General features: G+C 39.5%; 6 protein-coding genes and 2 long non-coding RNA genes across 28 annotated transcripts in view; 6 read left to right on the forward strand and 2 right to left on the reverse strand.

Annotated features, from left to right (window-relative positions):
• USP44 (ubiquitin specific peptidase 44) overlaps positions 1 to 17,214 on the forward strand; it is a 19,123-nt gene extending 1,909 nt beyond the window's left edge. For 3 of the 4 annotated variants that reach the window (XM_063154861.1, XM_063154864.1, XM_063154862.1), the window contains exons 2-6: positions 3,787 to 5,295; positions 13,661 to 13,859; positions 14,332 to 14,440; positions 15,216 to 15,421; positions 15,811 to 17,214. In XM_063154861.1, coding sequence (XP_063010931.1) covers positions 3,868 to 5,295; positions 13,661 to 13,859; positions 14,332 to 14,440; positions 15,216 to 15,421; positions 15,811 to 16,025 — 2,157 coding nt within the window. In that variant the 5' untranslated portion in view covers positions 3,787 to 3,867 and the 3' untranslated portion in view covers positions 16,026 to 17,214. The remainder of the gene's footprint in view (positions 1 to 3,786; positions 5,296 to 13,660; positions 13,860 to 14,331; positions 14,441 to 15,215; positions 15,422 to 15,810) is intronic. The other variant, XM_063154865.1, reaches the window with a different exon arrangement.
• A 4,373-nt stretch (positions 17,215 to 21,587) lies between these two features.
• On the reverse strand, positions 21,588 to 39,055 carry METAP2 (methionyl aminopeptidase 2). The gene is made up of 11 exons (XM_063154866.1): positions 38,885 to 39,055; positions 37,974 to 38,075; positions 34,528 to 34,593; positions 34,061 to 34,163; positions 28,673 to 28,834; positions 26,824 to 27,005; positions 26,644 to 26,738; positions 26,462 to 26,558; positions 25,828 to 25,931; positions 23,497 to 23,612; positions 21,588 to 22,381 (listed from the first exon to the last, which is right to left on the reverse strand). Exons 1-11 carry the CDS (start codon positions 39,039 to 39,041, stop codon positions 22,129 to 22,131), a joined length of 1,437 nt encoding a protein of 478 aa, XP_063010936.1. The 5' UTR covers positions 39,042 to 39,055; the 3' UTR covers positions 21,588 to 22,128.
• A 175-nt stretch (positions 39,056 to 39,230) lies between these two features.
• Positions 39,231 to 99,557, forward strand: LOC134417546 (uncharacterized). 4 transcript variants are annotated; one of them, XR_010027583.1, is made up of 9 exons: positions 39,231 to 39,352; positions 44,964 to 45,514; positions 46,061 to 46,141; positions 57,338 to 57,493; positions 58,426 to 58,679; positions 63,881 to 63,934; positions 71,963 to 72,096; positions 78,939 to 79,033; positions 99,447 to 99,557. It is a non-coding gene; the product is annotated as an uncharacterized LOC134417546 (long non-coding RNA). The 4 variants fall into 4 exon arrangements; XR_010027582.1 differs by lacking the exon at positions 99,447 to 99,557 and having other exon boundaries at positions 78,939 to 79,113; XR_010027584.1 differs by lacking the exons at positions 63,881 to 63,934; positions 71,963 to 72,096; positions 78,939 to 79,033.
• On the reverse strand, positions 80,867 to 134,021 carry VEZT (vezatin, adherens junctions transmembrane protein). Of its 5 annotated transcripts, none has more exons than XM_063154868.1 (12): positions 133,928 to 134,021; positions 119,383 to 119,517; positions 114,155 to 114,244; positions 111,911 to 112,086; positions 109,296 to 109,568; positions 103,798 to 103,935; positions 99,553 to 99,700; positions 96,391 to 96,722; positions 95,584 to 95,777; positions 91,358 to 91,458; positions 90,021 to 90,228; positions 80,867 to 86,063 (listed from the first exon to the last, which is right to left on the reverse strand). In XM_063154868.1, exons 1-12 carry the CDS (start codon positions 133,961 to 133,963, stop codon positions 85,483 to 85,485), a joined length of 2,412 nt encoding a protein of 803 aa, XP_063010938.1. In that variant the 5' UTR covers positions 133,964 to 134,021; the 3' UTR covers positions 80,867 to 85,482. The 5 variants fall into 5 exon arrangements, with proteins under 5 accessions (XP_063010938.1, XP_063010937.1, XP_063010939.1 ...); XM_063154867.1 differs by having other exon boundaries at positions 103,798 to 103,947; XM_063154871.1 differs by lacking the exon at positions 80,867 to 86,063 and adding an exon at positions 86,174 to 86,839.
• LOC134417547 (uncharacterized) lies at positions 111,091 to 117,504 on the forward strand. Its single transcript, XR_010027585.1, has 3 exons — positions 111,091 to 111,217; positions 116,620 to 116,827; positions 117,389 to 117,504. It is a non-coding gene; the product is annotated as an uncharacterized LOC134417547 (long non-coding RNA).
• A 269-nt stretch (positions 134,022 to 134,290) lies between the features above and the next one.
• FGD6 (FYVE, RhoGEF and PH domain containing 6) lies at positions 134,291 to 207,235 on the forward strand. Of its 2 annotated transcripts, none has more exons than XM_063154873.1 (21): positions 134,291 to 134,436; positions 143,833 to 146,251; positions 163,177 to 163,324; positions 166,017 to 166,084; positions 166,177 to 166,207; positions 174,670 to 174,821; positions 175,574 to 175,730; positions 176,390 to 176,477; positions 181,937 to 181,987; positions 185,008 to 185,066; positions 185,229 to 185,300; positions 185,791 to 185,859; positions 187,407 to 187,490; positions 188,621 to 188,700; positions 193,303 to 193,405; positions 193,893 to 194,039; positions 194,892 to 194,994; positions 196,971 to 197,098; positions 199,107 to 199,235; positions 201,482 to 201,630; positions 204,125 to 207,235. In XM_063154873.1, exons 1-21 carry the CDS (start codon positions 134,424 to 134,426, stop codon positions 204,159 to 204,161), a joined length of 4,287 nt encoding a protein of 1,428 aa, XP_063010943.1. In that variant the 5' UTR covers positions 134,291 to 134,423; the 3' UTR covers positions 204,162 to 207,235. The 2 variants fall into 2 exon arrangements, with proteins under 2 accessions (XP_063010943.1, XP_063010944.1); XM_063154874.1 differs by having other exon boundaries at positions 201,482 to 201,539.
• A 3,004-nt stretch (positions 207,236 to 210,239) lies between these two features.
• Positions 210,240 to 257,483, forward strand: NR2C1 (nuclear receptor subfamily 2 group C member 1). Of its 10 annotated transcripts, XM_063154880.1 has the most exons (17): positions 213,469 to 220,381; positions 220,955 to 221,011; positions 222,100 to 222,198; positions 223,941 to 224,016; positions 228,485 to 228,592; positions 232,998 to 233,228; positions 236,649 to 236,730; positions 238,656 to 238,835; positions 240,771 to 240,918; positions 241,027 to 241,117; positions 242,801 to 242,985; positions 246,286 to 246,448; positions 247,818 to 247,939; positions 250,952 to 251,091; positions 252,561 to 252,698; positions 256,307 to 256,412; positions 256,927 to 257,483. In XM_063154880.1, the coding sequence occupies exons 4-17, from the start codon at positions 223,963 to 223,965 to the stop codon at positions 257,099 to 257,101; spliced, it is 1,923 nt and encodes a 640-aa protein (XP_063010950.1). In that variant the 5' UTR covers positions 213,469 to 220,381; positions 220,955 to 221,011; positions 222,100 to 222,198; positions 223,941 to 223,962; the 3' UTR covers positions 257,102 to 257,483. The 10 variants fall into 10 exon arrangements, with proteins under 10 accessions (XP_063010952.1, XP_063010945.1, XP_063010954.1 ...); XM_063154875.1 differs by lacking the exons at positions 213,469 to 220,381; positions 222,100 to 222,198 and adding an exon at positions 210,253 to 210,317; XM_063154877.1 differs by lacking the exons at positions 213,469 to 220,381; positions 222,100 to 222,198 and adding an exon at positions 210,890 to 212,003.
• An 11,102-nt stretch (positions 257,484 to 268,585) lies between these two features.
• On the forward strand, positions 268,586 to 281,051 carry NDUFA12 (NADH:ubiquinone oxidoreductase subunit A12). Its single transcript, XM_063154886.1, has 4 exons — positions 268,586 to 268,723; positions 271,907 to 271,989; positions 272,959 to 273,046; positions 280,779 to 281,051. The coding sequence occupies exons 1-4, from the start codon at positions 268,635 to 268,637 to the stop codon at positions 280,957 to 280,959; spliced, it is 441 nt and encodes a 146-aa protein (XP_063010956.1). The 5' UTR covers positions 268,586 to 268,634; the 3' UTR covers positions 280,960 to 281,051.
• The last annotated feature ends 7,307 nt before the right edge of the window (positions 281,052 to 288,358 follow it).

The following is a 288,358-nucleotide window of genomic DNA, read 5'->3' on the forward strand; positions in this document are numbered from 1 at the left end:
TAATTACACAAGTAGTGACTAATGGTAAAATTCAGCCTTTTGTTCATAGTTATATTTATAAATTTAGCTGTGAAAATCACCCTTAAATTGTTAAAATCTTGATTTTTTTTTTAATGGAGAAGAAAACCATCATTTTTCATGACTTCTAAGTTGGTTTTGGCATCAAGTGCTTTTTCAGCTCATTAATTACCCAAAAATGTACATTTTGCCAGCCTTTCTTGAGTGGAACAAAAGGAATTAATGTGTCAGTAAGGCTGAAATATGGTGCAATAAAAAAATCCTTTTCTATATATCTTTGTTTCTAGCTTGTGAAACTTTGGTGCAAGAAAAAAATTCTGTGTATATCTCTGTTTCCAGACAACTTAGTGCTTTCAATAGTACTATTCTATATGCTAGTAGTTGTTATTTTGCTTACTGCTTCAGCTCAGGTCTGTGGTAAGAACTCAGAGGGGGGCTTGATCTCTGAAGTGCTGGTCAACTAATTCAAAGTTTCTTTGTGTGTGTGCACAGAACTGAACCTCAGGAGAGAAGAATGCAGAAACTAGGGCTGAATAACTTCCTTTAGGGAGTTTTAACATCGGAGCATTAGATTGTACTATTTTATTCCAGCTGCAGTTTTCAGGTGTGGGAATGAGTGTGCTGTATTTTTCCTGTTTCTTCCATCATTGTCACTTCACCCCTGTTTTTTACCCTGAGATCTTTTGCCAAGTTTTGGTTCTAAGGTACAGTTTTTAAATGTTGTGGGTTGATGCAGTCTCAGTACTTCAAACATTCATTATGTCAGTGTGCTGCTTGACCTTCATCTGAAGTTTTCTTGTCTCACTTTTGTACTCTAAGCTTTTTTGCAGTGTTTTCAGATATTGCTGCCTTTTTGACCAAACTGCATTTTGATTTCCTCCCTTTTTTTTCAAAGAAAGACTTCTCCCATGCTAAGATGTTTCCTCCCCCTCCCCCTTCCACGCTGTGTCTTTTCTCCACACATCGACGTAGGTGGGAAAATGTCATGCTGGCTTGCTTGCTGCTGGGGGAGCTGGGGCTTTAGGTTTTTCCCTTCGAGGTGCTGATCTTGCTCTTTCGTAGAATTGTGCTGCTTTTGCATGAGGAGCCTGAATGTGCAGTCCTGATTTTCAGAGTGGCTGTCTAGAAATCCGTGGACTGGTTTTGTCCTCAGTCCAATATCTGCTTACACTGAGGCATGTAAGCAGTTTTAGCCTTGAGAATGTTTCTAAAAGTGTGAAAAAAATGATCTGCTCATATAGTATTAAAAAGAAGGAAAAATGAGGCATGGGGTTTACACAGTGACTTTAACAAACCCAGAAAGAGTTGACCCCTGAGATTGCTGAGACTGACAGCATTGCTGTGTGTGACAGCCCTGTGGGAAGGCAGGGTTTAGTGGTCTTTTCTGGTCTGCTGGAAAGGACTCTTGCTAATATGTTGTGCAGTAGAATCTGTATATGTTAGTCCAAAACCAGAAAGAGAAGTCTTGTCCCTTAAAATTCTCTGTACCATATTTAATTATTGCAGCACACTTTACATACGTATTACTATCCTGAATTTTACCAGTGTTACAAAAGTTCCCCTTTGCTGTGGAAAAGAGGTTGTCAGACTAGAAGACATGAGATAATGCTGATGATCTTATTTATAAAGACAATATAAAAAGCAAACTTCCTGTGCACAATTATTTGTAAAAGAATCTAATTAGCAGCCTGCAGATAAGATTGCCTTTTAGAAGGAATGAATGTTATGGGTGCAGCAAGATGAAAGAGTTAAGCAAGCCCTTACTTTTGTGATCTGCTGACCATAGCACACAGGAGATGTCGACCTCCCCATGCATGCTGTGGCTGGTGCTTGGTCTGGGAGCTGCTGGATGGCTCCCCAGAGGTTGTGGTGCAGTCGGTAGGGACTGGAAACAGCTCTTAGCCAGAATGTGAGAGAGATTAATAGTAGAGATTAAAAGTACAGGTTTTTTAGTTTCTCTACAGCTGGTTCAAGCTTTTCTTCATTACAGAATAAATTCTATACAGCACATGCAATGCTGGGTGCTGATTATGTGCTTAGAGACTTATTACAACTCTTATGTTGGTATCTGTATTGTAACATTTTAAAAGGCACTAGCCATGGGCCAATTAACCAAACAAAGCCATTTGTGGTTGAATCTTTTAATGACAGTTTTTATCAAAGTGCCAGATGAAAATTAGGGCTTCTCTTCTAGCCATCTGCAACCTTTTACTTGTTTCCCTTCCTTAGTGGTGTCATGTCATTGTACATTAGGATTACATTAGGATTTCCTCTAGCTAATGCTTATTTTACACTAAAGATCTGTTCTATATTGAGAAGCCTGTTCAGTTTTTCAGAACTGTAGAAATTGATAAATATTAGCATATTTAAGGCTAATAGCAGGAATATAGGTTTTTGGTTCTATCCAGAGTTGTGTTAATCACTCAGTGTTTTTGTAGTATGGTTTATTCACCTGTAAAGCATAGAATCCAGGACCTTTATATTGTAAGCTGGGTCCAGAGCAAGTATTTGTAATGGCAAACTCCTCTCACTTGGCATAGACAGAATATTTGACAAAACCTTGAACTCCTCAGGTGAATTAATTGTTTCACCTGGCAAGCACTGTACATAATGGTGCTGGTGCTGGGTGCTTTTTGGCCCTTCTGGTCAGTGTTGTATATGGTGGGCACAAATGCCCCAGATCAAATGTAAGCATTTCCTGAGGCATCATAGTGCTGTTACCATTTTTCTCTAGATGTTCAAGATAGTCAAAATGGTAAAAACAAGAATGAATCACTGTCTCTTTAATTTTCTCAGAGACTGTCTGTTTGGGGTAAATGCACCTTACAGGAAGAAGCAAAACCAGCAGTTTTGAACAAATAAATGCAACCGTACAAACTTAAAAAAAGATATAAACCAGTGCTAGCCAGATTTTTAAATGAACTTTTGAAGAGCTGAATTAGAAAGTTTTTATAAAGTTTGTGGTAACTGATGTAGATACCTCCTGGTACTTCTGTCTTAAGAAACTAAGTTCTGCTTTGCTAAGTTACTCTTTCAGAGGTGTTAGGATGATGTGTTAAAATGTAGATATTTAAGATACTTTATTATAGAAATAGTATAATGGGCGCAGAGGAGCAGTGAGTTAATTAAAGGTATGGATTAATTAAGGGTTTGAGTTGTATAAAGCCTCGTTTGTCTGAACTGTTGGCACTGTGTAAACATAATAAATTTAAGTGAACTTTGCACTTCTGCACCTGTATGCTTAGGGGTGGAATTAATACGAGAATTTTGGAATCTCAGAATGGTTTGAGTTGCAAGGGACCATAAGGATCCTGTAGTCCTATCCCCTGCTATGCAGAGGGATACCTCCTATTAGATCCAGTTGTTTGAAGTCCCATCCCACCTGGCTCTGAACAGTTCTAGGGATGGGAGCATCCACAGCTGCTCTGAGCAGCCTTTCCTACTCCTAAGTGGGTACTCTGTAACAGCATCTTTTAACAAAATCAGTGCCGCTTAATAAAACAATCCAAACCAGGCCTGAAGTGTAGCTAGTATGCTTCAGTCCTGAGCCACAAAGCCCTGGCAATATAAACAGGGGTATGCAGGCAGTTTAGTGTGAACCTGGAGCTGCTGTTGAAGGTGTTGAGTATGTGTGTGGCTCCACGTGACTGATTTCTGTCACGTGTTGGATGATAATAGTGATCTCCCATCTTAATATGAATTTGGTACACTGACTCCTGTAAAAGGGATACGGTTGGGTATTTATGAACTATAACTTTTTTTTTTTAGTTGCAGGTTGAAATATCACGGGCAGAAAATAGTTTGGATGATGTGTTTCGCCAGCATATTTCTGCAATTTCAGTTTTAACGATGGATAAGTGTAAGCACGTGGGACGTCTGCGCCTGGCCCAGGATCACTCCATCCTCAATCCTCAGAAATGGCATTGCATGGACTGCAACACCACGGAGTCGGTGTGGGCGTGCCTCAGCTGCTCGCACGTGGCGTGTGGCAGGTACATCGAGGAGCACGCGCTGAAGCACTTTCAGGAGAGCAGCCACCCCGTGGCGTTGGAGGTGAACGAGCTGTACGTGTTCTGCTATCTGTGCGACGATTACGTGCTCAATGACAACGCCACCGGAGACTTGAAGCTCTTGCGGAGTACGCTGAGCGCGATCAAGAGCCAGAACTACGAGTGCACCACTCGAAGCGGGAGGACTTTGCGTTCCACGGGCACCGGCGATGATTCCTACCTCGCGCACGGCGGGGCCCAAGCCGCGCTTCGCAACGAGGACAGGATGTTCACGGCTCTCTGGCATCGGCGGCGTGCCGTCCTCGGCAAAGTGTTCAGATCGTGGCTCGAGTTGACGCCTGCTGGGAAAAGGATTTTGGAAGAGGAAAGACGTCAAGAAGAAGCAGAGCTAAAAAAGGACGAAGCTAGGAAGAGGAGACAAGAACGAAAGCGTGAGTTGAAAGCAGAGATGGAAAAGATGCCTCCAAGAAAGAGCAGTCGTTTACAAAATCAGATAAGAATGTCCTCGAAACCAGAACCCTGTCCTCAAAGAACATCACAGAACATGGAGTTTTTGGCAGAGTTGAAAGAAACATATACCTCAGAAGAACTGAGATTGAAAAAAATAAGTGACTCTCCAATTAAACGAAGGCCTACAGTGACTCCTGGAGTAACAGGACTGAGAAACCTGGGAAACACATGCTATATGAATTCTGTCCTGCAGGTATTAAGTCACTTACTTATTTTTCGAGAATGCTTTTTAAAGCTTGATCTCAACCAAACTCAGGAACTGCTGGCAACAGCAACCAATGGTAAAACAAGATCTTCATCCAAACACCTGTCAATAGCTGCCTCGACATTACACGTGAATGAAAACCAAGAGAAAGCAAAGGGATCATATTCTATGAGGCGGCCTAGTTTATCCTCTGGATTAAGTGGAGGAGCATCAAAAAGTATGGAACTTATTCAGCCCAGGGAGCCCAGTTCAAAACATATTTCTCTCTGTCATGAGTTGCATACTCTATTCCAGGTTATGTGGTCTGGCAAATGGGCACTGGTGTCTCCTTTTGCCATGCTTCATTCTGTGTGGAGACTAATTCCAGCCTTCAGAGGGTATGCCCAACAAGATGCTCAGGAATTTCTCTGTGAACTTTTGGATAAAGTACAGCAGGAACTGGAGACTACAGGGACCAGATACCCAGCTCTCATCCCTGCTTCTCAAAGAAAACTTATAAAGCAGGTTTTGAATGTGGTTAACAACATTTTTCATGGACAGTTGTTAAGTCAGGTATGTTTTATGATTACTTTTTAAAAGGTGTTTGACTAGAGTAAATCCAGAACTATAAATCATTAGTCAGGTATGGACATACTTCAAAGGTTTATACATTTATAACTGTTGAGAGGACAGTTTCAGAAGAAATATTACACAGTTTAAATAGAAGCTGTCTTGTAGCCCTCCCACTACCAAAAACTAGGCCATTCAACCCCAATACACCTGTTAATCATAAAAGTCTTACATTTGTTATTTTAAAACACATCTTTCCACCTACTGAGAAATACTTGTATTTGCTGTTAAGCACCAACTCATTTGAAGAAATGAAGAATTTACAATTTCAGGTATCTGGCTTATCACTATAGTGCTACTAGATAAAAGGTGTTAAGAAGGTTAATCTAGTGATAGTAGGAACTGATTAGGTAATGGGTGTCAAACAGGATATTATTTCACTAAATAGCTTGAATTTGAGCTTGATTACCAGTGAGTAATTGCATGATTTTATGTACAGAAATACTAATACTTCTTTTCTATTGCAACACAAAGATGCAGAAGGCTCTGTCAACACAGGAACCAAATTTGTGGGGTGGAGGCAATGGTGGTTCTCCTTTCTGCATGACTTCTTTTTTTTTTTTCCTACTTCTCAGCTCCTTGTTAAGTATTTCAGTGTGTTCACTGCTATTATGCATATCCCAACAGTGTGTATAAGTGTCTGATTTCTGACTGAACAAACAAATGCTTGTTTCTGTTAACTTAATCTAAAAACTAACCACATTGCAGCAGGAACAGAAGTTGGGAAGCTCCTGGAATGGATCTGTAGTATACATGAACATGTTAACTGAGGGAGGGAGTGTGGAAGCATTTGATGAATATTGTGTGTAAAGAAAAGGCTTAACACAAAAATGTCTGTTCCTGGTATTCTGACTAGTTGATTGATGGTTTAATGTTTTAATATGTAAAACTAGAAATCCAAGTGTTTTTTGACTTAGGTAGGATTGTTTACTGCTACGATCCCTGTAAACTTCATAGGAAGGTGACAGGGTTGTCTGCAGCATATGTCAACCCTCAGTCATTTTAAATTTTGGGAAGCTACTGGAAACTGTTAGATCTATCAGTAAAACTGGATCATCAGCCACCTTCTGCCTGGCCCAGAGTACAGCAGTGCTGTGGCAAACTTCCTTTCCTTGGGCACTAGATATCTTGTATCAGTGTTGCACAACTGGAAGTGTTTAGTACATTATGTCATTGAAGAGTTTTTTGTTGGAAAATTCCATTCCTCTCCAAAATAGCAATTTTGACAGCAAAATAAGGTTACTTTTTTAGGAACAGTGACAAGGTTTGCTTGTGTTGCAAACTTCCTTACTTCCTTCATTGCTTTAGTAAGAATTTTCAAGGTTCTAAAGGCACAGAATCATTTCAGTAATAACTACTTTCACATATTTTTAGCTTTATATGGAGAGGTTTGTGACTAGAAACCCTCCCACCTTCCTGAGACCAGGAGAGGAGTAGTGAGAATTCTCTAATGGGTAAACTAAAACAAAACCAATACAAAACAAAGAAAAAAATCCTCACTTCCACACTATTGAGTAAGCCAGAAAGGGAATTAGGCAGTTTTGAGGTATCCTCTGACTTCTGTGACTACATACAGCTCTTACTGCAGCTGCTCCATGTCTGTGTGCAGAATACAGCCTTGATCAACTCAAGAATGCCTCACTGAAGTGAGAGGAGCAAGAAAGAGTATTGAGGCTGTTATCTGTTAATTTCTCCCTGGCTCATTAGGCAGTTCCCACAGACTGTTCAACACTTTACCCCTCCCAGTGTTCCCTTTGTCTTTAGCCACTCCTTGTTTTTTTTTTAGTTTTGTCTTCACCTGTGGTTTTGAACATGATAAATATTATAGGAAAAGGTAAGCCCTGAAGATTTAAATTCCTTCCTTGTAAAATATATTCAGGTCATCTTAGTGATTTAGTCCCTAGTGTTTGCACATGGAAAGATGAACTCTAAAAACTCTGTTAGGCAATTCTTTTCCTTTCCTCAGTAAGATTCCTACATCATGATTTCACTAGGCGTTTGTCAGAACTGCTTTAATGAAGTTAACAGAAAAGGCAAGAAAACACCCATGCAGGGCTGGAAAAAACCCCCAAACTTCTTGCTGTGTCATTGCATCTTGGACAGGGTTAGCTCTTAAAAACAAGAGTGTATGTTTAGTCCTTACAGGCTTAACTTTATCTACGTACAAGATAAAGTAAAACTGTGATAAACGTAGTAATAAAAATAAATACAGTAATACTGTGACAGTATTACAGTTTCTCCCTAGAAGGTAATTGGAGCTGTTCTGAGCTGCCCTTATTAAAAATAAGACAGGATTTTATTCTAGTGTGTTAAATTACATCTTACTTGATTGAGAAAGGGGAATTGGGGAGCATGTTTCTGTGTGCAGTTGCCTTCCATTTTAGAACCCCTGAAATGTTACCGTACTTATTCTTTGTACAGAGAATATAATTTCAAGATACTTGATTCTGTGAGCTGCTCAAGTGCCATGCAGTCAATATTCCTGACCTTCAAACCTCAGGAATACTATGAGCTACTCTTGATAGAGAGCACAGAGGATCCCTTACGATGCTGATAAGCTGTGTGTTTACTTAGGTATCACATTACTTTCACATGTGCAGCTCAACTTTTCCCCCCTTCTTCTAGTTCTAATTTAACTTGAAGGGAAGTGATAATCCTGAGCTTGCCATCAGTCTGTTGCTATTGAAGTGCTGCCTGGTTCAGCACTAACTGAATTTAGGATCTAAGATTAAGGAAGCAGAGAATTGAGTGTGTGAGAATCTTGTGCTTTTTGATAACTAGATAGATAGTTTCCTAGATAACTAGATCTTGTGCTTTTGATAACTAGAAAAAGTTTTGGGTGATGTCATATATGAAGTCGTTATTTATGTTTTGCTATTTTCTCAGCTGATTTTAAAGTAAGTTTTCTTCATCTGCTGCTTGAAATGTTTTACTATTTTATGGAGTACTAGACTAGGCAATGGGTAACTCCAGGAATAGTATGAGCAAATTGCCTCTTTTTTTATTTATATTTATTCTAATACCTGTTTTAGGATTTCAGCCTTTTACTTTGCAGTACTGTGAAACTGCAATAACTGGTATGTCTAAGAGAAGTAAAGATCTGCATTGTAGGTGCCAAACCCTTCCCCTCTGCTCTGTCTTCACGTGCTAGTCTTCCTGCAGTGATTGGAGAAAGTGGCTCTCAAACCCATTGGGATTCTGAGGAGATCCCAATATGTCTGTTAAAACCTTAGTTCTTTTCACTCCCTCGGTGCTTGTACCCTTGTGGAAGGTACTTACTGTCTCCTGGCCTCAGTCCTTCAGTGGGAAAGGAGAACCTGCTGTGCTCTGAACTCATGTGGCAGTGGTAAACTGACCCACACTGGCTCACTGATCTCTAAAGTACACTTCAAGAGCTCAAGTATGTTAGCTGTTGTCTCAAGAGTTTTTTGGCTTGTGTTTTTTTTTTAATGGTACCAACTAAATAGCACAGTTTGTAACAATTTTAAAGTATCTTTATCTCAACTTTGTCCATATTAAGCAAGGAAGGGGACAGGTACGTTTCTAAAAATCCAGAAATTGAAGTAACAGATTTTATTGTGTGCCACATGTACTCAGAAATCATATGAGTAGAAATTCTTGGACAAGGATGAAATCCACCTTGAACTTCCTTCTCTGGGCTGAGCAGTCCCAGCTCTCTGAGTGTTTCCTTATATGTCAGATATGCCCAAGGCCTTTCATCATCTTCCTGGCCCTTTGGTGGACTCAGTCTAGCATATCCATGTCTCCCTTTCTTCTGAGCACTGGGCCCAGCAGCTGTGTGGGAGCTGAGGAGAGGGCAGGGATCACCTGCCTGGACCTGCAGAATGCAGCTCCAGAGGCTGTTGGCCTCCTTTGCCATAAGGGCACAGCTCTGGCTCCTGGACAGCTTGTCCCCCAGATCCTCTCTTCCTGCCTGTCACAGACATGTTTTATGAAAAATCCTGTCCTTAGGATTTTTCCTCCTGAGAAGCCGAGAGGCCTCAGGAACAACATGTAAACAATAATTATCTTCTGCTGTGGAATGCAACAGGTTCATCTGTGATTGGTCTCATGTGGTTGTTTCCAATTAATGGCCAATCACAGTCCAGCCGTCTGGACTGTCTTGGTCAGACACAAGCCTTTGTTATCATTCTTTTTCTATTCTTAGCTAGCCTTCTGATGAAATCCTTTCTTCTATTCTTTTAGTATAGTTTTAATAGAATATAAAATAATAAATCAAACCCTCTGAAACACGGAGTCAACATTCTCATCTCTTCCCTCATCCTGGGACCCTGCAAACACCGCCACACCCACCCAGCCTGTACTGGTGCCTGCCTGGGTGATTCAGGACGGGGTGTTTCCTTTTGTAGAGCTGCATAAGGTCCTATTTCCCAGCCCTGTCCCATTCCCAGTGGGTGGCAGTGCCCCAGCCAGCCTTACCAGCCACTCCTCCTGCTTGGTGTCATCTGCAGACTTCTCTGAGTTCAGAAAAATTGCCTCCAGTATTTTTTATAGTAGTGCCTGGTAGGAACTAGCTTCTGGTATCTCTAGGCATGCTTAAAACTTCCTAAGCAGTTTGATGACTTCCTGATCATTTTTAAGATGGAATCTGAGCAAAATGCTTCTCCCTGCTCCTGCTCAGCACAGCAGAATAACAACATGCAGTGGTCAGAGAAACGAATGTGCCAGGTCTCGAGGAGTGAAGTAGGTTCTGACCACTGTAATATGTAAACTATTCTTAAAGCATATTTCAGGACAGATTGTCTGAGAAAAGGGGAAATGTGATTTTTGAGTTGTTTGAAAGCCTTTGGGTAGTATGCTGGGAGTTGGAGTTTGGGGGGAGTGCTGAGGGTGGTCCGTGTACTGCTGGCTGTGAAGTCTCCCACTGAACAGACTGTTAGAAAGGCAGAACTTGAGGCAGGTAATGGGACACTTTGCTCTTAAACCAGCTGATGTCATGTATACTGATTTCTATATTTTGGTGTTAGTCTTTGTGCTTTTATGTTTAGCCTGACCTACAAAATGATTGTCAAGTTGTTTTCCAACTAGATGAAAGTAAAATTTTAAATTAATCTATAAGAGGCTGTTGAATCACAGACTGCAGTTACCTGTGGTTATGCTTTATGTTATTCTGCTAAATAGATAAAGATCATTTTGAGGATACCCTATGCTTATCACTACAAAGTTCAGTAGTTTTTTTTTTTACTGACTGTCATATGAATTATGCATTTTAGCTGTATTCCAGAGATCCCCTTCAACTTCAATTATTTTCCTGTGCAAAAATTGAGTTACTAATCATTATATACATGTCTCATCTAGTGAAAGCACAAAAATGGGACTGGCTATTTTACTCTTCTTAAAAACAACAAAGCAAAAAAAAGAGTTGGGGCAGAGGTGGTGAAGAGTTTTGTTTCTTCCATGCAAGCGCAGGGAACATAGGCAAAACAGTTGATGATGAAGTTGGCTTTTACTGCAGCAATATGTTAACTATTTTCTTTGGCTGCATTTACACTGAATGCCATCCAGGGCAGTGGCTGTCTGTCACGTTATTGTGGCCACGGTGATGCTTGTCTGAGCAGTCTCCGTGCTTAGCTTGAATCAGGCAATTTGATCCAGCTCTTTTCAGTCTGGCCTTTGGCCCATGATTGAATACTAAGCTTTAACCAAACAATTGTGTTTAGTACCCGTGTTTCAAGGCATGAGAGGGTGGTCAGGGCAGAACATAAGCTAGAGATTTCAGACTAGTTAAAATCTGTAATTTACTTTGCTCTAGTGTGAACTTTTCATTTGCTTTGTTATAAATGACAGCATCGAAGCTTCTTGTAATAGCAATTCTGAATTACAAAGGGAATGTGGAATCAAACTCTGAATTTATAATCATAAAGACAGACATAGCTAACCAGATTGCTAGAGTAGACTCACTTCCCGATTACTACTGTTGTGCATACTTTTACTATACAAAGTTACACTGGACAAATGCATGAAGTTTTTGCCCTTTGAGTTCATGTTTGGGGTTGGTTTTGTGTTTTATAAAATCTCAACCAGCTTTTGAACAGTTTTTACAATTTCTGCCCCTCTCATGGAGAAAGAAAATCTGGGTTTCACTGTGTGAATGATAATGAAGTTTGAGATAAAGGAGTCCCATTTAGGACAGAAAGAAGAGTGATGGGAATGTCACCAAGCCAATGCCAGTGGACAGGCCCGTGCAGATGAATTCTACAGAAGGCTGGGAATCCTCCTGCTTTTTGAGCAAGCCACTTGGTAAGCCCAGGGCTGGCTATGACAAACACTCCCACCGTTGCTGCAGCCGTGCCTGGCTGTGCTTTCCTTTCCCACCACATCGAGGAGCAGGGAGCGCACGGGGGCTGAGGGTTGGCTGCCCTTGCCCGGCTGTGTCGGGTTACCGAGCTGTTGGCAGCTACAGGAATCCCAGAGTTTAGCTCGGCTGCAGTGAGGACTGGCCTGCATTGGAGGAAATAAGTGCAGCTGTGTGTCAGTACAGGGGTTTGTCCCCACAATCGGCTTTGCTCACAGTTGCGTGACGAGATGAGAGCAGATTTATTGCATCTGTTTGTGTTCTTCGGGTTTTTTGACTGGGAAAAACTGGAAGCTGGGTCTATTATTCATGTCTTTTTCTCTGGGATAGTACTCATTAGCTAGTTGGGAAAGAAGATCTTAACCTAGATTATTAATGTAATACACTAAATTTAAAACCTCAAAATGTGTTAAAATTATCTGTGTTGGAGTCACATGTGTTCTACGTCCTGAGTCATTAATCTTAAGTGTGCATTCATGCACAGCAAATTCTTACATAACTCATCAATTAAATAAATTTTTGGCCCAGCAAAATTACCCATTTGTACAGCAGAAATTTTATTGGTCATTCTGGGATTAAGTTGGAGTGTGATTGAACTGTGGCCAAACACACAATTTTGTCTCCCATGTCTAGATTTCAGCTCTGAATTACTAATAATTTGTGGCTTTGTAACCTGGCTGGATGTTAGCACTTGCAAAAGACACTCCTGACAGTGTAAATTAAAACAGAAGAATCTCCTCTTTTCTGCCATGTAAGTTTTGAAGTTTTGTTTTCTAAGAACAAGGCAGTGGCATTTTCATCTTAGAACTTCAAGCAGTTGACAGCTTTCCTAACTGCACTGCTGAATGTTCATGCTGGGACACAAACCCACATGTGCGCTGAGTGGCTAATGCAGAGATGGAGCATGAGCTGTTGCACTACTGAGTGCAGTTACAAGAACACCTAGGAGGAAGATACCATGAGGTGACAGATAGGGACTTATATAAATCATCATGAAATACCAAACAGGGTGAATAATTACCTACCAGCAAACCTTCAGAGGAAAACAAAGGAGCATCTGAACAAAAGCGAGTGTACTTTCACACTTGTGTAGGCTTACTAACCAAACTGAAGGGAACTACACCAAATTTGTGTGGAGCAGCAGCAGTTTAAAAGGGTCCCTGTGAAATAACAATCTTTGGATGTCACAGGAATTTTCATTCCTTTATTACTATGTGTTAGTTGTTCTGAACAACTTGTGGTATTTTCCTAAGTAGGAACATGCAACACTTAATGTGTTGTCTTTCCAGCTTAGAAGAGCTACTGCTTTTAACTTATTTTCCTAAGTATTGAATGTTATAATAAATTAATTGTCTCCTGCCTGTAGTATCTGCATTTTCCAGGTTGATTCACTTCACTTCTTTACATTTTATTTATGTTGTCTTACTGCTTGTCCTTTCCCTAGTGTGACGATGGATCCACTTACTGAAAGAAGAAATAAATTCTTTTTTCCTGTTAATTTTTCTTTGAAGAAGTGTGCTTCCTAATCCAGGCTTCCCTGGAAGACTTACAAAGTAAGAAGGATATGACTTTAAAATCCCCCAGCTGTTCATTTTTTTTTCCTTTTGTGTGTGTGGTTTTGATTTATTTTGATTTATTTATAAATTAACCTATATTATAATTTCTGATGTAAATTTTCCTTTTTGAGAAAAGACTCCTGAGACTTCACCAGCTGATTTCTTTTGGACAGTCCCAGACAGAACATTTTGACACTGTTTTTGTTTCTCAGTAAAACATAAGAACACTTACTTGTTTGTGATAACGGTTTTGGACATGCTGCTTCAGAGAAAAGAAATGAGGTGTATCATCTCTGTTGTTAAATGACTTTGTCTTGTCTTTGGTTACCCTTTGTTATCTCTAGGAGAAAAATCTCTTTTTAGAGCTATGTAATGATACATGTTTAGCAAAGTACATTTTTGAGTGTAAGCAGCTGGTGAAATATCTTTTTTACAGGTTACATGCCTTGCCTGTGACAATAAATCAAACACCATAGAACCTTTCTGGGACCTGTCCCTGGAGTTTCCTGAGAGGTATCACTGCAATGGCAAGGAGATGTCATCTCAGTATCCATGTCTGCTGACAGAAATGCTGGCCAAGTTTACAGAAACTGAAGCTTTGGAAGGAAAGATATATGCATGTGATCAGTGCAACAGTGAGTAAAGGCAGTATGTACTCATGCATACATTCTCTGTGTAAAATATAAACTGACAGTGCAAGTATGGGAGTCTTAAAAGTATATTGCAAACAAGGACCTTCATCTTATGTCCTGCTGTGGTCACTTGAGAGCTGTTACTTGCCCCCTCGAAGATTAAATTGTTCAAAAGATGTTTTGAAGTGCGATGCTTCATTTAGATACGGTCTCATGACACACTAATGGGGTTTCTACTACTCCCAGCTGAAGAAGCCATCACCTTTTTAAATTAAGGTGACTAATGTAAGTGACCACAAGTGTTTTTTACTTGCATCGTAAAATAATCACTGCAAATCAGCTCTCAGAGCATATCCTTTTTAAGGAGGCATGTACCGTAAATATTTAGGTCCACACAAATTCTGTGGATAAATTTAGACTGAAATACAAGGCTGTTACCAAGATTTGTATTATGTAACTGTGTGTTTGACCTCAGCAAAACGAAGGAAGTTTTCTTCTAAACCAGTTATACTCACAGAAGCTCAGAAGCAGCTTATGGTGTGTCGACTACCTCAGGTTCTCAGATTACACCTTAAACGGTTTAGGTAAGTAGTACCACAACAAAAAGTGTTGCAAACTGGCAGATTCAGTCTTGCTCTACCATTGCTTAGGATCAATGTTTTTCAGCATCAGTTTCGTTTCCCTTTACTAGTATGGTGAGAAATAGTTACTAGAAACTTCTTTTCCTTGTTCACTTGAAACATCAGTAAGATATATTATTAATTTAAGCTTTAACTTTTAACTTTTTGGATTTCAGTACTTGCTCCTTTAGTACCAAAAATATTTTATCCTTGTTTTCAGTCAAAACCTACTAACCTTGCTCTGAACTCTGTTGGTAAAAATTAATCTTGTGGTAGAGTAGCATGCTCATAATCACTAATGCACAAACCTGGACTGTATTCAGTGGAAGTCTCAGATAACAATCCTAAATATATTTAGCCTCAGAGAAGGGAAGTGGACACTGCATCTCTGTGAACTCATAGCACAACATCAGTACCACCTGTCCCTTGTACAAAGGAAACTGAAAATGAAATAGAATAAATGAGAAATACCAAGGAGGTATAACAGGTGGGAAATACTTCCTGCCCACCACTGCAGAGATCTTAAGATAGATGTTTCAGAAGATGAGAACAGTAGGTACCATAGACACATTTAAAAGACCTTGAAATAAAGAAGTGAAAGAGGAAGCTTAGAAAACCCTAGCATTTATTTTGTGCATCGAGTAATAGTGAAAATATTATGTTATGTTCAAACATAATTCAGAATGCTGTGCTCTTTCCTTAAAAAAAACTTAAGTTTTCATTTGCTTTAACTTCCCAGGTGGTCAGGACGCAATCACCGTGAGAAGATTGGTGTGCACGTTCGTTTTGAGCAAATGCTAAACATGGAGCCTTATTGCTGCAGGGAATCCCTCAAGTCTCTCCTGCCTGACTGCTTCATCTACGACTTGTCTGCTGTGGTAATGCACCACGGGAAAGGATTTGGCTCAGGGCACTACACTGCCTACTGCTACAATTCTGAAGGAGGTAGGAACCAGCTGGGACTGAGCAGGGAGGGAGAAAGGGGTGTTCCTAATTATAAACTGATACAAAGAGAGTCTTTTCTCAAAAGCAAAAAGGAATCAATTGTAGCTGATCTGCCTGAAAGGAGAAGTGCAGCTCTGTAGAGCAACAGTTCAGTTTTTGTATTGCCTTGTTAAATGGGTTCTAGCTATAAACTCTCTTGTAGAGCTGAGGAAGCTGAGCTGGGCTTTTAAAACATTGAGGTAAATAAACCAGATCAACTGAAACAGTTTACTATTTGTACACAACTCATTAAATAGGACCAAACACTAATTAATTATTAAATATGATGCAATTACTTAAAATCAGTGTCCTGATGACTTTTTTTTTTCTGGTGTATTTCCTTATTGCAGGATTTTGGGTACACTGCAATGATTCAAAACTCAACATGTGCACTATGGAAGAAGTATGCAAGGCTCAAGCCTACATTTTGTTTTACAGCCAACGACTTACTCAGGCAAATGGACATGGTAGAGTCCCTTGTCCTAGCACAGCTGAAAGTCAGCAGCACACAGAATTAGCTGGCTCTTCCATGGACAACAGTAGCAGCCAATCCAAAGCCAGTTAACTGTGTGTATGGTAAAGGTTTAAATTGTCATAACTATGTATTTTAAAAGGAAGTACAGTATTGTACTTTTCCAATGTTTATATAGTTTTGTATTAGTTGAAGTACTCTTTACAATGGTTAGCAAAAGTTTTTATTGACAATAAGTAACATTCAAAGTACCTAGAATTTCAATACAGCTATTTTTTTAAAGAAGAGATTGCTATGTGCATTTAACTTTTACCTCAGGCTATTTTTTAAAGCTGGTTTTGTATTTTGATAATATTTTTGAATTGGTTTAGAAAGTTTACTTCAATGGGCAACTGATATTTGTCTGGGTTATTTTCTGTATATGCTTGTGTACATTTTATAGTATAGTTCTAATGATACCGTGATTCTTACTGTCTTGCAGGAATTGCTACTAGGTCTTAGAATATTGACATTCACCAGCAAGGAATGTTTAAAACATGTCAGATAGTAACTGAATGTTTTGTAGGCAACTTTCTGTGAAATTATTTTGCAAGCTTGAATGGCTATACTAAAGATACACTCAATAGAATTTCCTAAAATCTGAACTTGAGGAAATAGAGCATGAAGTTATTTTCATGTAAGTGTGTAAGAGGAGTGTTTAATAACACAAGAATGTATCTTTATCAAGACTTGCATGTTTCAGCCTTAACAAACCTGACAGCTTAAAACTCAAGTGCCAAATTCAAAGTAATTTAACAACCAGGGGCTTTTTTATTCCAAAAATTTAAAAAGTTTTCTTAAACAAACAAGTAAAAAGCACAGTAACCCCCCCAACAATCAAACCACACTTACTCACCCCACTGTCACTGCTACAAGAACATTAGCATCCCTTTTCTTGAATTGAGCCAGCTTACTTCAAGCTGCAGCAAGCATTGTCTGTCTCAGTCACCCCTGAGCAAACAGCTGATGAGAAGCAGCTGCAATGTTTGCATGAAAGCATTCTCAGTCTGGTTTCATTACCCACAACTGCTGTACCTTATACTACATGGTCCTACCACTAGCATTAACAGAACTGTGCAGTGAGGAAAATTTAACAAGCAGGAATTACCAGTCCTCCACATGCAGTAGTTAATGCCAATTAAATTTTAATTGTGAAGTTATTTTGTGTAAGTCCTATGCAAATTGTTACCTCATCTTCTGCAAAGTTTATACCTCAATAAAATGCCTTGATATGGACAGAAAAGCGGGTGTGTACTGGAATCAATTCCTACATTATCATTACATTTGTAAAAATAATGGTTAGATTTTGTCTAACAGGAGTTAAGGCGTTAACTATACAACTGCTTTGGCCATCTGTCAGTGATTTAACAGCTGGGTTTGCTATAATTTCTGTTTCTGAAAGATGCCATATTATAGCAAGCACATAGCAGCCTCAGATCTCAAACTTCTTGGTCTTGTGCTCATCCTAATTAAGTATACAAAACAGTTCATGTGTTGGTTTGGGGAAATTTTTGGTTGATTGGGTTTTTTGTGGTTTTGTTATTGGTGGTTTTTTTTTTTGCTTTTTTCTTTTTTTAGCCAAAAGCCACGTGCTGGAGTGATCTGACCTGTTATGGCTGTTCAGTCTTTCAAATACTTTCCTCTGCTGTCCTGGCTGGTGAGGAAATGCATGTAATTTAAACACCACTTTCTACTTACAGGTAGTTCAGAAAATTTGCTTTTCAGGCTTCTGATACTTTTTCTTCCTCCAAGCACATCTCTTAGGATGTCCTTAGGGGTCTTCAGAGACTCAGGCATTAAGAATCTGTCTTTGGACATGTAGAGAGCAACTTGGGTGTGAGAGTTAATTGGTCTCAATCATCACTATTAAGCACATTGAAGGAAGCTTACCCTGCCCTCTTTACTAGAAAGATTGCCTAGGCTCTGCTTCCAGCTATTCCTCTGCATTGCAGCAAAGATTGCTGAGTCTCCAGGCTTTCTCTGAAAGACATCTTTAGCTCTGCAAAAGCAACTCCAGCTTTCTTCCCAGTGCTCCTCTTGTATAGAACAAGAGAAGGGGAGGAGAAAGAGTCCTAGTCCTAATCCAGGCAGTGGGGAGGGTAGAGATGATTAGTGCAGTCCACCACAAGGATGAGCTAATTCAGGTGCTCTTCTCTACAGCTTCTGCTTCAGTTCTTGATGTTTAAATAGTTCAGGTAGTAGCTGTGACCCTTTAACCAGATTAAGGCTGTTGGCCTCTCTTGCCATAAGGGCACCTTACTGGTTCATGGACAGCTTCTACCCCAGGTCCTTCTCGGGGCAGCTGCTTCCCACCCAGCCTGTGATTCCTGCCCAGGAGCAGGAGTGGGGATTCACGGTGTAGGACGCCATGAGGTTCCTCCTGCCTCATTCCCTGGGCCTGTCCTGCTGCCTTTGTGTGGCAGTGCCCCCAGCTGGCCTACCAGCCACTCCTCTGGCTTTGTGTCATCTGCAAGCTCACTGAGATCTCAGGGATGCAGCACACAGGCCAAAGCAGCCTCACTTTAAACTGAAAACAGTAAGAGCTCCCAGTCCCCGGTGGTAATGGATTTATGCATCCTGACAGCACACACCTTCACTCTTCTCTAGTGGTGAGAAGGCTTCTATAGAGCCCTCTCCCATTTAAGGGATTCCGAGATTTAGCCTTACTGAAAGAAAAAAAATTGTAGTTTCAGAAACTTGCAAAGCAACGAGGTAAAAAATTTATTGTTCATCTGAACTGCTGACTAGCCTACACAGCTTTTGGGTTTTTCTCCTAGAGCCCTGTACCTTTGTAAAAGAAGGGAGATGTAAGCATCAATAGAAATGCAAAGCAGAGCTAAAATGAGTATGACTAAGTTATAAGAGTTGGGTGCCTGTCATGGCAAAAACACCAAGTCAAAAATGATAAAAGAGTCAGAGCAGAGTTGTCTTTTTTCTTTTACTTTAAAAATACTGAAACACTCAAAATTATAAAAACAGAAAAGCCTCTTGAATACTTGTGGGAAAAAATAACTATGCATAAGTCTTAAAAAAAATATAACCTGCTTCAGAGCATGCCATGCTTTTGGCAAGCTACATGGTCTTTATCTCTAAACACACCTTTGTGAAAGTGTTTGAACTGAGGAAAAGACACTGCCCACCTCCCATTCTGGACAGCTGCCTGATGTTCCACAGAGGACTGAGTACCAACAGTGCATAATCCTGGGAAATAAATAACAGTGAGAAGCCTTCTTTTCTTTTTTTTTTTTTTTTTTGGAAGTAGGATTTGGCAAAATTCCTCTATCTCCACCAACACCAGCTGTGAAAATCAAATTCCAGTTATGTTTACACATCCCATCATTAAGTTTGCATACCATCTTACTGTGTTTTGGTACTGTTCTGAAAGTATTTTGATACACTGCAGCAAACATGCCACAAGCACACAGAAAGACACAGCAGTTTTCTTGCTGGAACAGGAACTCCACATGCCTCTCCACACGCTCTACTTCAGCCTCCTCTTTAAAATGCTGTGGTTATACTCACCCAGCTGTGTCTGCTGTACCCAGCAGCCCTGTCTTACCCACATCTAAGAGGAGAAGCATGGTAGTTGAGTCTAAAATTAGGAAAATCTTAGGCCATGCCTTCATCAAAAGGACACATCACTCAAGGTACACTGCACATACTCTAATGTATGTACAGGAAACAAGACCCCATCTTCTGGGTGTTTGACAACAGACCTCAACATCTGGCTCAAAAGTCTTTTGGTTAACTTTTGTTTTTTGTCTTTTGGTAAAATTTTGATTTTGTCAAGTGACAAGAGCATGGTTCACTTACCAGACAGCATGGCCAGGACGTTTAACACTTACAGCAGCAGGAGAAGGCAGCCAGAAGAGCACGAGAGCAGTAGGAAATTTATTTATTTTAAGGAGACAGAAATAGGGCTTGCCTTTTATATGGCAGGCAGGAGGATGGAGGAGGGCCAGCAGCACAGGACGCTTGTATGCAGAAACACCCAGTGAAACTTATGGGCAAGTCATCACGCTCTGCAAGTCTTTTTCTGAGTCATTTCTACTTCAACTTGTTACACATGATGATCAGCTTCTACATGTGAACTAACAAACAGCCAGCAAATTAAAAAGTTAAAAGAGGCCATAGTCCAAACTAGCTCTGCTAGTCCAGGTAAAAAATCCCAAAAACAAAGGAAAGAAAATACATAACTGATTTGTAAAACCAAATGCTTTTAAAGTTACTATCAGTGAAGTTAAGCCTTAAGCTGTAGAAACAATACCAAGTCACACTGAGCTACTAATAACCAGGCACCTTCTAGAGAGAAAAGTCTGGAAACTGCCAATAAGCAGGCAAGAACTAAACCAGATTTCTCTTGTTTCCAGCGGACTTTGTACAAAAACAGGTGAGCTGGAAGGCAGCCAGGTTACAGGAACCTGCTCATGTCACATCGAGAAGTGCAGAAGAGCATAGTCTTGTTAGCATCAATAAAAATAGCAGCAGCAATGTACCCAGCACAGATTCTTTCAAGCGCCAGCTTTCACTTTGCAATGCACAAGCACCCACACTAGCTACTGTTTCTTGGGAAGCTGAGACACAAACACACAGCTGCATAAATTAAAATTCATTGCTGGGATGCCAAGGTTCCCAAACAGCAACAGCAGAAATAAATACACATTTCAGTGTCCCATTTCATCCATTTCTGCAAGTTTAAACAGTACTGAATTTGAACAATACTTGTAATTGGGGTAAAAACCCCACCAGTGTCTATTATTTTTAAACTGTAGGCAGTACATGACACTGCTCCCCTCTAAATTGCAGCTCACATAATCAGGTATGAAAGGACAAAAATGCAGCTTTTACCTAAAGACAGAGGAGAAAATAACTGATATTTTTAAGTTAATATGAACTCTTCTATAGAGACAGGCTGACTATAAAGGAGCAGGTGAAGTATCTGTTTTCCAAGCACTTATGTTTAAGGCACTGTTACTGACCTATTAATAGCTGTCATTTTTATCACCAGTAACTACTGATAATTTTAATATGCAAATAATGAGGTAAAGATACAGCATTGGAAGACACATTGCATGTAGGGCTGCAGAGCCATGGGATTTAGTTTACCTTTACAAATGAGATTCAACAGTCAGATTTCACTGCAGCAGGAAGTCAATGACTTTTTATGTCAAGGAAACATCAAATACTCCAGATTATTTTGCCTGCATGAAGTAACTCTTAACACCCAAAACTAAATTGTTTTCCTTGTCCCCACCACTTGTGCAATCAAATGTGAACTGTAAAAGGACAGGAAATCACATGAAATTTGACTCTGTGCAAGAGGGTATGCCAATGGCAAGGATTCTGTAGGCACATACACTAAAACTGAGTTAACTTCAGCCCAAAGCTGCATCTTGATGCCACCAGCAGCAGAGACCACCAGCTGCATTAATAGAGCTGAAGTCTAAACTAGACTAGCACACTCAAAACCCTTACCACACACCTTTACTGTAGTTGTCACATTTTGTCCTGTAAAGTGTTGATGACTTCTTGCCCTGTATCCCAGTACTGACAAGACTATTTAAACAAGCATGAAAGGCCAAGTTTCATATGAAGGGCAAGACAAGAAATGGCAAATCAAGTTTGCAAAATATTTAATAGAGCAGTTTCCCAGTGGACTCCTGACCAGAATCATAACCAGACTTCTAAAAATTATATATATTTTCAGATTTGAAAATTTATCTTTATTTTTTACAAAATGGATTCCAGGAAGTTTAAAAGGCAATATCATAGAGGACTGGGGCGCAGAAATCAGGTGTAGTCATTCAAAGCATTCAAGTAGGAATATGGTCATATAAATATTTGAAAAGCATCTTTTATCATAAATGTTCAGAACAAAATGGATAACTCATTCCAAACTAAAAATTGAGCTTTATAGCACGTATTTCCCTGAACAGAAAAAATAAGTAACTTTTGAAATATTTCTAAAGGCCTGAAAGCTTTTTTTTCCATGGTTAGTTACAATTAGAAGACTTGCCTTAGATTAAATTCCTTCCTTTCCAAATACGGAAAGTTTTAACATCGGTCCACCGTTCAAACAGACAACGTGTTGCAAATGAATTCTGGCAGAGCATGTTCCAAGACAGCCTGGACACAAAGGTGCTGAGGTGGCTCTGAGTCAGTAGTCGTCGCCCCTGCTGACGACCTCCTTGCAGGTGGGGCGCAGCAGGATGGTGTGCTCGAACTGCGCCGTGTAGGAGCCCTTGATGTCGCACAGGGGCGGGTAGGGATCCACGATGCCCAGGTCGCACAGGTTCTTCAGCGCCATCAGGTACTTGCTCTCCCCCAGGCGATCCAGCCACCGCCGGCAGAAGGCAAGAGTACCAAAGTTTTCGTTGATAACGTTCAGCAAGTGCTTCGCTCTTGGAAGCCTTGGAGGGAGAAAACCAAACAAGAACGTGTTGGAGAATTCAGAGATATCACCAGCATGCACTCGCTACAGAAACAGTGCACACCAACTAAGAATAAGGTTAGACTGCAAGGTCTTTTCAGAGTGCCTAGACTTGGGATGTCTCTCTACATCAGTCCCATGTTCTCTTTAGAAAATGAAGTGCGCTCTCCTCCTGCAAATAGATATCCTTCAAAACAGACTGTGAACCTATCTGCAAGCTAAACTAAACACAGGGACAGAAATCTCTCTCTTAAAAAATAAAAGGACATTTTATTTTATAAAGAAAAACAGAATTCTTCCTGATTCAGAGTGGTCAGTCACCTGAACTAATTTTGGAAGAAGCTTGGTGGTTTAAAATGCTGAGTTTTCACTTCTGAAGTAAATACTCAGTAAGCTTTTTATTCATATTTTTTTACAATTTACAGACATAAAAAATATATATATTTATAGATCTTCTAAAAACTAAGCTTAGTTGCAGTCAAGCAGTTCCTTTGCGATCTTTAGTCTAATTCCTCCTATCCTCTCTCACACTCCTGGTATGTGCAATGGAAAAGCATGTCTGCCCGCTACGTTTCTGACCAGTGGTCTTTGTTTCAGAAAATATGTTGCACTCCTACAAATGCCAAAATGCAAACTCAGTGAAATTAAAAATGAGGAATTTCTTCTTTTTACAGCTATACACTAAAACAAAAACTCAAAACTCTCAAAATATCCATAAAATAAAACAGATGGCACAAATAGCTTAATAGATTCTGGGAACAGCAGCAAGACAAAGATTGTGACACACAATCACAGTACAGATACTGACTAAAAAAACCCACTATACATTTAATACACAGGTGAATGCACAAATATAATCTATATATTATGAATCATAAAAAAAATAATGGCAGGAAGATTGTATTCCCAAAACATATTTTCTCCATTTTCAGTTTCTTGGAAATAATTCTGTGTTATTCCACACTAACAATGAGAGTGTATTTTGTAACAATATTGCTAGTATTGCCAGCCTTAATTAGTGAAGAACATGCATTGTATCAAATTTGAATCCCAAGGGGGTGGTAGCTCTATCAAAATACACCAACAAAATCCAACCTTATTGGCACATGGCCGACATCAAAGTTCTTCATGTAATGAGAACACTCCATATCATCATGAACAACGCCTTTTCCTGTGCTACCAAAGGTTTCTATGGCATACACTTCACCTTCCTAAGGAGAGAAAAAAGGAACATGGTGCAATAGGAAAATGTGACATTGTGTCATTGTGATAGAACATTTCAGTATTACACTTCTGAACACGAGTCATTAAATGGGAATAGATTCAGTTGTCAAATCAATGTAGAAGAAAATTCAGCATGGACATTTCACACATTAGAGTTACAACTACCATCAACTATTTACATTAGTAGCATTTTATTTCAAGCCAGAAGCATCAGCATGTCTCTAGTCACAATTTCTCAAAGTCCTTGCAGTTAAAACATTGTCAAGGCATACATCTAACACAGCTAAGAGACTACTTTTACTACCTGGAAGTACTTCTGTGCTATTCAGGTATAAGTCCTAGGATACATATAGTTTAGACATAGCAAATAGATGTTGATTACTGGCACATACTGCCCAATTCCTGCAAGAATTTTCTGGTAACAGGTGCTAGTATATACCCTTAACCTGCTCATTTTCATTCCACAAGATGAATTTCTTGAAGAAATGAAGGTGATACATATATATCTGCAAGGGCATTATCAAAATTCTAGCCAAGAACATATTGAAATGCCATTATACAAACTCATTTCTGCCAAGTGCATTCACACATCCTTAACAGCAGGACTATGACAGGGACTTAACAAGCCATGGCATCAAACACTGATGGACACTATGAGTTCACTGTGTATTTTATTAAGCTGCTTTTAAAGTCAGCAGCCCAGAATGAGAAGCCGTATGAAAAGCAGTAACAGGCTACAAATTCAAGACAAACTTTTGAAGTTGTCCCTGAATATTCAACTGACTCATTTAAAAAACCAACCCTCAAAAAGCCCCAAACAATGTTGCCACAAGATTCACTTAAAACCCCCTTTTTCTGAATAAGGATCATCAGAGGCTCTGTTAGTCACAAAAAACTCCCTGGATTGCAGTTTGATACTATAATTAGCACAGTACAGCAAGACCTTGGCTATGCTTCACATTCTTCATTGTCAACCTCACCGTACTTAACGATGTGGAATTGTGTCCTAAGTAACCTACAGAGGCTGAAGAAATTAGAAAAAGTCTTCTCCCCAAAGCCAAGCCATTAACTAAGTCAAACTAAGAAGAACACACAAGTTTTTCTATCTTCCTTTTCCAATACTCTTAATCCCTTTGCACAGTCTTATAGATAAGATAATTTAAACTTTGTCTTTTTGTGCACATCATAGGTAAACAACTATGATACAAGTTTTGGGTGATGAGAGTGAGCCTACCCCAAAAAACAATCCTGTCCAGACCACACTTGTGCCTATTCAGCTCTGACAAGCCTTATCTATCCTGACAGACTTACTGGTGATCATTAGCGATGAAGCTTAGAATAAAATTAAAAGCATCTTGTCTCATCACCCATCTTTTAAATCTTATCTTATGAGAACAAGAGCTTCAGTGACAATGATGGCTAAATCTCAGGCTCCATGTTTGAATACTGCCTTCCCAACTGGTACTGTGTCACATCATGTACAGCCACTGCCCTTTCCCTGCTCCAGAACACTACCCAAACAACATCTTTGAACTAGCCTCTCACATTAACTACAAATACACTTAATTACTTTGTATCTGCAGAGAAAAACTACATTGGAAGCTTTTCAAGAAAAATACTCTACTAACAGTACTCACAAAAAGTTATCCAAAACTACACTTCAGATGTGTTCATCAAGAATTACCTGACTGAGAGAAGATTTCATTAGAAAAGAAACAAACAAGGAGTATGAATGACCTGCAAGTCATTCAGGAAAACTCTCATTTCCTGAATTCCAGTTCACCCCTAAATGTGAATTCCTTTTCATGTTGCTTTTCTTTTCATGAACGTTCCTAATGCAACATTCCAACACTCCATTAATAACATATACACACAGAGACATAAATATGTAGGAGTTTTAGTAAGGATTACTGTGGCATTCAGATTTCAACAGTGGTGGGTTTCTTTTGGTTTGTTTTTTAAATAGCAGTGTTCCAAGGCTTCAGTTTCAGGAAGTGTTAGATACCTGAACACTCCAGGGCTAAAATGAAGAAGGCGCTGAGACAGAACTACTCCTGTACAGGAGCATTACACATTACAGCACTTACTCCACTGCAATTATTCACCAGAATGACAAAAACTACAAATGAGAAGTGCACAGAAATAGTATTCTTGCAATGATACTGGGGAAATTTAACAGAAGGAATAAAGAACTCAACTGACCTCCATTCTTGTGGCTTCTCCTCCTTTCACAATGGGTACTGTTTTTCCTGCATGTATCCTATAGGGCCCAATGGAGTGTCCGTTCAAATTGCGGATTGGCTTCACTTTGGAAGAGAACATGAATATTACAGGCAATTTCCTAACAAATGGTGAACCCTTTAGGGCAATTTGGTTTGTTATCCCATATTCAAAGTGCAATAGTGAGTCATCATAGTGCACAGGAACCAAACACAGAACTATCCACTATCTTGTACAAAAACCAGCCAAAACACAGGATAGTTTTGTAGGCTTTAGCAAGGCTTCATTATTAAAGAGCAGCAACTCCAACAGTAATAAAAGCTTATTAATAAGCCAAACAGCAAGTATCAAATTATCTGTACAGTTCAAAACTGCTGTTTAGCATTCATCTTATCATCTTATCTGTTAAGAGATGCAATACTTGGAAGTATAAGCCAAGAACGTTTCTCCAAAGGAAAGGCAAGCCAGCCATAAACATGTATTTATGCAAGACCCACACCATACTTCTAGCAGAAAAGTCTTTTCAATATCCTATGTTGAAATCAATATTTATACAAACTGATATACAGATTCACACTTCTAAAACAACTATCCCTATATGAAGAAAATAACTTGCCTTGGTATGTTTTGCCATCAATTTCAACTTCATAAGACTCCATAACTTCTTGTATGGCCTCTCCCACATCACAGAGACGTACATCTATTCCAGCACACTGAAAAGAAATGCAAATATAAAGGGAAAAGAATCACAACATTTACTGAAAAAGTCTTTGTAAATTACTTACATAAAGATCATACCTTTATTCCAGTATTTGTGGCATCCTTTACAGCTTGTAATAGTCTGTCATATTTTGGATTGAACGTGACTGTAAAAGCACAGTCAATAATTCGACCTGAAATCAGCAGAAGTTAAGTTAGCTCCACAGTATTTGCACCGAAGAACATTCTCAAAGTTTTAATTAATAAATGAAAACTAACCACTAATATGTGTTCCAAAATCTATTTTGCAAATATCATTGTATTGCAGGACTGTTGGATCTCCAGCATTGGGAGTGTAGTGGGCAGCACAATTATTCAGAGAACACCCCGTAGGAAATGCAAGACCTGCATTTAAACCATTTTCCTTTATCAGCTTACGTGAGCAGTCTTCTAGTTTTTCACTGAAAGGCAGAGGGGAGGGAGAAGAAAAAAAGAATAGGACAGTTGTTATTAGTATTTCTTATGACTACTTCAAATAAATCAATGCAAGAACAAAACCTCAGAAAAATATTAAAGCAAATGTTTTTATATCAAAATAACTATTTGTATGCTAAGTAGACAGACAACTCTAGGCTGAAAAACATAGGCACAACACAACAATCTTCAGCTCTTTGTGTTGTTTCCTCTACCCTTTCTTAGGCAAAAATGAGCCCTTCTCTATTGTTTTTAATTTAAGTTTAAAATATTTATCCTTACAAGGTACATTTAACCAATTCTTCCTGAACAGCAGAGGTTAGACAACCAAAGTTTAGGCAAATTAAATGCATTCTTTATAATTACTGTGATTTAAAAGGTGGTGGGAAAAAGGAGGTAAAGCCTCTTATTTATTAAAAAACTGATTACAAAAGGACTTTTTTTAAAAAACTGAGTGCTAACTATGATAAAATAAAACCGTGTGAGACTAGCCTTTGTTTTTTGGTTTTGTCTAACCTCAAGATGCTAGCTACTGCAAATCCACAAATATACATCCAACGGTGCGTTCTCCTTCAGTGTCAGTGAATGAGGTAAACTGCAGCTCACTGCAGTGCACCAAACTCTGATTTTAAGAAAGCCAGAGAAATATGAAAAAAGAGAGCATATTTTAATCAGCAAGGCCCCACAGTCTGAGGTACTTTAGCAAGAACAGTCATGTTTTGAAGAAATGTGTGCTTAGAACATCCAAACTGTATAATTCACTAAAACAGATTTGTTTCACCCAGACCAGTGAGCTGCCTTTCTTCTACTTTCCCTCATGGCATATTATGTCTTTCTTTATCCTTGCACAGTTACCTTGGGGATCAGCTCTCATTAGCTTTCTTACTATCCTACTCTTGTCAGCACAGTCCTCAGTCACACCAGGCTGAAAGCACCTGATTTTGGAAGCTAAACTGTTCTGGATCAGTGCAGTACTTGGACAGTAGACATTCAATCTAGATAAACTGAAGGACAGAAAAAGTAATAGTTGGAAGAGTCACAAAAATCAGTCCAGGCTAATTCTTTCTTTAAACTTAATCAAATTCACATTCATCCGAATCCATTTGCTCAGTTATTTCTTACTAACTGAGAATAATAAAAACCCCACTGTGCTTCCACCAGAAACAGCAGTCAGTCAAAGAAGACTAAACACAGTCCAAACCTTCCTGCCCTGGACTGATTACACAGCCATGCTGGTTTTATGCCTCCTCTCCTTGCCCAGTCCCCAGCACAGACTGCACCTCATGTCCACATGCCATTTCATGACAATTCTGGCAAGCAGCAGCAGTGCTGCTATTGCTGCTTCTCCCAGCACTGCTGCAGAGTAGCAAAGGCACTGAAAACTAAATGAAGCACATAATCAAAATGAACATCATGGAAAGCTTTGTTTAAAATTCAGTATAATCCCAGGCCCTGTAAAGCTGCACAAGCTAAAAATGCAAGAAGAAGCTTAAAGGAAATAATTGGCAACAGTGGTTGTGTACTTCAAACACAAATCTCCTCAACATTCATTACACAGTGAATTAAGCACAAAAAACTGAGGCTAAATTTCTCCCTCTCTGGAAAATGAAGAAAAATCTACAGCACAGGTCTTCTAGAAGATGTGTGTCCTTACCAGATTTCTATCATTGTCATTCCAGGTTTTATCCAGCTCATAACATATTTCCTCACTTGTCTGTGTGCCTCTGCAGCCTCCCGAAAATCATTCCAGATTTCCTCACTGGCTTGGTCTAGTGCTTTCTTTTCTTCACTAGTTGTTCTCCAAGCAGCAGTTCGCCTTGAAAATAAAGGAAATGTTTCAAACAAGTTACTGTAATCACAGCAGTCATTACAACTTCTGTCTAAAGCCTGCAAAGTGTTTATTAACCAGTCAGGTCTACATTCCCCTGTGTAAGAAAAGATCCTGATTTATACAATTTTCAGAATAAAGGAAGCCTATTAAAAAAAAAAAAAAATAAAAAATCTATCAGTACCACAGACTAACAGCTGTGCAAGGCAGTAACATCCTACCAAAGGCCCAGACAAGCAGGGTGCTTGAAGGATGCCCAAGTTTTCCAAGACACAGAACAGGCGTACAAAATTCATAGTAATACCTGCAAGTCCACCTTAAGTTCAGCAGGGCAAAAAACTGCATCAGGCTCTACTCATGCAAAAAGTTTATTTTTTTAACAATCTTATTCATTCAGACAGCATTGTTCCTGTATAGAGATGAACCTCAGCACTGTGGTGTGGCTGCTTGGCCCAGAAACTGCTGCTGACACAGACAATAAGCATCTTCAAAATTTAAGAGCTTGCAGTTCCAGTATTATTTTCAGTCACGCTCAGAATATTTAAGTAATAACACCTAACACAGTGCATGGTAAGTATGACACAGGCCAGAATGTTACTTTCTAAATGGGCTGGATGGTGAATTAACATTTGTTATGGGAAAGCACCACTCATTGTGGCTCTTTGGTAGGCTCACAGAACAAAGACAGAAATAGTTTTTAATACAGGATTAAGTATAAGATTAGCTTTGAATATATTTTGTATTATGCAAAAATCCAACGTGACTAAGGTTCCATGAAAGCAAACAAACAAAAACATAATTAAAGTACTCCAATAACTGTCAGAACTTAGCTAGAAGACTACTCTGACTACAAAGTAGAGATAACCCTTCAAATGGTGCAGCTGTAGCCACACAATAGTGCAAAAAACCCTAGTGATGACTCAAAGAACTCTGTACATGCTATGCCAGACAAAAAGTACTAGAACAATACACTGCTACACATGCTAGCAGGTGGGTCTTCAAAGAAAATGGGTGGTGGAAAAGATGGACCAAAGATGCTGAAATACACTGATTTTCAAATTTAGAAATTAATGCAAATGAGTTGATTTTAAGCAAACAACTGAGTACACAGAGTGTAAAGGATTAGCTTTTGAAATCCAAAGGTGTAGCTTTTTACCTGTTTCACAGACACGTATCTTAGCTCCACTCTGAGTTTCCCTTACAGCCAAGAAACTGGTACAAGTGAACCAAGGGACTATGCCCTTGAGTTTTCCTGCATTTTGAACTAAGAATATATACTTATATACAGATTTATAAATATATATACTTATACTGAGTATTTCAGTATAATAGTTGAAAAGATAAAGGAGGATAACAGGCTATTCCATTAATCTTTCTCAGAGGACACAAAATATTTTGAGACCCTTTTGCTTGTTTCCATTGAACTTTCTGCTTCTTTTCAGATAAAAGTGTAAAGCAGAAATCCCACATTTACCTTTCTGAGCAGTTTTCTTGCTCCAGTAGCAAGCATCACACATACTACTCCTACAATTTGCCTCAATCCAGCAAATACCAAGAAAAGAAAGCAACGTGCTGTAAAACCTGGGCTCCTGCCAGCACAGTAGTCACTGAAGATGGAAAAGGTGCACTGCAGAAAAACACTGGGGACAGAGACTCAAAGATCCTTTCAGACTGTTCTGGATTCCAGCAGCGAACACCCCTTGGTAGCAAGAATTGCTGACAGAGTCTGGGCAGCTGCTCTGCCATCTGTCACAGACTGGAGTGCAACTCCAGCAAACTGGCAGGAAGCCATCCTCACTCTGTCTTACTGTATTTCAGCATATTGTCACTTCACACGAGTCAAGCGGGGGACAGAACTGCCTCTACGTGTAAAGACACTGTAGCAGACCCAAAGCATTGTGCTGGAAAAGCTGCACTACTGCCACCTGGGAGCTCAGCAAGGGAGGCAACAAGAACTTCTGCTAGGGCCTAAGCACTTCAGGACACATGAAAAATCCGCTGGTCAGATGAAGGCCTCATGCCAAACACAAGTCCTCCCACAGGTACATGAGCTAACACAGGTACATGAGCTAACAAGCTTTTTTTCCCCTAATGTGCTGCCTGTCACATGTCAGCTGAAGAAATTCAACTCTTGTCCAAACCATTTGATCCAGCTTTTTACTCCTGTTCACAGCCTGCAGGTTTCACCAGGACAAATCCTTACAGGATCACACTGTAATTTAGATTATAGTGATCAAAGAAATCCAGAAAAGCATTTCCTCAGATTATCTTCTCCCAGATAAAGCAGTCATGCTGGAGGGAAGGGATGCCATCCAGAGGGACCATTACAAGGTTGAGAGGTGGACCTGTGTGACCCTCATGACGTTCAACAAGGCCAAGTGCAAGGTTCTGCACCCTGTCCTGGGTCAGGACAATGCCCTCACAAACACAGGCTGGGTGAAGAATGGATTGAGAGCAGCTCTGAGGAGAAGGATTTGGGGATGTTGGTGGACAAGAAGCTCCACATGACCAAGCAATGTGCACTGACAGCCCAGAAAGCCAAATCACACACTGGGTTGCATCAAAAGCACCGTGGCCAGCAGGTCAAGGAAGGTGATTCTACCCCTCTACTGCGACCTCACCTGGAGTATTACATTCAGCTCTGGGGCCCCCAAGATAAGAAAGATGTGGAGCTGTTTCAGTGAGTGCAGAGAAGGGCCATGAAAATGATCATGGCTGTAAGCACCACTCCTGTGAAGACAGGCTGAGAATAGCTGGGGCCCTGCAGCCTGGAGAAGAGAAGGCTCTGGGGAGACCTCAGAGCACCTTCCAGAACCAGAAAGGGAGAGCTTTTTCCAAGGTCATAGAGTAACAAGACAAGAGGCCATGGCTATAAACTGAAAGATGGTAGGTTTAGATTAGAAGCTAGGAAGAATTCATTTACTGTGAGGGTGTTAAGGCACTGGAACAGGCTGCCCAGAGAAATTGTGGAAGGTGTCCCTGCCTATGGCAGGGGGGTTGGAACTAGCTCATCTTCAAGATACATTCCAAAGCAAACCAGTCAGTGACTCTGTAACAGCAAACAGGCAGAAACAAGTAGGCAGGGTCAAGAATTCCTGAATTCTACTTTAACAGAATTGGTGTACCATGAAATAGTGCTTATTTATTTTCTGCCCTCCCGGTTGTATCATTTCAAATTCCCACATCTGCAAGAAAAAACACAAGCTTCAAAAAAACCCAAAACAACCTCCCCCCCGCCAAACAACTGGAGATATAAAAATGTTAAACATGTTAGTCTGTTGTCTATGGAAGCATTGATTCTCTGCTATTATTTTTAGGCTGAAATTTGAATGACGCCCACTTCTAGCTGAACTTCTCACACAAAATACACAATTGTGGGTTGATGAGAGGTAACTTTAGAAAGCACATGACATTAACAGTTAAGAATAGAAGTGCAACTCTTAAAAAAATCAAAGGCAAAACCCTACTGACCTCAGCATGAATAAGACATGGCACAAAAATGCTCCACCAATACATAAAATGAAGGAATTACTCAGAATATGAAATGTCCTGGCATTAATGTCAGCTACTAATTTATGTAGTGGCTTATATTAGGAAATACTAAAGTAGCATAGCAAGATTTGAATATTTAAACTAGGAAGAAAACTAAGCACATATTTGCTTAAGCACATTACATGAGGAAACTATTTCAGGTTCCTTAGAAGCATATATTCTTCCTCCATAGCAGAACATCAGGCCCAGAAAAGACACCTCACTTAAATCCTGTTATGAAAGGAGGTTTGTTTTTATGGCTTTTGTCCTTTTTCTTTTCAGTAAAGAGTAGTTAAACCAGAGAAAATATTTTAATCTTCAACAGCTGAATATGTATTAGAGGTGTAAAAAGAGTGTGTAATTTGTTAATAAACTATGTACATGATGAAGTTGTTTATAATCTATTTTTCTGGTTTAAATCATATACTTATGAACGTGGCCCAGGTTAAATACTAAACTCTTAAACATTAAAGAATCACTCCTGGATCAGCCTGCCAGAACTACCCTGTGCAAGCACTTCATTAGCATGCTGATGAAATGCTGCTCTTGGAAATTGTGTTCAAACTAAAATAATGAAAAAGAAGAAGCTTCCTTGAAAGCAAATTTTCCTCTCATAAAAATGAAACCATATTATCTGAACACAATTTATAGGGGGTACTGGAAGCATTACCTCTCTTACTTATTTTACTTACATTCCATGAGAAATAGGCATTGAGTTTAAATAACCAATAAAAACAACATTCCAGAGTACTTTTATTCTGAAGTAAAAGTCGCTGAAATCTAGACAATGCTTTCAGACATACAAATATCTACCTACTCTCTCCCTTTGGTTTAAACTATTTTTTCAGAGCTTTGATACAATATTTCCTGGAAGTCTAAAAGTTTCCAGTAATACCTGGTCTTTTCATTCAAGTTTGCATACAATTCAAGCTAATTCTGTGCCATGCATCCTCTGTTTCCCCCAGGTAAAATGTGACCTTCCACAACACTTCACATAGGAAAAAAAATCAGGAAAACTCATTCAAGTTGGTATGTCTTAGTTTCTAACAATGCACAAAGAAATAGCAGTCACCAGTAAAAACATAAGGGTGCAGATCTCTGTTCCAGTGAGCCACTGGAAGCTGTTGGTTGTTTAGTGCAATTGCACGTTATTCCCACATCACTATGAGTTACAAAAACAGGTGAGGTTACAATAACTACATGTTAATTCCAAGAGAGAGAGGCAAAGTACAGAATATACCATGTAGGCTTTTAAATTAAATGGACAGATCGATATGTCTCTACCAAAAAATAAGTAGCAGAAAGTTGGCATCTCAATGGCCACAAAACTGCTGCATAATAGTGTCTCACCTCCCTGAATTTTAAACCTTCACTCACTTCTGATTCAGACAAAGTTTTTCTTACAAGCTGCCTGCTGAAAGTCTGTCAGCACCAAGGGTCTCAAGGGCCTCCTGCCTCACAGCAATTCTGCTCATACTGGCTGCACCTTAATTAAAAGGGTAGGGAAAGACAAACATGTCTGGCCTGAAGACTGGTATTCACCAAGTTCCTTGATAATCCAGTTAAAGAAAAAAAGGGCAAACCCCAAAGTACATTACTCATTTTGTCCATTTAGTTGCACATTAATATTTTTTTCAGCACATCAAAATGAAAGCATTTCTTCCTTAAGCTTAAAACACTCACCCATCTTGTGTTGGTGGATATTCACATTCTTCTCCCTTTGGGAATACATTGCTGGGAAACAGATCACATATTGGAATAGAAGGTGGATCTGTCTGGACCTTAGCTGTGGAGTACAGGGAAGTGTTACACGTGGGACTCTGGAAATACTAACTCTGGAAATACTAACCCTCTCATTTCAACCATAAAAGTTAAACTGCAGAAGTTATTTAAGATCTCCTTAACTGGCATCTGGGCTTCTACCAAGACAACATTGTATCACAATGCCCTCATATGACTTCATTTAGCCAATGCTGGAGGCCAACGAATGCCCTCAATGGCATTCAGGGACACCAGAAAAAGATAACTTGCCAGACTTAGCCTAAAAACACAAACTGGACCCTTCAATTTTTTTCAGCTGCAAGACCAGCACTTGCACACACTTAATACCAAATATTCACATAGTCTGTATTTTTGTGCTTGATACCTACGTCCTTTCTTCTTTTTCTTCTTCTTCTTCTTTTTCCCAGTTGCACCATCTCCTTCACCATCTCCATCTATAGGAAAGAAAGTGCTCAGCTGAACACAAAATAATCTTAAAAGAATCTATGTTTGAATAGAACACAACAACATCTGGACTATCTGGAAACACTTCTCTTACAGCAGAATTTAATGGATTAAAAGACAACATCCAGAAGCTGCCACCAAACCATCCGCATTTTCAGTCCCTACACCAAACACAGACCTAAGAAAATAGTTTTGAAAGTTGACAACAAACATATCACCAAACAGAGGAAAAAAGAGAGCTCAGGTAAAGTGTTTTCAGAAAGTCCTACCTCATATTCCTCTGCTCTCAATTCAGGCAAATAGATGCATGGAATTGTTAAAGGACACTGTATTAGACACAACAGCTAACAAAAAGCTAGAAACTACTGCTTCCACCCCATCTTCTGATCCTCAGCTACAAGAACTTACTCTATCTGGAAAGGTAAAGACCCCAGAGAAGTAAAGATGCCAGCACTCTAGGCCAGGGTAAATTGAATCTTGAGATAACAGGGAAGGTCACAAACACCACTCTCAGCAAAAGCACTGAATGTGTGAGGTACAAGGTGGTGAAACACTGGAACAGGCTTCCCAGAGAGGTGAAGATGCCCCATCCCTGCAAATAGTCAGGGTCAGGCTGAATGGAGCTTTGGGCAACGTGATCTGCCTGAAGATCACTGCAGGGCCTTGGACCAGAGGACCTTTAGAGGTGCCTCCAACCCAAAACATTCTATGAATCCATTCCAGTGGGAGGTTTCCAGGGAGCACAGCAGGTAAGCACCAAGAATCAGCCACACCAATTACAGCCACATCTGGGAGGTAACAACAACCCTGCAGACTTCACATTTGGCAACATCTAATCCCTACTTACTTCATACTCAGTACTTAGGTGCCATCAGCTGCCTAAACCTTCTGGTGCTAACCACAAATTCTTTTCAAAGCAGACAAGTACTACTCATCTACATATAGAACATTTTCAACTGCAGCAAGAAGTAAAATTAAAAGAACTTCTAGAATCAAGTCAGAGCATTCCATTTTGAGTCTATTTATCCAGAAGCTTGTACTTAAAAACCAAACCAAAACACTGACCAGCTGCTCCAGTCACTAGATTTCAAGCCTCTCATGATGGTCAATATCATCAGCAATTCTATGCCATGGTGAGTGCTGGAATTCTGCAGCTGGGGCAAATTTCAGTAGTGTCACTCCTGCCCCTCCAGCTCATTTTGGCATTAAGCATTTTAATTTAAGTTTCTGTAACAAACTGCAAATATAAATACTTTGTATCTATAACACGGTCCCAACCTACCAGATTCTTCATCAATCTGTATTTCATAGGCAACCAAAAATCCTTATCAGTGCATATAAATTTCTTTAAAATGTGATAACTTTGTCACATTTGTCCTGACCTTGAGCAATGCCCAAACCATTCATAAAGAAATTAATTAGGCATACTCCAGTTCATTCACCAAGAGATTTCTGGATTATTTTTTCAAAGGCTAGGCCTAAACTGAAGAGAAAAAAAAAACCCCAGCATTTCTTAAATATTGCTGCTGTTGGTATCTGGGTATTGTAGCTCTTTCATACATCACTGCACGTGAAACTGCCAACTGTGAGCCAAAGCAGCCCTGCCTATGCTTTCATGTCCTTGAAGGCTGCTGCAGACTAACTGTGCTGCCAGAAACAGAACTACTGCATCTACCAACACTGTTTGTCTTCAGCTTACTTAGCTGCTAAGGAAAATAAATTGTCACCAGAAAAGCAATTTCAGGTCTTTGTGAAACAGAACTCCAACCTTATATCATTTTGGTATAGCCATTTAATAACTTTGCACAGTATCATGCAAAAATGTTACATATCAGCATATTTTAATATGGCCAGGGAAATCCAAAGAGCACTTGCTAATCTCCCCTAGAGTTCAAAAGTTAGTCTCCTTTTTGAGGCCACAGGCTTATCAAGAGGAAAAAAATAAATGGCAAAAGGGAGTAGGTATTTTATTGACTTTAATCTAATGCAGCATGTCTTATAGAAACAATTCTGAAACTACACAATTAAGATGGCAAATAGTGACAACCAATACAGGCAAGAACACCCCTGTCTCCAAAACACTTCAATTAGTTATAATTTTCCTGCAAAAGCATCAGTTTTACTAAAAACACATCCAAGTCTAATATGTGGGAAAAAAAAGAGATTATTAATTCAGTCATAGCATCACTTCATTGTTTTATGCTTTCTAATACTGTAACACAATTACTAATACTGTAAAGAGGCTAGGAGAGCAGAGCATTTGATCTGCAACCAGCACTGTTATTTCTTCCAAGACAGAACTCTAACTATTCTCATGATTTCAAAGATTTCTTTCCACTGCATACAGTTTTCACCACCCTCCTCAATACTTCTTCCTGAAGTTGCAATGATGGCAAAGCACATACTGCATTCATTTCAACTCCACAAAACAAGCCATAAGAACAGATTGCTATGCAAGGTACCTGCACTAAACTTGATGCTGCAGATTGGTAATGGTCAAAGATAAATTTGTTACTTAATATGTCTCAGCACTCTGATTGAATGTTTTAAAACCTCCATTCCCAATTCATTAAAATGACATTCTGGAAGGACAAATTCCAGCAAGTGAACTAAGAAGATTTCTAAGCAGACTGCTCAAAGTGTTGAGCCAACTTTATATGCTAATTCAGAAAAATGAAACTAAATTACCACTTTAAGAAATGTGCTTTCTGAAACATCCATTTCTGTAGAGAACCATCCATCAAACCAAAGGAAATACAGCACCTTAACTGGATCTCCCTACAGAAAAGATGGACTTGGTCTGGATTTCAGTAGAGACACTTTCAAGGTTCTGGTTTAGAAAATCAGCTACACAGCACAAGCAACATACAAAGTGTGTGTCTTGCTTATGTATTCATTTTCTCCCAAATTCAATTTCAAGGAAAAATTATAATTCCAGATGAGCAGGTTTCAAGTCACTGGTAAAGACTGTAAAACCTATTAATTAAAATGCTCCCTTGAAATTTTCTCTGTATGTTTCAAGCCAAGAATAAGAGACATAATTTGGGACATAAATGTCTACTGGCTGTGGTAATGCAAGTGAGAATGATTTATAGCTTACCTTATCTCAAACTAAACACTGCCCTTCAGCAGGTAGATCCTTGAAAACACAAACTTTAACAAAGCCTGTATTGCTGTTACTTTTATATGTACACCTGTGTGACAGCAAAACCATTGACAAAAAGTAGAAACTATAGATAATTGCATCTCACCTCTCTAAAAACAAACCCAACCAAAATCAAACCAAGACATCTGTAAACAGTCTGTTAAAAGGGAGTCTTGGAAGAAGCTGAAACTGGAAATGTTAAAAGAAAATAGAAGTTATACTTGCCATCATCATCATCATCTTTTTCTTTCTCCTCCAGGGCTTGCTTGTCCAATTGTTTTGCTACATCATCAAGAGCACCTTCCATTTCTTTATCAGTTTCTTGTCCTGTTTGTAAAGTTAAAGTATGACTTACTGTAAAACATCAGCTCCATGTTAGTAACCAAGAGCCCCCAAAGCTTTATAAAAACATTATGTTGTACTCAGCCCACAGACACCTGAGCACCCAATGCCTTTTTGTGTCTTAAAGCAGCCCCAAAGTGTAAGGCTGTAGAACAGCACAGTGACAGGTGCTGTTAATGAAACCTGCATATAAAGGTAGATTAGCCTGACACTTCTGATTACTTTTTTCTGCCACGGTAACTAATTCTTCTTCCCATAGCAGCAGCCTGCTCTGGTGAGATAATATGGGCGTGAGGTAGATAATTATAAACGCACAGCACGATCATGGCTAACTGATGGCCTGCTAAAACAACCCAAACCATCGCGCCTTTACGCTATTTGCCCAGACTTGCTCCAGCTCTCCCCGAGAACTTGGGAGGGGTGCAGAGCCTCCATCAGGCGGGATGACTTTTACAGCGGCAGTCCTACACCTTTCTCCCCTCGGGGCAGAGGAGAGGGCGAGGGAAGCGGTGCCTTCTCTTGCGCACATCGGAGCGGGGAGGACACTCCGGGCATGCTCCGGGCACCGCCAGCCCCTGCGAGCCGCGGGGATCCCCCTCAGCCCACATCGCCGCCAGGGGCCGGGACAGCGGCCTCGGCGGTGCCCTGCACTCGCACGCCGGGACCCTTGAGCCCGCCGGGATCCCAGAGCCCCCGCGCCCGCGCACAGCCGCGCCCGCTTCCCGGCGTGCGGCCGAGGCCCCTCACGCCGCCCAGCCCGTCAGCGCGGGGTCGCGGCGCAGCCCGGCCCCTACCCGCAGGGCCCGCTCTGCCCTTCTTCTTCTTCTTGCGCTTCTTCTTGGCGCCATCGTCGGCGCCGAGCCCGGCCGCGCCGTCCCTGTCCTCGGGCTCGGGGGGCAGCTCGCCGTTCAGGTGCTGCTCCTGCTCCTCCGCCCGCCCCACGCCCGCCATGTCGCCGCGGCCGCGCCGCCTCGCGCGCACGCAGCGAGCCGGGGAGAGCGGCGGGGCCGGCGCTACGCTCCGTGGTGCGCGCGGGGCACGCCGGGACGGCGGAGGACTCGGCCGGGAGGGCGGCAGGGGGCGGGCCCTCCACCGCGCATGCGCGCCGCCGCCGGGGTGCGCGCGCGGGCCCGTGAGGGGGAGGCGGGGCCGGGGCCGGGGCCGGGGCCGGCTGCGCGGAGCGATAAAAAATGGAAAGGAGAAATCTCATAAAAACAGCCCTTTCCCTCAGGAGGAGCAGCTGCTACGGTCCCCTACAGCACGTGAGAGTGTTAGGCTTTTACATTTGAGGGCACTGAGGAAATGTGACTAACGCGAGAGATAACTGGTGTACAGAATGAAAATAATACAAGGGGAAAAAAAATCACTTGTTCCAAGTCACATAGAGCAAAAAAGGAAAGATTATAATACATGATAAGGACACGGCCTTGTCCCATTTCCACTACTCTGTAGAAAATCAAGGCAAAACGCCAAATTTGCCAGCATCCACTAATGAAGTATTAAATCAGCCCAATCCTTAAAATTCATTTACTGAGTTTACACTTTTCACAGGTTTTCTACTAGTATAACCATGCTGGCTGAAAAATACTTTTCCTGCTTCCTATACTTGAACATAGCGCGGTATAATGTAGTGCCATTATAATTTATAACATATAAAGGTTAAAAACAGGCCTGGTGTTGCACAGCTATGGTTTAAAATGCTTCTGCAGGCAGGCTTTGGCAGGGAGAGCTGGTAATGCCTGGTTCCTCACTGAGGTACAAATTCTGCCCCCTTGGCCCCACCCAGGCTGGCTGGTTCCATCTGCCCCTTCCCTGGCTCATACCCATGGGCATCTCCTCACTCCTGGCCTGATACAATTCCCAGCAAGAACAGAGCTCAAAAGGACTGAGCTAATGCTGTAGTACTGACCAAAAGCCATGTTGCTCCAGCAAGTGTCATGGCAGCATGATTTCCATGCACTGCTCTCACACTGACGATGGATGACACGATAGCATGTGCACTAACACTGCCTACAGCACTCTGGATTTATTGCTTTCTATTCTAGTCTTCTAATTAGGTAGAAGCAGAATCTACAGAGCTGGTTTGGATTGGGGTTTTATTGTGGATGAGGGCAGGAGAAAGGGGGGAGCATCAATGTTCAAATGCCCTGAATTCTCCATTTTGAGTCATCTTACATCTTCCTGTTGTGTGTTTATTGTAGTTGGGCACTGTAATGATCCCAGGATATCTGACAGCAGTGATTTTGTGGTTTGCTTTAGTCCATTAGTCTCTCATACATCAGACTGCTCTACCCCTTGCTCTGACCCCTGCAGTGCCTTTGAAAGCCTGAAAAAGAGTGATTGTGCTGCTGTTCCATTCGATCTGATGTGTGCCAAAATAGGTTGCCAGACCGTGGATTTTGTTGACTCTGGAAGTGAAGTGACAGGTAAAGGAGTCCATAAAGTCTGCAGAAGCCCAGGGAAGACAGAAGGGGACATATTGGAGACAGATAAAATAAGAATAAATCTCATGCAGAAGCTGCAAACATGAGATCTGGAGATGCATCAGAGGAAAAAAAAAAATCACAAGCAGAATAAATGTTTCTGTGGTCAGCTGAACTAACAAAGGCAGTTTCCTCAGAGCATTATTTCTTTCCATCCCAGAATGGACTCTGGCACCATTCATAGTGATACCCCAACAGAGAGGGAGAGATGGCTGGTGCCACGTGGCTCAGCAGTTTGGCCTGTCTCTGTTTAGGTGGGGACATTTCTTTGAGCTGCTGTTGTTTACTCAGCTGATGATTTTTGGACAGTGTGTCCAAGTGTCATTATGTTTGGGCATGTTATTCCACCAGTTGTGTCTGAAAATGAACCTTCACATAAAACTCCTTTCTTTAAAAGAGTAGGCTGAAAATAACTTGTAGAGTGATGTCACACTTAACTCAACATAGAGTGAAATAAAACCCAGCAGAGTGAAAGCAAGCTGTGAGTGAGCTAGAAAAAGCAGGATTAACCCAGTGTCTCTACAGTTTGAGATGGTGTTATTGGGACCCAGGCTGTGCTCATCAGGCCCTCAGGGGAGAGGGCACAGAGCAAAGTTAAGCATTTTCCAGGTTATGCTGCTTCCAGACCCAGAATTAGCACCATATATAAGAGAATGTGGATGACTAAGAGGGGAATATCATGATAACCAATGTGCAAAAATAGGAATGCTCTGTAAAAAAAATTGCCAAGTGGGCGCAAGAAGCTGGCCTGACTGCACTGGCAAAGCAAACATTAATGTGAACAGGCCCACAACTGGTTCCACATTCCCCACCTGGCTGCTTTAAGAGGGTCTAAGCTCATGGATGCAGAGGGTGAGACACACCTTGTAGAATGCCCTTACCAGCTCAGAGTTTTTTGTCCTTGTTCTGTTATTGCCAGTCAGCTGTTCCTAGTGTTTAATACACATTACATTAATGGATGCTGTTTTCCCCAGTTGCAGGCTGTACTAGACAGCATGATAAGGTGAAAGTATCAGCCAGGCTGTAGGCCAGGAGAGACCTGTGAGCACCATTTTGAGCTGGTGGTTTTTGTTTTCTCACTATTTGTTTTTCTTAACCAGCCTCCCAGACAAAGGCAGGCGGTGGCTGGGGAATTAAGGGAAGGGCTGAATGCAGTCCAAAGCATTCAGCAGGATTTGAAACACTTTTCTGAAAGACAACACAAAGAGTCACCTCCTCTTATTTTTCTTCTAAGGAGACTGCTCCAATTGCACTATTTTCCAAGCAAACACAGTTATGATCTTCAGAAAATACTTTTTTCTTAGGGCATGTTGTGTTTTCTTTCGTGTTTTGTTTTCAAATCGTATGTAAGTGTCAAGAAATGGCATGGAATGGAGGGGGGAGCTGTCTCTGCCAGCTGGGGTTTAATCCTGAAGGAGGGTGTGCAAGGACAGCTAGGGAGTAAGTGCCCTATGTCAGCCCCCCAGAAGAGCTGAGCAGTGGGATGTTATATTTGTTTCTGTTTGTATTTCTGGGACTGATGCCATTATTTATGTGTTTATGACACTTTAATACTCTTTTTCCTAGCTGAGGGCCAAAACTCGTAGTCCTTACTCAGCTCTAAAAATTCACTGAAGTCAATGGGAAATTTTTTTTGACTAGAGGTTTAATACTAGGCGTAAATGCTGTAAGTAGACAAGGAAATGTTTCCTGCATGAGAGCAAATATGTCTTATGGACTCTAGAAGGAAAGATGTTCCTTGTCACCCATTGCTGAGGACAAAGGATTCTTGTACTTCCTCAGCCATCTCTAAAATTTCCTTATGACCTAGATGAAATAGCGAGATCAACATGGCAAAACCGGACAAAAAATTCACATTTAACTCTGTTCACTGTGGTCTTCTTTCCATGTTCCTTAGTGATTGGGTTTTTTTCTTTTCTTCTTTTTGCTGAACACCAGTTAGATTACAGCCTGTCAGCTGTAATCCAAATGTACTGCCTTGCCTCAGCTGGTGTCCCAACATCTGTGTCCCTGGGAGGACAGGTTTCAAGGGATGTATGAGAGCTTCTGAAAAGAAGCAAATTTCTCCTCTCTGAGTGGTGAAAGTCACCGTGAGAGGCACAGTCTGCTGTGTGTGCACTCAGACTGGGACAGAGCAAATGCTTCTCAGTTTGCATCAATGGATGCATGCTGTGAAATGTGAAAGTAAGTCAGCTTTAGAGCTTACTTTTCAAATTGCTTTTAAACGACAAGATTCATGTGAACAAAACAAGTCAGTGCCTCAGGACGACTCCTGAAGTTTCTGTGGCAAGGAGCTATTGCATTAGGCAGGAATGCAGAAATTAGAAACACATTAGGACATGCTGCAGTGAGCATCTCCCTGACAGCACATCTCTGTGCCTGTGCCTAGTCTTGGTAAGGGATGAAAGGCTACAGAGACCCTGCTGTTTTTAAATAATTTTTGAGTATTTATGATGGAGTCAAAAATTATTTTTTATAATAAAAGCATCTTTCTTGATTGACTCACTGAACCATAACTGCAGATGGAAGCAGTCTTCTTTTTCAGATAACAAACTGAGACATTGTATAGCCTCAGAAATAACTGCAGGTCATATCTCCTGAAAACCCTAATTTAGAGTGCTATGAACCTAAATTATCAGGAAGTTATATTTTGAATTTGAGATTGTAATCAATTTTATATAATTTAATACACCGATGTATTAATGTATTCTTATTCACACAGTGAAGGTTCTTTTCTTGTCTGAAGAAAATTTTCAAGACCTCACCCAGAAAGTAACTCAGCGTGAAAAACACTAACAATTTCTTTTCCACAGCCTGCTGATGTAACAGCTTTCCTCTGGCTTCTCTGCTCCACCCCTTCTGCATTCTGGGGAGTAATGGAAGTAATGTTTACAGCTGCAGTGCTGGAGGCAGTACCTGTGTATTTCTTTCACCAGATATTTTCTTTTATGTCCAGGATAGTCTTCTATTTCACCTTCACACCTCCTCCAGTCTTAAATTAGAAACAGTCATTCATTTTGCTGTAGATGAAAACTAGAATGAAGGAGAAAGGCAAGAAAGCAGAACTGTTCTTGTATTTCACTGTAGCTCTTCCCCCTGGCTTTACTGCTAGGTAATGGGGTGACACCATTAGTGGTGGGAGCAAGGAACTTACTTTTTCAAGGCAAGCACAAAACTTACTCCCAAGGTAGATGTGGCCAGGACAGAGCAGGAGAGACAGGGGCAGCACAGGGCTGGGGCTGGCTCTCTGCCATGCAGTGTGAGCAGAGAGAAGTGGGAAGGTGACAGTGTCCTACATCTACCCTGCCTCCTTGAGCTGTGATACCTACTGTTCATTTCTGATGTCAGCATTTCAGGAGTCTAATATATTTAATTTAAAAACTCTGAACAGTTAGTTATATAATGCCACAGAACAGCTTTGTTCTAGTGTTTTGGCTTGGACTGAACAATAGCATATTGCTCTGCGGATTTCATGAAATTCATGTCTGCTGACTAATGTACTGGGAGCCAGTGTTCACAGCATTCCTCTGGGTGTGACTTCCCAGGATAACTGGGTTTTAAGTTCAGATCTCATCACATTTGCTTTAAAGTGATATGTTTGTTCCAAGGACAAACCTTGTTTTGCTGAACTTGCTTTGGAATTTCAGAAATTTACTCTAGATTCTTTCAGTTTATGAACTTATTTGTGTGCATTCAGAGAGTGAAGGAAGCTGCCATTGAAACTGGAAAGGGTAACTGTATGATTACAGCAAAGATTGTTTGTGTTTAGAGGCTTGAAGACTAAGCCTTTTCTTTGTATTTTAGATTTTAGAACTCAAAAAAATTATTAAGAAATTTTCCACATTGGCAGGCCTCTAATTATAATAAATATGGCCCTCTCAAAACCACAGAAAATCACATTTTCCAAACTGGGAAAAAAAAAAAAAAAAAGCCCAACAGAAAATAGGATAGACAGAATGAGTAGCTGCTGGAGAAAACATTTTTAGACACGCAAAGTTTTATTACATCAAAAAGTTCTTTGCATGTGACATCTAAGAAAGGAAATTTTTAGATTTATTTGGTTATCATTCTCTGGAGCAAGAGTAAATAATTTAACATAGGAGAGGAGAAATCAATAACCATGTTAAATTACATCGTATTGCACTTCAGCAGGGATCCTGGTTTGGCACTGGCTGCACCAAATCTCCTGATGCTGCTCTGCACAGGTGTTTCTAAGCTTGGTCTAGCAGTGTCTTCCTTGGGAGGAAATGTGGCTCAGTCTCAGCTATGTAGGGGCACTCTGCCAGCCTGGTCACACACGACTGTGGCAGCAGAGATAACCAGTCTGCTTTCTGGGCTTTTTAACTGGGACTGGTCTCACTGAATAATACAGCTGTTTTTTCCTTCTCAGCCCAATTCAAGGCAGGAGTGTCATCTGTACAGAGGAGCATACTGAAAGGCATGAAGATGCTTTCTTAAAGAGTGATACAACTAGAAAATAAAAATACCCAGTTTTATGATGTATCCCTGTGTGAAACCACTCTGAATGGCTCAAGCCCAAGGATCTGCCCAACATCTTTGATCCCACAGGTAGATGAGCCCTCGCCACTGAACATATTGAGTAAGTCCCTGGCTGCCAGCATATTGCAGGAGCTTGGACAGAAATTGCAGCTCCTTGCTGGGTATGAGACTGGCAACATGCTAACCTGTTTGCTGGAGAGAGCTCAGTGAGGGCATTGATTACCGTAATTAGCCCCAGAAGTCACTAATGTACAAAAGTGTGGAACCAGGTGAAGCCAAGTCTCAGAGGAGGTTGGAAGTGGTGCTCCTGAATCCAAATGTAGTGTGAAATCACTGCCATCAGAAGAGAACAATGCAAGAAAAGCTGTGCTTTACCAGCCTGCACTGCAAAGGAAAGAAGCAGACCTGAGACAGCACCAAACATGTCTCTTGGAAGTAAAGGTAAGGTGATGCTGTGCAAATGTGCTGTGTTGTAATGTTTGGCTTCCAAAGGGTAGAAAGCACTTTCTGTTAAGTCTACACTCTCAGCTGGCTGCTTAATCCAACATGCTCCACTTTACAGCTTGTTATACTGCAGTTCTCTGCATAGCAGTGTTTTAGGACATGATGAAATAACTGCAGCTGAAGCAAGAGGTACAAACACTTAGAACAAAGCCAGTGAAACTGGGCAATGTTTCAAAGCGTTTATCAAAGCATTTTTAGTCTCCTCTTTCAAGGTGAGTGATAGAGTCATAATATATTGCGCCAGCAAAAATATTTGTATCCAGAGCATTTCATTCAGCAAGTGTAAGTAATCCTCAGTGCAGAACCACAGGTTGGGGTCAAGCCCATTCTAGCTCTCTAGGTGCTACTATAGTCTTCCTCTTAAAAAAAAAAACAAAACAAAGCAAAAAAAACCCAAAAGCACCTTTGAGTTTGTGTTTTTGAAAGCAGACTCGCCCTTTAATATATGATCTAAGCACTGCAATCTGTTTTCTTCCTGTCTAGCTCCTGCTGTGCAAATTGATACCAGTCAGGCACCCATCACAATCAGCTTCTCACTCTCATCCAACATCTGGGAAGAAAGAGGTAAGGGTTATATGGCTCTTAGCAGAGGTGGTTAGAATTATGCAATACCTGAATAGCTATTCTGAATGTCTGATTTAAGTGAAGTATGGATTAGCATAAGGGAGAAATTGTCAACCAATAATTCTCCTTGATTTTTGGATATAATTTTTGAAAAAATATCCAGTCTTTCTCTGATTATCTCTGATCATCTGCCAACAAGGTTTTCTACATAGCCACTGCGGATCCACTACTCTTTGCTAATAGAATACAGGGTGTCTAACTGCTTTCAGGTATTATATTAAGCCCTTTCCTACTGGAAATCATCTGATCACATATATTTGACATAATCCCACTTTTGCTCTGAATGAGAGAACTAATGGACTAACTAAAAAGTTCTTCACAAGGCATTACATCTTAGTTTAGTTCTGCCTAAAACATGGACAGATGATCTGAGGGAAGAACTGCTTACTCTGCACTGATCTCTTGATTTCTTTAAGGACATTGCCATGTGAAAAAAAAAGAAAAAGCATTTGTTCATTTTCTTCCTAATGCTGGCCATGAAGTTGGTCAGGTGCCACTGGAGCTGCAGAACTGAAATTCCTTGGCTGGTGAAGGTTAAAAGTGCTGCAGAGACATCCAGCATCCTAGCATGGAGGATCACTCCATAACCAAATAAACGGGCACTGAATGAAACGATGCCGTCTCTTCTGTTGTTTGCTGAAAATGGGGCGTCCACTTTTTTCTGGCTGTAACAAATCATTTCTGAAATGCTCTGGTGTAGAGTTGCATGCTCTTGGTGTCTCTGAGCTATTAAGTTTGCAAGAGTATTGATTCCACCCTTAGCTCCTGTGCTCACAGACAGCCTCTTACTCTTCTGTGTCAGCAGTCTCAGGATTGTGCGCGCTTCTCTTCAGCACTCTGCCAGTGCATCTGCAAGTGCGCTGTACAGTCTGGCAGCTGTTGGTGTTTTCCTAATCCCAGATGAACACCTGGGTTGAGACAACCAGCTTCTACTAACCTGTCCATACCCTTTCCTGTCTCTTGGGAGCTCCCATTTGCTTGGTCTGTCATTACAGGCTTCTTGTATTGATTTGATGAAGGGAATGACCAGCAGGAAGTCATGGATTTCTGTTTTCAACTCTTACCCACTAAGTTCTTGTTTCTGAATAATTTACTAAATAAAATATACCTGCCATAGTGCAGCTGCAGCCACAGTTGTCTTACAGGACAAGCTCTAGGCTTCTTCATGCTGCTTATATTTAAGCCTTCTATCATAGTACAAGATACCCTTAACACCCTGGAGGATCCCTGCACAGAACTGGACAAGTGTTTAAAATATGTGGTAGCTTCCAAATACATCATCCACTCTCTGATTACCAGCTAGACTGCTTAAATAGTATAAAGGAATGGGGAGGTATCAGTTTAGTTAAGATTTGCACTGGTTAATCAATTCTTCAAGGAAGAAACATTGAAATTTATAAAGCAGGCTCAGTTGAAATGAAAAAAAATCTTTGCTGATAAGTAATTGTTAGTATTAATTACTTACAAGTTATTAAAGTTAACCTGTTTAATTTTGTATCTGTAGCACAGTTTCTGAATTTCTACTGTTGTATCTTGCTATTTAACTGACAGTTCCTGTACACTAGCAAAATTGTAAGTGTATTCAGATTTAATCTTACATGGACAATCATCATTCATAATAATAGGTTTAGTAGTAAGAGGCTGTATAAAATCAGCAGTTTTCCATGTGTGAAGTGTATATGCTACAATGTATTGTATAATATAGTACACTGGCATTTTATTCCTCATTAAATGGGTTATTATCACTGCTTGACTCCTTGGGGAACTGAGTAGCCCAAAGTCCCAAAGATTAGATGCTGCAGCAAAACATGGAGTTTGCATTTTTTGGCTGGCCTCTGTATGTCACCTTCCAATTGCTATGTAATGTGTTTGCAAAGCCAAGAAAAAGAAGAGCAACAAAAAAGCTTATTGTCTGGGGCTTTTCCAGGACACATCGTATTTTCTGATTATTTAAACAAGTACTGTTGTCTTCCCACCTATGAGACATACCATGTCTTAGAATTATCTGTTTTAGAGAGCTCTCTGAAATGTATCTGTCATTTACCCTCATGGATTCTGGATCCTGGCCTGCAATTGTTATAAGAAGAGCACAGAGCTCATCCAAACGCTGAGAATACCTGAGACTGTCTGTGGTGCAAGTGCTCTGGGGTCTTCCATATTACCACCTTCCCCAAAGCTCTGCAGTCAGCTGCTTTGATCATCTAGTTGAAGGTAACTTCTATGGCACAAATAGATCATGAGGTCTCCCTAGAAGCATAGGACCTGAGCATGTTTGCAAGGATTTGCAGATCCTGTTGACCTATCAGGTTGGAAGTAAAATTCTGTTTCTGATAGTGCTATATGCTGATGCTGTCCTGTGTTAGTGCCATAAGAGTTGGCTTAGTGTTCTTAAATATTTATGCTTATCCTGGTCAGCAAAAAGTTTATACTGAGCAATATTTTATGGCAAAATTGGAACAGCAAGAAAGATTGGCTGAAAAAAGAACATTACTTTGATTTTTATCAGCTGATGTTTTACTTAATTAGCTTACCTCAAAATTGACCAGCTTCTGTGCTCATTTTTTCCTTTGGTGGTTTTGTTTCCCTAATACTACTGTGATGACCTGCACATTTTTATAACTGCTTCAGGACTAACAGATAAAAGTACTGGAGGCATGTGCCCATATATACATGTAGAACATAGAACATAGTGCACATAGAGTGTCTGATTGAAAAAGATGTCAGCCAAAAGCAGGACTAAATACATGCCTCCTTGGTTTGGGTTAGTTTAGCCAGCCTCAAACTCTCTGCTTCTTTCTCAAGATCAGTCATGGTACTAAAATAGATTTAAATTTGGCTGTTAGATAAAGAAATTTTAAAATATTTAAATAATTGTTCTTTCTCAGAAGGATAAAGTAAGCAGTAGCAATGAAGAGCTGCGCAACAAGTATATGGAATACAAGGTGGTGAAGGCGAAGTAAAAAAATCAGATAGACTTTCAAAGTTGACTGCTCCTCACATCAAAGAATCTCTGCTTTGTGCATGTATAGGTCGATGTGGTCATTTCTGGTGCCAGCTTAACCCCAGGCAACTTGCATGATCTTGGACATCTTACTAAATCCCTTTCTGTCTGAGACTACTGTATTGAATAATATTTACCATCAATGTTTACAAAGCTCCTCAGGATTCTCATGTGAAACATAATTTAAAAGATTGCAAAATCATATAATTCCCTGTAGAGAGGTCTTAAGGAAACATAACAGAAATCTGCCACTTAAGGCTGATTCTGCTTGGGTGGGAATTGAGAAATCAGCAAGGTGTGCGTAGTCAAGTGGGTGGATTTTGTACTGAGGGCTGTGTTCATCTTCCATTTCTCCCCAACTGCTTGTTCAAGGAAGGACATGACTGGGTTAGTGGCTTCACTTATCTGTATGCACCTGGACCCAATACCCAGCATACTGAGCTGATAGAGAGTGCTGGTCCCTGTGTTCTCTGCAGAGGCATGTAACAGAAGCCATAAAACTAGAGAATAATAACTCCTTGATTCTCATTTTAGCTGTCCTCTGAGCATCTTGCTGTTTGCCAAAGCTCTGCAAACTCCCATGGAGGGTTTCTATACCATCATATTTAGCCCTTATTCAGGTCTCATTATAGTTGGAACTAGCATCTCTTTTGAACATGGCAGCATCTGCCTTCCTAGCAGGCAGGGAGGTGTGCTATGAGCCCTTCATTGAAGCTGCAAATTAGTGCAGAGAGCATGAAGCTATACAAGGACATGAACAATGTGAACAATAATGGACATGAGAGAGGTGATATGTTGTGCAACCTAACTTTTTTTCTGCAGCCTGGAGTCATATCTTAGTTGGGTGTCTAACAATGGGCTGGGTTTATTTTGGTTGATTGTTTTTCACCTACCCTCTTCACTGAAACATAAAACTGGGCACAGTCTTTGATGGCCAGAATTTTGCTCAAACAGATAAATAGTCTTTGGAGAGTTTGGCATTGGAGAATATTGCCTTGGGAAGAGGAAAAACACCACTTCTATCTTGTGTGCAACTCAGATGGAGGTGAAGGACCATGGAGAAGAAACATGGAGGTGAAGGACCTTGTCCCCTCTACAAGTCTCTTCTAGGAGTCAAATGCAGCCCCAAAGCACAGTGTTATCTAAATTGCTAAGCTAGATAGAAATCACTTTGAAAATTGAACTTCCCCTTTGTTGTGAGGACAGGATGCACTTTGGCTTACTAGAAAATTTAAATATACAAAGGAGACCAGCAGGCTATTGGGAGCCAGGAATACGTGACATGAGCTGCAGGTGGATATTTCATAGGGGCAAATTTCAGGCACACTTTTGTCTCCTTCACCACTTCTTAGTGCCTCACAATGCAGTGAGGCACAATGCATCATGTAGGTCATAAAAAGAGCTGATGAAATGCTATTTGTTCTATGCATTCTTCAATCATAATTATAATTTTTCATATTAAAAATAATTGGCATAACTTAAAGGAGAAAGCAGGGCTACTGACCTAATCCCAAAAAGTTTACATACAACAAGGAACTGACATATTTGTGGGTGACCACCACCAAATACCTGCAGTTGTCTGGCTCCTCTGGTTAAATGCATCTGTATGTCTCTTCCAGCCCCATTTTCTAGTCTGTTTTTAATAAGGATAGAAATTCAAGCTATAATTGTCTTTTTGAGATCTTAGTAGATGCCTGTTTTAAGAAAAGCCATTTAAATGTATTGCTCATAATTTTATATCTTTATTTTTGTTCTATTTATTTCACTGGGTTTCATTCATCCTCCTAGGTTTGTGTTAAGCCATCTTGTTAAAACAATTGCAGGGATTTGTTTGGATGCTTATCCTTCTATACAGCTTTCTTCATTTTAAGGGTGGGTCTCCTATAAACAGGTCTGTTGTTAAACTGCAGGATTAACGCTGGTATTTTCTATATCCTCTGTGTCAATTTCAAATGCAGCTGTAAAAACAGATCCCTTCTTGTGGGAAAGCACACAGGTGATTTCCTCTGAAGATTCAGGCCCACCAGACCTTGTAAATTGAACATCAGCATTTTTCTTCTAGATAATGTTATCAGCATCCATGTTATTCTTAATAAATATTAAATACAGAGACATAAAAATGTCCCTGAAACGGCCAAGTGAGAGCTCACACATGCATGACATCTATGTGCTATTTGACCTTATTTTTTCTTCCTTTAAATGTTACAATAGATTTTGAAGTATTTTGGAACTCCTAGGAATTTACTAGTAATTGGAAATGGCATTAATATCACAGCATTAAACAACAGTTCCTTTTTAAATTTGAATTACTAAACCAAGAATTTAAGCCAACTCTAGTCTGTATCACAGGGATAAAAATTGATACCTTCCTCACAGGCCTGTACCAGGAGAAAAGTCAGATGAAGGAGCAGATATGCAACGTGGCTCTTTAATTAAAGGACTCGTAGATCAAAGCTTGGCTTCACTGAGATACACCAGGAAAAACAGGTTTTGTACTTCTGCTTGTTTGCAGCAGCCTAACAGTGATGCTTAATCAGGAGGGAGGTCTGGTGACTAATACAAATGAATGGTCAGAGAATGGAAATAGCCTTGGGGTGGCAGGTGTGCCCAGCCAGGTATAGCACAAGTAATATTTATTGCTTTACTTTTCTTGTTGTTCTTAAATATTTTTTCTTTTTTTTTTTTTGTTTTCAATTTCACATCTTCTGTTCTCTCTAAGGTGTCTTGATTGCAGGGAACATGATGCTTGTATTTCTTGAGCACATCATAGAATCAGAGAATTGTTTGGGTTGGAAGGAACTTTGAAGATCATCGAGTTCCAGCCCTCCTGCCATGGGCAGGGACACCTTGCACTAGACCAGGCTGCTCAGGGCCCCATCCAGCCCAGTCTTGGACACTTCAAGGAACAGGACATCCACAACTTCCCTTGTCAGCCTGTTCTTCACAAAGAACATCTCTCCCAACAGCACCTACATGAGTGGGTATCTTTACCTCTGTTTTACTTAAGTAGCATCTTGGCAAGAAGAAGGAAAAGCAAATTGCCTGGAACTCTTTTAATTCAGGATTTCAACAGACGTCCATCCTCCCAGCTGAATGCATCTTGTAAATGTCTTTTCCGAGCTTGGGAAAATGAACAAGGAAAATGAACCATTCCTCATTTTGCTTTAGGGCATATTCACTAGCAGGCAGTTGTTTGCCTTATTTCAGGCCTCATCCATTTTCCACTGAAGTCCATGAAAAGGACCTCACTGCTTTTTTAGTTACCAGAGCTGGTCCTAACACACTGCAAAAATTCCAGAAACAGAGGTAGAACATTTGTGACCCTGGTCAGTAAGCCTGCCTTCAGGCATGGAGTTTGTGTACAAACCCATTATTTACAGGGGTTAGATCAGTGATTTTTAAAATTCTTGCCACCCACTACAGAGCTACTGGCACCCTGCCTAGCAGTTTATACAAGGCCTACATCAGGCCCTGACAGAATGACAGGTATCCAAGCCCATCCCAAATTCTTTGCTTGGCTCATCCTATCAGGCTGGCAGCTGATATAACTGAATAACTTCAAACAAATGGCAATAAAATTCTGAAGAGCTGCCATGACTGTTTCATATAGGCAAATATTCTTACTTGGACTTGTTTGTTTTCTTTTTTTTCTGTAAACTGACTTTTGTTTATTCTGTAAAATCTGCAGGCATATTCAAATCTTCATGATATTTCAAAATGTCATGCTGCATCTACAGTTTTGGTTTTTTCTAAGTGTGCAAAATTGAAGGCATATAATTATTGAAAGACTGTGTTATCAAATACACATTACAGAATGTTACAGATCATATACTTTAACAAATATATCAAATTGATTTGATGTTTTCAGAAGCTTTATGAAAATGTTAATGAGTCTAGTCAAGCTGTTAGTTTTTGAACATAATATTTGAAGGGGTAGGAATGTCAGGCAGGAAAAGGCTGGTGCAAACTGACTTTTGGATTAAATAGCAGCAGTTCCAAGACCCCTGCTTGGTGTCACCAGGGCATTCTTCATGGTCCATGTGCACAGACAGTGCTAAGGGCTTTAGTGACCACAATTTTAAGAAAGAACTTTTTATGCACTAAAATGTTACTTTTTTACTGGGGTCTAAACACTGTCCAAATCCTTCCCGCTGTAGTTAAAGGGAAAGCAAGGACTAGAGCTTCCCAGTTCTGTCCATGTGTGACTCCTCAGCCTCTGCCTCAGAAGTATAGGTGGCTTGAGAGGAAGAGAGCATCTTCCTGCTATGCAGCACCACCTTCCAAAACATGCACAGTCTCAGTACATTTACTTTAGGTAGAAGTCATCAGACACAGGTCTAGGAGCTGTCTCTGTCCACAGTTCTTAAGCTAAAAGCTAACTCTGCAGGATTTGAATGAGAATGACTGTACTGAAACTTGTTTGTAGACTTCATCCTTAAGTAATTGATAATTTCCTCACCTATGACCAACTGTCTTGGATCACTCTTTGAGACTTCAGTATGATTCTTCCATGCAAACGTAAATATGAAAGCTTGTTGGAGTTAGTAGATCCTTTTTAGCCCTTTGAAGTTACTGAATCCATCACAGTGAGGATTACAGGGCTCTTTGCAATTAGCTTCTTCTACAAGTAGCAACATGAAGGTGTGTGCTCCTCTTTGGCACCGCTGCTGGGTGCGGCTCTTCCAGTTTGAAGGGTTGGTGTGTTGTAACTGCTGCAGGACTGTATTTTGTGAAGGCCCTTTAAAAACATTATTTTCACTGCAAACTCTGGAATTGATGAGCTTTCCCATAAATACACCCCCCAGGTTTATTTCCTTTTAAATGTGCTAACTGCCTTGCCACTGACTGATGAAGAGTGTCTAGAGATTAAATATAAACTCCTGTGGATTTATGCCAGTGTCCACCTAGGTCTGGCCTAAAGGGACAGTTATTTCTATGTAGTTAGGTTCCTATTCCTGTCTTTAGTTTTTCAGTCTAGTTTCTTTAATTATTTAATTATTTTATAAATAGTTAATAATTCTTTAATTATTCTCTATTCACAATTTTTGATTAAGTCTCTACCACCCTACATCCAGTGTATTTAGGTGCAACCAGAACATAGGTGAATATTCTTTTTTCCTCTGAAAGGATGGTTAAATATTATCTGTAGTTTATCTAGAATTCCCTGATCTGCCAGAGAAAATACTAAGTATACTGACTGCCCATTCGGAGGTAGCTATAATTTATTGTGATGTTGGAGGTGGGTACTGAATGAAGCCACAAGAAATCCTGATTGATATCTGTCTGGTCTTGACTTTCATGCAGTGTACTGTCTGTCCATTTAGGTTAACTATCCAGCCAAAACTCTACATCTTTTAGACAAAGCCTATCTTGTAGTTAGATTGAAACATGTTTTGGTGAAATAGATTTTTTGAGTGATTTGCCAGTCAGGAAAAATAAATTTATGAAACAGTTGGAAAGGCAGAAGAAATATATGAACCAAGTTAAACAAAAATGTTTAGATTTTATTTCCATCTTCCTGTTATGTATGAAACCATTTAGCCTAGAAAAAGTAAAAGCATGCATACATCTTGTTAATTTGAGGAGGAATTTTGATTTACTCCTGAACTTCTGGGAAATTCAATTTTTCAGTTATTAAATAACACCTTGTAAGATGTCCACAATGTGTAGCTTAGAACACAATCCATGAAGCTACTACTACTAACACCACTATATTTAGCAAAAATCTTCCAACTTCTCATTTGCACAGCTTTCTGCTTACATGGCAAGGAAACAGTCTAAATGAGGGAAGATAAACTAGTAATTGAACATATTCAAAATCTAACCTTTTATTTGTTTGGAAACAAAAATTCAAACTATATTTCATAAGCTAAACTTTAGTTTTTTGAAAATGGATATGGAAAGTGATATTTGCTTACATCATAATATTGTCTGTAGTTAGTGGCGTTTTAAATACTTGTAACTGTTATTTCATGTTTCAGCTGGAAACACCAAAAATGGTCTAAACCTTGTGATAAATCAGAATTTGTCTTTGTTCTTTGCTCTTTGTTTCTTACTAATTATCTTCCTTCTAAATTTTAAACAGTGATTCTTATAGTCAGAAAGAATCTCTCAATTAATATTCTTCTTTTCCAAAAATCAAATAATCTTTTTTTATAGCAATAAAATAGCCCTAGTTTTTGGGTTTTTTTAATTTGTCAGCAATCCAAATGGTTAATACACAGCAAAACTTCATAAGCCAGCAAATATCTGATTGCCTTACAATGAAATCAGTGAGTAATCGTAACAGGAGTGATAAATATTCTCTTTAAATTTAAGTATAGTTGGTGATTGTCTTTCTTCAAGAGGTGGATTCTAAGAGTAGTACCCTTGTGTTTGGAGCCCTGTTAGTGTCTGCTTCCACATCTGTCTGTGAGGCTTCTGCACCCCAAGGACTCTCCCAGACCAGACATGGTCATGGTTATGAAAAGCTGGGCAGTAGGCAGCATAATTCATGTCCTGCTCTGGGCTACACCTTTAAGTACCAGCTAATCCTTTCAATTCTCTGCCCTAAGTATCATAATCAGAGATCATTAAAACCAGATATATTGCCATTACCTGTCATTTAGTAGTTCTTTGCATCCATATTTTCTACTGGCAGAAAATACTTTCCTTCAAAACTGCTATTATTTGGACAAACTATTGGAAAAAATTTAAATTTAGAGGAGATTAGAGAAAACTCATTATGAGAAAATTCTTCTGATTCTTGGCTATGTAACCCTTAAGTATCTTTAGCCACAGAATCTTTGTATTAATTTCTTCTGAAAGAACTTATATAAGATGCAATTCACAGATGCAAATCTGAAAAAGATTAGTATTTGCAGCATTTAAATGATTGGTCACACTGTCACATGGTAGAATCTCTAACATTTTTAGAGAATACAGAATGTTGGCATGCAAACCTAGATTTTGTGAAAAGAAGCAAAAAATAGTTATAATTTTGGTGCTTCTGTAATTGTGTGATTAACAGTCACTATTAGCTCTCCATTTTGTATCACAGAGTAGATGAGTTACATTTATAAGTGCAAAACCACCATCAGTTCCCAAATCAAGGCCTCCTTTGTCGCTGATTCTGGCAGTGCTGGTGTATTTTGGGAATTGGCTGCATACACCTTCAGAAAATGTCTGACCTTCCTCTGCAGCCCTTAAGGAAGGGCATCATTCAGTCTGCAGATGCTCTCTCAATTACCTCAGGTATGCAGAGATCACAAGGGAAGGGGAAAGAGAACAGCCAAGCTCCCAAGTAAGAAACTCTTCTCCTTATAGATCAGATGCTTCTCCTCACAGCATGTAGCAGGAACCATACTCTTATCCTGTCAGGTGAATGAGGGGGACAAGGAGAAGAGATAAAAGAACTGTTTTCCCCCTGGTCACTAGCTGGTTCTTTTCTGACTGCTTACTTATGCCACACAGTAAGAATTTACACTCTTTCTTCATGATGTGTTTTTATCAGTACTTCATAAGACATTCTAAAAGCAACAACAATGAAGCTGCAGTTGTGAAGGTTTGGAAAATACTCATATTAGATCTTTAAATACTACTTTAGGAAATAGGATTTTTTGTATTATTAGCCATTATACCACATACTATTTGTGATAGTTACCTCCAAAAAACTCTCTTTGAGAGCAATGCTTCTCTAAACCAGCATTTATGAAGATACAAGCTCTATGTATCTTGTGCTTGATTGATGCTTTGCCCTTTCAAGTGTCACCACCTGACAAGTGTAATATATAGAAAATCTGAGCATCAGACTTGCTTTCTCAGAGTTTGTTTAGAGTCATATTCATGCTACTTTGTTTGCCTTCTTAAAATGTGTAAGGGCAGCCAGAAGAACGGAGGGAAATTGTTTACAGCATCTTTCCTGAGTCCTTTCCTTTACAAGTACAAGAAGGTCTATATTTGATTTTTAATAATCTGCTAGTCTCAGGTGAATGCCTTTTCATTCAATCCATTAAAGCAAAGAGGTTTGCAATACCCTTGGCAGTCCTCTGAAACCTGACTTCACCCAGGCATGGAACATCTTGCTCATGAAAGTTGCTCATCTGTTTCATTTTGCCATTAAACCTTCCCTTACTTACCATTGTTTTCTCATGCAGGGCTTCTGTTTTACTGAATAGTAAAATCAAATCAGAGAAGCTGCCTGTGGCTGGGCTCTGTGGAAATAAAAGAAGGAATGTGCTGTATGCCATTAATTCTCAGTGAGGAATCTGAACTAAGGCTGGACAAGGATGGCTCCAGTGCAAACACTGCTGGTAAGAGTTTACAAGTAGTTCACCTGTTCCTCCAAGCCATGACACCATTGCATGGGATGGATTGTGTGTGGGTAAGAACAGTAGGAGCTTTTCAAACTTAAACAATCCTCAGCTGTCCTGTGTTGTGTCTGCAGTTTCTTTTAACAGGAAAAGGTGACATGATTTGTCACTGTGTCTTTGGTGGTTCAAGGTTCCCTTGTGTCTTTGAGGCAAGTCTACTTTTATTGATGCCTTTCCTATGGGTGAATAGCAACAATAGTTTCTTACAAACTCCACAATGTCTAAAAATGAGCAAAATTAAAGGAACAAGAGAGGAGTGAACCAGAGCAGAGTGGCAGGTGTTTATTGATGATATGACGTCTTCATTGGAGGTGTAAAGATAAGCCTCTGGATCTTGGCATTCCTGCTGCCTGCTTTACAGGACCAAACAACCTACAGAATCCCCCCAATTTACAAAGCACTTCTTAAACAAATTAGTCTTCACCACACTTGTAAAAGACAAATAATGCTAACACATGTAGCACATTCACATAAAGATAAAATTAGTATACCACAATCAACTGCCTGAGATAAGAGGTGCCTACGAGACCTTCAAATCATTAGGGAGTAACCTTTGAAGTCTGCTCTTGGCTGCTACCAAAGCCTGCCTGGTTAGCTCATCTAGTTAAAGCACATCCTTCTTTCTTCTGTTGGCTGGATTTCAGAGGCTGTTTTGGCAGGAGCCAGGAGATCTGCAGCACTCCTGCTGTCATCAGGCATTAAGAAACACCTGAAATGCTGAGATGACAGCACGCCTTAAATAATTGGGGATGACTGGGCCTAGGCTTCTCATTTATAGAGACAGTTTGCTGCTGCTCTTCAATCTGTACTTGATTTATTTATTAATCTAACTTGGTAACACTTTCCCTGATACTTCATCTTTCTCATGGCAGGGACATGCTGTGGGTGGCATCCCAGGCTGCTTGACCTACTGTGCTTCACAGAATTATGGGAAAGGAAGGAAAGATGTGCAGCAGAAGAAATCATCAGATTTCCTATCTACCACACCTGGAGTATGATCACCTCATTGACAATCAAATGTCCACTAAGGAGCAGATTAAAACAGTCTGTCTCGCCTTCAAAAACAAGCAAGGACACTTGTGAAGACAAAACAAAGCAGCTGTATGCAGGAAAAACAAAAACATAGGTATGCCTTGTGCTCAGGTGGGTTTTACCAAATGGTAGATATTTTTTCCAACCCATGTTTAAAAACTTTAAAGAGGTTTGTTTTTATAAAATTCTATGTTTATCTGGTTGCTAAACTGTCTATAAAGTTGTCTCACCAGAAATTCCAACTGGCACCCATTCCGATATGTGTTCTACAGGAAATTAGGAAATTCGTATAAAAAAAATATTTCCAGAGGAGAACAAAAGTTTAGAAATACTAGAATTTCCTACCAAAATGTTTTATGTTTCTGAGAACTAAATATTACTCGAATCTGTACCTTTGAAGATGGAGTAAATTGCCATTTCTAGCTTAGATGAATTCATCATTCTGTTTTCTGAAACAGCTGAGGGAGTAACCCTGAAAAATCGCTTAATGTAAAGCAGGGCCCTAAAACTTGAGAACTCTGTGTCAGAGTACCAGGAAGCTCTGTGGTATGTGTATGTGGCCTTGTGGGACCCAAAGATTAGTAACCACAAGAAGCTTTTGCTTCAGTTGAGCAGAAATCTGTCATTTGGTAGCAGTGTGGAAAACTATCTTTTTGTTGCTAGTGAATAATTTTGGTTTCCAGGAATCAGCACTTTCTAATAAAAATGAGTGAAAAAACATTCCACACAGAAGCATGCTGCTAGAAAATTTCAAACCAGATCATTTTCCTTACAGTATAAACTTAGTGAGCAGTGGTTTAATAAGAGGCACCATCATCCCTTCACACGGCCAAGTACTAAGGAAATACGCAGCACAAAGTATATTTGTGTAAGTCTGTATGTAGAAGGACTGGAAGTATGGGGAGGCTAAAGTTTGGAAAGGCAGAAAAGCAAAAGATAAGTAATATGATGAACACTTTAAAAAAAGGAATGGGGTTTTTTTGTTCATTGTTCACTGAATGTTGTCTGTTACCTGAAAATTTCTCAATAGAGTTAACAGTAGAAGGGGTAGTAGAGACTGAAAAGGCATTTTTATCATCGTGGCACAGAGAGCACAACAGTAAACATCAGTGACTTCTGTATTCAAAATATTCCACCTGCCACTAGATAGGAGTGGAGCTGCACTGAAATTTAAATGTTAAAAGGATTTGAGTCTGCATACGTGCAGCTTCAGTACCAATTAAGGCATTCAAATTACTTCTTTCACTGTGTCTTATTTTCGCAGTTCTTGAGAAATCGGTCACACAGCAACTATCATTTCTGATTTGCATTTTAAAAGCTAGCATAGAGGAAGTGACCTTCTGGCCTTCATGAAGCCATTGAGGGAATTCCCATACATTTCAGCACTAACAGGATTTTTAGCCTAAGAATCAAGGGCTAAATCTGAATTAAATATCTACCTTTAAGAGGAAGAAAGTAAGAATGTTTTCAGATGTAAATTTTCATATTTTTCCTTTCTCCTGGAAAATTGACCCAAAAACCTATTTGGGAAATAAGTGGAAAAAAAGGTTTGTATATTGTCTCCTCAGCTCAACAGTGCTGGTCCAGTTGGCCCCTGTCCACTAATGGTAGGACCATAAGATTTTGAAAATCTGGGTTCCAGAGTGTTGTGACAAATCCATAAGAAAGTTGCACAGGGACTAGCTACCTCCTCCGTGTTTGCAACTATGAAGTCCAGCTTTATAAATCAGAGGAGCTGTTAATTCTAGGAAAAGTTAAATAGATTTGCAAAGAGAAATTGAGACATTAAGAAGCCCCTGCCATGAAATTTACAGTGTAAATAAGCATTGCTATCTGATCTGAAAGAGAGATTTGAGTTTATAAGGGCTTATGTAGAAGGAATGTTGCTAGCTTAATTGGTCAAGCAAAATTTACCACCTACTTAATGATATAATTGTACTTCCCTTATTGCTTCTGGGTTGTCTGGCTTCTCTTCGGCCCCTCACACATGATATCAGTTCTGCAGACACATTCACAGGGTTCCTTAAGGGTAAGGGTTCCTTATTAGAAGAGAGACCTACCATAGCTTCTGGCAGGTTTTTGGGATCTTAAAACAATTGCAGTCACTATTTAACTTTCAATGCCACTTCTGTGATCTGGTTACAAGTGAGTGGCAGCATTTTAAGAACATTTGAGCCATCAGGAGAGCAGAATGCTCATCTTTCCTCCTCAGGAGTAGTGACTGTTTGTCCCAGCAGACTCTTCTATACCTATGAGCAGTTCAGGGATTTCAATGCATCAGGTCCTTCTCATTCCACCTGCAAGGGGCAAGAAGCACATGCCAGCTGCCACAGTATTAGAAAAGGAATATTATATATGTGATCTAGCCATCTATATGTACTTAACCCCGTTTCTGCTTCCTCTCTGGCAAAAAGTCTTGATGTACAGCACTCAACAGCATATTTTAGTCTTTAAAAAATAAGAAAGCTTTCATTTTGCAACATTGAGAAGCACTCTTCACAAATCAAGAATAGGTGTAAGATGGAACATGCACTGATGTTAGTTTTAAGTACATATTTAGTTTTCATACATGATCTGGAAACACTAGAATTTTTTTTGTAGGAGATTAATTTATAAGTGATTTATTCCATTGAAGTTTTGCATGCAAGGCGTACATTGCATGTTGTGAAATACATTACTGTTGTAACACTTTGAGGAAAGGATCCTCCAGATCTTGTTCACCCCTGTTGACAAGCTGTTTACCTCTGTTGCAAGCTGTCATTAGGCTACAAAAATGCAATTATGTTTTGCATTGCACTGAACTGCAATGAATTGGATTTTGATAATCCCCCCACGTTTCTGTAAACACCAGCACAAACACTGTTTTGCTTGGTTATTTTGATTACTTTCTCCCAGTAGGAGAGAGCACCCATTAATTGTTGTTTGGTTATTCTGTGCTCTATTCTTGCTAATGGAACGTGCACTGCTTCCTGTCTTTGCTCTGGACATTTTAGTGCTGGCCATGGCAGTAGAACAGAGGTAATTTTAAACATCCTGTCATCTTTGCTATGGCAAAATTAAGGCTGTTTTAATCACTCAGGAACAAGCTATTCCTGCAGAAAGAACAATTTCTCTACATGACACCTGTCTGTGATCAACCTCTCTGTCCACTGGGTGACACCAGCAGCCTATCTGACATCTGCTAGCTGTGCACAGCGCCACGGACACGTATCTGGAGAAGATTTAACCACAGAGCTGCTTTCTTCCTGCTAACACTAGGAACATTGTCTCTCTGGTGGGAAAGTGAGATAAATTAATAGGAAAACCGAAATGCAGGAAAAAAACGAAAACATCTTCCAAACCTACTACATGTAGTTTACAAGACTGAAGGAGACAAAGTGAGAAAATATTCCATAAAATACACAATGAACTGAGGGCCTGTTGTAAAAACTCATTAAGAGGACATGCTTTAATATGAATGACCCACAGCTGAGGAAAATGATTGTGAACAGCTCTGAGTCTCATGTAACAAATTACTGAGATGCAGTTTGATTCTGTCCCATGTTACCTTTTTTGCATTCCCATATGGAAATAATTTATCAGTTTTGAAAGAAAGATCATGATAACATGCAATTTCTTCCTGGCTGATAAACTGGTTAATCCTTAGAACAGCTTACAAACTACTTTTTAAAAATAATTTAAAGACATTCTCATATATAGGCAACATTTTAGTTTGGTTTTGCTGTTGATTTTGTCACTTTTACTTTTCCTTTACCTGTAATTCACTGCAACAAAGATTAGCCACCAGGACATGCTCGATTTTAGTCCTCCTCTGATACAGATATAAACAAAAGATGCATGAGGAGTAAAATCTAAAACCTAATTAGACTGTCATCATGGTCTTATTTGTTTTAAAAGCTGAATGGTAAAAGCAAGGTGGCTGGTTCTTTTGCTTCAACAAGAAACTAGCTGTTGTTTAAGGAAGAATGGAGTTTGTTTTTAGAAGAAATGTGTTAATAGTCCTTCCTGTCAACACTCCTAATGTCTCTCATATGGTAAATTATCAGCCCACGAGTCTATTCCACCTGGTTACCCCTCCTATGGCCTTTCAGCTGACAGAGTGAACATCCCATACAAAGGGAGCTCTTTTTGCTGTTTCCAGGGGAGTATTCAACCCATCTTCAAGCAATTTCCAGACAGACTCATCCAGCTATTCCTGTGCTCAGCTGGAACAGCTTTATGCTACCAAGAGCTGTAGCAGTTCAGAACAGTTTCCCAGGACTGCCTTGTTGTTACACTTGACCAAAGCCGTACTGCAGGATACCAGTATTCTCTGAGGATAGGCAGACACTGAGGAAACCTGCCTGAAGTAGCAGCTTCTGCTCTCCTAGTGTTAATGTATACAGTAGTGACTTGCAAATACCAGAAGAAAGATAAGAAGCTTCAAATGCAACTCTGCCAGAAGTCACAAGTTGGAAAGGGTCACAGTCATCTCCAGAGCAGCGCAAAAGCGAAGTAATAAATAATATTCAGAAGTTCTGGATTCTAAAATAGGCAGTGGTACTTTTCTGTTGGACAACAGCACAGCCTCTGCTAAAGATCTGAGACTGGCCCAATTGCAGTTTAAAAGTAATAGTCATAAGGAATGAAGTCATTACATTTAGGGTAGACTACAATTCCCTTTTTCTGTATTTCTGAAAAATTTGTCATGTGCCAGAGATGACAAAATTGATTGATCAATTGGCCATGCTTGATTGTGTCTGAATGTTCAAAGCTTGTTACAGACAGCTCCAGAAGCATTGTGCAATACTCACTAATTGGTAATCAGTTGGTATATGAAATTAGTAGTCTGCTAGTCACTAAGTGCAGAGTAATTTACATGAAGAAAAAGATTCAGAATTATTCATAAAGATGCAAAATGGATACAGTAGCTTTTAACACTGAAATAAGAGATCTAAGACTGATTCATTGACAAATCCCTGAAAACTTTTGATCATTCTTTGTAATGCAAGCACAATGTTAGTCAAAGGGTAAACAAAACATTCTTGAGATTCTGGTACACAGCACGTGACTGTCTTCATCACATCTCCGTGAGGGATATAAATATAGAATGGCTGTTCATATAATGAAGGACTAAATAAGGTAGCTTACAAAAGAGACTAAGATGAGATAAGAAAGATCTTTTTAAAGCAGAAATGTTGTGGCAAAGGAATAAGAAATAATTATTGACTGTTTCTGAACACACAGACTGATCAGACGCACCAAGGAAGAGATAAACGGCAGATTTCAAACAAAAGGATGTTCTTTTTCTTACAGCACGTCATTAAATTGTGGAACTCTTTGCCACAGGATGTTGAGGAGGCCAAAAGTGTAAGTGTGTTCAAAATGGAATTAGATACATTCCTGAGGGCTGGCTCTGTTGGCAACTGTGAAAAGTCATGGCCCAGACACAACTTTTGGTTGAGGAAATCCCTCAATTGTTAATCCCCTGGTAATGGAAGTCCACTGAATTGTTAACTGCTAATGGCTGATATGGATCACAAAAAGAAGGATCTTCTTTTAAATGTTGTTCCACTCCTCCTCCAGTTACCAGGCACTCACAGGGACAGGATGGTGGACAAGTTCAATGAGCCTTTGGTATAATCCTGCACATCTGTTTTTATACCAATATGTGCAAGGTTATTGCTTTAATTGGAGTAAAATTTTAGGATTAGGAAGGAAAATGCACAGAGTTCATGAGAAGAAGGTTCTTTACCTCTGAAGTCATCCTTGGCAAAATATATCAAACAATTTTGTATATATTTAATTTTTAAAGCCTTGATGAAGCACAACTAATGTTCCCAGGAAGGGAAGGTTTTGCTCAAACTGTGTAAAAGATTAAAAACCTACTTAATTTTACATACTTTCTTCTGGAGGCAGATATCTAATTTCCTCTGGTCCTTGGAATTTCCTCAGATGATCAGGAAAAAAACCCCTTCAAAATGAAACACAATTGTCTCTATGTCTAATAATTTAAAAGGCTACCCTTAGTACACTTAGGACAGAGTCCTTCCTTAATTTCCTAGTAAAATTATTGTTCAGCTAAATAAATACAAATGAGTTTGAGAGAAGGAATTCACGGCCTCAAAAAAAAAAAAAAATAAAGAATTAGGTTCAAGTTTTAATGAACATGTTAAGCAAGAAGGAAATGCTGTATGATATTAAACATTTGCCTTCAGACAGCTTTCTATATAGTCTCTTAGATGCCTCAAGGAAATGGTTTTACAGAAGCATCACAATAACGTACTTGCTCCCAGGGGCAGTTGTTTCTCCTGATTGTGGCATGTACTTCCTGCCATATGGACAATCCCACTCTCTCCCCCTGCCCCCATCTAAAGATCTTCAGCCAGGACTTAATTCCTGTGCTTTCAAAATGTTAGGGAGCTGTGTGCTTGAGGGGCAGGAGGCAGAAGGGAACCAACATTTTATTTGCAAGAAGTGCCTCTTCAAAAGCATTGTTTGTGCTGAGTTAAAATAATTACCAAACACCAAACATTCCTTCACTTTTCTGTCCCATAGGATTTTCATTCCTCTTTTTTTCCAAAGTAGATGACTTTTCTGTATATTTTACAATTTGATAATCATTTGCTATTTGTGAAGAAATGGTAAGGATAACATATGAACCCTACAACAATAAAGCATGGTGTGCTTACATACATGCAAAACACAGTGCTGTTCCAGTTTAAGAATGAACTTAAGCCAAGATACGTCTTTGCCCCATCAGTGCCATACAGCATGGAACAGCAGTTAAATATCATGAGAGCTGGCTGCGGGGCACTGGCATCAAATGATTACATTTCTAGATGTGTAATCACCTCTGGATATGACTGATTCACCTCTAGCAGCACAATTCTCAACAACTGCATTTTCCAGTTTCTGGAGCATGTCAAACTGACACCATGATGTGATAGAGAGGGGAAAGCAACCTGAATTCTAACCCATATCCATGGGTCTGGAAACGTGTTCCCATGCTTGAGGAAAGCAACAAGGGCTGTGAAAGTTACTGACACTTACTTAGTTTACTTAGTGTAAGCACAGATGGATTTGGTCCATTAGTCCAGATTCTCCATTTATCTCAAACAATGACAGAGGCCTCTCCAACAAGCAGCAGAGTGCCTGGTTTGTGCCACTGGCAACCTGCTAAGTGTGAAAACCAACCTCAAGCTCACCAAATGTGTGAGGAAGCTGGAAGAGGAAAAATGAAAAGGAAATAAAGCAGGAAGAGGAGAAAGCTTGCCCTCGGTAACACCTGCTGCATTTACCTTTAGTGGTGAAATTCCTACACACCTATAAAGAGACATCTGTGGGGAAATCCAAGCATAAATGCAAAGCCTGGGACAAAGAGTAGGGAAATCCATGGGTTTTATTCCCCAGGATATGAATATGTACCAGACTCTCATAAAGGTCAGGTGAAACCAGTCGGACTTTACCCAATCCCAGACTTCCCCTTCCTCAGCCAGTGTCCTAGCATGCAGGTTTGAGATGGGAAACCCAACAAAGATTTCATTAAATCCACTGGTAACTTCTCATTGCTACACGAGTCTAGGTTGAAAATATGGAGACAGCATAGTGATAAGGCACAGTACACATTTATAACTAGTTGTGCCAGCCAAGCTAATTTGTCAGCATGAGGAACTTTATAGGTGAGGTTTTCATGACACTTTTCCCTTGAAAAATAGAGTACTGCCTTGAAAAAGGTAAGGGAAAATTACACCAATTCATTTAATTTCAGCTGATTCTCAGGATCCAAAACTTCTAAAAGGAAGGCTGGGTTCCATAATTGCATTTGCCTTCCAGGCTTGCCAGCTTCTTAAGTGCACTCATTGTGAGACAGGCTGAATGCTTTGAGCTGATTCGGCAGCTTATCAATGGCATGGAAGGAATTTCTGCCAGTGAATTTGTACTTTTCTGGATTGAAAGGTTGAATGGGAGTCTTCTGAGAATATAATTCAAAATAGTTTCTGCCATTTTTTGCTGCAGATAATCAAGATGACAGAGTTTTTAGTAATTTTCTTCCAGTAAAAGTAATGCTAAAGAAATAAGCCCAGAATGTGGAATCCTCTATTTATACAGTGCACCTAACAATACACACATCAACTCTTTGTACAGTTTTATGGTTCACAAAAGATATCTTGAAAAGGCCAGTCAACAACTCAGAGGGAAATCTATGCTGCTTCTACTCTTGGTTTCTTTGATTAAGAAAGGCATTTTGTTTACTTTGTGGTGATAGTGTACTTGTTTGCTTATTAACCATTACATTATTCACTGTCTCATTCCAATTATTCAGCCAAGCAGCAATTAGTCAATAATGAATTTTTGTTACTCTCATCCTACTGAACAGGCAATTTGGTTTTCAGTTAGGCCTTTAGTTTAGGCAAATGGTTAGTGACAGTTCTTGACTTCCTCCATAGTCTAGAAATAATCTGAAGAGGTCATCAAGCCTTGCTGTTTTTACCAGTACAAAATCAATCTGTCAGTGTCATTACGGAGACAAGAGACGGTGCAATCCTTATAGAGCTGTAGTCATCTACAAAACAGAGCTTTAGACTTGAATTGATTTTCTAGTCTTTCACAGCCCCTGAAGGAAAACAGGCACTTTCACTGTGAAATTTGTCTCCTTCCAATGAACGGTGGGAGTGGGTCAAATGAATCACATGCTGGAAATGCCTGTTTCACTCCTGAGGGATTCAGCCTCAGGTGAGTTGAAATCTACTTTTGCTGGTTAAGTTGTTTGTGAAAACTCAGTGATAGAGAACCCACAATATCTTCACAAAAACATATCTGAATGCTTTATTCTTGCATTGCTTGGCAGTTTGTCCTATCTAGTTTTATTTCCTAAAGTTAAAACGTGTTCTTTCTTTCTCTCTTTACATAGACATGGAAAACAGGCTGTTCTCTTTCTTTCTGTAGAAGGTCATATTTCTGTGTCCCTTTCTGTCTTCCATAACTGTACTCCTGCACTCAGTCTTCATGTCTGTGTGCTAAACAAACCCAGGTTATGCAACCCTTCTTTATTAGTTATATCTTCTGGAGCTCTGGCCACTCCTCTTGCTTTCCTGCAGATTCATGCCAGTTGATATGCATTTGGCCACTCCAGCATTGCTGAACTTCCAAGTTATACTTTGTGTTTCCCAGATTGCTATCTGCACACCCCATGGTGATTAAAAGTTGTATGTCATCATCACCAGCACAGATAATCTTATAATGTGAAAAGGACAGCTCAACCATCTTGTTTGTACATTGCCAGCCCAAGAAGGGTGGTGCTATAAACCCAAAGAGATACAAAGCTTTCATTACATGTATTTCAGCTATAGTGATTAAATTTAAATAAACTTCAGCATGAGCAAATATTTTTTAATTTTTAAATGTGCATGCACATCCACATATGTATTTGTCTAGTTGCCTCTCTTACGGGCAGTTTGAATCAACAGAACTGTTTTTATGTTGAGAGCATGTGAAGTTTGGTAATCCACATGAAATATTCCTCAACAGAAGGCAGAAGGAAATTAACCTCAAGAACGACGGTCTCGGTCAAAAAACGCTAGGGAAAGAGAGCTTGTGATAACATGAAGACAGCCCTAATTGACTCCTTTTGTCAGCTGGAATGATGCAGAAGGGCACATAAGAGGAAAAGTATGGGGTGGGCTGAACTCACAAAACCCCTACTGTGCATTGCTTAATGTCTGCATTTAATATCTCAAAGTTCCCATTCTCCTAAAGGTTAAAATAAATCAGGATGGAGATACATATGCTTATAAAACCAACCTACTGTTGCCAGCAATAAAACACTTTTTATTTTGACTTTTTTTTTTTAATGTTCTGACAGATTACTGCATAGAAGTTCAGAATTGCATTAGTATTAAAGTTCATCTTTGACCTTTCACCTTTTTATGTGGAAGAATTAGTCAGGGAGAAAAAAACATTCCTCTTTGCCCTGGCTTGCTTATTATGACTCTCTCAAGAATTTCAGTCTGGGGCTATTTGCCAGAACTATGTTTAGCTCTGAGAGGAGAAAAAATCTCCCCCCATCCCCCAGAATGCCACCATCCAAATTTATCTCTCAGCTTTTACTAAAGACCTGGGTTTAAAACACTCTGGATTAAATTTATCCCAGTAGGAGTAAAAGCTTTGCTATGCCAGTTTATACTGACTGAGAAAAGTTGACCTTGAGAGCTGCTTGCTAATGAATCTTCTTATTTTATAAGTTCTTGGTGTTTTAGAGGTGAAGGAAGCCAGAAAGGTGTCCTGTAGAAAGTAAAACTTTTACTTATGCCATAAAATGCCAGCCTGTGACAGTCATGTGTTACAGAAGGGTGTAATAAGGGTGACAGGAACTTGAAGAGCACTGGAAAACTTTGACTGGTAACATTTATGTACCATGTGAGCAAAGCAAAACGTCAAGCATACTTGGATTTTATGCTTCAAGGCACAAATTGATTGCTTGTGGTGGAAAGAATAATGAAATTCCTCAATGTCATAACATCACAGAATCAACCAGGTGAATTGTAATGGAAAGGGTTACATTCCTCTGACAGCGATGATGATTGCCAGAGGCAGCCTTCTCATTTATATTCACTTAGAAAAGTTTCAATGCAGTGTGCATTCATGCATCAGATCATTTTTGGAACAGAGGTACCTACCCCGTCCATCAGCCTCTTCATTTTGTACATTTATGGAGCACATGTATCAGAGAACAGCTGATTTGCTGTTTGCAAAGCACTCTGTAGGCAGTCCCACAGTGGCAGAAGTTTGCTTCCCTACCTGCTTGTTAGCCACACTGAAATGCTGTCAGAGCTCTGAATGCAACACAACCAGTGTGCACCCCACCATGTTTTGGCAGAAGGATAATGCCCATGGTTACACAAAGCCAGCATGGGAGCAGTGTTGGGACTTCCTCATCCATGTGGCAGTGAAAGCTCAGTTGGACTACACTACATGTGAGAGCCAAAGTACAAATCCCTGGTGTATGGAGCAGAGGTGGTAAGCTGGGCTGGAAGTGGCTGGGGGTTTCTTCTCATGTTCTTTGTGCCCCCACCATAGGCAAGGAAAGAACATGCAGAACTGAGGAAGAATGATAAGAGAGATAGAGAACCAAGAGACTGGATGATCTGTGTAATGAAAAACATGATAGGGAAGGGGAGAGAAGGGGAAGTTATGGGAAGCAGGATGAGGCATTATCAAAAAGGAAAAAAAGCAGGGAGAGAAACATAGTACAAGATATGAGGAAGAGAATGAAATAAGAATAGGAAAATCAAGAAATAATCAGGAAATAAATAAGAATTTGCCTCCAGGGAAAGAATACAGACATAAAAGGGTCCATGTAGCCAGAGAATCAGTAGCTGAAGCCAAGTCTAGTTGTCATTTGCTGATGTATACTCAAAACTGTACCCCAAGGAGAGCTTATAGGATTCCCTCTGTTATGATGCTGACATAGCTCCCAGCAGTGAATTTAAACAAGAGGACAGAAAAACAAGGACCTGTGCTATAATGTGACATGTATTATGTTGATGTAATTGTTCATCACTTCCAAATCTGTGCTGCTTTGAGTGCTCCTCTCACACAGGTAAATAAAGCTCTTCATAGTAATGGGACTAATGGTATTCAGCTGAAAGAAAAATGTTTCAGAGTTGAGTAAAACATTGCTGTAATAATTTTTGCTGTAAAACTGAAAAATCCTTTCCCCCCCTCTCAATTACCCATAAGTAAAAGCAGTAAAAGCAGTGTTCTATATTACATTCATTACTGGTTATATTACAGATTAACACATACTGGTATGAGTGTAAGATGAAGGCAATTCAAGTGGTCCTTTGGATTTCCATCTAGTGAACAATACATCCATTGTTGCTTGAATATGCATTACCCTGAAGTATTCATGGAGTCCTGCAAGCTGAGAGCTTCCCTGAAGTAAGCCAGAGGTTTCCACGTTTAACACCAGGAACATCCCACAACACAAGCAGCTTTGGACAGTACAACAGCTTAAATGATCCTTACAGTTTCAAATTCAATTCAGCCAATTTTCTCTGAAACAAAGGCTCCTTTACACTGCCAGAACAGTGTCATGGGCCTTCATGTCAGCATGAGTCTGACCCAAGTATGTCACTGACCAAGGAAAGGCTATTGCTCTCACCTTCCTTCTTGTATCTAGTATTTCAGCAGGCTTTTCCTCAAGCCCTAAGTCTGACATCATCCATATGCTATATCTATCCATATGTTATATGTGTGGAACAGTCTTTGCCATATGTTGGAAAATTATTTCTCTTATTTGAACTTTGGTAATTTTGAATCTGGGGACATAGACTAGTGTGTGATACTGTGACTAAAACCCAGAGTGAATAGAAAGACTCTAAAAATCCAGAAGGCTGCCTCCTTTTGTTTGTTGACATCTTACTACAAAATGCATCATTATCTCAACTTCTTCAAGAATTCTAGCACAAAAGAGAATTTGGGTTTTAACTCGTCTACTTTGTTGAGAATGTCATGTTGTGACAGCAATCTATAAATACCACCTTCAGGAAACATTCAAATGGTTGAGACATCATTAAATTCACTTCACAATCAAAATCAAGTTCAAAACCGTGGAAGAAAGAGCAGGGAAATGTTTTTGGATCTTTCTGAACAGCTCTGAATTAGCTTTAGTTTTGTGGTTCGCTTTTCTAGGGAGAAAAAAATACTAAAGTTTCAGATTTTGCCTACATTTTGAAAATTTATGGCTTTGAATATCAAGCCTAGTTAATTCCTATAGGTTTATAATCACTTGTCAAAATAACCTTGGTCATCTTTCTTCTCTAGAAAAGTTTCCTAAGAGATACAATATTTCAACAGCAAAATTCACTGCTACTTACAAAAGTTTAAAAGCAGGATATCCTACTTTACCCCTTCTTGGAAAACTGACAAAACAACAACAACCACAACAACAACAACCACAACAACAACAAACATTTTAAAAATTGTTAACATATGAAGAGAAAACCCAAACAGTTGATATTTCCTGTGTCTAAAGTACTTCATTGTGTTCATCTTCAAATATATCATATTATGACACACCTAAATGGAAATGTTACGAAGATAGATGGTGGTTTTGATAGTCCATGAAACAGCATGCAAAATGTTGTTTTGTACACTCCCATGTGCTCTTTGGAAATCTTGGAAGGACCAGAAGAATCTGAGTTTTATTTTTAAATTCTTAAATAAAATAAAATATTTTATACAAAAAAGTCATGAAAGGTGAAAGCTGATCCCATAATAAAGTTGTAAGTCAGGCTACCAACAACCCTCTTTGTTTTTCAATCTATCATCTTCATTTAGACTAAGAGGTTGCTCTTGCCAATTCAGCATTTTTTTTGTTCTCTTCTTTGGCAGATGTACATCCAAGGAAAGCTGCTCTTTGCCAATTCTGTTACCATTGGGTACAGCCAGTCTACCAAAGAGCTTAAAAATAGCTAAGACAAAGAGTGATTATCACATGGGTTACTTCCAAGTGATTTCGCGTTCAGGTATTTTACTTTCCATCAGCATTGGTTGTAATAATTTCATTCTGAGACCTTTGGCTTCTTTGTTTAATTTCTTATATATAAAGCACTGTGACTCAGAGCAGCAAGCACAGCAGTCTCAGTATCAAAGTACTTGGACATTTTTGGTGTGTTTACAAGTTCTTCACCTTGTATATTCCTTCCTGTCCCATTCAACAGTTTGGGCTGTCTAAACCCAGCTGCTGAGTCACAGAATCTTTACTAGTAGTTACTGTCAAGGAGGAAGCAAGAAAAGAGAGGAAGGTCCTGGGCTCATCCCCTGTTTCTTTGTGCATGTCTGACCAAGACTTGTTTTATGGGCTGTTATATATACATTTTGGCACTTGTCATAAAAATTTAATTGCAATTAAAGGAGCAATTACTTTTGCCAGCTGTCTTCTAGCAATTAGCTTCTTTATTTCATTAATATTTGCAGGGAGGATTTAGAAACATAACCTAGAGAAATAGCAGAAGTTGGTCAAATACCTCACATCCTCATACTGAGCATATAGCTCCTGGAGGGAGCATTCCCAGGAGCTAAAGCATGTCCTGCAATAGTTGGCTCTCTCACAGAAGTTTTCAAAGCAGAAATAAAGATAGGCAGGAAAAGGAAATAATTGCAACTTATGCAATTTATTTACTACATGGCTTTTGGGAACCATATATTTATTTTCAATTTAAAGCTGATGCAGGCCAGTAATCAAACTGAAACTTCAAGAGTGCCTGGAATGAATGCAAAGATTACTGTTTCCATTCTTGGTTTAACCAATAGATCATGCAGGCAATGATGCTGCTGCTGCTACTGCTGATGATGCCGATGCTGATGATCTATTAAGCTACTGTTAAGAGCTAAGAAGCAGATGATAACAGTGACAACAAAGAACAACACAGAATATAGGCCAAAATGAATTCAGCAGTCTTTTGCTGAGCTGCTCTCAGCTAGCTTAGACAGCTCATGGAACGTCTCTTTCTTTGACTTCTTTTTAACTTAACAAAACAATGTATTTCATTTATATCAAACAATGGCACATATTATAGTTGCAGTCCATTCATCTCTGAAGGAAGCTTGTCACTTTATGAGCACACAAAACAATTACTGGAGTGGTAGAGAAGTCAGGGATTAAATATACCAGATAATTAACAGTAGCATTGTAAAATATATTAATTACTGGCCTATCATGCTTTCTCTCCAAGTAAAGCATTCTTGACTGAAGTCTGGACAGATCAGCTTTAGGCTGGGTGTTTTTGCAAACACTTCTATGAGTGATTGAAAAGGCTACAGTGGCCTGTGGAATTTCCTATGCTAGTTCTTCTCTAAACTAGAATTTTCCTTAATATTTTCCACTGTGGTATCATCCCTAAATGCAACTTTAGAAGCAAATAGCAAATGTATGCAGTTGCACAGACAGGCATTTGCCTAATCTAAGCCTACATATAACCCAAGTCAAGTGTGGTCAGAACCAGTATGGTTATTCTACATGTGTGTTTCTGCTTCTTGCTACCACAACCCCATGACAATAAATCCTTAAATGGACTGGGACACTCCATGGGGTTCTTTCATGCACAGGTGTAACTGTGGCACTGAAATAGTTTTAATGAAGGAGAGGGCGATGAAGTGTCTGTGTGAAAACCAAGGCTGGTGACATAGCTATTTCCACATATTCTGACATAATTATAAAGTTGGTGCTAAAGATGAGATTAACTTCATCCTTAAGTTTCCAAGAGTAGAAGCTTCTGGTATTTTCCCATCTTGACAGCTGATTTCCAAGCCCCAAAAATTGCTGGATACTCAATACACAGGTGCACATGCATGTTCTGTTCACTTCCTCTCTTCCAATACCTTGGGCCCACTGTACAGGACCTTTGAACTCTTTCCTCCTGCATACCATTCTGTGGGGAAGAGAGCCTATTGAGAGCTCCAGGTTAGGGAACATACTGCACTGCTAAAAAGGAATTAGCATCAGTGAAACACTCAAAATCTTGCTTTTCACTGGGAGGATAAAAAAGCACTATCTGTTCATGGAGTCATTTCTTGTGAGACAGCATTTTCTTGTTTGTAAATCAGCTGTTTCTTTAATGGAAGTAAGCAAGCAGGTCCTAACCTGCATTCACTTTTTTCATTTACCTGTCCGATGAATTAAGCATAGAGATGGCACAGATAACTGACTAACTTAAGTTGATGGCCATATTTCTAGGAAAAATAGCCCTTGGAATCCTCTTCCAAATCTCTCCTCAAAATTTGCTTCCCTCAGGAAGCTCACCAATATCTTAATGAATGCAGGCAGAAACAATCATCCAAAAGAGTTATGGGCTTCATAATTCAGTACATTTTTTGTACTTGTCCATTTGTTTATACCTTGAGAGTCACATTCCAGGTTTCTTCTTTACTATATTGTAAAAGTACAGACTGTGCTGCAAAATTAAGCTTAATACAATAAAGCTAATTATGTTTTGGGATCAGTGGAACAAGATAATGTCTAAATGCCTGGCTTTTTAGGACTGGTCTGGATCCACCTCAGGCTGACCCACCACACTAGAGCTGGTTAATTGATATGGTGTGAGTACTTCCAATATGAAATAGCACAGTAGAAGGATGAGAAGAACAGGTTTTAATGAGAGAAAGAAGAAATACAGCAATACAACTGATACAAAAAGTACACAATATAACACAGGAGTCTAATAAATTAGCAGAAAACTTGAGAAACAGGAAGAAAGTTTCAGATGGTTGAAGAAAGAGGCTTGCTCAAAAAGATACAATCTTAAGTCTTCATAGATATATATACATTCTTGGCAGTATAGGAAACATACAGTTCTAACATAGAAAATATTGACTGAAGTGGTAGTATCAATTCCTGAAGAATATTTGCATATGGTACATTATGAAGAATACACACAGGCAATTTAGCATTCAAGAAGTCTCCAAGTAAAGGAAAACATTATGGATTCCTTTTTGGTAGACAGACATCTCCTTCTAACAGCAGCAATTGGATCTGTTCAGTATTCCATACGAAAACAAACACACAAACCTGAAAACAGCAAACATTAAGCAAGACCTTTTGCACAATGAATTATGCACCAATTTGGCAGCAAGATTCAAAAGAAAAAATACTCCTACCTCACCTCTTGCCTTTCATGATCAAATTATTTCCCTTTTTCCCAGTAACCTCTAAAGCCTACCTTCCTGGGGATGTGAATTAGGTGAGAGTGGTCATACCTAAGTGAGAAGAGTGGTCAGTAGCTGTTAACCCTAAAACCAAATCAGGGAATGTTTACAGGAAGAGGTGCACATCAGCCCCAATGCCTAACAGCAGCAGAACACAGCCTTTGATAAGTGCTGATACAAAAGTCTAAGCATTACCAGGGAACGGAAAAGCTCCAGATAAAAGGAGTGACTCTGTCCTGTTGCTGCTCTTTTGGCACTTCTGAAGCCTACAAAGGAAGTCTGTCTCTTAGGAGTCACACACAAGTGAATACATCTCCTGCAGAGCACCTAAGCCCCATTCCTGGATTAAAGATCTACCTGCTACCAGTGTTCTCAACTGACACATTATTTTCTTCCTAAAGCCCCACCTACACAGGCATTTAGGTGATGCTAAAAGGAGTTTTGCCAACAGTTGCCACAGCACAGAGGTCTCTGAAGGATGAGGGGAGGGTACAAAGGGAAGCATACGACACAATAGAAAAACATTCTTTCTTCAGTCATCACTAATTCAGGAGAGAGTAACAAGTGCTCATTACTAAAGTGCTTGTACCAAGGAGTCAGCAAAAAATACTGCAGAAACTATTGCCAGGATTGCTTAAAATTAATTCCATCTTCAGGATGAAAGTGGAATTATAAATAAAATTCTGTATAAAAAATCAAGCAAAGTGCTCATACAGCATTTTTGCATCCCTGTATAAGCGTTCTCTATTCCATTCAATCATTACTAATTGGAGGATGGATAAGCCACATCCACTCCACCTAGGCAACTGTCAGGGATACAGGATAAAGAGAAGAAATGATACAGGCATTAGTGAGGCAGAATTTTATTACAGATGCTGAAGAAATAATAGCAACCAAAAAGACTTAGCATTACAGTTAAGAAAACTACTTCTGAAACTGGAGAAACCCAGGCAAAAATTTTAAAATGGCTTAAAAATAATCCTGGTGATGTACATGATTAAATATGTAAAGAAGACCTTAGGTCCAAATTCATATCCATGGGAAAAAGAATGGAGGTAAATGAAGTACAAAAAAGAGAAACAAAATAATTTGGGGAAATGTCATAGGCAGGAAGCCCTATCACAACAAAAGGTCAGCATCCAGGAATGTCTTCCTGCTACTGCCTACATCCAACCCAGAACTCGAGTTCTTGGAGCCCTAGCACAGCCAGCCCCCAGGCTTCATACCTGCTTTAAGGACCTGCTGATCTGAACCTCCTGGAGGCTGATCGAATGACCCTGTTTAAAGCAGCATCAGCCACGGGCAGGGCGGGTGCAGGGGAGGCTCCGCAGAGCCAAAGCACACAGGTTTTCAGTGCAGTGGAAGGAAGGAGACTGACTTCACACAGAACTTAAAGGAAGAGATGCAGAGGTTGATTACACACAGAGCACAAAAACCAGCAAGTCTTTCTATGGGAATGAAACATACATAAAATAGAGCCTTGTTTTAAAAAAAAGCTGCTGAAGACTACCAGTCTGGTGAGTGTTTCCTGTCTCCACATGGACAAGAAACTGTGGATCCTTCCCAGTGTCTGCAAACTTCAGAATGTATCATGTGATTTCCCTCTGTAGCTCTGCCAGAAGTCTCTTGCTGCAGTTTGTTCTTTTGAACATTTCCTCTTACATTTTAGCTCTCATTTATTAGCCAATTAAGCAGCAGCTTATCAAGATTCTTTTCTTTCCCTTCCCTGTGTTCCTTGTTCTATGCTGCCTTTAGGCCCTGTTTTGGAAAATGCTAGGACTAGCAGGCAGGAGATGTTGAGGAACATATATTTGTTTACATGTTTAAGACAGGGAAATCACAGGCACTCACAGCAGCTCAGGTGCAAAGACTTGACAAGTGAAAACAAAGTGAAGCAGCTTTTCTAATAAAAGATGTAAAATCAGGTTTGAAATACTTCCACAGTTTGCTTGGTAGAATACCATTCTTTTGCCTTTGGATAGCAAGAATTAAGCTTTTGTTTACCTTTCAAGTAAGTAACGGGATAGTTTGATATGAAAAAATACAGCCTCTTTGCTAGACAAGCCTTGCAGTGGAACATCTGGCAATACACATTTACATCATGAAGGGGGATGTGTGTATGTATATACATATATATATCTGTATGTATGTATACACACACACACATATATATATATATTTATAAAGCTTATTCAAACCTCTTAAATTAAGAAATAATTTGTTTATGCTCCTCAATAAAAACTCAAAATGGTTCTATTCAGGGAAATTTAGTAATATTTGTATTCTGACAACACCTGCTCTTTACCAGTGGGAAAGGTTTAAGCACAACTGCTAGATCCCAGCGCTTTCTGAGCTCAAGATCAGGCAGCTGTGGAGCCAAAGCACATTAACATAGCAGCTGGAGAGTACATGTTCAGCCCCTACTGCTGAAAGCAGCAAACTTTTTAAGGGGAAGGCAGACTCAGCCATGCCTGTGCCACCCTCCTGTGGGAAAGCACAAGTAAGGCTCGTGTAATGAAGAACATGTGTTCGAGGGTCAGTCTTGCTGAGGAGGCATTAGCATCTTACAGTCATTAGGGAGGGAAGGAAATTCCTGGGAGTGAAGTTCTGAAGTGGGAAGAAACAGGAGGCCAGGTTGAAATGTAGGTCAGAGCTTCCTGGAAGGAATGTCAGGACAGACATTGCACCAGCCCTACCAACCCTTCTGTTTATGAGTTTATGACTGAGGATGCACAGCAGCACCTTGGTGTGGACTCCCTCTAGCCTATCATTTCATAAAGTTTAGACAAAGGCCTCAGAACAAACAGAAAAAAGCAGCCAAATTCCTCAGCAGTTGGCCAGAGAATGCTGGAGAAGAGCTGAAGGCAGCTAAGAGGGAAGAGAGAGACAATCAGAGAAAAGGTCAGACTTAGTAAAAACTGGAGCTTCAAAAGACACCTGCAGAGTCATCACACTTAGCTCAGCACTCCTGTGGTCGCCCATCTCAGGAGAACCCTTTGCAGAAGTGGTCAAACCAGAAGAGCTTCTTCAGCCCAGGGTCCATCTTTTGCCGTTTGGTCACTAATGTTTAAGTTTCTGCGGGGGATAACTTATCTGGTGCATTACAGATAGTCCCACAGGTGAGAAACAAACTATAAAACCCTCCTCAACTGGTTTGTGTGGCCTATGAAAAGGAAAGGTGGGAAGGAAAAAGTTCACAAGTGGGATTGCATACAGCATGGATGCTACAACAGAGGAAGACAGACAATAAATCCAAAATATTTGTGAAGCATCCTATTTAGGTTTCACTCAGCACTGTTCTGTGATCACTGCAAGCTTTGCAGACCTCAAGCACACAGGTGCCTGCAGACCACCCGTGAACATCCACGCTGGGACATGAAAAGCTTGGACTGCAATGTCATACTGAGCAGTGCGGGAACAGACAACATGAACTTGTTTAAATTTCACCAGCTGTGCCTTTGGATGAAAGATCTACTGGACAGTTTGTACATTTCTGGCTTTTATCCCATAATACAGTTAAAGCCTATTATTATTATTATTGAAACACAGATATCAAACATTATAAATAGCCTGCATTTATGGTGCTTCTATTGAGATCAAATGCATGATTCTCTGTCAGTAATGGCTATTGAAGATACTGACATTTCTCTTTTTGTTTGTTTAGGAATGGACCTTTCTTTAATAGCACAAAGTAACGGAAAGCTCTCTCTTTTGGAAATCTGAGATTATTTTCAGTTCTCATCCACGCAGCTGGAGAAGGTCAGGAAGCAATCTTTAAATATTAAGATTTGAGCACAAATCAAGCCAACTAATGACACTTATATTGGGACCTTGTAATAGAATTGCAGTTATTTTTAAAATGCAACTTTACAATGTTTTTCAGTAAGCCAGAATTACTTATAAGAGTCAATATATACACCAAGAGTGTGGTATAAATTTGAGCTGCTATACATTATTATTTCTGTTTTGACTGTACGTTCCCCATTTATGGTGCTTGCCTTCTGTTTCAGTTCTCAAGTGAGAAAGTCAGTACACAACTCTAGATCTAGTTTTTTCTGTTACAAATACGTAAAAAGAATTTGTGTGTTACTTTAAAATCTGAACCTCTTAAGAGTGGTGGTAAAGGGAGAGGACCATGGATGTCAGAGGGTCCAGAAGGATGAAACAAGTAAGTAGAAAAAAACATGCACAATAATTTCAGTTTTACTGGCAGTATCATAAACAGTTCCTAGAAACTTTGGGGAATAAGACACAAATGGTCTTGGGCAGCCTAGGCCTCAAGAACAAAAGAAATCAAAATGAGTGAGGAAAGAAATGAGTGGCAGCATCCTCATTAGGATTGAGGAAGCCAGCTGCAAGTTAAAGCACTGATGTACTTCCAGTCCTATCCATGTCCTAGATCTCTGAGTGCTCACACAAGCCAGCCTAGAAGAGGGACTGGATTTCATGACCATGAAGTGATTGATTTAAGCTGTCATAGAACTGCATCCTCTAAAGCAAACTGTCCAGGAGGCCTTTAAGATTTAAAGCTGAGAAGGTACAAGGGTCAAGATATGCTGATCACATGAAAGTAGTCAAGTTTTGGTCCCATTCAACCCTTTTACAATAAGCCACTTTGTAACAGAGAAACTTTTTCCTTGTTTATTAATTGCAGGGGCTTTTTCAGAATCCTGTGTTCGATACAGACAGTGTAACATGGGCTAACAGTGCACTCACCCTGCTGAGCCAAGTTCTGTTCTGATAAGCTGCCAATAACCTGAGCCACAGCAGTGTGAAAGGGAAGGCAGCACATCAAGAACAGTTTCATATCCAGCTGTAGCTCAAGCCACATTGCTTTATCCATCTACATAGGGCAGTACATGGGAGGTAGATTTTACCCCTTGCTATGACTGTGTCTTACCACGCACTACCATTACCTCTTATCTGATTTCTGCACAAATTTCCAAATTTAATAAATTGGATGTATTTTTTAGCATTTAAAATTCCAGGTGGCAAAATAAACACATATACAGGAGAGAATTAAATATAATGAGAAAATGAATAAAGCACACCACCAAGCATTTTAAATATTAGGCTTTGGTTGAGAAGCCTTTGGTTTGATCTCTGATATCCATATATCCAATGCCATGTTTCTTGTGTGATAATATATTTTGCATCAGAGACCAAAAAAGCTCTGCAAAGTCAAATTGAAATTTAAACAAGTGTTGTTTGGCATCTTTAGTTTGTGTTAGACCAGGTGGCAGCTGTTGGGGGATCATTTTGTTTTAACAATTTTTTGTTTTGTTAGCAAAGAAAAACATTGTCCAGCCAAATCCTGCTGACAGTGAATAAATATTTCTCCTCCATCAGACCAAATATTTTCATTTGCCATCCTAATAGCTAAAAGACCTAAAAGGATTTTTCTTTCTATATGGACTCAAATACATTTGAAAGGTTTGGTGTTTCATGGGAGGTGATTATTACTCTGTACTCTGCACTGCTGAGGTTAGTATGGAGTACTGCACCACACTTTGGTCATTATACATCCAAAACTGGAGAGATTTGTAAGGAAAGCAAACAAAAGGCAGAAAACAGGACCTCTGCAGAATGACCGAGGAAAGCAGAATATCAAAGAAGTTTATTGACAAATCTTCTCATGTGTACAAGACAGTAATGATGATGTACTGGCACTGGATCTAGGAAAAATTGACCAAACATGAGCCTGAGCAAATCTGTGGAGAAGGATTCCATCAGAACCTGTTAAGGTGACATCCACCACCACTGGGTCAAGAAGTCCCTGAGCCACAAATATTTGAGGAATAGTTTGGAGAATAGTAGGGACACAATAGTTTCCCTCAGCATCTGTTTAGTCCCTGTCACAGACAAGATCCCAGAGCAGCCTGGCCCTTTACACTGACCAAGTGCCATTCTCTCACTCTGCTCAGATGAGATAGTATGAAATCTGTTAATTCTGAAAAGCAGTTAGCTCTGGGAACAAGCCACTTGCAGAACTACAGCCACCCTTCACAAAATCGTTTAAAGGTTAAGGGCAGTTTAGTGTACTTGTCCTCTTGTTTGTTAAAAAAAAAAAAAAAAAAAAAAAAGGAAAAAAAGAAGAAAGGGATAACCTACAAGACTACAGAATTTAGTGTGGGCAAACAACTCCATGCAGTCCACCATATAAATTAATGAGAAAGTTGCAAATTTAGCACTTCTGAAAAAACCCATAAAATTTCCAATATTGCAACAAACAGTCACATGGAGACAGGTGTGCTTGGGACAAAGTCTGTTATCTCAGTAAAACTGGCTACTCCATCAGATACCATCTTGCATTTAGAAATCTAAGTACATGATTCAGTGATGTCCAGCAATCCTCTGCTGGAAGTAAAACTGTCTCATTTCTATGACTGATGGCAGAAGCTTTCACATTTGCCAACCTTGTCTGTAGTTGACAGAGGTACATTTAATTGTATTTGAAAGATGATCTGTAATTCTCTACATTTGCTTCCATGACACAACAATTTAATTTTAATGACATACACTTAAAAAAACGGACAAGTCACTTTCTTATCACAGATCTTTGCCTAGATTTAATCCTTTACCTAGATCTTTAGCTGTAAAGTGAAGTAATATAAAAACATGTAGTGTTAAATTGTAATCCACTCCAAGAAGCAAATATTGTCTTTGGAGTGCTTTCCAGGTAGAAGAAGAAATTATGTAACCCTACATAACTTGTTTCTTTACTTCACAGGACTACTAATTAGAAATGGGATAGGGAAAATGCATTTATTGTTAGCTCTGCTCTTCAGAAAGGATTTTGGCTGCTGATATTCTTTGTCATAACCCATAATTTATTGTGGACTTCCTGCTAAATGTTTCAAAAAGTTGCAAAGCTCTAAGAAGCAAATGTTCTGTTTTCACAAAAATCCCTATCTTGGGTAAGGAGCCAAAGAACACAGAACTGCACTCAGACCTTGACATGCTCAATATATTAAGACAACTCATTAGAGCTAATGCACACTTCAGTGTGTTCACAAACATTATTTTAAAGGCAGCAATAAATTATGCCAAGAAATCTTTCAGGTTCATGAAGGAACCTACAGCATGTATATACAGTCATTTCAAATGACATAATTATGAGGAAATCTGGATCATAACAGAGTGTATGACATACATAGATGGAACCTGGTTATCAACTCGAGAGAAGTCAGGCTTTGTGTGCTGTACACTGTTAGCAATATTTTTCTTCAAGGAGAATATTAAATAGATCAAAATAAATGACCTGATGGCTGTTTTATACAGAGGTGATGAGAGGCAGAGAAAACAAGTGAGTCCAGGTGTTCATATGGGCAACTTCTAAGACTGCATTAAGTAAGACCATGGAAATCAGTTAAATTGCTCGTAGAAAATCTATTTGTTCAAAGTAGGATCAGGACTTCCTCCAAAAAGGTCATTGTTTGATCACAGCTGTGTCTAATGTCAAGGCTGTAATTTCACACTACACCATCTTTGCCAATAATGTAAATGTGGGCTCTCCTGAGCCTCAGGCCAGCAACACAGTATGTGCTGACACAGCTGTTTTGAGGTAACTGCTGTTACTGCATTGCTGCAATGAGAATGGTGACAAGCAAAAAAGCCTAAAAGGGGTGAATTTTTCCCCTGCTAGACTCGTGAACTGGTTTATAACATGGCCACAAAACCCCATGTTGACATATCTGCTGGAGGAAAATGAACAACTCATGATGGACAGGGCTTTTTAGACCAGTTTCATTACCAAGACCAGCATATAATAAAACTGGGCCCCAAGTGAGCCACCAAAGTAGATTCTCCAGAATTTTTACTAAGGACTGCAGCAAAGGAATAAAGAGATAGCAGCTTTTATAAATGTGAGATTGGTCACCAGTTCCAGTACCAATGCAACTCAGGCTACTTCTGACTTCACCTGAAACTGTGAACACAGTGATAATTAATATCCTAAATCTGATTACATTTCCAGGTTGGTATCATAGTCTTACACACTGTAAACTATGATTTGGATCCCATAGAAAAAGGTCAGGAGTACCTTTCTGGGATACACAACACCAGATCATGAGATGATGGTGGATGAGTTGATGGAAAAATATTGATGGAAGATACATTTAGGCTGTCACAACAATTAGCTAGGAACAAAAAATATCTGGGCACTTTGTGAGGATCTCAAGTTAAGAATGAGGAAGACTTCTTCAGAAGCATGGACAATGCTTCAAACACAATCTATCCAAAGCAGCTGTTCTAGACTTGTCAAAAAAAAAAAATTGCTTACCACAGAGAAAATAAAAGTGTTTCATCATCTTAGCCTAATCTTTAGTTATAGAAGAATAAACTCTACCACTAAGAGGAGGCTTATCTTCTGAATACACTATGAAAAGCAGCTGATTTTTTTTTCCTACAACCTCCTTAAGACATCAACCACTCAGCTTCCAGTCACTTACACAAAATAAAGGACACAGAACACAGTGTTACTGGTCAATGAAAAACGGCAACACGTTCTCTTCCCAGAACCTGTGTGTGAGGGAGAAGACAGGCACTCTACAGTGAAAGAACACTGTAAGTCATACTCCCTTCTCTATGAACTGGTATTTCCCTCTTTACCATCTGTGAAAAAGTCCACATATTTCACAGTGTTCATGCAAAATCACTAATATAGGCCAGGGAGTTGAAAGAAAACACTCATTTTCTGACATACCATCAAGAGTTCCACCCTAACCTGCTGACCAGTGTTACCTTCCCTGCTTTCCATGACACCATCCTAGAAAGATATTGTTCTGCACCACCAGCATCTAAAAAGCCCTTTATAGAATCTGCAAAACACAATAAATACTCTAAGTAACTGATGCAGTGTTTTGTCCCGGAAGTGTAGCTGGTGTCCAAGTAGAGTATTCCACACAAAGAAGTGGTGCTCTCACCATTAGAGACACGGGAACTTTACTTTGTTATGTGTCAGACAGCAAAAGGAAGAGAGGACAGTGAAACCATTAACCAGCTCCTCTGAGGTTAGCATCAGTTTCCTGCTCCTTGTAACACCACCACAGAGAAAAAAGCAACCTGCATAACCTCATACCAAACATCCAGACTTCATCATCAGTTAACTAAGTTACAAGAAACAAAATACACAGCTGTAGTTCTCTCACGGATTCTTAATCCCACAGATTAAAGCTGTGATCTAAGGAAAAGTGAAAGAACATTAGTGAAAAGCAGGTATGGTGTTCAAACAAAACACTGCAACACAGATAATTTCCTTTCAGAAAATTACTTCAGGACATAAGCAAAAATGTACAATTGATCATTATATCAAATCAAACAATTACATTAAGGTTCAGTTTACAAAAGGTTAACAAACAATTAATAGCTGGCTTAATAAATAGGTGTTTACTTCTCATCTCTCAATCCAATAGATAGCTTCTAGCTATCTGTAGTACCTTCTACTGGTGTGCTTATAATCTTCCCTAAAATGTACTTACAACACATTTCTCTAACATGAATTACAACTTATAGACATCATTTATTAACCCTTCATAAAACTCTAGATAAACCTTAATATGAAGCATGACTAACTTTATACTATTTCAGCCCCATACCCCAGGACACATGAAATACTAGCTCTTTCAAGTTTTTATTTAAAATTCTACATTTTAGCTGGGTGCCACATCACTAGTTGAAGAATCACAAATGCCTATCATGGCTTAGCCAACACACTGCAGACACAAGCAGTGAAACAAAAGTGGTGGGGGACAATCACAGAGAACAGTTCAGGTTCTTCCAAAAGAAATGTCCTGGCTGTTTTTGTTGGAACAAACATTGATACCATGACAAAAGAATCAGAAAGGAAAAAAACTGAGTCTGTTGTAAATCAAAACATTGCTTTTCCTTCTGTTTAGAAATGAAAAACTACAATATGTCATTCACTAAATAAATAAAACAGAAAACACAAAGGTAGATTCCAACCCCCATCACTAGGATCTTGCAAAGTGACAGCCATCTATTTCTTGGATGCATCCCAAACTTCTCTTACCTGCAAATTTTCAATATAATTAGAAGTCCTATTTAGTGTATCAGTCTTATGGGAACATGATGTATTATATATGTAGGTCTCCTTTTTTTTCCATCCAGTATTTTCAGCTTCAACCCCCCACCTCAGTTTTTTTTCCATCAAACTGCCTGCTGTTAGTTTAATAAAGTTCAGCTCAGACTTATACTTTTCCTTCACTTTCAGAGCCTCTCTCTTCATTTTCACAGTTGTCCACAAGGTCTTCATTCTCCTGTGTCTTTTCTTCTTCCTCCTCCTCCTCCTCCCCATCATCTCCAAAAGTCTCTTCCTGCATTGTAGTAAAAGTGAAAGACCTGGCAGCAACTTGTGCAGCCAGACCAGATGTGAAGTTAAAATCTGTTGATATGTGGAGCTGGGCCAGCCTCTCCTTGATTTTTGAATGTAATGCATCCATAGAGGGAGGCTGTGGAGCCTCTACTCCATCCACACTGCTTGGCTTGAGCTCTTCAGCATCCCCTTCACACTGATAATACATTCTTCCTTCAGCCCCTGTAGAGACATCTTTATCTGTAATACTGTCTTTGTTTTTCTCCATCTCAGGATCTTCATACAAATATTCTGTCCTGCTTTTATCAGCAGCATTCACTTCTGGATTAGAGTCTTTTTCTTCAGATTTATCACAACTTTGGCTGCAGTCCTGCTTTTCTGTATCTGAATTCATATGTGATTCCACATTATTTAGTAGCTTCAATGGTTCTACAGGAGACAAGGGTTTCACTGCAGCTTAAAAAGGGGGAAAAATTAAATGATAACTAAAAGTGAGATGCTATACATAAATAATTTATTTGCCTGAAAAGATGCAAGATTATAAGGTTTAAATTACTTTAAAAAATCCCAAAACAACAGAAATACAACCCACACCAAAACTTAAGTGTTTTCTAATCACAGAGCTGAAGTGAAACGTGACGGCTACTTGTAACTATTCCTTAAAATCTGTGATGTGAAGAGAAAGCACAAAATTGATGGTGTTTAAAGCCAGCATCAAACACAGAGGATGTATTCAGTGTTAAAGCAAAACCCAAGTAAAATTACTGTAGTGCATACAGATTTAACTGTCTTCTTGTGAACAACAGTTTACCTAATCCACTAAAGACAGCTGGTACATGAAAAAGTCCTTATAGGCAGTATCTGATCTCACACAACACAACATACAAATACAACACATAACCACACAGTCAGGTAGGTGTCCTCACAAATAAAGTGTGCATTAATTTAGCCTCTCTTGCAGTTAGTAGCAGCAGTGAGTCCCATTGCCAGCAACGGGATGCTTGCCAGGAAGTCTCTCCTCCCAGAGTTAAGGGTTAGTGTAACTCGGTACAATCGCTCCTTGAAGAACGGGCGGCTTTCATGTTAACAAAACGATATAATGTCCATTTCCAAGTACCAGATTCCCTAAACTGCAGCAGCTCCATTATAGTAGCAGCACGAGCATAAATGAGAGCGGCAGCAGCAGATTCCCAAGTTGCATTTCCCTTTCTAATTCCATTCTGACTTTACCCCTGCAAGCAGAGATGAAAATAACTCTGGGAAATACACAAACTTTTCATGGGAAGCAAAATTTATGCTATTAGGATTTTTCAACCGCATCCTATTTCAGTAATATTACTTTAGCTAGCTGAAGGCAGGCACATCATTATGGTTGTCACATTGATAACTATTGTCATTAGCACACTAAGAGACTGTGGCATTGAATGTGTATTGCACCATTTGCTTTAGAACTTGATATACCAAAGGAGCATTGCACCAGACTTGTCTCAGTTGTTTATGGAGTAGTTCTTTCCCTGTCTTGTAAAAAATATGTTGCTACTTATTTCTGCCCATTTGCTTGGAGAGACAGGAATATGCACAGTAATCTTATCATTTGAGAGGAAACTTCTTGTCTATTTCCTCCAAAGAATACTCTGAAGGGCAAAATTTCTCACAAAAAGAAGAGCTACTTGAGATTGGTAGCTGGCCAATTTGTGGAGTTGACAAATTAATAAGCAGGGTGAAATTCGTCTGTTTTGAGAGCATGGCTTTCCAAATCCGATAAATAGCTATAAAACAACTGTTGTATGGACAAGGTGGGAGAAGGGGAAACAGCTGGCTACAACACAACCACCAACAGAATGAACTTTTTTGAAGGGGATAGGTTAGGGAAAGGCTAGAAGTGATTTTGCAGCAGAAGAAAGTTGTTTGACAGTGTTTGACAAATGGAAATGAAGCTACTAAAAACTTAGCAGACCTTTTCAAAAGCACTTTCATGTAGTGGCTCAACAAGAGGCCAAAGGATCAGAAACATAAGCTTACCTACACTCCCATAAACTACCTATTACCCAGACTGTAAGAAGTATTACCATGGTAGTGGGCCTTGGAAAACTTGCTTTAGTCTAGTGCTCTGCTAAGATGGTATTTTTTCTTCTGGAATCCAACCTATCATCTCCAAGTGACTTCATGTTGTGCTCTTAAGACAGATCAGCTTGTTTGGAGCTGACCTCTTATGCAGAAACCTTCACCAGCCCTTCCTTAAACGAACCAAAAACCCTCATGCCCTTGTTAGGATAAGTCAGAATGGCTAGCTGGGTGCCTTCACAAACAGATTAAAGTCTTTGAATATTTCAGGATCTTTTTCCACAATAATCACAAGTTGGGAAAACACAGGATTTCTTTGTCCTGTAAAAGCAAGATTCAAGAGGACTATGGAAAAGTGGTATCATGGCTGAAGCCAATGGAGACAAGAATATGAACCTTTCTGGGTTTCAATCTTCAAGATAAGCCAAGTCAGAAATGTGGAAAGCGCAGATCACATAAATGTCTTTTTAAGGACTGAACTTGTGTATGGATAAATTAAACCATAATATGCCAGGGTCCATGATACCATATTTACTGACTTGTCTTTCTTTTGAAGAAATATTGAAGGATTTCCCTAAAAATCAGTAATGTTATAGCAGGTGTACATATCAGTCTGTCAGATTAGACACACACAATCTGAGCCAACAGAAGACAATATTAATTACTTTCTTGAACTGCCCTCATGTTTTCCACGTTTGTACGGGATGGAGATAATCAATGATTAGTCCTATGCAACTGGAGAAAATCATGCTTTCTTCCCTCCTCACCCTTTTATCTCTCCTAAACCAAAGAAACAGGAAAGGAAAAGGAACCAACATGAGCCACAAAGGCTTTCTGGTGAACAGTTATTGCAAACTACAGGAGTGAGCTGACTCTTTCCAGCTATGGCCACAGATGGCCTGAGGATATGCTGGTAGGTATTACCTGCTCAGGACAAGTATTACCTGCTCAGGTAAGGAAATGTTCCTAGGCAAGTTCTCCTGACAAAAACTATTTGTGCAAGAGTTTCACTAGGTCTGTGAAGACTTAAACTGGAGGTAGGATCACTTCGTCCTCCAACAGTTAGGAAAGGAAGACTTGAAGAAATTTATGTGAAGAGTTGTGTGCTGTCTTATGCAACAGAAATACAGAAATCCTATTCCTGAGCAAACTGCTGCAATTTGATGTCTCGGGTTTTTACCGCAACTGGAAGAGAAATCAGTACCAATAGTCAAGTAACCTCTTTTACCACAGTTGTAGCTTAATGGATGTAAAGAAGAAAATTGCTAAGAACAGATATTTTTGATGGTTTGATGTCAAAAGAGACATAGATAATGTCTATGTCATAAATAGATATGGTCTGTTACTTTGTGTTTCTAGTAAATTACTGGAAACTTGCAATCCTTGCTCATTTTTCTGGTAGACACCGTCAGAGGCAGAATCCTTGGATATGGTGCCAGACTTGAGGGCTGTTTTGCATAACATAGAACATGGCACTTTTTAGAAAGCTTTTCCTAACCTGTCTTTAAGAGGAAGAAATGAAAATAAGAGGAAGGAAAAGACAAACTTCTGCCAATTTTAAGGAGAGTAAATCAAATAGCTCAAGCAGAGAGGAATCAAGTTTTTACAGACAAGCTGTCTTGTTGAGGCAAGAGAAATTTTCATATCCTGCTTTCAATTGCAAGTGAATGGAGACACCCAGCAGTCCTCAGAATTAAAAAGGGCTAATTTGAAAGAACTCTTCTTCTTAGGTGGTTTTGTTGGTTTTTTTGGATTGTTTTGGGGTGGTTTGGTTTTTTTGTTTGTTTGTTTGGGGTTTTTTTTGTTGTTTTTTGTTTGTTTGTTTGGGGTTTTTTTTGTGAACATGTTCTGTATTCACTCTCTCATGGAAACAAAAGGAAGTTTTATTATTTTATTTCTCTAATATTTCAAAGTCCAGCTCTTCAGTTTAACCTATATGCTTTTGTACGTCTGGGATAAATTTTCTGCTAGTTTCTTTAAATTCTGAAAAGCAATTTATTTATGCACCCTGATAAAAATTCGTATTTACTGGAAAGCCATGAAAGAAAGTCAGTTCAATTTGCATGGTTTATATCCTGACAGCTTTCTTTATGTCTTAATATTTTTGTGTGTTTAATATTTTAGCTCAGTGTTTTGTTTAAAGCCAAATTCTCACTTCTATGAGTTCATTTCAATATGTAGTAAAATGACTGCTAAAATATAAAAAGATGGAATGGCAACTAAGACCACACAGCTCTGTCAAAGACACTACTACAGCTAAGCACGGTCTGAATTCCAGCATAGTCAGAAATCCATGGCAGACACCCATGTTTTTTAAGGAAGGAATTAATTTTCAAAAGAAATGCTTACCATGTTCACTGAATAGTAGCTGTTTCCACTTCTGTCTTTCAATTTCTGAAGCTTTGAATCCCAGTACAGATTTCAATTCTTGTAACACCCTCTTAGATTCCTGTCTCTCTCGCTCTTGCCTCTCTCTTTCTTCTTGGGAGAAGCAGTAAAAGTCTTCCCTTTTGTATTCATTATCTGTATCTGAATAATCAACATATGCTTCCAGTTCCTAAAGAAAGAAAGGAAAAAACTCTTGGTCTTCACTGTCAGGTGCACTCAATCCTATGATCTGATTCAAGATCAAGTGATGTCAACACAAACCAACCACAGTAACAGGATGGAGCCCTGTTTGAGCAGAGTCAGTGGACCTGACACTGCTCTTGGTGGTATCTGTATGATTTTGGAGCAAGTCCACTCATTACCAAGATTTACCTTCATACACAAATAGGAACCAGTGATATACCTTGAAAATGGGAGACCATTTCTCTGTAATTACAGGTGGAAATAAGCAATGCTGATGTGGGTTTATTTTTTTTTTAAATTTACACTGTAACCAGTTCTTGGTAGTCATGCATCTTGCTAATTTAACTTACATAAATCCTTATTAAGAGGATATAGAGAATAGCAAACTTCTCTTCCAATTTTAAATACACTGGATTACGAGCATAAAAAAACAGAGCAGCATTTATATTATAAGAAATTTTCAATAAAGCAATTAGTCCCAGCTTTTTGATATGGAAAAACAGCTGGAGAGAATACATGTGGGGGAGAAGCAAGGGAGGGACAGAGCAGAACATGGGTGTTCACTGTGCTTTCAGAATGGATCTGCCACTCAGTTCTGGGATGGAGGAGGCCCACCTCTCTTTAAGACAGCCCAACCATCACCCAGGAGGTCCTCTAACAACACAAAATTGTTCAGTGTTACAGTAAAAAGATATCCAAAAATGCAGAGACTAAACAAACTGATGGCAGGATGATTTGTGCTTGAGTTGTCACTTTTTCAGCTGTGTCTTTTAATCCAGCAAAAGTAGGACTATTTCATATACTGCCTTTTAGCAATTCTCACTTTTTATTACTTTGACTTGAGTTGCTGCTCTCCTTTGGTCATTCATTTCTAATGATATATATGAGAAATGAATACTAGTGCTCTTTTTTCCAGGATGGGGAATACCTCCCCATGGAACAGCAAAAGGAACGTACACATTTTTTTGACAAGTCCAATTTTGAAGTGGTACTGGCCACTTACTTGTCTGTCTCAGCAAGACAAGGTCACTGCACAAGCAACTGAAAAAAAGAATGGATATAGCAAATAATCCCCAATTATTATTTTAAATGATCCTTTTTTTTTTTTTTTTTACCTGCTCTTCAGGGATTGGATCTTTGTTTTCTATGTATATGGCAGGCTGTGTTAAAGGTACTGTAGTATGCTGTAGGTTGTCACAGGAAACTTCAATTTTGCCTTTAGGGGAAAAAAGAAAAGGGATTTAAAAGAAATAAAATTGAGTATTGAATGATGTTTCTGACTCACTCAGGCAGGGTCCAGGTATTTTCATAAGCAGGATTTGCATACATGAAAAAAACGGTGAGAAGGTTGGTTAGGTTACACTGAAACTGTTAAACAGCACTTAAGTAACTTGGCTGTTTTTATAGAAGCTGGGTCCAATGGAACTTGTGCTGAAACACTTCAACTAACAAATCTCAGAAATTTTATAGACTTTGAAAACCTGCAGATGGCAAGCAAAATCAGTAAAACCAGAGAAGAGACTTTGTTCGGAAGTTTTAAAAAAATTATAGATAAAACAGCTTCAAATGACTGGAAAATGTTGGAAGAAATAATTAAAGAAAGTTTACAGGAAGGTATTTGCGAGGTAGCAAGAAGACAAATAACAGCCAGTGTGAATTTGTGGAAAATAGAAGATGTTAATTTTGCAATGCAATAAAAAGGTCTTGCATATAGAAAGAACCACAGACATCCTGCATTTTGTTTTCAGTAAGATTTTTGACATGGTGTCATGACATCTTTATAAGGAAAATGCAAAGGCCAGGAAAAGTTGCTATTAGGTGCACAGAACAGCCTCTTGGATCATCACAGCATGATTACCATTTTCAGACTGGAATACATTGAGTGAGGATTTGTCTCAAGTCCAATACTCTCCAATATTGCCAATGGGTGAAAGAGAGGTGTTGCATCTCATTAAATCTGATGACTTGGGGATAATCTGCAAGAACACTGAAGGGCACCACTAGAATAAAAAATAATATTGGAAAATCACTGATACAACCCAGGTAGAAATGGACTTCAGACCCAGAAGTTTGGTGACAACGGCTGCAGATTTTTGTGCTTTGGAATAGCCAAGTGCATAAATGTATCACAACTGACTGAGGAGCACCACTGAGAAAGAGGTGAGGAGCCTCACCATCAACTCTACCCCACTGCAAGCAAAAAGCCAAACTACAATCCAGTACATAGAAAGCAACAGCACTTACAGCTAAGACACATGAAATAACATTTCTACTCTGGCACTGATCAGGCTGTGGATGGAACATACTGCCCAGTCTGGGGCCCCTTCATTCAGTAACACAGTGGGGCAACCAGAGGGAATATAGAGGAAAACACTGGATATTATAAAGAGGACTAAATAAAGCATAGTCACCAGGGAAGAGCTGAAGCATAGGGAGTCATGTAGAGAAGACAGAAAGAAGCATAATAATCATCTTTGAGAATGTAAGAGCCATCAAGAGGAAATGGATTTCCATTGTGGGTGGATCAGAAGTACTGCTTTTAAATTGCAGCAAGAGGTACTTCTATTCAGTAATAACATTCTACTGGTAATGGAATTAAGTGCTGGAATAGATGCCTGGAAATACTGTAAAATGTCTCTAAAGATAGTTTTTTAGGAAGAGGCAAACAACATTTACTCACAAATACTAATTTACCCTTGAGAAGGGAAATGGGTTAAATGACCTTGCCAAGCCCCACCTAACCCTATTTTGCATTTCTAATCTATACACTGAACACTTAGGGATGGTGAGATTGCAGCAGAGTACCACAGCCTTGGTCTTATAAATATCTAAAATGTGTCCATTTGCAAAGATGGTTTAAAAGAACAAGGATGGAATTTAAACAGTTTGAGGGCCAGTGTTTCAAAGATCAGTAATACAATGCTGTAACTAGCTATAAAGACTACTCCATTCTGTAATAGTAGCAGTAGATTACTACATGCTTACATTGTTGAAGCTTTAAGTGATACATTTTATCAGTGATGAAAAAAATGCAAAAGAATAAAGAAAAGAAGCTGAAAGTTCTAGGAAATTAGCAAAGATGTATTGGTAGATGAATGATAGATAGGTCCACTGTTGCCCAAAGAATTTAAACAGAGGTGATTGCCCTTAAATGTGCTAAAGCCCCACCTGTTCTGAGGTTCTACTCTGTACCTGACAGGATCAGTGAGTAAGTAAAGGTACTGATTCTAGAAATACACCAAATCATGTAAAGGAGGAAGCCAAACTGCATTCCCTGAAGGAACTATATGCTAAAATACAAGATACATGCTGGTGTCAGCACCAATGACAGGCTGACAGGAGGGTGTGGTGTCCAATCTATTACTCTGCAAGGCTTTGCTTTGGCTCTTTAATGTACCTGTAAGAGAACAGCTCTGACATATAATGATTCAGGGCAAGAAGCATGTACTGCTTGTTCAAGGGGACTCATCTCTTTATACAGATGAACTATACAGGCTGAACTAGTTAGTTGGACTAAACATCTATCTGTGGCAGCAGAAGTGCTCAGCATCCACTTAGACAAAAGGCTCTAAGCCCATGGGTTTCTTGAAACAGCTCTTGTCAAAAGATTGATTTAGTTTTGGATAGTAATGCATAAATGTAAAAGCTGTGCTGAGCTGTTATATTTATTCAATAGGAAGATATCTTCTACCAAAGAGTTTTCAGAAAGTATTGGAAAAAAAATGAAGTAATTTACATAACATGACTGACAGACCAGCTGTTAAAACTTGTAGGAAGACAGCAAAAGAATTGAACTTGACTTCATGTACAGCTTGACAAGGTCAATCACAGAAACTGGATGGCTTAGAAATATATCAGGAAAGTCAAATGTTGTCAGATAAAAATAGTTTTCAATGACCAAAATAAATTAAAGTAGCTCCTGTGAATTAGTTCAGTAAACTTGTTGCAAAATAGAAGTTCAATCCCAGCACGTTTCCAGGAAAGCAGTGGGCAAAAGTGAAGGATTATTTTATTTTTTATTTCCCATGCAATCCCTTCTAGATCACACATGAGGTTATTTTTGTACTGAACTTTAAAAGAAGCAAGTTACAATAAAAAGGCCTGCTGAGAAATTTATACACAAAGTAAAAATAAAACTAAAGTAACTAAAAATACTATTGTGTGTAGTCTAGAAAGAGCTTTTAAGCAAAGGGGAAAAAAGATCAGTAGAACTGCAGGTTGTGGAGGTGTCAACAAAACACAATAGGTCAGCACATGCAAATATATCAGGCTACATCTAACATCCTCACAGGCTGTTTTACACAGCACTGAGGGGGAAGCTGTAAGACTGCACTATCAGGTAAAGTGCAGGAGTTTGTTTATACCATGTCTGGACCTGCACAGAGCCTGCAAGAAGCCTCTCAGTGCTCCAAGTTCTGATGTAAGCATGAACAACCTTGGCCTGCCTGCTTCTAGGTCCACAGCAATATTTATCCATCTATGGATATTCCATCCATGCATCATTAAGAGCATAGTGCACTTCAGATTTGGATTTCTGCAGGTAACTTGCTGATACCCCAAGTTCCCCCCTCCAATTTTCCTAGTACAGTCTCCATTACCAGCATTTTTCAGATGCTGGGCTGTGCCTTCCTAGCACAGTAAAAATGCTCCTGGAAAAAAGAAAGATTAGAAATTACAGGCTCAATTCCATGTCAGGAGAGCCTAAATTCAGTTCAGTTATTTAAGCTGGTTATGCTTCACAAGAACAGCATGGGCAGTACAGATCCTTAAGGAGAGGGACAAGAAACAAAACACTGGGATATGCTGCTCGCTCACTAAGACTTTTAAGAACACCAAAGGTTAGCTCACTCTCTTTGAGGGAGGAAGTAAATGGGTTTTATATGCTCAACATGTCCTCTATGATTTGAAATGTTCCAGGAAATGCGATTGTCAAAAAAGTTTCATGACAATGTCATTATCATTTCAATTAATGGCATCATTTTAATGCAGTAAATAAATGAAGATCTTGAGGGCAATTCATTAAAATCCTACCCCTTCATAGGTGATTTCACCCATCAAAGACAAAAAGCAATTATCAGTCTACACCTGAAAATGTAACCATCTGAACCTAGAGGTGTAACAGACTGAGTTAGCATGGTTGCATTTTTTGCTGAAACAAAAGCTTCAAGGCCATCACAATGAAAAAGTCTGATATAAGGACACAGTTTTTCAAAGTGTATGGTTTTAAGACCTTCTTCAGCTAAAATTCTGATACACAGGCTGAACGTTGTCACTGATTCATCTGACCATTTAATCTCTGAAGTGTATCCCATTAGCTGCTAAATTAATCTCTCACATTTACCTTTTTTGTTTGGGTTTCTTCCACTCATTTTTTCCACCTGAGAAATGGCTTCTTCCCAGCAGCTGTTGCTTGCCTGGATATGAGGCTGCAGAAACTTCAGTTTTTGTTCCAGAACCTGACGGGCTTCTGTTGTCAACTCAGGTGTCTCCTTAGTGCTAACAAGCTTTTCAAGCTCATCCTCAAGAATTATTACCCTAAGTAATGAGGAGATAAACAGCAGTAAGTAATAATAAATATTTGACTCCACCATTCTTTCCATTATTTAATGTAATATACTGTTGTTTCCTTTAAGTTTTAAGAACCCAACTCAGTCAATTACTCAAAGATGTCCCAAAATTTTAAAATATTTTTTTCTACATCAAGATACCTTGCTTATGTATAAGATTAACAATGCAATACCTGCAATTGTTATAGTAATTCTTACATGTAAGGTTAAAGGAGTAGGACAGTCTCAACTGTTTCATGAAGGCAGTGACAAATCTTTAAGGATATTTACTAGTTAGGTACTAAGAGCTGAATGTTCTTATAAAGCATTTGATATGTGGAAAAATCAATGGAAGATTATTATGGTTTTCAAGGGAGTCACAAAAGCAAGGCAAAATCTTAGCACACTGCTTATCTTCAAGTTTTCAGATACTCAAAGAATACCCAGGAAAAATATCAGATTCCATAGTAAACCTTTGAGCCATCTGTGTGAAGATATGGCTACGACCACAAAGACTTTTTTTGCTTTTAATTGGGGATACAAGCTGACAACCCAAAGAACTTCAAGTCCAAATCCTTCTGTTAATTCGGGTGTAAACTCACTCATTGAGCAGGGCCTTGAGGTGCAGCTGCAGGCTGCGCACGGCCGTCTGCAGGCTGTTGAGCTCCCTGCACTGCTGCTTGCCCCTGGCTGCCCACTGCAGGCCCGCCTGGTGCTGCGTTTCGAAGTAGCGGTAGAACTCGTAGCTCCTGCGCAGCTCGGCCAGGCAGGCGGCGTGCGTGCCGGGGAGGCCCTGGGCCACGTCGCGCAGGATGCGGTGAGGCAGCCGCTCCGGGCACGCCGACGGCGCGGGGCACGCGTTGGCCGGGGACAGCAGCAGCGCCAGCCTCCTGAAAAACTCTGAACTCTGCCCTACCCAGAGCTGAAAGAGGACCTGCAAAACAGGGGAGGGTTAGCTCCGTGCACCTGTGTGCATTTACTTCCAAAGTAAATGTATGGATACACCACGGGAAAACATTCCTTGGCCGGCAACGGGAACTTTGAAAAACTGCAAAAATCCGCTGACTGTTTTTGAAGGGTATTCCAGAGCGTGTGAGGTTCAGATCTTGTGAACCTTAGGTGACTGTTAATTCCTTGATGAAGGATATTAAATGCAATTATGCTCATAAAGTTGTCAGAGTCCAAAACCTCATATTCCCGTCGGCCAGTTTCATTATTTGCTATAATCTCCACATACCCTACGGCTCGTAAAGGGCTGCCAAAATTCCAGTGGCAGCAAAGACATTTTTCCTTTTATAAGGCCAAGCTGTCATTTCTACAATCTAATAACTACTGCATTGCCCCACACCCAGCCTTGAAACATGAGCCTAATTGCTATGTACTTCAACAAAAAAATATTCTGCATATGAAGAAAGTTGAGCTGCTAACTTATTTCTTTTTTCAGCCAAAGTATGAAATTCTACCAATACTATTAAGGAAGAAAATTCTTTTAAAGAAATTGATTGATTCACAGTGTTATATATGATACTAAAAAGGACAGTCCATCTAGGAGCAAGGCAGTCCAAAATTTCAATTTCTTGAGAACTTCCACTTCCAGTGAAATGAAAAGAACTGTTTTCTTAGTTTAGGGAAGTTTGCTCAGTAGACCATGACAGTACAGCAGCACCTTTTATGTCTAAAATGAAAAGGAAAGGTTATGATACTTTTCTCTGCAATAATGGCCCTTATTAAAAGGGATCAGCTATAGGTGATTATGAGGTGGAGACAGAAACTTGTTCGCAAGCATTCCAGACCAAGGAAGGTAAAACATTTACTCATCACATCAAAAATACTTGGATGCAAACAGAGAAAGTATTCCAAAAGAAAAAAGAATCTCAATTTACAAAAGATGCTCATGAGAAAAAAGAATACATGAATGACATGAAATTAATTTGAGGTATACATGCAAGACTGATTTTGCTGGGTGCAAAAATACAAAGCAAACAAATGGGCAGCAATCACTCAAGTGTCCTGAATGTGTGGTGCCCTGGATAAAAAATCAAAAGCTCATGCTGTAATAAGCACAAAAGAAGACCAATCCCTTCCACCAGACATAAATCACAGGCAGTAAAAAAACAGCATACAAAAATAGTGGACTTCAGGAACTGATAATAATAATAATCAAAAACCTACCTGAAAAAAGGCACAACGACAAGAGAAAAGGAAATTCCAGATGTATTTACGGTTGCAAGCAGCTTGCTCTGTTAGTAACTACTGATGATCTTTGCTGACACAAAATATCCACCTGGCTCTCCTCAGCTTAAACTGGGATGTTTTTCTTAAGTGAAAAATTTTCACTCTTTAAATTGCTTTTCTTCAAGGACGAGGTAGCCAAAAGACACATGCTACATTTGTCGTATGGCTTAGCATGACCTACACTTCATTATAAAGGCAAATTCTCTCAAAGTGAAAAAACAAACCCAAAGAGGACTGCACATACATCCAAGGCTCACCACACAAATATGTCCCAAGGTTATCAAAGTATGTTATACCTCCACAGGAATCTGCTTAGGACTGACTTTTGTTAATTTAGCTTGGTTCAGCTATACCACACCCAGCCTACATTGCTGGCTTTCATGAGTTCCATAAATTGAGATTTTCTAGTTGCTGTGATCTTAACTGTATCCAGAAAGCATCCTAACCAGTTTAACTAAAACAGAGTTCAGTTAAATTACTGCAAGTTGCAGGTAAACAAAGGCTTAGCTTACAAGCTTGGGCACCTCTTACTGGCTTCTTGTGATTAAAAAGAAGTGGGTAAATTAGGAGGCTTACATGGTTGCAATTAGAACTTCAGCTAATGAAGTGCAAGAAAAAATCCCAAAAGCTGCTATTTATTGTAGCTCTTAGCTTAAAGCTAATTAGACAAAGCCTCAAAGCTTAGTAATCACTATTACTGGTAGCATTTACTGTCAGAACAAAAGAAGTCAAGGTCTAAAAATTAAGAGAAAAAAATTGTAACAAAAGCCAACCCCAGAGAAACACAGAAGTCATATAATCATGGAATTTTCCATTAAAAAGACAATGCTGAAGGGGAACTGCCCTGGCAGAGGGTCATTAGAGTATAGAAGGCTTGCATTCAAATTAGATCTTCCTTCCAATTGACTCATGCAAATAAAAAAACCTAACATCTCAAAAAAAAAAAAAAAAAAAGATAAAAAGGCCATTATATGGTTGTCACTCTGTTCAGTTAAAAGTTTTTCAAAGATCAAAGAACCACACTGGCTTATGGCAGCAGGGGTCCAAGCTTATGATTTCTGCTCCTCAGTGTGACTAAATGCAGCTACTCCCTTTGGCATTTACAACTAATTTGTGATTTTTGATGTCTCTCGATTTATTCACATCAAGAGATTAGATAAAAAAAAGAATTAAGTACAAATCCAGAAATTATTTTATTCAGCTGGGATCAGGTTAAATCAGAGAGCAAAAAATCATGTTTAAGGGGATTGATCAAGCTGATTATAGAACAACTGACTTGAACTTCCATCATTTGCAGAAAAATATCCTAATGTTGTACTGAGTAACTTCTCTTTCTCTCCATGCACAAAGAAATCAGGTGAATGCTGATAAATGCAGAACACATGATAAGAGCCTGACTGATTACACCTTACCCTCCATTCAGTGTGTTGCTACAGGTTAGGATGTACAAGCCACAGGACTTCATGACAACAGAAGGATGTTCACCAGGAGCCTGCATGGATGCATGAAGCCCTCCTAGGAGAGCTTACCTTGAGTGCAGGCAAGCTGAAGCCATCAGTCAGATTGTGTGCCTCCTCTTCAGAGACCTGCTCTTCACTCAGTCCCAGGCCCAGCTCCTTAAAGGGGACCACACAGATGTAGCTGGTCACATTGTCACTCTCCGAGTTCAGAGGGTAAGTTTAGCTGGAGTTAAGGTGGTAAACAAAGCCACTTTTGCAATAAATACATACAAAAGGAAAGAAATACTTCATAAGGTTTCTCATTCCAGGCAATTTTTATGAAATCCCATACTTTCATTCCAAATCTACCTGAATCCTGTTTTGCAATCCTTATTTGAAGCACAATTTTTAAAGGCTCTTAGAAGGATGAGAGATAAGACACTGACAAAACACCTATGTCAAAATACAAACACATAAAAAGAAACAAAGTAGATTAATAAAAAAATCCCTGCATCCCTTTTAAATGAGTGAAACAGCTTAATTTTAAATATGGAGTTTCCAAGAAATAGTTCATGTCAATCTTAAAGCAGAAATTAACAGAGGAAAGAGAACAACTGTGCAATTTTAAGTTTTAAAGGTAGCCTGTGTTACAGACTAAATTCAGGATGTGAATTCGCTGAGAGGTCTGTGTGTGGATGGACTGCTCAGAGAGGCCTTTACAGTAAAAGGTCTTTGAGATTTCAGAGAGCTCTATGAAGAACAGGAGCTCCCTGACTGGTCATAACATTAACTTTATTGATTACATCACTGTAAAGACATTATGATCTTGGCAGGATGAATGGCAAACTGGTATCTATCAACACCATTCAGCACATTTAAAATCTCAGTAGGAAAATGTACATTTCTTGTCCTCAAAAATGCTTAAAAAGTAGGAAGCAAGCCAAATATAACTGATACCAGAAAACAGAAAAAATAATTCATAGACTAGGCAGCTTTTATTATTTTTTAGAAGTTATTTATTATTAGAATAGTACTAATTTTAGGATGGCCTCAGGCTGGGGAGGAACAGTTCAATATTTTTTGCATGTCTTCTGATAGTTACCCAGTCACAAAATAGTAAAATTCGTTTTAAAACAGAAATGTAAACTTATGGCCATAAGTACAAAATCACATTTGTACCACAGAAATATATATATATTTGTAAAGCATTAATTAAAATATGGTCTTAATTTAATATATTTGTTTTTCATTTATAGTTTGATCTAGAAACTGAATGCTCTCATCTCTTGCACATAAAGCCAATTAGAAGCACTTGTCTCTTGTCCATCTAATGTGTTTTCAGGGGGAAGCTATGAGTTCCATCTGCTTTCACACCCAAATTTTCCATGTGCTAAATTCTCATAGGATTGAACTTGCAAAACTAATTTCCTCGAGAGACTTCTACTAGTTAAGCAGAAGAACACTGCAGGAAAAAGTAATATTCTGTGTCCCAGGAAACAGTAAAGCAAAGTGTCCAGGATCTAAAAAAATGACATTTCTCCCTCCTTTATTCCTAATGTCTGGAAAGGAAGAAGCTTATTAAATGTTCAAACAAAACCCTGTAAATTAATTAGGATCAGAACATTACTGCTGTCACCAGCAGCTGCCTCACATATATGGTGTCTATTCTGAATTAACCTGACAGCATGCCCAGCAGAGGGAGCACACAGGATGAGGATGGTAACTCCACCAGAAATTGAAAAGTCAGGTCAAAACCCTTCAGGACCACTAATCTTAGAAACTACTTGTACTCCTGGTTAGCCTTTTCCTGCAACATGGCATTTCCAACAGTATGAACACCACAAAAAGCAGTTTGGACACACATGGATTCTTAAGTCATGCTAAAAATAAATTCCAGGCAACATCTCAAACGTGAGGTTTGACCAAGGAGCCACTTACCCATGCTGTGTCTCAGCCAGGGAGGAATTCCCAGGGGCCTCCTCCACCTCCTGCCTTGCCCTCCTCTATTGCAGCCCTTCCACTCCCATTTCAAAGCAGAGAACTGATCCCATGCCCCCATTAACTTCCTAAGGATCAAACATTTGGAGAGTTTAAACACATACACACCATTATATACAGGAACACACTTCCTTTGTGCACTTTGATCTCGTTGTATTTTTAGCCCTACTGACTCCCAGTCAGTAGTTAAAGCCAAAATACTAAAGCCTAACTATCTTAGTTAATTTTTTATTTGTCTCTGTGAAAATATTTCATTCATCTGTTTAACTTACATGCTTTATTAGCTGGAAAGAAGAGAAGGCAATGCTACTTAACAATGAACTGTCAAATCCAGAATAAAATACCTCTACAGTGAATGTCTAACCTCTTATCAGGTTAGACACTCTTATTTAGTTATAGAAAAGCAAGAATGCTAATGTATCCCTGTATGTAACAATTTAACATTCATACTTCAGTCTTCAAAAGCACATTCCCGTCTGAAGACCTAATAGGAGGGATTCACAGGATCCCTAGGAAATCCAAGCTGCTCTTCTACAAATTCTCACCTGCTAACCAGGGGTGAGCTAAGCATGTGATGAACTGGCTGGTCAAGGAAGAAACACTGCACTGAAAAATGCCCAAGTGTCCCTACTCAGATATTTCAGCGTGGCAATTTAAGCGTTTATCATCTCAAGAGGGTACTACTTTTTGTTTAGCTTACTTGTTTTCTTGCATGAACTTGCCCTCTCCCTAGTTAAAGGTATGGGTTTTTCTAACAGTTCATGATGCAATAACTAAACCTTTACAGAGCAGAAACAAGTTTTTACTAGATTTACTACATGAAATTTGCAAATGTCCCTGTGCCCGGTGCATCTCAAAGGCACAGAATGCATTTTATATGCATTCCATTCTAATAGGGTAAGATATCACTCAATTTAAAATATTCCTATCCAATGTCTGGTTTTATCACTAATAAAAAAATAACACTATTTATGCCTTGACAGCAAAGCACATCACCTCACACCAAAATCCAAGCTTTTTAAGTTTACATGGTCCAATGCCCAAGTCCTACCTACAGAAATAGTTCAAATTAGACCATTCTGCCAGCAGAGGATGGGATTATTAACATCAGCCAGTAACACAAGCTACAAGATTTCCTCCATCCAGCTTGTATATAGCTACACCAGATTCCCATGATGCAGAACCCACAAGGCTCTTAAGAATAAAAGTGTTCAGCAGCTATCATGCCAAGGGAAGCACTGCCTGAGTTACCACACAATTCAATGGAGGACAGTGCAGAGAGCTTTTGAACTGGTCTGCACGACATCCTGTAAATACTTAACCCAAAGTGCCTAATTCCTAGTTTAGGCTTTCAGCCATTGCATCCTGCTATAACCTTAGATTCTGATTTAAAAGAGAAATACTCTTTTCTATGGCATTTTGTTCTGTGACTTTAAGCAATGCACTCTTGCTGACATGAACAAATCAGAGCAAGAATGGTGTGAGCAAATGCTGAGTTGTTTCTGCTAGTACCCAACTGTCTCCCCACACAAAATGTAAGCAATATGACTTTTCCTCTCATTAAATCACTGGCCTACCGAGTTTGACACAACTGCCTGGTATAAGGCTAAAATGTGACTGCATATTTTCTCTTCTCCATGGGAACAAATTTTAATTAGGTAAAAAATATTTAACTGTACTCACTGAAGGCAGCTATCTAACTAAAAGAGGGTAAACCAGCCACAAGCAAATATTGCTGAACTTCTAGTTCTACTGAATAGAAGTGAGAATGATAACATATCAAGTGTATGCAATTTGTACCACCATGAATAAAGCTGTGACCTAAAATTTTTAATTCTCTGTCACAGGTTCATCAGACTGATTTCCTTCCAACATATTTGAGATATACATTAACATAAAAGCTTAATTTGCTGCAGATAATTTGGTAGAAGAAAACCAACTTACCTTTGAACACAGGGATGTTGAGTGAAAGGCCATATTGTTCAGAGAAGAGGATATGTTGGTGCAAGGGATATTTTGGGCTAAGAGGAATTATAAAACAAAATCTTGAAGGGCTCTGAAACGCATCACTAGCACTTATACCAAAGCATGGGTGTCAATAATGATACAAAGTTTTCAGTGCACTGAATCTTATCACACTGCACAGTACACAAAAAGGCAAATTTAAAGCATGTTCCAAACCAAACACAAGCCCCACTTTACCAAGCTACCTTTTCTTTCACTTGTTCACGTAATTAGATACTGTATGTTTCTAGACATCCTGACCCTCAGCATTGGCACAAGTGGCAGTAGGCAGCATGGACTACCTGAAGTGGTGGGTTTTTAGAGGAAGGATATTTTTTCAGCATGTACAGAGTGGCCAGTCTTGCAGCTCGGAAGTTGGCTCTGACGGATCGGTACACGGCTTTGCGCAGGCCGATCAGGTGCTGACTAGGATGCTGTCCAGCTTTATTAAATGGGCAAGCGGCACTGACCCTGTCAAGCAAACTTGAAAAGTAAAATGTGATACAACTGTACAGATGTCCTAAAGTATTTTTAAAGAACAGTACATCAGTTTTCCTATTTCATTATTTAGAAGGCTTTTTCAAATCACTCAGTAACTATGAGACTAAACCCTGATCATATCAATGATATATTTAATCAAAATTTCAAACAGCAGCCAAGATTTCTCAGTAAATAGCCTTAATTTATTCTCATCGGAGCTGTGACAAAACTCCTGAGCACATTTATTTTCTCTAAAATTTTCCAAAATGGTCTAATAATAGTAGACTTACCATAACATTATCAGGATACAAAACTATTACAAACCCACTGTCAGCTTTGGAAGTTTTAATAAGCATGCATTTAACATATGCCTCTTTATATCCAAATTTATTTTTTCAGTATTTTTTGCAGGAAAAAGGTGCCAACACATAGCTTTCCATACAAAACACTATATTCTTTTAACCTTCCTGATGCAGAGAATTTTCTAGGTGAAGAAAAATATTATTTGAGAAGTGACATAGATTTTATCATCATGCAATGAATGGCAGCTATGTTTGTGAGAGTCTTGACAGGTAAACACATGACATGTATACACCACACAAGCATATTGGAAGATACATTTCGTGTCTGGCTATTCAGGTGAATATACAATTTAAAAGAAACAATGCCATTTGCCTATTAGAATATGACTCAGACTGGCTTTAGCACTGTAAGAAATCATCTCATCTGGAAATAAAATGAATTGTGATCTGGGTGAACATTGAACAGGTCTGTGGAACTTTAAGCTCCAGCTGTATCTTTTCATGTACAATCTGATGTCAAACCTGTAACTGAGACTCTGGAAACAGCCTAGGTGCACTCTGCTTGCTGGGACTGATTTTACTAGAATCAGCTCAGGAATTAACATGGTCTGGACAACAGGACAATCAATTGTGATTTATTGTTTGGGGACTGGAAGCCCAGTTCTGCTCTCACCTTTCCCAGGGCAGGGTGAAGAGGTGATTTCATGTGTAGTCACTTAAAAGGGAAAAGCATACAGGGTACCTGGTAAGCCTGAGGGGGGTTGCTCCATTGGAAACTATTTCTGTAGTCCATCTGACTAAAAAGCTGACCAAGTCAGCAGACTGACACTGCTGGGAAAATGTCAGTCCTACTCCATGTGCTCAGCTGGACCATGCTGCACTTTGGGAGGGGAAATAGCTTGTGGCCTTCACTATCAAATATGAAAACCAGAGCAGCCCACCCAGTGAGCAAGGCTGGAACCATATATCAGTATGTTTAACACCATTAACACAAGCAGATTCATGCCAAATATTGCCATATATTGAATATGCTAGCTGAAATACTATAGAAAATATCTGCATACCATTTTAAATTATGTGTTATTAAAATGGTTTATATAACATCTCATAAACGACTTTAAAATCTGAAAAAAATAACCAAAGTGTGTTCATTTCCATTTCTAAATGTAAATTAAAATGCTAGCCTTGCTGGATCTTTCACAAGGGAACACAGTATGTAATGCAGTACATGCCAATCTCCAACCTTTCCCTAGCTTTTGGAAGTAACAACTGAAGTGTTTATGCACAAACTCTCACATCAGTTTGTAGACCCAAGCCCATGTGAATTGTCAGAAGAAAGCTCAAAGAAAAGGAGCAAAATTCTTCTACCATAAAAAAGAAACAGGGATCTACATTCTACTAGTGATGCAGACTTTTCCAGCTCCTATAGAGAACAAATATAGCATAACTCAAGCACAGCATGTACTGCCAGTATGCAGCAAAACAATCTGCTTTCCTTCTGGAATGGATTGCTTCCGTGCTTTTTATAAAAAACTTCTTCCTTATTTGACTAATTTAATTAGTAGAATCTATTATATGTCTTTCTGTCAGGCATGTCATATCCCTAAATTCCTAATGTTTCATTTATCTTCACAGATCACAGAATGGTTTGGGTTGGAAGGGAATATGAAGATCCTCTAATTCCAAACCCCCTGCCAGGGGCAGGGACACCTTCCACCAGGCTTCTCAAAGCCCCATAGAGCCTGGCCCTGAACACTTCAGGGATGGGTAAGTCACCACTTCTCTGAACAATCTGTCCCACCATCCTCACAGTCAAGAATTTTTGTCCTAATATCTAGTCTAAACCTGCCCTATTTCAGTTTAAAGCCATTCCCCCTTGTCCTATCAGCACACACCCTTGTAAAAAGTCTCTCTCTTATCCTCTATTTTACTTGGACTTACAAGTTATCAAAATGTTATCAACTTTGCATATCAGCCACAAGTAGCAAGAAGCAAAGAAAGTTTAAGGGTGAATTTCCCCTTTTCTACGGCTCCAAACCCATTTTACTGTATAGAACAACATGTTTCTGCATTAATTTTACAAGCCAAATCTTAAGTTGGCTTTCAACTTTTAACAAGTTTATATAAACACATTAATAAAAATCTATTACTGCACTCCACCAGGAAAGCAGTTCTCTAAAGATGCTAATATACATCCATATGTATTAAGTTCACAGAGCTCAATTCAAGTTCAAAATACAATAAAAAGGGAGTATTTCAGAAAATAAGTTAATTATTTTGGTGACAAGCAAGGGAATAAACACTTGCTGCTTCCATTATGTATTCCTTCAGTTCTTGTTTTATGATGTGCAAGATAATGGGCATACTTTCATTACCCTCCAGAAATTCTAGGCTGCAACCTGTGATCAGGCTTCATTTGGCTAATTGCAAATGAAGCAATTAGACAGCAATACTGCCCTACCTTTGCTATACAATTTCTGTAATCCAAGCCAGCCAGGTGAGGCCTCAGCCTCACAGAGCTGGTACCAAGCAGACACACCTGAGATTCCAATAGAGCCTTAATCACTTCCAAAGGCCAGGCTGGAATCAGAAAATCAAGTTGCTTTTGAGAGCAGCTAATGTAAGAGAAGTCTGACAGGATTACAGAATCACAGAATAGTTAAGATTGGAAGGGACCACTGGAGGCCATCTAATCCAAGCTCCCCCCTCAAGTTCTTAGTTCGTGATCTAATTCCTGTTCTAGTTCCTGTGGCTGCAGTCAGTTTTACTGGGAGGTGAATGAAAGCAAAAGGATGTTTGACTATCTATTTGAGTAGAGCAGGCACTACCACACAGTAATAAACCACTCAACCTATAGAGAACTGACCAAAACCTCATCAGTATTAATCTACCATTTACAGAGACAGCCCAGTATCAATTAACAAGGGGCAAATAGGGTAGCATAAAGCAAAGCCATAGATATCTCAATGGATGTATAAATTAGCCTATGAGAACAGCAATGGATGGTGTCATGGGGAGGAAAACCAGCAGTGGAGCATGAGGAACTTCAGGCCAAAGCTGCAGACCTGGACTTGCCCTGTCAGAGTTTAGCTAAGTACAACCAGTCAAAGTCTCAACTTGGCACTAGTTAAATAACAGCTGCAGTATCTTTCCACTCACAATATGGTCAATGCACAGGCCTGTGCTGAATTAGCAGTACCTTAAAACAGCTGCACATGTAACACTGACCAGGATGCTGCACCTCATTGAAATCTCATTCCTTCTAGGATGTAAAATAATACAAGAGGATACTCAGTAACTTTTCAAATGCAAACATTTCTATTGCCATGAGACTCCTTCTGAAAAAGCACTAAGATTTGATAATCTTACTACAGGAGAAAATACTAAACTTTGTTCTGCTGGTTTACTGTAGAAAATTCTAGGGAAAAAAAAAAAGGGAAATCTAGCATTTTGGATCATACTCCAAGAGGTGCGCAAAGCAAAGAATTTCACACTGCCATGTGCAGCAGCATCTCTTGCATATGTGGATGCAGAAAAGGACACTCTGGAGTGAGAAGTTCCTCTAGGCTAAACCAACCCAAAATTTGTAAGCATTGACTTCTTTATACTGTACAGTTGTTCCAGTGAAGATGCTGGCACAGTCAAACTTCTCCCACTCCATCCATATACCCAAGTCTTTTGAAAAGCTTGCCAAAGTTTCAAGTAAAGAAGCTATTAGATCAAGCATCAGCTTAAAGACCAGTCTGTTTTTTGTTAATCTGTTATCTAAGATATGTAGTAAAAGAACAAGGCAGCAGCAATTTAGACATTGACCACAAGTTCGTTTGCTTAAACTTAGGCAAAAATCCAAATGTTTTTCTCCTCTGTAATTTGGACAAGCCTGAACAATAATTTCTTTTAAGAACTCGTTTGCAAAGATAAGACTGCCTATTGCTCAAGTATATGCTTCTTCAGCAAAAATCCAGACCAAAACAAAAACCACATAGCTAGGCAGAGTGAAGACATGCTTATGCACTCCAAACGCAGAATGAAACATTTCTTCAGTGAAATACACTGAAGGTATCTCAAGCTAAAAAATTAATCCAGAATTTTAAGTCTAAAGTTGCACACTTGCATGTAAGAACGTGTCTAAATTTAGAATAGTTGGTCTGGCATGAATAAACATCTTGTTGCCACAAGGGAACTTCTCATTTTGTTTTAGAAAGAAGTTGACTGTATTTTAGGTGTTGGTGTTTCCCACCTCCTTTAGCCTTAAGCAGAATTGGCACACATGGATTCATCATAGGTGGTTACAATGCAAAAGCATCCATGGCAATGACAGTGCACAGAAACAGGCCTGTTGGCTTTGGAATCACTGCATACACTGAACACTTTCTGATGTCCTTTCACACAGCAAATCAGCAAACCTTATCAAATAACTACAAGAGCTGAATAACCAGAAACACTTTTGCATCCCTTAAGTGGAAGAGAGGCAAATTCAACAATAAGTAACTTAAGAATCTAAATGTTTCAACAACTGTATGCAAGAAAAAAAGACTAATGTTAACTTTACTTAAGGTGGGAAATGATGTTTGATGGTTTTTCCTGATTATTGTGTTCTCATTATTTCAGACATATTTGTTAAATAAAAATAGAATGGTTTTCATGTCATCCTGTTTTGTAAAATATGAGTGATTACTTGCAGATCAGTTTATTTACATCAATTTGGTAATGTAAGATAAACTCTCTGAATGACTCTCCAAAATAGTTAACTTAGTTCAAAGTCTATTTCTTCATATATTTCATTGCTAGCAATGCAGGACATTCAAAAGGCACCTGAGTTTTGTGAGACTTAATTCATCATCAGGATGTGGGGTTTTAACACTGAGATGATAGAATTCATACTTTTACTATGAATGGTAATTATACTACTTCATGTAAGTTAAAACCTTTAAGTATTATGTTTTCCAGTAATTCCAGTTGTTATGAGAGACAGTGTAAGAAGACAATTTTAGACAACAGCTGGTTTGTATGGATCTGTGTGCTAAGTAAAGTGAAATACAGACTCACAGGGTAAATCCTCTGGAAATCACTTCAGTCTCCTGAATGAGCCGTAGAGCTTTCCTGACGAGGTTGGTGAAGGCGCGGCTATTGGCCACTGTTTCCTCCAGCTGGATGCAGTGTTTCCGCAGGGACATTTGCAGCTTGGCCGTCCTCCACGTGCCCCACGCCCTAGCGGCTGCATAGAGCAGCAGGGGCGCGCACAGCAGCCACGAGGATTCCTCCCACCACGAGGGAAACATGAGCAGCGCACTCACACAGGCAAGGAACAGCGAGACATCCCTGCAAACAGACAGCACCCCACCGCACATTACTCAGGGAAACAGGTGGGAAAATGACCAACTTCTCAGTTACATTTGAGATTACAAGATCTTGCTGTGGGGCTTTTATGTAGGTCCTGAAGGGAGCTGTAACCACTGAAAACTACTCCTTGTGACAGGTTTAGATGAACACGTACATGATATTACTTGGCTGGTAAACTCTAAGGAAACCTTTCTTCGGCTTTTTTACAGCATGAGTAGCAGAGTAATGTACCACTTTGAAAGGTCAGTTTCTCTTACACACTTACATGACTTTAAAAAAATAGAAAAGAAAATTAAAAAAAGAAAAAACCTGACTACTCAGCATTATAAACCAGGGTGTGTAGGAACTGTAATATCTGTACTTCCAGGTTCAAGAGTACAGTAGGGAAGGGCATGTTTCTTTTGGTAGCAAATACCTCAATTAGTGCCAGCTGTATTTTTTCTAGAGTCTGACTCATTTAACTTGGACACCAATGCACCACTAGTTTCTAACACAATTTTATAAAGATGGCTTGAATAATCTTTTAAAAAAATTTGGCACCTTTTGAAAATCCGTAAAGAATAGATTTCTGAGTATCTCAGTGACTTCTCAAAGACATTTAAAAAGCTTATAAAGTTGTTACTTTCCTCTATAAAAATTCAACATAAATAAGTAACTGCTAGAAAATACACTGTGTTTCATATATACTACTACATGGTTTTGTAAAATAATCACACTCTTCAGAGAGATGGATGGGATACCAACTTCAAGGTGCGTTACAACTATACTTTTCCAGAATGTTTTCAATGAAATACATTTTTTTCCTTCATCCTTTAAAGCTGTGTATCCTGCATTTAGGTTTGGAAGTATAGACTTGGAATATTTTTCCATTTCTAAAATAAGGCACAGTCTCTGTGTTTCTGTATCCCGGACAGTTTTGTGGTGAAATTTCAACCAGCTTTACAAGTGTTAACTCTTTAAGGCTTCTGGCTACTGAAAGGTTTTAGTAAAAATTCAGGGTTAAAATATTCCAAATATGTAACTACTGCTGAAAGGGACAGACACACAGTCTCTAACCTCCTTGGTACATTAAAAAAAAAAGTACCACAAATAAAATAAATAAAATCACAACAATGAAAGTCTAGAAGGGATTTAACAGCTCATTTCATTCATTTTCAGCATCTGGTTGGTTAACCCAGATCATCAGGGACAGACCAAAGATGAAAATGGAGATTCCACAACCAGTGTCGTGGCTATTCCAACTCCTAAGTATCCTTAGAGTTCAGAAGATTTCCCCCAAGTCCCAGTTTGAATCACTGGCAGATTAATTGCATTATTCTTCCTCCTTTTCCATATCCTTCCATTTTCTGAACAGAACAAATGATGATTGATCACCACCTTGTACATATCATAACACTGTTCCATCCCAGAGAAATGCAGATCCTTTCCTGGAGTAGTACTGCATACCCAGTTATTCATCACTTGGTGTTTCTTAACTTGACTTTTCCTTCCCAAGTGTAGCATTAAACTTTGGTCTTTATTGAATTTTCTATCCTTTTTAAGGTATTTCTCCAAGCTACTGTTGACCTCTGGTCAATGAAAACACAAACTTGATGTCATCTGGGAGGTGAACAACATTCACAAATTTTGTAAGTGTACTTTATCAGCTGAAAGTTAAAGAAACTGAATAATGCCAGGACCAGAAAAATCTGGTTCAAAAGTTCTCGTTTGACAGAGAGCATCAATATTGACACAACTTAAACAGCTGAGGTGTGACTCTATAATAATTTTGTCTACTTTTTTAGGGTATATATGAGAAAATAGCACTGACCCATATTATGTGATATTTTTTCCTACTGATTACCACATTTCCAAGCAAGACACTGTCAGAACAACCACTGGCATTGTTATTTTTTAAATACAGGTGGTAGCTGTTCAGATACTGCTGCCTCACACACAACATATTTTATAAAGACCACACCAAAATAAACACTTTTTAATTCAGTCTTCACACTCATGTCTCATTTTCAAAATCACCTCTAAATAGCTTCAGAACTTAATTACTTAATCAACTATGCTAGTTCCTTCTTATAGAATATATTAGTCAGGGAGTATTCATTCATGTTCATGCAGTTACCTCAGATTAAAATTCACTCTTTCAATAAAATGCCCAATGGAAAAACTACATACACTTATACAAAAATCTGGGGACCAGTAGAATAAAACCCAAGGACATGAGAAAAATATAGTTACTTTAATGTTGCATTTTATATCAAGAATGCACAATATATTTTTTGCTTGTTTCTCAGTGACTATAATGGTAGATATCCTCAATACAATACCAAATATTAGGAGTTGCTAGGGAGCGTAGCGTTGGAAGCTGTCTGTTTTCCTGTTGCTTACACTGCCCTGCAGACAGGATACTGGGGTCAAGGAATTCAATCAGTTCCACATCCTCCTGCAGCAGAACTTCCTGTTGCAGGATGGTACGGAGCGTGTCAAATCGAAATCCAACGTCCTTACCACATACAAATGGGCAGGAGAAAAACCAGGCATTAGTAAAGAATATGCAAATTCTTGAAATTAAGTCAGCAGAACAAGAAAAACACCCACACACCCTACACTTTACTGACAACAATCTGTTCCCAGAGCAGGGAAATGTTTCAGATATAGCACAAGTAGCTACATTTTTATTAAACTTGTTTAACCTTTAAAGCTCACACACTACCTAACAGTTCAGGCTTGCAGGATGCATCACACTGACTTTGTGATCTCACCCAGATTGTAACAATAACTGGAAACACACCACAGAGTATGCCAATTAAAAAAACAGAAAATTACTTTTTTTAAAAATGTCATGACATCATTTATATCATTAACAAACAAACAAACAAAACTTATAGAGAGAAAGAGAGATACTGCTAATTAGTCAACAAATGTCACTTGTGGACTCTTAATAACAACAGCGTCAGCATTGGATCAAAGCCTCAAGCCAAGGCAGTGGAGTACCCTCCTGCAGGATTTTGTACCTTTCCCAAGGGACCTCCATCCAAACATGAAACAGCAAGGGGCTCTGAAGACCTCCCACCTGCTAAACCTCAGGCAAGCTTTAGGGAGTTACATGGTTGAGAATTTTAAGCCATTAGCATTTGCTACTTTTGCCCCAACTATAGCTATTGAAGACAAGTATGGAGTTCATGAAGACAACTACCATCAGAGTAGCCCCCTGAAATTTTTATTTGCATACTGCACCAAACCATAATTACTTCAAGTTAAGAATGTCATAACAAAACCCAACAAACACTGAACATGTGCGTCCCTGAATCTAGCCAAGTACAGGAGAGAAAAGAGTATTTCTGAAGAGTCTCTAATAGAAACTTTAACATAAATGTGACATTTCACAGTACAAAATCTGTTTCATTCTGTTACTGACAGAATGAGATTCTTTATGAAACCATAAGATAGCTAGTTGAGAAATTTAATTCCATGCACAGATGTCACCTCAGATAACTTTCATTCTACTTTTAATGGAAAACATTTGTCTCAGGACTGTGTGCAAGAGGAAACTTTGCCCTCCTCCGATGCATCCTGTGTCATTTCAGTACTCTGCTGGAGTGTGCAGCAGGACAAACATGTTTTCCACGTTCTTCAGTTACGCCTCCATCTTAAGAAAGTAAGGCTAAAAATTGCTGTTAATACCCTTGATTCATAGGGGAAGAGGGAGGAAGAAAAAAGTTAATCAAAGATCACTAATTTTTCAGAGGAAATTATGTCCTCCTGAGATAATGGTGAACTGAGATACAGCAGAACTGTGAGAAATGGAAAATTCTAACATCTCATGTTGCTCAGTGTTTTCTTTTGAAGCTCCATTTGAAACCATTATCCCTACATCATGGTAGAAAAAAAATAAATCAAAATTCTAGATTCTGGAACAGTCTGACGTGACATTTGCAAGCCATACTAGGAGCATGAAGGAGCTGGGTACAAGTTAAAGCAGATCTGAGACAAGCCCAGACTGGAAAGTGGTGCTGCAGAGAAAGAGCAAACAAAGTTTGCTTTGCCTTTCCCAAAGGCAGAAGCCCTGTAGAGAGCAGTGTAGGAACAAAGAAGCCAGGATGGGTCCTGGGTGGGGCTGTGCCTGAGCTAACAAGCTGAAACAGAAGGTGAAGCAATACACAGTTGAAGCTCTAGAACTTTCTGTCTCAGGTGGTCTCTGCGAGGCACTAGGCTACAACATGAGGACTTTCTCAGTCAGTGTCTCCCCACTGCCTTCCACCAAAGGGGACCTACACTGCAATTAAACTCATTTCAGCTTTCAATAATTTCTTAAATTTCTCAAATATTTTATTATCTTCCACATTTTGAACATCTTTAACCCAGCTACTGATACTGTTCCTGTCCTTCTGTGCCCAATTTGGCACAGTAACTGAAAACCAGAATTAGTATCATCTAAAGAATAAGTAATACTCTTAGAGCCAAAACCAACAATACAGACCAAAGATGATGTTCAGAGGATGAGATACAGAGGAGAGGAAGACCTGTGGATTAGGAAAGGAAATGGAAAAATAAAAAAAGTGATCACTTACCAGTCGGTGAAGTATGTCATCATTTTTCTTATACTGTGGAAAAGGAAACCAGCTTCTAAAAAACTCAACTAGTTTTGACAGGATGCCTTGCTGAAAGGAACAGAAATTATTCCAATTAAAAAAAAATCACAAACGAAAGCCAAAGTTAAATAAATAACAGCAGACAAATCCTTTACTTCTGCATTTGATTTTCTTGCTAATTCAGACCCAAGTACCTGTAAGGAAGTTTCACTTACTGTGTCTGGCCTAACTTCAGAGTACACTAGGAGAACATCTGCTTCCTGTCAGTATGCTTGTGAACAGGAGAATAAAATAAAACCTTCAGTAACCCCACCTATTTGGAGCATAATGGATTGTTATGCTGTTCTGTTAAAAATAACTACAGCTAAGATTATATTGATCTCAAGTTGGCAGCTACTGCATTGATAGGAAAGACTTTCTCTCTCCTGGGGGATAAAAACCCAAAGGCTAAATGACTGGTAGGCTGAAGAGAAGTGAAAGACCAGAACAGGGACAACCTCTCCTCAGCAGCCCACTGCAGCCTGAGCAGAACTCCAGAGGAGCTGTAAACAGAGACAGGAAGAGTGATGGTAAGAGGAGGAAATGCCCCAAAACCTCCCTGTCCACACCAGTGTGCACCACCAGGTACTTTGTGTTGCTTTCCACACAACCTAAATCCACACTTTTGTCTGAGCTATAAATGTAACTTAAGATGCCACTAATAGAGAGACTCCCTCTCATTCATAACACATTCTACACATGTATCTTCCTAAAACAAGATGCATGGCAGATTATAACTGAATGGATGCATGGTTTTGCTTAAGTCTGCAGCCATTCGATGAAGAAAAAAGCACAGCTTTTGACACACCATTCTATCTACTTTCCTCAGACTGAACTGACAGGAAGTATTTTTCAAAATATTTAGTTATATAGGTATTTCATGAATTCTGAGGCCCTGTCTCAAGTCTTCAGACTGCTGACATGTAATACAATCAGGTAAAATGTATGTTAAAAAAATTATTTGTGAAATGCCTACATTTTGTGGCATACTATTCCAAAATAATAAAAAAACCCAACCCATACAGATTCTAATACCTCAATGTATAAAAGGTGACAGCTTCTGTTTCTCCCTCGTTTGGGTTTTTTTCCATTTTTTGTTCCCCTCCTGTTTGTATTTTTCTCAGTTTTCCCATCCACTACAAGTGGGAAATAGAAGAACAAACTCAAGCAAGAGGAGCTCAGAGTTTTGTGATCAGCCTGGCAGCCTTCTGAAAGGCAGTGTGACCACTCTGGTGCAGCAAGGCAGGGCAAAACAGCCTTAACATAAGGAACCATCACCCTAAAGCCCTTGTGCTTCAACAGTTTTTGAAATAACTTATTTTGGTGCCCATTTAAGTAAGCTAACTCAAGCTTTTCTTAACGAATATCTCATCTTTCTGTGTACAGTTCGAGTTTGAGAACTATGCCACAAGGAAGTGTTTTTAGGTCAGTGAAGAGGCAAACCAATAACAGGGATCTCATAATGACAGCTCTTCCCAAAACACTGACATCATTGTGGCTTAGCAGGAGGAGCTATCCCAGCAATTCACACTTAAGACTGTGGAATAAATCCAAGTGATTGTATTTTGATGTTGCTCAAGGGCAATTACATAAGTCAGAAGAATGTCACTAACTGCAGCACAAGATCATCCTTCAAGTTTCTTGCAGAGCAGTGCAAAAGGAAGTAAAATTTTCTGATTACAATTTGTTGAAAATTGAAATTAAATTACAAAGGTCTTGCTTTGCATTTGAATTTCAGACAGGTGTTTCAGTGAAAAGTACTTTTCCCTGTACATTGAAAGCAGGGTATGGAAAGAGTAATCCATTTAATTTAAGAATATGCCTCTTGGATAATCTGCAACTGCTTAGCCTTTGTAAGTCTTTGGATTTTTATCATGAACACTTAAAGCTACACCAAGGATAGTTTTACACTCCTACCACCTTACTAAACTAGACTGTGGAGTTACTGAAAAAAACCCTAGCATGCTACATAAGCAATCTTTTAGTTTATTCTCCATGGTTTAGTTTAAAAATAAAGATCTGAGCTTGCATAAACACTCAACAGGCAAGTCAGTGCTTGAAAATACAAAACAAGACAACCCACTGTCTTGGGCTGTGACCCAATACAGTACAGCAACACACTGAATTATTCACATCCTAGAATAGTGTCTCACAGTCTGCATTCCCATTGGGAGTGTTACTGACAAGTAAAACTACTTTCACCAACACACAAGTCAGGTCATGTTGCCAGGGCTTCCAGAGTATTCTTACAGCTTTAGAACAACACTCAGTCAAACTCTCTGTAAACTAAATAACAAAGATGTATAACTCCTAACATTTAAAAAATATTAGCATAGTACATGCACATTTTAGGTAAATTAATTTGAATCTAAAAAATAATTCTAAGGACTATTTCTCTTTTGTAGAGAGATTCTTCAGAAGAAGCTAATGCTACACACTGAATACCTTGCATTAAGTGGGTGGGACAAATGCAAAGGACTGGTCCCTCTGCCATCCCACATCAGGTCACCTGCACAGCTACTCACAGCTAGCCTCAACACAATTCTCAGAAGCTGCCTCCAACACCAGCTCTGTTCTCATGGAAAAATATCATCATATCTAAGGTGGGACAAGGTATGACAGTATAATCAATTTAAACATTCAGATAGCCACAGCAGTCTAGGAAAATGGCTGAGAAAGGAAAGATGTAAATGGGAAGTGATAAATTCTGCAAAGATTAAGCAGAATTACCCAAATGAGATTTAATTCCAGAAAACAAGTCTAGGACCTCTTACTAGCAGTGCTTTTGAGATCATGAGACCAGGACTACAGCTGTAACTTTCTCCAGAGACTGGCACAGCCAGGAACACTGCACCTACAATTACTATGCTAAATCACACGTCCATAATCCCTCAGATGGGAGCCTGGCATTTCATCAGCCTCTAGAACACAACCTTAAAACACCTTTACAGCTTTTTAATTCACAGTTTATTTAGACCATATTCCAATTTAAAAAAAAAAAGCCAAAAAAACACCACCAAAACTACATGTCCTGAGAAGTATTTAAGATTTGCTTCAAATTCAACTGGTGCCTCTGTGTTTCCTTAGAGCTGAACAACACACTTTGCTTGGCAGGACAGCAAGACACGAGAGAAATATTTGTATCAGTAACTAGGAACCTCTTCTTCTCCTCAGATTGTTTTGTCAGTCTCTGAAGATCCCAAAGCAGACCTTTGCTGTGCCAGATTCTTGCTGCATGTCACCTGCTTTTCAGCTGCACAGGGTTCCCACTTGACTGAACAAAAGAGGAGGAAACAACTCAAAGACAAGGCAAGACTTCAGCTTTTACATTCTCATTTTAATAAAGTGTTTAAGGCATTTGGAAACTTGCTTTTCAGAACAGAAGGGAAGTGATATATACATACTGGGAATCACTCAGTGTGGAACAGCATCTGCTCCCTGTAATCATAGTTACATCAAGCCTCAAGGAAGATCATTTTATATTGGGACTGCGGGTAGGTACATTTTCAGAAGTCAGAAACCATTTATTTTCCACACATTTTATCATTTCAGTAGACTAGGCCAGTGAAGGCCAAGAGAAGGGAAATGGTAAGTCTCATGTAAAACTGAGGAAATTACTGGATAGGAATGCAAATTATTTGTCTGTATGTCATAAAAACATTGCAACAAAGCCTCAGATCCTCCTAAATGCAGTCTACTTTTCTAAATGTGTGGCCAGCTGCCTCTCCCTCATTTCTTTCCAGTTGAGACACCCTACCAAAATGGGACACAGAAATCAAATGACAAAAACAGACTTTCTGACATCAGGTTACAAACGAGAAGTGTTAACTCTTCCCAACTGGTACTGGAATTGCAGCAGGAAGAATCTCTGACAATTGATCACTAAAAATTACACACAGGTTTCTTCCTCATCTCTACTATGTATCCTTGTCTAGACAGAGATGAGACAATGTGAACATCACCCAGTGTTTATAAGAAATGGACAGCCCATTTTCACACACCCACTCCCTTCAAGTTGCAAGGCAAACCATGAAAAATTACTTCTACATCTGACACAATACTGGAAGAATTGCTGCCAACACAATAAAATTAGGTGTAAAATGCTTGAGGGGAAGGGAGGGGAAAAAACCAGAATACCGGTGGTTTTTAAAAGCAGTATATCTTAATACTTTTGAGGTTCTTAACCCCACAGCACTTTTGTATAAAATTCAGTGGAAATTATATACACAAACACAATATCATACTGATTTGCTGACTGCCACAAAAGTAACTATGCAAAATAATGTAGCTGACAGTCCATGCATTACTTCATAGTAACCAACAGAGTATCAACCAATGAAATGTCATCCTATTTTTAAAATTAACAGTGAAGAAATGTAAATATTTAATAAATAAACAAACAAATGAACACTTAATCAAAATCTTCCTACACTAAGGCAGAATAGGTACCTTCAGTGTAAACATACCACAAACCAGCCATTAACTTTAAAGAGAAAACATATTTTCAGGTGATTTCTTGAGGGTTATGGTGAGTGCCAGCTGACAACTTTGAAAAGCAAAAGTGGTAGACCTAATATTTCCATGAATACTTTTAAAGGTAGCTCAAAATAAAGAAAATGGTGAGCTAAATCCCAATTTAAATTCAGCTTGCTTTGTGACCAGTGATAGAAGCAATCATTATTAGAAATGCAATAGCTATCCACATCAACTATCTCATTCAAATTGGTTACTGCATTTCTACTTCCCAGAAATCCTCTTTCTTAATATGTTGTGTCACAGACAAAGCTATACTTAGCAACTGAATGCCTGGGAAGTGCTGGAAACTATAAATATTCTGTTCTAGAAAATTACAGGTTCTATTCCCAGAACATCATGCTAAGCTAACATAATAAAGATCCACTACATAAGATAATTTTTAACACTCAAAAATTATTTATCAAAGCTTCTTACTTCCCTAGCTTATGTGAGTGCAAAGAAACACTCCAAACTATACTGATTAACCACAACTTCCAGATATGATAAAGGGCTGAGGTTCATTGTCTGGGGGTTTTTGCCTTTGTATTTTTAAATAGAGGAAGTGATTTCTCTCTGTTCTGAATTCTCCTATTTGTGAAGCAATGCAGTTCTCTTGTGAGAAGACAAATACTCAGCAACAGGAAACTGCTCACCTTCTGGGCAGCACGCACAGTCTGCTCCCTTTGGCTTTCTGCTGCTGCACATTGCTCTGCCTTCTGTGACACTGAGGAACATACTTCAAAATCTGTGTGTCCCAAATCCTGCAGATATTGGTACAGTGGGGAATTCTGAAAAGGCAGTTATAAAAAGAAAAAGGAGAAATAAAAACAGCGTTAAAAATCATTCTGTGTTTCCCACAAAACACCACTGTGAATTCAGCAACCACACAGTGAGCAATGAATGGATTGAGAAATGGAAAAAAAAATTAGAAAAAGGCTTCTGCTTTCTCCAAAGATGATACTGGTATCCTGGCTTAAAACAAAAATCCCACAGCATACAAACAAAAAGCAACTCAACTTTTTAAAACTGCAGCAAAATGAATGATTTACAGTCCTTAATAAAACAGAAAAAGTGCAAAATTCTGATCACCAGAGAACAGTGATATTTCGAATGATCAGATATTTATCTATATAGATCTGTGAAATATCTTCCTGGTATCTGCAGCAGGTATCTAGATTTAGTTAACTCTTATTTTTCAGTTTACAACAACATATATGGCAGTATGTAGGGCACATTTGATGAAAACAATACCTAGGATAACTTCAGTTCTACTCAGGACACGTAAAGTGACTTCATTTTTAAGATAAACTCTCAGCAATTTGTCTGATACAGCCCAGTTAGACAGAGATTAATTCTGAGCTCTGGAAATTTTTATTAATGAGAGTATGCAAACACTAGCCAACTGCATAGAAAGAACACCAACATCCTAATTTAACATACTATCAACCAAAATACTATATACAGAAAGTAAAAACCTTACAGTAAATGATGCACAGTTGTGGAGGCCTGCAGAAATAACCACCTACAGAACACCTACCACTAATTGTTACGCTGACTATTATTACTTGATGGTGCAAGTTGTGAAGGGGCCCACCTAACTCTGACTATGTACCAAGACAGCCAAATCTCAAATGACTGCTTGCCATGAAATAAAACTTGGAAGCCATCATGCATACCAGCTGAATAAATTTTTACCTTCAGGAATTTTCTTAACCCTATCACCAGAGTGCTATTTTAATCCCTCTTATCTATTTAAGGCATGCAAAATCACACTTGTGTTTACTCTCTTTCAGTTACTCACAACAGATTCAGCATCCAGTCATTACATGAAACTTAAATATTCATACTAACTCACAGGTACAGACAATCACAGTCACTCACAATAATAACAATGATTGTGCAAAACACTAGGATAGGTTAATGACTCATTTCCTTCTGAGAAATTCCCAGTGTGATGGATGACACAATCCTATGTTTTCTCCAAGTAGCCCTCTTCCACGGTTGAGTACTTTTTCAAAATGCATCCAACTCTAATTAAACTGTGCTGTTCTGGACCAGCTGTTTCTCTCTAAGTAGAACATGCTATTTTACCAGAATTCCCTAATTAAAATGGAGGAGAAAATTTAATAGGCTAGAATACTTGTCCTAATTAAGACCCAGTGAAATTCACTTAATAACTTCAGGACAAAACTGAGAATATGCACAAATATGCAAAACATTGTCTTAAAATGGCGTTCATACAGAGCCAGACTGTGCACTGCCAACACACTTGGAACAACCTGAACAACTCCACACAAGAACTTTTAGGGTAGCATGGAATTTTCCCCATTTAGATGAAGACACAAAGTAGTGGGTAAACAGAGAATTTTTTCTTCAAAAATCATAGTTGTAAGGCTTGCTCCAGGAACTTCAAGGAAATCATATCTAGGCTCCTGCCATTATATGACACATGACTGCTCTTTATTGGCACTCACCAGCATACAGACAGCTGGCAAAATAACCCAAAATAACAAGGAGTTTTTCTACTATTATCTCAGGGTGCACCTTTCTTTGGGGTCCATGATGAGATAATTTTTAAAAGTTGATCAAGAAAACTGGGCTATTGCTGTTTAGATGAGTTGCATTTCTTAACAAAAACGGATGAAGGAAGGCAGAATGAGAGGTAGAGACAGACAGAGATTATCCACTGAAAATGAATTATCTAAAATTTGGAAAGCTATCACTAGTAAGTGCAATATGGCATAGATGTAAGAATGCCCAATTCTTCTGGTTGCCTAGCTACATCACAACCTTCCATCTAACCGTAATTAGTAGATTTTCTACTCTACAGAAACAGTAAAAAATACACCATCTCTCCAAACATTAATGAAATTTCAGATTTCAGCTCCTAGCTAGGAAGAATAATTTTATTTGTTCTTGTAATTAAGGTAGAATATGGGCACCTTACTAGGTTTACATAAATCCCCTCCGACTAACTCTTAGAAGGCTTTTACATGGTCTTGTAATGGGTAAATTTACACATTTTTAACCCTGTTCAGAACTGGAAATTAGTTTTCTGACTATTAGCTTAGGAAATCAAAATTAATTAAAATTTAATGTAAATGCTATTCCTTTAATTAGATAATGGGTTTTATCTTTCAGTTGGGTCTTCTCTTTCAGTTTCTCAGAAAGTACTCAGGCTACAAAATCTTCCTCTAACAGATTTCTTTGGCTCTGAAATATTATTAGCAGAACTTACTTGCATATTGGAAGAATCCTGTATTTTTATAAACTTCAATGACCAAGAGCTATGCTGTGACTAAAATTCCTTATGTAAGTAAAACCACCATCGTTCCTTGTTTCTGAATCCATTAGAAACATGCAAGATGTGGACAAAGAAAGCAATTAATAAGAATTGGGCTGAGGCCCTTCTGAAATTAGATTATTAGGAGTCTTAACAACTAATCACAAAAGTCATCCATTAAGAATGAGGTCTCTTGTGTAGCACAGGCAGCCTCACATTTTATTTAGAAAAATCTGAAGATTACACTCCTATTAGAAATACTACAGATGGCATACATACATTAGTCTATGCTAACACAAACCCACACTATTTATTTATTTATTGTATTTCATTTCCTACTGGCCTGTCACTTGCAAAGCTGTGTGGTCTGTATAACTCATGGTTGCCTATAATCAAAGAGGAAAAAATGGAGGATGTCTCCACCAATCTAGACATAATATCTCCCATGACATGTAAGTAATGGCTAGAAAATCCATTAAAGCAATTTTTAAAAGTCAAAGGGTAGATTTTATGTGTGGACATTCATACAAAATTTCCAATATTATCAAGGAATCAGAAAATTATTAATTATGCTACTACACAATTGCAATGTGATACCATTAAAACTTACTATTTTGTATACTGTGTTTCAGCATAAAAGACAGAAGTACTACACTTAATGCTTACAAAGCATGTTTTGTCCTCACAAAGCTCTAAAAGCAATAATTAAATCTCATAATGTGTCTAATGTATCACTAATTATAGCTCTAAGATTTTAGCTTAGATCCTTACCCAAACCTCTCACTCCTAAAAGCTTTCTTTCCCATAAAAAAGATTGCAGACCTGCACATATTCTTGAACATGCACTTCTAAATGTGAGAGAAGTTCCTTGGTTTCAACTCATGCTGTTGTTCATCAGCACTGTCAGCTCAGCTGCTTTCACCTGCAAATATCATGATAATATGCAAAAAAATACACTTCTTGGTTGGGGAAAATAGGAGGCCTCTGCCTTGTTTCCTCCCAACTTTTTCTGCCCAGAATTCATACATTCGTTTTTACAACAGTCCAACATTAAAAAGGAAAAAAAAAACCAAAACCCCACAACACCTTCTACATTTCTGCATGTGATATAAATGCTACACTTTTATTTCAAGAAATTCAGGATATACCAGAAAGTTTATCCTTGCAAGCAGTAATAGGTGGTAATAATAAAAAAAATTAGATATGTGAAAAAGCTTTTACATTAGAATGTAAGGTAAAGGGACAGTAAGTTTGTTTCAGTGGATGGCACAAAGAGGGAATCTTAAATACAAAATCTCATCTTCCTATTAATACAGCATATTATTCTAGAGGAATCTATTCCATGTACTTTTGAATTTTTACTTTTAACCACTCTCAACTTAGATAATAAGTAGAATCATTAGTATTACTCCTGTTTGACAGTCAGGTTTGTTTGTTTATTTCTAGTTGTCTCTGGCAGAATGACATGGTAATGAATAATGTAAAAAGTAGAGAGGAAATTTAAAAAAATAATTAGCTTATTATTATGTTACCATCATTCTATCAGTTACTGATAGGAAATATTATCTAAATATTTCCTATCAATTGGTATCAATTTGGTACCTTATCTAAAGTAATTGATACCAAAACAAGGTTTTTCAGCAATATGCTGTATTTATTCCTAAAGTTTCCTCCAAGTTGCTGCTGCTTCTTATAAGTCACTTTCTGAGACACAGGAGACAGGGATTACATTTAGGGCCAGTGCATTTTTTAAAATTATGTTAATTGTCCAAAATGAGTGCTGGAAATGAAACAGTTCCAGAACAGACAGAAGACTAAAACCCATTCTTCTTTGATGTACTTTTTACAGATTATATATGAAAAAACTTGTTAACAAGTGAAGCAAGATAGTCAGAAACAGCTGATGTACTGAGTAGGAACATAGTTTCTGAAAGTTTGAAGAATCAGAGTTTTCTATGGACTCAGCAGACACCAACAAAAAAACCACTTATCTTTTTATGACTTTTCTAACTCAGTATACAGTAATACTTCAAAGTCATTCAATTGTAACCATTTACAGTACAGTATAGGTTTATCTAAGCTTCCATTAACAAAATCAAGAAAGAAAATCCTTTCCTCTTCATTCACAACTCCATGAGCATATTTATTTTACATCCATAGTGCTAAAAGTTATTTCACTCACAAACATATCTTTAATTACAATTCTCCTTTTTTCATTGCTGAAAGTGGCTGAGACTCATTTCTAAACCCAGGATATATTTTGCAGGATTAAAGAACAGTCCACTAAATTACTGTGGGTCTTTAACACTTCCCCAATGCTTATTTTAAGAGCACTGACCTGGGTTAGGAAAAAACATCATCTAAACTGAAGACTGCAATTGTGTCTGCAATTATAAGACAGTAAAAATTTTAAAAAAATCAAAATCAAGGCAAACACTAAAATATAATCAGACGTAACATTGCCTATTACTATGTGATGGAAACGCTGTATTAATAGAAAATTCCCTAGCCTCAGAAAACAGTTGCTTTTGATAGATAAATACTGAAATACTTACATCTATTACAGCCTTGCAAGCACAGATACCACACTTTAATATTTGAGGCATTTTGAGAAAAACTTTGCATGCACATATCAGAGACTAAGACACTGTTAGCTTTTATAGCCTTGTTACAGTAGCAGCTGAAAATCAAAGCCACACCCAATTATTTTTGCTGATGCATCATGAAGTAAATGACTCAGGATTTCTCCAATAAAGACAGGGGCTTCCCTCACCCCTGTTCTTTACTACAACACAATTTGCCACTTAGTAGCTAATTAAACAGATTAACCTTATAAGTAGCATTTAATGACATTGGACAAAGGCTTAAAGCTCCTTTTAAAATACAGATGTTGTTCAAAGCTGAGGTTTCCAGTATGTCAAAAACACTGTGGGAGCTTAAGCCACCTCCAAAACAACTACAATTATGAATTATCAGTTTAAAACCCCAAAAGATTAAACATTTCTACCAGAATGACAGCAAAGGCTAAGGTATGCAGAACAGGTGGCTAAACTCAGAACAAATTACCAGTATTGAAATCTTCCCCTCTCTGCAAAGAGATGTGAAAAAGTTGAGCTAACACTCACAGACAGCGCGATCTTCGTCTCCTGGAAGAGCGTGTTCCATTTTTCTCTTTGGTACTGCTCCCAGGCACCTGACAGAATGTCGCCCACCTCCCCGTTTCTCTCTGCTTGTCCCTCCAGGATGACCCAAGATGAGGATGTGAAGAAGCTGTCACTGTAACTGCACCTGTGGCCCTGCACAGAGGCATTTTCCTCCCAGCATCAGCGGATGCAGTTTGAAACTTCCCAGGATCATGCGATTTCTCCTGACTGATGTGGCTTTCTAATTGGGAGGAGGGAGACGAAGATGACAGATTGCTAAAGGCTTTTAAAAAGATGCTGCTTGAAAGAATTATTGCACATTGATCTCATATTCAGCCATTAATAAGACTTTCCAAGCAATGGTGTTTAAAAGCCTTGGTCATATTCTCCTGGCTGGTAACCACCTCCTCCTGTTCTCCTGAGTGCCGGCTGACAAAGAGCCAGGTGCTGCTGACACGGCTGCTATTAGACAGTGACTTCAAGGCAGCCAGAGAGTCATTTAGATTTCTTATTCTGCTTTTACTGCCACAGCAGCACAGACCTTGGCTTCTCCAGCACTACTGTATCATCTGCTTTACAAGTAGGCTCTGAGAACTACTTTAAAGCCATTAATCTGTTACTGTTCCCAGATATTTTTTGATGCACAATATTTTGGCCAGTGGCAGGACTCGGCATGGGGGGGTGGCATGGGGCTGGGTCAGGGGAAGTTTGGGTTGGGTATCAGGAGAGAAGTTTTCACCTTAGGGGTGGCTGAGTACTGGAGCAGGCTCCTCAGGAAGGGGGCCATGGCATTAGACCTGTCTGAGTTCAGGAAGCATTTGGAAAATACTCTCAGGACTGTGATGTGGTTATTGGGGTGTCCCGCATGGGGCCTGGAGTTGGGCTCGATGGCTCAGTTGGGTCCCTTCCAACTCAGCATATTCTGGGATTCCATTGTATGTACCTATTTTGCATGAACCCGTGTCCTCAAGAGTTTGCGAAGTTTTACAGCCTGTGTATATTTCTGTATCACTGTATCTCTGACATGACATCTCTTTCCTTTGCATTGTACAGCAGGTGGCTGCACATTACTGCCATCGTGGAAAAGCATTAGAAAAAAACATTACATACTAGACAAAGCACTGAAATTCACTGCGAGCTCTGCACTGTTTACCCATCAAAAGTGGACCTGCAAATGCAGGTGAAAAGCTGAGCAGGTCCTTTCTAACAGAGATGAAAAATACTGGAAAAACTGCAAGTAAAAGTGGTAAACATTACTTTCCCTGAAGGACAAGATAAGAAGCCAGCCGGCTCTGCACCTGGAGTTTTGGGTGAGAAGTCACTCATCAGACTAAGCTGATGATACAGCAAGGCTGCTTTGCTTTATACCAGTCACTAACTCACAGATTTACTCCTTCATTTATATTCAAAACTCAATGAAACTAATGCATCCAACTGATAAACTAGTGAAATATTTCTGATACATTTTTGAAATCTCTTTAAAACATTAGCTTCAAATAATCAACTTATCTACCACAGATCATGTTAATTCTTACTCCTAACGACACACAGTAAAACATCTTTACTGAAGAGAAGGGCAATCAAGAAAAAAAAGGCAGTCACATTATGAAGATTAAAAGAAAACTATACTGAGCAATTCTTTCTATTCCAGTGTCTCAAGAAAGCTGATTCATGACTTGAAGTTGTAAGAGGAGTACTGCAGTATTAACCCTCTGTACATGACTCCAGAGCAACAAATACAGAGGAGGATTAAAAAGCAGACCTCAAAATTTACTCTGAATCATTGTGTACATTCATCTTAAAATTTTCTGTTAAAAATAGTAATGGCAATATAGATTTACACACTCTATGGTCCATATAATACTTTAATCTATTTCTTCTGATATCCAGAAATGCTTGATGAGTTGACTTGGCCTCTGCAACAACCAGACTGTTCTTCACATAGTTTTAAGCTTGCACTTTATTTTCTCTGTGGTATCACCTGCCCCCAGTCATGTGATAAAAAGGAGCACAGTCTGTCCTCCCCTTCAACTGAGCAAACTGCTGAGAAGCAAAATATGTGAAACAGTCCATCCATCACCAGCCCCAGTGCCTGTACAGCACACTGCAATCCTCAGCAGAGCCATCTCCCCAGGCTGCATTCACATGGTCAATTGAACCTGCCATTACCCGTGGGTGCAGCTGAAAGCTGCAGTACCACTTTAGAACACTGATGTTCTAATTTATGCAGCTGAGTAGTGAGATGGAGCAAGGAAACAATCTGATAGGAAAAAAACTAGGATGCTTTTTTTCCTTAGCCTGATTAGTTTGTCTCATCAGTCTCCTGAGCCCATGTGCAGCATCACCCACAAATCCAGGTGCCTGCAGAAAGAAGAGGATATGAATAAATTGCAAAAGAGGAGTGAAGCCCAAACACTTCTTCTACCAACAGCCCACACTTCCAAGCAGACAAAGCAGAGTCCCAGAACCAGCTCATTAGAATGACAAGTGAACTGTGACTTTGACAGAGCCGTGGATTTAGAACTGGCTTTATTGTATGCATACGTAAAAAACAAGAGTACTACATCTTTAGTTCACCCAATATTCAGTGAGAAAAATCCTACTAACAGAGCATTACTATCAGTACCGTTGAAGGTATGTGAATGCTGGTTTTCAGATGCATTTCTGATAGATTTCCGACAGTTACATACCGGAGCCTTAGGCAGAGGCCTGTTGGTTAGGGCATACAGCTGTTAACTATAGTATCATGGGATCAAAGCCCATCTGCCTAGTGAATTGGAAGGTCCTAGCTTAATTGAAGCACCTGAGTTGCATTTAGGGGATGCAGGGTAATGGCCTGTGGACTTTAGCAGGAACTAAGAGGGTTTAACTCTTGTTTGAGGCTTTGAAGGTCTTGGGTTTAGGTAATCCTAAATTTCTTAGATGATGGTGAGGATTATGGGGGAGATAGGAAGGAGGCTTCTTTTTCCTAATGTGTGCTTGAGATGTTATTTTTTTAGAATACAGCATTATAAGTCTGATGCTTGACAAAAAAAATTATTTTGCAAGTCCTAAAGTTTTCAGCTTTTTGAATGAAAATAACTTAAAAGTCTCATCACAACAAGAAGTTTCTTGTAGGGGGATAGAATATAAGAAAATAAAGATAGTGTAGAAAGTAATCTTACCCCTAAGGAGTTGCAGCTGGGCCAATTATCAAAGATTAGGAACAGGCCTGACTTTAACAGGCCACAGCTGTAACCAATGAGAAGAAGAGTGCTATAAAAGAGTGGGTTGGTTGACTGAGAATGGAATTGAGTCAGTTTGCTACTTTGTGGGGAAGAGTTAGTGCTTGGAGGAGCTTCCTGTGAGAAAACACCAAGAAGGTATGAAGCTTTTGCAATAAGGAGAGAACAGTATGGAACCCCTGCAATAAGATGACAACAGTTTCTGAGGTTAGATTCCTTGTTTTTTAAACAAAATTACTTTAGAACAGTTTATTTAAGTGAAAAAAAAAATTGTGAAAACACGTGATTGAGTGTTTTGATAAAAGCTCAACCTTTTAAACATATGGTTTACAAGGGTTCAGATAAGGACTTGAACGTTTAGTGATGTACCAATACTCTAAGAAACACCATATTTTAGACATGTTTTACTATTGTAGGCATGTAGGGAATGTATTAGCTAAAGGCTGTTCTGTATGCAGTATATCATGCTGGGAAATGGTGGTGCTTCTCCCTAGCATCTCTTTCCAATCTTACAGAAATCTGTGGATCAGAACGTTACATGCAGGCAGCACCTTGGTTTGATGCCTAAATAAGTAGTGATGTATAAGGTATTGTTCAGTCTGGGACTTCTACTGGGCCAAACAACCCCAAATTTAAAAGTCTGGAGTTATAGTAATGATAAGATCCTCTGGATCTAGAATAAAACATTAGATTCCACAGTGATACAACCATGATGACACACAGCCTGCTATTCTTTAACATGCAATTTCTACTAGTACTAAAATAGCTAATGAATAGCAATATTAAGTAAATAATATGGGCAGAATTGGTTGTGGGAATGGCACAAGACGCACGAATGAATTAAAACAATGTCTCAAGTGAGAAAATATTTTTTTCCTAATTAAAAAATTTAAAAACGGAGATTTTATGCTAATGAAATTCAGTATTGCACATGTACATGTACATAATTCTGACATAAAAGCTTGTATTTCAAACATTACATATGCAAAAGCCCTTAAAAATCCAAGGTGGTGTCAGTTTGTTATTGTGCGTGCCAAAATCATATATTTGTGCAGCCTGAGTAACTTTCTTCTAAATACACAGAATTAAATCAGAAAATAAAGTCACCTACAACCCCTCTACCAGAACTGCTCTGACACAGCAAGGATCCCTTTCTGGGAATTCAAGAGTAGTCTGGGTGAAACTGAGGAAGGAGCTGGGACTGGTGAGCCTGGAGAAACCTCAGGGTGGGTCTCATATCTGAAGAAAGAGTGCAAAGAGGAGAGAAATGGGCACTGTTCAGTGGTGCCTAGTACCAGGACTACAGGCAATGGGCACAAACTGAAACACATGAGGTTCCCTTTGAACATCAAGACTTTTTTTGGTGTGAGAGTGACTGAGTATTGGCACTGGTTGCCCAGAGAGATTGTGAGATCTTTCTCTATCTGTGAAGATGCCCATCTGACCATGGTCCTGGGCTACTGATTCTACATGACCCTACTTGAGCAAGGTAGACCAGATGATCTCCAGAGGTCCCTTTCAATCTCAAGCATTCTGTGCTTCTGTGAGCACAGCTTGAATTTGTCCAAAGGTCAAAAAAAAAACAACCAAACAAGCTTGCACTCATTAAAATATACAACAAATTGCACAGCTGAAAACAGGAATTGGAAGCTGAAAATGCAGTATTTGGATCACCTTCATCCCAGTGTTCTGAAAGAATGGGCACAGGAGATAAAAGATGCAGCAGAAAGTAGTTTTAATAATCTATAAACTCAAAAGCAGAAAAAATTCCAAGCATAGTGCCTATATTTAAAAGGAGAAAAAGCAATCAAGAATATGCAAGGTCTATGAATTTGATCAAAAGCCAGCATGCTACTGAGAATAATTATTCTCTCTTGCAAAAGAAGAAAACAAATGATCATCAAAGAAGATATCACACTGGTTCACCAGAGGTAGATTGTACCCAACTCACTTGACATCTTTCTTCGATAAGACAGCTAATTTTTAGATAAAGGAAATGCAGGAAGTTATGTCAACTTTTTATGCCATTCTGTATGGTTATGGACTTTTGATACTGTGCCATATCAGTTAGATAAAAAAGATGGGAAAGGAACCAAGTATGTTGATGGCAGAGATAACAGTGGTCTACACTGAATGGAAAGCCATTGGATCAAAAGGTTACTAATGGAGTTCATGAGGAATGAGTCTTTGACCAAAAAGCTTTTGCATTTTTAAAAGCTTTGATATTTGCCATAATAAAACTTATATCAAAAACCTTCCTAATGACATTTTCTGATAAGACCAAGGAGCATCATATATGCAGAAAAGGATTGAAACATAATAGAAAAAGAACAGGAAGGCCTTAAGGGGGGTATTGATAATGGCATGCAATTTAACAACAGACAACAGCAAGACCTCACACAGAGGTGTAAGGTCTCCAATTATGTGGAAGCTATTTATAAAATCAAGGACACATATGAGCAGTTACCCTATCATATTATATGAATTAAACTCCACTCTCAGAAACCAGCACCAGGACAAGAGGGCACAGCCTCAGGCTGCACCAGGGGAGGTTCAGGTTGGACACCAGGAGAAATTCCTTAACAGAAAGAGGACTTAAGCACTACTGCCCAGGTAGGTGGTGGAGTGACTATCCATGGAGGTGTTCCAGAAACAAACTGGCCCATGGTCCTAGCTGATAAGGTGGTGATCAGTCAAAGTTTGGACTGGATCTCAGAGGTCTTTTCCAACCTAAATGTTTCTGTGATTCTGTAAATTTGAGAGACAGATAAGAACTATATAAGATAACGGAAAATATTAGCTGATGTGCAAGTAGGTATGAAGTGGCCATTTCCAGTCAGAAATTAGGTGGCAGTTATAAATCATCAAAGTCCTGACACAGTCCCTCCACTGGCATAATGATGAAGAAATTTAGCTAGTTTGAATGAGAAGCTTCTTTAATTTATACATTAAAAAAAAAATAAAACAAGAAGGAGATCACATTGTCCACACAACAATAAAAAACCTAACACAATTCCAGTCTCATACAAATACACAAAATGCTGAAAATTTGCAGAGGATTCCAAGATACACTGTAACTGCAGCATGGTGGTCTTCCAGGTTTTGTATAAATACTCATCTTAAGCAACTTAACATCAATTTGTAATCTCATGATCTCCCTTAAAAAATTCAGGCAGATATTAATAAAGAACATAATTTATTGTTCCTCCATTTTTTAGTACAATCTGCTCTACGCTGCCACAATTTTTAATTTGTCGTGCTGCTGGGTAGACAAGCTCAGGCCCAACATATCAGCAGCACCTCTGTGTTTCTTGAGTTCTGCTCCTCCCCACTGTGTTTGCAGTATTTTAATTAGAAGAGAAACTGCTTGTAACAAATGCAACAACTGAAGTGCTGGGACTATTGAGTCAGTGAATAAAAATTGCTGGCTGCTGCAGGAATTAATTTATAAATTGGATAGAATATGGCAGCATTTAGTGGACAGAGTAACTGCCCATCATTCGCTATTGTTCAATCATGATGATCTGCAGTGGCATTTGAACTTGATGGAAAAAACTACTCTCCAGAGCAGGATTGAGGTGTTTGTGCTTCTTTGCCTTCAAACATAAATTAATGTAAAAGATAGTGAGAGACTTGGATAGTGAGAGAAATTATTGGTCCTTGGAAGCTCAGAAATATTTATCAGCAGGCTATCATCTGTTTGATGCTGCAAAATTTTTAATGTGGCAACCTGTTACTGATGTCTTCAGGGCCAGCTGGACAGAGCTATGACCCAAAAAAACATGCAAAAAATAACCTGGAACACATGAAGTATATCTCATTTGCTTCCATTCTTTTGGGTATGAGGCACACGAAAGACACTTTTTTCCTGATTACACATTTGTTAGCACACCACCACCCCTTATAACATTCATTGGTATCTTGCTGAAGGGAGCTCCAAGTGCACAGAGAAAGCAGCTGTTCACAGCAACTGAGGGCTAAAAGCTTCTTGCAACAGTGATTGCTGAAGAACATGGGAAGTGACCTACTGAGGGGCAGAAAAAAAATGCAGTTGCTTACCAAAAATGGCAAATAATTAAGGGGGAGAGTTTGAGACTCAAGAAAACAAAAATTAAAAATACGAGTATGTTGTAGCATTAACTACCCCAATACTTTTTGGCTCCTTGCCAATTCCTATCTCTGGCTCATGTGTGAAGTATGCTCATAATTCTCTGTGGAGGCTTCATTTTAGAATAGCATGAACCCTGCTGAGTACTCCTGAAGATAATTTTGGTGTGTATTTCACAGTACCCATTTTTATGAGTTGGCAGCCCACCCAGTTTTGTAGTCCAGCCAATCAACCAACCCAAACAGCCTGTACTTGTCCTACTGTTGCTTTTCTGATTTTATTACGATGTACCACGATTACTCTCTATGCAGCAGAAATTTTTCAATCAAAATGGTAGGTGCTGCCTGAACTGAAAAACTGTGAAACTGTAAAACAAGTACCACTTTTACTGAAGATAGAAATGCAGAGGGCAAGCATTATACTTGTGAAATAAATTCTCACCCCAGATTAATAGTATGAAAGGAAGCAAATTAATGTATCAGCAACATAAACAATAAATCTTATTGTTAGGATCCGAGGTTGGTTGTGGATGAACACAAAACTTTGTGGCATGGACCAAAGACTAAAGACATACTGCTTACACAGCTGAGAAAAAAAATAATTGTTTATGTAAGGAGTGTTTTTCATCCTGGTTGAAGGAGAAGCCTTATTGCTATTATAGTAATTACTAATTTTATAACAGCTTTTCTTTATAACCACTTTGTTCACCTGCAACACCAGGTGCGCCCTCCATTAAGATACAATTACACTCACCCGCTGCAAACAGACTGGATTTTGTTACCGAACCTCAACAGCTGATATATTTAGCCACTATTATTTCAACAAGGCCAAGATCATATTGTAGCTCTAACAAGACGTGATATAGCTAGACACGGTTTATGCAAAGCCAGTAATAACAAACACCACACAGATAAAGCGGTTCCAGTGCTCGCTGCACAGTTGCGTGCAGAAAGACACCTTTTACGCGAGTGACCCCGACTGAAGCAGAAATTTTTATCTGTTCGCTCGCTGTGCGCTGACCCCGCAGTTCAGCCCGGCGGTGCTCACGGGCGGCTCTCGGGGACCCGCCGCCGCCACGGGCCCCGCGACACCTCCCACCGCGGCCGCCCGACAGCGGGGCCGGCCGGCGCGGCACCGCCGCACAAAGGATCGCCCGGCCCCGCCGAGCCGTCCCGCCCTCGGCCTGCGCGCAGGGCGCGGCGCTGGCCCCGGGCTGCTCCGGGCCGCGGGACACGCCGAGCACCGCCCCGACCCGCCGCTCTCGCCGGTCCCGCCCGACGCTGCCCGCCCGCGGCGGGCGCTGCCCTGGGCCGGGCCCCGCGCCCGCCTGGCGCCCCGCGCCCCCCCGGCCCGCCCGGTGCACGCCGCCCCCGGGGGCCGCGGCGCAACGAGGGGCGAAGGCACCCGGGCCCAGTCCGCGCCGGGTCGCCCCGCGCCCACCTCAAACACCACTTCTTCGTCGAACTCCGGTGTCATCCTTGCCCGCCATGCCACCCCCTCCTCGCGGGCACGCTGGGAAACCGAGTCCGCCGTGCCGCCGGCCGCCTAGCCCCGCCCCGCCCGCCGGGCGCGGCCTGGCGGCGGGGAGAACTACAGCTCCCAGAAAGCATAGCGAGCGCCCGCTTTCGGGCGCCATGTGGGCGGGGCGGACGGGGCAGGGGCGGGGCGGGGGAGGGGGCAGCGGGGGCGGGGCGGGGCCAAGGCCCGGCAGGGGCGGCCAGTAGGGGGCGCCGGCGGGCGGCGTCTGAGGGTGCTCCGTGTGCCGCGGCCGCGGGGTGGGATGCGGCGGTGGCGGGCGGGGGGAGCTGCTCCTGCTCCGGCTGCTCCTCCGGCTGGGTGGCGGCGCGGGGGAACAATGGGCTCCTTCTCCTCGGCCCTCAGAGGGGCCGGGGCGTAAGGGACGAGGGGAAGCGCGGCTCCGCGCCTGGGGAGCACCATGAGCTCCGCCGGTGAGTGCCCGGGGAAACTTTGGGGAGCGGCGGTTTCCGCCCAGCCGGCGGCCGGCGGGGAGTCCGCGTGCCCCCGCGGCCGGACAGCGTCGCCTCGCTCGCCCCGCGGCGGCGGGGACGCGGGCATGAGGGGCTCTTGCTGCCAGACTGCAGCCGGAGCCGCCGGTGTGCTCCCTGTCCCGGCTGCGCCCTCGGCTCGCTCCGGGGGCAGCGCCGGGAGGCGGGCGGGGAGCGGTCGGAGCGGTGAGGGGCGCACCCGGCTCGGGGCACAGCCCTTCCCGGGGTCCGCTGCGGGCTCCCCGCACCCCTCGGCACGTTTGGCCGCGGGGCCGTGCGGGCACGTCCTGCCCGGGGCTGGGGCTGCCCGGGCTGAGCCGGGCTCTCCGCTCTCCGCCCGCGTGTCCGAGCGGGTCCCTGCGCCCGGGCTGAGCTCGCGGCCGGGGAAAGCTGCTGGGGGCCGGGCTGTGCCGGGAGAGCCAGCGGCGCGGGTGCGGCTGTCGCTCCGTGTGACTCCGCGGGGCTGCGGGAGTTTGTCAGCTGCGGCTTTGCTGGGGATGTACCTGCCTTGGCCGGGACCTTGCTCGCAGGAGCCCCGCGGGGTGCTGGAAAGCGTTCGCTGCTGGCCTTTCCAGCTGCGGCTTGGAACTGACCTACTTCAGTGCTTTCCTTACCTTTCCTCCCCCGTTTCTTGACCGCTGCCAATTTACTGACTAAAAGAGCTCCAAGGCAAATTCTTGGTTCAGAACAAGAGCACCCCGTGTTTAAGGGAATTGCTCCTATTTATATTTGCTTGCACGGTGGTGTGCTAACTTAGCGCTTTTGTTCAGGCATCTGCTAGATTAGTAGATGCCTTTCTTATCTGCCTAACAGGAGTCATTTCTGCATTGAAAACATGTCGTGTAAATTATGATGTCTTGGATGGAAACATAGCTAATTGTAGGGTTAAACGGGAAGCAGCAAAGTGCTTCCTGTAAGGATTGGGGTGGTGGTGGGTGTTCTAAAGAAAAAGCAATACACAGTTATCAAGCAAAAATATCTACCTAATTCTCAGTGTTTGCCTCTCAAGTACGTCAACTTGTTACTGACTCCAGCGTTAATTAAGTTCTCTGAGCTCTCACAGCTAATCAGAATTTACTGCAAAATGAAAAGCAATTTAACGCATCTTTCTGCTTCGTTTAAAGCATTTCCATTTTTAATACGTTTGACAGAAGTGATTTTGTTTAGATTTTGAAAAGCATGTAATAAAGCAGGTTATCTCTGCTTAACCAGCTGCATTGTATGTTCCCGTTTTTAGTAGTGCTGCTGATTGTGCAGTTCATGCTGATCTTTTAAGAGTTAAACAGCTGTGCACATAAGTGTTAGGGGGTGCTCAAGAGCTGGGCTGTTAAAATTTGATACGTACTGAGTTTCAGAAAGTTGGGTAGTTTTCAGTACTTAACAGTGATTTCATGACTTTTAGATCTTAGATGGTGTGACTAAATCGGTTTTAAGTGTACATTGTGGTGGTATTTGTGGGGAAGGTGAGGACAAAGGGGTTCTGGTGAACAAAGTAAGCAAAAGAGAAAAAGGGATACTGAGGAATATGAGAAAGTGGGACAGTTTCATGACAAATCTAAATTTTAGCAAGTTTTTCAAGACGAAGGCATAAAGAGTATTGGGGCATAAAGAGGGAAGATGAGGGGTATTTGAGAGGGGGTGAAGAGTATTTTGTGTGTGATGTATTATGTGAAGATAAAATACATGGGGAACAGGTGAAACAAGATTAGAGATTCATCATCCTGCTGACAGCATCATGACAGCCTTTGACATTTCAGTTAAGGAGTTCCTAGGCAGGGTATGAAAAGGGTGAAGACTTCCAGAAGGCAGTTCTGAAGGTTTAATATCCCTCTCAGAACTTAGTGCCTGTAATATGCAGGCATTCTTTATAAAGCTACTGTTCATTAAAAACATAAAAACCTAACAACTGCTGTATTTGAATTTCAGTCTTGTGATCTATAGAATCTATTTCCTACATTGAAATTATTTAATTGTGAATTCAGTTCTTACTCAGCCAGTTTTCTGACAACTGGTTGGTAATACAGCATTTCTGTAAAAATGTTGTTGTCCGTGAAGGCTTCAGGTGAAACTTGAAATACTAGAAATCTTTCCTTCAGTTTGACTTGAGGGACCTAAGTGCCTCTCTTGGGTCTTCTTTTAATGTATCTTTAGGACAAAGCAACATGGCACACCATCATCTGTATTGCTTTAATTTTTTTTTTTAAGTATCATTTGCAGGTGTATGCTTGATATGCAGGGCTTTCTCTAAGGGAGATACTGTGCTATTTGAGGGACTATGGTATGGGGAGAAAACCCAAACACAGCTTCTCCCCAAAGACAGAAGTTCCAAAAGGTCTGAGATTGATAACCCAGCCTTAACCTTGCTGCAGCTTACCTTCTGCCTTTCTAAATGATGCAGTGCATATTCAGTGTCTTGCTGTGTATCTTTTCTATTTCCTCTACAGAATTGTTTCAGGTACATCTCAGTCCAGAACTAACATAACTCCATGATCGAGTTCTGCCACAGCTGTTGCTTACATGTTTTAAAATGTCTGTGTAAGTCTGGAATTGTTGTAGCCAAGGAACTATAGCACATTAAAAAAATACTTCTATATAATGTGAAGATTATCTCATTGTAGTGGTCAACCCATATGTTAGTTTCAATCTTCACTTACACCTATACTCCTGCCATTGCTTTCTCATGCACTGCACAAGATATATTTATATATATGCACACTACATCCATGATGCCAATGAATGTCCATTTACTCATTTCTGCCTGAAAGTATTATGCTGGCTTCAAGTATGTGCTTTGCCTTTAAAAGGAAGAAACAAAAGCTCAGAGTTATGAGTTTGACATTTATTATTTCTTGCTGAAGAAACAGTCCTTATATGTGAATCTATAGAGCTTATTTAATGTGGGCAGAATGTATAACTTGGGCTTGAAATTGAATTTGACAACAACAATGAGAAAAATGTATTTTAATGTCAGAAATGTAGTTCAAATGGAAAAAACATAGCAGGAACAGAATAAACAAAATCAACATGACTTTTCCAATCAAACTTCATTGCTTTCAAGGATTGAAAAAAAATGAGGCCTGCAGCGTTTAATGTCCCTTTAACCCTCGAATGTGTCAAGTCTCATTAGAGTTACTCAGCTCTGTCTCTGCATGTGATCTTAAAAGGTTGTTTATTCATCTCTTGTCCTTGCTCTGAAGTTATCCCTAACTTTCCTGTTTTATTTCAATAAGTCAGTGAACAACCTAAGATTTTGAAATGGATGTTTTCCTTCTGCAGTTTAATTAGGATGTTTTTCTAAAACTAGTGGCTTGGAAACCTCAGTTTTCCCTTGTACTTTAAAAACTACATGTGTTATCTTCCGGGATGTTATGACTCATTCCTTTTTTTGTTTCTTTTGAGCATTGTGGCACCTGAGAAAATCAGAGCCTCTCCATAATGAGAAAATAAATAAACATTTGCAGGAAATAAATTAATGATCACACAATACTTTTTTGAGGTGTTTACCTAATGAAACTTTCTTTTTGTAACTGAAAACAGAGTAATTGACCTGAAAAGCCTTGCAATGAGTCTTTAAAATTTAGGCTGCTGGAGAACAGGATTTTTAGAATATTTATGTGTTTCTTTCTGCAGTGTATTGAGTGCCAGTGCAATAATCTCTCAGCATATCCCAAGCATAGCAGTAATTCTTTTTCTCCCTACATGTTCCTTAAAAGCAAGATTGGCTTTCTTGTTTCCAGACTGAGTTGTAGGGTTTTGTGCCCAAAATAGTCTCAGGAACAGTAAATTGGCTGCTGGAGCAGGCTCTTTTTCTTCATGTGAGAAAAAACAGCCCATTGAGCTCTTGGTAGATACCTTCTGGGCATTGCATCATTTTCATATGTAGCCTACAGATGTGATTTGCTGTATCTGAGAATCGAGTGTGCATATGCAAACAAGGTGCCACAAGAAAGCCAATGCATGTATTTGCTCTAGGCCAGCTGCTGCGTGGTAGCTCTTTGAAGCCCTTTTCTTTTCCTAGTGTGTGTGAAATAGATTTGTCAAGTAGTATGTGAAATACATGTAACCTTATAGGTTGCAGATAAGGAATAAACCTTCTAGGTTCCAGCAAAGAAATAAACTGCCATATATATTGTGTGGTAAGATAAGAGTATTCATATGACCAGCTTCTATAAAGTAGCTGATTTGTTAAATTCACACCTTTGCTTACCCCATAGTAATTTGATTGTGTGCCCTTTTCTTAAGTTTAGGCTGAGCTGCTGTCAAAATCTGATGCCGCAGTGATATATTTGTTTTACTTTCTTCTTTACTTTCTTGTTTTGTGGTTCAGAAGGGGCATTGCTTTAGGGTAGGTTGCAGGATCCTGCCCAGGTGACTTGAGTTAGTCCATAGAGCATCCTGAATACCACAAGGAGAATCTCTGTTCATATGAAGCATTGTAAGGAAAGGAATATCAAGTTACATCAGCTTGATAGTGCCTAGACCCATTTGTCCCCTTTTCATGGACAGATGCAAGTCAACATGACTTGTTCCTGCTCTTTTGTTGTTCCAAAATATGGAAGCTGTTAACATGATCTCAAAGGTATTGGCATAAAGATTACCTGGGAAATACACTCCTTTAGCAACAGTAGGGTTTATTGCAGATGGGGTAGTTCTGTCTGATTTTTTGCCTCAGTTCACCTTCACATATCATTGTTTCTCCTTGTTCCTATGTATTGCAGGGAAAAGAACAAGAGGTAAAAATTTGAGAAGGATTTAAAGCTGTGTATTAATAATGCTTAAGATTGCAATATCTTATTGGCTTTTCTGTTCATTCTCATGATAGTGCATAGGAGAAGATACACAAGTGTTTTTAAGTGAGGTCCTCAGTTGTCAAATTCTATCATCTGAAGAACAGAAATGGGCAGCACTTTAGGGTCAAAAGACTGAGAGTGGAAGTTGTGTCAGGATGTTCTCATCCTCCTCTGAAACAAATCAAAGGAAGAACAGGAGCAGTCACCAGCCAGGCAATAACAAGTGTTGGTCACAGAGGAGATCAGCAGGATGGGAATGGGTGTTGCTTTTTCCTTAGCATGCTGAAGGATGTAATTCACCAGAGAGATAAATCTGTTTCTGTGCTGTGACCTGAAGTCAGACAGAGAGCTCGTGCATTGATCTGCATAGGTGGTGCTAATGGCAATTTGTTGTTAGACAAGGAATGCCCTTTGAAATCTACTTTTTCTAAGGGGATTAGGTGTTGGTGTTTTTAAGCACTTTTTTCCTTCAGCACTGAGCCTGGTATTGGCTGTTCCTGTGTGAGCAGCAGATTTCCTGTTGGTGATGGCAGCATTGCTAGTCACTTTATTTATGGATTTCTTCCTTTGCATAGTCAAACAGGTTGGAGGATATCTCTTTGACAGTTTCTCTGGCTCCTAAACATTTCATCTGTTTATGCAAATCACATTTTATATTTCTACTCAGATTTGCATTTATTACTGGAATCCCTGGATGCAGGGATTCTCTTTGAGAAATGGGTTAAGGTTTGAGGTGGGAGTGGGGAAAATCATAGTGATTCTCTAATTTCCTGAGTATGACAGGCTAGAGAATCCAATGTCCAGTCCAAAGTTCCCTCTGAAAATTCTGCATGTCAGAAAGTGAGTTTAGGTTGCCTGTAAGTGCTTGTGGCTCCCCCACAACACTAGGTGAGATATTTCTGTAGTTAATTATCCTTTAGTTTTCATAAGATTTAGAGTTTTCTTTCTAGTTTGAGCATGTCAGACCTCAGTGGTCAAAAATGGAATTTCATCAGGGTTAGGTGGTTGTTTTTTTTTTGGTTTTGGGGATTTTTTTTGTGATTCAAGAACCATCTGTTACCCAAAACCTTTCACATGTGCATAAGTATATATTCTATTACCATCCTAGTTTTTAAATTCTTGGTTAAATTAACTAGGATGAGCTTCCTTGGGATTTGAAGCATAACTTTTAGACCTTGGAGGCTTCTGTAGTTATTTCTAAGATTGCTGGAAGGTGACATTACATTTCGCTAACAGTCTGGTAGGTAGCATGTACAGAAATATTTTCAACTCCCTTCATCTTTTATACTTAGCAGATTATTTACTGCTTAGCTTCAGACCTGCATGGAGCTCTCATAAAATAACTATGTACAATGATTTCCAAATTCTCTTCGATTTTTACTCTCCTAAGCATAACCAACCATCTCTGTCCTTAGGTGAATAGCTAGTTCCATATGGCACCAGGAAAAAGCCCTCTGTCCAAACAACTAACTACCCCATGCATTTGCTCTATAACATTTCCTTGATTATATTTATTGGTTTTTACCTTGCTTTTGCTTGCCATTCAGCAAAAAGTCATTCTCATATGACTTCCAGTCATTCCTTACACCTTTATATATAACAGTTGCCTCCTACTTAGATGTTTTTTCTATTCTGGATGGGAAATTATCCCTTTTAGAGCACTGTTATGTAGAACTGTGTTTTTCATCCAACAATGAATTGAATTAGTTTATACTGAACTTTGATTCTCAATTTCTAATGTCAATCTACTATACTTTCACCCTTGTCAGCTGCTGTGATTTTTTTCTAAGTAGTTCATTGCTTGTATTCTTCAGAAACTTAAAGATATTTCGTTGAGGAAAACTACTGGTATGCATTCCTTCTTGGAGCCTTTCCTCTCGCATCGCATTTATGTTTGAAAGGGCTCTTCATCGCATTCCTTTCTGATGGCTGACTGCAGATCTGTATTGATACCAAGATTGTAATGTGCCTCTTAGTACATTGACCCATATCTACTCTAGATGTAATGTGCAATCAGTTTAAAGCAGACAGTGCTGTCTTTATTATCCCACACAATTTGCTGGTCTCTTCTGTCTGCCTGAATGCTTTTTAACATTGAAGTAATTTGAAAAATTCTAGTAGGCTTCAGAAATCACGTTGAATTGCACTTATTATCTGAAATGAATTTTTCTGCTCTGTTCATTATCCAGGTTTCCTCCACTGGCTTAGAGACTGTTCTGTTTGCTTTGCTTTTCTTTACACTTTAATGGTTTAGTTTTAATAAAACCATGGGGGATAATTTGATAATTTATATTCAGGTAATGGTGTCACATCCTAACTTCTGAGTGTGCTCGCTAATAAATACTAGTTAAAAGCCTTGCAGAGTTATCTAGTTTGGTGGTATCCAAAAGGTAAGGCACTCCCACTATAGAGAGAGAAACTTGCAAGGTTTATGAACTTCAGTTTGTGTGTGGGAAAAATAATCCACGGGATATTGGTTACCTAGCCAGTGTTTAATGTCCCGTATCTTTGTCAGTCTGTTTCTCTCACTTGAGCATCAGGAAGGGTTCCAAAGCAGCCTCTCTCCTGTTTCCAGGGAGCTTTAAGAACTTAGTAAACACTGCTGAACATGGCCCAGGTGTACTACTCTGTTGTGTTCTGTGACAAACTGGGCATCCCTTCTTTGTTTTTCTACCATGGAACACTGGCTCCTTTATTGCCATCACTTCATATTCCAATTGAACAAGCAGTTGACTTGTCTGAAAGTGGGTGTACAGCTCTCTTTTGCTCATCAGGATCACTAGTTACCCACCTTAAGAGTTAATTTTATTTTTTCCTAGCTAATTGTTGATTCATTTCTCTGTGGGTTTGACACCTGCCTTTAGATGGGATGCAGAAGGTGGGATAACCTTAGAAGTAAGTTGCAGTTGGGTCACTGTTGTCAGTGGCTATAGGGAGCTGTACCTTTGGAAAGAAATTCTGGATTCCCTCTTGTAAAATCTCTTAAAAATTGTCTCTGCCATCAGAGACATCAGAGACCCTGCCATCAGAGTTTTATCTCTTCACTAATATAGTGGCAGCAAGGGCAGCCATTCTAAGTGTAGGCAGAGGCAGTCTGGGTACCATTTAGTGATTCATGTCCTAGAAAAACATGATTTTACTGTTTCTGCCTCTCTGCTTAGAGCAGTGGCTTGCTATTTAGGAAATAGTTGCAACTGAGGGCATCTGCCCTTTTTAAAAAATTTATTTTACCCATCTAGATTTCCTTCAAACAAACAAATCCCCACAAAACAAACCTAAACTTTGAAACTTCATTCTAATCTAAGCTAGAGATTAAGATATAGTGCATATCTATAGTAATAATGGTGGTAAAACACAACCAAACACCAAACCCACACTTCAAAGGGAACAATAAATCCATGGCTTACCTCATCTATTTGCATGTGAAACATTAACTAATGTGTTTTCTTGAGGGTGTTATTTAACATGTATATGACTTACTGAAAGTATACTAAAATATTGATCAAAATAATGGTGGTAAATACAGAGGTAATATATATATAAACAGTACAAGAAGCTTGTTTACTTTATAAATGTGCACATATAAAAAGCACTCAATGCTCTTAGAAATCTGAAAATATTCCAGCATGTGGAAATGAATTGGTCATAAATAATCTCCTGAAATATTCACATATTTCAGGCATACTTTTAAAAAAGCAACCACAACACAAGCAAACAAAAAACCCCAAAACTACTCAAACAACTGGTTCAAAACTCCACAATCTCTAAGTTCCTCATGAGCTCCTTTTCCTGAGTGCTGTACACTTACACGCTGCCCAGGATTTGTCATCTTGTTGTGCCAAGTGGGTTGTAATTCCTAACAGTGGTGACTGTTTCTAGGTCAGACAAGTTGGGAAGAGTAATTTTGTACAAGGCACAGAAATAGTGTTTTACAATGGAAAGGTACTGCCTTGCTACAAATTACTGCACTAACTCCATACCACAGACTAACTGAACTGCTGGTAGTGATATGCCAATTTTGCAACTGGTACAGTAATTCATCTTAGTATTGTTTGAAGAGGAGAGCAAGGGAACGAGGAATTTTGGGTTACACATTTCTCAAAGTGGTGGAGGAAGGGACTGAACTACCCTAGTCGCTATTCTGGCTGTCCCATTGTCTTTGTGGTTTATTGTATGGCACTTAACATACTTGCAACATTTTAAAAGGGTATTGCAGTTAAAACTGCAGAACTAGGCTCTGCTTTTCTTGGCATGAGACTTTAGCAAGTGAGGGAGTACATGTACTAATACTATGTTAAACTGTTTGTTTATGAAAAGATTTGAAAACTTCCCTACCACTTCTTGATGTGCCTATTAAAACAAAGAAAGGCAACTAGTAAAGAAGTGGTGTTAGGGAAGGAAGGCATGCTTTTAAGAGAAAAATGTAACCATACACACATTGAGTTCTTTTAGATCAGAAATGTTACAAAACTTCTAATACTACTGCATTGCAGGTGAAGTTATTGTGTGGGCAGTGGTGACTAATGTCTTTGTTTTTCATTCTTCCTAGAAATTAAGAAGCCACCAGTGGCCCCCAAACCAAAATTTGTCCTAGGACACAAGGCAGCGCCTCCACCTGTCGCACCGAAGCCTGACATTGTACTTTCTGGTGGGACACAAGCAGCAAGGAAAGCCAAGCCAGCAATTGCACCAAAACCAAAGGTTCTCAAGAGCTCCTCCATCCCTGAAGTTAAACCTCCATCGTCTACACGAAAAAGCACAAAAAGCTTTGAGGAGCACAGGGAAGATCCTTCTCAAACTCTAGACCATTTGAACTATAAAAATGAAACCTCAGAAGGGAGTACTGGAAATACAGCATATATTCTACCTGTGTCACCTTGCAAATTTGAATGCCTTCATAAACTTGGAAATGGAGAGAACACCTGTAAAACTCAGATCATTCTCGAGCACTTTGACACCTTAGAAAACATCAAGCTTGGTGAAAGAAATGCACTGTCTCTGGGGGATAGTCACAATGAAAAATTGGCAAGTAGAAGTCAGGTGGTTTTGAAAGCCAGCATTTTGGAAGAGAAACTTAAGGATGTCCTAACTCATGGTGTGTTTCCTAACAGCAGTCCTGTGAAACACAGATATGCAGACAAATTTGACAAAGGGAATGGCAGCAGTTCCAAGAATGATGTTAAAATAGAGTTTATGGAACTTGTACAATCTTCGTCATCTTCTGAAGTAGTTAAAGGGAAGCAACAAAATGTTGATGGTAAGATTATTGCTGGTGAGTTTCAGATGTCTGAAATTTGTCCTAGTTTGATTGAAAATAATCACTGTTGTTCTTCCTCACTGGACAAGAAAACTCTAGAGAATGAAAATTTAAGTAGTAATAGGATGTTTTCAGGTGAAGTAGGGATGAAAGCAGATGCTGATAAAGCCTCCCCTGAAACATCTTCAGTCCTGAGTTCCAAAGTGCTTCCTGTCCCTAAGCCAAGAAAGCCACGTGCTGCATGTCTAGTCCGTCAGGATGGCATAGACAGCACAGGAGAAGGAACAAAGGAACCATCTAATTCAGAGAAAGATTCTCATGGTGTTGTGGACCAAAGCTTAAAAAAGCCAGCAAGAATTAATGTCCTTGGTCAAAGTGTGTGTTATAATAATAATGCAGAAGTGTTTCATCCTGAAAAATGTGAGGTAACTCAAAGCAACGCAGAAAAAGTGTCTCAGGTAAAGGAGCCTGCTGTGAAAGAGTCAGCTTCACAAAATCTTTTGCCTCAGTTTTCACATGGAAGTCCTGATTTGGGGAGACACGTTGAATCTTCTTTAAATGCAGGCCATAACTTTGTGGATGGGATAACAGATGACACCAGTATGCCAGATGCTGTGGACAAAAGGACTGAGTTTGTCAGGTGTCATACCCTGTCCATGAGTTTGCCAAAGCAGGTCAAATTGGCAAGCAGTCAGCACTCACCTGCTGTCAACAGCCTTCATGTTTTCCCACAAAACTTGGAAAATAAAGAACTTAAAATAAAGGATGGGAGTTCCCCAAAAGTTATCCCTAAGAAACCACAGAGACATGGCCTTCCAGCTGCTGGCCTGCTGAAAAAAGCTGCATCGGCAGAGCTTGTGGACAAAAGTTCTTACACCTGCAGTGAAGACAAATCGAACAGCCTTCTAGAAGGATCTCCCTTTGCACATCCACGAGCCAAGGAGCAGGATGCACTTTCGTCTTGTGACATACCCAAACGTTCTTCTGAAAAACCCGTCTGGAAGTTACCTCATCCTATTCTTCCCTTTTCAGGAAATTCTGAATCATTAAAAACTGCTGCCAGTTTCAGCCACCTGACTGTTGTGACAAAGCCTAGGGCCAAGTCTCTCTCTGCTGTGGACATGGACAGGACAGACAAGCCCTGCAAAGACCATCACAAGAAAAGTAGTTTGAAAAAGCTTCTGAACATGAAACTGTCGGTTTGCTTAAAGAAAAGCGACTTCCAAAAATTTCTGCCTAAAGGCAGCCAGTCAGTGGAGAGTGCTATTGCCAACCTTTCCAATGGGAATGGGTATGGAAATAACAGCAGTAACATAGGGTCTGTAGGCAGTGAAAGGAAAGCTAAATCTGCCAAGGCACATTCCGTAGAAATAAGTAGTCCGGCATTACAGAAGAAGAGGCAGAGAAACAGAAGTCAGCCTGAGATGCGAAATAACCAAAGGCTGGAGTCTTTAGAAAGACATGGACTTTTGGCAGAGAATTTGTCCCAAATGCCTTTGAATTCTCTAACCAGCGCTTGTGATCCAGAGTATGAGAATGTGCGCCACTATGAGGAAATACCCGAGTATGAGAACTTGCCTTTTGCTATGGGTGCTAGGAGAAATCTCTGCTCGGAATGGCAGAACTCCAGCAGCACGGAAGACCAGAGCACTGACTTCTATGAATTTGATGAGCCTTGTGAAGCTACAAGCAGGCATTGGAGGCTTGACAGGTAAAATAAAGAGAAAAGGGAAATTGAACAGCTGCATTGTAACTCTGTTGTTGTAAGTATGTTTAAATGATAACTTGAGAGCCTGTACCTCTTCCATTAAATGTCAGCAGGACAGTTGTTTCTGTATATCTTTCTGTAGGCTTTTGTTGTTTTGAAAACTCCTTGCACTTGGCAGTGAGTCAAGAGGAAAAGTAAACTAGTTATTCCTTTTATATTCCTCAAAATTTGGGAAACTTTTCCATGTTTAATTAGAGCAAATCAGATACAGTCATGTATTTGTATTCAAGAATACTTCAGTGGGGAGTAATGAACCTTACCAGTCTCACAGTGAACTGCAATAACCATCCAAAGAGTGCATAGTTGCTAGGTTTGTAGGGGGAATGAATATATTTTTAGATCTGTTGATAGAGCTGGGAAGAGCAGACAAGCTTTTGGTTATGCAAATTCTTTATCAGGTCTGGAAAGCTTTTTTGGGTATAACAGAAGCTACTGCCTCTCTCTAAATACAGTGAGTCCTCTGAGTCTGTCTGTGCTCCCAGCAGGGGTGATAGTGGTGCACAGTTTCTGTGTGACTCATAGAATATTAGCATGATGGGGTTTGGTAACTCTGCAGGTTGCTGCTGTGTTTCTTTAGCTCGGGAGGCAGTGGAGACAGATCGTGTCAGCAGATTCAAAAAGGGATTGGACAGGTTCATAGATATGAGGAAACGGCCTCCATTTGCTCCAGGGAGGTTAAGATTTAATATTAGGAAAAATTTATTCACTGAAAGGGTGGGTGGTCATGCATTGGGATAGGCTACCAAGGGAAGTGGTGAAATCACTGTCCCTGGAAGTGTTCAAGAAATGTCTGTCTGTGGCACTTGGGGACATGGTTTAGTGATGAACTTGGCAGTGCTGGTTTAATAGTTGGACTGAATGATCTCTGAGGTGTTTTCCAACCTTAATGGTTCTGTGATTCTACATCCAAAATGGCTGCTAAATGGGATAGGCAGGAATAGATCTTTTAATATTTGTACTGTTGTGATGGATGCTGGGAGGAGAAATGGGTCACAGGGAGTGGCCAGACTCATGTGCTCTCCCTAAACAGCATCACTTAGTGTGTGTGTCTGTGTGGTAACATGTAAAGCATCACTTTGTCCCAGTACGGTATCATGCAATTTCTTAACTTCAGCTGATCAGTTTATCTTACAGATCCTATAGATTTATCTCAAACCAGCAATAAGGATTTGAATCAAATATGCAGCCTGGATATTTCAAAGTCCCCAGCAAACTTCTTCATGCTCTTGAGAACATATGCACAATGACAAGAATAAATGAATTAGCTTCTACATAGTCACATTTAACTTCCTTTTTCACTGAGAGTTACTAAGCTTTGTTTCATTTTGGATGTGTGTATAGTAAACACATGCTCCAAAGAATCTGTGTTCTCTTAGATAGAAAGAGACAAATATTTTAAGGGGCATCCTATGTTAATTGTTATATAGCTAATATTATCAACATTGGTCTGTTTGTTGGGAAGGGTAAAACCTTATAATGGAAAATAGGATTTCTAGTTATGGGCTAGGTACTGGTACATTTATTCAAGTGGTTGTTGAGTATGTTTATAGTTTACAGCAGGGTGTTTCTTAGTTTTGTCTTTGGTATACACTGACAGAGTGTATGCTTTTTGTTTAAGTCTAATCTTAGAGTATCTTTCAGGGAGTTTGACCATGTTGTCTCGGTATTTCCTCAGTTTGATGTACCTAAGAAGGGTGAGACCAAACTTGCATAAGGATGCATTTCATGTGTTTATGTGACTCATTTTGGTTTATGTTACTTTGTTCTGAATACAGGTGAATATCTGTCAGCTTTAGGAAGAGGATAGTATTGCTGTATGAAGCATAGTAGATGTGAGATTGCAGTTGCTCCTGAAGTGAAATTCTGTAGTTTTCTTATTTGGCTAAATGTGTGAAATTTATTATTTCTTCTCCATACAAATCTTCCCCAGTACCAATGGTGGTATAAGGGTTTAAGTGGTCTCTCTGACACCCCTACACCTGAAGCTGCTCCCTAAATTGGATGTCCTTGGCTGGGTTTGTGTTGTTTTTCTTTAAAAAGCACCCATAGAAAACAAGAACTAGACCCATTAACATGTTTATTTTAAATCAAATGAAATAGTCGGAAACTGCCTTAGGAAACAAGTGATGCATGTAGTTACTTCAACAGATTTCAGAGAATAAAGAAATCCCTAGGGAAAAAAAAGGCTCATAACAGTACAGTAGTCTCCTGACCTGGATCAGTGCTGCTGGGAGAGCAGGGATGAATATTCGTTTTGGCTCTGCCTTGGGAGGTGGAAGGGTCCTCGCCCAGATGGGCCAGGCAGGCAGCTTCTCCAGTTTTCCCATCCAGTATTATCTCAAATCCTTTGAAGCTTCCTTATCAATGTTGTCTTACCCTTTCTGCATAGTTCTGTAAGAGCTTTTTATCATTTCCTGGGCCAGGCTGTATTATAAAACCAGTTGGAGAAACAGTGCTGCTGTTGTTACTGAAATAATTGCCTCTCGCATTTTCCCCAGCCTGTCAGAACACGCACTCAGCTCTTTTTCATAGATTGTGGCACACAGATTCCTGTAATGCACTGCTAATGGGGATCTCAAAGCAAGTTGTCTTATGATTAAAACCAATGTACAAATGAGATTGTTCTTCTGAGAAATTCAGACCAATAGCCCACACTTCTAAGCCCCCATAAAAGCATATTCAGTATATTAAGTCTGAATGCCAGTCTTGCCATTACCAGAAGAGTTCAGTGGTGTCTTCAGCTCGCACTACATTTCTTTCTGGAGGAAGAAATAAAATTTGATAATGTACTGAATGCTTTGGTGGTTACAGAGGAATTTCCTCACAATCCCATGTGGTGAAACCAGTATGCTTAAATGGAGAATGGTAATAGCTTTTGACGCTTTTATCGGAACTTCGTATGTCACGTTTAATTCAGCTATGTATTGTTTGCTTGAGCCTTCCCACAGGGAATTTCATGCAAGTGGCAGGCCTGGGTAATTAATGGTAGGTAGCAGTTGTCAGGATTTAATTTCTGAGATATTTGATGTCAGCCTCCTTTCTACTAAAAAGAGAAGGCTTGGCGTTGAAAGGAAGAGAGTCAGGGTGCTGATCTGGTGTATGAACCACTGAGGTGGAACAGGTGCTGCTGCTGCTGAGAGTCAGAATGGATTAGGCTTTTGTTAAGTACTTCATGGGAATATTCTCAATAAAGTAAATAATGTCAGTAGCTTGGGAGCAGATAGTTTATGTTTTGTTTCCACTATACAAAAAAGAAGTCTTTCAAAATGGTGTTAAAGGATTATTTATTTTTGTCTAGCCTACCTGTTTAACTGCCAATTTAAAATGGATAATTTAGATGAATGGGCTTTTATGAGTACTGTATAAACAAAGTGAGTGAAGACTAGATGCTGTGAGATAGAAAATGTTCTGTTAAGTGTAAAAGAAGTTTTAAATATCATTATCCAGTCAGATAATAGGAAATGCAGCTCCCTGGGATTGCTGGATTTTGTGGGGTTTTTTTTATGTTTGGGTTTTTGGTTTGTTTGTTTGTTTTGGGTTTTGTTTGTGGTCTTCCTTTTGGTAGTACATTTTCCTATGCAAGGCAGTTGTATTTTAGGTTGAGTGAGTCTACTACTTCAGCCTTCTGGGAATAGCGTACTGTATTTACTGGCTACTTTGGACAGTGTTCCTTGAAGATATTGGAAATGTACATGACTGCTATTTTATTTATGACTGTGATAGGATTTTTCTTTGGAAAGGCCTGGAGAGGGGGGAGTACCATGTGACAACAATCCTTTATGATTTCAACGCTGGTTTAATCAAATATTACTTTGTATTTTACCCACACCTGCTGATTTAGAATAATCCATTGGTTTTCTAGCAATGAGCATGTCAATGCAAAATATAAGTTTAATTTTCTGTACTAAATTCTTCTTTGGGGACTGAGTCCCCAGAGGTCAATTAAGTGTCCATGAAAACCTTCGTAGAATATTGAATTTCGTATTGAAATCTGTGTGGTTAAGCACTTTGCTTTGATACGTATTCCTCTTTGATGTTGTGGTGGAGGTTTTTTGTATGTTTTGTGGGAGTTTTTTCTGTGTTTTTTGGAGGTTTTTTGCAATTGCAAAATTCCCATTTAGAAACACTAAATTAATAAAAGACTGCAAGATCTAAATAGCATTTAAAATATTGCAAGTTCAAACCCTTATGCTGAGATTTGAATGCACAAAATACATTTAGGCATTGGATGTGTTATACACATGTCTTCTTTTTATTGAATTTTTTTTTTATAGATATGACTTCTTGATAAATAGAGGCCAAGTATGTAGAAATAGATTTTTTTTAATATTTCATAGGGTCTCAAAGATTATTTTCTGATCTGAAGAAGGTCAGTTCTTCCTTCTGCATCAGCTCTGCAGTTTTGCCTTGTCTTCCAATCTCCCCCGTGTGTCTAGCTGGCTTCTGCCATCCTTGGTTGTACATAAAATTCTTTCCCTGCAATTGCCCATCAGGTTTTAATGACACAGCTTTGCTAATTGGCTATTTAGCTTTCCTTTCAGGCTTCGTTATCCTTGGCCATGTGTTGTCACTGGCTTTCTTTCTGTGTTGTGCTTCCTTGAGCCTGCCTTTCTTTTGCCCTCCCTGCTTTTCTCAGTGGTGGTGCAGCAGGGATGCCTCTGCCAGCTCTGGGGGTTTGTCAGAGGGGAGTGAGTCAGAGGGCTCAGATCTGCAGCCTCTCGGGCAGTCCCAGCCCCCGAGGTGGGGACAGACAGAGCAATCCTTGCCTGTCACATGAGAGGAATAAGCCGGTTTGCTGACTTGTCACTCTTTGCTCTTACAGACCGCGAAGAAACAAATTCTGTAATTGGTAGGCATGTGTAATCAGAGTCACATCGTGGAAATGTTGGTGAGAAGTGGTAGTAATACAGTTGCTTGGGAATATTGATGTTTCACATAAGGACTTAGGGGACAGTGCAAGTGCTGGGACCCTTGGCTCTGGAATTCCTCTATTTTGTAGTGTCAAGTAAATTATTTTGTACCACAAGTGTAGCTACATGGAAGGCTCACAGTTAGTTGCTCAGGAGAGCATATGGACTGTTTTGGGTTTTCTTTTCTTTCTTTCCAAGAGACTTTATGTGAGTCAGGGTCTCCATGGTCTGCTTTTCCAGTAAGAGAAGTTTTCCTTAGCATTGGAGTGTCTTTCAGTTGTACAGCTTTACAGTGTAGTCTGCTATACAACTTGAAATAAAATGTATATACTGTAAGAAGAAAATAGGTACTCTGGAAAAATACTCAAATCTTCAAAAGCAAACTGGTAGAACCATGCTGATACTTTCCTCTCTTGACTCCTCCTCTTTTTAAGATTTTTAATATATGACTAAATAGAAACTTCATTAGAATCTTGACACATCCTCATGCAAATATGTTTTTGAGATGTGCTGATTTAATCTGTTTTGACAGTGGGAGAGATCCTGAGATCTGATTGTCTTCGTCTTCAATGAGAGAGAGAAAGAAGTTGGAGAACTGCATTTTTACAATACTGTTATTCTGGTGTACAGTTCAGTCAGGAAAAGATTTAAAATGTCTTATGACATCGAAATAATTGTGAAGGTCCCAAGATGGTAGTGAAAAAGAATTTTTGTCTTTGATATTTATTTAATCCCTCTTTTCAAGGGCTCCCTCTTGATTTTGGTAAAAGAAAGAGATGGGTATAGAAGACTGGCACGGCCAGGAAAACTTCTGACAGAGTTGGAGGTGCAATAGCAAAAGTCTTGTAAGTGATCAGATGGTATTAAAAGTGCTACATAAAAACAGGTGTGGTTTCAATTCTCGATGTTATCTTTTTATTTTATGAGAGGCAGTAAGATGGTGTCAGTGGTGATGAGGCAGGCAGTGCTGTGAGCACTGCCCAGCTGCTGGGTGAGTCCTCATGTGCTCTCCAAAAGATTTGGTGGCTACTTTGGTCAGTCTTGTGCAGTCTAGAAAATTACATCGTATTAACCTTGCTGCACATGCAATCCATATTAAAAATGGCACTAAAAGAGCCCTTTTGAGAGTAAGCTGTGCTATCCTTTGTTTCCCGCTGAAGGAATGCTCATCGCAGATAGCAGAAATGTCCAGACTTGCGTTGCCGTTGCTCCCCCGGTACAATGGAAGGATGTCCTTGTCCTTCCGGTGCCGCTGCCCTCAGCCCAGTGCCTGGCTCGTGGCCTCAGCTGGGGCTGGCTCCGTGTGCCGTGGGGAGCCAGGGAAGCACAGAGCTCCTGAGTCCCTTCGGCTCCTTCCTACCCCCTGCTCGTGCCTAACGGGAACTCGAGCGTCACGCACTTGCGGAAATTCATCTGCAGTGCTTTATCTTTTTCTTTCCTCTTTTATTCCATGTCTGTGTTTTTCCTAATTTTGGCATTCTTCATATGTATTTCCTTTTCTTGAAGGCGGAGGAAGCTCAGTTAACGCTGCATATTTGTCACCGATGGTGGCCTTTCTCCCCCCACCTCCACCATGTGCGCTCTGTCTCCTTTTGCCAACCGTGATATAAATTAGCAAAATGTAGCTCTAGAGAATACATCAGATGCAGAGTGGAGAGTCTAATGGGATATGAGAATTGATGAAAGACCCATTTATATGTTCAACAGCAGCCTTTTCCTGTGGGTTATTTTCAGCATCAGCTCAGGAAATGTGCTTGTGGAGCTCTGTAGCACAGTGATATTCCAACTGCATTCTAATGTAGTAGTATCTGTAAAACAGTATCATTTTAGGTGGCACAAAATAAATGTGTAAAGAAAGTGATCAAAATATAAACTTAGTTTTTTATTTAAATGCCAACAGTGATATTAATATGCCACATTTACCCAGCATTTCTATTTGACCTAGTTAAAGATGTTCTAATGAATAGATTTACAAAACTGTGCAGCTCTGTTGTTTCGATGCACTAGATAAAATTTAGGTAAAGAAATGCTTGGTTTTATTTTACATGCTACAATCCAGTAAGCTTCATTTAGAATCATAAAGTTTATGCAAGTTTTAATTTTTCTTTGAAATATCTTTGTGCTTATGAAAAACTGTTCTACTCAAGCAGAAGAAGACTAAAGAAATCTTTAAGATGCATATAATTAAATAAAGGTAGTTTTTACCAAAAATTATTCTACCATTTTGAAAGCTACAACCTGAGCCTTTTGGCTCAGTGATTTCAACTGATGAAAGTTCACTTGGGTTTTTTGTTGTTTTTTTCCTAGTGGTGTTTGTGGAGGTGGGCTGTTGTGTACAGATTTTTAGAGAAGATGAAAAGTTTTTATAAAGAGTGTCTAAATCCCATTCTTCTAATTTGTGCAAAAGATTAGAGGAAGACATAGCACAAGTCTAATAAATAATCTTGCAAGCAGCTCAGTTATTCTTTACTCTCAGTCCGTGTTACTCTTGACCAAACTCTTTCACCCTCTCTTTTCTGACATACTGTCCAGGAAGCTGCATCAGCTCCCGTGCATGCAGAGTTGTGTGTTTAGGAACTAAGCCACTCCATTTTTATTTCAGATCTAGGTCACTGCCTTTTGAGTAATCTGTTACTCAGCTTTTGTCATCTTCTCTATCTGGTATGTAAAAAAACCCAAGTGCAATAGGATGTGCATTATTTTTAAATTGAGTGAGCAGCTGTTTGAAGAGAGATATTGGAGCCCTGATTCAGGAATAGTCATGCAAAAATCATAAAACTAATGCTGAGTCAATAGAGAAGATGTTGGGTAGGGCCTTGCATTAACTGTGATTACAGTGAGCAGAAGTAGCTATGCATTGAAATGTCACTGTAGCTCTGGCAGGGTAAGATCAAATTTATTTGAAATGGGTATTAATAGGAAGTTTTGTTCTCACTTGGTTTGAGTTTTCCCTTTCCTATTTGATACATTTGTTTTGACTTCTTTTGTCACAATTACATTCTAGTTTACCAGAAGTCTATTTAGTGTGTGCTAGAGTTCTCTTGTGGTTTTTCCTTTTTTTGTGTGACTGGAAAATGAAGTGTTGTTTTTATTCTGATCCTGCTGCCCTTTCCCAATCTACTTCATGCCACAAGGGTCTGTTTTGTGAATTGAGGCAAGTTAGAATAAGAGGTCCTGATTGTGAACAAATGCCATATTTTTCTGGTCCTTTTTTATATTGCTTTTTACAGGAGCTTCTTCCAAAGATCTTTCCCATGAGCATTGCAGCTCTCCCTATGAAACAAGAATTAATGATAGAGGAAGGCAAAAAGATTTGAATTCTACTGTAAATCTCTGCAAGGAGATAATTTGAGAGCTGTTCACACCTTTTTTAAACTGTGCTTTCCAAAGTCATGCTGCACAGTATGTTCATGACTGTAAATTCTCTTTACCTACCCTGGGAGACAGGTAATCCCTCATAGCATTTGGTGGTGATGGAAGCACCAGTGCAGGGATCCCTTTCCCATTACATGCTTCCAGCCAAGGGTTTAAATCCCTAGGTTTTGCCACAGCACTTTACTTTATGACAGTGCTCGATACTGTCCCATTGTTCCCTCCTGGATCATATTCTGCTACATTGGCATCATCTGCTTTGGGCACCTTTGCTGGGATGGGTAAGATAAGGAAGACTCCTGGCCTAGGCTGCATTTCACTCTCATTTTTTGCTTCATGATCCAATATGCCCAAAGCAGAATGGAAAAGCAGAGAGACATGAAGTTGACAGTGAGGGAGGGGATTTTTTAGCTCTAATGGTAGACACCCACTGTTGTTCAGAAGATCTGGAGTTCAGGTTACAGTTCTGAATTTATGACAGGTTAGGCTCCAGGTGCATCTAGAGTGATATGAAATTCATCTTTATGCTTTCTAGACTGGCTTGTGAAAGGAATTGTGCTGGTGTTGACTTCTTCAGGCTGGTTGTGGAGGGAAGGTATTCAGCAAAATGTAACTCAATCAAAAGGTGCTGTAATTGACGCCTTTTTCCTGATCAGTTATCTCATTATCTATTTTCTTAAACATTCCTTAGAAACCCACTTGTGATCTTAGTTAGTATTCATGGTTATTTGTCAATCTGAGTGTCTGTCCTGCTTGTCCTGATGTCAGCTGTGCCTGGCTGTTCAGAAGCTGAGCTGTCCCACTGTGGGCACCAGTTTTCTTGCAGACTTTTAAAGTGAGACCTCTGTCTGTCTTATCCTTTTCTTTTCTAATGTGGCTTTGCTGTGGTGAGTGTAGAAACATCTGAAGCATGCATGTGTGTTTATGTTGAACTTTCCAGGGAACTGAGGAATTGTCAACAAACGTCTCACTGAAGATGACTTCGGTGAGAGGCTGCCTGTGGTGAGCTATCCTTGGGTGCCTCTGGCCTCAGGAGCTCACGTTTGCAAATCACAGCTAAATAAGGAGATAATTTGACATCTGTTTGCACCTTTTTTTAAACTGTGCTTTTTAAAATTGTGCCATGGAAATATGGGCATGACTCTATTGATCATAGTGTGCCTGAAGTAGGGTTACTGACAGAATGGATTACTTAATAAGTTTTGTACCTGTTTTTTTAGTGTGAAGCACATATGACAAATGCTTTTTTTTGTTTGTTTGTTTGGGGTTGGTTTTTGGTACTTTTTTTTGTTGTTTTTTGTTTTGTTTTTTGTGGTGTTTTTCTCAGAATGTGAGTCAGCTCTATTTTTCTTTCATCTCATTGAGGAAAGTAGTATGTGCTGCCTTGACCTGAGGATAACAAATGCTAAACTGAATGCTGCTGGCTGCAAACACTGGGATAACTTGGTTCAAGCAAGTCAGGTGCAGAAGTTTGCAACGTGCTCAGCCAAGTATAGGAGCTGCCAGTGGCATGATCTAACAGCCCAAATGTCATGGCAGCTCTCACAGTGTTTGTGATATCCTCCTTGCCCAGAAGTCCCAGGTGTAACCAGTGAGTGCCAGAGGTAAGGACTGGGACAAGGAGGGTAGTTCTTGGTGTTTGTCCTGGCAAGAGCAAACTCCTGGCATTTCCACATGGCCTCTCTCAGCAGCCAGCCCATTGCCCAGGAGGCAGCAGACAGCTTTCAAAGTGCAAATGGCTCTGAATGAAAATGCATTTCAAATAGATTGTATTGAGCTTTTCTTTTGATAGTGTATTTCTGTCATCAAGATCTTGGCTTTTTGTAAAAAAAGTGGACACTAATGAGTGCATACAGTACATATGATATTGTTTAAAATAATTCAGTTTCAGTTATTGAAGTCTTTAAATTGAAATTTGAAAAGGAACCTGAAGTGCACAAACTATTTTCAGTTGTAGTTGCTCTGCTGGATGCTAGTAGTTTCTGTTTTCTAGCTGTGATTCTTGAGGAGTGTTTATATTTGTAATCAAATCCTTAAAATTCCCTAACCAACCTGGAGAGAATATAGCACAACAGTGCTAAGCAATGCAAATAATCATGGATTCATTGGTTTGGTTTGTTTGCTCCTTGTTTTGTGGTGTTTTTTTTTTTTAATTTTAAAGAGCACTGTAGAGGTCTGTTTTATTCCTCGCCATGCCACCTGTGGCAGGATCACTCACAGAAGGAACTAGTGAATCTCACAGGCATGATCTATTTAGGTAGTCTTAAAAGATATAAACAAAAAGATCAAAATTAATTGTCATGTTCCTTGAGATCACACCAATAAAAATTCATATCTGGTTGCCTTTTTTCTTGTTATTAGTCACAATAATAATAACTTATTGATATCATTGACTTCTTACTGCAGAAGAACAAATGGCATAACGTTAGTGCTCGTGTGTAAAATCATATTTGAGAGGGCACCTTGCTATCTTGCTCTCTTGCTGTGAAAAAGCACCATTTTTGGCAGAGAAGCTGAAGCCCAAGCAGCTTGGCTGCAATAAGGCAAGCAGTCTCCAGGGCTGGCAGCCACATCAGCACTGAGAGACACAGCAGCATCCACCGGCCTTTCTCACTGTCCACTGCCCCTAGAGAAGAGAGATGTGATCTCAGCTTCAGCTTGTTTCATCTGTGAGTCTGTCATTAAACCAGAGAGGTGACTGATGCTGTAGAAGTCATCCCCCTGGCCTGGGTTGCATTTCATCTTCATTTGCTGCTTCGTGGTCCAGTGTGCCTGAAGGAGAAATGAAAAGCAGGGGGACATGACAAAAACAAGGGATGGGATATTGTTAACTCTAATGGTAAACAGCTACTGTTGTTCAGGGAATCTGATGTTCAAATGAGAGGTGAATATTAAGCTCCAATTAAGCTCCAGGTGCATCTAGAGTGATATGAAATTCATCTTTGTGCTTTCTAGACTGGTTTGCTGGTGTTGACTTCTTCAGGCTGCTTGTGGATGGGAGGTATTGCAGCAAAATGTAACTAATCCAAAAAGTGCTGCAATTGATGCCTTTACTAATCTTGCTGATCACTAATCCCTTTATGTATTTTCTTAAACCTTCCATAGGAGCCCACACGTGATCTTGGTTGGCATCCTTTATTATCTTAGTGCTTTGCCAAGTATGCTTGCTTTCTAGAACTGGTTTTCTTTTTCCAAAACCCTGCAGTAATTAAATAATAAAGACACTGGACTGTCTTTAAAAAGAAGCATTAAATAAAAGCAGAAGAAATTCACTAAACAAAACAAAAAGGGTTATTAACCAAGCATTAAGTTCACTTTTGCTTTGACTTTCCAGGAGCATCTTCTGTTGTTTGAACACCCAAATCAGGGAATTACTTCCTAAATTGTTTTGAGATATTAATTCGAGTTCTATATTTACAGTCCTTCCTTGAAAGAGATTCTGAATTTAGATAGTACCAAGCAGAAAAGATTCTATAGAACATTTTGTTTTTTTAGGTCTTTTACCATTGCATTTTCCCAGAAGTGAAGAACTAGAGTTCATGGAGGGAATCAGTTGGTGAGGCATGCTTACAGCTATTGGGAGTGTGAGGGGCTGTGAAAAAATGACAATGTTATCAGCTATTGCCTTCACAGAGAGCCAGTGTGCTTTTAGGTCTTAAAAAACTAGCAGCTGAACATGCCTTAATTACTAAAATTGATTGCAGGGAATGGTGATGTTAAAAACTGAAAATTAATAAGCACTAATAATAGCTTGCTCTCTGGGGAAAAATGAGGTGCAAGCAGCTGAGAAAAGATGGTGAAATGCTGTAATGATACAAAAAGGATTTGAGATTACATATTATAATAGGGTATGTTAAGTTGCTGTCTGAAGTTCTGGTATGTATTTTTTAGTTGAGTAGGAACTTCAGTTTGTGTAATTTTGCCTGCATGTTGAAAGCTTGCTTTTAAAATAAATAAACATAAACACCCACAACAAATGTGCAATAAAATACTGGAGGAAGAGACAGAAAGATAAAGAGGAGTATACCAGAGACTCCTTTTAAAACAACAAAAGGATGAGAAATTAAGAGTTTAGCAGTGTTGTGTGCAAGGCTCTGTTCATTCAGCATTCCTACATATTTTTATTACTTACTGAAAGTAGGAAAAGGATCTAAAAATAATGAAGATCACAAGGAAACGTGTGTGTAAAGCAGTAGCGTGGATGAATCTATTTTAGCAAATACTTTGGAGCTGTGGAAACTTGCTTTTCAGTAGTTATGGTGATGCTAACTCTTGAAGTCATTCCAATATACTATAAAATACTTAATGTTGGAGCATTCCCTGGCAGGGAATCTTTCTGAATGATCTCAATCAACCTTAAAGTACTATTTGCTTTCTAAAGGAGTGGGAAACGGAGACTGAAATGGTAATTGTGAGTTCAGGCCATAGTGCCCTGTGGAGGGTCCAAATCAACAGTGTCTGAAAGTGAAGCCACAGGTGTATCTGAAGCTTCTATTATAAGACAAATAAACTAGTCTGAACTAGTCTTGGTCATCTCTTGAAGACAATAAGTGGTTTTTATGCTGAGTCCCAGTGGTAATAGTCTGATGGCAATTGTTAAGTTTTGACAGTTTATTTCATTAGTATTTTACTGTTGCAATTGGAAAATACAGCCCTACATAAATGCATCATCCCATAAGCCACTCATTCCAAGGCAAATGAGTGATTCCTTCATTTTATGTGTGAAATAAAAAAGCCCCACATCTATATTTAGATTCCTTGCTCATGAGATATGGCAAGATGTTCTTACTCAGTGCACAGCACAGTGAGTTGGCAGGGCTGGTGTTTCACATGACTGATAATGCAGAAGTTTCTATGGGTAGTGCTGTGGGTAGGACAAAGAATCGTGATGAAGAGGGAACAAGATAGAGACAGTTCACAGTATCCCCAAAATACCTATCAGAAGTGCCACTTAAAATAAGCCTTACTGCATGCTTGTGGTATTTTGGAAAAGGGACATTAATATGTGCTAGAAATTACTCTGTTTATTTAAAGATTTACTACTATTTCCAAAGGCTGTTAAAGTGCAAGGGATTTCACTTTATCCAGAGATAACTTTAAGAGAACCATACAAACACTTATGTTATACATGACTCCAGAGGTAAAAGTACAGACAAGAGTAATCAGTAAATACAGATCTGCTTTCTGTTTCACCAGAAAAGCTGTAGCATTTACCATGAGTGGTTAAGGTGTAATTTCTGAGGGTAATTGCCTGTTCTTCAGCACGTGGCTGATAAACACAAATAAACACAGTAACTCTGTCCCCATTTTCTATGAAGAGGACACAACTGCAGATATCACCACAAAGGTATCTACCCTGGCTCCAGTATTGCATCCTATCCCTGGACTGATGGCTTGTTTGATTCTGGAAAATAGCTGAGTGTGAACTGACTCTTGATCATCTAATCATGCAAGGTGTTCTTTCTTTAAAAAGCAAAGAAAATAAGGGAAAAAGTATTAAAAATACCACTGAAAAAAAACCCTCAACAAGATGTATCATGTGGAAGAACCAGAGTGCTCTGAACTGAGCAAATACAGGATACAAGTGGAGTAGACACTGTATGAAAGATTTAATACATGGTTCTCTCAGCTGTCACAGCTTCCTTTACATGAATAGTATGGGCATAAGTACCACAAAGGCCAGAAAAGGAGCTTACTGCTTCAACATTGTGATTTATAGGAAGAAAAAAAGTTTATACAGCGAGTGGCTGTCATTTGTGGACACTTACTACACATCCTAATTATCACTGCTTAATTATTTAAATGTTTAAGTATTTTTTTTTACTGAAACTTTCTATTAAATAAGCTGATTAATCTTATGTTTAGAAATTGCTTCACACAACACAAGCCAGCTAGTTTGTTCTTCATCCTTCAGTGGTGAGGGAATTGGGTTTGTACAAGTAAAACACAGCTTCATCTGGAAGTATTCTTGTTTCTGACTTCCAAAAAGGTAGATTTTTCTAAAACTTCTAGATTTTGGCATAGCTGCCCTGAAAAGTTTAAATGAAAAATGACAACAAAGTCTGGGAGTGGGCATCCAGTAGAATATGCTGAGGCAAAAGAACAGTGATGTCACAGGTGTGAAAACAATGTTTTCGTGATGAGAAGGAATCTCAGTTAAAGGAATTTAAAACGGCAATTAAAACAAATATTAAGGGTAGAAAAAAAAGGCAATAAAATGTCTATTAACAATAATAGCCATTAATGAATAATGGACTAAAAAGTATATTCCAGTGTGGTCAGAGATAATATATTTTATATATTTTGCAGTAGGGGAAAAAATACCCTTGGTCAGAGATAGATTCAGTGACAGATGTGGATGGTAAAGCTGAGTAATTTAGTAAGGGAAAGAACAGCAGTAATTTCTGTTGCAGGTTTTGTTAAAGCTGGGGCAGATATCTACCTCATGTCATGCTACTGATGTAATAAAGATGTTTGTGTTTGTCATAATAAAAGCATATGGATGGCATCTGCTAAAATAAATATTCTCAGCTGACAGTGACATATAAACTAGACAAGGAGTTTTCTGAATTGCTGAAGTTAATAAATAACTGTAGAAATCTTAGTTTCCTGCTAGCATGATTCCAGGGAAAGCTCCAGTAAAAAGCTGCTTTTTTTGTCTTCCTGAAACTTCTGGAGGCGCTATGAGAGCTGTCCCTGGCATACACCATATGCTGTTGTCGTCAGCACTCATCTCCCTGCTGGCTGCCATCTTCCTGCATGGAGCTGATAATTTCCAAACCCAAAAAAAGGGTGTCTCTGCACCCAGGGTGCTGCAGTCTTGGCTCAGGACCTTGTTGAGCTCAGTGATGGCCTTACAGTCTCCTTCCTTCCCCCACCCCATTTGGTTAAGGGAGACAGTAACTGCTTGGGAGTTTCCCAAGTCCTTCCTGTGTTGTCATAATAGAACCAAGTTATTTTAATCTTCTCTGTGCCTTCATGGCTGACCAAGGTCTGTCCACAGGCCAGCTATTCTTTACCTCCAAATACATTTCTATTTGTGATCAGCAATTTTGTGTTGGTTTGTTTGTTTTTTAACTCTATCTTGAGCATTGTGAAATAAACACTTTGCTGTAGCAGAATCCCCTTCCTTGACCTGCTGGCACTCTTGCTGAGGGTGCCCCCAGTCCCTCTGTCCACGTTGCTGACAAACCTGCTTTAACAGTGCCAGTCCCAATACTGAGCCCAAGCCCTGAGGAACACTTCTGCTTTTCACATTGCTAGCAGACACCTTCTGTGGGATCCATGGTGACAGATTTTCCTTCTGGTAGCTAGCACAGATAGAGGTGGCAAGTCTGAAAAGTTACCCTCCATCCCTGCTTTCCTCTGATTCAAAGCAAGGAGAAAACCAGTCCTAACTGTACCTTGCCTCGGGAGGCAGGGGGCCAGGTGTATGGAGAAGTGTGTAGCCCTGGCAGTCATTAGCTGTATAAAATTAGATGTTGGTCAGCCCAGAGATCTCTGCTGGCTGCAGCAGCTCGTGGACAAGGTTTCCTGGATTTGCTTTTTGTTTTGCAGGATAGCTAAGCAGTTTTGGCTCGTGTCAATAAATCTGTGGCATCCGAGCATCTTTTTGCAGACCTTGAACACAGATTATGTGATTTTTAGATCGCTTTAATGTAATTGGAAATTATTAGATACTTTTGAGGATTAAAAGTAGGAACCCAGAGATTTGGTGTGTTTCATGTAACCTTCCAAAAACTTAAGGCTGTTTCTGCTAGTCTGTTTTCCTATCTATCTTTCCCTACCCCCTTTTTTATTTTCTTCTAGAATTGCATTTCTTAAATCTCTACTGAAATTGTCAAGGCTAGTTAGAGGAAGGAGATTGTGTGCCTGTCTCATGCAGTTCCTGTATTGCAAAAATGGCTGAAGCTAATAAAAAGAGACCTCTGCGATGATTGTACAGCAGCAGAACAAGATTGTTGTACAGCTTTGACAGCTCTCCAAAAGGTGTCTGTTTTGGGAGGATGGGTGTTCTTAATTGCAAATGATTCTGTATTCCTGCTTTTAAGAAGAGTTGTTGGACAGAATGGTTATGATATTGCTGTCACTGAAGCACTTGTTTAGCATATGCATTGAGAAACAGGCCTGTATGTATACAGGCATCTAGAATTTCACAAAGCTCCAGTGTGAGTACCATATGTGGAACAAGACCTGATGCTGGGAGATAGAGGATAGCAAAATGGCTATCACCTTTTTTTATCCTGCACACAGTACAAATGTTGCTCTGTACATACACATAGCAATAAGGGAATAGATTTATCAGACTTTGTTGTTAGGCATACTCTGATGGATGGACATGAATAGTATAAATACTCCAAAGGTACTGTGGCTTTTGCTTGCTGCCAATGATCATTGTATCAATACTACCATATATAAAATGTTGCAGAGTTGTGAGTCCACTGTGGAAAAACCTCCAACTGCTGTAATCTTCAGACTACCCTCTACTGTTTTCAGGGTGTCTGACACCAAATAGATAATTTATTGTGGGGTGAAACAGAAAGCTCTTTACATAATTGAAGTATCATGAATATATTTTAATACTAGGTCCTTAGAAGAACACCATGATCATCCCAATGTGGTAATGGGAGATCTTCAGTCAGATGAAGAAGATATCATGAACAGTTCTGATGAAGATGATGACACAAATTCTGATTCCAGTAAAGGGGAGACTGATCCTCAAGAAGATAAACAGGTATTTTTTTATCTTTATCTTCTGAAGCTATTTCTCACTCTTGCAGTATTTCATTAGTTGTAATGTGTTGGGATATTTTCAAATGTAAACACCTGTTACCTGTTGAGGTTGAGGTCTGACCTATTACCTTCTGTGAGTGTCAGCTTGGAATTATTTTCCTTATTTTAATTTCATTTCTTCTTCAAACGAGGAGCAGGAGGACAGTGTTAACTACCCTGAATGAAATGAAGTTATGAGGGTCCTGTCCCTCACTTTGGGGGTACCCATGTTTTTACGTCTTAGCCCTGGACGCCCTGAAACCAGCCTGCCCGTAGACCAGTGCCTCTCCTCAGCAACAGTCCCAGCAGCTGTTTCCTTTGATAGTAGTTATATCTGCTTCCTTTCTTTAAAAATAATTAAAAACCAAAACAAAACAAATCCCCAACAAGACAAACAGAAAAACCCAATGAAACTTTCTAGTGCTGGAAGAGAAGACTTGGCATGTTGGGCCTGAATGTTGTTAAACCAAATGAGAGGACTAAATTGGGAAAGGGAGAATCCAGGGAAAAGCTTGTTCCTGTGAAACCAAACAAGACTTTACCTGTATAGAAGCTATCTTACCTTGCATGCCTCTACAAATGCCCTCAGCCTTTCACAAGGGAGTTTTACAGGAAGGTGTCCCCATTAGGAGGGTTCTCAGGCAGGTTTTATGGAGTAATTCAGCGCTTGCTGGGAGGCATCTGCCGCCGCTTGCTTCGGCTGCCTGCGGCACGTGCGGCCGGCAGCTGGGAATTAGCAACCAGCTTCTCACAGCAAGAGCAGCTGCCGAGGAGAATGAGGCAGTCTCTGCATCCCCCATCAGCTGGGCTTGTTTCACTTTTCCTTACTGCAAGCATCTGGCTGTTTTGATGCTTTATATCTGTTAGGGACTTACAGGGCTTCTTTCCAGTGTTGTGCTGGAGAGCCTTATTTGTATCCCTTCGGTTCCACCATTAGAGACTCTCAGAGCCAGAGTATCTTTGTCTGAGCAAATGCAAAGTGGCCCTTTCAGCACCAGCTGGTATGTGAAAAGTTCTTTCAAATGGGGTTGTGATATTTCATTTTGTAATTGTTTAGCAGTAGCATCTTGTTCTCAAAATACCAATTTTCATCTCATTTGCAACTGACACATTTACAGTGATGGCAGATACCTTGCTTTGCATAATTGACTTACTTGTGAATTCAGTCTTGCAGGGAGTGTGTCAGCTGTGCTTTCTAAATAGGCACAGAGGCCTGAGAATAGGTGTTACAATCTTGCCTGAATGTGATTGACTCACACTGGATAGATCTCAGTGCTCTTTGGAAATAAGTTTAATTTCATAAGTAAAATTCCAGATCTGTGTGCAGATGTCTATAGTATATAAAATAAATAATGTATTTTGCACATATCTGGTGTTATACAAAATTATTTAATTTAGAAATTAATTTTAATTCAGTAATTAGGCATGGTGTCATTTAAATTCCAATGAAAAGGTTAGATTTTTTTTTTTTTGTTTGAGTGCAACAATATCTTTAAAACCAGCCTATGAGTACTATCTCTTCCTTGGTTTATTTTCCAGCACTTAAGACTAACTTACAGGTTTCGAGAAGAACTAAATCTTCAGAGAACCCTTGTAACATTAGTGCTTATGAACCAAAGTTTTGTGGATAAAATGCCACTGATACCTGATTTTCTAAATAAACAGTTCAGTGCCCATATTGTACTACCACACTCAATACAGCCTTCCCAGGACTTCCATCTCACTTCAGTTGTATATCCCGTGATGTTTTAGGGCTCCTCATCCTTTCTTTCTTTGCAGCCCATTAAAATAAAAGCCTGAGTGTGCAATAGATGTGCTGACAGCTGGCAGCAGAGAAGCATATGGCAAACCATGAGAGCTGTTTGGAGAAAGGTGTTCCATCTGAGGGAAATCCTACATGGGAGTTACACTGTGCACCAAACACGTTTGCATCCCGGTGCCTGCCCCGCTTGCTTTGTTATACCTATTACCTCTGTCTGAGGTTGGATAGGGCCACTGGATTTTCAGAAGCCAAATGTGCATTTGAGAGCCAAAATCATCTCCACAATGTTTCAGGCAAATGACAAGGCTCACATATCTGCATCTTTGGGGTACAGTTGCTCTGTATTCCAGCAGCTCCATTAGTAGATTGTCAGAAACTAGCTATTCTCTTCAATGTGAGTTTTTTTCTGTTTCTTTTCTCCTGTCGTCTTGTTTTCACTAAAGAAAATGTGTATGTCTTTTAAGATGTTCCTGAAACACATTTGAGTTCCCTGCAAATATTACTGTTGCTGTATTAATCAGAAGCAAAGAATGAAGTAAGATAGAAATACTACCTGTAGTTTAGTACTTCTGCTAAACCAGTAATTGTTGTTTGCTAGAACTTCATTCATGATGGGCTTCAGTGCTTCCTGTAATAATTAAAAGAAAAGGCTGACAGGCTGAAAGGCTGCTCCTAGCTAATACTGTTGTTTCCAGATAAAAGCTAAATTGATTTTCTTACAGATCCTGAAAAACCAGAAGGTGTCAAAGCCAAGAGATTTCAAAGCAGTATGAAGTATTTTTCTTAGAAGTAACTATCAAATAGTTACATTGAATTTAAGGAACTAATAGCTGGAAATGATCTTTATGATAGTTTATTAGGTGCATAGTGTAACATGTAATTTTATTTGCAGGGTAAGGCAGCTGGAAAGAAAACAAAGGTTTACCACATTGCCAAGGAGATCATGAGCTCAGAGAAGGTGTAAGTGTCAATGCTATACTTAATAACTATTAAATTTATTTTAATTGGGCAATTAAAATGTAACTGTTTGCTTTTTCTTGCTTTTCTGATAGGTTTGTCGATGTGCTAAAGCTCTTACACATTGTAAGTACTCAAAAAAAAGCAGTTTCCTCTTCCATTTGTTTAATCTATTAAAGTTTTATGTTTATGGTAGTGACTGTGCCTTTTCACTGCTGCATCTACATATTCAAAATATAAAAATTAATCTAATTAGGCTGTACTTTAATGTTTCATATTTTACATAATGGATGAATATTTTGGTGGTTCCTTCTGGATCTCCTTAATAATTTATGCAGTTTCCAGCTGAGTGTGGGTATTGGATACTGAAAATTTAATATATATCAATTTATGTTAATCATAATCATATTTATAACCCAGCTTGTACTGGCTTACAGATATGTACATAACACCAAAAATAAAGATTCTGGTTAAAATAACTCCTTAAATGGTGGAGGGGGGCAGGAACAATTTATTTTAGAACTGGTACATTAAAATGGTACATTCTTGAAGTAATCCAATTAATAGCTAATAGCTCTAATGGTGCATCCATCACCATGGCAGTGTATTTTTGTGAGGCTGCAGTTCCTTGACAGACATTTGCTTTCTGATAACACCTGTGATTGTAGTACCTGCAATGTGCTGTACACAGCCAGGGTTAAATATTTCATCTGTGTTTGTGCAGATCAGTCATCTGCAAAACATGCTGTGCTGAAGGTGATAATAGGAAATTAATGAAGAATTTTTCTTTCTCTACCTCTATTTTGCGTGTTTTCTGCCAAGTTTGAAATTATATGTGTGTGTACCATTTTGTCACTCTATTAAGTGCAAACATAGTGGTTTTTTTCCTTGGGCAGTAGAAATTATTATATTGCAAACAGATGCATTGGTCTGTCTCAGTCCCTTGAGAAGCATGTTCAGTGAAACTGAGAACAAAGGCTCTTATAGATGGTTGTATACAGTCCTGTAATACAGGGGGTTTTTTTTCAGGGAACAAAAAACTCACCACATCTTTTGCTGATTCCTCTTAGCTTTCCTCCTAGTAACTGTTTTTCTGATTCTGTTCAAGCTTGGTTTTTATGAGCTGGCTCAATCAGTTGAAGCCAATATATAATTTATATTCAACATGGTTTCTAATACTGAACTTAATCTTAAATACTGACAAAAGAAAGAGAGTTGTCCCAGACAAGTTTTAAGCTGTGTAATTTTAAATTATCATATTTTTCAGACATTTAATTTATTTGTTAAAGGTACCTTTGCTTTTCAGTGTACCAGATTTTTAGGTAGTATGTGCAGTACTGGAAGAAAGCCTGTTGGTAAGGAGGATGCAGGCAAGCAGAAGAACAATGTGAAAAAGGGAAGAGTAGAGGGCTTTGGAAGTTTCTGGCATAGACTTAAAGCTCTCTCCACAGTGTAGATGTGCAGTGGTGTAGGATGTGTTTTGCTTTTCCTTTAATGGATAATTTGCTACTCTATTCATGACAGTCTACTAGTTTCTAACTGCCAAATAAAAACTATTAGAAATGTTTTTGTTGGCTAGCAATGGCAATCAACATGCATTCAGCCTGGTCTAACAGGGAGGATGCTAGGCTAGGAGTTTAGGAAATACTTTGTCCTTAGCTTGTCAGTTGGCCTGCAGCAGGAACCTTGGTGGGTGTCCTTGTCAGAAAGGGCACTGGTTTTGAGGCTTTGTGTGTGTGTGCATTCTTCATTAAATAAGAGCTGCCATAGCTGAGAAAGGTTGTAGACACCCAATTTTTGTTTCCACAGAGTGGTATGCCTGAGAATTTGTTTGTTTTTCACACACATTATTAAATCAGTTAATTTAATAATATATTTCTTATAGATAATATTTTAATGTTGATAAAATTATCTTTTTTATTTCATGTGCACTGACCACTTTGGCTTGCTAACAGCCAGGCAAGCAACCTCTGACAAATTTCTGAATTAGAACTTAGATTCTCCCCAGACTGGGCTCTTTTATCCATAGTAAAGATTTGGCTTATTGAGGGGTGCTCCTTCTGAGCCATCTATTAGTGGTTTTCCACTTGAAATTTAGTGACGAATTCCAATAGCAATGATCTAAGAATGTAAAATACTCTCTTCAGTATATTTTACCAAAGTCAGCTAAATGCATCACATGGCACCAAGGAAGAGGACTGTTGATGAAAGGAAAAGCTTTTTAATTTGCTTCATCTTAGAGCCTTTGAAGTGGAATCTAAAGCAGTTGAGGAGGTAGGAATGTGACTGCAAACTAGTTACAAGTACCACTGAAATTTTTTAGCATTTTTTTTCTTTTATGTTGACAAAGTCAAGAGCAACTCTTCCAAGATACCAGAGTGCCAGCCTGTGTGGACCCTGTGGCACACTGCAAGTACATCTGACTGCTTCTCTTGAAGACACACTGCGAAATAATAAACACTTGGTGATACTTCTGTACATACTAAACAAGCTGGTCATAACAGAGATAAGGAGCTCACCTGGCTTTGCACACAGTATCAAACAGACTCAGCAAATGGGGTTGCTTGAGCATGTAATCAAACATTAGATGTAATCTTGAATTCTCTGTATTTCTGTTACTATGTTAGTGCTCTTTTAAGGTGAGATTCCAATAAAATGCTTTCAGAAAATTCTGGAAACAAAGGAGCTTAAATCAAACTAGCTCTTCTGTATGCACATTTATGAGATGGTTCATGCATTGCCTCCTGAGAGTGAACCAGGGTTGACAATATGGGAGAAGTGCTATTTTTTCCTAAGGACGCTTGCAGAAAAAAGAAACTGTGAGCTGGGTGTAAAATACAGTGACATAAGAGAAACAAGCTTATCACTTCTCTCTGAGTTGCCCTGTGCCTGAAAAACCCAGTGTTCCTGGAAAAAGGAGTAAGGCAGGATTGGTGCCCTTTGTACTTCTTTGTTGTGGGATTCTTTGGAGATGGTTTGCTCTGCATGAGTGAGAGGACCTCCTCAGCAGCTTCCTGGCACTGTGAGGGTAAGCTGTCTGGCTATTTGTTGTCATTTTTTTTGGACATTTTTGTTCTGAATTTTGTTCTTTTGCCAAAACCCTCCACTCTTTTTGTTTTTCCACTCTTTTTGATTCTGTTTCCTCCCTGCTGCTTTGGTATAAGCAGCAAGGTTTCTGGTCCAGCAGAGGAACTTGGTTTTTTGAGATTACTCCTTACAGGAGTGAGAGCCTGTGGGCTTTTGCCTGAGCCTTTAAATCTGTGCTTCTGACTTAGACCCCTGTTCTGTCCATATTTGGACTCTGAGCCCAAGTAAGTAGGAACTTGTCAGCAGGATCCTCTTAGCATTTCTGCAGCCACAAGATCAACCCCTTATTGCACAAGGCAGATAAGAGGTCAAGCATAGTTTTCTATTGTGTGTCCTTCCAGAGACATGAGAGAGAAAAATTCTGGTTTAATGTTACCATTTTTCAGAAGAAAATGGCAGAATTCTGTATATAAAAATGGCATATAGTTTTATATATCTATAGGTAGATGATAGGTAGGTAGGTAGGTAGGTAGGTAGGTAGATAGATAGATAGATAGATAGATAGATAGATAGATAGATAGATAGATAGATAGATAGATAGATAGATATAAACTGATGTCTGTTGCAGCCAAGCATTATGAAAAATAATTCATGGTAGATTTGAAAGAAGAATGTAATGGAAAATAAAATAGCTATGGCCTTTGAGCAAAGTTCTGACTTTGGGTCCTGGGTTACAACTGATGTACTGTTTGACCATGAAAAATTCTCTCAACATCCAACTCTTTTTCCTCCATCTGCAAAATTTCAATATTTGACCGGTCTGAGGTGAATATGTTGACAAATGTTTGGTCTCTGATGTGCTTTAGAGCTGCTAAGACACTTGCCAATGAGTTGGAACTGTGGTCCTCTTACTAAGAAGACTAATAAAATAGTTTTAGTTTAGAAGGAAGTATTGTTCTACTACTCAGCCTATTGCCTGAAATAGCATTCTGGGAATATGCCACAGTCAAATCATTGTTTATTGTAAAAAAATCAAATACATTGTTTTGTTAAGGGCTTATAAATTATTTTATTACCTGAGACAAAAGATGTGGAATTGTGTGGCAGCTTTCTGAAAGTAATGGCATATGTTTGAAAAATATGATCCACACTGAGTCATAGTCTTGATTAACTGTAGTTGCTGTAGTTTAACTTAGCAGTTTATGGCTAATAGTCTGACTCTAGCTAGGAGTGCCTATTTATATTTTACATAATCTATTTGTGAAATCTTCTGTAGCTGTATTGCTAAGCAGTCATGTTTACAGTTTGTCACATCTAGCAGCCTGGCTGTTGTGAAACTTCCTCCTCTTCCCTCCTCCTTCACCATAGGATGCCTGTATGTGTGTGTATTCCTTGAAAAGCACCCAAATCCAAACATGCTTTTTTTCCTTAAATTAAACTGATCTTTGAGTTATCTGCAGGTGTATTTAGCTGGTGAGTTGTTCTTCAGTGTTCCTTTTTTTTTTTTTTTTTTTTTTTATTTTGCTGATGGTGTGTTCTGGGAGAACAGATCTAAGATGAATGTTGGTTGAAGCGTGAGGGATAGAATCCATGACTATGTTTAGATTATGTTATACTTTCTCTTCCTATTAAATTGGCAAGAAGTTTTAATTTCACCCATTTGAAATGATCTTCATTCAGCTGTTAGGTACCTGAAGGTGCACTTGACCCAGTCAGCAGCTGAGCAAGGTTTTAGTCTGCTCAGTACCTCTTTTGATTTACAACCAAAATTGTCCTTTGCTCCTTAGACTGACACGGGCAGATCACTGCGGGCTGGGAATCCTCTGATGGGAAGAACTGAAGGATTGTGAGTCAGGTCTTTGCAGAGGGGAAGTGCCTGGGCTGATTGCAGATGATTCAGAACAGGATCAGAATTATCAGATATCACAGCCTTTTGGTTGTTTAAGGAGGTTGGATTGAAGGAGTGGTGTGAGGAAACAAGAGCAGTGATGATGGTAACCTCCTCAAATATTGCTAAAAACTCCACAGCTCTAAGGGGGGTGTATGCTAACAGGATAAATAGAATTTCTTACACATTTTCAAGTTGGAAGTGTTTTATCAGACAACAATTCAGCAACAGTATGTGCTCAGAAGCCTTTAATGTGCCTAGAGTAGATTTTCATGTGGATAAGTACCCAGTGGGAGGCTGTCTTAGCCTAGCATAGAATAAAACTACTTCTGGTTTGGAAAGAAAGTTCTTTCCAAGGATGGCAGTGTGTGCTGTCCTCTTGAAGGAGCTGTGTGAAAACAATTACCTTTACCTAATCAGTAAAAAGTTATATAAAAAGATTATTATTGGACCAGAATATAATGTAAAACTAGAAACTGTAAACCAGCATTTCAGAAAATGTACAGTAGCCTCCCCACTTCTGAAAGGGAAAAAAAATTCCTGGTAAAAAGCTGGGGTGATTCATTATAACTAGCATAATATTTTGGGTTTTGTCATGCAGCATATGAACCATGTCTAGAGTTGCAAATGTTTTTCAGTGAAATAAGCACATTAATTTCAAAGTGTGGCAAGTTGGTTTTTGGATTTGTTTTTTCTTTTTTAGGTTTGTTTTTTTTTTGATGAGTAAGATTTCAGTATTTGAAAGATACCTTTTTAATTAGAAAATCTGTCTTTAGCATTCTCTTGTAATGGATTGCTGCATTGCTTCAAACAGAATGATTTCTAGGACAGCCTAGGTGATTGCCTTTGAACAGGCTGATGAAAGCAGTGCTCTTCAGCAGTTTTATATAGGACAATGTGCTAAATATGTTTGTAATATAAATCACGTCATGCAGGCGTGTACAGATATCAGAGCAATGTATATATTATTTGCAAGAGCAATTCTGCTTTTATTTAGCAGTGAACTGATTTAGATTTAGAGGGAGCTAGGTGCTGGTGCTTGAAATTACTTTTACTGCAGTTTCTAATTTCTAAGCCATTCACCTACTTGCACTAAAAGTTGTCATCTGAACACTTTCCACCCCTTGGGGTGAAATTTCAGGGTTTAGTTTGTAAATTAGCTATTTTACATCTGGTAATTAAGACAGACCTGATCTATGTTTTGTCCTTTTGGATATGAAATTACTTTCTCGGAAGGCCAGTACCTTCAAGTGTAAACACTGGTAATTCCAGCCTTGTTACATTTGTTTTTCTTTTCCCACCCCCGATCCCCAGGCATGTGCTCTCTGCATTCAGCTCTTGAGTTTATCTCAAGATGAACTTGGCATGACAGTTACTTCACACCCACTGCCAGGTTAAAAATAAATCTTAATATGATTACAGTGACAAATGCATAGTCAGTAATGAATATAATTTTAAAAAATATTTTAAAAGAGCGTTGAAATTTATCTCTTGTTGTTTTGCAGGCTTTTGAAATTTGAAAGGTTCACATTATCTTTTTTCCCTGCATTTCCTCTCTGCAGCACTTCCTCAGTTTACTCAGTTGTGGAAGGGGATATAAGGGGTGATGAAGTAAGTTTTGGTTGGCTCTTTCAATGATAGAATAGAGCCTTTCATGGCATAATCTATAAACCATAATGAAGCTGATGGACTTTGGGTCAAGCTAGTTAAAAACCCAATCTGTATTTGGAAAACGCCCTGCAGACTCTTTGAATGCTGTATCTGGAAGTTAAATAAATGCTCTTAACTACAGCTGACGTTCCTGTGTTATCTAGTGGTGCCTAAACCTGGCTCCCTGCTCTCCTTTTGTTGTTTGGTGAGGGGAAAGCCTGGGTTGCTGATTACAGTACAGACAAAGCTGCTTTGCTTTTCATCAAAAAAGTGCAAGTCGCTTTATGACATTCAAACCAAATTCTTGCCTCATCCTATGGCAAAATACATACAGCACATTGTGTGTGCATACAATTGGGGGTGGGGGAAGAATATTATCATAATATGATGATGCATTTTGCATGAAGCTCTCCAGAATGCCTCATTTGAGCTTTTGCCATTGTAATTCCATGTATCATTTCAGTGTTAAGCAATGCCCCAGGGTCAGAAAAACCTATAAGATGCAGCTGGTAGTTAACCTATGTGTCACTAGTCTGCACAGAGGATGTAGACCAGAACATTTCCATATGAATAACGCCATCTGTTTTTTAACTCCCTTGCATTTAGTTCTCAGCCTTCCCCAGTTACAGGCAGTGCCCTGTATCTTGTTTCAGTTTCTTGTCAGAAGTGCCCAGTCACAGCCTTTGTGACCCAGAGGGTCAGAAAGCAAGAAAGCGTGTCTGGGGCTCACGTTGCCAGAGCTGACGTAATGAACAGGGAGAGCAGGGGAAAGTTGAGGCTTCGGTTTGAGAGACCCTAAATAGTGCCAGATGCTGGACTGATGGGATAGCTAATAAGAGCTGTAGTGGTAGACCTAGGGAGGGGGAAAAGGGGGATTAATTTATTTTTTTCCTCAACCTGAGGACCCTACAGGTTTCCAAAGACAGGCATTCAGGACCACATTCGCATTTAAAATATAACTTATTACAGTGTTTAGAACATTTTGTTGGTTACTTTTTTCAAGATACCTGCAGATCATGCATGTGATTTCTCTAATCACAAACTCCAAAAGAGCTGTTTAATTCTCTTTTTGCCCAAATTTAAGTGAGACACACTATGTAACACTACGTAATTTATATTTTGTTTTTTGTCAGTTAAGACAGTGCTGTTTTTCAAGTAAAATGCTAGATTGCTGAACTTTTTGAAAGATTTATTTGCTTGTGAATAGGAAATACACCCTGAGTAATGGATACTGAGTTTCAATCTTGGCAATGCTGATTTGTGTGGGATCAAGATTTTAATTTTGAGTAGTTTAATGAGGACCAATGAGCCTCAGCTGTGTCCTGTTGGGAGCTGGTTATAGCATAAAAATGCTGTAAGATCCTTCAAGAGTAAGTAGGATCCTCCTCCCTTGTAAATGTCTCAAAGGTACCAGTCAGTGTTGGCTTTGATCATTGCCAACATTTGAAATCTTGTGATTCCCATGTTGTCACAGTATCTTTTTGTTAGATGTTAATTTCCCTGTATATAGAAGAGCTGCTACATCTAGTAATTTTTTTTATCCTAGTTTTTTGCCCTCCAAAATGGCATTTGCAGATGAGTTATGAACACTAGGATGGTTTTTAAGATACTATGATTGTATTAGCTGATATAAAAGTTTTTATTTTTTGACTTACATATTTGCCAGAAGACACTCTAGTAACCTTGCAGATACAAGCCTTGTTTAGCCCACCTTAGTGTCATCATAAGTAATTCTAACACATTTCTTAAGGGCTTATTGTAAAAATAATGAACAACTTCTATATTATGCATACAGGACCAAAAAAGTAAAGTTCCAGTGTCAAACCAAAAGGATTAAGGCAGTCCCAGGGGAGTAAGTGGAAGCTGCAGAAAAACAACCCAGATGGTATCTGCCTTGCTTTGGGTAACAGGGAGCAGTGCCTGGAATGTCTGTGATGAGAACTCCTTTGCACACTCAGTGTTGGTGCTTTGAAGGCTGTTCACTCACAGCAAGGGGGGTTTCTGTGCTCTTTGTGCTTGGCAGGATTTCAGGGATGCTGTGGCTCATGCCTCCAGGCAGCTGGGGAAGCCAGTGATTGAGGACAGAATCCTGAACCAGATCCTCTACTACCTACCTCAGCTCTACGAACTCAATCGGGACCTCCTGAGGGAATTGGAGGAGCGATTGTCTCACTGGTGACTATCAATGAAGGGATTCCACTCCTTTGATGTTGAAATTTATCTGGGGGCTTTATGTGACTGTGATAATGGTTTGACTCTTGTTTGTGTTTCATGTACCTTCCTAAATGTCAGAATGTACTTTGAAAGTATAGGAGATTATTTTTCATTTAGATGTGCTTTTGTGCCATTAGATGGATCCCAAAAGGTCCAGAAGGCATGTCAATACGTTTTTGTAGCAATCACAGTTTTTATTTGAAATTTCATTTTGAATTGAAATTTCTGGCCCCTGCATGAGTATGATAAGTGCATTGATTTCATTAGGGAAAAAGGAGGCTGTTCTGAAGACTGGTTTGCATTTTAGAGGTAGTTTAGATCTACTTATCAGGCACAGCGCTGATTGACAGCCACAATCCCTTTGAAGATCATTCTCAGTTACCACTGGTGGGTGGAGCTGTACAAAACTCACTGACAAAGGCACTGCAATGGGTAAGGACTTTGCTCACCTTGAACTAAAGTGTTCAAACAGTTCAAGCCCCTTTTTAAAAAACTGTATATGAAGTGATTGTCATCTAACACTAGTGTGTTGACGTGTGCCTGGTAAGGTGTTTCAGAATAGCAACTGAGATGGGAACCTATCTGCTGTAAGCATTTTGTTCAGAGCATAAACTAGCACATCTTACTCTGAAAAAGAGATGTTTTGCTGTAGGGTTAAGATGTATGCTATTTTTAGCTCTAATTACATCTTTTTTGTTGTTGTTCGTTTCTAGGCTTGAGCATCAAAGAATTGCTGACATATTTGTTAAAAAGGGTCCCTACCTGAAGATGTATTCAACTTACATCAAAGAATTTGATAAAAATGTTGCATTATTAGATGAACAGTGTAAGAAGAATGCAGGATTTGCATCAGTAGTCAAAGACTTCGAGGTATTGTATTCTTTTTTAAAGTATAACCTGGTTTGTGCCGTCTTAGCAGTTGTGATCCTTCAGTGGGCTTTAGAAACTGTCCTTAATTTGTTTGTGTTTGGTGATGGGGTTTTTTTCTGCAGTCTAGGCTTAAGACAGGAAGAAGACAAGAGGCCTTTTGAATTCTGCAATGTTGCAGATTTGGATTTTTTTGAATGCAAACTCAAGATAATTAGCATTTTTGAAGCGTGAATCTTTTAATTCTGTGTTGTCTTTAGAGGTGTGGATTAATTAAAACTCCTGCAGTGAGCACTCCTGTCTTCTCTGCCTTTTTGCCTAATGAACACTGACAGCAATCACAAAGGAGCATGTTGCCCTTGCTATCCTGTTTCCTTTATTTCTGGGAAGCTTCACCTCTCTTCCTCCTAGGTCAAAGCACCTGTTTTGAATCTACAGAATATGAGTGCTAACTAGTGTCTTTCATGCATGGGTAATTCTGCATGCAGTCTTCCACATGGAAATGCTTGCTCTGTAGTGTGGTGCTTAACACTGTGGCAGTATCACTTTTCAAAGATAAAAAGCTTATCCAGTATAATCAGTAGTTGTTTGGAGGCATGTTTTCTTTTGCTGGAACCTCTGACTGCTGTGGAATTGTTATTTATTTTGGGTGTTTCTTTCAGATGAGCCCCCGCTGTGCTAGTCTGGCCCTCAAGCACTATCTGCTCAAGCCAGTTCAGAGGATTCCCCAGTACAGGCTTCTGTTGACAGGTACAGTCAAGCTTTTTGCAGCTTCAGAAGCCAGTCTTCACATGCCCCAGGACACCTGTTTTCAGACAGTTGTATCCATCTGTAAAGTGTGTTTGTCTGATTTCACATATGTGAGGCTTTTTTAAAACAAGTCACAGTATGTGAAGCTCTTCTTAAAACATTGCATGGTTTTAGAGGCTTTTCTTGCTTATATTGATTGTGGTGAGATACACAAGCAAAGTCCTAATGTTTACAGCACTGTGGTGTGTTCTGATGGTAGATTCAACAATACATAGAAAACATGAAACCTGTGACAGTTTTTGCTAGAATCTGTGGTAATAGAAGCCTGTAACTTCCTCAAAGGGTTGAAATGCTCCTGTCCTGCTCTGGGTTTTGGTTTTTTGGGGTGATGGGGGTTTAACAAATGAAAAAGGCTGTATGGAAAATTGGAGCAATGAGAAGAAAGATATCTATGCAATTGTGAACTTTTGTGAGCTGCTTCTCCATTTCTTCCCCACCCAGGTATTTTGTCTGTAAAATCCATTCTCTTTTAAAGGCAAAACACATGTTTTTAGTGCACACCAGTAAGTGCTTAAGACTTGCTACCAGAGCCAGCTGAGGAGCTGATTTGTAGCTAGGAAATCTGGGCTCTGTACTCTGTGCTGGCACTGGTGTGTTTGGGTGGCCTTGAGCGAGTGATCTCCATGATGCAGTGGGGTTTTCTGTCTGTAAAGGGAGGGCACTGACAGAGGCCTCCTTTGTGAAGTATTTTGAGATGTGTTTGTTGTAAGAGTGGGATGGCTCCTGTAAGGATTTGGAAATACTTAAGGCATTGTTTTTGAGAGCCATTGCTTCTTGATGAGCAATTTAAAAATAACCTCTGTTTATGTAGTAACTGCAAAATAAAATGCTCCGTGACCTTTTCTTTGGCTCTGTAGCAGCTCATTGGCATTTCCCCAGCATGTACTTAGACTAGTGATGCTGTGGCAGATTCAGATTTAAGTGTTATAGAGCAGTTTCCAAATTATTAACACTGACTTTTTTCATTTTAATCATCTCGTTAAACTCAAGGTGTTGAAAAAAGGGGGAGAACTCTTATTAAATTGAATACTTTATAGGGGAAAACCTTAATGATACTTAATTGATAAAATCAACCCATAAAAGGCATTGGGGGACTTGCTTTATTTTAAAGGGATACTCACTTAGGACATGGTATAGTTTGTTAAACACTTCAAAATCAGTGGAGCCTTGGGTAAGTTGACAGGTTTTAATTGAAATGGAGTTTGGTTGAATAGGGGATCAGGATGGAGCAAATGCCATTGTCAATATACACAGCAGAGTGATGGATGGCACTGAAACAAAGCTCAGATGTTGAAGGGGAATTCCTTGTGATGATGAGCTGTCATTGTGGCTGGGACAGAATGTTTTAGACCTGAAAAAAGCCTCATCCTGTGCTGATGGGGGTTATTGTGGGGGTCCCCGATGTGCAGACCTTACTGTGGCTGCCCAGCTTTAAATACACCTGCAAATGCTGCTGAAAGGAATGGGATTGCCATACTGGTGGCAAATTTAGAAACATAATTTTCTCTTGTTCTGTGGGAACAATAAAATAGATCAGGCCAAGAATTTAATGATGCTGGAGCTGGAGAGTGATGTTTTGGATCTGTTTCATTTTCAGCCTGTTCAGTCTTTCGTGCATGTATGCTGCCCTTGAGTTCTGACTCTTCCCTGTCTCTGTGGATCACCCATCTGCTTAGTTACCTTCCAACAGCTCTGTGTAATAGTGAGCAATGCCTCTCTAAGCTTGTGCTACATAAACATCTGGAGGACGTGCAAAACATTTGTATCTCTTGTTGCAGTGGGTGAGATGTAGCCATGGAGCAGCTGCCTAGGCCGGAGATGGGGGGGATCTGTGGGGAGGAGGGCAAGAGCAGCAGAATGAAAATAATCCAGGAAATGAAGCTGTCAGGCCTGAGTCAGCAGGGATTTCTTCCTATTTAGATGTTCTGTGTCAGTGGGACAGCTTTGTACTGGTAACCTGCTGCTACTTGGTCACATCACAAGATTGTTGCGGTGCTTTGAAGTCGAGTTACTTTTGTGCTAACAAAAGCAGGAGCAGGTGGACTCATAAATAAGCCAAGGAGATGAACAGTTTAGCACTGTTTCTGCTTAATTATACAGCTTCTGCAGTCCAGTACGTGGACTTCCACTTCTTCACATAGTGGCCCTGAGTGCTGTACAGTAAATATTAGATGCCTTATGGGGGAGCCTAATCAGAGGCCTCTGATTTCTGAGAGAAATGAAAGAGGTGATTCTCTTCTCCCTCTAATTTGAGTAGATTACTTGAGACTGTGCAATATGAACAGGCTCTTGATTGTCATAGGATAAGCCTCTCTCCTCTTTTTCACGGCATAAGGTTGGCAGAGAGTGCCTTTTATTATCCTTGACTGGGTTATAGTGAGGGGAGGCTGAGTGGGATGAAAAATTAGCCTTTTTGCACTCTGCAGCTTTGCAGGTTGGAAATAGAGTTGTCAGACTCAAGGCCAATTACATGTAGTGGAACAATTGCTTTGAGTTTAAATTCATTACATTAGACAGCCCAAGACAAAAAGTAGCTAATGACGCAGAAGATAATTTTAAGCAGAAGAAGTGATAGCCACTTCCCCCAGCAAGTGGGAAGAAAGAACTGGGGGCTGCTGTCAGGTAGAAGTAGGCATACAGAAATTTTCATCACAAAAACAGTACTAGTGTCCTTTTGTGTTTATTTTTTCTGTGCTTTGGAGTGTCCAGCAGAATTAAGAATTTCTGAAGGTATAATTAAGGTCTTTCTAGTCTGAACAACAAAAGCTTATTTCAGAGGAGATTTTTTTTTTTGCAAAGACATTAAATGCCATTTCACCTTAATATCTGACTTCTGTATTTATTTAATCTAGGAATACTTTTGCAAAAATTTTACTGCAACATTTTTCATGTCTGTGAAATCAGCTTGTCTGCATAGTTTATGCCAGTACCTCCAGAAGGCTGTTGTAAGCACAGAATTTCCAGTGTGTATTCACAGAAGAGACTAATAATATCTGTTCTGATGCCTCTCTGAAGCTGAGTTTTAGCTGTGAACTGAGGTCCACTTATCAGATAAAGAGTACTAAGATGAAAATTACCTATTTATCACTTTCAGGATTTTACAGTTGTTTTATTGGCTGCTGCAGTTTTGTAAGACAAAGGCTGCCTTTGGTTTTAAATATGTAATTTTAAATGAATGCTGTTATGTTAAAATTCTTGATTTTACCTCTTCTATTCACTGATTATTTAATTTAAAATGCTTGAAAATGCCCATCCAAAAATGGATTTGAGTAATGGTGTTTTGGGAAACGTGTTATAAAGCATGAATATGCCAAGAAATAATTAGTTCCCATCTTGGGTCTCTGGTTTTATGTTTCCACTGCAATTACTTTGGATGTTAAATTGGATGTCTTCGTGTACGAGGGACAGTGTCTTAGAGTGCCAGCTGTACATTTGCAGATGAGGAAATTATACCCACCTTACCTCTTGTTCCCAGCCTGTAGAGGTGAGTGTGTAGTTTGGGAGTCTTATTTCTGTATGAGCTGTAGGGACTCATTTTTTCTACTGGGAGATTCCCATTGGAGTCTTTTGTACTGGCTCCAATGAACATCAAGTTGCAATTGTAAAGCTTTAATTTGTTGGCTTAATGGTGGAGTCCAAAGAGTGCTCTGGCACAGCTCCAACTTTAGAGGCCACCTATCCACAGGAAGGGCAGGAGAGGGCACCTGGTGTTGTATCTGCGACAGGTTAAACCAAATTAAACTTGGTGTGAACTCTTCCCAGTTCCTTTCAAAATACCTCCTGTTAATCCCCCCCCCCCCCAATACAAGCCTCTTACAAGAACACCCCAAGGTGAAGCAAGATTAACTTTTAAAAAATGGAATATATGGCCACCTAAATACTGCATTGGAATGGCTGGTAGCTACTACAGCACAAGATTTTGAGGGACATGAAGGATGCAATATTGATGGAGTACAGCAGACAAAGTTTTGGTCCAGGTCAGACTTGTCTTAAAAGATCACATGTGCACCAAATCCTGCTAATGATCAAGCAGAACTCTGAGGAGAGCAGAAAGCTGAGTGTTCCCATGGCCCAGCCAATCGCGCTTCCCAGAGCTCCCTCCCTGCCTCCCAGCCGGTTCCTCTTCCTGCACCCCAACCTGCTCTTCATGCTTCTCCCTTGGATCCTCCCTTAGGTCTCTGCCAAACAATAAAATGTCAGTGCCAAATGTTTCTCTTCCTGTAGTTCTGTTTTTTTCAAAGCTTTCTTTAACTGTGACAAGTTCTCTCACTTTTCATGGCAATTCTACTGCAGAAACATGTTTCATAATTCCCTTTTAATTTTGTGCATAAGGAAAAGATTACAATGCACTGAATGGTCTCTGAGGGGCACGCATGAAGCAAGACATCTTATAAAGGCAGGAACAATTGGCTCCTGATCCTTTTTGAATGAAAGAATGAATTTGGGTAGGGCAGGCATATGGGAGTTGAATTATTTCACTCCTACGTGAAGCTTGTACAACTGAGAAGCTAAAATTGAATGCTTACTACATTACATGTAATTAGTTTTCATTAGATCTGCCAGAATATTAATACTTCATTTAAAAGGTAATTATAAATCAGTATTTGTTGACTTTATCAATCTAATGTAGATCTCTTGGAATGTTTCTGGTTTGGTTTCTTTTCATTTTAAGAAGTTCAAAGATTACAGAGTACATGATTGATGTTTTACTGAGGATATATATTAAGCTTTGACAGAGTATTGCACTTTTTGATGAACTAGACACTCAGCCAGAGAATGGAAGCTCGAGGGGGATGTCTTCATGTATAGTCATACATTTGGAGTTAATTTTAGCGAAGTAAAATAGATTTTAAAACTACCAGAACTTTAATGGATCGAGGTTGCCATCTCGTGGTTGAACTACAAGTGTCACTGAAAACTGAAAATGCCTATTTGAACATTGAGGGAAGTATATTGTTTTTATTACTGAAAAATATTAATCTTCATCAGATCTTCTGTAGTGGACTATTTTTTAATAGCTCCTAGAGACTAGTTTTGGTGTTCAGACAAATATCTATAATATTCGAAATTTTTTTACATCAGCTTAAGTGTAAATGATTGCAAATATGTACTAATTTTTCACTTGCTTGTTTTTTCTGGAATAATGTATACAGTATATCGCTTTTCACTGGAGAAGACCACTGTTTCAGTAACCTATCTCTTTGCTGATATACTTTCTTAATGGAGATGCTAGTTTTCACTTTGTTATTACCTTGACTGATTTAAAAGATAAAGTAGTAGATCTTTGTCAATTGCAGATCTGAACAGCAGATTTCCAGGAAAAAGATGGGGCTTACTACTTTCTGGTGTTGTTTATTTATTTAACAAAACGATCTCTATATTCTTTTTTCTTTATACAGATTATTTAAAGAATCTTTTAGAAGAATCTGCAGACTATAGGGACACTCAAGGTAAATGTGTCTTTAAAGAAATAACAGCATATGTACCAATGTTTCAAGATTTTAAATGCAAAATGCTAAGTCAGTAATATAAATGTTTTCTATTTAGTTCTAAGTTTCTCACCAGAGATACTAAAAGATTGCAAACTTTTGCTTCAGAAAAGTTTGGAGCTGGCAGTCATATCAGCTCACTCTTGAATTGAAACCAAGAGATAAGAGTGAAGTTCCACAGGCAGTTTAAAGAGATATTTTAGGCACTGCCATTGAAAGAGACAGTCCCTTGCATCTGCAGACCTTTATAGGCAGCATGCTCTCTCCAGCTATCAGCCCTTCTGGCCTCCTCCCCTCTCTGTGCCAGGTCAAGCATCCATGGGGCAGAAGTGAGCAAGATGAAGGAGCTGCCATGGGTAATATTTAACCTGAGGAGTTCTCCAGTTTGAGTTGTCAGAAGCTGCACAAGCACACGTTTCTCACACAGGTTTTTGCATGCATGTGGGGAGAAAGGAGATCAGAGGAAATGAGAAGTCATTGGTGATGAAGAGAACAGGAGCACACATTTCATGGTAGTGCAGGATTAAGGTGGTTTAATTCAAGCATATCAATGCACTGCACATTCAGGCTGTTTCCTTCTTCAGAGTGTGCCTCAGCAGTACAAAAAATGCTCCCAGTTGATGTTTCCATTTCATTTGCATGAGATCCTGTCACATTTGTGCAAGTCCATTGCCTTTAGAAGAGTTGTGCAGATGTAATTGATTGAGCTGCAATAAATGAACACCTTCAATGCACTGAGCCAAGCTTGCTTTGTCTGCTGGTACAATACCATCAAATATATGAGTAAATACATTTCTTAGGACATTTAGACATATTTGAGTATGTTGAAGATACAAGTCAAAAGTAATTTAACTTACAGCTCTTCAAGATATAGAAAATTTCATCTTGCACTTCTTATAGCTGTCAACAAAATAATACTTGTACTGCATGTTGAACAGCTGACCACTTGAAAAGAGAGCAACCTAAATATATAGTTAGTTCACTTTTTTGTGGTTTCTCCAGCTTCTCTGGGTTTTGTAGTAATATCTTTCATAGTGTTTTTCTCTCCCTTCTTATATCAAAGATAGAAGCTGAAGTTCAGTTAGAACAATGCCTAAGTGTTAACTTGAAATCTGATATATTTGGTAGTCCATCTTAGAATTTGGGTAAGAAAAGAAAATCTAATCTTTAGTCACCAAGATCTTTCTTGTAATAATTAAGCTTATCTTACTTCTGACTTTGCTTAGTTGTTTAATTCCAATGCAGAGCCTGGGAGTAGGAATGGAGAGGGAGACTAGGTTTGGTTGTGATTAGTACTCTTGGAAAAAAACCCAAATAGCACAATTCTTCTTGCTGACCTTCATTTGAATACATTACTTCAGCTAAGTGGTATAAGTGGAATGCTCTTCCTTGCCAAAAAGCACTTTGTTTATGGACGTTGACCCTATAGATTATTTTATGTTGTTGTTTAGATTCATTTAGTCTTGGCTGTATAAATAGTCCTGAGATCCTGGAACTTTCCCTTCACTAGCCAGCAAATTTTATCATTTTATCTAAAATTCTTCAATCTTTCTTGAAGTCAATAAATAAAATTTTAAGGTTCTAATATATAGAGTAACTGAGAGATGAAGGAAAGTATAACAGAGAGAATCAGGTGCTCATTCCTGTCTTTGTGAATTAAGCTACATTTCCCTTCATCTTCTTTCTTGTGGGTGGGAGCTGGGGAGGGTTTTGTCTGAAGCAGCTCCAGCATTACCTGGAAAGAGACCACCAGCTACATTCCAGCAGGTTTGCTTGGTTCCATGACATCTATATCTCAACTTAAATCTTGATCAAATCCTTGATACGTGCTATGTATCTTAGCTGTTTGACTCTGTGCTTTCATCCCCTTGGTTTGTGACAATCTTTTACAAAAATTCTCCTTCAATTGGCTTAGGAGGAGCTTTTTGTTCATGTCTGTTTAGTTTCTTACATGGCTTCATGAGGTTCTGAACCTTTCAGTTCAGAAAGCTCTATCTTTTAACATACTTCTTTTCCAAATATGAGTCAACAATAAGGGAAGTATATGCATTCTACAGTACTAATACTCTAATGATTAGCTTGGGAAAAACCCAAGGCCTTGGTTTTACCTGATTTGGTAGGCTTCTCTGTGGACTTTTAACCAAATTTATTCCTTTCTTTGAAGTGCTTGACTGTAGTTCAGTTACTCACAAGGTGCTAAATGCTTTAGAGACTACATTTCAGCACAACAGTTGTTCCAGCTTTCGGTTAAGTGTCATTTTTCTAACTTAAGTAAAGTGCAGGTTTTTGGATAAGATCCTTGTATGGGATGGATTCTTGGACTTGAAGATTCACTGTGTTCACATAATCATTTTATATAACTGCTTTTTGCACTTACACCTTAGGCTCTTTCACAGTTGATCTTTCTGGTTATTAAATATCAGTACTTAATAGAATTGCTCATATTTGGTAGCATTTTCCAGAGATTTATTTTTCTTTTGGTATTACAAGTTCAAAATTTAGAAATTTGAACGTTACCGTTATTTTGAGGGGCAGAAAAACTAAAGGCAGAAGATAGAAATGACAAAGATTTATATAATTTTTCTAGGTAGTCATCTATGAATGGCACTGATGGCATTTGGGTAAAAATGGCAAAAACTTAGTCCCTAGAGAGTCTCTGTTAAAATGTTGTTAACTTTTCTGCTGAAAGTATAGCAAGTAATTTGTTGTGTGAGAAACTGGAATTTAGCTTTGCCTATGTTTTGAGTAACTGTAAGAAATAATTCACACTGTTGGTTGAAGCAGTGACTTACTGGGGCATACTTATTAAACCATGATCCAAAGACTCTGGGATTTTTGGGAAGTGCTCCTGAATACAGTGTCTGTACAATAAGATCCTTCAATCTTGGAATGATGTGGAAATGCAGTATGGTATCTGTGCTTTACATGATACCAGTGCTAACTGGTCTGTATAACCAAAACATCATTCCTTCATCTTTCAGATGCTTTAGCTGTTGTTATAGAAGTTGCAAACCATGCCAATGACATTATGAAGCAGGGAGTAAGTATTTTGCCATATGAAGCTGATTGATTAAAGCTTTTTCTCTTGCTCTCTCTCTATCTCTCTCTATCTCTCTCTCTTTCTCTCTTTTTTTTTTTTGTTCCTTAAAATAAATCATGAATGCAAGGGCAAGTACTTACCTTCTACTTTTCCCCCTCCTAGGATAACTTTCAGAAGCTCATGCAGATCCAATATAGTTTAAATGGACACCATGAGATCGTCCAGCCAGGAAGGGTAAGTGCCCCATGGCATTCAGCAGATTGCAGGGAAAGTGAAGATGATATTCAAGCAAAAACTGATGCTGGAATATACAAAGAAGAAAATTGGTCCCTTGCTTCATTATTAGGTTCTAGCAGTCAAATGAATACTGGTGCTCCTTATGTGTGGGGTTTTTTTAGATGTTTATCTGACAGAAACTTAGAATTTTTAGATTATGATCCTTGCCCGATCTTGCAGGCAGGTTTTTGTCCTCAAGCTTAACCCTTTATTTCTCATGGTTTCATGTGCAGCATGGAAAACTAATGCAGTCATCCACACCCACTTTTAGAGAAACATAAGGATAAACAGCTTTTCTCAGAAAGGGAACTCTGAATCCCAAAACTTGTGCAGCACTTCTAGTGTAGTAATAATAATAATCATTATAATAGTTATAAAAAAGTTAGTTCATTTGCATGGCATGTGCCCTAAAAGGCTAAATTTTGCATTCATTGTTTTAATTTACTAGGTCTTTTTGAAAGAGGGAACACTGATGAAGCTATCACGAAAGGTCATGCAGCCAAGAATGTTTTTTCTGGTAAGATGCTATGTATGTTGCTATGTGCCTTATCCTAGTGTAATTTTTAGTGGTTAAAACATTACACTGCAAGCATAACTAAAACTGCAGGTAGTAGAAAAAATTACTAAATTGTTGCTGTTCTATTCAGTCAGTTCTAATGTAGAGATATTATCTGTGGCATATGCACAAATTTTTATGGGAAATCATTTCACATTAAAGCATACTATTTTGAATAATGCTCATTTAAAATCTGAGAGCTTTCATGAGAAGACATTATCTGTGGTACTGTGGAAGGTAGCACAGTTACTCCCTCCCTCTGAGCTGCACCAAATCTTAAAACCTACAACTCTTGTCACTGCTTCTGCACCCTTCCCTCCCTCCTTTCCTTCCTCCCGTCTCCCTCCTCCTCTCTCCTTGCCCTTGCAGGAGCCCACGTGCATCCTGAGCAGAGCACTGTGTGGAAGTTAAGTACTGAGTTCTTTTCCTGTCTCTGCTACTGCTTTGTTTTGAAACTTCTGTGCATCTCTGAAGTTTCTGTTTCCACTTGAACCTTTTGTTTATCTCTTCTATTTAGACAGTAAAGCAGCTGTTATCCTGTAATTTATTCCATTATTGGTCCACAGTCCTGGCTGAATCCTGTCTTGTAGTTACCCTGATATGAAGAAATACTTCCCTAGGCAGTCCTGGAGTGTGTGTTATACCAGTTACCGAAATACTCTCAAAAATGTGGTGCTATCTCAAGCTTCACAGACTAGATATTGTTAATTTCTGTGTCTCTTGGATTTTCTCTGTGTTTTATGGGGCAAGGGCTTTGTTTGGTTTGTGGTTTTTCATAGATATAAATGGTACAGGCTAGCATTCATACCGTTAGACGCAGTGATTTTTCCATTTATCATGTTGTGAAGATTTAGTAATAATTTTAAACATTTGGCTATTTTACAAAGAGTCACATAGCAAAAACTTAAGAGGCACTTCAAATTTTGGTATTTGTTTATATGTAGTAAATGAAGTTTTGATCCATGTGTTGAACAGCACAGAAAATAAAAAAATCTTAGTTATTGTTCAGTAAGTGCACTCAACGAATCCAAGTCTGGAAGAACAGGAAATAAACAGTAGATGCACTTAAAACTGGTAAAATTCACGAGGTACAGTTAAGTTTGTCATTACAAATTGCTAAAACATTCTGCTATCTCCTAGTTTCTGTATTGCTTTGATTTGTTTGAATGGTTAATTCTAATATCATTGTAAAGTAGTTTGCTATACTATATACCTGTGTACACCAGAAACATTTTTGTCCCTTTTGACAGCCTGTTCTTTAACATCCGTGCACTGTTTAGTCATGTGCCAAATGTATATTTACACAAGGAGGATATAAATAGATACCTATTGTTATCTAAATTCATACATGAAAATGCTTCTTGGATTCTAAGTGGAATAGTAGGAAGTAGGGAATACTTCTGGACAGTTAGCTCAGTACTGTAGGAGTTCTGTACTTCCAGTAAAATCCATCTGAAATTATCTGTCTTTTAACCAACTTTAGTCATTAAAAGCATTCTGTTTTACAGTTCAATGATGCCCTGTTGTATACTACTCCAGTTCAGTCAGGGATGTATAAACTCAACAACATGCTGTCATTGGCTGGAATGAAGGTGAGTCACTTGTTAGACTGAGCCTTTCTTCAAATCTATGTAAACTCAGGCCTTCAAAGTTTGAAAACTTAACTATGTTTACTGTTGGCAAGAGATATTAAATATGCTTATATTGTTCCAGAGCAATCCTACCGGCTTGATATTTTTGCATAATGTGGCCTGTGGAATTGCTATCTAGGCCTCCCTAAATATTCTGTTGCTACAGGATCATCTTGGCTGCATTTCACCCAGTGTTGTCCTACTCTGGAATAGTCTGCCTACTAATTTTTTGTATTTTGTTTAGACTGCCTCACTTTTGCTTTTTAACTGTTTTTTATTGCTGACACCCAGAGATTAGGCATCTTTGCCTGATAAGATCCTGGTGGATCAGTTCTCTCTGGTTTATAGATTTGCTAACTGTGAGGGAAGATACAACTTTTCTTCCTGAGCACTTGTGAAAAGCATCAAAGTTAAGCCTTGAGCCCTCTGGGTAATGATAAGGGACATGCTTGCAATATAATGACTCAGTTGCTGACATGACACTTAATGGGAACAGTAAATCATTGCCTTGGGAATCATTGTCTCCAGTCCTGTCAGAAAAAATCACCAAGTCAAGTTGTAGTGAATATCTGGCACTCAGGTCCAAAGTTTTGCAAGCAGAGCTACAAAATCTCTTTTGCCAGCAGATGTCTTGCAGTGGCTCAGACTCACTCCTGATTTTTAATCCTCCTTAAATTGGAAATTTGGTGGCTCAGAAGGATCAACAGGGTAGTGCAGCCCACTCTGAGGTACACCAGTGGGCTACATCTCATCCTGCAGCAGCAGCAGTGCCTTTTTTTTGTCCAGTTGCAGGAGGTGCTTGAGGCAACATGACTGGGCCTGTGTGGAAGGTGTCTGACAGCTCTTGAGCTTCATTCCCCTGTACATCTGCAGTGTTTGTATGAGGGCCAGTGACATAAAAGGATGGGCTGCATGTAATCTTAGTGTAGCTGGGCCCTCTGGACTGGTATATAATTTCCTGTTTCTGAGTATTTTCTCTCCAGTGTTCTCCTTCTGCAATAAAAATGTAAGAGATTTTCCAGGAATTAAGACTAAAGCAATGACAAAAGTACCATTTCAGTTTGAATTGAAGTTTTCTCTCTCGGCTGAAGGTTAAGAAGCCAACGCAGGAAGCATATCAGAATGAACTGAACATTGAAAGTGTAGAGAGATCCTTCATTCTTTCAGCAAGGTAAATCTTTCAAATAAACAGTGATTTTGAAACTGTGTGTTTTCAAACAGGCCACACAAGCTTTTTAGAGCTTGTTTTGCACTTAATGTCATGAAAAGTTACTCTTGGCTAGAGTGATTACAGAATACAGGGAATCAGTAAATCAGAATGAATACAACCATTGTTTGGTTCCTCTTTTTCACCTTAGCTACACCTTCAGAAACTTCCAGTTAAATTGAAATACTATCCTTGCACTGCCTTTTCTTGAGAGAATTTCAATTTACTTCATTTTAGGCTTTGCTTTTCAGTATTTTTTAGTTCTAAATTACTGATATGCTCTATGTTACCAGATTCTCTAAGTAATAGCAAAGTGTTACATGGTCACTGAGCCAGCTCTGGTCACCTTCATTGAGATGCCTTTAGCAAAGGCCTGTTTTTGTGCATTGTTGTTTTTATGGTGCTTGAGTTGAAGTTTTATGTGTTCTGACATTTGTGACAGTGCTGATACCAATGAAGAAAGACATGTTTTCTCTTTTATTTAGCAAAGCTGAGCAAGAGCAGACTGCTGCTTTTTGTGTGACCTTGTAAATACTGACATGAGAATGCACAGAGATAGCAGTATCTGTAGCTGAGGGGTAGACCAAGGTTAACACTGTCAAAGAAGCCAAAGGAAGTAGCTCGATTGTCAGAGCAGTAGTTATTTATAAAAACCCACTTGAAATGGGCAATTCTGTATTTCTTCAACAAATTTAAACGTTTTTTAGAGGTTTCTGCACACTGGGGGAAAACAATGCATTTCACAGTTTAGGGTATGATTCTGCTCCAGTGTAATATGAACAGCTCTGTGCTGCTTGGTGACTGCAGGTCACACAGACACATGAAGGCATTCAGGGGATGGCAGCAGGCAATGAGGATTTATCTCTGCTTGACTTGAAACAGTGTTTCACTTTTAATTCAGTTGTTCTAAAAAAATGTAAAAGAATAATTGGAACTTCTGAAAATGTTATCATCTTAACATACAAGCTACTTATTTTCCACAAAACAGCTTAGACTAGTCTTTTTGATGAACTGATTAAGTGGTAGATTAAAAGCAACTCCTGGGAAAGATGTGCTGGTCCATAGGGGAAAATCCCTATAGATAACATGCTCATCAAATTTGGCAGAGTTTGTGACATACTTTTGTCTTAACCTTGAAATTGCTGGAATTAACCTCATATTGCCAACTGAGGCTACTACAATTTGGGGAGTTTTTTGGGGGTTTTTTTTTGTGTTTTGTTTGTTTGTTTTGTTTTGTTTGTGTTTTTGTTGGGGGTTTTTGTTTGTGTTTTTTTAGTGTTGTTGATGTTGCATCTTTGGGAGCATTCAGCTCTGTTATTTTTATACTTGCTGGGAGCCATGCCAGTGCAGGAACCCTAAGTTAGACAGCAGGGTCAGAGAGAGGTTGCATTTGTGTGGCATGAAGGAGGTGCTGGAGGCTCCAGATGTAAATGACAGTTTTCAGATTGTTTTCTGTCTGTCACCAGAACTGGCCTGCTGTGGTGTAGGAGGGACGCAATTGAAAAATACTACCAGCAGCCAGTGCTTGCATATATTTTTCCCAATCAACTGTGGTTTTTCCTATTGATAAATATTGTAAATGTGAAGAGAATTCACATCTTGTCAGCCCAGGCTAAATCTTCCTTTGCATGATGCCTCATTCTAACAGCTTTTCAGGTCCTACATGGTAAAAAAAAAAAAAACAACCTTATTTTCAAAACTGTTCAAATTAGTCTTAAAGACACTGGAGACAAATTTCATTTCCATGGGTTTTTTTCAAATAAGCATTATGTGGAGTGTACACCAAAGAAGAGATTCTGAAATGATCCTGGGAGCAGAGACAAGGAAGTGAAAAATGAAGTTGGTGAAAAATTGCTAGTAATAAAAAGCAGGCTTGTTAATAACAGATATATAGATTAATGCCTAGACAAGAGTCTGTCACTTCAGGTTTAGTTTTACTGACTGCATTAGTATTGCACTTTATCTAGTCTGGATTGAGGTTTCAGTTTTCCTGGGATATCTGTAGGAATGTGAATTGTTTTTCATAGTATAATGCAGTATTGTACTAGAAATCTCTTCATCAGAAAAGCAAGTTAATACATCTGCATGATACAGCAGTGTGCAGAAGTAAAGCTTTGGTCCTGGCAACAGCAGTCACGGCAGCCTGACGTGGTCTGCCCCCTCCATAACGCTGCTGAAGAGCTACCCCAGGCAGACAGAGCTGTATCTCCTCCTGTCCTACCTAAGGATGGTCAGGCAAGGCAGGCTCAGCTGGGAGAGGTGCCCTAAGGCTCTGGAAACAAGAGGGACACGCTTCCTCAGTGTCCTCCTGGGGCCACTGAGCTGATCAGCTCCAGTGAGCAGCTGGATGTGTGCCCCCAGCACATGCATTTGCCAGTGGTAGCCATTGCTAGGGTTTTCTGTAATCCATTTGAGCTTTTCACTGTGATGTTAAATCTTATATAAATAAAAATAATAATGTTTTAAAAAGCCAATAACACAAATTTTGTTTAGTAAACAAAACCACTTTTGTAAGGATGCAACAAATAGTGGATCTCCAGCAGGGAAAACTGTAGGGGAGGGCTGGAGTGACAGAAGAAACTGCCAATTTTGCTGCAGCACACCATTGCATCAATTCCGCTGCCAATGGCACCACCTTTGTTCTTCCATTCTGAAGGATTGTAAACAATCCTAAAGGCTACCACTAGCAAACCTACTGAGCATGAGGTTCCTGGTGAAATACAAGGGTGTACGCCTGTAGCTCATTGTGCAAGCTGCTGCATACGGAGCAGTCCCCACATGGTGGGGATGGTGGTGGTGAGTAATCTCCAAAACCTGTGCCATCTTTCAAGTGAGTTAACTGATACAGTTACAGGAATCTAATTAAATGTAACCAGATTTTGAAAAAGCCAAAGGTGTTTATTAGAGTTCTGAATATTTTGTAGTCAATGCAGGCCAGTTGTTCTTTCCGGATGAGGAAGCAAAGGTAAATAGACTGAACAGAATGTTCCACTCAGAATGTGAGATGCTGGGACAGACACTAATGCATTGCTTTGCCCTTGCATGTATCTTATTTCCTTTTCTTTTGTTCTGATTTTTTTGCTGTGTGTGCTAGATCTTTTTTCTTTTGCTTGTGCCTCACAGGTTTCCCATCTGTTTACTTTAGCAGATTTTTCCTCTCTGATTCTGTATAGCACTCAGTTTCATTCCATTCAAACCCCTCATTCAAAATATTTTCCTTAAAGGTCCAAAAATAATAAAAGCTTCCAAATTCACCTACAAAACCATTAAATAATAGTTGGCATTAGGCACCTTATTTGTGTAAGTCATTGCTTACCTCTTCCCTAACTTTCCTTTCTCTATATTTTTGTTCAATTCCTTGGTTTAAACAAATTAATTTACTTGATACCAATTAAAAAGTGGGGAATAGAAAAAAAATATGGGAGTGGATTCTTGTTTAAATTTTAGAAAACCTTTTTAAGCTGGCATGGCATCTTAAACAGTCTAGCTGTTCCTCTGCCACAAAACTGCTTCATCCTTCCTCAGAGTCTTCTCTGTGTTGCTGGCACAAGTAGTTGTTTAGCTGTGTGATGGTAATTTAGTTGGTAAATTGATCCAGAGGAAGGGCAGGCTGATGGCTTGCTTTAATATGGATTTGTTTCCCAATCCAGCCTGCTGCATAACTGTGTGTGTTCTGGCACAAGAGTGAAAATAAGATCTAGTGGCTGAGAGAAAGGATACTAGGCTGCCCTTTGCAGCAGGAACAGCACAGATTTATGAAAATGGTGTTGTGCCCATGGACAGAGGAGGTGCTCTGGCACTGCACACAGTCCAGTATAGCTGCAGGATCCTACTGCAGCAGGCCCTCCTCGTGCTCCCTGTGCCGTGCCACTTCAGCCTAATGCTTTCCTTGTGCTTGATTAGGGATTCACCACCAGCCATGGGATAAAGGGATGGACTAAGCTTACCTGTCTGTCTCTTTGAGTTAGCTCATCCAATGGAAACATTCTGGGGAAAAAACATTATTGTTTGAAAGTAGCATGACCTGGTAGGAGCAAATAGTGAGGAGCACAAGGCAGGAGAAGAGTCAGTGTGGTTTTATCTGACAGAAGCTTGGAGTTTCACAGGGTTGGGTATAGCAAACTGCACTCTGAGACAGGAAGAGATGGGGAGAAAAAGGCTTGCTGAAATATCAGGTTGCCTTCAAGATGGAAGGCCCATGCCTTTGTTCTAGGAGCATCATTGAAACAAGTATTATTCAGGCTATTCAAGGGTCTGGGGAGAAGGGGGAAGCAATGACAGACAAGCCTTGAAAGAATTACAGGGATTTTGGAAGGAGGAAAGGGAAGGAGGGAATCCACATGACAGCAGACAAATCTTTTTTAGTATTAATCAACATAAATAACTAAAACTATGCCAAAGGTTAAAAAATAATGCCACTTGCAGTAGGAATTGTAGACGTTTTATAAACTGGAATTGCAAGAGAGTTACTCCACTGTGTAATAAAGCTAGTGGAATTCTAATCAACACTTGCTTCTTAAAATGTTAATAATAATAAATTGCTTTTGTGGGTTTTTACTCCAACAGTTCTGCTACAGAAAGAGATGAGTGGTTAGAAGCTATCTCCAAGTCGATTGAAGAATATACAAAAAAGAGAATCACATTTAATCCGAGCAAAAGTCTTGAAGAGGTATATCCCACCATTACTGCTGGTTTGTTCCCCTTTTGAATATAAAGTTTCCTGACAGGTGCTTAGAGAAACGAGAGGTATTCCATGACAAATAATAAAGCAGGATGGTAAATAATTGAACAGATGGTAGAACAGAATATTTCATAGTGTTATCTAATTCATAAATTTATTTTCTTCAAAAAAATCCAAATCAGTTTTCACAGTTCTCTCTGTAGCCTTGTGCACAGAAAGATGAAATGAAAAGGTTTTAAAATAAAGCAGCTATTGATCCAAGTAGGCTGGTAAAGCTTAAAAGTCATTAAATGCATCTCTGTTGTCAGGCTTGCATTACAATGGTCGCTGATGAAATAGTAGGTAACATTTAAGACCATGACAGTTTATCAGAGAAGGTTTTCCAACACCATTAGCATTATCTTATAATCACTGATGAATATTAGTCTTATTTCTCCTCACTGAATGAAGTGCTGCTGTGCCTATGTTCTCTCAGGCAGATGCAGAGAAGCAGGAGGAAGACAGTCCTCTGGGATCAAAGGCTCCCATCTGGATCCCTGACACCAGAGCCACGATGTGCATGATCTGTACCAGTGAATTCACGCTGACGTGGAGAAGGCACCACTGCAGGGCGTGCGGGAAGGTTGGCTGATCTTGTGGTTACCTTTTCAGTTGCTCATTCAGGTTCCTTGCGTGGCATTCAGGTGGAGCCTTGTCATCCCAACCACTCTTCTCAGAAACCCTGTACTATGACACAATTACGTGGGTTAGAGCCAATATGTTGGGGTTGGTGGTTTGGGGAGTGGAGTTTGGGTTTTTTGGACAGGTGTTATGACAGACCAGTATTCAAACTTCAACATGCTACATGTTAGTTGTTTTGCATTCTGGAGTGCTATTTATGGTTGTTTTGCAATTACATAATACCCACAAATGTTAGCTAAAATGAAGAAGTATCTTCCTCACTAATTTTCGTAAGATAAATAATGATTTTTGATTTTAAGTTAGTACCAACCTTCTTTTATATTTACGCTAATGAAAGCTAAATCTAATAAACTTTATCATTCTTCTTTTAATCTAGTGGGAATACAAAGTTAGAATGCAATGCACTTGAGGCATCTGTAGTGTAAAGAAATCATCAAGAGAGCAATAGCTTTTTAGTTATTTCAAAAAATTTATAATCAAAACAGTTGATCAGATCAGTAACACAATAGGCTTGTTCTATTTTTAATGGATCATTAATGTCAGCTTATTGACTCCTAATTCACTGATTTTTTTAAAACTTAATTTTTATCATTTAGAGGAGGAAAGGATACCATGTTAAGCATAAAGACATGGGGAAAAGCCAAGATCTTAAAACATCTGCACTGTAAAATAATGCCTATTTCAGGTTTTTATGGGCTTAAAAGTGCAGAAGTGAATGTCTTTGGGTCTTTGGTGATTTACAGGTGCACATCATGTATAATAATGCTTTTATTTGTTTCTGTCTTGTTTCCAGATTGTCTGTCAAGCTTGTTCATCAAACAAACACGGCTTAGACTATATGAAAAACCAGCCAGCTAGAGTATGTGATCATTGCTTCAGGGAGCTACAAAAGCAAGGTAAAGAAAACCTTCACAAACTGTATCTTACTTTTGTAGCCTTTATAACATGGTATATGTGTGCCTTGTCTTTACTGCTGGATTCAAGTGCTTAATTCTGCTTGTGCCTGAAAAATGATTGGCACCTGAGATTCTAAGCCAAACAAGCTTCTGTGCAGCAAGTTAGGAAATGAATTTGCAATACATTGGCTCTTTCTTCTAGAAACATGGGTGCCTTTACCCTATGGTAATGACATGCAGCTTATATAGCTTTCATTTTGAGGTGACAAGTGTTACATTGCTTTTCATTAATCACCGGGTACAAGTGTACATTAGAGTCCTCACAGCTTATCCTGACCTCCCAGGCATTCATGTGTACTTTTACACCCTGTAACTTGTATGTCTGTAAACTTCATTTTTGCCAGCTGAGCTGCTGAGATGGCTGAAGTTCTGGGGCTCTGTCGAGACACAGGCCTTAATCTTTCTGAAGCTGTCTCTGCAAGTCTATAAACTGGCCTCAAGCCACTCTCAAACCTCAGTTCATATGGAATTCAAGAATTTGGCATATCTGTACCTCATATATGAAAGCAAACTCCTAACCATTGCCTACTGAACACTGGCAATAGGGAATTCAAAATAAAACACCACAGCTAGAGCAGTTTTCACTGGAACACTCAGAGAATGTGGTGCCTAGGGGATAGCAATGGCTGGATAGCCTAAAGGTAATAACATTTGCTTAAAGATGAGATCCAGGGTCAGTGTCCTCATCCTGAGAAAACTCTAGTTCATCTCTTTGAAGAAGCTTCATATCATTCTGCAAAGTGTAAAATCAATGGAAATACCTCTCAGTGAGGTGGGAATCCAGTCCCATCTCACAAGACTTGCTGTGAACTAAATTGAAATACTCGAGTGTAAAGCACCCAAATGAGCTGTAACAGACCGAAAAATCTTTCTGGTCCCCTTCCTCAGCAAGGCTCCAATGTGACACAAGCTCTCTGGGGTATCAGGAAATCTGAGGTACCTGGTGAAATGATAAAGCACTGGATCCCAGCAGGCTGGGGGTGACATTTCCAGTGGGGGTGTGGAGAACAGCATGGATAATCCCAAATGACAGTGGGAGCCTATGGTGATGGGAAGGGCACTGTCTGAGCACCTGCAGGTGTCTGTGCTGGGCACTAGAGGCTGCTGTGCTGCAGGCCATTGCAGTGCCTGAAGCTGGGAAAAGGGCTGGGGAGCAGGTGCACTACAGCTGGCAATCACATTGCTCTCCTGCTCTTCTCATTATCTCAGAGTGTCACCGAGTTCAGGGCCAACTCTAGAAGTAGACTTTATGAAACCACTCCTTCCAAGTGCAGCTGTAAAAAAAAGTGTTGCTAGAAAAGGATTTTTGAAGAGGTGAAGTGTTGCTTAAGTCTTCCAAGAGAGATGAGTAACTGCCTGTGGCAGTGCAGAAAGACAGCATATGCTGGGAGATGGGAATGTCCAGAAATGTGTGTTTGCTGGAAGAGGAACATCCCTATTGAATAGTTAACAGAGAAGTTATAGTTATAATAGTTATAATAGTTATATAGTTATAATAGTTAGCTGAGAAGTTAACAGATGTAGAGAATTGAAAGATAAAGTACAGAAAACATAGAGGACAGCTGTAAAAATTTGCTGCGATTTTTAAGACTTAATTTTCACCCTCTTTATGAGCAAAGGCAGTTCAACACCCAGAAAACAGACTTTGAAAACAAACAAGACCAATTTATTTAGTTTTAAACTTCTTGTGGTTTTTTTCGTATGATTGTGATTTGGGGAATTCTAACTCATGGTGTTGATGATAACACTGAAAAGTTAATTCAGTGCTTAATTTCACATGATTGGGTGTTACTATTTGTAACCCTATAATCTGAATTAAAATGCCAGCTGTTTTTAAGAAGAAAAGTCCAAGAATGAATTGCCTGTGTTTAGTCATCTGTGACATGAAATCAATATATCCATCCTGTGCATTTTAGATAACCAGTGCACTCCTAAGAGTGGATCCCCAGTCAACCATAAATCTCCATCAAGTGCCTTGTCTACAGTATTGCAAAGTATTCCCTCTGGAAGAAAGCAGAAAAAAATTCCTGCAGCCCTCAAAGAAGTAAGTGTTTTATTGGTCAAAAGTGGTACCATCTTGGTATTATATCATCAATATTAAGAGTGGGGGAAAAAATCCTTATTTTAACCATCTTACCTGGAATCAAAAGTCATAATGTGTCTCTGAGGTTTGGGCCTTAGTTTTAAATAGGCAGGGACATGAACAATGAAGCACTGTGTAAACTGCATGAACACCTGTAAAACTATGATTCAGAGCTATAGTTAAAATTGTAATTTCTTTCTTGCTTCCCCATGTTTCCCTGAATTGTGATTTATCACTGTACCAACAGTCAATTACAAGACTCCTACACCAAATCAGCTCTTGGTTTATGATTAGGAAGGGTAGAGTAACCACACTTACTGTAGGTCTTGGGAATGGGAGGAGGTGATTTTTCAGCAGGTTTGCTGATGACACCAAGCTGTGTGTTGCAGTCCACACACCAGAAGGAAGGGATGCCTTCCAGAGGGACCTGGATAGACATGAGAGATGGGTCTGTGTGAACCTCACAAAATTCAGCAAGTCCAAGCCAAAGGTCCTGCAGGGAAATCCCAAGCACAAATATAGGCTGAGTGGGGAATGGATTGATGCCAGCCCTGGGGAGAAAGAGCTGGGGCTGTTTGTGGGTGAAAAGATCTACATAAATCAGCAATTTGTCCTTGCAGCCCAGAAAACCAACTGTGTCCTGGGCTGCATCCAAAGCAGCATGGCCAGCAGGGTGAGGGAGGAGATTCTGCCCCTCTGCTCTGCTCTGCCCTGGTGAGACCCACCTGCAGCATAACTCTGGGGTCCCCACTGTAATAAGGACATGGACCTGCTGGAATGAGTCCAGAGGAGGGGTACTGAGTGAGGGGTACTAAGTTGAGGGAGGGCTGAAGCACCTCTCCTAATAGAGCAGGCTGAGAGACTTGGGATTGTTCAGTTTGGAGAAGAGAAGGCTCCAGGGAGATTTTGGAGCAGCCTGCCAGCACCAAAAGAGGGGCCTACAAGAAAGCTGGAGAAGGACTTTTTACAAGGGCATGCAGTGATAGGACAAGGGGGACCCTTCATAAGTTGAAGGAGGGTAGGTTTAGATTAGATACCAGGAAGAAATTCTTTACAATAAGAGTGGTGAGGAATTGTAACAGGTTACCCAAAAAGGGGTTGTGGACTCTCCATCCCTGGAAGTGTTCAAGACCAGACTAGAGGGGCTTTAAGCCACCTGAGGTCTAGGGGAAGGTGTCCCTGCCCATGACAGGGGAGTTGAAATGAGATGAACTTTAAGGTCTCTTCAAAGCCAAACCACTCTGATCCTATGATTCTTCTTATATAGGAATCTGTGTTCTCCAGCTATTACAGCGACCTGAGGTGGTCGCTGGGGTGAGAGAGGACGAGAATCTTGTTTCTTGATCAGAAGGCTGAATTTATTGATATATCCTATATAATACATTATTACTATACTAATAGGAATAAAGAGAAAGCTGCGGAGGCTTGCTAAGTTAAGAATATAAAGAATCTAAAAACAAGAGAATTCTCTGTCCCTGTGTTCCAGAGAGTTTGCCCTGTGATTGGCCCTTAACTGTACACATGGAACATGAACCAATCACAGGTGCATCCTAGTGCATTCCACAGCAGCTGATAATCATTGTTTACATTCTCTTCTGGGGCCCTCAGCTTCCCAGAAGATGGACAATCCCAAAGAAAGGATTTCTGTGAAAAAATGTCTGCGACATCCAGCTGTATGTTTTCCTCAGCATTTCTCTTGTCCTGTTGTATCCAACTTAAGTTCCATCCTTTACTGGAAACCTCTCTTCCAGACCAGATAAATGGTAGCAGGCAAAATAATTTTTCTTTCATCCACCTGAGTTAGTTAGCAACATTAACCAGAGATCAGGTAAGAATTTCAGTCTCTGACAGACAGGGCTTTGGAAATCTGTTAAAAAAAAAAAAAAAAAAAAAAAAAAAAAAAAAAAAAAAAAAAGCTGTACTGTGAAATCTCATTAGGGTTTGTTGATTCATTGTTTTTCCTCTTCAGGTTTCAGCCAATACAGAAGATTCTACAATGAGTGGCTACCTACACAGATCTAAGGGCAGTAAGAAACCATGGAAACACCTGTGGTTTGTTATAAAAAATAAGGTGCTATACACATATGCTGCTAGTGAGGTAAGAGACCACATATTAGAGACTAAATATCCAATGATAGTACTGTCTTTGTAACAAAGTTGTTTATTCTTAAGATCTAGAAAAAAAAGCTATAAAATTAGATCACCTTACACTATTTGATCTGATTGTGATGCAGTATTTTGAAAAGGCCTAGTGAGCTTGACACCATAATAGATTGATATAGCTATGGTGTTTCTGATTCCAGATGTAGCTTTGATTACCTCTGCATGGCACACCATTGCTCAGTTGTAGGTATTCTCTGAGTCAGCTGAATACATGGGGGATCTGTTGCATGCATCACAGTACTAGTGGCAAAGGCAACATTATAAAAGCATCTTGAACTATCTTGTTCTGCAGTTCCATAAGGTAGTTTGAATGCTTGCAACAGGAGTAAACTAAATCTCTTTACTTCTCCTGAAACTGTTGTCTTCAGCCTGGAGTTGTTATTTGATATAAAAGAAATGCACCTTATGTAATGGCATTTCCTTTTTTATTTAGAATGTGTAGTCCTATTGCAGTGTGGAATAATCTCCAACATATATATATGTATAAATGGTACATATATGTGGTATCCCAACATGTGCTGAGGATCTATTTTATTGCATCTTAGAATGTTCTTAGAATCTTTTGTAACATATATGGGTGTATTGATCTTGGGCTTCACGTTTTTGTATTGTTTGTTATAGTTTACTACTAGCTTTCAAGAGCAAAATATCCAAAGCATTTGTTTTAAGGTATTGCTATCCCTTACTTTCTTTCTAATTGTAAGGCCCAACCTATCCTGACCATGTAAAGAATTATCCTTCTTCACTCCACACCACTCCCACTCTAGTTATTTCCTGGTTTGTGCTCAGATTTTTTCCTGGGTTGTTCCTGCCAACCTTTATTTTAGAACTTGGAATTATGTCTAAAACCTGTGATGTTGTTTCCACTACAGCATTGGCAATACTAAAAATAAAACCCAACCCAAGTGGTTCTAAAAACAGTTTAAAGAAGTATGTAGAAAACAATTACATCAATTAGCAAATAATTTCAGAGCATTGTGTTTCTTCTGGCCTTTGCAAAGGAAACTGGAGAGGTAAAAAAAGAGCAAAGTCTGTGAGTCACCTTAAATTTCCTTTTGCTTTCTTCCTCTGAGATACCAACTTTACAGAGTAGCTTCAGTTTGCAGTTCACAATCACAATATTAACTCTTTCCTATTTTCTTAAACTGAGGAATATCCATCCTTAATTTTCATCCTGGTGAGCCATTGCAGAAGACATTATTTAGAGAGTCTAAAGGGAAGGTGCAGTGTTGCCTTGGCCACTTAAGCTACTTATATTGGTTCCAAGTGACAGAAAGATCAATGGTAAAGAAATAACCTATTAGTGGTACGAAGACCTGAGACAGTGAAACAGATTACTCAGCCTTACATGACTCTTTTCCAATATCAAGAAATGCTGCTGTCACAGGACACTTTTGTTTCACTGTTGAGGCAATAACCAAAGTCTTGACCTGATGTATCATTGTTTATGCAAATTTGGGGGGTTAGCTATTTTTTTTCTTCTGTTCATAAGCATTGCAGGAGATTGCATGCAATGCCTTCCACTGTTTTGGAACTTGCACAGGATAAAAATAGTCCTTTTTTCCTTTCCAAGAATGCTGTGTATTGTATCCATTAATAAAAAGCCAAGAGTATTAAAAAAAACAAACAGGTAACTGAGGTAAATGAGGGAGGGTCATTTCTAGTTGACTATTAGTGAACAGTCAGCAACTTGTTTTCCCCTATTCTGTTAATTTCCAGCAAAAGAAAGTGAGGTAAGTTTAGCCATTTAAATATTTGGATCTTGACTTCAGTGCTTGGGAGCACAGGCTGCTCCTCCTTTTAGCATACTCAGTGCAGTTAATAGCATCCCACTTCACTTCTGAGCTTGCTGCAGAGAGCACTGGGCATGATGGGCCTCTGGTCTGTTAGTACAAGAAGTCCTTGCCAGGCAGAATGGTGGGACCATGCAGTGAAAGCCAAGGTAGATGCTATCAGGGAAATGAAAAGAGGATCAGCAATGCTGAAGTCTGTGAGGTTTTATTTCCTGTCCCCTGACTCATGCCTGGAGAATGTAAAGAGCAGAATTCTGTGTGTGTATGTTTATAACAATTTGTTGTATTGTCTGCTGCAGTGGTATGGTGTGTGAGGTCTAAATGCATGCCTTAGTATGTCTTACAAGCTCTAATTTTGTATTTTTTCCTTTTTTTCCCTGTTACATAGGATGTGGCAGCATTAGAGAGCCAGCCTTTACTTGGATTCACAGTCAGTGAAGTAAAAGGTGAAAACTCAGAGTCTAGAGTGTTCCATTTACTGCACAAAAACACTTTATTTTACATATTCAAGGCAGATGATCCCCATTCAGCTCAAAAGTAAGAAACTATTTGAATTCATTGCTGTTACATATTTCTAGAAAATTCAGAAGTGGTGAATGTTAATATTCGCGCATTTAGCATATGTATAAAAGATCCATATTATATCATAAGTAAATGAAAGTTTTAAATTATTTAAACATAAGGTTCTGGTTTCATTAGGGCTTCTGAAATGAAGGAAGCAGACTTTCTTCTGCAAAAGACTGAGTGTAGAATGAGAAAGTCAAAGATAAAATAAGAAATCTTTCTTTTTCCTCACCTATTTCTCTCTCATCCTGGTCTACTCAAGTGAAAATTGAATGTTACCTTTGCATAAATCCAGAAAATATTTTTAAGAATTAACTGATATGCTCCTTTTTTTAATTTCACCTGTTCATATTAGTTAATCAATATATGGCAGTGAAAAATAAAGCAAACACTAAAACTTGGGGGCCAAGGTTTGAAGTGTGTGAGCTGATGCCCATGAGCACCTAGGCATGCACTCAGACCTAAAGCTTGCATTCAAAGAGCATTCACACAAGCTGTTTCATTTCAAGTCCTGTCTGGACTTGGAGTCATATTTATCAAGCTATGAATTGTGTTGGTTTCATGCAGAATAACCTGGAAGCTTGGTCATTAATCAGTAGAAAACATTCATCACATGATTCATAAAGTAAACTAGAAACATAGAAGGCATAGAAGGAATACATGTAAAGCTCTCTTATCTGACTGGTTTCATTGCCATTTCCCCTAATGAACTTCATATTATTAAATAGATTTGATGCATTTACAAGTCCATTATCAGTGCTTAAACATTCAAACAGATGCAGGTATAGTTTTCTGCAAATAGGAACATTCTAAAAACAAAGAATCCAATACAACAGGAAATTTTGAACAGCTGAGAATGTGCTTAATGACATTTCTCTACAGAAGAAAATCTGGAAGTCTTTATTTGGTATTTGGGTGTATTTTGTGCAGATGTGCATAAATGTTTCTTTGTTAATTAAGATACTATCCTGTTGTTTCCCCTGTGTCCTCATTTGTACTATATAAAACAAACTAAAAAACCCCCAGGCATTCAACAGGTTTATTTTTCTACTCATACAATGGCTTTTCTCATCAGAGGAAAGCTTGAAATTGGACATAGTGTATTTTACTGAGGTTAGGAATAACATTAAGTACTTTGAATTTCAAGCTTTCTCCAAGCATTTAATATCCTTAGGAGATTTATGCTGAACCTTTGGAATAAATGCTGCTTTTACAGCCTTAAAAGGAAAAACAAAAGCATGCTGTTGGTCTGTTTGCAACAGTGGACACTATTTTCTCCTGATAGGACCAAAGAAATACCTGATCTGTTTGTCTCAGTGTAATAATAAATTTTAACAGATTGTTACTTTTCAATGTGGTTTTAAATTCCAGTGCTGTGTTCAATGCTTAAACTGTTTATGATTTTTTTTGCATTTGTATTCCACTTTAGTTGTTTTTAATGTATATATGGCAGTAGAAAATACTAAAAATATTACTAAAATATAGGGTAGATATTTGAGCTGTGTGTGCAGACATGCGTGAGCATGATTAATATGTTCATGCCAAAAGCTTGAATTCAGAGAACATGCACACAGCTACAAAATTAAATGCTCAGGGCAAGGAAGAGCCAGCATCTGTGACTAATGTTTAGATACCCGGTGAATACCGAGACAGTTTGAATTTCCATGATAAAGATAATTACAGTCTTTGTTTCGTTCCGTTCCTCCAAGATCCCCACTCAGGAAAAAAATGCTCATTATGTGGGCCTCTTACCTTTACATACACACAGTTCAGCCCTCACTTAGGAAACAGAATTATTTGTTCTGTAGCCTTGGAATGCTTCAGGAACATTAATTTTTGCATTCTTGAGAAGCTGAGGATGTTTGTTACCCTCCTAACCAAGTAGGAAAAGAAATCACAGCTATAGGGAGTAAAAGTATGTGAATATTAACTTTGAATTTCCAGTTTGAGAAACCTTGGATCAGCTGTTTGGGACTTCCCCCAGTGCCCTCTATGCCCTTCCCTGCCTTTCCATGTGCCCTGTGACCTCCTCCCTCAGCCCCACCAGTCCTTGGCTTTTACCTGCTGCAGAAGCAGAGCCTGGGTTATGCAGGTGCTGCCTCAGGTACAGCAGTGTCCTGATTCCCCCCAGATCATGTTTGCAGGGAAAAAGAGAAGGGAGCATTGGGGGTTTTTAAAGGTGTGCAGAACCTTGGCATAGCCTACTTTTAGGGCATTTGATTTCCCAGCTTCACCAGTTCTTTGTGCATGTAACTTCAGTATGGGAGAGGCACAGGAAAAAGCTTCTATGGGATGGCTTTGTACCGGGCAGCTCTGTATGGTTGGACTCACTGGAGGGACTTTGGTAATGCACTCACAGACCAGCTGGATGTATGATGTTCCTTCTTGTGTCAATCTGCAGCTAGTGACAGCATTGAGATTTATTCTTTTATCAGCTACTTCCTAACAGTGTTTCATTTTCTAACAGGTGGATAGAAGCTTTTCAAGAGGGCACTGTATTATAGCAGTGTCAGAATTGTGTCTGCAAGTTTAAAGGAAAATATCTGAGGATGGTGATAAAACAGACTACAGCAACTGTTCAAAAAAACAGAATCCTGCCATCGCAACCTATATAAAATTGTATATTTGTCAGGATTAGGAGTTGTTGCATTTTTAGTGTAAAATAATATTTTTCTAAAGAATTGTACGTATTTCTGTGTTGATACAAAATGTGTTATTTATTAAATTCCAGTGTTTACTTAAATGGGCAGAATTATTTGTGCATTGAAGTCCAAAGTGTCCTCAGAGTGGCAGATTGTTGGTCAACAGGTTATAAGCTTTATGCTTTATTTAAAAAAAAAAAAAAAAACACCACAAACCAGATTTGTTGCAATTGTGCATTTCCTTGTGATTTGTGTATAGGTTCTTGAGTTGCTGATGTTCAATTTGCAATTTAGCAAGAACAGATTGGTATAGGAATTTCACAGATTTGGGATCTTTGACTCTGTAAGCTCCTTTTTGAGAAATTGTCTGATATTGACGCTCCTTTCCTTGAATGGCAGTTGAGATCTTGCATACCAGTACATTAAAACAGTACAAAAATTCTGGGTCACAAAAACAAAATACGGTTTGATTATTAAAAAACAGAAAAGGGAAAAATATTTTTTAAAAGTTTGCAGTTGCAGGGATAAGGCACTAGAACTGTTACAGTACTACAGATGCCAAAGAGACTAAATGAGTTATCTTTCAGCAATTGCAAGATGAATTATCTTTTTATGTTTCCAGGAATTATTCAAACAGAATAAAAGTACATTTTTGATAATCAAAGAAAAGATATCTTATTTGTTTCAAAACTTCATGTCAAATGAGTTCTGTACACAATATGAGACACTGTATTGTATAAACTATTGTTCAAAGAACAGTAAACAAATATGTGCACCCTCTTCTCTGAAAATTTTAAAACTATTGTATATTTAAATATTATGCTTAAACTGGAATTGCCACACCAAGACAACAGAGCTTTTTTAGTGCAGAAGGCATTGAAAATGCATACCATTATTGAAAATACCTTTTGTTTACAATAAGATTTGTTCTGTTTGACACTTTAAAACAGAATTCAACTTTAGGTGTTTGGGTTTTGGGGTTTTTTTTCTTAAATCATCAGTATACCTCATTAGGAAATACTTACTGATGATTCTGGTGCATTTAGTCTATTTAACTTCTAAAAAGTGTTAACACTGTAATAGCATAAATGGAACTACAACTATGAAACCCACATGAAAGAAAGCCATTTTTATGTCAAATGCAATGCATATGGTAGTCAGTTAATTTTACTGTATGAAACACTTGTTATAGTCCCCCAAATCAAGCTAGTTGTGGTAACAAAATTAAGAGCAATTAACTTTTAATTAATAGTTTGAATCCCACATTATTAGCTATTCTGTGGCCTCACAGCAGAAAGATGGTAGAATAGTTAATATTCATCACAAAAAGGCCAAGAATGAAAATGCAAACCAAAATTCTCTTTTTCCCTCAATATACCTCAAGGCCAGGTCCAAGATACTAACAGAGCTCTGAAAAAGCCTAATTTCCAAGAGCTTCTCCAAAGTTAGTAGTGGGCTTGGAAGTCGAATTCTTAATATTAACTATACACGAAATTTCATTGACTTCCAGCATTTCAGCAGAGTACCTAATGAATCAGGGACTTAAGGGTGTAGATCTGACTTCCCTCAGGAATGCCAGAGATTTGTCCAGATAGTGTTGGAAATGCAGCAGGAATCTGATCAAAGCCTTTATTCTCTTTTATTGTAATACAAATGTGTTAAATGAATTCTTTTCTCTTGTTATATACAAAGGGCTTTTACTTAATTTTGCTGACTGAAGCTAAGTAAATTATTACCATGTCTCTTCAGGGTGATTTCTGACATGATTTTTAGTGTATCCAAAACCAAACTGGTATCAATATGACATAGATGGGATGTGTCTCTTCCAGTTTATAGTATCAAAGGGAAGAGCTTCTTCATATTTTCATAGGCACTGCACACCAACAAAGATGGCAAGTCATGAAGCAGCAAATGAATCAGAAATTGGATAGGAGCAAGCTAATTTAATTTCAGTTTATGCATTGATATTTTCCCTGCTGCAAAACAGAGCAATAAAAGTCAAAACACACTGAGTAAGGTGCCCAAGTTCTGCTTCATGTGGTGTCAAACTACCTCTAGAGGATTTGGTGCAGAGGGAGAAAATAGTTTAAAGTGTTCTGTGGATATCAGAGGACTCCTTCCAGAAGTGGCTGATCAATCAAAAAATTTCTGACATGAACAGATTGGAACAGAGCCTTACAAACAGTAGTATACATATTGCAGTCACATTCTGTGTGAAATAAATTGTCTTTGTAAACGTATTTGAATATTTCTTTTCCTCACTCCTGCAGTAGTGCTTTGTGTCATATGAAGAACCCACAACACAAGCATTTTCATAACATTTTCAGATGGTGGCTTTTCAAACTTGCCCTATTTCTCCAGTTCACCTCCCAGTTTGATGCATTACCATCAAAAGTAAAATATTCATGTCTTGATTTGGCTAAACACTAAAACAAGAACAGAAGTTTTCAGACACCTGCTACCTCTTCTTATAAGAATCTATAGTTTGTAATCAATTTAAGATTGGTTAGTAGAGTATGAGACAAACATAAGCATTGAATATTAGTTCTAACATTTTTGTTCACAAATAAATTAAAGCTTTTAGGATCTTGAATTCTCTTTAACTTAAAACCGTGTGCCCAAAGGACTTAAAACAATCTGAGCAGCTGTGGAACACATTTTACTAAATATTTTGTGCATGGAAACTCAATTACTCAACCATGTTTATTACATCATAACTTAAAGACATGTCTTGAAAGACACATTCAATGCATTTGTTTGCTGTAACTGCTGTCCCCTATTTACCATTCAAATAGGATTTTATTTGGAGCAGTCCTAAATCATACTGTCTAAATGGAAGAATGGAATTTTTATTTTGTAACTGAAAACAGTTTAAAGTTGTAAATATTTCTGTGGATATTCATCATTTTTGTATAAATAAATTCACATTATTTGAATCTGTGTCTTTTAATATTTTCAGGTTTTATGTATTATGTAATTTGTGTGTTCAGTGATTTTCAAAAAGCAGAAATTTGTTCCCATTATTGCACATCAGTCTTACTTTAAATATCATTCCAAAGAATTAAGGGGGTTAAGCGTATGTGAAGGTCAGATGAAGGGTGTTACATTAATAAATCCTTTTGCAAAATGTAGTTCTGCTGTGTCAGTCAAAGGATGCCTTAATCACAGCTTCTGTTGGCCTCGGGTCCTGCACGTGGGTCAGAACAACCCCAGCAGGCTTGGGGCAGGCAGAGTGTCTGGAAAGGAGCTGGGGGTGCTGGTCACCAGCAGCAGAAATGGAGCCAGCTGTGCCAGGAAGGCCAAGGGAATGCTGGCCTGGATCAGCAGTGCTGTGGCCAGCAGGACCAGGACAGTGACTGTCCCCCTGTACTCTGCTCTGGTGAGGCCGTGCTGCAAACACCACGTCCAGTTCTGGGCCCCTCCCTGCAAGGAAGACTGAGGTGCTGCAGGCTGTGCAGAGAAGGGTCTGGAGCACCAGTCCGATGGGAAGTGGCTGAGGGAGCTGGGGGTTTTACTCTGGGAAAAGGGGGCTCAGGGAGTCCTTACTGATCTCTTCAAGCACCTGCAAGGAGGTTGTAGCCACGTGCTCAGCTTCTTCTCTCAGATAAGGAACAGGACAAGAGGAAATGGCTCCAAGTTGCAAAAGGGGAGGTTTCGGTTGGATACAAGGAAAAACTCTTCATCCGAAGGGTTGCCAAGCGCTGGCACAGACTGCCCAGGGAAGCAGAGGACTCATTATCCCTATTTAAAAGGTGTGCAGATATGGCAGTTTGGGACATGGTTTAAGTGGTGGACTTAGCAGTTGCTGGGCTAAAAGTTGGACTCAATTATTATCTTAGAGGTCTTTTCCAACCTAAATGATTCTTTAATTCTATAAGTATTTTAGCAGGGCATGTAAGGGAGAGATTTTTCTGTCAGGTGAGTTATGCTGCTTCCTTATATATGTTTGAAAGCAGTTTTTGGAAAACTTGCAGTAATAGCAGAAAACGTTTTGCTTCTCTGTGTGTTGTTGATAGGGATGTATCTCTTGCAATCCTGGCTGACACAGATACAGAGGCATGCCTTCGTATACAGATCAAGTATGAATTGGGTCACTTGCTAAAAAAACAACAAAGTATGTTGTATGGGTTACACTGACATTTCTGCTGTACTGAGGATATCAGAATACTTGGCTTAAATAAGATTTGGTGCAAATTGCTTGGCATTTGTTAAATTAAACTGTGCTAAGCTCCATCATTTAGAAACTGGATGTGCAGCTCAAGCTAGTTTGGGAAGTGACAAGCACTATAAATTGAGAGTGCTGCAACATTTGACACTTAAAGGAATTGCTTAGCAGGCTAATTTTTCAGATTTAAAAATTCTACACTGAGTTCATTTGCATTTGATGTTTGGGAACGTCTTTGATCAAAAGCAAAATGGCTACACTTGCAAATACTCCTGAACTAGTGATCTCAGGCTAGGGCTGATAGATACAAGTGCAGCTTGTATCCAGGGACTGCGAGCAGGAAGAAAAGAGTAAGGGAATTGACAAGATAAGAGTGTGCATAATTTTATTGAGGTTAACACATAAATTTACTTGTATTCTTTGGGGTTTTTTTCCTATCACTGCTGCTCAGATGTTGATGCTTATGTCATCAGTAGAAATTGTATTAAATGGTCTAAATGATTTTCAGCTCATGAAATTGAACATACAGCCCTGGTGACCTAATGATCTTGAAGTTGCTGCAGATCTCTGAGCGCAGCTTGGCCATCTTCATTGAACAGATGAAAGAGTAAGAAGGGAAAGGCTGTATTTTAAGTATAAAACTCTCTTACTTAAAATCAAGGTCATTAAAAATAATTAGCATAAACTAAATAAGTAGCTAACTCAACTTTGGTCCAGATTTTGAGACCAAGCCAGAACAGCAGCAAGCGGTTCCTGTGGCACTGCCCCAGCAGGAACAGGCACTCATTGGCAGCCAGGCCATTGCCTTCCCAAGAGCTATGCAGGGCACTGCTGACATGTAAGGATGGAACTTGCTTCTGCCACGCAGGCAGAGCTCAGCTCTTTCAGACTCAGCTGGCTGAACCGCTACAGTGGCTGTGCAAGGCACTGTGTGTGGCTCCATCGTGCTGCACATTTCAAACCCAATCTGCCAGCATTGCCTATGGCTCTGCCTCGGCCAGGAGAGCCCACCAAGCTCCCCTAATCCCAAATGCTGTGATGCACCTGTGATGTTCAACGCTGCTGGGTCCCATTTCTCTGCAGGGAGCAGCACTGGGGGTGTGGAGACTTGTGCTCTCCACTCGATGGGCAGAACTCAAGTGTCTTCAGTTTTGGACCCTGGACTCTATAAAGGAGCACCCAGAGGTGGTCAATAATGTTTGTGAAGGGTCTTGAAAACATGCTTCATGAAGAAGGCTTGAGGGAGCTGGGTTTGTTTAGTCTCAAGAAGAGGAGGCTGAGGGGAGCCCTCATGGCTCTCTCACAACTACCTGTAAGAAGGCTATAGTGAGGTGAGGGACTGCTCCCTTCTAGCGTGCCTGCAGTGAGAGACCTAAAGAAGTGCCTTTAAGCGGTCCCAGCAGAGATTTCCAGATGAGAAAAAAGATCTTTTTTCCGTTAGGATGATCGGGCACTGGAACAGGCTGCCCCGGAGTCACCATGCCTGGAGGTGTTTTAAGCGGCGCCAGGATCTGGCGGTGGCTGGTGTGGTTTAAGTGTGACAGTGGCAGCAGTGCTGGCTGGACGGCTGGGGCGATCCTAAAGCTCTGTCGGCACCGCGATGTCCGTGCGCTCTCAGGGCCCGCCCGCAGTGCTGCGGGCCCGCGGGCGCAGCGCCCAGGCCCGGCCCGGTCCCGTTAGCGGCCGCTGCCCGCGGCCCCGCCCTCACCGCCGCGCGCCCGGGCGCAGGCGCAGAGCCCGCGGCGGGGCGGGGTCGAGCGGCGGCGGAGGCGGGGTCGCGAACTCTGACCCCCGGGAGCCGGAGCCGCGCCGCAGCCAAAGCGACCCGCCGGACCGGCCACCGGGCCCGCCAGGTGAGAGGGAGACCGCCGGCGGCCGAGAGGCGCCCCCCGCAGCGGGCGCGGCCCGGCGGCGGGAGCACGGGGAGCGGGCCCGGCCGCGCTGTAACGGTGCGGGCCCGCGCGGCTCCCGGCCGCCACCGCTGCGGAACGTGCAGCCGAGCGCGCCCGCCCCGCCCCGGGGCCCGGCCCGGCCCCGGGCGGCCCCGCGCCCCCCGACCTTTCACCTACAGGAACCGCTTGCGTGTCCCGCCGCCCCGCATCCGGGCGGCGCCGCCCGCCGCTTCCCGCGGGAGCCGGGCACAGGAGCGGGGGGGAGGCGGCGATGGGCGATGCCCCCTGATGCTGGGCCCCGGCCCGCGCAGCCATTTTGTGCGGCGGGGGCGGGCACGGCGCTGGCTCCGTGAACCGGCGGGCAGGGAAGATGCGAGGGCTGCGAGCCGGGCTGGCGACGGAGGGCCGGCGACGGAGGGCCCGGCGTTGCGCTATAGCCTGGCCTCGATGCCTCTCCCTTTCCCTCTCTCGAGCCCTGCGCCTCAGCATTCCCGCGGGGTGACCCTGAGCTTCCCCGGAGCCCCCAGGCACTCCGCCTGCCGACGGCATCGCCCGCCGGTTCGCCCCTCTGGTGTATCCCTGGCGGCTCTCTGCGTTTGTTTGGGTTAGGGCAGTATGTCCTGAGTAACAGCCGGTATTATTTTTACTGGGTTAGATGGCCCTGTCTCTGTTCCTACTTATCGCTGGGTAGAGTATTTCTTCGAAGCTGCAGGCTTTGTGGAGTCTTTATTTTTTTCTTTGTTGCCATGTATTGCTTTAAGTGTAAGAAGCACGGCCGCACTCCCCAGGATGCGCTTACATTTGCAGGCTGTGGAGGCAATAAAGGAGATGCCGTGTGTTGTGCAGGTGAACTTACGCAAGAGAAGAGGGGGGAAAAAAAGTCTAGATAGTGGTTTCACTGAAAGACGAGTGTGTGTACGTGATTCTTGAAAAACCAAGTTAGGCATTCATTCTTATGTGAAATCTCTCATTTGAAACTACTACTGTCACCAGAGTGGACTTGGGAAAGTGGTGTAGCACGAAAAGCTGCATCCACACGTGTCATGGAAAAATAAGATGGAAAAAATTCAAGTGGTTTTCTATATGACAGCTTCCTGGTTTTGGAATCAGCATTGTATAAGTAGAAGTATCTGATCAGTGGGAAAACGTCAAAATTCAGTGCCAGTTCAGACTGTTAATCTGGTGATTCTAATTCTGTATGGCTTTTTCTCTAAGTTATTTTTCTGAAAATAATTCCATGAATATTTTCCGCACCCCTTTAGTCCGTGGTTGGCCGCTGTGACATGAGATGTCCAACAGAACATTTAGCCCATGGCTTGCTCCTTGCTGTACAACTTTTCTTGTACAGTAAAGTTGTTTGAGTGAAGTCTTAAGGTCTGTGAAACGTTTGCCTGCTTCTCTCTGTAGCTCTTTCTCCAGAGATATTGCTGAAGCTCTCTTATCACAGGGCTAAGTATTTTCATGTGATGGTGGTCAGCTGTATGTGTGCACGTGTGTGATAATTCAGGGAAGGTAACTGAGGTCACCCACAGGGGTGTGCAGTCCTCAGCTGCTTCCTGTGCACTGCTCTGAATGGTTGGACACCACTTGCAAAGTCTGCTGCATTCTGCAGCAAATCAAGATGCTTATTACAGAAAGAAGCTCACAGTACATAAATTAACTAGCTTTAACTCTTCTTCTCAATTATTAATATATCTGGTTTTCTTGCTGGTTGTATTTTCTTGTGAAACATTCCCTTGAATGGAACAAGTTTCATAGGAGTTCTGATGTCTTTAAGAATAGTTACATCCCAGGTTAGATTGTGGGATAGGAGGGGGTTTTTGTTTGGGGTTTTCATGGTTTTGGTGCTTTTTTAAAGCCTGCCTTAATTTTTCAGTTTAAGGTTCTTAGCCTGTGAAGAGAAAGCTCTAAGCAACATGTGTAACTCTGAAGCTGACATTGTTTTGGGGAAAAAGGGGTTGAACAGGATGACCTCCAGAAGTACCTTTCAGCATTAATTATTTCATGACTGTATTGTTATTAAAGGTCAGGGGGAGCAGACAGATGTGCAGGGGAACCAAAACCAAACAAAACCCCACTGGTATGGTGGCATGCTCACCTGTGAAATACAGCTACAGAATGCTTATAGCTAATGTGGTAGTCCAGTAAAAGTGGCTTTGCTCCATAATGTGAAATCTCATATTTACAGTAGTAAGATTAGTTTGTTCCCTATGCTTATACTCAATTTTTGCTTTAATTTATTGTGTGCTTATTATATTATGTAATTTAAGTTTGTGCAGCCAGTGAATTTGTTGGGGAGTTTCCTTGAGGTGAAGTAAAGCAGTCTCCATGAAGAAAGTAATTTGTATCTAATGCTTGAGTCAAAAAAACCTGAAAAAAAGCAGTACCTCAAGCTCAAATAAGGAATTCAGCTGTATGTAAGGACCAGAACAGTGTCACATCTTACCTTGTCCATGTTTGTTGTGGCTGTGGACGAAGTGTGGCTCTCAGCTGGCAGGTGCTGCAGCTGGTACAGGGTCTGTGTGTCTGTCCTGCTTCAGCAGCTGTCCTGTCTTAAGCACTTTCAATAGTAACCTTTGCTAACCTGAGTTGTGTTGGCTGGTGGGGATCAGGGAGCCTGTGGTGGGTTTGCCATGCCCTGTGAAGCAGCAGTAATCTGCTGGGCAGGGTTACCCACAGGCTCTGGCTGGCACAGCTCTGCTTCTTGTCACACACAGGCTGCAGTGTGCAACCAGCAGTGACCATCAGGGGAAGCTAGCCTGTACCTGCCTTACTTTCTGGCAAAGTTGGTTTTTTTTTCCTCCTCAGTGGTGCTTCAAGCTGCTTTTTGCATTTTGATCTTCTGCCTGTACATTACTGGGATAAAGTAACCTGCTGCAAAACAGAATTCTATCAGTAGAATTTTATGGATAAAACTGTAAAGGTACAGTTAATTAAATTCTTACTCTTGTGTATGCAGACCTGTCCATATTTTTAACCTTCAGTCATCAGCTTTTAATTCCAGAGATCACTGCATTACTTGGCAAAGTCTTAAATCAGCAAAAGATTTATTTTTTGTAAAACCAAGCTCTTTAAAATTCCGGTTCTCTGAGATGGCTTGTGCTGAGTCTCGTGTATGTGATGATGCAGGGCTGCAGATTTTGTAAGGAAACACATTCCTTCCTGAAGATCATGGTCTAAGAACTGCCTTTCTGTATCAATATTTAGATTAATTTTGTTGACTTTGCCAGGCCTTCTCTAAAAGGCTGTTTACATTTATGTAATTTAAATTACTTTTGTCCAACTTGGTAGCAAGCCAGGCTGGACTCAGCTCAGTATTTGAATGCCTTTGTCAGAAGTTAAAGTGGAAACTTGAAAAATATAAACCACCACAAAACTAATGCCAAACCCTCTGCTATTGTCATATGAGCCCTCATAAACGGTTATTTCATTCCAAATAAGTTGAGGTTGCTGTTTGTAATTTAGCAGTAACTTTGTGGTGTGAGAACTACCCTATTTAGTGTGGTAATGTGTTTCCTTTGAAGTCCTAGCAGGACAGTGTGTCAACATGATTCTTAATTGGACTTAATATGAAGATTTTTTTTTGAGTGCCTTTCATATGTTTATAGGAATTGAAAAAATCCCAAACCAAACTAAAAAAAATTCCCAAACACACACCCACACCCACTTAACAAAATCTAGTCCTGTGTAGTTGATAACAAAGGAAAAAAAATGGGGAATCACAAGGTGACTTGGGTTGGAAGGGAACATCAAGATCATTTTGTTCCAACCACCCTGCCATGGGCAGGGATGCCATGCACTATATTGGTTTGCTCAGAGCCCCATCAAGCCTGGCCTTTAATGTTCCCAGGGATGGGGCATTCCACCTTCTCTGGCCAACCTGTTCCAGTCCCTCACCACCCTTGCAGTAAAGAATTTCTTCATGTCTAATCTAACCTGCTCTCTTTCAATCTGAGGCCATTCCCCCTTGGCCTGTCACTACATACCCTTGTAACAAGTCCCTCTTCATTTTTCTTGTAGGCTCCCTTCAGGTATGGAAGGCTGCAGCTGGGTCACCCTAAGCCTTCTCTTCTCCAGGCTGAACAATCTCAGCTCTCTCAGCCTGAGGTGTGCCATCCCTCTCATCATCTTGGGAGCTCCTCTGGGCTCCCTCCAGCAGCTCCATGTCCTTCCTTTGCTGGGAGCCCAGAGCTGATGCAGCCCTGCAGGTGGGGTCTCACAGGAGCAGAGGGGCAGAATCCCCTCCCACAGCTTGCTGGCCATGCAGTTTTGGATGCAGCCCCGGGACATGTTTGCTTTTCTGGGCTGCCAGTCCACATTGTTGTGTCCAGCCTCTCATCCAAGAGAATCCTCAAGTCCTTGGCAGGGCTGCTCTTGATCAGTTCATCCCCCAGAACATTTTACATGGGTCAGTGTCAACAGTGATTTACTGGAAGGATGTGTGAGAAACTCACTTTTGTTGTATGAGGGTTTTGCTTCTTTGTTTGGGTTTTTTGTTTTGTTTTTCCTTGTAATCTGAAGGAAGCTGCCATGGATATGCAGATGTGCAGGTTTGTAAGGCCCATATTGGTAGTATTGTTGAAGAGGCTTGCTGATTTCTCTAGAGTATCTTCATGTATCTATCAACTGCCTCATCTGTGGTTGTAGTTTAGAGAATATTCCAAATGGTCATCTTGCATAAAGCCTGAAAGGGCAATTTGGCATTATAGGTAAGCTGGTGTAACATTGTGGGCTTTTTCCCAAAAAGAACTGATCTTGATTCTGGTCCTACTTGCTTTTCCTGTGTTGTGTGTTGTTAGGTGCAGGGTGAGTAAAGTCAGAAGATGAGTTTACAGCTATACAACCATGAAGGCAAATGCAGAGTGGAACAAAGCCAGCAGTGGGGCTACCTCCCATGAAATACTGTAATTGTACCATAGAGTAGGTATTGCCTCCAAGTGTTTGGAAAGAGGGGTTTGCCCTTGCTGTGATGTGTTAGGGTGATCTTTCTGTGGCAGCTGGAATGGACCTGGCTGAACCTAATCCAGTGAATGGGGAAGCCTTGGCTCAGATGAGCTTCCCGGTCCTGGTTCATGGTGCAGCTTCAGCTCTGGTGTAGGGAATCAGTTTGGGATTTTTTTATCATTTTTTCCTTTTGCAGGCTTCAGGTAGAGATGCAGGCTGTGGCTGACAGTACACAGGGCAGGTTACCTGACTAAGTGGCTGTGTCCTTACCTAGCTCTGGCATGTAGCCAGTGCTCCTGGAAGTAGACTCCACTTGCCTCTCCTCCTCCTTTTCCCAGTTGGTTGTGGGACTAGTGAGCTAAGTCAGCTCGGCTGTGGCTGATGTGGCAGGTTCTAGAGATGCCATGACAAAAGAAGCAGAAGCCAAGGCCTAAAAGTGGGGCTATCCCTTTGGTGGCCCAAACTGTAAAAGTTATTTGTTAGTCAACTGAAAATTTATCCTAGTGATTGTTTTCTCATGTTTCCTCCCAGTGTAGTACTTGCTTACAAAAAAAAGATAGTGAGAGCACTGATTTTAAATTATTTGCACAGGCATGCCTACAAATGCATCTCTTTCTGTATTGCTCTGTGCTTTTTAATTACTCCCTTATGCTTTTGCAAGTGTCTCATTTTCCCTTGTTTGCCTGCAGGTCCAGCTGCTTCAGTTTTGTGTTGTTACTTACCCTTATATATGCACTGTCTAAATCTTGGTCTCATGAATTTAAAAAACAGTATCTAACTGGGTGTCAAGGGTCACGTAATATTCCTCAGTTCATTAATAAAGAGAATCTTACTCCTTTAAATCTGCCAACTCTTGTACCCTCTTGAACAGTGTGGTTTATAGAACAATAATCCAAGAATAGCTCATTTAGCTTGCTGTGTTCATTGAGCTTTTCCTATATGAAGCACTGAACAGTGGCATCCATCATTTGTCCCACAAATGTGTTTGAATTCCTTGGTTTAATTCACTGTCTGTAAAGCATTGCAGAATACTGCTCTAACATATAAAGAAATCTTGAGGGGGGTCTTTAACTTATTTAAGCACTAACTCAGGAACATTTAATCATAGAGGGAGTGTTAAGTGCATTCTATTCCATGTGTAGGGGTTTATTAAACAAGTTTGGCATAGGCTATGCTGAATTCTTAATTAGTATATGATTAGTTTGCTAATGGAAGTGAGGACTAGTTTCCATTTTAAGGTACAGAGTACCTGTAAGCCCAATGTCATGACCTGAGCTAAAATCCTTAGTTGACTTTGAGGTATATTGAAATCATTCAGTATTGAAGCAGTATTTCTACAGGAGATTGTTTCCACTTCTTTTGCAGTTGGTTTTCTGTTATATTCACTTTTTGAGCTTTCCTGAAAAGTCGTGTTGACCTTCCTGTATTTACTGTGTGCCATGGTTTAACCCCAGGCAGCCACTTGCTCGCTCACCCACCAGTGGGACTGGGGAGAGAAATGGAAGGGTAAAAGCTGGAAAACTCATGGGTTGAGATAAGGGGAGTTCAATAGGGAAAGCAGAAGCCACACAGACAGGCAAGGTGAAACCAGGAATAGTTCACTGTGTTCAGCCATGTCCAGGGCAGGCTGCTGGCTGAATATCCGATGTGATGGCGGGGGGGCCCTATCATGTGCAGTGCCTGCTTGGGAGACACATGCCAGCGCTCCATCTCCTTCTTCCTCTTTCCATTTTTATATGCTGAGCATGTCATATGGTCAGAATATACCTTTGGTCACCTGTCCTGCTGTATCTGCCACCCATCTCCCACGTACCTCCAACTTCCTCACCAGTGTGGCAGCACAAAAAGCAGAAAAGGTCTTGGCTGTATGTGAGTGCTGTAAGAAATAACAAAAACATCTCTTGTTCTCAGCCCTGTGTTCATGACAAATCCGAAACACAGCCCCATACCAGCTACTGCAAAGAAAGTTAACTTTCCCCCAGCCAAAACCAGCACACTGATAAAAACAAAAAGTGAAGTTCACAGTAACTTCTAATAGTCATAACTAATTAGTGTACTTGTACCTATAAAGTATCTGGAACATACTTGTGTATCTTCATTAGTTTAACAGGTTGATTTCATCTAGGAAAGACCCCTGTATTAAGACACAATCCATACTTAGTAATTAGAAGAATCATTATTCACTCCATACATAGAGTCAAACTGGTTTAACAGTGCCAGTAAACTACTAAAATTTTACAAACATTGTTTTTGTGGCAGTAAAACTGGTCAGGGGTATATGCAGTACTTTTTCCAAAGTAAACTGAAGATCTTTGGAATGGACAGAATTTTCACACATTATGTTTTCATGCTGTTGTGGTTTGTTCTTACTCATTTAAAGGACATTACATTAGAATCAAGGCACTTGATAGTGGGCCAGCTGTACCAACAGTGTAGTATAATAAAATGAGAGATGTTGTCTTTTATATCAAATTGAACATCAAAGCTTAAAGAAATACTCTTCCTGGTACTACTTTTAAAGTTCTTAGTCTACACAAGTATGATATCTAAAAATGCTATTAATAGGAACCTCCTACTAAGACAATTAAAGTTGTGTAACTTTTGTCCCTGGAGAAGGTTAAGTTAAATGGTCTTCTGGGTATAACTTAACTGTACTAGTGGAGAGGTTAGTGCTTCTGACTACCAACCCTCAAAATTGCTGTCTGCTCTCATGGGAATGAATGTTTCCTGACCCAGTTCAGTTGAAGTAAGCCTGAAATACTTTAAAAAGTAAGTATTTCATAAATTATTTTGACTAAAACCTTGATAATTGTTCCTTCCTCAGCACATAAAAGCTGAGGAGGAAGTAGAGATGAGAGGTTTAATTGGTGCAAGCTAATTACAGTTTTCCACTGCTGTGGTGGCCTACAGGGTGCTTACATAACAGTGGAACACCACTGGACTTGATGATGCCAGATTCACCACCACCCTGTTTGTACTAACTGGTGACGGTGATGCATTTAAAAATAATACTGAGTCTTGTCAAGAAGGCTCACTAACTCATTCACTAGGGAAATAAACTAACAGTATGTAACTTACGCACAAAAATATTTTGGTAGCATTTTGAGTCTGAAGATTGAACAGAAAAGCAATAAATGCATTTTAAAGCATTTAAGAGGAAGTCTAATGCCTGCCTTCTGTCAAAGTGCCTGCTTTTAGATGGTGCTTCTGGTGGATGGGGGGATTGAGCTTTTGTAAGGAAAAGAGATGGATGTATAATTCTGCTTATTATTTTTTTCAAATGTTTTTGAAACAGCTTCATTTTTTATTTAATTACGTGACAAGTAATGGTGTCAAGCAGTCAAGAAATAAATTTGAGAACAAGTGCAGTGATCATCCTTGTAGAGCAGGTCTAATCAGTCTAAGTACAATGCTGATATTTGTGTTACTCTCTACCTAGAGCAACAGAAGCAAAATGTTTCTGTGCTGTGTATCTTCTGAGAAGAGGATTCTTCCCTGTTCCCAGAAATAAAAAAATAAACAAAGGGATCATCTCGGACTAGGGGAATACAAGGCTGCCAAACTAGGATGTATTGTACATTTGCAGAGGCAGTGGTTTAATCATATTGACATTTCACATAGTTGTCAGCAACACATCTTTTTAAAGGAAAATTTTAGAAAGGTTATGTTTGTTCTGTAGTTTTACAGTGTGTCAGATTATAGTGGTAGAAACTCAGAGAAGGAAGTAAGAGCTTAAGCTGTGACAGTGTCAGTGGCTAAATGGCTGTGGGACAAGGAACTTGTTACCACTTCATTTTTCAGAAATTTTGTGGTAAAAGTAAAGGCAAGGATCTTGGTCTGATGTGAAGAAGGGAAACCAGTAGACCAAATGAGTAGTGCTTGTTATAGGCAGCTGTAGGCTTGCTGGTTGAAACAGCAGCAGTTGAAAATAATTTTTGCAGGAGTATTCAAAGTGAAATATAAATAAGGCAAAAATTATTTGGGCAGTGTTTGTAAACAACATAATGCTTGTGTGTTGGCAGGAGCCTTGGCTCTCCTTTCTCTTTTCTAGTCATAATACAACTAATATTACAGTTCTTTTAACTGTTGGACATTATAAAGCAGATCCAAAAACTATGTGCAGCTTTTTTATGTTGTGGTCTCTGGTCTTGTAGAATTCCAGGTTTCCTCCTTTCAATGTTCTAGATAACTTTAGAAAGGAAGTAAAAATGTGATTATCAGTCTTAAATATCTGAATAAAATTTGGTTTATCATGGTTTGTCTCATTCATTTTGAAAGGAGAAGAGACTATTCTAAGGCAAAACCTGGCAATTAATTGACTCCATCTACTTCTTTCCTATACTACCAATAAACATTTCTCATATATGGGCTGGTGTGTCCTTTGAATGGGTATGGCATGGTTTTGACAAGCATGGAAAAAAGCATTTCTGAAAGCAAGAAGATTCACATTAGATGAGAACACCTTGAAGATCACTTCTGGTTATTGAAGATCAAAACTCAGACTGATGATACTTAGAATAATTAAGGTTGAAAAGAAATTGAATTCAGCTGTTAACCCAGCATCCCTGTGATTGTCACTGGGCCTGGTCCTGTACACTTCCAGGGACAGCAATTCCAACTGGGCAGTCTGTGCCAATGCCTGACTACTCTTTCAGTGAAGAAATTTTTCCTGGTATCTAATCTAAACCTCCCCTGGTACAACTTCACTCCTTTCAGGTGCTTGTAGAGAGCAGTAAGTTTCTGCTGTGCCTCCTTTTCTCCAGGCTGAACAACCAAGTCATGCTCCAGCTCCATTGTCCTCTGGACTGCCTCCAGCACCTCAGAGGCTTTCCTGCAGTGAGGGGCCCAGAACTGGACATGACATGTGAAGTGTGGCCTCACCAGTGCTGAGTACAGAGGGACACTGTCCTGGTCACGCTGGCCACAGCCCTGCTGATCCAGGCCAGGATGCCCTTGGCCTTCTTGGCCACCTGGGCACGTGCTGGCTCATGTTCAGCTGCTATTGATCAGCATCCCCAGGCCTCAGCCCCTTGATCCAGCCTGTCCAGATCCCTCTGCAGAGCCTTCCGACCTTCCAGCAGGTCAGCACTCCTGCCCAGCTCAGTGTCATCTGCCAACTTAGTGAGGGTGCCCTTGATCCCCTCATGTGGATCATTGGTAAAGGTGCTGGAGAGGGCTGATCCCAGTTCTGAGCCCTGGGGAGCACCACTGGTGATTGACCACCAGCTGGATGTAGCTCCATTTACCACCACTCTGGGCCCAGCCAGGCAGCCAGATTTCTACCCAGGGAACCCTGGTCAAGCCATGAGCTGCCAGTTTGTCCAGGAGAATGCTGGGGCAGATGGTGTCACGTCTCAGCCTTGCTAAGCTCTGGGTAAGCAGCATCCATGGCCTTTCCTTCATCCCTCAAGTAATTTTCTTTGCTGGGAAATGGAGGTTAGGAGGTGTTTATGGAAAATTTCTCAATTTCAAGTAGCTTTGAATTAAGAATATATTGATTATTTCATGTGAAACAATTCAGCCACTGAGAATATTGGCTGGAGTAACTCAGGAAAATAAGCTTTTAAAAATATGAAAAATGTGCTAAATTTTAAAATTTACATAATAGAAGAAAAACAGCTGAAGCAATTTTTTTTCTGCTTAATTCCTTGCAGGGATGTCTAAAGAGTGATTAAGCATACCTGATGGGAAGTCTAACACAGATACCCTAGGTAAGCAAAATAAGAACTACAAAACCTTTTACGGCTGAGTTTGCTGTAAAAATCTGTAGATTCTAGCTGAGAACGTGTAGATAGTTCCCCTTGACCTGTCCTGCTCCCCTGTCCCCAGCACAAGATGAACAGCTTAACACAGCTGCTCCTGAGAGGGAGGACCTGGCTTCTCGCTCAGGTGCCTGTGGGCTTGTGTGGCTCCAGAGTGACCTGTGGCAGCCAGCTGACTGGGCCAAAAGCAATGGCAGAGTTTTGTGGTGCAGTTCAACTGAATTACCTGCTTCCCACCAGTAACAATGGAATGAAGATTTGCCTCCTCCTTGAGTCTTCCTTCTTTTCCTCCCTCTCTTGACTTATAGCAACATATTCTCCCTTCTGGCTGCAATAGAATGAATCTGACTGCAAAAGAAATCAACTTCATTGTGCTTACCTAGATGATGATTGGTGCATTTCTGCCAGCTGAGTTGCCTCTCCTTTTAGTAGTTGAATTATCCTACTGGAAAAGTGGGGTCAAGACCACTGCAGCTTGGTCAGGGTGAGCAGGACCTCCTTCCTGGGAGTGAGCTGTAAATTCTGTTCAAAGGGCTTTTGAAATTATTCCTTGACTGGGCAAGTAAGAAATAAGTTTCTGCCAGTTCAGTTACTTGAACTGATTTCTCAGGCATTATGTGTATGCTAGCACATGAAGAGATGAAATTATATGCCAAAAATGGAAAATTGGATAGGAATGCCTAGTTAAGCTCTCCATATCTGCAACATGATCTGCAACATGAAATGTTGTCTAAGAGTTTATATTTGAAATATTGAAGCTGATCTTTTTTCACTGTTATACATGCTCTTCAGAGCAAAGTTACATGGTTTACTGGAGGTGATTTCAATTTAGATATTTAGTACAGAGTACTGGTGTTACAAATACTGATTTTGTCAGTGCCCTTTGCTTTAGGGATCGCTGAGTTAAATAAAGCAACAAGACACAGAAGAATCTACTTCTTAGTGTTTATGCAAATTGAAAGTGCAAGTGTGCAAATATAAAACACCGTGTAATATGTAAATTCTTGTCAATAATAGTGAGTACATTCCTTTTCCAGTGTGTGCATGCCTCAAACTCATGATTTGTGTAGCTCTGACAGCTGGTTCTGCATCCCTAAGTTGAACCACCTTGTGCTTGTTCCAGACAGCATGAAGAGGTAGGATAGGTTCCACCTTTTCTCCAGCTTCCTCTTCATCATAAGAGTTCAGTCTTGTTTGTGAACCTGATGTCCTATGTTCATGCAAGTGCAGTTCAAATGAGTCTGTTTTAGATAAATTTCAAAAATTCTCTGCCAGGTTTATGCTTCTCTGAGAGCCAGTTTCCCAGTGGTGCATTGTAGTTGCATACAAATGTCTTCCTTCGCTGCTCCAAGGTGAAACACGCCAGTTTAAATCACTTTGAGTCTTCAAGCTAAGCTGTTTTACTTAGCTCACATCTTGACATGAGGGCAGTTGCATCTGATTTAGGAAAACTAACCAGCTGGTGCAAATTAATACCTCAAAGTGATTTCTTTGTTACTGTGTAATGAAGTAGCACTCATTTCTGGCACTCTGTATGTTAACAGTACAATATTTGATTGCTAGTATTTTATTTAAAAGAAGAAAACATTGATAAGCCACATTGCCTGCCTTGAAAATTCCAAGTGCTCTTTGAATACTGATTGTGCTGCAGCTCACTCGATGCAGAAGTGGGCTAATAGAGTGCTCCTGCAAGGATGCTAACACCTAGATCTTCCTAGGAGATAATGATTTTCAGCATAAGCTTCAGTATCATATCTCTATATGCATGCCTGTTATCTTTTGTCCTAATTTAACTAATAATGCAGCATGCTAGTGAGTGATTAAGAATAGTCTAATGCACAAATATTTCTGTATTTCCTCTTTCACACATTATTTGGGCTTTAGTATACCACTGGGCACGCCTCCAAGGCCTGCAATTCTTGCTCTAGTCAAAAAATATTTCTCTTTCCAGTTTTAAGAGCAGAGTTAGCTTGAGTCAAACTTGAATTAAAAGTGGGTTATTTTTTTATTTGCATGGCTCCTTGGGGAGGTTTCAAGTTTCATTGAGGAGTTGGTAATTCCTAGGAGTTCCAGAAAAGTTAAAGAATAAAAGCCAGTATTAGTGTAAGAGTAGTCTTTGTTCATACGAGAGGTAGGTATTGTAGTGTTTTTAATTAGCTTTTGTCAGTAAAATTGTTTATATGGTGCTTTATAATCTGTGAATGTTCCTTTTAAGTACTGCCTGGTGAATATTTGTATATCAATAATATAACACATAATGTATGCCTTGACAAATAAACAAGGCATGCATCTGAATCCTTTTTACTGCATTAATGTAGCAGTGTCTGTTAAACCCCACAAAATTCTTCTTAGGAAGATTTGGGCTCATGCTGTGGCTGCAGTATTGATAATGAAACATCATCTTTTTTTTTAAACACTTGTCTTCTGTGTCCCAAGTACTGCTGCCTGTTAGTTACAAAATTGATCTTCAAGCACTCCAGTTGATACTAAAAAATCTGTATGGGTCCAGAAGTTAGATTTGCCCCTCTTGATTCACATTAACAAAAACCGCCTGTGTTCCAGTTTTTTAAGATGTTAAACCTGGACCTGCTGATGTCATGGTCAGTAATAGACTTCTGTTCTCACAGTGATTTTATTGTTGCTTGTTGGAAAAGCAGAAGAGGAAAAATAGGAAGTCTCTGTGTGAGTTATTTAAATAAAACAATACAAGGTTTTCAAATAGCAAATTATTTGTTTTTATAGTATAAGCAAACTTTAATTCTGCAGGGATGTCATCTTCGTACAACCGTGAACGCACTTATGTGAACTATATTTTCCCCAGAATATTTTTACTTTTGAAACTACAGATGTTAAGCATCTTCTTTCCTTTCTTTGACAGGAAATTCTGGTGATTAAAGATCATGGCAACCATAGAGGAACTGGCCCATCAAATTTTTGAACAGCAGATGGGAGAGGTACATACATTTTGAGTCCTATTTAAGAGAAATTGAATAATAAAATGCAAAGACTGACATGTAAAAGCCCAAATCATGAAAGAAAATTTTTGATACAGACAAGGCTTCTGGACACTTCCCTCAGAAGGAGGAAGAACCTACTATGTCCATTTTAAAGTTACACTGCAAAGCCTTTTTTGCCAAAGTGCGCCCCACAAAAATTAAGAACAATCTAGCAGGGTTTCCACTAAGGCACTAGCTTTTCAGCTTGCTGTCTGAGCCTGTAGTGGTTTTCAGAGAGCCATCTGGTTGTGTAATTGCTTTACTCCCTTTTAGTTTAAAAAGTCAGGACACAACTATGCAATTACTTCATTTGTCATTTTTGGCTTCACTAGTAAATTTTGCCATGTTCTTCACTTTCAGATATATGTGCTTGCTATGTGTCAAAAGAAAGATTGAGCTCCTGTTTCTGCAGATTTCTAGTTCTGGTTCTGTGTGACCTATGTGCAGAATCTGTGTACTGCAGCCAGAGAACTGCCAGAGATGCACAGATAGTTTGGGAGTGTGGATATGGGTATACATAGTTATCTAGAAAATTTCAGCATAGCATAGACTATTTAAAATTAACACCACTGTAAAATTAGACAAAGGCAGTAATTTATTTATCTTCAATAATGAATGTTATTTTTTAGCTTGAAATATCCACTCTTGGATTCTTGTCTAGACATAGACTTACTTCTCAAGTAATTTTATTTCTTCTCAGCATTAATTTCAGATGGAAAGTTTGGAGTGGGGGATGGGATGGTTAATTCTACTCTGAATAAATTTTCACAGCTTTTATTTTTGTAGCACGAGTTATTCTGAGTGCTGCTAAGGCAATCTCAAAGGACATAAGTGGTTTATGGGATGTTTGCTTGTTATTACTTGTCCTCTTCATTAGGCGAGAACACGTGTTTAATGCAGTTTTTTTTTGGGGCTGTAATTCTTTGTTGAGGTCTAAATGGGGCTGTATTTCCTGTTGAAATTGGTTTGGTTTTGACAGTGCAAGGCTAGTCAAAGCTAGCTGAAGTGTACATTCCCCTCAGGATGGCGTGATGAAGGTGTTTGCCTCTGGGGTTTGTTTCTCAATTTCATAATGTGATTCCAGGACACACTGAGGTGACTTAGTATCTCAGTACCATGGGAGAGACAGGGTCCTTTTTCTGTTTCTTTCCTTATTAACTTCCCCACCAAGAGCAAGCTAATAACCCAGCCAAAACAAGTGGAAAGTTTTCTGCTGGGTTAGCATAGAGTAGGGTCTGAGAAGGCTCCAGTGACTACCAGAGCCAGCACACTGGTAGCCAAAGGAAGGCAGGGGAGAAAACAGGCAGAGTGAAGGTGCAGTGCTGCAAAGAGCTGTAGCTGTTCTTGTTCATGGTGAAATCACAGCTGTACAGTTTTCATGGCTGTTGTTTTGTCAGCAGGGGAGATTAGGATTTGTGCTTTAGCAAGGTTTTACTGACTAAGATGGTCACACCGTATTTGGCAGCAGTGGAGCTTAACCATTCCCCAGTCCTCACTTAGCCACTTATTCTCACCCTGTGCTAGTCTTGCTCATGTAAGCTCTGTGTGTCATCATGCTGTGGACAAAACTAGGAAAAAAATGAATGACAGCATAGGGGAGGAAGGTCACCTCCCTGTTGGTTGTAATCAGTGTCCTTATTTCGTACGAGGTGCGGCCCAGCCAGGCGCGTGGTTGGAAGGACTGAAAAGCGTCCCTGAGGGCAGTGCAAACTGGGACTCCTTAAGCCAAAATTGCTGTCACAGGTCCATGCCATGCATGAATGTGCTGTCTGAAAGGTGGAATCAGCAAGGAAAGCAGTCTCACAGGGGCCTCCATGCAATAACTTACATTCCTGCCTACATACAGGCTGTAATTGCTTGGTGGCATTCCTAATCACTGAAAAATCATAGTTTAAGGTCTAGAGAGCTTCAGCAGTATTTTTGCTAACATTTATAATACTCTTGTTGAAGTAGTTTTAATTGAATTTACAAGAAAAATTTACATGAGTAGAACCTGAAAGGAAGAAGACCTGAAAGGAAAACGTTTTCCTCTATTGAGGATAATGGAAATGCTTCTGTCTCATTGAAATAATGATCAGAAGTGTTTTGTACATAGATTTTGATTTTTAAAATAATGCTAATTGTTGTTCATGAAACATTTTAAATCACAAAATTACCACAACAGTTTTACAATGGTGTTCACAAGCATACTTTTCTTAATTTAGGGCTTTTTACATGAAAGCAAAACATTGAAGCAAAATATAACCCTGTGTGTATGGAGCATTGTGCAGTGATTGTTGTTGCTCAGATTCTGCCATCTGCTAGTCATCTTTTGCTCAGTGCAAGATAATTCCTATTTCTGTATCAAGAATACATTTCTTGAATCATGTAGCAAAGCTACCTGCCAAGAGCATTCTTTCTTTAAACTCTGGCTGGAATAACTAAGTCTGTGGTGGTTCATTTCCACAGTCCTGCCAGTTTGCTGTAACAGAGGAAAGCTATATCATTGTTGAAACAGTCTGTCGCACATAAAAAGTACAATTTTAAACAAATTTTGCAGTTACTCTTATCAACATTAACTGAAATAAAAAACCTTGTGTTCTGCATAGAAGTTAAACTGTCAAGCTGACATTTTGTGGGGTTAAAAGGTACATGTGGATCATGGCATTTTAAGGGAGCAAATGTGAAGCAGTTCTATAATATGTAGCTTATTTTGTAAAGCAAAGGTAAATGCACATAAAACTTTAATAATTTCTGAATCACCACATGTACCTGTCGATTTGAGTGGCTGATGCAGAACTTCAGTGCTTGAAAGTACCTCTCTTGAACTGAAAATGCTGCTGGTTGATGAACAGTTTTTTGTCCTTTACTTAAGCAAAGAAGCAGATATTATTTAAAAGTACTTGTACTCAGAAAAATTGGGTATTTTTAGAAAGCAGTGTCCAGAAATGACTCAGCAGTAGTTTGACAAGCATTTCTTTTGGTGGTGCTGGCAGTTTAAGTAATCTTCCCAGCAGATTAGCCTCACTCATTTGCTCTGATGCATCTGCTTCTGAGCATTGTGGAGACTGGATTGAAGAAGATCTGTGCTAAGAATAGCCTTTGTTTGCTGGGCTGCTTTTCAGCCTGCACCGGTGTCCAGGGCCAGATCACGGAATGACTGACCAGCCAGTTTTACCTGCCACACTGAGGGGAGAGGAGCAAGTAAATTATGAGATTGCTACCAAAAGTAGCACCTTTTGGGGCAAAATGTCAAAATCAACATAGGCTAATGGGAGCTTGTATTTCTGCTAAAGGGGAAGTCTTACCCTCCTCCCCATCCCTCTCTCATACTGACCTCGAGCTGTGTGTTCTGGCCTGCTTTTGTCTGCTGATACTAGCATTTAGATGATGGTATGGTTGCAAAATCAGGAAGCTGATCCAGGAGGAACAAAAAGCTTCACAAACTGTTATGAAATAGTACCTTGACTGCAATACACATATATATTCTCTGTATTAATTGGGAGGGGCAGAGGAGCAATGAGGTGCAGAGATGTATTGGTATAATGGTGTAAATACTGGGAATTATTGGTAATAGATATTTGTAGTATGTTGCAGGCAGTTTTGTGAATAACAAAAAGGTTTTGGAGTTACCTGGGAATTTAAGATAAAAATTTCAGGTTGAAAGTGTCTGTAAACTCTGTGAAGAGAAATTCTCTTTATAGTGCAAAAAATCTGGCCTTTCTGATCGAGCCTCTACAAATAGCAGCTGTCCTTAATTTTTATTGACAGATATTGTAATGAATAACACAATACCTTCCCCCCTATGCCATTGGCTGTAGGCTGTGAAGAATTTTTAAAATACTGATAATTGTTAAAATACTTCAATAAATTGTGTTTGAGAGCATTCATGCAGATATTTTATACAAGATACACTGTTTGCAAACTTTACACAATTTATTAGTTTTTCCTACCTTTGTTAATAGTTCTCCAGTATAGAATTCTTTAACAGAAAAACAGAATTGAAACTGCCAATTGCTGTGTTTCCATTTAAAAAAACCCTTCTGTCTCTTCAAGTGAGCCATTAAAGTACATTTATTACAAACATAGCACAGCTATGGTGGTAGGTATTGTGTCTCATGAACATCAACAGTAGTAAATATTCAGGTCGGTTGCCATACATGGACATGTCAACAATTAGTTGCTTCACTTAAAGTATTTGTAAATTTCACATTGGAGGGTACTTTGAAATGGGTCTAAATCAGAATTTTCTAATTAGAAAAATTAAAGTGTTGAACTAGATTACAAGCATTCACATTTTTTATAGAATAAGAGTGTCAGACCTTCCATGGCCTTGTTCAGAGAAATTGGAAGCTGATGAAACCTGAAGGTTTACTCCATTAAGGTAGTGGCTCCATTAAAATAGTGTATCTGTTGTCAGTCCATGACATTTGTTTCTCCTTTCTAGGTTACACATTCCCAGGAAGGTGGTACACAGACACTAATGGATGGGGCAGCACAGCGAATACAGATTGTCCCTGCAGATTCAGGCCTCTCTTTATCACAGCGGATACAGGTATGCTTCATCTGATGCATTTTAAAAGCAGACATGAGCTATTTGCTTCTGCCAGTTTGCACATGCAGTTCTTTTTTGTTTTCATCTTGTTACTTGCTTTAATGTAAATATTCAGCCCCAGATGGCAGAGACCCTTTCTGTATAAATAGGAATAAAACATCATTCCAGTCTTTCCTCTCTTTTTCATTTTTTTTCTTTTTCCTTTGTAAGAATTTTAACACCACAAAAATCCTAAATCACTGAACAGAAAAATACTTTTTGCAGGTGAAGTTGAAAGTATTCCTTGAAGGTTGAATATTTTGTCTAATTGGTAGTTCAGCTAAGTTGGAGGATTTCTACATTTTGGAGCAGAAGTGGGGAGGGAAATGCTGCATTGTATCTTTGAAGTAATGAAAAAATGCAGAGAAACTTAATGCCTGAGAAGAATACTGATTTTTGGTTGTCCCAACCCATTTTGTATCTCTTGTTATTATAGTCCATAACCTGGTCAAGTAAAAACCTCCAGTTGAAGTGAGGGTAGTGAAGTTTTTGGCAATGTAGGTACTTAAATCAACAGAGAAATGTGTTTATGGAGACTAGGAACATTTGGGGAATGAAATTTTATGTTTTATGCCTTAGAAGTCAGTGCAAATCAGTTATATTTTTAATTTTCATTGTAGAGAAAAATATCAACTGCAGAATAAATGTAAAAAATATTCTCAGATATATGTTGTTCATACAAAAGCACACATTTAAGTGAGCCAGCTGCTAGTATAATCTTGGCTGCTTTTTCTCTTAGCAGCTTCACTCTAAACATTGTCCTCTGTTTTTCTCCTGTATTGGTGCATTATGTGCAAGCTTTCAACCTTCCAAGGCTCTTCACAACCACCCCCGATACAATATGGGGTTTTTTTAGATTTTTTACCCCCCCACCTGTGCTCTAGTTGTGGTATGTCTTACCAATCATGTAGGTCTTCATTCTTTCAGCTGCCTCTGCTCTGTTTCTCACTTCCTGTACAGCTGTACTTTTTATTAATTAATTTGTGCTCATCAATTAAACAACTTTCTGTCTTCAAAAAGGATGGTAAGCACTTTGGCTGTTGTCTCTTGATGTGTGTGGAACAACACTCAGTCAAAACACTCATCCTTCCTACAAGAGACATCTACAAACATCACTAGTATCTAACTTAGTAATAAAAACTTTGCTCAGAGAAGAATTTATGTGAAGAGCAAAGTAGTTTGTAGGAATAAATGTATCTCTGTGAATTGTCCAACATAAATGCTACGTTTAATAATTTTGAGTTTATATTTCCAATCATTATTTTTTCCATTATTATTATTAAATGCACCTAATTATCTGAAACAATGAAATAGAAAATCCTCAGTAGAAGATTCTTTAAAACGTGTTTCATTAGTCACTCTTAGGGAATGCTAGCATTTCTTCTGGGAGAAAAGTTGAGTGTTACATTTGCTCAACAGGCATTCTGCACTAAATTGCTCCTGTTATAAACAAGTGTATTAGTTGTCTGTGTTTAGACATTTTCTTTTTTGTAAAATAGGAACACACAGATACCGAGGTGTTTACTGAATGATGTTCAAATGGAAATGAAAACTTGTTAACAAACAAGGCTTAAAAGCAATAAAGGAAAACAATATCTTCCATTATCATCAGGGTGCTTATTTGAAATACATGAGGGTAGTATATTTTTTATGCAGTCAATCCTGAATTGATATATTCCTGTTTTATAATGTTATTGTTTTAGCAATATTGAGTTTCAGGTTATTAAGAAAGATAATGTGTTGTCACTGATTCGTGGTGGATTAGTGGCCAGAAGATAAATGTTTTTCCTCTTCCCTTTGACAATGTTTTTCTCTTACCTTGACATTTAGGTGTTGCAAGTTGTTGTGCTGTGCTGAACTGCTCCACTTTTCAGTGTCCCCATTGCAGTGTAGGTGGGGGTTTGCAGGTGTATGGCCATAAGAGTCAGCTGCAATCAAGAACGTGCTTAAGTGTTTAAACTGCTTTCTTTTATGGCTCTGTCAGTTGTCAGATGCTTGTCAGGTGCAGAAATCACTTGTGCAGGTTGAATAGCTGTGTAAGGATATTAATGTAGCACTATACCTGCTTTATCATGTAGTGAAAACTGCCTGGGCACCCTCCTAGGATTGCAGGAGCTCATTTGAAGACTGGGACTCTATTTGTTAAATAGAAGGTGAAGTGAATTGGGTGAAGTATCAGTGGTTCTTCTGCCTACTCTCCTGCCATATTTATCTACAAGTACATATATTTTTTTAATTACACAGCTGGGCTACAGTAGGAAAAAAGATTACTTAGTATATATGTTCCAAAACTAGTTTCAGCTGTACTTCAAGTTTGTGTTTGGGACATGCTGTTTTTTGGGTATACTTTTTATAAATCAAACTAGATGGAATATGTACCTTTTTGGGGTACTCTCAGTTATGCTTTTAAGATTTGATATGGAGACAGATTTTAGTTAAGAGTGTCTTTCAAACAGCAGGTCTGGAGATTCAAAAAACAGCGCAGTGTTCTGTTTGGCTTTTGTACATCTATGCACCCTGTTGAGCATAATATACATTGGATTTCTCCTAATCCAAATAAAATGCTTGGAAAGATGCTAGATGCTTGGAAAGAAGGGGAATGGAATATCAGCTACTTTGGAAATAGCAAAAAATTACAAGAGAAATAAAGATTGTGAATGAAGGAAAATGGAACAAAGAAAATTAAATTAAGCAATGAAGGGAAGTGAAAAGGGCAAGGAAGTTTGCCTTCTAAAGAATATAGAACCAATCTAAAGGAACTTAAAGAAGAAATAATGGTCTACTGTAGCTGTATGTGGTCCTAGACATAAGGATATATGAAAAAACTGCACAGAAAATTTATCATGTCGATAATTATTGTCATGTTTTAGCATTGTCTTCTCAGCCTACACCCCAAATCCCATCGTAACTTCTGTTCTTTAGCATTTAGAATGTTATCATTTACCTGCACTTTTCTCTTAGATATGCTTTTAATCATAATGTGTACAGAAAAAGATTTGAGTTTTGATCCGTTAAAATGTTAAGAGCACAAGGCCACCTGAAGGAAACACATTTGTTTTGTGTAATGAAACTCATGATTTATGAATATTTGAAAGTGGCAATATTGTGTTATAACTGCTGAAATTGGATACTCATCACTGCTTATCTTTTTAAAATGCAAACTATACACAGGCATTGGGCATTTAGAGAAAGTAATAAGCCTGTCATGAAGGTGCAATAGCAAAGTTGATAAAGAATTCATGTGAAATTATGTTCAGTTTCTTTGTGCCATAGTTCTCCACCTAGGAAATACAATTAATATTGGCACCCCAATTATGGGGAATAAGATATGGTAAATATTGGACAACTAAATAAATGTCATCTGTAATAAAAATGAAATTCATATCTGTAATATGAATGGTAGGCATGTGTAGATAAACATAAATGTTTGTCTACAGTTTAAAAAACAAGTTAATAGCAGCCATTTTATTGATCTGTAATTCAAAGTAGTTTGCAGGAAACAGTCTTTGTAGGATAATTCTCCTTAGTCTCCAGAATAAACCAGGCAGTTTTCCATATAGACATTTTTAAGGAGATATGCAGTGACTATAAGTGAGATTTATAATGGAATATATATAGAATCCTGATTATTTTCTCTGAGGATTATAATCTTCTGACCAAGTTGGCAGAAGGTAGAGGATTATTTAATAAAATTCTGCTGTATTTGTGCTTAAAAACAGGGATAAAATGGGGAAAACCACCCCGTAGATCTGTTCTTTTTCCTTAAAAAAAGAAAAGAAAAAAAGGCAGGGAAGGAGATTCTGTTTCACTAATTTATTTAGAAATGTATGTGTAAAAAAGGTCCCCACAAAATGAAGCCTAAAATGTATATACAGGTGCAACAATATAATTGCTTTTCCTGCTGTTTACTGCTTACTTGTTTCACTTGGACATCTGCGTTTGTGGTTTTAAGAAGTTCCATGTTAAGTAACCAAACCTTGGAGGTGCTGCAGACACTTCATGTAGAGAGCAATGAATTCAAGATTTAATATTTCTTATAACCTGATGGGTCTTAGGGCTCAGCTACAGACATGCCTTGAGTTCTGGATGTTAGAATTGTCAGGAGTTTCAGTAGTGTTGTAAAAACATGTGTCAGTTGTAAAAATTGAGTACAGACTCAGGTTTTACTTCAAACACCTTGATTGAAATGTGTTTCAAATACAGTGAAAATCCAGGTTTTTGCCTGAGTTTAATTCACTCTTGTGTGATGGAGGGGAAGATGATCCTGCTTCTCAAATGTGAAAGGCAAATTCCCATTTTCTTCAAGTGCCCGGATTGGGTCCAAAAGGTTAAATCACCATAACAATTGAGATAAATGTATTATTAGATTGTCACAGATCAGCAGACGGGCCAGAAGATTCAGATTGTTACATCACTTGATCAGAGCTCAGCAGGCAAGCAGTTCATCTTAACAAATCATGATGGCTCTACCCCAAGCAAGGTGATCCTTGCCAGACAAGATTCCACTCCAGGAAAAGTTATCCTAGCAACTCCAGATGCTGCAGGTGTCAACCAACTGTTTTTTGCATCCCCTGATATATCTGCACAACACATCCAGGTAGATAATCCACTTTATTTCATATTTTTCATTCAAATGGGATAAGAAAAGATGTTTTATTTCCAAATAAGTCTGTCTGGGTTCTCCTTTTTGGTTTTTTTTTTAAAGTATAATTTTCCTTGCACTACGACTCACTGTGGTTACTAGAATTATGAAAAAGCTTTTTTTAGTAAATTTCTTGCTTTTAAAATTTATATGTTGGCTCATGACATTAGGAGAAATACAGTTATTTTTATTGTCATTTCCAGATTCTGCCATGCCAACAGTCCTTTATTTCTGCTCGTTACCTCTCCATCTGTTTTCATGTATTGTTGAAAAACATTCACTTTTCTCCATTGTCCTTCTCTCTTACCATTTCCCTTTGCTGGTTTTCCTTTTTGCACGCTGTTGCAACTGCTGTTCAGCTGTGTGAATTGTAGTCCACAGCAGTGCTCAGACTAGTGGGGCAATACATGACTTCATGGGGGTGAGGAAATAACAATAATGCTTTTGTGTTTACTAATGTGATATTGTAGCTAGGCAGGGTTGTAGCTCCCTTAGCTGGTCCCCAGTGTACCTTACTCCATGTACATTGTATGTGCCATTTCCTTAGTTGCCAGCCTTCAGCTTCCAGGCTTTCTGTCCCAGCCTGGCAGGGATGGCATGGCACTGATGTGAAGAGTGTCAGAAACTTGCAAGGAGAGCTGGGAGATGTGACCTGCTTCAGCATGAAATAGGAGGGTACTGCATACAGCTGCAGTACAGTTACTGCATGTGTTCCACCCAGACACATTTATGCTGCTGTTACAGTACATCAGTGGTGGGCCAGACTGCATTCAGAGAGCTGCAGTCCATTTAGTCCCAGACTGCATTCAGATAGCTGCAGTCCATTTAGTGACAGACTGCATTCAGATAGCTGCAGTCCATTTAGTCCCATATCAAACACTTAAACATTGTGACCATAAACAGCTGCTTAAGGAAAAATGTTGAAAGATGACCAAGTAAATAGTGATCTTTTTGAGCATATCCTTTTACTTCTATTAGCTGATGATACAGAGGAGACACCTGATTTGGAGACTGCAGTTAGACCATCATATTTGATAGCTGCTATTAAAGTTAAACAACCTTTTTTTGTTATTTATATAGATCATGTAAGCTTTATTCTGTATGAATACGTTAGATTATTTGACCATCTGAGAGAATTGTTTAATTAGGTGTCTCTTGCACTAGAAGATACTATTAAGGATTTCTGTGGGGGTTTATAGATCACTACAAAATCCTCTTTCAAGCAATCTCTTTTCAGCTGCAGACTCTAACTGTCCAGTTTGTGCTCTTCTGTGAACGAGTCCACTGATTCACTACCTACACATTGTGTAAGCTTAGAAGAATCTCTGTATTACATAATATTACTATTTTTGGAATTCACAGTTCTTTGTAAATGGACACCCTAGGTCCTTGCTCCAAAGAATTTGATTACTGTGAATATGGGACCAGTACCAAAAGCCAATCCTGTTGAGAGACACTGAAGCATGCTTAGTGTTATCATGCACTTTGTATTTTAGGTATGCCTCAACAAAAATATAAACTAGTGGGATATGAGTAGTCCACATAAAAATTATTTTCAAAGACAACTTAAGAGATGAGAACTATGCCACACTGGTTTATAAGGCAAAATTCAGGAAAAGAGGAAATCTGTAAAAAAAATTGAAAGCTGTCATTCTGGTTGTATCATTTGGGGAAATTAGATCAGTTTGAGAAGCAACAGGGTATTCTGTCACCCCAGTTAAATTGTTCTGTTGTCCTCGGATATGTATGGGTAGAGATTTCCTCTGTTCATTTAAAATCCCATGAAATACAGAGTACCATTCATTTGCCATTCACCTGCATCCCTTTGGGATCTTTTGTATTTTCTCCCTCAAATGATCTTTCCATCTCCAATTTCACCTGTTTTCTTCTTCTTCTTCTGTAGCCTTCACTTGAAATGCCCATTTGTTTGTTCTGCCAAAAACCTCTCTGTTATTGCACCTTATCTTTACATTGACTCATTTGGCAAGACCCTTTCTCCCATCATCTATTTTAACTTCAGTGGCTCTTTTTCATATTAATAGTAAATTTTTATTCTTCATGTTCAAGATCAGTTAATAAGTTCTCTGAGTCTGGGGTTTTTATCTCCTCATGGGCCGATTCTGTAGTCCTTCCTTATGTGGAACTTCCCATTTCAGTGCAGCTTTAATTTATGGAAGGACTTAGAATTTATATTTTCTATAATATCATGAAAATACATAATGTTAATACTGGACATTTGGACAGATCAATAGGTTAATATTCTCTTAACTCATCATCTTATTTTTCTTAAGAAGTTGGTGCTTTTTTGAAGAAAACATACTAGATGAATCTCAGAGACTGTATTGGTAACAAGGCTAACTAGAAAGAAGTATGCTTGTTAAACTTTCCTACATACATCGTCTGTACTATGTTCCAAACTCTAAAAACCACAATTTCCAAATTTTCTCTCTGGAGGAGAGAGTACTTTCTGTTTTGGTTACTTCCCTTTTTATCAGAGGTGCCGTTCTGAAAGTGCAAAGCAAGAATATGGAGTCTGGCTTCCCTTTAAGGCACAGTAGAAGTTAAAAAGTCTTAAAGCTTCTAAACTATATTCTCTTTTGAATGAGAAGAACATTTTTTTCTTTTCTATGTCAAGATGATGTTTGGTTGTTACTTGTGATTTGTATGTTCCTTTTTTAAATGGATTTTTTTCTGTGCTTTATTTATGTTGTGGTGGGATAGTTTTCAAAGATAAGTGAAATGTTCTGGTGCCTGCCCTGTAGTACTGGGATTCTAAAATTATGGGCTTAACAAAGTTTTACAGGTGCCAGAGATAAATGACTGAGACAAGACAAGAATATTTTAATAATGTCAAACTGTTACTGAAAGCCAAGCTATATACCAGTTGGAAATTAAAGGTTGTGTCCAGAGTACATTTCCTTTTGGTCCATATTTTGTGTATTATAAAAAAAAGAAGGTAATAAACCTCTGTGTAGGTCTAGTAGCCTTTGCAAGGAATTTTTTTTTGTTCTGTCTGTTCAGTGCTTCCATCTCTTTTGTACTATCAATGAACCACTAGTATATAAATATAAAATTGAACAAATGGTAAGAGTATGCAGATGCTGAAAGGTTTTCAAAATGTCAGTCCATTTTGTGAAAGTAGAATTTAGAGAAATGAGATCTTGAATTCTTCTCAAAAGCATTACAAGTAAAACTCTTGTTCCCTCCTGAAAAGGAGCACAGTGGCATGGCAGTATTAGATGTAATCAAGAAAACATGATACTTTGTAGATTTAGTCCCCTATCTTAGACAAAAAACACGAGCATGAGATATATTTTATTATTTCTAAATGGTAAAAAAAAAAAAAAAATTAAATTATTTCACACTTTTTTTCAGATTTTAACGGACAACTCCCCCAATGAACAGGGCCTAAATAAAGTGTTTGATCTGTGTGTTGTGTGTGGAGACAAAGCATCAGGTATTTGGTTTTTTCTCTCTTTTTTTTAAGGTGGTGCAATTTTATAAAGGCAGTTTGAAATTCTTCTGAAGCTGTGTAACAGTTTGCCTGCATATACATGTATAAATTTGTATACATGCAGTGGAGAATTTCACTAAGTGGTACTCTAGTATCCATGGATAGAGTTTATTGTTGTTTTACATAGAATGATAGAATATCCTGAGTTGGAAGGGACCCTCAAGGGTCACTGAGGTCCAACTCTTGGCCCTGCACAGGACATCCCAAGAGTCACACCCTGTGCTTGAGAGCCTTGTCAAAACTCTTCTTGAGCTCTGCCAGGCTGGTGCTGTGACCACTTCCCTCGGGAGCTGTTCCAGTGCCCAGTCACCCTCTGGGTGAAGAACCTTTTTCCTACAATATAACCTAAAATCTCCCTGACCAGCTTTGTGCCATTCCCTTGGGTCCTGGCTCTGGAGGGAGTAGGTCAGTGCCTGCTTGTCCATTTCCTCTTGTGAGGAACCTGCAGACCACTGTGAGGTCTCCCTTCAGCAGGGAGCAAACTTGCTAGAAAGTAAAATGTATTAAATATTTTTTTCAAAAAATTGGCAAAGTTTTACATAAAAAATACAGTTGCTAGTGCTCTAAATATTTGTCAGACCTCACCCATCTCAAGGAAATTTCTGCCAAACTTAAGGCAAAGATCTGTTTGGTATGTTCTAATTGTTAAAGCTTCTCTGACTCCCCAGAGGAGGGCTGGAGTCTCCTTGAGGGGCTGGAGATCCAAGGAGGTTTTCCTCCTGTGCTGGCCTTGGAATATTGGGCAGTGGTAGTGACTCTGGGGACAGTACCATGTTCCTCTGAGCAGCTGCAGGTTTTGGGGGGCCTCCCATGTGCCAAGCACTGTCATGAAAACTGCTTTGCAGATACTTCCAAGCTGGAATCCAAGAAGCTACATCAAAAGAATAGGTGAAAAAGCAGCCCTGCTACTTTGCAGTATGAATATTCATAATCCAGCTGCTACTAAAATGTTTCAGACAATATTCTTTTAATACATATGATGCTTTTGAAATTTCACATTTTAGTAGTGGTAAAAAAGGTTGTCATAGAGGAATCTAGAAAACCTGTCAGAATTTCTAGAAACTTCAGGAAAGAACCTTAAAATGTTTTCTCCTAAATTAGGTTATATTTGTGATTTATTTTGTAATGTGCCATATGTATTTCAAGGATTCATAAATTAAAATTGTTGTAACTGCCAAGCATGCCTTCATCAATCCTTTTTATTAATGTTTCTATTTTATGCAAAATCAAAATAATTCACTTCTAAAAATAAAATCTTTTTTTTGTAGTATATTATAGAAATTTTTGTATTATATATAAAACTTGCAGAACTGGTCTTCAGAAAAAACCATTGTACTTCTTTTAGATTATTCTTTCATTGATGCTTCACTGCAAGAACTGTGGACATACCATTACCCTGTTAGGAAAATGAAAGGTGAAAATAAAGCTTTGAAGGGATTGCCTCATGCTGTCAATGCCATGTTTGCACTTTCCATTGTTGGATTAGATTTAAGGCATACAATTTCAACAGCTGAAATTGTAATGACAAATCACAGGAAAATCACTAGAGGAATCTATAAATTAATTTTTTTTGCTATGTTCTTACTTATTTTCTTAGTCTTTTTTAACACCGCTGTCAACAGATAAGAAATAATTTGATAAGCAACTTTCTTGTTTGTAAAACCTTGTTTAAGAGCTCTGAACTAGAAAAACAGCTCTTGCTTTTTATGTTTTATAGCCTCAGTATATTTTAAGATCTGCAATGGGAAAAACAAGTGTCCCTTTTCTGGGTAAAATAGCTAATACTTTGTCTTTAATAAATGTCAAGTCCATAAAATGAATATGATACTGTAAAATTAATGTCACGTTTTCTGTTGCTTTGGAACTAGGGCGTCATTATGGAGCAGTGACCTGTGAGGGATGCAAAGGATTCTTTAAAAGGAGCATACGGAAGAATTTGGTTTATTCGTGCCGAGGAACGAAGGACTGTGTCATTAACAAGCACCACCGGAATCGCTGCCAGTACTGTAGGCTGCAGAGATGCATCGCCTTTGGCATGAAACAGGATTGTAAGTCTGAATAGGAGCTAACTGCTGCACCTGCCAGCTGCTTCGTGCTACAAAAGATATGCTTTGTATAGATACAAATTGTTATTTTGGTTACAGATTTTTAAATCGTTGTATCTTTTTCCTGTTAAGGAAGTTTGGTGTATCAGAATGTTAAATGCTTTCAGGTGTTTGCTTTAAAAGCTTCGTAAGCTCCATCCCACATGATGAAAATGAATGAATTGTTACTCCTATGTGGCAAATATCAAACATGTCTGCATTTTTTTTGTGCAGTTCAAGTTAAGTTACTGAACTTTTTGAACTCTACTTTTCTTTGTTTTTCCACAACTGAGATTGCTGTTCACTTTTGGCAAAGCTCTGCAGAGACAATTATTCACAAGGCAGAGATCCGTAGTGACCTAAAGTTCAGTTGTTACCGATTCGTGCAGATTCCAAGTTCCTTTCTAGCTTTCCATACATTAGATGTAGTGGTAGTGCAATATCACAGCAGTATCAGAATACTAAATACACAGAAAATCACACAAAACACAAATTCTTCAGACCTAATACTGTGACACTGTTGTAGTACATACAGTATTGGTCTTGTTCTCTGCTCTCTGTCATCCTGCACTTACTTTACTGACCCTCTTGAACTTCTGTGGACATTTCCTCCTTACAGCCCTGTCTCTGTCAGCAGAATTCAGTAACACAGAGGAAATTAATTCAGAAAGGGAGGAAAAGCTGGGGCAGTGAAAGTGGATCTTTGCCCTCTAGTTCAGCTGGCAGTAAGTAAGAAAAGGCCCCTCCACAGAAGACTTTTTAAGCAGAACAAAATCACTTGGCTTAGGGATCAGAAAGCAGGAAAATAATCTCTGGGTCATGGGGGAATAGTGAGTGGGAGAGAGGACTGTTTGGTGATAAGAAGTCTCATTCCTCAGTGGGGTGGAGAAAGGAAAGGAAAGAAAACTTAACATGGTCTTGGACTGTAGCTCCCTAAGTGAGGGTTATTTGTCCCTTGAAGAATCCTTGGCCTTTTCTCAGCAAAGTGAGAGCTACTGAGCACAGCATTTACAAAGGAAGATTAAATACTTGCCTCCATCTCCCACCCTTTAAAACACTATTTGTGGGTTGCAGGCTGACTTCAACAGCATTGTCAATACTTAAAATTACAACATAGGGGGTTTAAGATGCTTATCAGTGTGAAAATTTGAATAGCATCACAGTCTACTGCTATCTTGAAAAATTTTTATCTGAAGTTACACATTTTTCACATTTCCACATTTTCCCTATAGAGGGTAATACTGTAAGTTTCATTTTAATGTTCAAAGCAAGATGATACATTTGTAGGCTAAAGCCCCAGTTCATTCCACCTTGTTTCACTGAGTCATTCAAATTTAAAAATCCACTTATTCTCTGAAGTCAGTGACTGTGGGCCAGGGTCTTGCCCAGATTTATCTTAAATGGTCTGAACTCAACTTTGTGAATGTACCTTTCCCTCTGTATTGTCTGAGGTCCTAACCTGAGAATCTTCATTAAGTGGATGAAGTTATATGGGTTCAACACAGACCCACAATCCATGGAAAAACATACCACGAGTCCTTTACAAAGGAACTGAGAGTGTGAGATAGTGAAACTGAATGAGAAGCTTTAAGCTGCCACTTTGATTCAAGTTAAAAATGAGGGGATGTCTCCCTTAATTTTAACTTTAAAATGTTGCACTATGTTCCATCTCAGATTTTGACTACTACATCATTTCACTTAACTCATCAAGTTGGTGTGCTGGTTTTATCCAACTTGTTAGCTTGTGGTTATGGGATATATTTTTAATATACACACATATATATATATATATTAGCTATTTTCTGGATTATTATTAAAACAAATATTAAATAAAGAAGAAAGTATTATTTCTTATTCTGTAATTCAGGGTGATTTAATAGTTGGATATTATTTCTGTAGCTGTACAGTGTGAGAGGAAACCTATTGAAGTGTCAAGAGAAAAATCTTCGAACTGTGCAGCTTCTACAGAAAAGATCTACATTCGGAAAGATCTCCGTAGTCCATTAGCTGCAACCCCAACTTTTGTAACAGACAATGAAACAGCAAGGTATGTAAATTGTATTCAGAGGTGGCTATCTCTGTCTTCTAGGAAAAAAAAAAAAAAGATTGAATTTTAAAATTAATCAAAATTAAAACTTGTGCTGTTTTCTGTCAGATCAACGGGTTTGCTGGAATCAGGAATGTTTGTAAACATTCATCCGTCTGCAATAAAAAGTGAACCTACTGTGCTGATGACTCCAGATAAGGTATGTGATGTTATTACTGATATAATAAGTAGAGCTAATTGCTGTAATTGTATATGTAAGGAGAGAAGGGTGTTCTATTTGGTTAAATTAATTTTTAAAACACTCCTTTACAACATTCACCACTGTTACAAATGCCTTCTCTTTACAAGAATCCTCTTAGTATCACACAGTAAAAACACTGAAAACACAACAAAGTAAATGCCCTTCCTTCACATTTTTAGGAGCCTTAAGGGCAGTATTATTTTAATTTTTGTTTTGGGATAATCCTGACACTTGCCCTGCTCTTTTGTACAAATGAAGTGAAGTGTTCACAACTTCTTATGGCACTATTACACACTATAACAGTGCCATGTGTAAATACAGTTGGATATGTTTTTCTCCTGAATCACTATTTTTTTGGCAAAGCTGATAAGATTTATCTCATCAACAATTTTTTTTATGATCTATTTTTCCTTTGTTTCCATTTTGTTGCACTTACTGATCCACTTAAGTCATGTGGTAGCTTCTTCACATATGGCACAGTATTTGTATTTTTCTAGCTGATATTTAATTACCTCATGTGAGAGAATGGAGATAGTGCTGCAGGCAGTCTTGCCCCTGATAAGTTGCAGCTGTGTAAGACAGGTGACACCAGTACTGAAGGAGAAGCAGCATGGAATGCTGATGTGTATTGACCAATCACAAAAGAGTAAAAGGGCAGGCAGGTGTTATGCATGTGAGAGAAAAGATGTAAAGAGTTAGGAGGAGAGAGGTGGTGTTAGAACTACCAGGTTGTGCTGAGAGAGGAAGGGGTCTGTATTGCTTGGTGCTGCTTGTGGCATTGTAACAGAGAGAAGGTGTGAAGGCTTCAATAAACTGCTGATGCTTGCTACCATCTTTGGTGCTAATCTTTTGAATCCTCTGTCAATCAGGGGAAGTTTTTAGATAACAAGGGACTGGCACTGGTGTCAATCATGTGACCACTGTCCGATTGGTGCCCTGTTTTAGGGGTGAGTGACAACAAATGGTACCCTGTGTGAAGAGTGACCAACGGCACCCTCATGCTGTTTTCATGTATTTTGCTTTGCTTGTTCTGTCTGGTGTTAGCAGCAGCACACTTGTCTGTAATAATGTACTTTTTTTTTCTTTTCTTTTGCTGGGATAGAGTGGGACACATCTTACTGCTTCTCTGAGTTGCTAAACAGTACTGAATCACTTTTTTCCTTTGCAGTTTAACAAAGACATAAACACCAAAAAGGCTACAGCATAATTCTTTTTATGCTTGTTTATAAAGGTGACTTTTCATTAATTCCTTCTTCTCATTCTCCTCCCCTGTTACTACTGACTCATTTACATGGTGAAGGAAGATGCTAAAAATATAATCTAGAGCAGTCTTATATTCCTGGTGATAGACGAGTGCTTAGAGATGTGAAATCTTTCTGCCCTTGCTTATCATCAGTAGTATTCTTTCTGAAAGAAATAGATAGCTATTACTTTTACAAGTAAATGTCAAAGTATTCCATATTTTTGATGCAGTGCAGTGTCTGATGGCTGTATTGTGGTTACTTATGTACTGAAAACAGTTTTCTTACAGGTAGATCTTTGTATATGCTCTGTTCTTCATTTATGTGAAAGCTAGGCTCTTCTCTTGCACGTTTACTGCTGCCAATTATCTGAGAATTAAAAGCTGTTCTTTTCCTTCAGGTAGAAGCATGTCAAGGAGATTTAAGTACACTGGCAAATGTAGTGACTTCATTAGCAAATCTCAGTAAATGCAAAGACGTGTCACAAAGCAGTACAGAGCTATCCATGATTGAAAATTTGAGTAATGGAGATGCATCATTATCTGAACTCAAGCAAGAAGAACAAGCTAGTAGTGATGTTACAAGGTAAGGCATATTACACTTAAAAATACTATCCTTTTCAAGGTCTCTGTCAATTCAGACCAGACAATTAGTTAATTCATCACAATGTAGGAAATTTATCTGCTTTAAAAGTAATAGTAATATCAGCATAAGCTCATGTAGAAGGTAAATATTGTAAGATTCTTCCAAGTGAAATTAAAAGAAATTTCCATTACAGAAATAAATCCTTTTAGTTGTTTGTACTTGAAATTGATTTCAGTATAAATGTTACAGCTGATTTTCTTACCTTTTGGTTGGCCTTGCTAAGGTAGGTCTTAGTTAGGTCTTGCACTGTGGTCTTAGTACTTTGCATCATCCTGGAAAACTTGTTCTTAAGAGATCTCATCTGTGTTAAGTGCCTGTAACTATTAATCACCTTAAAAGCTTGAAAAGCAATTTCCTCCTACACAAGAGAAGTTAGAGAATTCTCACTACCAATATTAATACATTCACTATCTTAAAAACTTGTGTTCAGCACTGGTTTTAACTGAGCTATTGTGGTGAGCATATGTGTAAGATGTATATACAGAACATTCACAGTTTTTCCATCAGTCACAATCCTGTTGGTTGTCATTTCATGCAAGATTCTGACTGCTGTCCCAGCAATATTCTTTTACACACCACCCACATTTTACGTTCTGTTCTGAAAGTGTGTGTGGAGTAAATCTGTTTAGGGGAAAAAAGTCAGCATATAGTGGCTGAAAAATCTGATTTCCCCTGTGGTCTCTACTGCTTTGTGTAATTACAAGCAGATTACTTTTTTTCTGTTCCTTTCTTTATATACTGCTTAGAAAGTCAGTCTGGCTTCTTATAGATGCTGATTTGGGCCCTTACTGTGTCCTCCTCAGTAAAGAATGTTAGAGTATGCCATGTAAGTGGTATTGTTACATGTGTTGATAGCCATCATTCAGTACTATGGCTGTTCAGAGAGATGTAGTAATCTTTCATTTGCTGGGACTTCTAGATGCTTATTTTTACCAACTTCAGGGTTTCTGTTCAGTTCTAAAAGTGTCTATAAAAGGCATCTGGGTCTCTCAGCCAGAGAGCTTGAAAGAGCTCTGACTTGACATACTCTTGTCAAGTAGGTTACCTAATAGCTGTACCTAATAGCTAGTTAAATGTTGGTGTGAAAGGGAAGTTGTTATTCCAAGAGAAACTAAAAATTTTCTCTAAATTACTGAGTTCCCTGTCAGGCCCTATGCCAGCATGATCTAACAGACGTGGATGTTTATTGAGGAAGAAGAGGTTAAGGGACTTCAGAGAGCACATTTCATCCATCCATGCTTTTCATGTATTTTATTCATTGCTTGCAGTAGTTACTATTTCAGTTTTGCTGCAAGCAACCCATTGCTTTTATATTGTAGTTCTATGTGCCTTGTTCTCTAATGCTTCATTATATTATTTCTTTACAGTTTATCTGCAGTCTTATATATCTGTTGATGACCGAGCCTGACAAAAAGAGACCCAAAATTATCTGTAGCAAAGGATATCAATACTATGTATTTTAATGTTGATTATGCCTCGTTTTCTCACTTTGTGGGCTAGATTTTCATAGCTCCCAGGCAAGCTTTGTTCTAGATTCTCCTTTTCCTGGTGTTCTACCTTACAGACCTTGCTCATGGGTGGTGGGGCTTTGTGTAGGAAAGGACTCACATGGCTGAGCCATGAGGAAGCAAAGCTGCTACTGACTTCTGCTGGCTTACTACTGGCAATTAATGAGATAGGAGGGAGAAGATTTCTTTGAAAGCAACATTGAAGAATGACTTGGGAGGAAAGTGTCATGGACAGACATGTGTACATGCCCACACTATTTTTCTAGCACTCTTCAGTCTGTGCTAGAATAAATACAGGATAGTGACAGATGCATGTGACATGTACCTTTTGGGGAAAGGGCAAGTCTTGTTCTCTTAAATTTCTGTCCCTGCCACATGAAGAACCTTGCAGAGATCCTGGTGTTTCTTTAAAAGCTGTCACTGAGCTGCTGTGTTTGCCTGTTCTACCTAAGACTGCAGAGTGAATTATGGAAGACCTGAAACTCAGATCTTCTAGCAGGAGTCCATAGTATAGTTTCTAGAGCTGAGCCATGAGTGCCTTCCCTTTGTGCCAACTTTGTGCATACCAGAGACAGAAGATGGCCAGGTATGTCTGTACAGTCCACTTGTGTATGCCCTAGTCACCCTGGTGTGTATACATCAAGGTGCACAGGCTAGTGAGGCCCAAACAGGAGTTCATTGACCATCCCAAGCCTTGAGGCAGTGTCAGCAGCTCTTTCCCTGTGATATTTCATTTGGTTGTGCATAGTCATGTTAAACAGCTAGATTTTTTTTTTTTTTTTTTTAGCGTGTTAGTGAATTCATGTAGCTAGAGAGAGTGTGGGGGTAGAGAAGCTGGCCAAGTTCTATACCAGATTTTGGAATTAAATCAGTGATTTTAGACTCTGTGGTAATAAACACGTCTATAAATTGAGAATGAGCACTACATACATCAGCTTTTGTAAAGTTTTCTGGCCTCAGTGCATGAGTTTTTCATGCAACACTGTATAGAAATGTTGCTGTTCCCAGGATACCTCATGTGTCTGTAGGCAGTGATGACGTCTGTATTTTTGATTGGAGGTGTGTCAGTTGTAGTTCTCAGGTGTATTCATGAGCAGAAAAACAACATGTGTTATCATGCAGCCAAACACTGAGTAATACATCTGTGCTTGTCCTGACATCTGCCCTCTGGAATTTGTGCTTGTGACAGCCAAAAAGCACTGCCATGCAGCAGAGGGTACTAAGGGTTGTATTGAAAGCATGGGAGTGCTTTCTCTTACATATTTTGAAGCAGTCTTTTCAAATTAAGTTGAAAAATCTAACTACAACTCATTACTTAAAAAAAATAATGTTTTACTCTGTTTGTTCTTCATATCAATAAAGCCTGTAAAATTTATATATGTACTAAGTTACTGTAACAGCAGTCTGGTGATCATGTCCTCAAAACACTCATGCCAGCACTCACAGTGAACATCACTAAAGAGATCCTGAAAAGCAAACTGTGATTCAGCAGCACAACCAATATGTCAAAACTGTGAATTTGTTGGCAACTAGTGTAAACAGGATCTGCTGCTAATTTTTATTTCAGAGTTCGATAGAATGTCAGGAAGAGCATGCCTGCTGACTTTTATTTTCCAAAACTCACTCTTTGAAACAGACTTCTATATGCAGGTTTCAGGCTTATGCAGGTTCCTTTTAAATTGAAACGGTGTCTGAAATGAAATTTTCTTTTTGTTTGTTTGTGATCTTACAGGGCATTTGATACTCTTGCAAAAGCATTAAATCCAGGAGAGAGTGCAGCATGCCAGAACTCTGAAAGCATTGACACCAGTGCACAGCTGCTTGGTGGAGAAACAAGCATGAACATCGTGGAAATAGAGGGGCCACTACTCAGTGATGCTCATGTAGCATTCAGGGTACTGAATACTTTCTTACTGTTGACTGTTTGTAACTGTTTTGGCATAGTGATGTACAATAATAACCTGACCAAGCTTTATTTTGAATTTCTTAGAGGAGTATTTGTTCAGGTATTAGCATTAATTTCCAGTTAATAAACTGCTTTTGTTCGCTGGTTAATTCTTTGTTTGGGAGAAAGTCCTGCACTCTGCTGTGGTACTGGGTAAGCCATACAAAAGGATTTACATAGACAAAGTATTTGCATGGAGCAGAGTCAGCATTTCCTTGCATGAAGCCGAGTCAGCATCCACATTCTCACTTGAATGAGTGGATCTGATGCAATCTGCAGCTGGATTTTGAGACCTCTAAGTGTATCTGTCACTTTCTTGTTTTTGTAGATACCCTATTTTAGCATGCTAGTAATTGACTTAAATACAGTTGCTGTGTTAGTTAGCCATATATTTTCTGGATTTATTTCTCATTTTACAAGGTTGCAGGAATTCCTTCTATTTTTTTTTTTTTCCATCCTTTATATCCTTATTTTTCATGGATATATCAAAAAGCTTGGTCGTCTGAAAACTCAGTAACAGGCATTTGGTTAAACTTTACCCCTCTTACAAGCATCTGTTTTGATCATTCAAATGAACATCTCTAATGCAAATGTCAGCATTTTCTTTAAAACTGCATTAGCCAGAACATTATATTAAAAAAATATTAATTTCTGAAGACAGAATTACATGTTCTAAGCTATTTTGGGTCGAATCTCTTTCTTCACATACATACGCAAGTAACATCACTAATTTTACTTACTAACATTGTGAAGGGTCCTTTCTGATATATGTTGGTTATATTTTTTGGACTTGTGAGGAGCTGTGTATTAGGTATTGTGATCAAACATCAAAAGATTGATCTTGTATTTCTTTGTAAAATATGAATAAATATTTTTATTAATTAATAAAATAAAAATATATTATTTGTGAACTAGGATTCTCACACACACATTCTCTCTCTCTCTCCAGGAGTTGTAACTCCTCTAATGTAAGCAACTTCATTCCACTTACAATGATTCTTCTCTCTTACTCCTTCAGAATGTCTCAGAAGTTGAGTTTTGAGATTTTCGATTTCCAGTTGTCCCAGACATGAATTTCCATGAATGAATCAAACTTTGTCTTTTTTGTTGCTGTGTAGTTATTTAACATACAGTGTGTAATGGTGTGACTAATAATGCAAAAGGGAGTCATTCAGTTTTATTGGGATTATAACTTATTTTATTTTTTCATTTACAAGAAACTCAAAAGACTGATTTCTTCCTAAATGTATTATGAAGAAAATAAAAGAACTCTTACACTTTCTTCTTTTTTTCCTACTTTTTTTTCTTCTTTTTTGCAGCTCACCATGCCTTCTCCTATGCCTGATTATCTTAATGTTCACTATATTTGTGAGTCTGCCTCCAGGTTGCTTTTCTTGTCCATGCACTGGGCACGTTCCATTCCATCTTTCCAAGCTTTGGGGTAAGTGTTCCATTTATTCACTTACGTTGTGCACATGTGCTTTTGAATTCCTGGGTTTTGCTGGCTTCTTCAGGGACTTGTAAAAAATATAAAACTACTGATTAAACCTGTTATAAATCTTAATTGTAAGGTAAATTTTCAGAATTAAAACGACTCCAAATTTGACTCCAAATTCAGGACTTGGTTGGGTTTTGTAAGAAAAAGGAGTAGATTTAAAACAATCAAACACCTTCACACTGCTGCTTCTTAAATATTTTGAGAAAATAGGAATTTCTATCAGCTTTTTAATAGCTACAGCTCTATGCTTCATCCTGATGCTTATCAGGCAATCACCAAACAGAAGCTCCTGTCTGAATCTCCAAAATTTTTATCCTTATAAGGTGAATTACTAGTAATAATCTTGCCTTTAATAACCTACATGAAGAAAATGGTTTGCTAGATTCAGCAGACATTAGAATGAAGTTGTCTAGTTTCAGAAAATTTGCCAAAAATAATTTGCTCCTGTAACCAAAAGGTAATTCTAACTGTTCTTTTTATAGTTTGTATAACATCCTGCTTCTCCATCAGAATTCAGTGTATCACTTAGGTTCAGTTTTGTAGTCCATTGCTGATCATCATTAAAACAAAAATGTCCAAACTACACGGGAAAAACTGATTTATCCTATATTCAGAAGTAATTTTATGAAGATACAAATAATGATACTGTATCAGGTCTGACACAAATGGTGAATAAATCATGATAGTTTGTTCTCATCTCAGTGTTTCTGTTTAATTCAATATCAAAATAGCCTGTGACTGTGGCAGAAAAGAGAATTCCTTTTTTAAAATGGGGGATTGTCCCCTTTTCTAGGCAAGCTGTCAAAAGCAGGATGATCTGTGATTACCATTTATGTTTACTCAGATGCTTCAGCCAAATTATTCTACACTTTCTAAGGAAAGATACTGCATTGTGTGTAATTAAGCCTTTGTATTGGAGAAGGACAAAGGAATATTGTATAAAGTTAAAGAATAGTAGGGATAAAAAAATAGTTAAATATGATGTCTTGTTCTGGTAGAAATTGTTGACCTGCAGAATTACAAAATGCATAGCAAATAGACATAGTACATTATGTCAAAAGGTTTTGGTTACAGAGAGACAACTGCAAATTAGTACAAATTGGTATTCTAATAAAAAATGGGAATTGCTTCTTAAAAATAAAATGTAGTACAGAAGACCTCTCGCCAGAAAGATTTAGCAAGAAAAATCTGCACCTGCTTTTTTTATCTGTTACTTCACAATATATTTTTCTGCTTAAAAAATGTGGAGGAGTAAGCTGCCATAATAGTGTTAATATTCACCTGTAATAGCATTTATAGACCCAGTCAAGATCATGGGCAACAGTATATAAATAACATAAATTCAGTTTCTCTTTGAAGCGCCTATAATGCAAACTGTTTTCAAGTAGAGATGTATTTGAAATTAATGCACCCTTTATAGTTGGAGTACATTATATCCTATAATTTTGGCTTTCAGAAGAGTGACTCATTTCACTTTTAAACTGAAGAGAAATTCATGGAGCATGATGAGTAATGGTTTTGTAAGGAAGATGGATAATTGTACCTAGATTGTTTCCTCCTCAGGCAACATTCTCCTTTAGTCACAGCAGGATAGTTGTCTTTGACCTAATGATGTAGTTAATAATGCCAGATATTGATTAGCTCATCTTCCTGCATGGGCATCTTTGTTCTTAAGACAGTTTCCTACTGAAACCATCACCAAGCTGGTAACAAGCTGGTTACAGTTTTGTGAGGCTGCTTAAGCAAACTTAAGAACTGGTTCTGGTGTAACTTTGATCAGCCATAAAGATGCTGTAGTTGATACTTTTATCTACACACACATATCAGAGGAGTAGCCAGTACACGTGTTTCCAATGGTGCTCAGCACAGTCCCTCTGAGTATGTTAAAGGAGATGAACAAAGATGTGACCAATATGTGCAGAAGCTGCATGTACAGTATCAAGTCTACCATAACAAGAACTTGATCAGAATGGAAACAGTGCTTTCAGTAAGCTCTTTGTAGTCCAGTTAAGGACAGGTCTGTGTTCACCAGTCTTTTGGCATCTTAGGATTGCACTAAATCATCAGAACTGTTCCTGAAGATTATATCTGCATTCTTCAAAAATCCATTCCACTGTATTTTTGTAGTTGAAATCCTGGCTTTAATATGCTTTTCTTCTTTGATAGATCTTGTACTTCTTTTAAATTTCCATTACTTGTATTCACTGGCTAAAACTGAAACATCTTACCTGAATTTGGCTCCTTTCTGGTGGGATTTGCTTTCTAAGGTACTGAGGTCTTGTTCAGCTCTGTGAGTTAGAGCTGCTTGGCATAACTAAAAGTTAGGTTACTAATATGAAAGTGGCTGAATATGAATTGATATCTTTTATTTTAAGCTGCAGCAAATAAATCCTTATGACTGATATTTATACTTTGAAGTCTGTATTTCAAACCTTATTCCAGACTTGAAAGGGATGCAGACAGTAGCAGCCAGGAAGCTCAGAAGCTTGATCACACATGTTCCATGTCACCTCTATCTTTAATTAAAAAAATTATACCAACCTGTTAGTTTTCAAGTGGAAAAAAACCCCAAAACCCGTGAGTCTGTTCTATGTCTAAATACAGGAACAATGCAATCTTTTTTTGCCCATGCATACAAATGTTGTCCCAAATCCTAAGAAAACTAGTATGGTGGAGTGCACTGTGACAGTTGTCATTTACTGTAACTTCAGCTTGCTTTTGTAATAGAAATCTATCTCCTTTTAGGTCACTTAAACAAAAATGTATTGCTTTACAAAAGTCACTTTAAACAAGGTATTTTAATTCTAGCATGCAAAGTAAAATGATGCAGAACTTCATTTTGGTGTTGGTTGTAATGATTGAATTAGATTAATGTTTTATGAAGTGTTCTTCAGATTTAAAAAAATGTGTGAATGCAAATGGCTGGTTTTATTGAATTATTGTGCTTTTCAATAGACAGGATAACAGCATATCATTAGTAAAAGCCTGCTGGAATGAACTTTTTACGCTTGGTCTAGCACAATGCTCACAAGTTATGAATGTGGCAACGATCTTAGCTGCTTTTGTTAATCACCTTCAAGGCAGTTTACAACAAGGTAAGGTGTATACTGTGCACATTGTAGACTTGGGGAATTACTTGATATTTTTTAAACTTTGATGTGCACAGAAGCTCGCTATTTATTCTTCAATTGTTATTGTAAATTTACTGTTTAAAGAATTTCATGTTAGTATTGAAACAAAAGGATACTAGCAACTACAGTCCCCAAGATAGAATATTTTAGCAATTTTGCAAAAGTCAGCTATTATAATATTTAACTCCAAATTATTTTTTTTTTAATTTTTGTGTTTTGTATTGTCTAATAGTGTTCTGCTGTCTGTTAATATCATCAGCCCAAATTAGGAATATTTTGGGCAGCATCAGTGTTAAGAACACAGGAGTACTGTGAATATGATTCCTCTGTATGAAGGATACAAAGTAAAGAATGACCCACCTGTCCTTGTTCCTCATAGCTGTGACACAAAGCAGCTAAATGCCAACTTGGTGATACAGTTCCTTTAGATAACTTGGCTTGTTGACTTCCATGTATTAGTTTTAGTCTGCATGGAAGTCTTCAACAGATCTCCACTAAGTACACTTTGTTCCTTGGTAATCCTATGTCCTGCATCTTTGGCATACTTTTCATTTAAATGAAAGACATATCAGTTGGCCTCTTCTATGATAAGGTAATTAAAGAATTATTTCCAAGGGGTTTTTGTGATTTAAAAACATCCACAAGATCCTCCTGTAAATAACAATAGATTAAAACAAACGAGTCAAATAGTGAGATGTACTGGAACAGCTAACAAATCTGATTGTCTCTAGCAGATAAAAATGGAATCTGGAAATTTTAGTCTATGTAATAGTAATTTATGTTTACCAGAAAGGGTATTGTAGTAACTAGTCATATTTTTATCGTTATTAAAAATATGTATTTCTGCCATTTAAACTGGGAATCCAGGTTGACTGCAAAAATCAGTTGTGCAGTCTGCCAGCTGCAGTATCTCCAAGAGATATCAAGTTTGTGGATGGGTTATGGGTTTTTGGGCTGCTTTGCTACTGCTGACTCAAGGGGAACAGCTCTGCACCAGCCATGTTCCCCTCAGTGTAAATCAGGGGAGATGAATAGTTCTCCTTTCCCAGCAGTGGCATGGTCTCTGACTAAACCACCCACAGAGCTGGACACTCCTGCCGTGTGGCACCTGATCCTTAGGCACAGAGCACAGGTCAGCATTAGCAGTGTATGCTTTACTTATAAGTAGTTTCTTCCTTCCTTGATCATTTCAAGCTCTAGTCCATGCCTCATAACTTGCTTTAGGAAGAGCCTAATTGAAAAAGGTGGAAAAAAAGAGAGTTAATACTCCCTAATTGCTGGTGTCAGGATTATTCAGACCTAATAGGAATTTTTACATGGCATAGATTTCCCATTGTTTGAATCTAATAAAAAATATTATTTAAATTCCAGTGTGAACACATTTTTGCATGCATGTTAACTTGGGAATTTTTCTTACGTGTGTCTTGATTTAGATAAGCTGCCAACAGACAGAGGAAGACTAGTAATGGAGCATGTCTTCAAATTGCAAGAGTTTTGTAACAGCATGGTTAAACTGTGTCTGGATGGGTATGAATATGCATATTTGAAAGCAATTGTTCTCTTCAGTCCTGGTAAGTAATTATTCCAAATGTAACATTTTAATCTGTGCTATTTATTTCTGCATACCTGTTTCATCATATGCAGTTACTGCCTTATTTGTTGAGCAATCTTGCAAGGTTTGTGAGGACTGCAGGAAAAGGAGGGTTAATCTTCTAATGTAAATAACTGAAGGTTGCTTTGGGGACTTTTTTTGCAGGGAGAGACTTTGATTCTTTTTATTTGTAGATTTTTATTTGTGGCTGTGCCACTTATGCTTTTGGTTGTTTGGGGTGTTTTCATTTATTTATTTATTGCTTTTAATTCTGTGCCTCCTTTCTGGAGTGCATTTTCTAAAGACCTGCAGTTTAATTTTCTGAAGTGTTGCTCTTGCAGATCCAGATCAGATAGATTGAACTTGGGATTTTAATATATGAAAAACTATCTGGGCATCAGTTCTCACATTCAGAATTACAGAAACATCACCTCTCCCCCACACAGACAATGCATAAGCATTTCTGACAAATGAGCATCACAAGCATTCACTTATGTTATTATTTCTGTCTTCTAAACAGTATTTGCTTAATGTACTCTCAGTAGCATTACTAGACATGCATTAGACAGTGAAGGTAATACAACTTTATTTCCCTTCTGGGTGATTAGTGTACAATAGGGAGGAAAGAGTCCTCTGGTTATGGTAGGTACTTACTGAGTAATTACATTGTGTATCTCATATGCCTGGATGTAGAAAGATACAAAATTAATTTTCTTACTTGGAAGTTGCAGAATTAACTTTTCACAAAAGGTGTTTAGGTATTGTATCAGCATCCTGCAGGCCTTAGATTTATCATTCAAAATTGGGATTTAATACAAAGCCAAATCAAGTCTTTTGATGAAAGAAAAATATGCAAATCTCAATTACTTTCTCTGTCTCCAAGAGTTTTTCACTCTCACATTTAGAAAGTGTCGTCAGTTACTCCATTTCACTTTAGAATGTGTTAAAAGCCCCAGCATCTTCCTTAATCTTGTTGCTCTGCCTTTTGTAGATGCTGATGTCCTGTAGAAAAGATTGGAGTGGATGTTCAAATGCTCACAGAATCTTAATGACCCCTGTCAGTAGTGTAGGACATGGAGATCTGGGTGTTTGGTTCTTGTCAGTTCTGTGGGGTTATTAGATCCAAGAAGAACTTTCTTTTTGCATTCAGTTGCAGTTCACCCTTACACAGAAAAATTAGTTGAAGTGAGAAAATCTTTTAGAACTTGGACACTTCCAAAATGTAAATTTTAAGCAGGTTTTCTAATATATAGAATTCATATATTGTGATGTTCTTGCTTTGCAGTTTCCCTCAGATTTGTATTATCTTTTCTATATGTAGTATCTACCAGTAAAAGTGGCAGCATCAGCAGGAATTCATGGTATTCATCAGTGTGCAAACAAAACCCTGCATATCTTATAGTTACCTATATATATATATAATATTTATATATATATATATATTGCAGTATAGAAGACTTCTGAGATGACAGACGTTCATGCAAATAAAAAGTGATATGAGTAGAGTCAGAACCCTTCAGAAAAGATGATAAATTTCCAGAGGAATTCCTATTGTGATATTTTTCTATTGTGGGTCACTGAGGAAAATCAGATCCTGGGTGTTTTACTCCAAGACATAATCCTGCTGTCAGTCCTTATGACCCGGAGAGTCTTGCATGGTTCTGTGTGTTTGCTTGTACAGTTCACTGTATCACTGCAACACTTTCAGTTTCCTGATAAGCAGGACTCACCATTAAACCCACTCAGTTTAAACAGAATGTTAAGCATGCTTGAAAATCTTTGCAGTTTTCCTTTTCTGCTGAAGATTGAACAGTTCCAAATACACCATTATTACAGAAGAGACTTTCTCTAAGTGGATGTTTGCTGGTTTAATTTTAATAAATAATACTTGCAGGAGATACAAATCTCCTGCAAGTGTTCTTACCCCAAAATAATCCTTTTCATGGCATTCCTATACAAAGAACTGGTAGAGGTTACTTCAGGAAAGAAACAAAATTATGGGAGAATGCCTCAAGTCCTTTTGTTTAGAATTATGTCCACTAGGATTTATGATAGAATCCTCTGGCCTGTGTGGAAAAATCAATCCTATAAGACACCAAAAAATACTTCTTGAGGAACCTTGCACTTGCAAAGTAGTATTTACCTATTTGTTTAGTCTGAAGTTTGTGTCCTTACAATTATATTTGACAACACAAAAGGTAGAAGAAAAAATACCTTGGAAAATATTCTAGTCCAGTCACACGATTGAGAGAAATTTTCTTTAGCTGATGTTTTCAAATTCACATTACTAATGAGTAGTTGCTTTAATGGCAATGTGTTGTCAGGACTCTTGATCCTTAAGCCATATAACAAAATCTTCCTACATGTGAAAGTCATGTTTGAGGTACCTTGAACAGAAGGGATGACCTGGCAATGACTCACAGGCCAGAAATAATAATTGCAGGGATTTTACTGCTGTGCTACAGGAGGGGGCTGGCCTGTGCATGCAGCAGAGCCCTAAGGTAAGAACCTCTGCTTCAGTAGGCCCTGGTGATTCAGCTGTGCCAAGCCAGCTGTTTGATTGCCACAAGACAGCCTTGGACAAGGAGATTATGTAAAGGGTGTGCCAAGACGACTTGACATCTTTCTAAATGGCTGCAAGTGTACAGTGGTCTTCAAAGAACTCTTTCCAGAAGCTGACTTATTGCTGTGTTCCTGACATGCCTCTAAAAGCAGCAGCACAAAGTGATGCATTTTGCATGTCAACTCTGACTCTTCATCTACATGATTTGTCATGCTACCATGACAGTAAAATTTTTACATTCAGACAGATGGATAACAAAATTACAGACCATGTAGAGAGTTCAGAATTACTACCTAATAATTTCTGAGAGTGACTTGGCGGTAAATTGATGTCCTTTCATTTTAGCAACACTTACATTTTGTGTAAGTTCAAATCACTGCTAAAAATTATGATTAGCACATTAGAAATTTTTGTACCAAATAGTTGGAAAGAACAGTCTGCTACATACAAGCCTATCTGAATTCAGAAAGCATTTGGACAATGCTCTCAGGCACAGGGTGTGATTCTTGGGGTGTCCTATGCAGGCCCAGGAGTTGGACTCAATGATACTGATGGGTCCCCTTCTAACTCAGCATATTCTATGATTCAATGTGTTTTGTGCATGTCTTAGGAAACAGTTCACAGCTTTTTATTCTGCTTCTTCCACTGATCTTAATTTTATACTTCACATTTCGCCTAAATATTACTTGTGCATCCAGTGTTCCAGAAAGTGTCAGTGTGTTGAAACAATCCTGTTTTACTGCTACACAGAGAACAGAATTGTATCATCAAGACTGACATAAACATTGTAAACACTGAATTCATTCGAACTCTTTCAAATGTCTGAGTTTATTTATGGAAAGTTAAGTAAAATATAAATGTAAAGAAAGAGAAATATAAGGGGGTGAAGTAGTCCGCAACTGAAACTGAAGTTGCTGCAGCTACCACATAATTATTTCAGTATGTTGGCAGCTGGATAGTCTGTATGGATGTTAGTTCATTTTCTATTGAATGAGTATAACAAAGAAGAGGTTTTTTTTTTTCAGATCACCCAGGTCTAGAAAATGTGGTACAGATTGAGAAATTTCAAGAAAAAGCTTACATGGAGTTCCAAGACTATGTAACAAAGGCGTATCCGGATGATACCTACAGGTCTGTAAACTTAGATGCTTATTTGATTGATTCTCTTTTCAGAATCACTGATTTGTACAGTTTTTCATGTAATAGATATATACATTTTCTTCTTACCTCATTAAAATTAAGGAATTTTAACCTTTAGAGCACTTCAAATATTATGCATGTGGTCAAACATATTATGTGTAGTATTTTTCATCTCATTATTACTTTCTAAAATTAAATATCCAAAATAAATATTAGTAGCATGCAATTTGAATTGCATCTATTTGGAATATTTCCTTATTTAGTCTCAAATCCAAACATATATAGTACACGTAGTTGACAGACATTTGCACATTTTCTGTACTGTTCATAAATTTAATGCTATTCTGATTTAAATATTTAAGCCTTTAATGAACTAGATATGGTAAACTTTGACCAGTAGTGTCCCTTGTAATTTTTTTGTCTTCTTTTGCCAATAATATCATGGAGAACAACAGCAAAATTTCTGATTTACTGAGTAACACTTTTCACCAAATTTATTTTCCAGGCTATCTAGACTTCTTCTGCGATTGCCTGCTCTCAGGCTGATGAGTGCTGCCATCACTGAAGAGCTGTTCTTCGCAGGACTGATTGGCAATGTTCAGATTGACAGCATCATCCCATACATTCTGAGAATGGAGACAGCAGACTACAACTCTCAGATCATAGGTCATGGTGTGTAAAAGGAGCAGTCCAGGATTCTGTACCATGGCAATCATGGTGATGTAAATGCATACCCTGTCTCCAAGAGATGGTCATTAGCCTTCCAGTGCACCTTTCCAAAGAAGGCTCATATTCCTCCTTTCCAGTACACTTGGGAAACGTGGTGGAGTGTATTAGGATATAGGATCCCTTCCTGTTCTTCATCTGTCTTCAAGGACTTGTAAATTAACTTGATATCTGAAGAAGGTCAAGAATTGTCCATCCTATTTTTGTAGGTAGACGGACTTGCAATATTTGTTTATTAAGTTCAGGCTTATGAGGAAACTGAAGAAGCTTTGATTGAACTAAGGTATCTCAACTTAGTTTGATGTTTTAGACAAATAAATTAACTTTCCTCTCTGAGCTTTGTTTTCAGTGTTTTGCTGCTAGTTCTTTTTCACGTATCAAATGGAAAATACATAATCAAACATCCTGAAAAGGCCAGTTTCCATGCAGACAAGACCGAGCTTAATTTTGGCTGTTGTTTTGAAGAGTGATTTTTTTCCTGCTGAATTAAACACTGGATACCATACCCCAAGTGCAGGGAAATAGAAGACATTCACATTTAAAAATATTCTGATATTAACATTGGTGCAGCTGATCAAAAGAGAAGCAGCCAAGAGTCAGTAAGTGACTGTTTTGCAGATGCAACAGAATACTATATTTTAACAATAATGTGGTAAACATCAACTGTTTTATAGTATGAAAAACTAACAGAGAAGTGTATACTGCAGGCATTCAAAGACAGCACACTTCTGCTTTTTCTGGTCTCAGAGCTTTCTCACACTACCCCTCCCTCTTTAACACTCAGTGCCCAGTGATGGAGGCATTCTAGATGCCTCAACTTTTGTCCATGTCTTTATTTTTTGTTATGGTTAGCCTTTGGGTATGTAATTCTCTTTTCCAACCAGTCCTGTACGATTACTTTTCAAATTTTAGTTTGTCAAATCCAGTGTCCTTCCATATGGGAGCATAGCCTCTGCTGCTTTTCCTTTGCTCATTAGAAATGGGTCTAGATACTCCATGCATGTTGCCTGAGTCATACTCCACAGCTCCATCTAAGAACGAGTTTAAATGTTCCTCTGTCTTGAGGATGTGACTCACATGACAAGTAACACTGACATGTGGTTGCTTCTTGAATCCTTTTGCACCAGGAAGTTAAGCACCCCTGGCATGTTTATTTCCTGCTGCTTAAAATGAGAGAAATACCCTAGTGAAAATGATGGTCTTCTCTAGACATTGGCATTTAGGATTTTCTGAATCTTGGGTCAAGTCTGAGTTCTATTTAGCATGACCCCTTTCTTTCTCTGCAAAACTGAGTGAGGAAGAGCCTGACCCAATCAAGAAACACATGCCTGCACCAGAGATTGCCTAGCCAGAGGATCGGATTGAATGGAGGCCTTTGCCCACTCTGCAGTGGCAGTTCCAAGGCCACCTTCACACCAAGAGACTACAAGATGAGGCTTGGGTTATAGAGTTCTTGAGTTCTGTAGTTTTTTCTCAGCATCTGAGGATCACTACCAGACAAAAACCATGAAAACTGACACTGAATTTCCGTGTCCTTCTCAATTCTACTGACTGAGCTGCTTGGATCTTTCTCTACCCTAGCTCTGTAATCAGAGACTGTATCGTAGAATCACAGGATCAGATGATGGTTGGGGTTGAAAGAGGCCTTAAAAATCATCTGGTTCCAGACACCTCTAGGGACAGGGACATCTTTCACTAAACCAGGTTGCTCAGAGCCCCACTCAACCTTGCATTGAATGCTTCCAGGAATGGGGCATTCACAGCTTCTCTGGCTAACCTGTTCCAGTCCCTCACCACTCTCACAGTAAAGAATTTCTTAATATCTAATATAACCTGTTCTCTTTCAGTTTAAAGCTATTCCCTCTTATCCTATCACCACATGCTCTTCAACAAAAGGTCCCTCTCCATCTTTCTTGTAGGCTCCCTTCAGGTACTGGAAGGCTGCAGCTGGGTCACCCTAAGCCTTCTCTTCTCCAGGCTGAACAATCTCCATTCTCTTGGTCTTTCCTCATGGAAGATCCCAAACAGCTCCATGGATGCAGCCCTGCAGGTGGGGTCCCATAGGAGCAGAATCCCCTCCCTCCCTGCTGCCCACGCTGCTTTGGATGCAGCCCAGGACACCTTTGGCTCTCTGGGCTGGGAGTGCCATGGCTGGGTCATGTCCAGCCTCTCATCCACCTGCACCCCCAAGTCCTTCTCAGCAGGGCTGCTGTCCATCTGTCCATCCCTCAGCCTGGATTGATACCAGGGGCTGCCCCAGGTGCAGCACCTTGCACTCAGTCTTATTAAACCTTATGAGATTCCATGGACCCATTTCTTGAGCCTGTCCAGGTCCCTTTGGATGGCATGCCATCCTTCAGGTGTGTCAGTCACACCACTCAGCTTGTTGTCAGCAGCAAATCTGCTGAGGGTGCACTCGACCTCTTCATCTATGTCAATAATTAAGATGATTACACTGCCTTTATATGGACCCCACATGTCAGTGATGTCCCTTGGGATTCTGAGCCACTGAACACTACCCTCTGCTTGTGACCATCCATCTACTTTCTTACTCATCCAACAGTCCACCCATCAAATCCATCTCTCCAGCTCAGAAAGAAGAATGTTGTGGAGGACCATATTACACAATTGGTCATATCCAATCCCACAGATCAAAGCACTTAGTGCTGAGGACCCCTGATGGCACAGAACAATGTGCCTTTTCTGTGTGGGAACTGGCTGTGGCAGCTGAGGTCTTCAAAAGGTGTAACCTTTTGAAGGTTGTATGGTTGAAGTTCTTTATCTGTTTCCTGGAGAGCTGTATGAAACTGACTGCCTGTACCTCAGGAGGCGCATCTTATCAGCGGAGTTTATGTGAATTTGAAGGACTTTTGCTGCCAACCTGAGGTGCTTGTTCTCTCCCCACAAGTTAGAGGCCCATTTTTGATCTGTAGGACCAAGTTGCAGATTGGAGGTTGATCATTCTCCAGTTCAGCTCTCCTCAGAAATTCTGACTGTGCTTTCTAGTCCCTTGCTATCCCTAACCCACTTCTGACCCTAGCAGGCACAGAGGATTTACAGTCCTCTACATTAAAAGTTTAAAGGAAACTGACAACATGTCACTTCTGAATATATTGGAGGTAGTTTTCCAGGTGTTCCACTATTCTTGGAAGAGTTTTACTCTAATATTCTCCAGATTTATGAAACCCAGGTAATAGTAAGATGGAAATAAAAACTTCCTTTCCCTTGTAATGAAGCACAGTATGCAAATCTCTCTCACACTCTTGAAGAAATTTTCCACTCCATAGCTTGAGCCTCAGGTGTAATATGGAGTTCTTTGTTTAGAGTTGACGAAAAGGTTCAGCTGATGCAGCCTCATGTGGTACTGTCCAGCTTTGGAAACAGCTGAGAAAATACCAGTGTATCTACAGATGTAAATTTTTAGCAATTGAATCCCTCAGTTCAGCCATCTTTATTGCTTGAAGAGACCTTGAAAGATCTTTCATTCCAGCCTTCCATGGGAGCAGGACCCCAGAGGAGACAAACTATCTAGTGCGCTGTCCAGTCACATCTTGCAGTGATTGCTCTCAGCATGGGAAATGTCTATTAAGATTAAGGAGAGTGGCCTTGGACCCATGTCAGCCACTTCCCTTAATATTCTAGGGTGGATTTCTTCTGAGCCCATGGATTTCTCTGGGTTGAGCCCTTGCAAGGGGCTGCAGAGCAGCTCTTCACCTACTGGTGGGTTGACACATGCATTGTTGTAGATACTTGATCCAGTGCTCTGCAGTCCAGCTGTGCTGGTGAAGATGGAAGTAAAGAAGATACTGAGGAGCTGTGCCTTGTCAGCAGTGAACAGCTTCCCTGCCTAGTTAGGCAACGGCTCTGCATCTTCCCTGTGCTTCTGCTTACTACTCACGTATCTGTAGAAACCTTTCTTATTATTCTTGACATCTTTGGCCAATTTTAGTTCTGAGCCTTAGCATTCCTGCCCACATTTTTGCATGCCCTAGCAAGGTTTTTACTGTGCTTGATGGGTATTTAGCTGCCTTTCCATAGCTAGTATGTGTCCTTTTTTTGTTTGTTTGCTTGGGTTTTTTTAATTTTAATTGGAGCACTGTTTTGGAGGGGATGTCCTCAAAATCTCTTTTCTCTGGATTCCTGTCCTTGTTTTCTCTTTGTGCCCTAGTCTGTTTGAATGCAAGTTAACTTCAGTTACACATGGAGTGCAACTACCATGGACTGCTGGGTCAAGACTATGTGCTTAGGATGTGTTAACTCATAAGCACAGAAACCTTGGTCATGTTTCACAAGGTTGTTTAAATTCAGGTGTTTGTATATTGTGAGGGCCAAAAACCCCTGCATTTTATGATGTTGGATACCTCTGACATTTGGACCTCTAAAGAGCCAAAGTGCATGCATACCACACATAGCAAACAGCTCTGGCTACTGGTAAGTGACCTTTTTTTCCCCCCCAAAGTTTTCAATTTTTACGGTAATAAATTTTCAAGATTGATGTAAAGGTGGAATGCAGCTGATCTATGCTGCCTGCCAATTAATCTGTTTTGTCTTTATAATGATCTAAAAGATGCATCCCATAGAGGAGGTTGTTGTTTCAGTGTTACTCACTTTGCTCAGCAGGATCTTAATTAATTATTTCAGATTATTTCATTAATCTGTCTCAAACTATAAATTCATCCTTTTGATAAGGAATGAGGCATAATGGGGTTTTCTCAGGAATGGGAGCTTTAAAACAGGAAAATACAGGAATCAACATGTTTTTTCTTTATTCATCCATGTTAACCATTACAGTCCTCTTAAGAACAATGTAACAGCTCATGGAAAAACCAAACTGTGAAGTTCTGGTTTTGTTTGCTTTAAGATAACTGCTTCTAAGTTAAATGAAATATATTGTTACCTTCAGCTGAGACCCTTAGTGTTTCTATCAGTTATTTTTTATGATTACATGATCTCACATTACCACCTGTGTGATTTATTGTCATTTATAGTCTTATGAATGAATTCCTTGGTACTGAATGAGAGACTGGCTAATATTACTGGGTTCTGTCAGTACCACTGTCAATACAATAACTAAAATGTGAATATTGAAGCCTAATCCACCATGGATATTAAACTATTTCATAATTTTTCTGATTTCTTTTCAACTTTAAATTACTTCTCAACTTTTTGATCTTTATAAGCCTTGAGAGTTTTCAGAGCCTGTCAGGATTTAATCAAATTGTGGCATTTACCCACCAAAAACTCTTTGCCAATGAAAGGAGAAGTTTAGTTTTAACAGCTTTAAATTTTCAATGCTGAGAACAAGAAAATTCATTTTAATATAAATCACATGAAAGGAAAAACAGTTTTATACATTTTAGAATCCTATAATTTAAAAACAATAGTACTGTTACATATAATAAGCTTACTAGTTCAAATATTTTTCATGAAACTGTATGTTGCACACATGTATGTGGGTTTAGGTTGCTTGTTTCATACTGCTAAAGTTCCTAGTGAAAGTAATTGTTATATTTTAAACTTTTTACAAGAGTTCCCTCATTGCAATACCTTCCGTAGTCACAAACCTATCTGTCATACATTTATTCTTGTTGTGTGATCTTCAGGGTCAGTGAAAGTCAGTCTGTTGTTTTTGAAACTTGTCCTGTGCATTTTGTTCAGCCTTTGTGGTTTGCTAGTACATCAGTTTCAGTGTAAGCAATACAGTATCACTGTATTTGTCTTGCTGTTGTATAAAGAAAATCACTTTAAATGTCTTGAAATCTGGCTAAATTAGAAAACTCTATTTTGGATGTATTTTTAAAAATAAATTGTAAGTTTCTATTATAGAAAACAACTGCAATATCCTATTATTTGTTAGTGTTTTATACAGATTGTCATATAGACCTAGAGCACTGTACATGATTACAAATAGTTTGTGGATCTTTCACATTTTTATTATACAGTGGAGTATTCTTGGTTATATTCAGTCTCTGGGATTTGTGGTAGCTGCAATATCTTGCTGTTTCCTAACCTTTTTGCAATTAACCCTTTCCATGCTTACTACTTTTTGGCCTATGCATTTGACAATTAATAATTTATTGTAAATTTTAATTTACTAGTGTTTTGGTTTTTAAAATGCTGTATGGAAATATGTATTGTAATGAACCCCAGTCATGGATCTTCATGTCATATAATGCAATAATGGATATTTGGAAATTAGTATTTGATTCATTATGGATCAGTTTTAGGTTGAAAACAGTATGGTTGAACAAAGTGTTTTTTCTTTTGAAAGAAACAGACTTCAGATATTCAAGTAAACATTTCAGTTTTAAATACTACTGGATAAATAATGAATTTATTGATGTGAAATCAACATAACTTTTGGTCTATTTCAGAACTGATTTCTCAATGATAATTTTAAAAGTGTAAGGTTTATTAGTTTTCATCTTCTGTTATAAACAAATGTGGTATTTGTGTGGATGTGCAGATAACCCAGAACGTTATCCCAAATGAGAAGCAAATTGCCATTCTTTCCATGTTTAAATTCTGAAATGTTTTTATCATGAAGTAAATTAACTGACACACTGCAGAGAAAATGTAAGGTGCGCTGGTAAAAGATAAAGTTTGGATAATACAATGACTTTACTGATTATAAGAGCTGGAAATTAGCATTTAAAGTCTCTTTCTCAAGAAATTTTACTCCAGGCTCTATCTTGCCTCTGTTTTGAAGAGTTAATGTCTCTTGGTGCTTAGAATCACAGAATGGTTTGGGTTGGAAGGAGTCCTAAATATCACGTGGATCCAACCCTGCCATGGGCAGGGACACCTCCCACTAGACCAGATTGCTCAAAACCCCATCCAGTGTGGCCTTGAACATTTCCAGGGATGGGACATCCACAACTTCTCTGGACAACCTGTTCCAGTGTCCACTACCCTTATCATATAGAATTTCATAGAATCATAAAACCATTAGGGTTGGAAAAGACCTCTTAGATCATTGAGTCCAACTGTTTCATCCTTGTGTCCAATCTAAATCTGCCCTCTTGGCCTTTCAAACCATTGCCCCATGTCCTATCACTACAGCCCTAATGTCTTCCATCTCTCTTGTAGGCCTCCTTTAATTATTAAATGGCCACTAGGAGCTCTCCTCAGAGCCTTCTCTAGGCTGAACAACCCTAACTCTGTCTGTCTTCATGGGAGAGGGGCTTAAGCCCTCTGACCATTTCTGTGGCCCTCTTCTGCATCCACTGAATTCTGCAGGGCCCTGTTCCCCAGTCAGTCTGCTAATGAACTGCTCTTTCTTCTGCTAGTAACTTCCCACAGCCTTTTGGCCACCTCTGGGGCATTTGACTTTTTCTGTCAACAAACATCCCTAACAGCCAGGCTGGCCTTACCTCCTAATACCTCTGTCAGATAATTCCAAAGAACATTTCTGTTGAATCATAGAATCCATCTATGGTGTGCTGCTTTGTTTTTCTTGCCATGTGTACCAAGTCTTGTGCTGATACATGCTGTGGATAGCCTTACCCTTGCTCTGATACTCAATGGCTAATAGAGAGTACAATTTTCTCTTGGGTGAATCTTTATAAGAAGTCAGAGTTGTGCATTTGGCTTGACTGTAAGAACCAGCTGTGCCCTCAGAGGCACTGTGTTGCAGGTGCAAATCATTTGGACTGCTGGAGCATCACCATCTTCAAGTGTCAACATCTGGATGCTTAAGGTTCTCGTGGCTGTTGATACAGGTTGAACAAATGCATTTCCTGATTATTTTTTCAATAACTGGACCTTGTAGTAATGCTTGCCCAAATATATTTTCAAGTTAACTTTGCTTGGATTAAGGGGAGGTGGTGGGGTGCTGATAAGGAGACAGCAATATTTGTGTTCTGTGTGAAATGGTAGGGGAAAAGGGATAGCACAGAAGGGATGTTCTAGGAATGCTTTTGACTAAACTGTGGTGGGTTTGCCTGTGACAACAGAGAAAGCAGATGGAACTGTGGGTTTTTCTGAGCTAACACAGTGCATTTCACTCAGCAGAACTCCCTGCTGACATCTAGAGAACCAAAGTGCCATGCTCTGAACCTCCTGGCAATACCAACTCCCCAGACAAGAGAGTTGGTGAGCAAGAGACATGTGAGCAGCCAACCCTGTGGCTTTGGTCCTTAGCAGACCTGCAGTCCAGTCCCTCCCAATAAGCTGTTCATGAGGTGTCTGAGCTCCTTTATGATGACTTCAGTTCTCCTGCTTCCTGGGGTTTTACCAGGGAGCAAACTGAACAGCCACCTAGTCTGGCTAATGAAGGCTCCCTGAGGAACAGCTCCAAAAGGAATTTTTCTTTCACTCTGTAACCAGGAGAATTTTGCCATTGGAAAATCAAAGATGAAGGTAGAGTTACTGCTGGAGAAATAACCCAGACATTTCCCACAAAGGGGCAGGTGTTTTCTAAAAGTGACAGTAAATTTATTATTCTAGGGCTTTTGAGAGTTAAACTGTCCTCACAGCTTAGATACTGAAATATTTTTCTGTAAATGATGGAAGTATGTACTTTTTTGGTAATATTTCATCCTTCCAGGCTATGAAGTTAGCTTCTAACACTTTCAATCAGTAGAACCCAAGTGACAAAAACTTATTTCACTGTGTTTTTAGGAAATATATATGGATGATAAGACTAAAAAAATGTTTTAGTGAAAGCATTAGAGATGTCACTGTTTAGACTAAAGTGAGAGACACTATGGTTAGAGACTGGATTAGATTAATACTGGACACTTAATTGTGGAGGTTTGTGTTGTGGATTGTACTGTGCTTCTGGAATTTTGCAGTTTTAGAGGGATGGGGCAGGAATAAGAGCATAGTATTCTCTTCTTTGTTAGTCTTATGTTGGATTTTTTTTTTCTTAATTTAATTAAGAAAAGGATTTCCATTTTTTGTTGTAAATGGATGTTCCACAGTTGTGAACCATTGCAGAATAAATTTACCTGACTTTCCATACTAAGAGCAGAGGAAATGGCAGTGGAATAGGCATTAAAAGGAGTTCTTCTAAGGTAAAATGTAAACACTAAATTATTCTGTAGATCAGTTGACTTTTGCACTTTCTGAGAATATATGAACTTCAGTTTTTCAAGATCAATTGTAGCACTGAATAAAGCTCTTTAAAACTAAACTAGGATTCAGTGAGATGGTTGTGTGCTAACAAAATGAAGGGAAGTTACGTGTCATCCTTTGAGTCATTTAGGAAACAGATTTGTTTATTTTCGAAAAATATGTTGTTTGTTATGCTCTCTTAGGAAAGAAGCCAGTTACTTGTGTTCAGACTTGAGAGGGGGTTTTAGGCTTGAAAAAGAGTACTGGCACTAATTTTGTGACATGTACTTGAACTAGAGGAGAAAAACAAGGCAGCATCAAATATATTTAGCAAGAGTTTTTGAGGCAGTGAGGTTCAGTGTGCTAATTTTGGGATAAAAAAAAGGCAACATCTAACAAGAGTCTTAAGTTTAAAAACCCTGGGAATTAAATATTTTGTATGGGTGCATGAGTTTGACAAGCACCTTGAGTGACAAGACAGAATTTCAGTGCTGTCATCTCCCAGAGATGTCCCAGTAAATCCTTAGGAAGACATACTTGCATTTGCATTCCACTGTATTTAACTGTGACATTTGCACTGAGTTCAGGGAGAATTTTTGAACACAGTATTCAGATTCTCTTTTTCATGCACAGTGACACATTTACAGAAGCAGTTTGAGTAGATGTGATGGGACTTCAGCAGTTATGAGGTAATGAAATCCTCAGTGGAGATCTCACTTGACTAAAGTAATGGAGAAAATAGTACAAAAAAAATTTAAAATGCAATCCAAAGAAGATGCTGTAAAATTTTTGTGCTACTAAGAAAGTATTCCCTACAAAGTCTTCTGTAGCAACAAAGTCACATTAAGAAGCTGATCCATTCTTCCAGCTTTGTGTCACAATGCCTTGTCCTCCACAGAGGACACTTTCTCAGACAAAGAACCATGGTGCCATATGGATCATTGAAGTGATCCAGATAATTTTAAGTCTTGGGGGGAAAAACCCACAACAAAAAAACTGTATCTTTTCACTGCCAGCGGAGAAAATTCTCATGGAATTATACTTGGCAGTTGGTGAAAATTATCTCAGTTACATTAATCAGGAATAGGCTTAGAAACTGGCATAAGTATTGAACTTATAAAATGTCTCCAAAGTTGGCTTCCTAATTTAAACTATACTTCTTTCATGTTTTACACTCAATCATCAGTAGTTTATATCAAAATAATGGGTTTTGTGGATTAAGTTAAAGACAGTGAGTGAATTCTGACTGTAAATGTTTTTATGCCTGCTAATGTACACTTATCTGACCAAATTTTAATACATTTAATAAATTTTCTAAGACTGTGGACTGTGGAAATGCAAATAACCTGCCACAAGTATACTGAAGCCTGAGACTTGTTGCAAAAGAGAAGCTGTCATTCGAGCACAGAACCAGCAGGGCCTACATTTTGTGTTTGAAAACAAAACCACTTGTGTTAAAACGGAAAAGTTTTGAGTGGAAGCTCAGACCACTAGACTTTAGGTTGAAATGGATCTATTTCCACACTGGGAACTTGGCTGACACAGGTTTTTCTCCATCTCATTCTCCTTTCAAGTTCAACACTACCTACATAATTTTTCACTGCAGCTCCTCTGCTTTGTCCCTTCCCAAAACCCCAGTTCTGGCAGTGACAGTCCAGCACTCGGCCTCCCCATGTTTGACAGCTGCTCTCTGCTCATGGGCAGCATTTGCCTGGTGCTTTTCCAAGTCCTGCCTGCTCTGACAAAGTACAACGGATCTATTTTTGCCTGCCCTGTCTAGCCCTAGCCTTATGAAGGTCAGGGAGAGTTTCTGCACCGTGCCTGCTCACAGGAGTGCCAGTAGTAAAGTTCTGCCAACACCCACAGCAGGCCAACCAAAGGCATTCCTCGGGCTGGTGCAGAACCAGGAGAAGGCACCGGGACAAGATGGAGAGGTGGAGTGGACCATGCATGAGACGATAGGAACACATTCCTTGCTGGGAATTCCTACCAGGGTTGGGAAAAGCCAAGAGAGACAAGACTGTCAAGCTGTCCCCTTGCCATCGCCCGCAGTCTGCACGGGGTGAGATGTCACCTGCCCTGCCCCTTGGTTCTTGATCCGAGCAGCCCTGGACTCCTCACTGCCGTGTCTTGGTAACTTTTCTTACCACACATCTTGTGAAATAAGAGACTGTCAGTAGACATTTCTATTATAAAGAGGCTTTTCTCCCTACCCTGAAGTTCCTTGTATGTTGCCGACCTTACGTGTAAGCAGTAGGCAGTTGTTACACAAAGCCAGCCGGCGCAGACTGAAGCCAATGGCAGCAGACGCCCTTCATTGGCCGCACGGGAGGCCCGCAGGCGGATCCCGCCGCTGGTTCCGCTTCCGTCGCTGTGGCCAAGGGCGGCCGGGCGTGAGGCGGGGCGGCGGAGGCGGCGGCCCGCCCCAAGATGGCGGAGTACGTGCAGGTGCTGAAGCGGGCGCTGAAGCACATCGGCGGCCACGGCGGCGTCCGCGGCGCCATCGTGCAGCTGCTCAGGTAACGCGGCAGCGGCGCGGGCGGCGGGGCCTCCCCGCTGCGCCACCGCCGCCCCGCGGGGTCACCTTGAGGGGCGGCCGGGCGGGGCTGGGCGTGAGGGGGCGCTGCGGGGGCCGGGCAGGCCTCGGGGCGAGCCCGCTCCGCCCCGCCGAGGGCGGCGTGTCCCGGTCGGCAGCGGGTGCTGGGCTCAGAGCGGTCCCCAGGCAGGGCCCGCGGCTGTTTTCTCTTCTTGAGGCACCTCGCAGGGCTCCTGGATGCTGAGCTGCCCGGGCCGGCTCTGCTGGTGTCCGGCCCCAGTCTGTGGTCCTGTTGGCACAGCCGTGTCTCTGCGGCAGCTGCACTCGGTGCGTCTGTGAACACCATGGTGCTCTTTGCTCTGGGTCACCTCAGGCTGGCAGTGGCTTTCGGGAACAGTACCAATCGGACAGCCGTGCGTCTGCTGAAATCCCGTGCTCTAAAGCAAGAGAGTTATTTCATCTGCCTTACTGGCTCTATTTCTTCTAATTCGCTTCAAACTGCAGATCACATCTGCTCTTTGGCAGTGGATTGTCACTGCTGACCTCTGCTCAGCTTTGGATGCCCTCCAGCCCCAGTGGCATTTAGTGCAAAATAAGTTGCAGCCTTTGTTTCCATTCATGTCTGAGTACTTTATTCCCAACTACAGAATCTTGCACTTGTCCACATTAAACTTTCTCCTGGTTATTTTTTCCCTCACTCACTCACATCTCATCTCTTTCTTGTCACAAGTGTTTTCAGTTGTGGTACAGCATGCTTGAAGCTGCTCCCAAATAGGAGCACCAGGTTTACAAAGGTACTCTTTTTTCATTCAGATCAAGGGTGGAAGTCTAAAATGTGTGTGATCCAAATTCAGCAGTGTCAGTAACCTGTGTTATCTTTGTAGTTAGTCCTGGAAAAGATTTAGGATGTGTCCAGTAAATGTTTTAGGCCTGACCACATGCTAAAAAAGCCTTTTGAAATCAATATTGGGAAGTCAGGAATATGGGATAGGGGTGATTAGCAAATACAAAATTTCCTGCTATATATTAAGGATTTTCTTATCTTAGAACAAACAAGCCAAGCTTTCTGAGCCTTCTTGAAGGCTTCCCCCTGCCCATACACATCATAGTGGCCCTTTTTCTGTTATTTTTTGTGGCTTAAATTGATCTGTTTTGAAGAGATAAAGTTTTACACAGGTGCTGATCAGGCCTCATCAGTATTTTCATACGGTGGCTTTAGTTGCTGTTGAGCAGTAAGACAATTCATGATTTCCCTGGCTAGTGCTTTACTGCTATCATAATTACTGTTTTCTGTCACACACCTACCCCCCTCCCTCCCCCAGCTTGTTTCCTCCACTTTGTTTTCCTTCTCAGGCTGTAGCCATTACTCTGACAGTTCTCAAGGAGAAATGGAGCTGGGGAAATGAAAGTGTGGAAGAGTTTGAGTGTTAGCTGTCATCATAGTGTCTCTTCCTAAGCACAGCTGAATAAATGTCTCCTCAGAGACCTTCTGTGAGTCTGAGATCACAGGCTGTGTTTACAGCTTTCTACCACACAGCAGAAGAGGGCAGGCAAGACTGGAGGCAGTGCTGTCCTTATTTTCCTCCAGAAGACTGAAGTTAGTGTGCCAGGTGAGGAGGCACAGCTGATCCTCGTAACCACACCAACCACAAACAGCTGCTGCCTCCTGCTCACCTTTCAAGCCATTAAATCACCCTCCCAGCTCAAGGGATAGGTTTGGTGTTTAAAGGCAGAGTTATCAAGGTGTTCTTTCTTGCAGTGGTTGACTTTAAGAAGTTACCACTGGTAACTGGAAAATAATTATTTACCCAGGTCAGGAGACTCTTTCTCTGAATTTCCCTGCTTTTCTCTATATGTTTTCCACTGAAGCAGCTGCAGAAGATTTTTATGCTGTGAAGTCAAATTACTAAGAGCCTTTGTGGCTGGAAATGTTCCCCTTACTTAAAATTCAGTGAAATTGGTTGGAAGCCATAAATACCCCTTCGTGTCTGATATTGGTATTCAGGGCATGAAGTCAGGACAAGGACATAAGAGCACTTGCAAGGAAGGGAGGGGGAAAAGGAAGGGAGAGCAGCAGTGGAATGACTCTTCTTTTTCTGAAGCTGGGAACTCAGGCTCGTATAGTTGAGCCAGAGATCTTTGAATGTTTCAGATGAATGTGTCAGAGAATTTCTCTGCCTGCCACCACAGAGGTATAAAACAAGTGCTTGCTGCAATGATTGCCAATTTCATGCACCCTGGGGAAAAGACAACAAAAAACTTCATCTGAGCACATTCCTCCTCTCACTTGGGATTGAGTTGAGAGTGTGCATAATACTACAAACAACTAAAATCTTTGAGAGGAAACTTTTCCTTATCTAATGCTGCCTGGCATCAATGTCAGTAAAAAGGAAAGCAAAATTGCAAATATAGAGGGAGAAGAGCATTTTGATTAATATTAGTGTTTTATCACCATAATATAAATCATAGGCTCAGTTTAATGACTGATTTCTACAATAATGTTAAAATATGTTCTCCATAAAGAATTGAAACTCGTATAAACCTTATCTGGGTCAGTGAAAGTCTCACAGAGTTGCAGGGTGAATGCGTGGATCCTTCACAATTATACAAAAGCAAGAAAGTAGCACTTATAATTTAGGGCTTAGCATGTATTTCCTTGGCAAGCAGCTTCGATGGGCTGAAATATTATTACTGTTCCTCTCTTGGAGGTTACTGCCCACACAGACATGTGAGGTCTCTTGTGCTGCTTCAGTGCAGGGCGCTTGCAATGGCAATTCAGGCTGAAATAGCAGCTGCTAGTAGTTGAGAGGGATGGTAACATTTCCTACCAAGCACATTAACCCGTGTCTCTGTGACTCCCGCGGTACTTAGGGGTTTGTGGGTGTTAAGTTGTTACCTTGTAGAGTTGCTTTATATTTTACTATAATGAGCTGTTAAATAAGGGAGGGTCCCCAAAAGCCTTTTTGTATGGCTTTTGTCATCCTGTCAGTGGGATGCATGCCAGTTGCAGGAATTGGTGATTGATTTGCAATCCATAAGCTTGAATAGCTTTTTTAAAAAATATCTTTGCATGCATGTGTACAGGTTTTTACTAACCCTGAAGAAACCTCTGTCACAATTTCATTCTGAGGACACCAACTGAAACTGTTGTTTTGATAATTCACAGGGTCAACGATTTGAAGACTGGTAATCTGATAGGAATTGACAAATATGGAAACAAATACTATGAAGACAAAAGAAACTTCTTTGGTACGTGTGCTAATGTGAACACCTCCCAGCCAGCTGTGCAGCTCCCACATAGCTTGTGTCCTTTCTGCTAGTGAAATGCAATTCATTACCTGCCTGACTTCCCTGCACTTGTCTTGTGTGAGTCTTACACTTACAGAAATGCTTTGAATGCTTCTGTTTCTCTGTTGCATTCCTCATTTGCAAACACAGTCAATGTGAAACAATGAATATGGGATAAATACAAGCCAGTCATATGGTCTCTGTGTAGGTAAAGCTACATGATAGTGTGATTGAGAGTTGAATTTGGTCCTTGACCTAAAGGCTGGTAGTTTAACAGGTGGGGAAAGAAGGAGAACTACCTTTAAAACTGCCTCACAGCTTTACTCACTTACATGATCACTTCAGGGCAAAGAGCACAGGTTGGTTTAAACTTACTATTACCTTAAATAACGGGATTTTAAATCAAGCTTCTAGAGTACTTAAAAAGGCAGCACCTAAAGCAACACAGGTGACACGTAAGCAATGACACACTGGTCAGGCCAAGCTGACTGTAGGTTAACTTGGAGTGTAACCAGGGAAAGCACTTGCTGGTTAACATTGCTAGGTAGTTTTGTGTAGCTGAAGTTTAGTTTAGTCTTAGGTTATCAGTGGCAATGTCCTTTTGGAAAAGACTCCTCGTAACAGAGGGGAAAAAACCCCAAACCTGTTTCTCTGCCTGAAAATTTGATAAGTTGTTATTTCCCATTATTTATACAATAGCCAATATTTCCTGCCTTGTGAGAGTGCTAGATTCAGTCATCTGGAACTACAGTAGCAATGGAAATTCAGAAGACTTGGAAAATAAAAGGTGTGCTGGTTCAAAAATAAGTGCTCATTATGGTAGATACTATCACTCAAAATGTTTTCCCTTGGTTTTCCTGAATTCTCTCCTTTATAAGCAAATATTTTATTCTTTTGAGCTAACATGGTATTTCTGTTTGTTTACTTAAGGTCGGCACAGATGGGTTGTATATACTGAGGAAATGAATGGCAAAAATACCTTCTGGGAAGTTGATGGAAGCATGGTGCCCCCTGAATGGTAAACTGTTTAGCTTAATAGTGTGAACAGATACCAATTGTGTAATTGCTTTATATTTTCTTATATTACAAAGCAGAAGGTGGAAAAAAAAAAGTTTTCATGGTTGTAGCTGTTTTGCTATGACCAGAAGATTTCAGACTCATTACTTCTAATATTGAACTGCATACATGTTTATTGCTCACTGTCCTGGCAGAGGTACTCACTGCTTTTTGGACTGAGAAAAGCATTTTGCCAGCCAGATTGAGCAGGTCAAAACAGTCTTTAATTTTCTTTATTACTTGTGATTCCCTGCTAATGGTAAGAAGTAAAATATTTGTTATTTCCATCGTAAGCAAGAACATCAGGAACATATGGCAATGGTGGAACAACATTCCTTAACCCACAGCCACTAACAACATAATTGTTTCAATTTATATACACTGATGTGGTAGGAAACATTAAAGTGCCAGGGTGCTCCATATGTTGACTGCTGCTTGACTATAATTTTTATTGAGGTTTTGTTTTCTTTTCATGCATTTCAGTAATAGTTCTGTACAGCTTTGTGTTCCACAAGGTCTCTGGCCACAGCTGTTGACCCTTTCTTTGTTTTCCTAGAAAACTGACACCACATAAAGTAACAATGCTTACTAGTAAAACCAATCTCTGTGTAATTCTTAAGGAACAGGAATAGCCCTTCAGCCACAAAGAGCAGAAGAGACATCAAAGGAGAAGTGTTTGGGTGGACTGAGCAAACACTGGTTGTTATTACTCCTGTGACAAATGTTCTGTGCCAAGGCTGGGATTGATCTTAACATCTCCTAAACTGTAGCTCTCACTGGAACATTTGAGGAGTGTGTGGGTAGACTCTAGGTGGTCAATTTTGTTTCAAGCTCTCCCAGCCATATATTATGTTTAATGTGGTTAATGCTTTTTTCTGTCTTATTTGGTAAGAACTGAGTGCCATTGTTTTTGGAAGTGACATTAGAATCTCCAACACCAGGATGTTTGTGCCTTGCTCTCTGCATAACTGTTGTTTGGTGCTGGTTGTTGTCCACTATTAGACTGTGCTGGGTTTTAAGATTTCCTTTATTTTGAGGCACAGGTTTTGTTTCTTTTGGGTTTTATTTTGTTGTTGTTTTTTTTTTTTTTTTCCTTCTGCTTATGGGATATTTGTTGCCTTTTTACAGACCTCAGTATAAAGTTTCTTCCTGAGAATCAAAGTGATGTTTCAAGAGTAAAGTAGCTTGTTTACTTCACAGAAATTAATGAGGTAGAAAATCTTGTTTTCCTATCAATGTGGAAAAAATTCCTTTACAAGAAGCAGTAAAGATTTCATTATTTTCAAGACTGGTGAGGGTAATGAGGCACAGAAGGGTGAACAGTCTTGTGTTCTAAGGTATTTTTGTCAGGAAACCTAGTTGTGCAGTACCAGTCAGGTTTGTGGATTTGGGGGTTTTTTTGGGGCAGGGGGGATAAGGAGGGGGATGGTGTTTCTTGCTGATAAATTTGTATGTCCCATGATAACATATGTTCATTCTTACATAGGAATCCTAGTTTTGTGACACATCTAAATCACTGATGTGTATTTCCATACAGACATCTTTAAAAATAGAAATATTTTCGCTGGGAATAAATGCTGTCTCTTAAGACTTTTTAAAAATTTTATCTGGTGCTATACTGCCCTAAATTTTTAACATGGCATAGACTTCTGAATTGAGACTGACAATATTTTGTACAAGCTGCTGTCAGTGTAACACTAGAGTTGTGCAACAGGTAATGAGTGGTTATTTTGGACCCAAAAATTTGTTGGAAATAAATGAAACTGTGTGAAAATACTTACAAAGAAAGTAATTAATCCATAGTATAACAGTATGATACATGTTTGTCGTCCTTGACTCAGCTGGGAAGTATTTAAAGTACTGCTGTTAGAGGTGGGTGTGATCTGAATGCTTCCTCTGAACACTGATGGTTTTACTCTGGAGTTCAGTTAATTCAACTCAGTTCTGTGAGTATGCTGTTGTATCCTTCTTGCAGTAACTTCTGTGCCTTCAAGGTTGCAGAATGTGAGTGATTGTTCAAGTACAATCAAGTGAATCTCATTCAAAAAAAGCATTTTGGTATGTTGCAAAGTTCTGGAAATGACTGGAAGAAAATGCTACCCTTTACCCTTTTCTCTCAGATACTAGAGAAAAAGGAAAAGCAGCAAGAGAACCTCCTTGTATGCAATAACATCTTGTAATACCATTTTAGGAGCTACTGAGTATTTTCGGTGTTCTGAAATAATTGATGTAATGTCTTCTGACAACGGATCTACTGAAATGGCACAGTCTAAAGGAAATCAGAGTGTTGTTGTGACATATGTCTGCTCTCCAGGGAATCGAGACTGTTGCTTTTAAAAAGTGTTTCCACACTAGAATATGTAGGCTTGTAGTTTATTCTGATTTAGTTGTTATTTCACTTCTTTTTTACTCTGGGTTTTCTTTTTTTTTTTTTTGTCTCTAAAATCCAGATGTTGGTATCTACTTTGTTGGAGACAAGTTAATTAGATTATTAAAAAATTTCTTTAATACTTGCCTTGGGAATGATGAATATTAATCTTCTTGTAATGCTTTACAAGATATTTTGACTTCTTTTTTTCTCCACACAAATTAATCTTTTTCACTTTTAGACAGTGAGAGAAACCAAATGCCTATTTTGTCTCTTACTAGTGAGTGTTGTTTGCAGGAACTCAGGGCTTCCATTTTTGAGCACAGTGATGGGGTGTGCTCTGTGAATGTATAAACAATAGAAGTTCAATTTGTTTATAGCAATGCCTGTGGGGACTCTGCTTAGTGTTTTCATGGATGTCTCCATTGCAGCATCACTAATCTTTGGCCTATGTTTAAGCTATTTGTTTATTGTATTTCTGGTGTAATGGACTTTGGTTTGCATTTTGGCCAAATACTTTGAACAAACAAATTGACAACTGGTGCAAGTGTACATACTAGTTAAAAATAAATTGCTCTTTCAGTATGATCCTGGGGGAAAAGAAGAGCTGTAATTTGAGAATAGTTTTTCCTTTTGTAGGGACACTACATTTTGCCAGAGCTGTCCTGTGTATTTGTAGTGTCTGTCCTTTGAGGTTTTATATTCATATGATCCAAATCTGACATCTTTGGAAGGAGCTCCAGGAGTGTTTACCTCATATAGTGAAGAATTGCAAATTTACCTTCAGTTTAATAGTCTGCATCCTCTTTAGTTGATCTGACAGGGAGAAAGGTAGCACCTCACACCTAAAGTGCCAGCACACTAGAAAAAGTAAGGAAATGTGCAATTTCCTGTAAAATGCTGCTTTTCAAGTTTGCCTTCAAGGAAAACAAAGCAGAAAGATTGAACAGAAAAAGAAGGGATTGGAAATTTTTCCATCCTTCTAGTAGCTTCACAATAAATTTGTGGGGGTTTATAGCTCAATTAAATGCTAATTTGGTGTTTTCAGGTAAATTGGATGGCATCTCATTGCTATGGTGCAGTAACTTGCATGAGAAATTAAAGTTATCTCCCATGGTAAACAAATAAACACATTTGTTATCCCTTTTTCCTTCTCTGCCCTATGACCTGAAGCCACCTGTTAATTTCTCTTGTCTCATTGCAGCATGGCAAACGTGGCAAAAAGGGGATGTTGACAAGTTGGCAAACATGGTGAGCTGGCACAGGCTGTGCCTGAACCTTGCAGAGGCACATATGGTGGTGGCTGCTGAGTTTGTGTAGCACCAGTTCTTGTTTGACAGCTTGTGCATCACGTAATTGGCTCCAGTCCCTTGTAGCTTCAGTTTGAAATCTACTTGCTTCTGAATATTTGTTACAACTTTGGGAAAAATTCTACATAGCCTTGAGAGCCTTTGAAGATGCTTTGAGGTGTCTTTAGTCCATTTATGCAAGAAAAGGTGCAAAGGCTTTGCTGGCCTCAGTCTGCTTCCCAGTGATGACTGTTCACTGATTCAGGAAGCTGCTCCAGCCTCTTCAGAGCTGCTTGCATCCTCCTGATTTTTCTGTGCTCTGTGCAAGTTGTCTGCTTCTTTGTAGGTTTTTAGTCATTAATTGCTTTTGAATATTTTTCTCCACGAAGGATTTATAGGCAGGGTTTGTACAGAAAGAAATCTGGCCATCTGCAGGATGTCATATCTCTTTATTCATGCTGTTCAGTCTAGTGCATGAAAAGCTTTCCTTGAGCATCTGGGGGTAGAGTCTGAGATTTCAGAGCTTCAAATGATTCTTTGAGGCAGGTGTCAAGGGGAAAGTCTTCCCAAAATAAAGTTTTCAAGATTTTAAGTGGAAAGTGGGAGCTTTTGTTTAAGAGAACAGACTCTGCAAACCAGAATGCTTTTGTAAGTCACATGCTGTGCTTCTAAGGGGAATCTTTTGTGACCAGGTTAAGCCCTGAAACTCCTAAATATAAGCATAATTCATAGTGGATTGATTGTCTAAACAAACTTTTGAAATCTCTTCATGTTTTTCAATACCTGTGACTGTACTGGCATGTCTTGTCAGTGAGCAATTTTATTTTTACTTTCCAGTGAGAAAATGTGATTCAAGGATTGGTTTTGCTGATCTGTTTAAATTTAAGCTTAGTATCATGTTGATGTTATAGAAATCCAGAAAATCTTCAACCCAAAGATACTAACTACTCAAAAATGCTGTATTTTAAAATATTTTATTGACTTAGTCTTTAGAAGCTGCAAAGCAATAGTTTAAATGGCAGGTGAAGCTACTCTGTTAAATGCTATTGTGAAACTTTTCTGATGTTTCAAGGAATGAATGTGTGACAAGCACACTTGTAATGACAGAAGTAGCAGACATCACACAGGCTTGGAATATAGCTGATTTTAGCTGAGCATTGCTACAGTTCTAGTGCTGTGCTTGCTGCAGCCTTTCATTCAGGGCCTTTGTAATGGCATTCTGTCTGATAAGTTTTTGTCCATCCTGGTGGTGTGCAAGGCTCTAGGGGAGCGTGAGGATGGTGAGGTGTGATAACAGTGCCTAAGTAGGGATTTGTGTGCAGGATCCTTATCCTCTGTTATCAGAAGCATCACTGGGTGAACATGTGTGTGCTCTGAGTTGCCTGTGTCATGGTTTAACCCCAGCCAGACCCCAAGCCCCAGGCAGCTGCTTGTTCACTCCCCCTCCAGTGGGACTGAGGAGAGAATTAGAAGGGAAAAAGCTGGAAAAGTCACAGGTTGAGATAAGCACAGGTCAACAGGGAAAGCAGAAATTGCACACAGGCAAAGCAAAACAAGAATTCATTCACTGCTTCCCACGGGCAGGCAGGTGTTCAGAGCAGGGCTCCATCACGCATATTGGTGACTTGGGAAGATAAATATCACCAGACCAAACATTCTACCTCCTTCTTCCTCCTGCTTTATATCCTGAGCATGATGCCACGTGGTACAGAATATTCCTTTGGGCACTGGGGTCACCTGTCCTGGCTGTGTCTCCTCCCAACGTCCCATACAGCCCTAGTCTCCCTGACAGCACAGAAAGCAGAAAAGGCCTTGGCTCTGTGTGAGCATTGCTCAGCAGTAACAAAAACATCTCTGTTATCAGTCCTGTGTTCAGCACAAATCCAAAACACAGCCCCATACCAGCTACTGTGAGGAAAATTACCTCAGCCCAAAGCAGCACGGTCACATAAGAGTTAAATTTACTGTATTCATATCCCTTGCACATTGCAATAAGAGCCTTAATTTTTATTTTAAAAAAGAAAATTAACTGTGCTCCGGCCAAAGCCAGCATATGTTGCAGTAAGCAGCTCTGAAAAGCTGGGGCTCCTCTGGAGTGACACTGCAAAGCGTTTTGAAATGCAGTCCTTGAGTCAGTAGAAGCAGAATGGACTGTTCTTTTGCCCTCTCATGCCACAGCTCCGTTTCTGTGTCAGCAATGGAGAGCTTGTTGGGTGTGAGCACAGGAGCCCTCCTCTGTCAGGTCAGCTTTTCTGCAGTGGTGCTGCCAACCCTGATGCAGGCTGTCACAAGACTCGTGATACCTGAGGTGATGTGAAGCACAGCAGTACACAGAATTATTCTGACAGGGGAGAATCAGGCAAGAGAGTTCACCCAAGGTGAGAGCTTTGGGTGGTGTGGCCAGGGCATTTCAGAGGCTGCTTAAAAATACCAGGGTTAAAACTGAGCAACCTCTAATCCTGTACCATCAGACCACATTGTGATTAGTAGTGCTATGGGCCCACCTTTTTCCAGACAGAAATTGTTAGCCATTTATCTTTTTTTTTAGTAAAAGCAGTGTGTTCACTTTGAATGAGACCAGATTTACAAAGGAGAGCAGAGAGAGGAAGAGCATTATACAGGTGTGTAACTTCCAAACTCCATAGTGGATCATTTTTCACACAGGAAGTTGTTTTATGCCTCTAAATACAGTTTTTTCTTCTTAGTTTTAAACAATCTTGTGGTTCTATCTTATTTTATATTGAAGCCAGTTTCCTGGAAGCCCTTATTCCTACAATATGTGGCTTTAGTTTGGGGGTTTTGTTTGGTTTTTACTTCTAGAAAAAGAACTTTAGGCTGACACTTTTTTTAAAGTGAAATTTTTGTACTGAAGTTATAGCCAAAGTTGTGTTTTTTTTTTTTTTTTAAATACATGTCAAGAAGCAATTTGAAAAGATTACCAACTTTCTGTAGAGCTCTTTGGATTTAGAATATACCTGTCAGTTTATTTCTCACCACTTTTATCATGGTTTTGTTTTGCTGTATAAATGAAGTGTGCTGGATTTGTTGCTAAGGGCTGAAGATGCAATTTTTAGGTTTTCTAATAGAACTAGAAAAGAGGACTTCATATTTTTAGGTCAAGTCTTTGCAAAAGCTGATTAGCAGAAATCTCCTTAATTCTACCTCAGTAAAAAAATAGATAAGCTTGCAAAAATGTCATAACCTTACTTTTGTCATAACTACACACAGTATGAAGTACATGTAAACTGACAGATAATTAAAATGTAATTCGTATTTGAAAGTTTCTTCAGGCACTGAAATAGGAAAGGGATGAAAGCAATTCAGTTGGTCCTTGCTGCAGTGTTTCAGTACATTGCTAGGGAAAATGCTGTGCTTGATCATTACTGTTGCTTGCACAGAGAAAGACTGACATTTAGTTCATAGGTAAAGGCTAATCACTGGAATCACTTAGTAATTACCCTATTTGATTGGTATTAATCATTGTGTTGTGCAGGCAGTAAATATTTATGTGTTTGTTTTAGGTGTACTTACGTTGTTAATCTGTATCCCAAGTGGCAGCCTCATGTGTGCTTTGAAAATGGCATGGAAATTGTTGTGCAGCGTAGGCTTCTGGTAATTGAAAACAAAACAAATCACCATCACCTAACTAAGAAAAAGCCCAGGCAACAAAACCAAACGTCGTGGTCTTGTCATTTGTAGTGCCTGCCTTAACCTGGCTGCCTGGTGAAGGCTGCACAAACAAGTGACAACAAACTCTGCCCAAATACTGAGCCCACAAAGGAACAGGAAATTTGAACTTAGGTGTGCTTTCAGTTGCTTGGAGGCAGAACTGTTACTTATCAGTTATGCTTGTGAAACTAATTAAAATCAATATCCTGTTGTCTCCTTCAAAGTCACACTGGATTAATTTTTTTTTTCCCTTCTCAGAATAAAGACACTTAGTGTCTCTTCAGGGGAGGACCCTTGGGAGTCAGGAGATAGGCTTGGTAGACATCCTGTGCTGTTCCTTACTAACAATATGTCTTTTTCCTCTTAAGGCACCGCTGGCTGCACGCAATGACGGATGACCCTCCAACCACTCATCCACCAGTTGCTCGTAAATTTATCTGGGAGAAGCATAAATTCAATGTGAGTGGCACTCCCGAGCAGTACGTGCCTTACTCCACTACTCGCAAGAAGATACACGAGTGGATCCCACCCAAACCAGCCAGCAAATAGCAGCAGCAACAGCATGACTTGGCTCAGCTTGGGCTTTCAGTGTAAATTGTATTTGCACTGGTTTTCTCCGGAATAAAAGCCTCCTATAGGAATTGTACTTTATTTTATTGAATTGGGGGCAGGAAACAAGTGAGAAAATTTTGGAAATAGGACAGAATACATGACAAGTCTTAATCTCATCAAGATATTGTGCTTTTTCTCATATTGTCAGTGTCCTGTCTTCACATAAGCAGCTCTCTAACTCTTTTTAGCATGATAATCATTCCTGTGATAGTTACTCATATTTGTGTCATTCAGCAGAATACAATGTGTATGCATTTGAAATACAGATTTCTCATCTTCAACATCATCTTTTACCGTCTCTGCATGGCAGATAATGCACTCTTCACACACTATTTTGGGAAGCCATCTCTATAAATTTTTATAAGACAAGTTAGAATAGTTTGACCAGTCAGGATTATAGTTTTCATTCATAAAGTGTTCCTAAGTATGTGCATGAGTATGAAAAATGCATTGCCGTGTTCCAGTATGGGATGAAACATAATGTAAAACTTGTAAGGCTACATGAATCAAATGACATCTCATCCATAAGGGAACTCAGCCATCAGAAGAGGGCCCTCTGTCACAAAAATATCTTTTCTGTGCAGGTGCACTACAAGATGTTCTCATAAGAGTTTGAGATGAACTGTTTGCTGTCTTGTGTCAAGATTTTTAAAGATCTTTGGAAGTTCAATATTGCACATCTTTTTAGGAGGTAGAGAAGTAAAATGTGCCAGAACCCAGTCTCAAAAATACGAGGCTGGCAAGTTCATATTTGAACGAGGTTGTTTGGGGCTGTGGCTTTTTTTTGTATCTTGCTAATGGTTGACTTTTATTCCAGTCTCCTTATGTATTTTAGCCAAGTTTGCCCTCTCCACAAGGCTTCCTGTACCTGATGCCCTACTCTGTGGATAACTGATAAGGAGGTGTGCTCACCCAGCCTCTCATTCACTCCAGCACCTCAGCTGGTTGGGGAAGAAAAGAGAAACTTCATGGGTTGAGAAAGATGGGAAGAGTGCTTGCTAGTTACCATTGAGAGCAAAAGAGACTTTAATTTATTGCCAATTAAAACTGCATAGTGAAAAAGTCAAAAACTGTAAAACACCGCTCTCCCTTCCTATTTCTTCAGACCTTCACTCCTGACTCCTCTGCCTCCTCCTCAGGGAATGGTGGTCAGTCTGTAACAGCTCTTGTGGGCTCTGCTGATCCTGCCCCTGCTTCAGCCTGGCTCCTCTTCATGAGCTGCAGTGCTTTTGCAATAAAGCCAGTATGGGTTTTCCACGGGCTGAGGGTCCTGTTGGGAAATGCCTGCTTGCTGCTGTGGATTCCTCCTGGGGCTGCCAGGAATCTCAGCTCTGGCAGCACCTCCTCACCCTCCTCCCGCTTTCAGCTTGGTGTTCAGGTGCCTGCTGCCCACTTCTTTCCCCCTTCCATCCTCTACCTGTGCAATATTTTTTTGTCCCACCTCAAATCCTCTTTCCCAGAGGTGACCCCATTTGGCAGCTGGACTGAGCCCTGCCCTGTGCTGTGTTGGCTGCATGCAGCACAGGGCAGCCCTGGCCTCTCCCCACAGAGGTTCCTTATTAAATCAACTTCTGGATTAATTAATTGTTTAAAGGTGGGGGTTTTAGCTTTAATTTCTTTCATTTCTTTAAATTAGTTCTTGTCTTTAAATTAGTAGGATGTAGCACCAACCTCCCTTAACCTATCTAATTAGAAAAGGATAATGTTTAATTTACTTTAAGTCAGCAAAGGCACTGGGCACAGCTGAAAAGCAAGTTGAACCATACTGAGTAGCATAAGTGGAAAGGACTTGTTTAACATTTTTATCTTGATGGATTATTTCACCTTAGGAACAAAGTTTGCCCTGGTGTCAATGGAGAGCTTCATCACTAACACTCATCTATACAAGTCCTGTGGGCTCAAACACAATAGGTAGAGCAATTAACTCTTAATTATTTTTTTTTGCCTCTATTTCTCCTTAATGAGTTTTTTTTTTCCAGTTTCATTTCTCTTCCTTTGTCCTGTGGCTTTTTGGACTGCATCCTAAACACACATCAGGAGGTAATTTGGGAATGAGATTCTGTACTTAGAGGATAGGCAGTAACTCTTCCTACATGTGCCATGCTGAAAGGAGAGATGTCAGCCTGTTTGTCATTTTGCTGTCACCTGGAGCAGTTCTGGGCAACTGTGTGTGCAGCAATGCTACATAGAAAGAGAAAAATGAGCATGTCCTCCTGGCCTGCAAGCAAGTCTAGGATTCATTAGCTTGGTTTAGAAAATATCATCAATCCCATTTCTGGAGAGGACAGAAACCTGTTCATCCTGCTTTAACCAGCAATTGCTGGATTTTAATGCAAAATTTCAGCAACATCTCTTGTAGCATTGCTTCTCCAAAGTAGATTGCACAAGGCACATACAGGAAATAAAGCATACGCAGAAGAATCAGTGGTCTTCTGCTGGGCTTTCTGCAAACACTTCTGCAATTCACTCTTCTTATCAGCAATCTCGCTCAGTTACGGAAGTCCACCTTTGCTCATGACATCTGCCTCAGTATTCTGGTTCAGTTCTTTCTGATCTGAATGACATTTTGAATGCCAAGCTGGCTAAGTGTCACAGCAGTATCTTTAAGCAACTGCAACCAAAGCACTGACAGAAATATTCCCCTTGCACTAAATGTGAGTTTTAAAAGAAACAAATTTCTGATATGGGAACAGACTCATTAGGATGACAAGTACCTACCTCTTCCAGGAGCAGCAGCTGAAACCCACTTTTTATTTTGAAATTGTGCCTGTACCAGGAGCTTTTCACACCCCCAGGGTCCTGAGCAGCCCTTTGCTGTAGCTGCCTGAAGGCTTTGCTGTGCCCCCTGCATGCTCAGCCCCGTGCGTTGGCACGGTGCCCTTCCCTCCATGGGGCACTGCATCCTGCCTCCCTGCTGCCTCTCAGCACGGCTGCACCTCTCTGCCCTCAGCTGGAACTGCTCAAGACATGTAGGAGTGCAGAACAGTGGTGAAAGGAGCTTCAGGAGACCATCTCACAACCATTCCAGCTACAGCAAGAGGAGAAATCTTTGACAGGCAGGGACATCCTAGGGCATTTAAGGATGCTGAAAGGAGAGGGCAGGAGGCCTTGTCACTTCCTGCCCTGTCAGTGCCATACTACTGACTCCTGCACGCTGTGCCCACCTGGCTCCTTGAGGGCACACTGAGAGCATTCAGATATTCACCAACACCTCTTTCTATGCCATCTAACCTCAGGCTTCAGATTTTGGGATGTTTCCTGCTAAAGCTGGTGTTGGGAAGCAGTCTTGATTGGAATTACAGGGGCAATTATTTTGGATAGAGCTGAAAGCCATCAGCCCCAAAAACTGAAGTACCTGTTTTCCACAGCTGTGATGCATTCAGAGTGAAACCTTTAATTTACTAATTCCTTGGGGCCAATTATTCTATGGCAGCTGGTGGGGAGAGAGGGAACAGATCCTTGCTTTGCTCAGAGGTTAAAACCTGCAAATCTAAAGGCTCTGCTTTCACATGGTGCTTACAAGGAGTGTACAAAAGCGGGAACTTCAATGTGTGGGTGAAAGTGGCAGCCTTGAAATGGCACTGCAGGTTCCTCACACAAATCCCACAGCAGGAGCTGGATTGCACCAAGGGGAGCCTATCTCAGTGCAAGCTATGAGAGCAGCCCATGTCAGGGGGGAAGGGCCCAGCAGGTGTTGAGTCCTGGAGACCTGCTGGGCTTTGAACACCACCCCCTGGTTGCCAAGCAGAGCAAGGCTCTTGTGCAAGAGCTGATGCTGACTTACCTCCAGCATGGAGCCAGGAAGGGGAGTGCTCTGCTGTGTGCACCACACCCAGCTGCCAGCAGGACCGCGCTCAAGCTGCAGAAGAAATCAGAGCTGCCAGAGACTTCCCTTTGCTGAAGGGCCAAAATCAGGTTTGGCTATTTCCTTATGTTTTTTAATCACTTGAACCCATGCAATGTCACGTCCCATGCTGATGAATTTTGCAGGTGGTCTTAAGCTTTGTTCACAGGCAACAAACATAAAGGGCAGAATTCAACCAGGATCTTGAGGAAAAAAAAGTATTGTTTTCAAAATATACATATGTAATACTCATCTATGAGAGGGTCTGGTTTTTTGAAAAAGCACCTTAAGACTTAGATTTATACATCTCCTCTCTGCTTACAGGTTCTGACTAATGATTTCTTTGGTTTTAAATATTATCAGAGTACAAAAAAATTAGAACATGAATAAATGTACTTCAATCAAGATCTGTATACACAAAAGGGCATGGGCACATGGGTAGGAAAAGAAATACTACATTTTGCATCAAGATTATATTTAGGTGGAAATTTGCCTTACAAAGTTTCTAACAAAGAATGCTAAACTTTCTTAAAATCAAATTATATAAATGTGCAATGCTAGTTTAAAACTCATATTAAAATCAAAATTTCTCGCTTTCTAATTAAAATAATGAATTTCTTCATTTAAATTTGTTTATCCTGCACTATAAACCAGAAAAGGCAGAAGAGAATTAAGCAAGAAATTTTGTTTGTGTGCATGAGTGAAAATAAAAGTTAGTGGCTTAATTTTTGCCTGGGAATTTAGAGCAGGAGAAATGATCATTGGACAGCTTCAGAAATTGCTTCTAAAATCAGAACTGTTTTGGAATTTGTTCCCATTAAGAAGGATATGCAGGAAACTGAAATTTTAGGAGCCTAGCTTTTTCTTTATGTAAATTACCCCAAAACTACAATATTATTTTAGTGTAATTTAATCTCTGAAACAACAACAGAGTTACAAAATCTATTTTAATGATCTGCAGTATTGTTAACATCACATAAATCACAGCTCAAAAGATTTTTGTTTTTCATTGATTTATACTGCTAGAATTCATATCTATTTCATTCTCTTTGTCTATGATGTAATTCCTTTCCCATTCCTCTAATGGACTACTCAATTTTTCCCTGTGATATTTAAATATTAGTTTTAGGGCAAGTGGTTGTAGGACTGTTTTATATGCTTCGTAGCCCAAAGGATTTTTAGTTAATGGAATAACAATCTATCAAAACACAGCCTGAATGTAACAGATGAAGTCTCACATGGTCGAGCATTTAGACACAGGCCTATTAATAGTTTGTTTTTTGAGGGTAACCATCCATAAAAAATCCAGTAAGGCAGAATCAAATTCAGCAATATGTGTGTGGCACTCTCCCTTTGTCTGGCAGTGGCCAGAGAAATCAAGAAAACCATAGCATGTTTTCATTTGAAGCAGCTGTGTTAAAAGAGAGGATTTATTTACCTTGGTTGTTGGGGAATTCATGGATCTGCTACACTTTCCAAAAAAAAAAAAGATAAATGTATGAGCCTCAGACATACCTCACTGGCCTGCAGCACAGCAGCAAGATCCCTGTTGGCACAAGAAGGACATTTTTGTTGTTTGGCATATCTTCACTTAAGCCTGAACATCTTCAGTCTGACCTCCACATCTCTCTGGGACCCAGCCTAGAATGGCTTGGTGCACTCAGCACAAAGCCCCCTGAGACAGAGCCCTCTCTGCCTCTCACAGGGGACATCACCTCTGAATCTCAAACTGAGCCTCAGCACCACGAGTCCAAACCAGGTGCCCACTTCTTGGCAGCACTCTTGGCCTTCTGGGCATAGCAAAGCTTCATTTCTGGATGTCTGTGCCCCAGAGAGCCCGTGAATAATGTGAATCTAAAGGAGAGGAGCTAGTCTGGAAATCGAAGCAGAGGCCAGCAAGGGATTTGCATTACCTTTCTTCTGTTTCATGGACAGGGCAAGATGCTGGTGATACCAAGGGCTCTGCCCTGCACCTGCTAACTCATGGTGGCTACCTACCTCCAAAATCTACCTGGCTTTCCTTTAACTCCTGCTATTTAGTTTGCATTCCCCTCCAGTGGAATCTGGTTGCATTTTTATAAATAAGATTTTTCAGTTTGAGTCTCTCTGTCCTGGAGTGTTGTTGCTGTAAATACTGACAGCAAAAGTTAATTTGTGTTTTATCAACTTGAAATTCTTTCCAACAGACTTCAAATGATAGACTTCAAATAATTTCTGATTTATTTTTTCTGATTGATTTTTTCCTTCAAAAAATTCCTTACACATCTGTTAGTCTTTGAGGTTTTTAAAGCTTCAATTAGCCATTGAAGTTTAGGATTTTTGAAAAGCAGCAACAGAAGCTGATATTTCCAGGACCACTTCAAACTGCAGCAAATAGCAACATGTCTTTTGACACATTTTAAAGGCCAGAACTTGAGAGGGCAAAAATTAATTTAACACCCAACTATCACTTGCTGTAACCAATTATGAGAGCTGAATGAAGAATTAAATTGATCATGGATATTTTTAGTTTGCACTCATCAAAGCGGGGTGCAAACTTGCAGTCAGTCAGTCCCAGGCAGGTGCACGGGTGGGTGCTGTGGGCTGGGGACGCAGCGCTGGCTGCAGGCAGGGCTGTGCCTGCCCCAGCAAGGGCTGCTCAGCACCAGGGCTGTCTGCTCTGCTCCTCTGCACTCCTCTGGGGTTGTTTACATCTGTAACAACAAAACACAGGCACAGAGAATTATCCCAAATCTAAGGTCCAGCTTTGCCCAGTGACTGGGGAATTGTGTTACCCACTGCAGCTGGGTCTGCATGCACTGCCCCTGTGAGGCTCACACAAACCCACAGCAACCACTCCCCCACAAAGCACAGAGATGGGAAGTGGATACCTGGCTCTGTTTACCCTTCACCCCTAACAAATCTGTCCTCCTGGCAAGGTGCCAGCCCCTCGCTTGGATCCAAACAATTGTTAGAACATCTATCAGCTCTGTGCTAATAACAGCCTTCCTCCTCAGAGCTGGAAAGCTTCTCCAAAGCACAGTCCTCTCTGCTGCTGGCCACTCACCAGTGCAGCTTACAGAAGAAAGGACAGCAAGTAACTGCTGTGTAACTCAGCCCCATAACAGCCACCTTAGAGCTACAGGGGGCTGGCAGTAGCCCTGCCACCTGCTCACCTGTGCTGTGGCTGCAGGCTTGTGTCTGGCAGCTGAAGAAAAGCACTAACTGGTTTTCAAAAAGCAAACATCAAAACCAGTGAATGTGTCCATCATGGTGAAGAACTGAATGGATGCTCCAAACCCAGCCTGTGAGGGCAATGATGTATCTGCAAAAGAAAAGCAGTGAGCAGCAATTAATCTGTGTTGTAGGACTTGTCTAACTACATTTGGTAAACTTCATTTCTTTTAAAGCCCAAGTGGGCTCTTATCTGTGCTTGTAGCTCCTATTAATCAGGATTGTAATTGTTGTTTGTACTCAGCAACAGGGAAATGCAAGCCATGATCGACCATCCAT

Source organism: Melospiza melodia, chromosome 4 (assembly GCF_035770615.1).
Source record: "Melospiza melodia melodia isolate bMelMel2 chromosome 4, bMelMel2.pri, whole genome shotgun sequence".
Classification (NCBI taxonomy): domain Eukaryota; kingdom Metazoa; phylum Chordata; class Aves; order Passeriformes; family Passerellidae; genus Melospiza; species Melospiza melodia.

Coding starts and splice junctions, on each gene's coding strand:
- FGD6 (XM_063154873.1), top strand. Junction 166,208..174,669: donor TGCTAAAGCTCTTACACATT/GTAAGTACTCAA, acceptor TGTGCTTGGCAG/GATTTCAGGGATGCTGTGGC. Junction 176,478..181,936: donor GTACAGGCTTCTGTTGACAG/GTACAGTCAAGC, acceptor TTCTTTATACAG/ATTATTTAAAGAATCTTTTA.
- NR2C1 (XM_063154875.1), top strand. CDS start 223,963: ATGGCAACCATAGAGGAACTGGCCCATCAAATTTTTGAACAGCAGATG. Junction 233,229..236,648: donor TATCTGCACAACACATCCAG/GTAGATAATCCA, acceptor ACTTTTTTTCAG/ATTTTAACGGACAACTCCCC. Junction 252,699..256,306: donor AATTGTTCTCTTCAGTCCTG/GTAAGTAATTAT, acceptor TTTTTTTTTCAG/ATCACCCAGGTCTAGAAAAT.
- VEZT (XM_063154867.1), bottom strand. CDS start 133,963: ATGACACCGGAGTTCGACGAAGAAGTGGTGTTTGAG. Junction 109,569..111,910: donor CTAGCAACTCCTAATATTTG/GTATTGTATTGA, acceptor GTCTGTTTGCAG/GGATGTCTCGCTGTTCCTTG. Junction 95,778..96,390: donor CTCAAGGCCCTGCTCAATGA/GTGAGTTTACAC, acceptor CTCATTACTTAG/GGTAATAATTCTTGAGGATG.
- NDUFA12 (XM_063154886.1), top strand. CDS start 268,635: ATGGCGGAGTACGTGCAGGTGCTGAAGCGGGCGCTGAAGCACATCGGC. Junction 268,724..271,906: donor GCCATCGTGCAGCTGCTCAG/GTAACGCGGCAG, acceptor GATAATTCACAG/GGTCAACGATTTGAAGACTG. Junction 273,047..280,778: donor AGCATGGTGCCCCCTGAATG/GTAAACTGTTTA, acceptor TTTCCTCTTAAG/GCACCGCTGGCTGCACGCAA.
- METAP2 (XM_063154866.1), bottom strand. CDS start 39,041: ATGGCGGGCGTGGGGCGGGCGGAGGAGCAGGAGCAGCACCTGAACGGC. Junction 34,594..37,973: donor AAAAGATGATGATGATGATG/GCAAGTATAACT, acceptor TCTTTCCTATAG/ATGGAGATGGTGAAGGAGAT. Junction 22,382..23,496: donor GTCGGCCATGTGCCAATAAG/GTTGGATTTTGT, acceptor TCTCCCTCCAAG/GCTTCCAAGAGCGAAGCACT.